Genomic DNA, 242,782 nt, shown 5'->3' with positions numbered 1-242,782 from the left:
TCATACGTCCTCCCAGCTTTCAGGACACAGTGGTTTCAACAAATCTGGAAGTCCCAGGGAAAAATCATATGTGAGAGCTTTTTTAAATCTTCTCTCTGTGACGCATGACTATGGGATTTTTGTCCTGAATCCACATCAGCTCATTCAGCCACCAACCAGGCTTTTCAGAAAGACGGCGTTATCGCAATAGCCAGATCTTCTCTGCTGCTTTCCACATGACTGCTGTGAAAGGGCAGCCTGCCAGGCTATCTAAATCCAGCCAGGAAGCCTACAAAATACCACTCAACAAGTCATGTCAACTCCAGTTTCCTAGTGGTTACGCTAATGGTTGCAACCCTGACCACAGTAGGAACGATGTGTACTTCTCTGCGGCCTGAAAGCAAGGCCGCAACGTTGTGTTGCTCAGTCCTCCGGGACTAAAGGGTCATTAAGGTCTGCCAGGATGGCTGCAGATTTCTCTGCAGCTTGGTTGACCATCCCAAAGCTTTTGTGGAGAAGGGAAATGCATAAAAACACAGGGGAGAACCATTTTTTCTGAGTTAGGGGCTCTACTCATGGACTGTTGGATGGGTTTTGAATCAGATGGGCCTCTGGGGACCAGTTAATGTCCACCCTGCACATAAAGTGGGGAGAACTCCTTTGCAAAACACTCAGTTTTGGCCCCGGGCTTTGCATGGCAGAGGACAGAGCGGGTTGTTGAGCCATAACCCCAAGGAGCTCCTGTCCCCTTGCCATCAGGGCGCTCCGGGGCACACCCCCAGGCATCGGCCGCCTCGAGCCGTTTGGAGAGGCAGCGGGGCTGTGGGTCAAGGAGAAGACGTGACTACCCCAAGGGGCAGTCCCAGGCTGTAACCCACACCGGAGACCGCCCGCTTCCACAGGCTGAGCTGGTGGTAGGAGAAGAAGGGAGAACTTGGGGCAGCCTAATCCAGCATTAAAGTCCTCACTAATTCTCTCCTTCCTGAGGACACCTGAGCCGCGGGGCTGGCGCGTGGGGGCCGGCGGCTGCCGTCTCAGTTGGCTCGAGCAGCTGCAGCCATCTGCGGTACTTGTCTCCAGCAAGGTACGGTTTTGCGGGATAGACGTCTCGGGGTCGGATTTCTGCTCCTCAGGATTCACCCCAGACCTGGGGAGGGAGGGATGCAGCTTTCTGGACAAAAGGAGAGGGGAGATGTTGCATAAACCTTTCAGGTATCAGGTGGGAGATGATAAACCTCTGTGTTTCTCCAGTAGCGTTGCTTGGGAGGAGGGAGAAGCTGTTGCACAGAGCAGAGCTCTCCTCTTACCCCAGCAGTGACCTGCTGGGAGCCAGGAGAAACACAGATGCTGTATTGAAAATTCCGCAAAAGGCAGGCAGGAGAGAAGGCAGGGAAGTCCTATCCCATGGGGGAAATAGGGCTGGTTATATTGTAAGCACTTCATCTAGAGATTTCATCCCCAGTTGCTGCCAATAAGGGAAATTGTTGAGTCTGTGAAAAGGTGAGAGGAAAAAACTCAAAGTGTTTCTTTAATGTAGGCTTATAAAGTAGCAATAATCTGCAAATTGCGGCTTTCCAGCTTTGGAGCTTTAGAATGTGGGCATGCACACACCCAGACCCAAACCGACCTGATATAAACCGACCTGAAAAAAGTCCAGACTGATGGGAAACCTAAAAAGGAGAAAATACATAAGAACAACGTGCTTCGCATTTCCCCGTCCTCTTGGGTTGCCAGACCCACTGAGGCTGAAGCAACTTTCAAAATGCATAAACAAATCAAAGAACTAAAAATATCACCAAAGATTAACTCATACAGATGTATATTCACAAGTGATGCTTACTCTAAAAAAAAAAAAAAGCTCAAGATTGGATTTTTTAAATCCTTGCTACATTATTTAAGTACATCATAGGCTGTGGTGAGTATACATATCTATAGCCTTCATCGACTTTGCTTTCTACCCTTCACACTGATGTTTTTTCCTACTTATCTGTATTTTCTGCTGCTTGGAGAATGAAATCAGCCCGGCCAAAGAAGCCCTCGCACAAAGCAGCTGGGCCAGTCTTCACCAGCTCATGGACATCTTATCTGGGGGGCTCTCACCAGCCCAAGGGGCAGGGGGTGAGGTCCAGCCTGGATGATGCTTGCGTAGGGTGAGGAAGCTGAGCAGAACACGGGAGTGATTCCCAGGAGTTTCAGTACTGGCTCAATTGCAGAATTGCTGAGTGCCCTCAGGGAGGTCCTGGGCCGAGTCCTTGAACGTAGTTCCACATCTGTAAAATGGGGATAATGTTTTCAAAGCTGACATGGCTTTCAGGAGGGTCATGACTATTAATGGTCGTGAAAAGCTCCACCATGGCAGAGATGTGGCCCTTATAAGGGCTGCTGTCTCTCTAATGAGAGAAAAGGCTTAATTAAAATCAACTGCATCCATTGGTACTAAAATTGTTATCACTGTTCGTCTTTTGGCTGCCTTGCTGCAATCTTTCTCCTTTTAGAACTAAAACTGGATTTTAAAGCTTTAAACTGCAATTTGACCTCCACAGCTTGGCCAGATTCCTTGAAAATAGGGGTTGGAGCTTGCTTTTAATTTTCTTCTCACACTCCTGGCCACAACTGGGCTTGAAAACATAAATACCAGCCACCAGCATTCAAGTAAAAATGACTCTGGAGTCCAAGGGAAAATGGTACCATTATTTGGAAGCCATGCTACAAACTGCCGGCTACCCTCCTTCAGAGCGATAAAGTACGGATAGTTTTAGTGAAGAAATAAAATTAGTTCCTGAGTTTCTGGCCTGAGTTTCCTACCCCTGACTGCTATTCCAGACTGCAGCTTAATTCAGCTGTTTATGTGAAGATGCCCTATTGGGATAAGGCAGTGAATCTAGCCAATGTTGCGGAGATGAATGCCTTTATTCTTCTCGAAATAAAAATGGTATCATGGGATCTTTCATGCCTCCCTGCAGACAGAAGCTTGATTTAAAATGTCATCTGAGGGATCACATCGCTAGAAGCACATATTACTTCCCAGCTCAGTGCTAGGGTGTTGACAGAAAGCAATAAAGTGTCCTCAGCCATGACATGCAGTTAGATGCGTTCCGAAGTGCAGCTCAGCACCCGGGCACCTGCGCTGTGGCAAGGGATAACCGGGCTCTTCAGTCCCTGGATCATGATGGCAGGATCGCGCCCCTTCACTGGAGATATTTTTCTATTCGATTTGGTATAAGTACGGCTTTGAAAAGAGCTAATGAACTTGAAACATCCCCGCTGCAGCATTTACCCAGCTCTGTTTCTGACAGTGTAATTTACTTTTCCCCATCCACACCAGTATTTTCAGACATAACATTAGTATTTCAAATGTAAAGATCCTTGCCAAGCAGAAAGCTCGTCGTAATCTACCTATTTTTTAAACCATCCCTTGAAACGTGTTTGCTTAATGGTGTCAGCACCCTCCAGCTGACATCACGGGACATCGTGGACCCCCATCATGCCCCTGCGGTGGACGGAAGCCTGGGGCACTGGGAAGCAAAGGTGGCTGCTCTTGCTGTTAACTGGGAGAGGTGGAGCAGCAGGCACCACCACACCTTCACCCACGCACTGCTGCAGGACCCTCTCCCAGTCCGAGCCTCCTGACCCAGTATACAGCTACAAAATCCTCAGGGTTCGGTTGTTTTTGCCATGATCCCCACAGAGCTTCTCGATGTGAGGAAGAAGGGAAGCATTTTGTGGGTAAGAAGAAGGTAAAAAGGGGAGCGTGTGGAGGAGTGAGGCTTTGCTGGCTGGAGCGGGGCTGCCCTGAGAAGAGCAGGTCTGCAATGGGCATCCAGACTGTGACTGGAGGTGGAGGGCAGCCCAGATGCGGCTGGCCCAGAGAAGCACTTTGAGACGAAAAGAGCTGCTATTAGCAGTCTGTGACTCCCAGGCTTTGGAAAACAGCCAGCCTCGGGGAAGGGAGTGCATTGTAGAAGGAGTGAAATTTTCACTGAAGTTGCTAAAATAACGTTTTTGAGCCTGGCTTGACGTCCTGCCCCACCCATTGCATGATGTGTTTAGGAGAGGCAGGGAAGAGGCATCCAGGGCATTGCTTAACATGCACTTGGCCATGAGGAAAAAAACTACTTTAGCCACGACACAGAAACCTCAACTGCACTGAGGTTACTACCAGGAGTAGAGCTGTCTCCCCACCATCACCACAGAGCATGTTTGGCTTTCTGCCCCAGGAGCCCATGTCCTCTGGATCAAACCCCTTCTCTGCTCCTGCATCCATCCCCGATCTCTTCGTGGGATTTTGCTGTGTTGAACACCAGCTCAGGGCTACTTTTTTTTGGCATGGGGCCTCAGAATCATCTCTACTCTGTGACGGCTTCCTCAGGTGTCCTCCAGAGATGTTTTCAAAACAGTAAGTGAGCTGAATAGGCAAATTCTCCTGAAAAAAAAAAAAAAATCTGTTCTTTGGTTATTTTCTGTCTTTACAACGAAGGCAAGAAGTAAATAAAATAAGCAAACAGGCGTATTTGTGAGGCCATTAACCTGAGAGGGAAGAAGTTGAGCTGCTGAGGGCAAGAAGACTCCTGAAGTGTTTATCATGTGAAAGGGTTTGATGGCATGGCAAAATCTGGTTCAGTTGTTGCACCGCTCAAATCACTGTGCAGGTAGGCACTGCCCTGTGTCACTGCCTACTGTTTCTGTAAACAGGAAAAACTGCTGGGTGACAAACACCTTTATCTGCAGCCAGGCTAAGGGAAACCTTTTGCGCCCTGCACAGCATCGCTTCGTCCGCAGGAGTGAAAGGGCAGTTTTTCCTCTGGGTCCGGTCCCAGAAGCAACTCCATACGAAGCGTGCCGGCAGAGGCCGAGGCGGCAGGCTCCCATCTCGCACTCCTACAACTGCTGCTGCCGAAACACAACCCTCGTTTTAAATCAGCCACAGTGGAACGGAAGGCTTTGAGAAAACAAATTCCCTTCAAACACATCCTTAACCTCATTTCCTCTGGTGGCCCTCCTTCTTTCTGGGCTAGGTTTCATGCGTCACTTTGGTTTTTTGTTGTTGTTGTTGTTGTTCTTCTTCTTCTTCTAATTTTAATTCTTGTCCCACCAGGGGTTGGTCTTTCACAGGATCCCAACCATGGATTCTCGGATGGCAATGAGAGCTGAGATGGGGGCTTGCCTGTGTTCACTCTGCTTTTCTGTTTTCTCTTTTTTCTAGGTTTTAAGCATTGCTCTAACATATCCCACATTTTATTCATTTAGGTGGATTCTTTTACACCACAAGAAAAGTAGATTGTCTGCCTGGTCTGTAATCACACTAAAAAGATTAAAAACGATAATAAATACAATTTTTCCTAAAATATTTTTTCCACCACGTTCCACTTCCGTTGAAATGCAGCTATTTGAGCACCGTTTATTTATCACCTTGCCAAAACCACAGCTGGATCATCCTTACCCACAGTCTCTTCTGACAAAGACAGTGATGTTCAACGCCCTGAACAGGGGTAGGGTTAAGATCCGCTCACCCTAGGAGTTCAGCTGGAGTAAAATCGGCCAAGCCTGGCCACCGTTTCTGTTGGACCTGTCTTCTGGATCAGACCTGGAGGAGGAAGATGAGCAACAGGCTGCCTCCCACTCGATGCTTTGCTCTCTCCAGGGTGGGCTTGGTGGCCCACGGGCTCCCACGGCTGCACTGCTCTGGCTGCTCTCCCCATCTCCTCTCACCCAGCAGACACCAACCCGTGCTTGCCATGGGGTTTGGGGCTGGCTCCCTCGCTAGGCACGATCTGTGTGGTCTTGGTTACCTCAAGGCAATGGATTAAATTATTTTTGCCAAAAAAAAAGAAAAAATCTGTTCTGAAGTGCAGTGCTCCGAACCCAGGCGGGCTTAGAAATGCCACTGACTGGGATTGGGGTTAAATCTGACAGATTCTTTTCATCTCCTCTTCCATTTCTTTCATCAGCAGAGAAAGCTGAGATTGGCCTCCTGCAATCCAGCCCTGCAGCACCCCTGTTCCCATCCCAGGAGGGTTCCCTTGGGACAAAACTCGTGGGGTGCAGAAACCCCGCTCTCCGGTATTCCTAACGGCAAGATCCCAAAGCACTGAGTCCCCTTTTTCTCCCCCTCCTCAGCACAGCAGCAGCAAGCCCAGACCTTCCCTCCGGCTTCCTCAGGCCTCTGCCATCCTTCATGTGGGGTTTTTCAATTTTTTTTTTTTTTAAAAAGCGCCGTTCGGAGGCCCGGCGATGGAGCCAGCAGCCGCTGGGTGCCACTCTCGCCCCGTCGAAGCCCCGGCAGCCGCTGCCCGGGTCCAGCATCTTCGGCTCAGACCAGGATTTGGGAAGGATTTTTAGGTGCTTTACTCCCATGGGGTTTACACTGAGAGTTCGAGACTCCAACATCTTCGTGGATCTCAGAGTTAGAGTGCACTAAAAAAAAAAAAAAAAAAAAAAAAAACAAAAACAACCAGGCAAAAGAGCGAGAGAAGCAGGCGAACACGGGTCTGGAAGCGCTTCATTTGGCAGCATCATTTCACGGTGTATTTTCATAAAACAAATTTGTTTTATCCCTCTGTTAACACTAGCTGCTGCATTTTTTTCATGTTTTTTTTTTTTTATTGAAGGGAATTAACTTTTAGATGGAAAAACACTGAATTGTGTAGCATCAAGATAATACTCTAAATTAACATCTTTTCATATTACTTGTGGATGTTTATTTTTAAGCTGGCAAAGAGCACATGCGCCACTACCAACAGACACAGGACAATGGCAAGAGCAGCTGGACAATGCATTAGCTCATCTCTGTTTAAAAGCACATCCTTGGGACTTCAGTATCAGAAGCTGCTTAAAAACGGGAAGCAAGTTCTTGCTGCAAGCATCAAACAAATTTTCCTGTGTTCATCATTGGTGGGGTTCAGCAACCAGCTGCACTCAGGGACATTTCAGTCTGTTTAGAATATTTACACTGACAGTTTCCAAAGAAAAAAAGAAACAGGACATCTGAATGACTCAGTAAGTACAGACTTCAAATGTACCATCTACTGAAAAATTCATTAAGTGCCTACCTACCTATCTGTTTGACCCCAGGCCCATTAACCCCAGAGTGAAACCTCTGACAACTGCCTCTCGGCGTGGGCTTCCAGAGAGGTCTTTCTTCTGGATCCATATGGTCCCCCCACAAAGGAAGCCCCCATCCAACGTGTGCACAGCAGCAATATCCCCAGGTGACTTTTAAATCCACTGGAGATTGATGGACGTAGATCTCCACTGACTCGTGGCCATTAAGCTGCGAGATACCTTTTGGTGTGGCTGCCAGCTACGTTCAGTCAGAGGAATTCCTCCTGGAAATGCGTATATTGAGGGAGTGTGGATGGTACTGGATTTTATATGCCGTAGGATTAACCTTTACTCAGCCTGTATGCTGGGGAGGAGGATTTAAGTGATATGCTGGAAAATGTCCCCTGAAGATACTAATCTTTTTCACTTCATTCTTATTTCACTTTAAGCCTTCTTCAGGAAATTGCTTGTGGTTTAAAGGTGAGATCTCTGATCCACAAGCAAATACATCTCCCAGGGGCCCGAATCTGCATTTCACACACACAAAAAACGCTTTAGCCAGCTCAGGTGTCTGTCAAAGCACCAGTGTCCAAACAAGGCAAAGCAGAGATGCAGAGAACGGAGAACCATGCTCCTGGAGCCACGGCAGATCAAAGCATCCGTCTCTGGGACTCCACAGGAGCTCTGGAAACCGGGATATGACACTAGTAAAACAGCTTGAATGGCCAAAGAAGCAACGATTTTCCTGAATGAAAAACTGTTGAAGGTTATGTTTGCCTCTCCTTGAGCAAAGCTGTATGCTATTGTTTGGGTGGTTTGAATTTCTGAAGGTTGGATTTCCAATGTAGTCCAAATACACCTTGAGTGGGAGTTCAGCCATTTACCGCCTTGGGAATGTACATCAGACCACAGCCTGCCCCCAAACTGCTCGTTCTTGTGGGGTAATCATGAATGTGAAACAGGTTTACATGCTTCGAAAGTGAGCAGCCAGTGCTTAGCACAGCAGGCCGAAGAGCTTTTATTATCCCAAATCCTGCAACAAGCCATAAAGATTCCAGTTTTACCCAAAACATATCATTAGGCCTCCTCTTGATTTTTGGTAATGAGAATCTTCCCAAATATCTCTGAGCATTTTCATGACTTTTTAAATTTTCCCCAAATAGTTTAGACAAATTATTTTCAGCAGATGGCTTGTTATGAATAGCTTGTGAATTTTTCACGTTGACATCTGCACTGTGTTTACTGGGTGGCTTAATCAGTTCCTGGGCTGACTGACTGAAATGTTTGCAAGGGAGGAAAAACGAACACAGGATGCTAAATAAGAAACAGTGCATTTCAAGGACAAACACATTCAGCTGACTGTACTCACAAACACTTTCAGACATTTCCAGCAATCGCTGACTGCCCTGTGGGTGCGGGATGCTGTGATGTCCGTACGCCTCAGGCTCATCTCGCTCAGCCAAAAATGTGATTGTGAACCTCTTCGTGTTTTTTAGCAGCCATGTTGCATAGTCAGAACTCACTGGCAGAATTTTTTCTCCAAAGAGTTATATTTTAACCACATGCCCAATCCTGACTGTCTCGACAGTGATGTGGAGGTATTGTTAAGCAGAGCTGCATGTCCAAACAGGCTACTTTTATCTCCTTGCTTTGTCTTTCTCAAAATAACATTGGAAGATAAGGTACACTCCTTCTTTGATCACTAATCTCCGACTCTTGAATGGTGACCGCAAAGGATAAGTATGCATTGAACAGAAGTCCTAATGGTCAGCACATGATTACAATTTCAAGGAACCGGAAAAGTAAAACAGAAAGCAAAAACCCCAAACACGAGGGAGGCTGGAAAGGAGGGAAAAAGGGCCAGTATAAAAAACTTCAAATATCTTCAACAGAGCAAAACTGTAAACCAAACACATGCATTTGCTGATGAGAATTAGCATATTCTTGCTTTCGTGGTGTCTTCTCCTACCTAAAGATAGCAAACCATTGGGACAAGGCTTGCCACTGTGGTATGTCCATATGGTACAAAGGGGTCCCAGCTCCATCAAGTAAATATCAGGTAAAAATAGCATTGGGGGCTGGTGGGGGTGGCAAGAGGTTGTAAGACTGCAGCACCAGCTGCAAAGCCATCTGCAGTGGTGCAGGCTGCAACACGCTGTGGGGTCCAGCCATGCCTTTCCTCATGGCTGCACTCACCACCTCGGCTCACCCCCAAGCCCGCAGAATGTCCGACAAGCCACGGCCAGCCTTGGGTCTCTTGAAGCCTTGTGATTTTCTGCACTGAGTTGCCATCTCAATGGTAAGTAATAAACACTTTAATAATTCATAATCAGTCAGTAATATCTTAAATAATTTAGCAAACAATTTGTCATCTTTCCTTGTAATAGAAGATGCTCGCTGAGGAGCGGCTGAGAAAGGTTTCGTGTCCACCTCACCCCTCCCCAGGAGAGGGCTTTGCCCCAGCCCAAGCTCAGCCAGGTGGATGCAGCCTGCAAGGGAGCGACGGGAGCCCACCCCAGCCTCCGAGGGGTGCGAGTGCAGACCCCTCCAGTCAGAGGAACAAGGGGAGCCATGTTCAGCCATCTCCTCCTGTAAATGTTGGGTATGCTCAGAGACGTATTCCTGGAGCCGTTCTCCCACCCACTGGCCTCGGTGATCAGACACTGAATTCCTGTCTCCTTTGTCCCTGCTTTTGTCCTGCTGAGCAGTCCAGACCCTGGAAGCCACAGCTCCTGCTTTTTCACCCAAGCTGCTAACGGATCAGATCGCAGCAGGCTTAAGGCAGACTGGTGAGTCAAAGGGCCCTACATTTCCACACCGTTTAAGCAGCAAGTCCCAACAAGATGGATGTTATCTTCCAAAGGCACGGGGAAGACCTTGGAGCAACGCGTAGTTCAGAGAACCACCTGAGAAGATAAAACCCCAAGAGAAATAAAAGATCAAACATGCTTGAGTCAAAACCAGTAGTCTCACCTGGTTAGACCATAGCTTACGTCTGCAGCATAACCCCAGCATCATGTTAAACACAAACAGCATCCAGTGAAACCAGCCAAGCTCTCCAGGTCCTTAAAATCATATGAGTGCTTAAGATTGTAATTGAGCAAAGGAACACAAATGGTGTCAGCTTAGGCATAAGGAACATGTAACAAGTCACAAAGAAGCACTCTTTTTATCACGTTTTAAAAGTCTGCGCTCTTATTTCCAAGTAGTTCAAATCCTGCTGATGGGTACGATCCCCTGCACACAGGCTTTTTTTTAGGAGAAGATGTTGCATTGACTCCAGTGAAGTTTTGCTGGCAGAAAATGCTGTTCCTTGCAACTTAGCTGTTCCCCAAAAGCCCCTTTAGCTAAGGCACTTGCTGTGTCTAAATACATATTTCCATTTAAGAGACGTATTTTCATTTAATAGTGGCCACCTTGCTATTAAAAGCATTTAAGATGACCCCAACCTTGCTGCGAGTATCCAGCTAGAGCAAAGATGCAGACAGTCTGGTGGAGCGTTGGCGAGGGGCCGAGAAGGATGGCAAGAGGAGCAGGACAGAGCATCAAAGGGCCGCACTGCTCCAAAACCACATCAGAAGGAAGCGCGGCCCACTCCTGCTGCCGCAATGTCCATTCCATGCTTTGAGGGTGAGAGCTCGGGCGTTTTGCAGGGCTTGCTCCCAGGAAACAGCTTGGCCCAGAAAAGCAGAGGAAACTCAAGCAGCGTCCTTCTTACCCTGTAAACCCCTCTGTGGCTCATTGGCAGGGCACAGCATTTTCAAAAGCACCAAAGCGAGGATTAGGAGTTTTACCCATCCCTGAACAGGGGTAGACTTCTATGCATTAAATCACTTTGAAAACTCACTCCTAGCTTAAAAGTCACTTCGGTGACTCACAACAGGGAGCTGCTGTTCCTGGGCCTTTTTAATGGCAACCATGGGAGAAAGGGAGAGCAGAGGGAGACAAGCCTTTCCTCCCAGAGAAGGGTGCTGTGGGGAGTCCCCTGGCACGGAAATGCTTTTGCTGAGACCCGGCTGCTCCTGGGGATCCCTGGGCTGCTGGGGACAGCCCCAGCCCAGTGGGAAACAGCGGGAGCTGGCAGGCAGCTATGCTGAAGTGGTCCTGGAGATTTCTTTTAACCAAAGGACTTGGACTTACTCCTGCAATGCCTTTTCTGTAATGAGTGACATCTAAATTATTTCCCATAGCAGCTCATATGTGTGTCAGTGCTGGCTCAGTCCTGCCCTTTGCCAATTAAGAGAGCTTCTTTGGGAGTTTCTAAAAAATCTCATAAATATATGCCCTTGCTCACAGTTCTGCTCACCCACAAACACCAACACAACACTAATTAACTTCTCTGAAGTGCTCTCCCAGCCCCCGGTTCCTGCTGTCTCCCTCTAGCCCTGCTGCTCTTTCTTCTTTGATAGATTTTCTTGTGGTCAGGAGAACTCCCATGTTGCAGGCATGGTGTGACAGCACGGCTGTCCCAAGGCTCACTCCCGTTTCACGCCTGCAAGAGTTTTTGACTTCTTTTTGAAGCTGTTCTTCCTCCACCTTACAGGTTTTTCCCCTCAGTAACCCCAGAACCTTTTTTTTTAAAAGATAGAAGCTGACACAGTTGGTTGATGTCCGGAAAACTGTCAGTTACTGTATGGGCAGAAATCAGCCTTCTGGGAGATGCAATACATTATTCATCATCTTCTGAAGATCATCTAAAGGTCAGGCTATTTTGGCCCCAAGGTGGATAAGATACACATTCAGCCTTACGGGCTGGCTGCGGTTCCTGTACCTGGAAGCCTGAGGTGTTACACAAGGCTCTTGCATCAGAAACCTGAAAAGCAGAGACGGCTTCATAGCTTTGCAGATCACTGTTGCCGGGATCAGATAGCTATTTATGGGTTTTCGGAGACACCCTCAGTCTACCTCGTCAGTGGGTCAGGAGAGAATCAGCACTTCAGGCTTTGTGAAAAGGTTTTGCTGCTGAGGAACTACAGCTTTAACCAGTTTTCCTCCTAACTTTTGGATTTGCGCAGTCAGAGAATAAATGTCTAACAAAACTTCATCTTAAAAGACAAATACCGGAACTCAGTTCAGAGCGGCCAAGGTGCCCAAGGGCTGTGGAGGCAGGCCAGATGCTGCCTCAACTCTCAGCTCCTGCTGTTGGGGTTGGGTGTTTTAATTTTCCTGAGATGCCCAGTGTCCTAGGGGTGCTTGGTGCTCTGGGAGTTTTGTTTGGACAGTCATGTACTCAATCATCCTCCAGCCATGTTTTGGCCAATATTCAAAGTATCTTTGGGAGGCGTTAAACATTACAGGATGTTTAAAACATTTCCACCTTAAAAACAAAATGTAATTACCCAGTTAGGTGGAAGCTTTTAGGGTGCTGTATCAAGCTATATAAAGAAAATATACTAAATCAATTTAAAAAATACAGGTTTTCTGTATCTGGGATTTACAAAGATGACTGAAAGATGATCAGTTCCAGCATAGCTATTACCAAGTAGAAATACTGTTCGCATCCAGGAAATACAAAGCATCCCCCTGTACCTCCAGAAATACCACGGTATTTTCCATCTCCTCTGATGCTGCCTTTGTTTTTACTGGTGAAGACAGACAGATCAGAAGGGGTTAAATCGGACCAGATTCTCACATCCAAATTTGTGCCTCTCATTCACTCTGCAATCTACATGCAAGTAAAAGGACTAACACGTACAAGCAGAAACAGAAACACATCAGGCTACACTATAGCAACAGTGTAGGATAATGTGTCTTCTTCCACTTGACGAACATCTGTAAACTGAATAAGGTGATGTTTTCCAATTGTTTGAAAAATAGACTGTAACACCACAGGTTGGTCCTCAGTCAAACTGAAAAAGTTCTGCAATTTTAATTGCAGTCATTAACTGCCAGTGTCCTGTGTTGTCCCCCAGAGGCAGCATTTGGGGCTTTGCTGGGCTGCCATTTTCCAGGCGGCGCAACGCTTGCTGTGATGCCATGAGCGGTGGCTTCTAGAGCAGCAGCGATAACGCTGCACAGGGATCTTCACGTGCTCCTTTTGTCTTACTTGAAGGCTGCTTTGTACATCTGTCAGCTTCAACCAGGTCTGTGTTTAATCTGCCGACAGGTGCCTGATTTGAGGTCTGCCGCCAGCGTCAGCTCATGTGCTATCCCATTCGGATTCGGTTGGTGAGACAGAACCTGATATTGTTTCTGCTCTCTGCTTGGGTAAGTGCAAAGCACACCTGGCTGTGACGGACAATGCAATACACACGCGCACACCCCACTGATGGTGAAGGGCATTAATCTGTCCCAAATCCAGACTTAGAAACATGCTGAAGAGCTTGGCATTGTGCTGGAGACCACCCCACTGTCCCCAGCCATCAGGGGCACACTGCAGGACAGGGCTGAGCACCAGGAGGAGACCCAGTGCCATATGAACTCACAGTCCACATAAACTGAGATGTTCTGACTCCGCAGCAGCAGCTTTAGCTGCCATCTAAGAGAAAGGCAGAGCTCATCCGGTCAGGCAAGAACTGCAATGAGCTGCTCTGCACTTAAATGACATCTAATTTCCTGGCTTGTCTACAGGGTGGGCACCAACCCCACCGAGCTGTGACATCCCCTGGCACACAGCTTCCTACCTTGCTGACACCTGACAACAAACTTGAAGACACCTCATTCAGTGTCTTCTTTGCCCCACTTTTGTTGGCAAGGTCTCAGCCCAGTTCCACGGACTAGGGGAGAGAGGCACTCCCCACACTATAGGAGGGTCAAGCTAGGGAGCACGGAGGTAAGCTGCGTATGCACAAGTTGATGGGACCAGAGGGGATGCACCCGAAGGTGCTGGGGGTGATGGCCAATGTCGCTGTGAGGCCATGCTCTCTCATCTCTGGAAGGTCATAGCAACAAGAGTGGTTCCTTATGACTGGAGAAAGATTCCTGCCTTCAAAAAAAAAAAAAAAAAAAAAAAAAAGGCAGAAAGGAGAATCTGGGAAAGGAGCAGCTGGTCAGACTCAACCCAGTGCCTGGTAAAATTACGAAGCAAGTCCTGACAGACTCTGTTTCCACGTCGTGAAGGACAGGGGAGTGACTAGGAACAGCCAGCATGGGTTCTCCAAGCGCAAAGTGTGCCTGACCAGCCTGCCTGCCCTCCTGATGGAATAAGCGACGCGCTCCCCATGGATGAGGAGGGCAGCAGATGTCACTTTCCTTGGCTTTAGCATGGCTTTTGCTGTGGTCTCCCATAACATCCTTGTAACCAAACCGAAGTGGTATGGGCTGCATGGATGGTCTAGAAAGTGGGTGAAAAACTGTTTGGATGCTTAGTCTCCAGAGGGAGTGGTCATGTATTTGGAGTCCATCAGGCAGCCAATTATGAGTTTTGGGGTCAATACCAAGGCCAGAACTGGTTTACACCAATATGACCTGGACAGTGGGAGAGAACACTTCCTCCGCAAGTTCACAGACAATATCAAAGCAGGAGGAGGTCACTACCCTGGTGAACAGGGCTGCTGTTAAGAGGAACCTGGACAAGCTAGAGAAACGGAGCAACAGGAACCTCATGAAGTTCAGCATGGGCAGATGCAAGGTCCTGCACCTCATCTGAAATAATTCCCTGCAACAGTGGGAACGCACTACCTAGGCAGCAGCTCTGCAGAAAAGGACCTGAGGGTCCCAGCAACCAGCGTGCTCCCACGGGGATGAAGGCTAACTCCAGACTGGGTCGGATCAGCAAGTGCATAACCAGCAGGTCAAGGGGAGTCATCCTTCCCTTGTTTTCAGCAGTAGCACGACTTCCAGTGCAAGAAAAATACGGATATACTAGAGCAAGTGCAGTAGAGGGTCACTAAGATGGTTAGAGGACTGGAGCGTGGTGTGTGAAGAAAAGCTAAGGGAACAGGGTTTATTTAGCCTGAGAAGACTGGAAGGACAAGAGGCAACAGTCATGAGCTGCAGGAAGGGAAACCCTACCTGGATGTACGGAAAAACCTTCTTTGTTGTGGCAGATGGGTCAGACATGAAAGCTCTGGGGCACAGAGAGGCTGGGGAACCTCCATCCCTGAAGATTTTCATAACCACTCTGGCTGCATTTTTATTGCCTATTACCAATGCAACAGCCACTCTCACAGGGACTCCAAGAAATAAACATTTTCACTCAGCTTATTCTTAAATGCTTAGCAGGAGCCAGAGCAACAAAAAGTACCATTTATACAGTGAAGACCTAAACACCTCTTAGGAGCAGAGACTCTGTGACGGGCCCAAGGGCAGTGCAAGGGCAGGAAGGTGAGTGCCTGGGGCTGCGGCAACACTCAGTCTCATCACCTTGGTATGGGCCTTCAAGAAATGATTGAGAAAGCTGCTAGTGGTCACAGTTCAGTTGGAATTTGGCCTGGAGTGAAGTCAACAGGAAAGAAAAAAGCCTCTAACATCAAAGCTTTCCTTTGAGGGTCAATTTACACCCTCAAATTATCTGTTGTCTGAGTCAATCTAACAGCTCGCTGCTGAACAGGGAGGGTTTGCTTACCTCCAAGGACCCCAACTCTCTCCTGCTCATCCAGCTCCCGGGTCCCACCACCTCCTCTGCTCGAGCACTCCTCAGTCCCTGCTGTCAGCTGCCCCAGGTGTCCAGAGATGAGCGGCAAAGAGAAGGAGCTAGAGGGAAGGAGCTGGACTTGCCCCTTTCTGAAGTGTTGAGCTGTTAGATTGGCTCAGCCACGTCCTGTCACCTCCTGCCAAAGGGCTGGGTGGGAGGGATAAGGGGCTAACAGAGCCATCTTGCCGCAAAAGAAAATCCTGTCATTGGAAATGCGCAGGACCAAATTTCCCTCACCTAGGGCAGGCAAGATCACCTGAACAGGCTTCGCGTGGAAGAGATTCCCCAACACATGGTGGCCACAGATGTAGCTGCAGTCCTCCCTGAATGCTCAGGCACTGGCTGCCCTGCTTGGTCTCGGCACAGCAGATTGCAGGGTGCATTTACTGCCCGCAGAGGCAAGCTCACTAACTCTGTCCCCTCAAATGCCTGGAAGGGCAAACCCACAATTCCCAGGTGGACGTTTTTCCTATATCTACCCAAGGCCAAGAAAGCAGGATCTGCAGCTATTTAGCATTGCCCAGCACAGAGACTGGTGAAGGCTAACCATTTATTTTTACGCCAAAGAAGCTAGCAACATGAGTGGGTCAAATTGTCTTTCTGCTTCACGCGTCACAACCTACAAGGCTGCTTTCCTACCACTGCCGCAAATCAATCCTTCAAGAGTTTCCTGCCTTGGTCTCCAAATCACTTATCTTTGATTATTTCTAGTACCACTGCACAGTCCATCGTGTCTTGAGGCCACGGGACAAAAGCCAGGAGTCCTACAGTGCAACTGCTCACTTAATTCCTTGGGTGTCTTCCCTGCTGATACATAGCAGAGATTGGTAACTAATCTATATATAGTACAGCACCGCAGCCGAGACACAATGGCTGCATTCAGCGTGCATACATGATGATGTCAGCAATGGCTGTTTAATTGCATCATGGGAAGTGAGGGGAGAAAAGAATTGGAAGGAAAAAAAAAAAAAAAAGAAAGGGGGCCCCTGGCCCCTCCACTTTACATAATTTCCTTCGCCGCCAGATGGGAACGCATGGGAATGCCGGCCCCGCATCTTGGGAGCTCCCTCCGCGAAGCCTGGCACAGCCACATCTGTTTCCCTGATTTCCTACGCTTCTGATCTTCTTCACCTGCCCTGCACCCCACCACCTTGGACAAGCTTCCTGAGATGCTGCTACCGCCATTTGATTCGGCTTCCTGAGGCTCGCTCCCTCCTTCCTTATTTTTACTTCTCCAGCTTGCAGTAGCATCCTAAGGCCGGTAGCTGCGAAAGGCCGAGGAAGGGTAGGGTCTGCACTGCGGAGACCACACAAGCCCCTTGGCTGCTTTTATTTAAACAAACGAGCATCTGTACTGCCAGGCAGTGCTTCACAAAAGGGGGCTGTCAGGCTCGACGCAACTCCACTGCTCTGCGGCCAGCAAACAGAAGATACACAAACTTCTCTTCCCAGCAGCCATCCATCATCGTAAAAGTACATGGGTTTTATTTGAAAGGAGAGACAACACCCTTCTTTAGTAAAGGGAAAAGGGGAAAAGATCCTCAGAGTGACAGCCTTCCCCTCTCTGAGACCCACAGCATCAGCCAAATCAACAGCTTTAAAATCTCCCCGAATCCCTGCCTCCCCTCTAAAGTTCCCACTCCTTCAAACATTACCCGTGGTATCCTCCATTTTAAGAAAGCTTCCCTTTGTCTTATCCCCCAGCCTATTTATAGCTCCTGTGGTGGGAGCCCATTCTGGGAAGGATTTACACCAGCAGGCGCAGGGCCCTTCCGTGCACGGAGAGGAGGCAGGCCACCAAGAGACGTTTAATAGCCTCCAAGAAACATGTGGCTCCTTGGAGCTCATTTTTTGGGAGGAGGCTCTCACCCAAAGGGTTTCAGCCGCCTGTTTGCCCAGTGGCAGGTGAGAAGGGCCTTGAGCTGTGATAAGTGGGCGACAGACTGCTTTTGTAAGCCCGCTTTTATGAAGGACCGTAGGGATGCCAGCCGGGTCCCATGTAGGAGAGGAGACAGCCGCCTGCTCCTGCTGCCAGGGAGAGCTGCCCAGGCAAGAGCTTCTCTTGTCCCGGCTCCCCGGCGGAGCAGCAAGGAGGTGAAAGGCCTCTTCACGGGTCACTTCACCTTCCCAGAGACTTTTGCTGAGAGCTGGGACTCCAACCTCTTGCACGTCCCGCCAGCGTGCAACAGCCTCATCCTGTAACCTGAGTCTGGAAGAACCGCATGATGCAAGGTAGCAAAAGCTTCCTCCGAGTCCATCTTACAGCTTTCCCTACAGGAAATGCAATTATAACCACAATAAACACTCGCATGAACCAGAAACTTTGATTATCACCCTGCATGGCTGCTTGCTTGTTCGCTCACTCTCATAAAGGAGCGTTTTACCTTTGCATGTACTGTCCCTGACCGGTGTCGGCTCCACCATATAAGACCCTAAACTTTTCAGGTCCAGATTAGCTCAAAGCCAATGAAGAAATATCTCCACTTTCCTCTCTCAGAATTCAATTTATACTCCTGGAACTGACCTGCCTTGATCAGAGCAGCTGTGGGGGAGAGCAGCACCTGGATGGGGGTCAGGATTAGCGCTGCTTGTAACACAGAATCACCTGAGACCACGTGCTACTTTCCGAGCGTCACGGTTTGCTGACGGTCAGGGAATTACATTGTGTGGCCCTGAGGGAGAAGTGGCCTGTCCAGGTCCCCCAGGGAATGCCAAAGAAGCAGAAGGGGACAGGCAGCACTTGGATGCAGACAGCCTTAAGATATAGACAACGTCCTTTTGCAACCGGAGGAAGAGATGCAAGATGCCAGCATTCCTCTGAACAGACCTACACAAGGGCTTCACCCTCCCCGACACAAGGTCGGCCGTCGTTGTGCCGCAGCATGTTAGGGGACACTCACACATCCCGGTTTCGGGGCTGAACTGGGGGCTGGTAACAAATAGCTGAAGGTGCCAGGCTTCCCAGCTCCTGTAGCCAGATCTGGAGGGGAACAGCTGCCCACGCCCAGAGTTTACACAGCTGTGGGAAAGCGTCCGCAGCTGACAAGCCATTCTCCCTTAAGTGTCAGCCTATACCACCTCTTGCAGTTAAAAACACTCCCCCAGCTGAGTAAAAGGATCTTGCGGATGCGAACAAGAATGAAGGTAGGGCGGACTTTTGAGTTATGGCCAAGTTAACTGTGCGGAGACGATAAATGCAAAATAAGGTATCAGAGTAGCGGCAGTGTCAGGAAACGGGAGGCTAATAACAAAACATTTGCAATTATTAGCTAATAACGCTGCCACCTGCTTTGCACCTCCAGCTGCTCAGAGCTTTCATTTCTTGACCTGCAGAGCACGTTCACAAGATGTGGCTATTCTGCCAAGCTTTTCCTGAAGGGAAAAGCAATCTGATGGGACATTTCGTTGAAGGTGAGTTTGAGAGCCTTTGATACTACTCCAGCATCAGTTTTGACATGTGTTTTATGAAGTTTTATGACATTCAGCCAGTGAAGTCACTTCCTGTGGGTCAAAGCCTGGATTTAGACCATTCTTAATTGTAGGCATCACATTTGAAAGCCATGACAGGGTTAGACTAGAGTCAGGGTGAGAAGAACAGACATTTGCATCTTCTGGCCTTGAGCCCATCCTGGAGGGCAATAGTTGCGCTGTCATCATCAGAGATTAAAGCCAACACAGGTACTTACTCTAACAAGAAATCTGATGGAACAGATGGTAAATAGAGAGAGATTTGAGAAGTCTGGAAGAGGAAATTAGTTTTAGAGATGCAGTCATTGGGATGTAAAGGTGCTAACAGTCCTCATGATGCTAAGTCCCACTAAATGGTTAGAAACAGATTATTTTCAGCCAGAATTTCTGAAAGGAAGAAGGAACGAATCAGGAAAAAAAAAAACAAAACAAAACCCCAGCTCATTTAGTTTCGTCTCAGATGCACACCAAGTAGTAGGACAGCTAGAGAAAGGCTTAATAAAAGCTGCTCTGGGGCACTCTATAGATAAAAGTGAAAAAAACCCTTTTCTTTAGCACATCCAAAACTGACGCCTTTGCACCAGTTGCCTGCAGAGCTCTGTGCTGCAAAGCAAGATGGTAGGAGTTTACTTCTCTCTGGGACTGGAGAGTAGAGGATCGATCTCTAAACCTGGCCATGTCTCTGGAGTTAAAAGTAATGTCCACTGTTTGAGCGCAAGATCTTGGCTTCCCAAAGCCAGCCCTTGAAGGGTGTAGAGATGCAAAGTTGCGTACGGGCAAGATCTATAGATTTCACTTGCACACGTGTATAGGGCAGGCTATCTCTGTTCCCCTCTGGATCCCATCACATCCTAACAAGCACATCTTTAAACTCAAGGTGACCCTGCTGTAGGAGAGATGGATGGGTGGAGGAGGGGGTGTCAAGAGCTCGAATTAATACTCTGAGCAAGCCAGCTCCCAATGATTTACACCATGGGGACAACACTTACTGTTTCTTTGCTCCCCAACCCTCCACCCTGTTCAAGATCCAGCACACCATAGAGGAAGCTCAGCAACACATGCAGAAAGTTGAACTCACTACTGTACGTACTAATGGATCCAATGACAGATATATGGTTGAGTGAGAGTCAGTATGCAAGAGCAGGCATGGCTAATTTGGAATCTGAGGCAAATTTAGAAGTTTGTGCTCGCAAGAGGAAAAATGAGGCAAGGAAAAAAAAAAAAAAGCACAAATCAGCGCTAAAGTGGCGGGACTCAAGCGGCACAGTTGTCCATGGAGTGCAGTTGTGGCAAAAGCCAAAAAAAAAGATGGATATTCCTCTGAGTGCGATGAATAAGTTGCTAACAGCAAGCTACGAAACAACAGCAAAACCTTCCTCCTTCATTTATCTGGGACTATTCGAAAAATGTGAAATCCCCAAAGATGACGCCAATATCAAGGTTTTGGTGAAGCCCTCCCTGTTGGAAGCACGCCCTTCATACATTGATTTACCAGTCAAACCCTTAAGTGTGGGAGGCAAAGATCCAAGGAGGATGCAATGCTGTGTCTCTTTTTTAACAAATAAAGAAGGAAGGGGATTCTCGAGTGCACCAGGAGAGGGAGAGTTTTAGGTCTTTATAATCCCTAGAAATTACTATGCAGAACTTGAAGCGATGAACCACTGTCTTGGCTCTTTAGATCTGCAGACCTCTGTGGGACAGCAATATTGGAGACGGAAATGTCTTTCAGGTCCTTAGGTGCAAAAGAGCAACAATGACAACAGAAGTCCAGTCCTATATGTTTATTATCACCTGTGCACGTTCAGGGACTTGAACCAGCTACTCAGCCACTTCTGTTCACAAGCCCTTGCTGAGCTCTGAGCCTGCACGCTGCCTCACCGCTCAGCGTAGCAGGGCAAACAGCATCTGGCTGCTGGACCGTTTCACGCAGGTGGGTATCGGAGAGAGCTCCTTATGTGAATGTTTGCCTCTAAAATTACAGTAAAATATCCCCAAACCCACAATTACTGTACCTGGTTCTATTTAACAAAGCTTTTAACCTCCAGACCCCTGGCTTTTCCAGCTGTATTGCTTTTGGCAGGAACACCATTCTATTTGTCCTGTAGTTATGCTGGCGGAAAGCAGATGCTTTCCTTCAAGCAAATGAAGCTTCCAAGCACAGACATTGGAAAGCACATCCCGACATTGGAAGCAGACGCGAGAGAATGACTCAGGTGCAGTCTTCTGCCCCAATGTTCTACTTTCCACTGAAATAAAAGGGGGAAAGGGAAAAAAAAAAACCTTATGTATTTTTAATGCATGGTTTAGCTGCAGTGGCTGGGCAGTTTGTCAAGGACAGACAAATGTTGCCAAATAGAGATTTTTCCAACTAGGTGGAAGCTGGCCGACACCTTCAGAGCTATTTGGATGCTCGTTAGGTGTCTCTGAAGATCTGGCCAGTTGTGCCCAGATTTTAGCGTTGTTAGAATGTTTTAAAGGTTAATGTTTTAACGGTTAATGTTTTAACACAGTTCCGATGTGCTCTCGACACAGTTAAGGTTTCAGCACAGTTAAAATGATGGACTTGCCTTTAGTACAAACCACGCTGTTTCAAATCCAGACCAGAAACAGCGTATGAATGGAGGACAAAAGAAAGACGAGAGAAACGGGTGTGAAAAACACTGGAGAGAAGGGAATAAATGCGAGAAACCTCAGCAGAGCAACACAAAGGAGAATGAGCAGAATGCAGAGATATGTCTCAGGCGCTCACGTAAGCAGAGAGATTTCATTTATTGGGCACAGAGGCACAATAGCCCCGCTAACCAGGATAGCTATTGTTCTTTTGTTTTTAAGAAACAAAAAGGGTAAATGCGAAGCACTAGCTTCCCAGGGAAAAATCATAAAAATAAGTTCTCATCCTGCTGTCTACTGAGGAATGAGAAACCTCTTATACTTCACCTGTCGCCCTCGTGCTGTTATTCACCCACGTGCTTGTCGGCTTAGAAAACAAATGAAATATTTTGAGGCCTTGCACTATCTGAGGAGAGCTGAGGTTTTTTCTATAGCAGAACAAGTTAATTGGATCGAAAGCCATCGAGCCAATGCACTAAGCAGAAAAACGCACGGTGCTATCTGCTGCGTAGTTGAGGACGCAAGTGCTCCAGCAGCTAATGTTTCAAAATGGAATACTGGCATATTCCCTTTAGCTTTATTTCAGCGTTTTTCATAACGAAGAGGGAAAGCCATCTGTAATCAGGGGAAGCCTCAAAATGTTGCATCCCTTCAGCAGCGGAGGGGGAAGAAAAGGAAGGCTTTAGAAAAGGAGGGCTTTAGAAAAGAGGACTTTAGAAAAGGAGGATTTAGAAAGACAAGAGGTGCTCAAATGCGGGGATGACAGCTGGGGAATAAGGACCCACTGTTCAGGGACAGTGAATTGCTTATAGCCTTGTACAAGGTCTAGGAGGGTGTAAGCTGTAAAAGAGGTTCGGGAGCTTTGGCACAAACACAGTGGATCCTGTCAGCGAAAAGGACCTTCCGCAGCGTACAGGTAGCCTCGCGAACCCGTTAAGAGCTGTGTGAAGCATGGACACGCAGAATTTCCCTCTTCAGCCGGTTAGCTGGAAAGCAAACAGCTGTCACCAAGGAAGGCAGGGTGTCAGATATGCCTGGAGACCGGCATCTGGGAATTTCTGCCCAATTAAAACGTTTCTGAACGCAGAAGATGACAGTTTCTACTGAGGGACCTAGTGGAAAGCATTATCTGGGAAATCCAAACAGACCAAGCATGCATTTGTTGTTTGGGGAGTTACCATTCTTCACAACTAACTGGCTTCATCTGGAAAAGGACAAGCTCTGCAGCATCATAACCCTCTGCGGCAACCACAGGACAAACAAAGAGGGCTGAAGCAAGGCTCAATGATTTTTTTTAAACCTCTGCTAGGCAAAGCTGCGGTGGGTTTCACCTGCGTGCTCAAATGTGAACATATGGATATGTAATATAAAGAACGCAGCCCCCAAGCCAAATCCTTTAGTGATCCATAAGGCAGGTTCCCAGCTGAATATACCACCGAGGGGCATAATAAATATTCATGCTTGTTTACGACTTGGTGTTAGTTACCCCATGGACTTCATCAGCGATTCCCACTGCTCGGTCCTCCGTAAGGACGTCAGTGGTCCTGAGCTTCTCAGTTCTCTGAAGGGCTTTTGGTGAGAGATTCTCACAGGCACGGCTCATCACTGTTCAGTGCCTGTCAGCAAAAGACATTTTTATTTTTAAGTAGACAATTTAAGTTAATGTTATTTTTGTGTCTAAGGCCTAAACAGTGTTAGTTATTGGTATGTCTAAGGCCTAAACAGAGGAGGAACATCAGTCAATATATTTTTAACAGCCTTTTTTCTCATCCTGCAGTGTTTTAAAAAATTTATTATCATTACTTCGCACCAATTTGTTTTGAGTTTATTTTGCTTATATCCAAACGCTTTCATTCACCGTTCTGTCTGTATCTTTTCCTAGCTTCATTCCTTTTCCCATTTTTTTGGCTTTCCAATCCCGGAGCCACTTTCATGTCCTAAAACTTTTCAACCTTTCCAGTTTCCTCGTTAAGGGTGAAGTGCCATGCATCCTCCCTTGCTGATACAAACCCCTCAAAACCAAGAGGGTGACCACTCAAGTTGCAGCTGGAACTTTCCTTTTAGCAGTTGTGGGTGGCGAGGCATTGCACGAAAGCAAAACAATCGTTGCGTTTTTATTTGGGTTTGGCTTCGCAGCAGCGCAAACGGCACGGCGTTTCAGTTTTGCCAACTTCATCGCGTCAGCTTAAAGGAGAGGAAACGTCTGCCCTTGGCTAGGAGCGAAAAAAACTCCGGGGCTCGCCCTCTCGGGCACGGCGGACCCGGCGGCATAACCGCAACGGCACAGAAAGGAGCCGCAGCTCACCCCTCGGCTGGGCGTAAGAAAACGATTAAATCCTAAAGCCGCGGCCGAAGGACGCCAAACCAAAGTGGGGAGGGGGCGGTGATTAAAAAATCGCGAGGGGGACACTGAGGAGGGGGTGCGGCGGGGCTGGATGGGGGCGGATGGGGGCCGGCCGGGCAGGCGGAGGGCGAATGTTTCCTGCCCCCCGCCGCCCCCCGCCGCCGGGCGGAAGTCCGCCCGCCCCGTCGGAGCTTAAAAGGCTCCCGCACGCCGCGCCGCCCTAGTACCGGCGGCCGCAGCTGGGTCGGGGCCGGAGCCGGAGCCGGAGTCAGCGCCGCCGCCAGCCCTGCGGGCCGCGCCGAGCGGGCCATGCGCTGTCCTGAGCTTTAACGTTCCCCCTACACGCCCCCCCGCCCGCCCCTCCGAGGGCCGGGCCGGCCGGCTCTGCCCCTCCGCACCCCGCCGGGCAGGGGGAAGGCGCCCGGCGCGATGGCTGTGCCCGGATCCCACGCCGCCCGGGACGGTGCTGCCGCATCAGTGAGTAATTCCTACTAATTCACCCCCCACCCCCTTCCCCTCCAACCTGGGGGTCGGTGGGCTCCGGCTGGGCAGATCGCGGGGTAGGCGGGCCTTTTGGGGTTTTTGCAGCTTTTTTTTTTTTTTTTTCATCCTCTGCTCCCTTTCCTCCCTCCCCCTCATCGGGTTTTATATTATTTTTGTTTTCTCAATAAAACACCACGCGAAGAGGCGAGATGACAAAGGAAATGTGATCCCAGGCGCTGCAGGGGCTCAGAGCGAGCGAGAACCGGAGAGGAGGAGGAGGAGGAGGAGGGGGAGAGCGTAGCGCTCTCGGATAGCATTGCACAGCGGCTCCAATTTGTGCGAGCGAATATAATACACCCCCCATGAATAATTCAGGGCGGTTGGCGGGGACCTGCCGCTGCTCCTCTGCCCAGCCAGGGCCGCCGCAGCCGGTACGAGCCCCGCCGAGCCCCCGGCGCTGATCGGTCCGTAGAAACCACCCGGGCCGCCGGGTACCGCGTGCTGCGGGCAGCACCGCTTTTTAAAGGAAGGCGGGAGCCAGAGCCCTTTTCTTCTTCCCTGCCCATCTCCTCCTCCTCTCTGTCCCGCCAGCTCTGCCAGTGGGGTGGGCACCAGCCTCCATCCCTTCCCCCCTCCTTCCCATCCCTAGTCATGCGGTGGTGGAGCAGGCGTCGGCGGGGGAGGACTGGAGCCGGAGAAGTCCGCCTGGCCACTGTGTTTCAGTGCCTGTCTCTCTCCTAGAGCTGCTCTGGATTGCAAAAGTGGAGGGGGGAACTGAAACGAAATTTCCCCTTCCCCCCCGACAAGCACAGGTTTAAAGGAAAAGAGGAAAAAACCCAACGCCCCAAGAAGAAAGAGCGAAACTTGAATTAAACCCCTGCTGCTCCCCCCCACGCCTGTCCGTGTGCCCCCCCCTCCTCCTCCCGTCCCCCTAAGAGGAACTTGCGCTGCCGCCCCGACCCCGTCCTGCGGCCGTGGGAAGCCGGAGCCGAGCCCCGACGGACAGAGGTCCGGTCCCCGCCGGAGGCGGTGGCGGATCGGGTGATCGGCGCCCATGCACTTTCTGTTTAGGAAGAAAAGTCACCGAGCCGCCTTGTCAAACTGCTGAGCCCGAGGGGGAAATGAGAAGACTGTGTGAGGTATTGACCCAGCTGGGAATCGATACAGTTTGCCCAATGCAACGAGGGATCGGGGGTTAAGTACGTGCGAGGGGCAGAGAGGATCCATTTGCTGGGGGAGGCCGGGACAGCTACACCTGGATACCAAAAACACCCCCTCCGCGGTAGCGGCGAGGTACGAGGCGAGGACCCAGCTCCCTGCAGACCGCTGGATCGATGACACCGTATTTGCGAAATCGGCCCATCGATCCCACTTGGCAAAACGACTGATCGATGCCAGCTTACTCGTAAGCCGCTTGCAGAACTACCTTATCTGAACGCCCCCTGCCGCCTCTTCCCCCCCTCCTTTTTTTTTTTTTTTTTTTGTGAGGGAGGGGAGTTTTTTGTGGTTTTTTTTTTTTTTTTTTTTTTTCTTCATTTACCCCCCATCGGGGAGTCAGGCCCATCACAAATGGCTTCGTTTCCCGAGTCCGACTTCCAGATCTGCCCGCTCTGCAAGGAGATGTGCGGCTCGCCGGCTCCCCTCTCTTCCAACTCCTCCACCTCCTCCTCCTCCTCGCAGACCTCCAGCTCCTCCGGGGCGGGGGGTGGTGGTGGCGGCGGCGGCGGCGGGGGGGGCTCCTGCGGGGGCCCGCCGCGGCGGCTCCACGTCCTGCCCTGCCTGCACGCCTTCTGCCGCCAGTGCCTGGAGGCGCAGCGGCACCCCGGCGCGGGGGACGCCCTCAAGCTGCGCTGCCCGGTTTGCGACCAGAAGGTGGTGATCTCGGAGCCTTCGGGCATGGACGCCCTGCCCTCCTCCAACTTCCTCCTCAGCAACCTGCTGGACGTCGTGGTGGTGGCGGCCGCCGCCGCCGACGAGCAGAAGAACGGCCGCGCCGCCGGGGCCGGACCTGCCGCGGGCTCCGGTGCGGGAGGAGGAGGAGGAGGGGGCAGCAGCAACAACCGCCACCACGGCCGCCCGCCGCCACCGCACCGCGCCGCCGGCTCCTCGCCCGCCGCCGCTTCTGCCGCGCCTTCCTCGACGTCCTCCTCCTCATCCTCTTCCTCGGGCGGCGGCGGCGGCTCGGGCGGGCTCCTGCTGCGGAGGCCCCATAGCCGGCAGGGCGAACCCCGCTGCAGCTCCTGCGACGAAGGCAACGCCGCCAGCTCCCGCTGCCTCGACTGCCAGGAGCACCTGTGCGACAACTGCGTGCGGGCGCACCAGCGCGTCCGCCTCACCAAGGACCACTTCATCGAGCGTTTCGCCCCCCCCGCCGCCGCCGCCCCCGGCCCCGCTGCCGGCCCCACCGCGCCGCTCGCCCTCAGCCCGCCCTACTCCGCCTCGCCCTACAACATCCTCTCCGTCTTCCCCGACCGGGCCAGCTACTGCCAGCACCACGACGACGAGGTGAGGGGACGGAGTGCGGGGAGCGGGAAGGGGGCGGCCGCGAACCCCCCTCACCCGCGGCCTGAGGGGCGGGCAACCGGCCGCCGCGTTTCTTCCGCCGACCGAGGCCCTCAGGTCTTGCCGCCGCGGGGTGGGAGCAGGGCCGCCGCCCCCCTCCAACGGCCGGGGCGGGGGATGGCGGGAAGCCCGGGGAGGTTGGGCGGCGAGGCGGCGGTGTCCCGGGAGCCCCCAGCTCCCTCCGGGTTCCGCCGCCCGCGGGGAGGTGGCCGTCGGCGGGCGCTGCCTTTTGGAGGGAGGTGGTGGGGCGCGTAGCGAGACCGTGTAGCGGCCAGGGAGGGGGAAAAAAATAAAAGGCCGCAGGGGACTCCTGCCCAAGCCCCTGATGTTTCTAATGCAAAGTTAAAATTACTTCACGGGAGAGTGCTTTGTACGGTGTTGGGCGTGTAACTATCGAAGAAAGAAAAACGAATACATAGGGAAGGAAGATTACTGTAACGAGGAAAGCACTCCTCTTTATTTTTTTTTAAAATTGAAAATAGTCACAAAGTTTGCATAGATGTTCACCCTTGCCTGTGAACATCACGTGCTACATCTCCTGCTCTTGGTTATAACATTTTAGCTACTCCTGTGGTGCAAACGAGAGAGCTTTACCGACCTAAAAACGGGAACTTGCTTTAGGTGGTCTTCACTTAAGACCTGTTCTCAAGTTTTTTTTTTCTGGTGATCCTAAGTGGTGTTTCACAGATCTAAAAGGGGCTGCGGCTTCTTCAAAATGTGCTGAAAGCGTCTTCAGTTTCACTGGGACGTAGTTTCTTGCTGTGATAGTTTGAAAGTTGATTTTAATCTGAAACTGGAAAATGGCGGTCTGCTGTCCCCTCTCCCTTCTGCTCTGGGGGGTTAACGGGGAGGGGGAATTTTGCTGGAATTGTCCAGTAACTTCGGTGTTGGAGTTACGTTCTTCCCAGTATGAAATCGGACAGCACCACAGACACAGCTTCAGGGAAAAAACCTGCCTGGGGACAGGGTAGTACCAGAGTTTTCTGTGGGATGCTTGCTTTTAACTGATACATGAAGGCGTTTAGCCTGGTGAAATGTGATGATGCCCTTTGTCTTCAGTTTGCTTTTCCTGTCTCCTCTAATGCTGCTTGTTCCTCTGAAATAATTTTCTAGAAAGCTCTGGAAGTGCTTTTCTTGTTTCTTGAGGTTGCTAGTGGCAGAGGAGAAGAAAGTATGAATTTTGTGGGAAAAGAAAAACCTTAAAATGGTATTTGGGGTGGTGGTACAGTGTGCTTGAGGGGCAAGGAGGTTAAAAAAAAAAAATCAAACCAACAAACAAAAAAACCCCAAACCTTTCTGGCAATTGGGCTGCTTATGTTTTTTTGGTTTGTTTTTTTTGTGGTATCTGAGTATCTTCCTGCTTGTGGGCTTCCTGAAGAACATAAGTAGTACTGAACGCCAGAATGAAATGAAGCATGATGTTCTCAATACACTAAAAAAAAAAAGCTATGTTCCTGCCTCTGTTTTGGACTAAACTTTGGACTTGTGGTATTGGCTAAAAAGCTTCTGGTTCTTGTGTTCTCAGTGTCATAAAGCTTCTTGTTGAAGTGTGTAAAATGAAGTGGTGAAGGGTGTTGGCGGTAGCACAGCGTCCCACTTCTCAAGCAGATGCATTCCCCACCGCTTGGTCAAGAGTGGCTGGGACAGGAGTGCTCCCAAGGTACTTTTGTAGGCTTAAAAGCCTAAATTGCAAAGGGGAGAAAGATATTTTAGACTTGCTTAAGCTGTACAGCTTTTCTAGAAGTAACTTCTGAAAAAGCTTGTTCATTTATTTTACGTAAGTAATATTTTATTTTCAACAGTGTACTTTGAAAAGAGTTCCCGTCTCTTAGGATTGGTTTTGGGTGTCCTTGTGTCCTGTAGACCTAGAAATTGTTTTAAAACAAGTGAGCATTTTCAAGCCTTCAGCTCCTGTTGAGAAAGGCTTTTATTCTGCAAATTAATGATCTACTGCTGTTCCCAATTAGTGAGTTTTGGTGGTTCCTTAATGTGGGTGTGCCTGGTCAGTATTTGCAAGTATTTATTATTCGCTCAAGGGGAAACATTTAGGGAGAAGACTATGACTGTTGAGAACAGTTTATACTGTAAATCTTTCTCACTTTTGCTAAAAACGTGGGCGAAGCATACAATTTTTTTTTGAGGAAGGGTGGCTGCAAGACTTGTGAGGGTTATTGCTTGTTTAATTCTAAGAATGCTATTTACAGCCTCATAAAAGCAACGATAATAGAAAGGCAGCCTTCCAAGAGAGTACTTAAGTGATGCACTAAGTACTTTGGCTATCTAATAGGGTAAAAACAAACCTAAAATACAAGGCTGTAATGGTAGCTTGAAACCCTTAATATTAGTAGTTATAAACTCTGGTTCTGCTCAGTGTGTGAGCGGGAGAAGCTGGTGTCAGAGCAGGGCATTCCCTCAGACTGATGTTGTGTAGGTAAGTTTGAGCACAGGCAGATCTCTGTAAGCAGCTGGAAGAGTAGCTCTCTTGAATCTGGAGTTCTTCCCTGGGATGTATTCTCCTTCCCCTGTTTGCCATCAGTTATAAAGAGTTTGTCCCTGTCCCTGAGGCTTTTCTTGGACAAAGCAGCTGGCTCCCTTATCTTCCACCTCCTTGCCTAGGACATGATACTCCTGTTCTTCCAGCATCACTGCTTCACTTGTTACCTTTCGTTCTATTCCCCTCTGGTCCTTCCATCTCTCCTCCTGGGAAGCCCTGTCCATTCCCCATAATTTTCCCTCCTCCCACCCCTGTTTTGAAACCCCCTCCAGTGAGGAGACAAATAGCACTGGGGGATGGTTGCTTATGGGATGTTCCAGGTTTCAAAACCAGACTGCAGACAGGCATTTGCAAGACAAGATCAATGTAGTTGCTTATCCTTTCAAGTGCAAAAAAATGAAGATTTCAGCTTTTTACTGGGATGTCTGGAATAGTCTCTTTTTAGAATCATAAAATCAATCTCTTTTTAGTTAAGTTGGTTCTGTTCTCTGAGTCATGTAAAACAACAGTAACCTGTTGTGCGCTGTGAGCACATGCGGACCCCGACAACGGAGAATACTGACTGGTGCTGTACTGGCAAATGTTAAAGAAACTAACTCTGGGCACCACCTTCAGGGTGGCTAGTGCCTGCAAATACTACAGCGATGCATGAAAGGAAAGTAAGTAAATTATTCCTGGAAAAAAAAAAATCAAGAGCCAGTCTTTTTTTTTTTTTTTTTGTCATAGAGCTGCTATTGAAGCCCAGTCTAGTTGCTTACCACTTGGCACCTCACTGTTTGAGGTAAAACGCTATTGGGGCAGCAAGGGAAATGCTTCATCTCGGTCAGATGCTTCAAAGTATTCTACAAATGTAGCAATGTTTGTGTTGCAACCCTGAAAACTTCCTTCTGTATGACCAGGTTTGTTGTATGGATACAGTTATCAGCCTTACAGTAGTAACTAGATGTTATTGTTATAAAAGCCACTAGAACAGGACTTTAAACTTAAAAATATTTTACCTTACTCTTATCTATAACTAAGTCAAATATGTTAACTGATATGTCAAAGTGTGCTTGATTGTCTCACTGCTTAGATTGAAAGAGCACCTCTGTTTTTCTTTTCATAGAATTTTCAGTAGTGGGCTGCAAACCAAACTAGTTGCTTAGGAAGTGTTGGAACAGCTGTAGGATACTTGGCCTGTGTAGGTAAACTACCTGGATTCAAGCGAGTTTGCTGTTGCAGAGAGTGGAAGAGTCACGTCTCAAGTTAAATAATGGGGGGTTTCCTTTATGCCAACTCTCAGCTGCTGCCTGCTTTAGTATCGCTTGGTGAAAACAGTGGCGGGTGGTCAAAACACTTCAAAAGCAGACTTCTGACACTTTCTAGGGAAAGTGTGGAGTTGCCAAATTCAGTCAACTTAATGGTCTGTGACTCCCTGGTTCTCGTATTGCTTTACAGATTCCATTTTAGAAGTGGTCCACAGACTACAAGGCAAAAATCTCTGTAGCACCATGACTCACCCCTCGCTGCAAGAGAGGATTTCAGAGTTCTTTCTCCCCTTGCCCTTAGCCACACTGTTCCTTTCTTTTGCTTGCGTCAGTTCTGCCTTTGGTCAGATGCTTCATTGATCAGACTAATTCACAAATTCAATGTTCTTTGCTGGTTTGGTGAGTTGAAATGGCTCATGGCAGGTATCAGTGCATGTGGACAAGACTGGCTAAAATTAGATTGCTATACTGAATTCAGGAGTTGCATGTATTCCTGAATGTATTTTCTTTTTAGACTACAAAAAATTTACTTCTTATTCTCTTACAGAGTCTAAAAGATGCAACTTTTGAAGGCTTGTGGATGTGTAGGGAAAGGTATTCAAATGCATAACTATCAGCTGAACTGAAATTTACTTGTCTGGTACTGCGGCTAAATTTGCTGGCTGAATTTATAACTAAGCTGCTGTAATGCAGCGTAAAGCTCTGGTTTCACAGTAGGGAGCAAGCTGTCTTAACATCTCATGGCTGCTCAAAGAAGGGGATCTCACTTCCTCCTCTGTTCTCACCGGGCGTGGTTGTGTGCACTCAGAGATGCTTCTGTGAGCCGAGTTAACTTGCTTAACATGGTAGAAAACTTGTTTTCTGTCCTCCTCCTCCTCCTCCTAGCATTGGTATAAGTTTATTTGAATTGCTGAGGAATCTGTCCCCAACTGAACTGGTGTGAGGGAAAAGGGAGGAATAGTGTGGCTGGGAAGGAAGGCTGTGTTAGATATCGTCCCTGTTGTGTAATAGCTTGCCATCACTGCCGAACACTGAGCTTTACTCCATGGCGCTCTTAACGCTGTCCACTCGTGTCTCCCAAAACACTTGGGGAATATGCCCATGTCCCCACTTCTATGTCTCTTGCTCAAGCACTATGTATGTGAAACTGCAGTATGTGATAAAAATGTGATGTGGGCTCTTGCTGTTCCTTTTTTTCTAATGGTTAGCGTCTTTTACTCCTAACAAAATGATTAAAACTTGCAGGAGTGCATCCTGGAGGCACCAGTTTTAATGTGTAATACTTTATTGTGTTGCAGCTGTTGTGGCTGCTATAGCTTCAGCTTTTGTAGGAGAATATGCTCATTAGCTAGAGAAATACATACTTCCAGTGTGTGTAAGAAACTGTGCATACACTTCTTTGTACTGATGCACCCTTTGTTCATCGTACTTACTGTGTCTTTTGTCTTCTGATATCAAATGCACATGTAGGTGCCTGGTCTGAAGACAATACTTTGGATTCAGTTATTAATGGTTGTTTTCCGTTTTAATTTTTTTTTTTCCCCTGGTGAAGAAAGCAGGGCTGTGAGTTACCTTGTTCATTTAACGTCTTTGGAATGATGAAGGGTTTTAATAATCTCTAATTTCTCACTTTTTAAAAAAAATTACAAATAATGTTGAGATATCTGATGCTGAACAGGTCATCTCTTAGATTATTCTGCCTTAGTTTCCTTTCAGCTGCCCCTACCTCAGCATACCTTTAGCTCCTGGCTCTCCTCTGTATGTGAAAGTATCTTATTTACCTAGTTCTCTTTTGTAAGAAAACAAAAATTTGCTGTGCTCGAAACATCTTTAATACCATACTGACCAGAATCAAAACCTCCCTTCCTTTCCTCTGCTTTGGTGTGACTAATGTTCAAATACTCTCAACCTTTTAGGGTAAATACAGCGAAGTTGTTTGGTGTGGTTTTGTTTTTTTTTTTTATTGGTGATGAACTGGTACCATTACACTGCTGGTCTAATTAAACATGACTTCAGGTAGTTTCCAGTGAGTAAAAATTCGAAGAAACAGAAATGATTTGTCTGTTCGGGCTACTTTCATGGATTGTTTTCACTTTGAGAACATCTTTTGAAAAACCAACAGTATCAGTACAGCAGAAACTTGCAGTTATAGCATAGACTTCTACTTCTGAAGTTATAATGACTTTCTTGAGAAACTAGGACTGGACAAGTGCATACAACAAATAGGCATGAAACTAGGCTACTATATACTGAGAACTTAATTTGCTTTAACTTCAGTTTTGCTGAAACCGATGTCTTGAAGTGTATCTCATAACTTGGAGAGAGGGTCTGGCTGAACTTTACTTTGATTTGTTGAAGAAATCTTGCATCGTGTGTAGGAGTTTCTCCTTTCAGCTAAACCTTAAGAGCATGTAAACGTGCTTGCTGGACCATGCTTCCTTAGAGGAAAACTACCTAGTTCCTCTGTTTTAAAGTTAAGAAGGTATCATTCCTCTTTCAATACTGTCTTGACCCTGTCTCTTCCTATTTCTCCTCCCTTCCTTCCTGCAAAGTTGTTGGTATCTTTCCATCGGACAAAGAATCATGATGTGTTGAGAGCACAGATCTCAAGCTGTATGAACAATGCAGCGAATGCAAGACTAATGTTACCACAGATAAGATTTCACAGAAGGGGTTTATTGTCTTCAGCTGTAATCCATTTTCAATGGAGCAGTTACAAATATAATCTTGGATCGTAATTATGTAGTACATACTTTTTAGTAATGCTTTTTACCCTATCATTCTAAGTCTTAATTAAAGTGTAGAAGAACTGGATGGGAATGGGACTACTGCTTGGCAGTGCAAGTATTGGTTAATGTAATGAATGGATGTCCCTGATGCTAAAATATATTGGGCATATGTCCTTGTTTTAGCTGTTCTTGTCATGGGCTCAGCTGCAGTTCCTGCCATGGGTTGTTTTCTCTTTTCCCTGGCTGTGCTTGTTGAAGGGCTGTGTGGGCGGGAAGGGTTTGGTCCTCTAACAAATTATACTTGTGCATCCAAATCAACTTGGAAAGTCACAGGAATAGAGCAAAAACATATTAAAGAATCGGAGCAATATTACTTGCTAACTGTTAGAACTTGAGTTCAAAAGCTTCTTTACTATGCAATATCACTTTGGACAACTTTCTCTTCCTCTTTCCCCTTCTCCCTCCCATCTTAGGGAAATTTGTGTGTGGCTAATACAGGAGTGGTACTTCTTTCCTGAAGTTCTTTTGACTCTAAGCTACTTATTTCTTCATCAACTCTCAACAAAAAAACCCAAAGCTTTCAACTATGCAGTCTGTAGCTAATAATATTATTTAGGAGCTAAAAATGCTGACTTGAATGCTCTAGCAGTTTAATAAGAAAAGGAGTGAAACTCAGTACCCACAGATGAGTCTCACAAATACAAGTTCTGTGTTGTCCTACTGAGCTGCCACTTGGGTATGTGTGCAATACTGACAGTTCATAACAAGAATTAATTCAGTTCATAACAAGAATTAATACATGTTCAGCCCTAAGAAATGAGAGCTCCAGTCCTGTTATTCCACTTGAGTGTATAACATGCATTTCTAAAACCTCAGATGGTGAGCTTGTTGGATAGGATGATGTCTGGTCAGCAGTTTTTCTACGTATGTAGGTGAAATATTTTTGAAGTGACTAAGACTTGAATGGGAAGCTTCAAATGAGAAGCTTATTGCTTTATGATTCCACATACTTTGTACCATGCCTCTGCACTGCTGCTGACTTGGAGAAAATGGCTTATCTTCCAGCTGTAGGTAGGTGACCTGAGGCAATCTTTAAACTTATCTCACTAGCAGTAGGTGAAAGTCACTTTACGGAGTTGAATATTTAAAATTTTGGGGATGATGAGGTATGTCTTCAGTGCTGTAGTGGAAGTCTTCTCTACTGAAGGAAGAAACACATGAAACATCTTAAACTCATTTCTGAAATGAACAGATTAATCAAATCAAAGGCTGCTGTCCTTCTGTTGTTACCTCAGTAGTTTTGTCCTGCAGGTGTTGGTTACCATGGTATGATCTTCCCTAAGATCACACGAGTAATCACCAGGGCTCCTCTCCATACCAATACTTTCCAGCACTGACAAAATAGTGACTGCCTGTCCTTCGATCTCAGCACTTTGCGGGGAGAAGGGTCCTCCAGCGAGGTAAAGGTAATAGTTAAACTTGCATTGCATCATTTTTCTCTTTAATGTTGGTCTCCATTCATCAAAATAAAAATATTTAAAGGACTTTTGTCAAGTTTGCTAAACCTTATCTTTTCTAGTTGTTTGCTTGTATTACATCCACATCCCATACATCTTGTGGATAGCCAATGCTGTTATGATATACCATCTACTGTAAATGTTTCCTTTCCCTAATTAAGGTATTGTAAATGTACAGAACTGCTAAATGCTGTGTTTGGCTGGATTAAAAGGCTGACAGGGACCTGAGATTCAGAAATCAAACTTCAACAGGACTCTCGGATGGTAATGTTAGAGCTTGTTGCTGTTTCTTCCCTTTGTCCTGTGTTGTCTTGGGTTTTGTGCGTTGTGTTTGCATATTTCAGTATTCGCTGTCCAGAGTGGCAGGCATATGCTAGAAGACTTAATTTTATACAGCCTTTTGTTCAGCTGCTCTTGGTTAACAAAAGGCAAACTGTTATTTAGGGGAAGATGTCAGCTATCAAACTTCAAATCCTCCCCTTTTCCCTCCCCCTTCACTTCAGTGGTTCTTACTACTCCTGCCATTCACAGTTTCAGACGGTGAAGTGTTTGATAGAAAAATCCCTAGCCTTAAATCTTTTGGTGCAAGCAAGCTTGCCTGCATGATGGACACCTTTAAGCTTTGTCATCCAACCTAGTGCCACTTTGGGGGACTGGAGAACGCTGCTCTCCTGCATGAGGGGTTGGTAGCCTGGTTTGGGAATTACTGGTGAACTAGTCAGTACCAGTCCCTGTTGCCTGACAAGGTTCCTGTTCCTGATCCTGTGTAACCTTGAGTAATGCCATGTTAGGTGAATGGGAATGCAGGAGATCAGGTAGCTTCTAAGGGTTTGCTGTTGCTGTGTCTTTCTGTGATTTGGAATTCAGCTGTTTAGCTCTGAAATGTTTTAGCAAGTGCGTGCGTATGTGAGGCAGAGTGAGTCTGCTACTTGGAGGAAAATCTTGTTAGAGAATGGAAGGAATCGTCATGCCTCTCAGTCTTCTTTTTTTTTTTTTTGCTTTAAAAGCAATGCTGGTAAAGAGTTAAAATTTCACCCCCCTGCAGCACACCCCGCCCCCACTGCTATATATGGTGTGCCCAAAGGCGCTGGAGATTTAATACATTGAAGTTGGAGCGTGAAGGGGGTCTGCAGGCTGCTAGACAAAGTCACTCAAATTTCAGGAATACTTGATCCATACAAGGATGTTACTTGAGAAAGGCATGGCTTCTCTGTAAGAAACTGGTTGCCAAATGAGCTGGCTGAGTGTCCCAAACTTTTTATTTTTTTTGCAGCTAGATGAGCGAATTGGAAACGAGATTTTCTTTAATTGATGATTGAGAAGTAAGCCAGATAAAGTTGTTGTGAGAACCATCTCCCTTCAGAGAGCAATGGCTATTTGTAGGGGAAAACAGAAATTGTGATTTTCTTGCAAACTACAAGTTTCTATATTTTGCAAGTGCTACAGAAGTGCTTGCAAATTATAGAAACTTGTGCAGATAACTAAATTCTCTGAATCAAATTGAATTGACTGAAAAAAAAAAAAGGGCAAATGTAACCTCCCTTCTTCTAGTTACTGTAGATGCAGCTGTAATGTTGCAGTGGTGTCCCAACACAATGCATTTGATGTCGTGTTCTGTTAGAGGCTTTTAAATTGATGGGCAGATATTTAGTGAAGAGAAGGTAGACTTCATTAAAAAAAACCAAACCAACAACAAAAAAATATAAATATATATAAAAAAATAGAACTGGAAATGTCAGACAGTGATCTGGAGTGGATTCTACACTGAAAGAATCATAGAATCATAAGGTTGGAAGAGACCTCCAAGATAATCAAGAAGAAATAACCAAACTAACAACAACCAAACCTTAGGGAATTGCAGAGCATAAAATACAAAAGAATTACTAGGATTCTGAGGTTCCAGTCTTCCTGGTGCTGCTCTGGTACTTAAAACAATGGCAAAGAGGGGGAAGGTATAATGCTCTCCTTGCTTCCTCCCTCTTGTATATATTACAGTAAGTGTGTGGGAGGGTGTAATTTCCACACACACTGCCCCCCTGCCCTGAATATCGTGGAAACATTAATAAGGTTAGAATTAGGAATCAGATGAGGGTTATAAATGGTGACTGTTGACAGGGCCCCAAAAGTTAACAGCATGTCTTAGAGTGAAGGTGCTGTCTGCTTTCTCCATTCTAGACAACAGGTATTTTAACTGGCAGTACTGTTTTGTGGTAGCTATTGCTGTCTTCTAGCATTACTTATTTCCTCAAGACCTCTTACTAGAGCAGAGATGACTAATGGATGACCCTTGAGCTTGCTCTTGCTAAAGCATGGCTCCCTTACTTGAGTTGCTGTCTGTTTTTTGGTGAGATGGTTGGTGTGGAGGTTAGTGGGCAGTCTGAGCAGGCTCGTGGAGTGGAAGCAAGCCTGGAGGGTCTCAATCAAGCTGGCTTCCTTTGCATAGCTGGCATACTGCTGGAGGGCTCTCCAAGCCTTGGGCTGCTCTAGAGAAGTGGTCTTCCTAATGACAGGCTGTGTACAAATACATACAAATCTGATATACTTGATAAGTTCTAGACAATTGTGACTTGTCAAAACAAACGTTATTTTATCTTAGTGTTACTGCCTTTCTGGCAAAGGTGATGTTATCACATCTTTGTGTCTTGTCAAAAAGTAGTTCAGTAAGTACCTCTAAATCTGAACTGTTACTCTAAACAGTAGGAGCTGTGTCAAGCCAGCCTAACTTCTTTCTCTGTACCAAAGAAAAGTGGAAAACCTCTTAGGCAGTGTTTATGTGAGCCTGAAGGGGGTGAGGGGGGCTTCAGTTTAGGGTGGCTTACTTTCAAAATAATATTTTTCAGGGTGCCAGCAGGGGCTTCAATTGCATGTGATGTTGCTAGGTACAACTGAAATATCTTTATGATCCAGAACTACAGAACTATTGGGGAGACTCTGCTGGAAGTTCTGAAGCACTACAATTAAAGTTAACATAATATATACTTTGATTTTCCCCTTGCATGAGCCTTTGGCATTGACTGGATGTAGGTAAGGGGTGTGTGGAAGGGGGTGTGTGTGTGTGTATATATATATTAAAAAAATATACACACACATACTATGTAAGCACGTGTGTGTGTATATCTATATATCTCTCTCTATATATGTATATACTTACAAATATATATCTCTGTAAAGACTGGAGTAGTTGGGTTCTCCAGCTGGCCACTTAAGCTTGTAGTGGCATACTTTATACTCTAGTTTGGATTAGATCCAAAGGCTCTTCTTTCACCTGGGCGCTTCCTTGTCAGTTTTTTCCTTACTTCTCCTATGCCTCTGAGTCAGTGAAGTGAGTTCAAGCAGTACGTGCTTACTGATGGTATTTACTACTGTTCCTATCTTGGTCTCTTGGCAACAATGCAAAAAAAAAACCGTTCTACATTGTGAGTAGGAATGGGAGAGCTCTAATTTAAAATTGCAAGTATTAACATTAAGCTTACTTCTACAAGCTGGAACAGAAAATAACCTTGAACCATTCTTTCAGTTAATAGCTTCATTTTCATATCTCAGTCCTTAGATGCTGCACAGCAGTTGAATTGTGTTTATCTACAGAAAGAAGCATAATTTTAATAGTTGTTAGCTTTATTTTCACTGGTTTCCAATTGGCTCATCTAGCCACAAAAACTTTGTGTGGAGGACTTACGAATTGGCTCATTTGGCAACCAGTTTATTACAGAGAAGTCATGCTCTCTCTCAACTTGTAAACACAACTCAAGGTTGGCATTTTCATTCTGTATATGATGGAACTTGTGAAACCTAGTCTTGATGCCAATCTGCACCATTCAGCAAAGAACAGGGTTGCTGGGGAGCACTCTGGAGCTGAAGCTGTGGTAGGGAAGGAGAAAAAGTACCAAAGATCCCTTTCTCTTGTCCAAACCTGTTCATCTCTTCTTCTCCCCCAGCTCTACCTTAAATCTAAAAACTCAAGCTTTGAATGGGAACTAAGTAACTTGGATGCTTTGAAAGAATTTTTGGTTAGAGCCATAGTTCAGCCTTTCATTATAAAGCCTTGTTGTAACTAAACATCTTGCTTTTAATTTAGGTCTTCTTTTTATGCTGGTGCAAGTCACTAACTAAACATGGAGCATGTGTTCATTCCTCTCAGCTGTTTAGTAATACGCTTCTTCTGTTGCTATTCATTTGTCTTCATTATATATTGTCAGTATACCTATATAAATGTGATATTTATATAGTATTTATGGGGGTTTGGCTAGCATAGTAAGACTGACTTATTTTTTCCTAAATGAAAGATAAATCTTGACAGTTAATCAATCCAGGAATAATGTATTGAACCAGGATCCTGTCAAAACCACTGTTTTGTTGTCTTCAATATTCAATACAGCTGCTTCAGACAAAATATGGAAAGCTGTATAGTATATAGTTCTAGAGTAACTGGTCCACAAGGTGTCCTTCCGTTTTAACTTACATCTAAAACTATCACGAGTAAGCCTTGAAGATGCCCTGTATTAGATTCTTTAACATTAGTTTTCTAGTATGACCAACAGAAAAAAAAAAAAGATGGTCTCAAGTGAAAATACCATATAATGCATGAAAGTTAATGTCATCTTGGCTAGAGGAGAAGACAGTGTTTTCATCAATGTTTTTATTGTTTGAAGTATACATTCATTTTAATGTCATCCAAGGAGGAAACATAAAAGGAAACACCCCTCACAAGCTAGGGGGACAGATTGGAAAGAAGTGTTGCATGTTAAAACAAATGCCAAAATAAAAAAAAAAATAGTGATACCTCCTAGATGAGATTACTATGTGCATATCCAAATATGCTATCAGCAGATGAAAGACTCACTGAAATAGAATGCCATCACTGAAATCCTGTGTACTCTTACAGGTATTCCTCAGCATGTCAGAAGCGTTACCTTCTTGCAGAATTCAAATGCGTTTGTATATGACTTATTGTGGGATGGAAATCTGACAAACTACTCGTGAGAATAATGACTATATTCTCATTATAACTCTATTCTAGTTGTCTGTTCTTGGGGAACTGAGACAATCTGGTTTATTCCTTGCTTTGAAAACAATTATTCTATGCTACAGCTCATGATTTTACTACAAAGCTTGCTGGTATGAGTTTTCCTAAAGTGTGTGTAACGAAATAGTTAATACATTAATGGATTCTCATTTTGGAAATAGATTGGCTATTTTCCATTTGGCTCCTGTGGCAGAGATACTTTGACAGACAGCTATATAGTCCCTTGTCCAAGGAGGGGAGTAGGGGGAAATAATCCAAGGTAGCTTCTATGGCTGTAAATCTAGTAACTTATTTCAGATGCACATATTCTAATGAAGTAGCACATGTTTTTGAGCAGTATAATCTAAGAAAGAAAAATCCTCTTCAGAGACCTCTGTCTGACCCAGGGAAGCTAGTGCCAGCAGTTCACTAGAAGCAAATGGCTGTTGTTGAAAGATACTCTCCTAAATTGGTGAGAGTTGGAGTATCATGGTGCGTGGGTTTTTTTTCCCCATTTCATGTATTTGTTTTTCTCCAAGCAGGAGACACATTCCTGCCAAATACATATGCCATGGCTCTTTTTCTGCTACAACTAGGTAGAAATGCTTTTGGAATGAAGGACCTTTATAAATCAAAGTTTAAACAAACAAACAAAAAAGAGAAACAAAACCAGCCAAACAAATTCTCAAAACACCCAGCTGTCTTGTAGTCAGAGAAGCTACTTCTTGGAGTAAGCTGACTTGTTTTCATGTTTGATCCCATATGGAGTTACGGAGGGAAACCATTCCTTGAGTGCTTTTGTTAAATAAAGCTGTTGCCATGAATTAAGCAACACTGCCCTGGAATGTTTCTGATCATGGTCTTGCAGAGCTTGTGACCTTTGCACTGAACATGTGAACTGAAACTTCATCTTCCAGTGTTCAATAAGCATGTTAAAAACGCAGAGGTGAGGCAGTCTTGGGATTTCCTTAGGCTAGCTTAAATGCCAAGTGAAATTTAAGTAGAGATTTATACAGTTACTCCTCCTTTTTGGTAAATCTAAGTCAAATTGAGAAAGCTAGAATCTTTACGTATTTTAAAGCTGAGAATTCTTTGTCAAGTTTAAAAAAAAACAAAAAAAACTGCCTGGACAGTCTTTTCTAGTGCTTTCATTTATTGGAGCCTACTAAACCACTAAAATATTGCCGCCTTCTTGTCCAGAAGCATCCAGTTACTATTAATCTGTATGTTTGTAGTAGTAGTCTACTACTAGTAGTACTTAGAGCAATTGCTTTAAGGAAGAGCTGCATGTAGTGCCTGAAGAGGCTAACTGGGCTAAATATCTGCCCAGGTTTAGTTGGGCCGCACCTGAAAGCGAGAGAGGAGCAGTTTAAAATCTGTGCCTCTTGCAGCCCATCACTGTTTGATGCCACTGGGCTTCCTACCCTACTATAATGCTATAAACAAACAGTATTTTTCTTGTTCACAAGATAGAAACACTGCCATCTCTTGGCTATTCATTGTCCTGACCTTTTAAAAATTCTTTTCTAGTTTCTTGTGATCGTTTCTGATGCTGCATTTCTGAATAATCAGGTGGTTGTGTGGTGAAAGTCTTAGTATCCCATACTGTAGACATGAGATTTTTGTATGGAAACCTCTATAATTTACTGATGCTACCCTGGAAGAAAAGGAAGACAGGGTGCTGCTTGGTTCAGTGACTTCCAACTCTTTCTGACTTATCTATGTATAGCTCCCTTAAAAATATAGTAGGCTAAGATGGACTTCTGGCTTTGCCAGATTAGCTGATCAGACAATTTGGCAACAGTGCTGGTATCTGAAAGTAGTGTGTCTGGTGCAAGAGGATTCAGCCTTTATGCCTTAAAAAGGGATTGAGGTCTTAGTTTTGGCCCAGTTCAAATAATGTTGATCCAGTATTGAATTCTGCAGGGTTGGGGAAAGAGGATCATGTTAGGTTCTAACCATGTTTCTGATAGCACTTTCAGTGAAGCTGGCTTGAGGAGTTGTTTAAAATATTGCAACTTCAGTATTGCCCATATTCTGTGGGGTTATAATAATTAACCCTTAATTTCAGAAGACTTCCCAATTGAGGGAAGTCGATGCTTCAGCCCAGTCAACCTGCCAAATGTGAAACCAGCTTTGAGGAACACCCTTGATGCAGGTTCTTACTCTAACAGGCCAATCCAACCCGGTGCTGGGAAGACTTCTGCTTAAAACTTGCCCAAATGCGAGAGAAGTGTGACTTGCCACTTCTTGGAGGACTCTTCCTATAGAACTGCTCTGGTGCAAAGCAGGAACCCCCGTGTCCCAAAGGGTGCTTAAGGGCTGTAATACCAGTTAGTGCAATCCCCACCACAAGCAGCAAGTTTTAGTGGAATGTAGAAACTTGAGAAAGAGACAAGGTGCTTGTAGAACATGAGAGGACTTCAGTTGGTTGAGTGGGATTGTCAGGATGCTAACAACATCCGGACTTCTATATTGGTAAGCGGAATTAATTTCTTGATGTGTAACTTAAACTCCATGATGGGGATAGAGGATCTGGATTTCCAGCATCTGTTCAGAAGTTGCAGCTCAAAACCCTTTCCCAAAGGTACTGGCCTTCTTACACCCACTACCCCAGCCCCTTCAAGTGTGGGGGTGGGAGGTCATGGTGGAGAAGTGGCTTTGTTCTGTTGAATCCCTACTGTATGTATCTCAAAGATCAGGCAGGTGTAAACATCGTTTCCTATGAATGAAGTTTCAACTCTAACTTCTGAGATGGTGGTTTAGAGTCTCTTGTGGGAACTGGTCAGCTTTACAGAGCAGAACCTGAGTGACCAGCCCAAGAGAGCAAGGATGAGCCTGGCATCCTTATCAGTAAGAGAGGAGTGGGGGTCTGGGGTGCTAGTTTGTGCTCCAGTAGCTCTTATTTCATGTCACTAAATTCTTTATCAGAGGACTTAGACTTTTCTATTACTGCAGTACAAACTAGAAAATAAGCTGGAGTTGCTTAAAGACATCCTGTAGCCATAGCAAATAAGGTTTCACTGTGTGAGCTGTATACTTCCTTTTTGCAAGTTTTTAGAGTGAGGAAATAGAAAAGGGTGAAAGATACTATACAAGCTTTACTAAGCCTTCTCTCACATCTTGATTTTTTTTTTTTTTTGTAAGCACTGTTAGTTGTCTAGCTCTGAGTCATAGGGTTTAGGAGAGCTCTGAAACATTGTTCTTGGATTTAAATGGCAAGTAATATGACAGTCCCAAAGGTTCCTAAAATATTTTTGTTGAGCAGTAAAAAACCCCTATGTTGTGTTTAGTTTTGATGGCATACAAATTAAAGGTGTATTGTGCAGAGTGCTGATGCTGTGTCATTAATAAAACTGCTGTTTAGTGTCGGTTTTCCAGCATCTTTATTATTGCACAGTCACTCTGTATAAGCAGTAGTGACTGATTTTTATTTTATTTTATTTTATTTTTTTAATGGAGGCTTGCTGGAGGGAGGAAGGTTTGGCAAATAAGGTGCATCTGAAAATGACTGGAAAAAGTAATTTTCAGAAGTATTTCTGTAGTGGCAGATTCATTAGGCTAAAATATTAACTGAATAGTTCTGGCTAATTTGTGATAACAGTGAGCAGATAATGGAAATTTGGTAATTGCTTTCGGCTATTCTGATGGCCCAGTATTCTGAATGGAAGAACAAAAACCTACCTTAAGACTTTTTTCAGTCTTTTTGTCAAAGCTTAAGAGTTTTTAACATCTCAAAACATGTTTGACCTCCCCACCCTTAAGCCATTTTGACACTCTTTACCATTGCATTTCAACAGGAAAGAAAGATCCTTTTTATAGCCAAATGGCTTCCTCTTCTCCTCTCCCTCTTTTCCCTTCCATCCCCCACCCCCCAGTGCCTTTCTAGTGCTCAGGCTTCAGCTGCTGCCTTGGATACTGGCTACATCTGTCTTGTTTAGATGGTCCTAAGGAAAAACAGCACAGAATGTGACCGGAGGGCCAACAAGATGTGTTTCTTTTCAAATTTGAAAGGAAACCCCGCACTTGCTTCTACCTGTTTCCCTAAACTGTTTTTAAATCAATCATGGCTAGAGGCTGGTAAATGCCTTCTCTTCCCTCCCTCCCTGAAATGGTCAAACTCTGAAACATTTGAAAAGTCTAACGAGTTAAATATGGTGATGTTCACAGGACTGTTTCCCCTTGTACGACTTCCAGTTTGAGGAAATAAACTTTTTTTTTTTAATGGGCTCTTGCTTTGAGACAGCCATTGGGAAAAGTTTCAAAGAGGATAGTGTTGCTCTGGGTGGAATTTTGAGGTTTGCAGCTACATAAAATGCTTGCATTGACAGCAGACTGGGCTTTTGTACTTGCATTAAAAGGGACAGCATTAAAAACTGGGTTTGGGTCTGAGCAGTGCTTGATGTTTTGTGGGGATTGTGGTGTAATGGTGACTGTCAAGGAAAAAAAGTAATTATGTGGAGCAGATGGGGACAGTGTAGTTCCTGTTTTGGGGAGAAATTTCTGATATTTAAGTGTGAGATGAAGGCTGAGACAATGACGATCTATGCCAGTCAAGAATGGCTGGTGAGGTGGTGGTTCTGTTTTTTACAGGTTAATCTGGGAGAGGAATCCAATGTGACTTGACCCAGTTCATAAAATTCAGCTATAGTTGAAATGTATTTGCCCTTGTGACATATCTTGTTATGCACAAAATAGGAGGAGACTGTCTTAAAACATCAACATGTTCTCATGCATTTGCACCACAACCTGAGCGTGGCTGGCTGTTCTGAGGGTGCTGGCTTTTGGTTATCAGTCCCTTTACCACCCCTCACCCTGGACAATGTGTATTAGAATGAGCTGCGGGGAACAGAGGAGAGACAAACAGCAGTAGAAGAAATGGTTCTTGTGAGAACTCAGTGTTACCCTCTTGTTTTAATAATGTTTACTAGTACTTATTAGCCATTTCATTTTTTAATAGGCTTATATTGCAGTGAATGGCTATAAATATGAGCTGTATTTTATTGTTCATTGTGATGTCTTTAGAGTCATAGAATAAGGACAGAATAAGTATGGAGGCTTAGGAGATGCAGGCTGAATAGTTTGCGTGTTACTAGTGTGACAGAGGTGCCCAAGAACTTGGTCCTTTAAATTTTGTGGAAAAACTTGTAAGTGAGATTCTGGGTTTCATTTCGGCATTTCCTCTGTAGTAACAGTGCTTGAACTTTGGAATCCACTTTCCCAGCTTTTGTGTGGGGAGGCAGAGCAAAATAGATGTTTGCACTGAACCCAGCACGTGCACTGAGCTTCAGATAACAATTATTTGGCTTTTTAACATCACTGTATTTGCCACGTTGAACCAGCCACACAGGGTTGTCCTCTGTATTAGTGCACAAGGTGCAGAAAGTGACCTGGTCAGCTCACAGAGGAACTTTAGCTTTCATTAACCATGTGTTGAGGAAAATTGGCTTGGGATTCTGTGCAGGGATGCATAACCCAACTGAACTCTGATGCTTCTTTGGCTTGTGTTGGGGAACAGAAGTTCTGAAGCTTTGTTTAGGATGTGTGGTAAGGACAGGCTGTACCTGAAGGCAGTCTCTCTTAATATATGTTGCAGAATTTGTTGTAAGAATGGGTAGCTTAGGCCTAAAGCTAAAGGAATGCTCTTAAAAGCACCCTCTGCCTTCCCTCGGACAGACTCAATGGGCAGACAGATGGTCACAGCGCCTGAGAATGGTCATGGAGGACTGAGGTGCTCCCCCCTGCCCCCGTGATGAGATCAGTAGCCCAACTTAAGTGCCTCTATACCAGTGCATGCAGCATGGGCAACAAACAAGAGGAGCTAGAAGCCATTGTGCAGCAGGAAAATTATGATACAGTTGCCATCACAGAAATGCAGTGCAGCTGCACAGACTTCCACAACTGGACTGCTGCAATGGATAACTATAAAGTCTTCGGAAGGGATAGGCAAGGAAGGAGAGGTGGTGGGGTAGCACTGTATGTTAGGGAATGTTTTGACTGTCTAGAGCTTGATGATGGTGATGATAGGGTTAAATGTTTATGGGTAAGAACCATAGGGAGGAAGGCCAACAAGGCAGGTATCATGGTGGGAGTCTGTTATAGACCACACAACCAGGATGAAGAGGCAGACAAAATACTCTCTAAATAGCTGAGAGAAGTCTCAAAATTGCTAGCCCTTGTTCCTGTGGGGGACTTCAACATACCAGATATCTGCTGGAAATACAACACAACAGAGAGGAAACAGTCTAGGAGGTTCGTGGAGTATGTGGAGGATAACTTCCTGATGCAGCTGGTGAGGGAGCCAAATAGGGAAGGTGTCCTGCTGGACCTGTTGTTTGCAAATAGAGAAGGACTTGTGGGTGATGTGATGGTTGGAGGCCATCTTGGGCATAGCGATCATGAAATGATAGAGCTTTTGATTCTTGGAGAAGTAAGGAGGGAGGCCAGCAGAACTGCTACCTTGGACTTAAGGAGGGCAGACTTTGGCCTGTTCAGGAGCCTGGCTGACAGAGTCCCTTGGGAGAGTCCTGAAAGAGAAAGCAAAGCAGTCCAGGAAGGCTGGACATTCAGGAAGGAAAACTTAAAGGTGCTGGAGCAGGCTGTTGCCATGTGCTGAAAGACAAAGACAGCAGGGAAGATGACCAGCCTGGCTGACCAGAGAGCTTTGGCTGGAACTTGAGGAGAGTGGGGAAAGGAGAGCTCATGACCTTTGGAAGAAAGGGCAGGCCACTCAGGAAGACTACAAGGATGCCATAAGGTTATGCAGGGAGAAAATTAGAAGGGCCAAAGCCCAACTAGAACTTCATCTGGCTACTGTTGTAAAAGATAATAAAAATGTTTCTGTAAATACCTCAGCAACAAAAAGAACAGTAAGGAGAATCTCCCTTCTTTATTGGGTGTTGGGGGAAACATAGTGACAAAGGCTGAGGGCAAAGGCTGAGATACTTAAAGCTTTACCTTGTTCTTCAATAGTAAGACCAGTTGTTCTCTGAGTCCCCAGCCCCCTTAAATGGGAGACTGGGACAGGGAGCAGAATGAAACCGCCATAATCCAAGGGGAAACGGTTAGCAACCTACTATACCACTTGGACATCACTATGCCACTTCCCATCACTTATCAGCAGTCCAGGCTAACCAGGGAGGTCCCAGTTGACTGGAGGTTAGCGAGCGTGACACTCTTCCACAAGAAGGGCCAGAGGGACAATCTGGGGAACTGTCGGCCTATCTGTCTGACCTCAGTGCTGGGGAAGGTTATGGAGCAGATCATCTTGAGTGCCATTGCACAGCACGTACAGGACAATGAGGTGATCAGGCCCAGGAAGCATGGGTTTATGAAAGGCAGGTCCTGCTTGACCAACCTGATCTTCTATGACAAGGTGACCTGCTTAGTGGATGAGGGAAAGACTGTGGATGTTAGCTACCTAAACTTCAGTAAAGCCTTTGACACAATCTCCCACAGCATTCTCCTGGAGAAACTGGCTGCTTGTGACTTGGACTAGTGTACTGGAGTGTGTCCAGAGAAGAGCACCAAAGCTGGTTAAAGGTGTAGAGCACAAGTATTCTGAGGAGTGGCTGGGGGAACTGGGGTTGTTTAGCCTGGAGAAAAGGAGGCTCAGGGGAGACCTTATCGCTCTTTACAACAACCTGAAAGGAGGTTGTAGCCAGGTGGGTGTTGGTCTCTTCTCCCCAGCGATAGGACAAGAGGAAATGGCCTTAAGTTGTGCCAGGGGAGGTTTAGATTGAATATTAGGCAAAACTTATTTACTAAAAGATTTGTCAAGCATTGGACCAGGCTGCCCAGGGAAGTGGTTGAGTCACCATCCCTGGAGGTATTTAAAAGATGTGTAGATGTGGTGCTTAGGGACGTGGTATTTCCTCCAGAGTTGAAAGAGCAAATTTCAGTTTCATTCAGTGATTTGATAAAAATTAGTGGCCTAACATGTGTTGATTCTCAGCAGGCTTGAAAGAGGTCACAAACTGTAATAGGCTTTGCCTATACTGGTGGGATTCAAGTGCTGGCATAAACTGACATGTACGCTAGCTGGATTTTGTCTTGACTGAAAGAGCTGCGGAGCCCACTGAGTGCAAAAACGCTTGTAAATAAACTGCAGCTTTGTCTTCAGAGTGCTACTGAGAGATGTGGATTTCCCTAGCTGAAAGGACCTGCTAATGCCAGAGACTGCCCTGTTTTGAAACCTGTGTACTGTTTTAGACTGTGCTTTTCCCGTGCAGAAAAATGGAGGGGAGGAACGCAGATTAGTATCTGAAAATGAAAGCAAGGGCTAATCATTTTAAACTTCGTAAAAGTGGAGAGATTCTGAGTTTCTGACTTCCCAAGATCACGCTGTGAGGCTTGGTCTTGCTGCAAAAATCCTGCACTTGGCCTGTAGCTGTGTGTGCAGCCATCTTCCTCTGGCATGGGGTGGGAGTGGGGCTGAGTGCCCAGGTTGTGGGGAGGTGGGCCTGAAGGATAAGTGTCCACTATGCTCACAAGTAGCATATGAGTGGGGGGAGCACTGCAGGCATTAATGATAGCCCGTGTTGGAAAGCGCTAATAGGAACCTGCCATTTTTATTCCTAGTCATTGGAAGCTGACGTTTGGCTTCTCCAGACTGCCCTGAATGCCTCCAGCTCCTCAAAATGGAGGCTGTTTGCTGATACAAAGGCCATTAAGGCTGCTGGAAGGCGTTCCCTCCCCACCACCTCCCTCCTTCAGGCTGTGGTTCTGCGGTGGCCCCAGCGAGCGAAGGGCATGCTGCTGCAGGGAGGAGGGGCGGCCCAGCCCCTCTTGCTCTTCTGCTGGCAGTTCCCACCGCTTGCTTTTACACCTGTAGGAGTATTCCTATCACTTCCACAACATCAGTACAAGAAGCCATGTTAAGGAGCTGAGCTGAATTGTGAGCAACTTTATAGATTATGGGCAAGTTCAGGGTAGTCTTCAGCCAGAGTGGTTCCCTAATGCTTGTGTGAGGGAGTTGGCTGAACTTGGGGCATGCTGGTGGGGTTGTGGTCCTTCAATAGGAGGGTTTGCTTGCGTCAGCCTTGATGCAGTTGTGAAACCCCCACTGCATATATGCAAACACACATTGTGAGGTCGTACTGCGTGCTGCATCATGGAGTCAATAAGTGCTTTATGTAAGTTTGTAATCTCTTTGGAGGTAGAGCTGACTTTTCGTGATTGCTACCACAGTGTAGCTTGGGGACTTGTGATGCTGACTTAACTAGAGGGATGAAATAATGTGGGATTGGGATAATTACCTGAAGCTGAGAATCTCTCAGGATTGCATTGCTTCTGTTTGACACCATGAAACCATGGTACTAAACAGCTATCTCTTACAGTAAACATTGAACCACATGTGCCTTCAAGTCCAAAGTATTGCCTGCAGTGAATTTGCTTGCTCTTTTTTCCTCAGCACATTAAACTGTGCTGCTGACAGAAGAGTAGTCTTAATCAAGAAGAGGCAGTGGTCTGCTGCATGAGCTGAACACAAAGTGAGTATTACAACTGAAGTCTGTAATAGTGGGTTCTTCCCTTGTTCCTCAGTTTACTGAGGCCTTCTGCAGACACTTAGGATGGAGCTTTTGACACTTTCAGAGTTGTTAAATTGAAATCCTTTATCTTTCAGATTTGCTGCTTATGTCTGGCACCACAACTTTTCACCTGTCTTCTAATTCAACACTTGTTTTTTGTGAATCTGGGTTTAATGAACAAATGTAACTTTGGGTTAAGGGAAGAATATTAATGTACAGTGTAACTGGGGCTTCTGTTCACTGTAAGGGTCTTTTGACCTGCTTATTAGTGGGGGCATTGTTCTGGTAAGCCATTCCAGGACCCATCCTGCCAGTCTTCTGCACAGGATTAATCATTTCCTCTTGACCTCCTGCTCTCTTTTCCTAACATGTTGCATTGATCAGAATCCTTAACTCGCAAGTTTGCTCCTGTTTTTTAAAAATGGGAGGAAAGGGAGGGGGGAAGGAATGCAAAGAAATTAGATATAATGTCTGCTGTTAACATTCTTAGTAAGCTTTTTTCCTTCTTGACTCCTCCCTTCTTCTACCAAGAAAAGAAATCCCTTCCTGGTATGTATTAGCTCCAGATCTTGCATCTTGAGTGCCTCTGTTTCGCTGGAATTACTTTTTTTTTTTTTTTTGGCATGCAACTTCCTGCAAGATCAGCTTTGCTTATAAAGGTCATGTCTAAAGCTCTACCTAGCTGAGGCTTTCAGCTACTGATCTACCAGATTAGAACACGATATTAATCTTCTCTGTCTACAGTATTTCCATCATAGGTAAGGCAGTGTCAAGATGCTGCATGTGACTCTTAATATTGCTCCTTTTTTTTTTTTTTTTTTTTTACGCCAGCAAAAGAAGGTATTTATGGGATCATACAGGGTACCTCCTCATAGAGAAAACTCCGTGTTTGTTGACATCTTTGTTATGCCTTTAAGGGAGCTGTTGATCTTAAAATACAAGAGTCTGCTGCCAGCCAGTACCAGATTATATTGGTAGCAGAAAGGAATACTTGTTCTGTTCACATCACCCACAGGTTCCTGTGTTCCCCATGTGCCTGTGGCTGGCAGCTTCCCAGGAGCAGACCTCTCTAGACTTCAAATTTCACTTCTGCCTGAGATAGTTGTTCCGACTCACTGTGTCCAAGTGTGATCTGTTTTTGAGGAGGCTGCTGGGGCTTGTGCTTGCTTTTCTAAGGTGTTAATGGCAGCTCCAAGGGAGAGAGTTATGATTAAGAAAGCCAATGGGGTAAAAGCAAAGGTCTGTTCCCTCTGCTAGAACTTCTTCCTATGAGGCTGCATGTTAGAGGCAGTCTTCCACTCTCATCCCTTGCTGTTCTCCAAGCAGGAAAGAAACCAGTGGTAGGATAAACATCTCCTGGAAATAAACCATATAACTTGCCTTGTGTCTAGAACAGAGTGATACTGGCTGATAAGCCGTAGGTTCACGGCTTTGCTCGGATCAGAGGAGCGCTGTCTGTGCCTGTTCCTGGGAGCCCTCTGTACTACTTAGAGATTCATCTTTGCACCCCAGTTTAGGCTTGGAATGGCTCCAAAGGGACTGAGTCACGTGACTGAAAAAGCACAGGCCCGAACACACATTTCTGAATAGCAGAAATGACAAAGCTAGAAGTAGACCATGAGCTGGAAGGTAAAACTGGATGTGGTTCTCCTAGCAAAAGCAGAGATTGGAAAGAAGCTCTGCCTCTAGTGAAACTCATGCTGCTCACTCATTCCATGGGACTATTGACTAGAAAGCCCGTCCACTAAGCCCATGGAGTCTGAGACTGAGACACAATAGCCCTTTGTTCTGGAAGCTGTGGGGGTTATCAGCTTTTGTTAACTACTTGTTTTGGAGGAATTTCCAAATTCCACTTTGTTTCCTGCCTTGAGGTAGGGTTATGGGATCATCCTCTCATTAAGAAAACTGATGGTTAGTGATGTCCTCTCAATTCCCAGAGCAGTATGTTAGGACCGAGCAAAAAGACCACATCACAAAACTCACTTTTTTTTTTTTTGTTCTTTGTGTGCATCACAAAGGGTGCAAGAGGCAAGAGGGCCTTTCACAAGAACATCTCTGTGGAGATGGATGTGGGCTTGTTGCTTGCTTGGTAATAGACAAAGTAAACCAAGCCACCTGCAGTGAAGGAGAGTTCAGGCTGATAGTTCTGGCACTGTGCATAGGAGGTCTGGGACTAGGTGAGGGGGGCCTACATTTTTCCTGCTTCTCCTCTCAGTGCTTATTGTAGAGTGTGTGAGGGGTGGGGGTGTTTTCACCCATCCCCAAACTTTGTGTTAACTAGTTGTTTTTAGCTGCTGTTGGCCACCACACCCGAACGTCCAGGCTATTGTCCCCAGCTTCTGCTGCTGGCTGTTGTGCCCCTCGGTTGCCGCCCCACAGCATCTGGCTCTAGTGATAAGAGGCACAGTAGCAAAGAAGAGGAGGAACATGCAGTCACAGAAGGGGGCCTCTTGGTTGCCCCTGGTCTAACTCCCAAAGGTCTGTCATCCTTCTCTCTAACCTTTATTGTAGAAGGCTACAAGGTCCCTTACTGTCATTAGGTGATACCATGTGGGCCCCTTCAGTTGGGTCGTGGAGGCTGATAGTTGCATAACACTGTCCTTTTCATGTGTTATCTTGATGGACTATATTGGCAGTTATTACCCTATTCAATAAAAAAAATGCCTATTGGCTTGTTTCTAAAACTTCATTTGTGTGGGCAGACATAAGATTGTTTCAGTCATTGAGACTGGATGCTTGTGAAAATCATAACACTAGTGATTATCCAAGAGAGCTTTTTTGTGAATGGTTTCAAGTTTTAGGATGTTTTTCTTTACTGTAAACTTGAAATCTTAGCTCTTGGCCCATTTATAGAGATGAAAATGGCGATCTAATAGTAAATAATTATAGAAAATAATTTTGTACTGTAAGCAGAGAATATATTTTTGTTTCACATGGCAGCCAGAATAAGACTGAGGCAAGATCAGGGCTAGTCAGTCATCTGGATGATTCCCATTTTGTTCCACTCTGATGCCATGTTCTGTTTAAGAGCAAATGACTACCTGTAGTGCTGGTCTAGCATTTGCCTGCTGGTTATGGTCCAGAGAGTAAACCTGAACCCTTAAAGAGCTCTAGGACATAGTCTGGTCTTATTTCTAGCTCAAGCAATAAACAGAACTATCTTTTCTGGAAAGAAGGCATCCAAGTAGCTGTATTTCATAAATTTTTGTGGCAGAAGCTATGTCAGTATAGTACCCAGTTCCAGAAATAGCCGTATTATCCAATCTGAAACTATATCACTTGGTGACTGGCTTGTTCATAGGAGAAAGTGTTTGTGTTTGTTTTGTTTTTAACTAGAAGTGTGAGGAATAGCTATTTTAACCAATTTTTTTTTTCTAGCTTTGCACATCTTGCATTCCTCTCGGGACCATGGAAGATAGTGCAGCAACAACCAGAAGAGTTTAATTCAAGTTGTAGCTTGCTGGCCTGATGCAAGCTTTGGTCTTTCTCTCTTGGAGGGAGATTGGTGGTGGTAGAACCTGTCCTCTGTCTAGGAAACTGTGGGCACATGCAGGATGCATGAAGTGAGGGCAGTGCTTCTGTGGTGTTTCTGTAGTGAATTTGAGCTTGTGCTAATATAAGCCAGAATGCTAACCAAGCAAAAATCAGTTGGGTTTTTTTTTCTCTGAAAGATCTTGATAAGGAAGTATGTGTCTTCCAGGTCTCTGTAATAGAAAAGGCTTCTGGTGTCTTTTTTTGCTCCTTCAATGATATCTGAGTTGTGTACCTGCAGAAAGGATTAAGATCGACTACTCTAAGAAGTTACCAGTATGATCTTTCGGTTTTCTGTATCAGTAATATTTGTTGTTAAAGCAGACTTAAATATTTTTCACTGATTTGAGCATTGTAACATTAGATGGCTTGGAGAGAGAAGTCTGTGGTTAGCTCTGACCTGTATACAACAGTTCAGAATGTATTTGTTTATTTTTGGCTGTGTGATCTTGAGCCTTTCCTAGAAAGAAAGGGTGTGGGAGGAGAGGCTGTTCTTCCCATCCTTATTCACTAAGGTATTTGTTAAGGATGCTTTCTACCTGGACAGTGAAAATGCTGATTTTTTTAATTTTTTTTTTTTAAAAAGACCCAACACATCTGGGTGGCTGTCAGCACAAGGATGTATTTTTGCTCAAGTAATTAATGCCTAATTGCAGTTTTCTGAAAATACACACCCACCCACCCCCATTAGGGGTTGTGGATATATAACTCAATCCATGCCTAAAGTTCCTCCTATGACTCCTAGTCTTAGTTTTTCATGTGAAGAGCTGGTAGTGACTAATCCTTGAACACTGGGACATAAGATGGGGAGGGGGCTCTTTATGTTCTGTTTGGACAGCTTGTCCCTAAAACACAAAGGAAAGCAACAGCTTTTAATTCTTTTTTTTTTTTTTTTTTTTCGGCTCGGTGATGCTTTTAGACCAAGGAAATTGCTTGAAATTCCTTAAAAAACACACTAAGAAATTTCTTAAATACACATAGAAGTGTCTTAACCGCTGACTGCATGCAAACTGGTTTTGCGTGTGCATGCATGCGCTCAGCTGCTAATGGAGGATCAAACACTCTCTTCCAAGTGTACCTTGGTTGCGTCAGAAACCCCTTTGAATACCGGTGGTGTTCTTTGCCAAGCGGCAGTAAAACCAACCCCTTTCTAGGAACTTGGAAGCAGCCAGACCAGAACTCGGCACAATGCAGTACAGCACAGACATTCACCAGGGCAGTTTGTAAGGAGCAGTTGGGAACTATTACCAGAGGGCAGTAGCAGATGAAACTTAAGGTCATGGAGGCTAGAGAATGACAAAATAAGAAACTGGCCTTTGCTTTCTCTTTGCTGCCTCAGCTATATTAAAAAGTGATCATTAATGGGGATACAAATAGACTAAATGTAGTGTCGTGGTCCTTCTGTCTGATGAAGCCTGATCTCTATCTCAGATATGTTGTTTTAAAAATACGCAACTAAGTAAACTGCTTTCAACTGTAATTTCTGAAAACTTAAATCATTCCAGGAAGGAAAGACAATATTTTAGTATTCTCTAAAGCATGTTCATTATGCTTTTAAATTCTACTTGCTCTCCTTAATAGTTTCATATTCATTATTTGCACTTACAGCAGCTTCACAGTGCAAATTTCATCTGGAGAGATTAAAAGAGTTTAATCTTTGCCTGCAAGACCTTAAACTCCTCCTTCCCTCCCACCCACCCCTTTTTTTCAAGGATAATATTCCACTGTGCCAGATTGCCCATATTGCCACCAGAAAATTGCTTGGACCACTTCTTACAAAATCAAAGGTCAACTCCATGCCTTGGTGGCAGCTGGGAAACTAATGATTTAATGCTGCTTTGACCTTTGGCTTCCTCGTCCGTTTGAGCCTGACCCAATGTTTTAATTTTCCAATACTGCTGGGCAGTTGGCTTTTGTCTGTTTCCAGATGTAACTTGCATATTGAGGCCTGTTACTGAAGTGAGAACAAAACAACAAAACATCTCGGCCTACAAGGGGAAGGAAAAAAAACCCAGCACCTATTTCTTTTTTTAATGCTACAAAATACAGCTGTCCAGTGAAACTGACTCTTCTACAGCTAACAAGGTCAGGTTTAGAATAACAAAATGTGAGTATTTGCCCAGCGTTTACATCCAGACTTAAAGCATTTTAACAGCAGTCTTGCTGAAATGCTGCTTTTTTTACAGCTCTGTAAAAAGTAACAGAGTAAAAACAGTAGCTCTTTCCCACTTTGCACTCAATCTCCGAATCAGTGTGTGGGGTTTTTTTGTTTTTGTTTTTTTTTTAATTGAAAGAAAAGTCAATGTTTCATCTGATACTGGGAAAAATCAGAAAAATAACCAGTTCATTCTTGAAAATTGCTGTTGGTGGGGGAATAGAAGTGTGAAGTGAGATGGAAATTAGGGGTGACTTAGGCTTTTAGTATGATTAAGAAGTTCTTTTTTTTTTAATGCTGCAACATCTTATCAAGAGTACTTTGTAATAGTTTTTTGGTGTATATGCACAGTGAACGTTGCTTTAGGCTTTTGCAGTACCGGTAATTTTGCAGCCATTGCCAGTGCAATTTGAATTTGCTATTAACGGTGTGATAATGGTGGGGGAAACACCCTAAGGTGGCTGAGGCTTTTCTTCATGAAAAAGGCTGCTGATTGTTTGGAAAGATTCCCCTGGAGTACTGCTGCATATGGAAACTCCTCTTTACTGAAAGTGCAAATCTCTCGTTTTTGTCTGGCCCGTCTGCCTGTCACTAGGCCTTGATTCCTGGCTGAGCTGGGCTGCAGCTCTCAAAGGTCAGCTCCTACCCCGGCTTCTGTGTGAGAGGTTAGTTTTGCAGAGCAGATGGGGCTCCTAAAACTTTTTTTTTAATGGTCTCCGGTCAAATCACCTCAAGCTGTAATCTCATTAAATCTTTAAGTGAATCAGTGGGTCTGGTTATTACTTGAAAGCAGGGTTACAGGAAACGATGTTCCTGATGCAGTAGGCCTGTCCTGGAAGTAAGCTACCAGAGGCGCTTGCCTGTGTGTGGCTCCTAAAGCTGCTCTGTTACTTTGATAGCGGAGGTGGTGTGTGGGGTATAGTAAGTTAACCTTTTGGCAAGATGCAGCTTTTCCTGAAATCCTTGCTGTGTTAACTTACGGAGTTTTAATTCTCCCTTGTATTCTTGATCACGTGTGCCCGTTACACTGTCCCAACAAGCCATTTCTGTCCTAGAATAAATTAAACCTAAAAACTTACTTAGGAAACTAGCAGATTGCTTAGCACTGTACGCACTGTTGCTCAAAACTGAATGACAACACTGTCCAAAAACCTGGTCTTGCTCTTTTTTTTAACCCAGCCTGCTGTCTTTCTGAGTTCCTGTGTTAGAAAATGCTACATAGAGGAATATTCTAGACGTGGGCAGGTAGCTTCCTTGGTCTTTTGACCAAGCGGACTTGACTCAGTAGGTTGATTGTCTTATGTGTGGAAATCTGGTTAAGCATGTTTTGTTCTTCTGTCTGGATCACAGGAAGCCTTTTTCTTTTTAAAAGAGAATAAATCTAATCTATAACCTCTGCAAACTTTCTTCTTAGCGGGCAGGGGACATGTAGGACTAGTTTGTCAATACATAAAAAATTAATGATCATGGATTACCATGCAAGACTTGTGTGTACACAAGAGTGTTCATAAAAACTTTCTGCTGATTGTGCAGAGATAATAAAATTTCTTCTGTCTTGCCTACTTGCTTCCTCCCTCAGAGGGGGAAAAACCGTACCTTGTGTAAACCTGGCATTTAGGTGAATTGGTGTACCTGAACTGCAGTCCAACTCCTAACAGGGCTTGTCAGAAATAACATATTTCTAATGTAGCTGTTTGCTGTGCACTTTCACATGCTTTCACTGTAAGAACGATCTCTTCCTTAGAAATGTATTATATATAACAAGACTGTGGATTTTGTAATAAAATAGTTATTTTGTAGTAAGGCTAGTGCATATTTTGCTCTTCAAGAACAGAGCAAGGATTTAACCTTCTTAGCCATCCCTTCTCTCATCTTTCTTTGATAGTGAGTCACATTTGACTCTTCCCCTCTATCTAGTTCAGTTTGGATAGCTTTTTTTCTCTTAATTGATGATTGAACAAGCCTTCTATATTTACACTTATCCTGTTTTAAAGCTCAAACAAGGCTGTAGTTAAAGGTTTAGAGTAGGGCTAACTTGCTTGCACAATACAGAAGCAATCTAAAGCTAGTGTTATGTGGAATGATTGCCAGTATCAAAAAGGCAAATGCTTTCACTCAGGGATTTGAAGTACTTAAGCAGTTTTAAAATTCAAAGTGCTTTCAGATTCTTAAAATGTCCTTTAAATATATTGCTGAACCATGACAGAGTAGCACCAAACCACTATAGTTTGGTTAGACCAAAATTGTAGTGCTCTACAACAGAATTTATTTAGTGGCTGTGTTGAATACATACACTGTATACTTGACCTATGGGAGCCCCATGGAATGGGTTAAAAACAGTTTATGTATCAATCATAACATAAACCTTGACTGAGATGGAAGATGGTCCTCACTCTCCCTGAACTGAACCTACTACTCAGTGATGTCTATGGCATAATGACGCAGTGCAGTTATTAATGTTTCTTACTTATTGTCTGTAAGTACATAAAATCTACCCTGCAGTTTGAAGGAGTAGTAACTCTGCTCAGCTTCAGTTTTCACTTAATTGAATGTCCATCCTGGAATGCTTATGTCTTCCCAACCCAACCCCCCCCCCCCCCCCCCAATTTCAAAAGGAAAGCAATCTGAAGTCCTGTCCGTGGGGAAATGGGCTATTTTAGTGGGACACTGTAGCACTTATTTAAATCTATGACAGAAAAGCAGAAAATTTTTTGGGGGGAGTAAAAAAAAAAAAACAGCAACAGAAAAAAGACTACTTCGTCGGGGTGGGAGGAACATAGGCTTTAAACTTGCTTGTACCTGTATTTCACCCGTTTGCAAGTAAGTGAGAGGCAGGTAAGTGATTAATTTAAAGTTTTGAAACTTAGGTGGTCGTGCTTCTGTTCTGTTGCTAGAGAGGCAAACAGCTGGAGATAAATTAAGACATACTTAAATTGTCCATCAGAACTTGTCTTAAATCTTCAGATAGAAATAAATGTCTCTAATTTTGTGTTAATGGCTTGTAAATAAAGGTTTATCTGTTGTTCTTGCTGTTCTGTAGAGATAGAGAAAAAACTATTCAGAGTAAACACTTCTGACTTCCCGGAACAGATCTCCTTATTCTTAGATGTTTTTCTTTTTATGATTTACAGTACCTTTTTGGCAGTAACTGCAGAGCTGTGTCATTATATGATAGATGGACAAGAATTTACTCATTCACTTGCAAGAGATTAAAGAGTAACCTGCAGTAATGTTTGTTATATGATTATTGAAATGCCCTGTGGCTGTTAAGACAGCTAGGTCTTCCAAAACAAACATTAAATACTAGAGTTCAGTTGGAAGTAGTAGTGCACTAGCACCCATAGCATAACACTTTCATGAGGAGACTTTCATAAAACATGACTGTATAATCCTCCTTAAAATTAAGAGGAATTGTAACAAGCGTTCTAATCTGGCAAATTTAGTCTGGTATTCTACTACGAGCAGCAAAGCCTTGATCCTCAAGGACAGCATTTTTTCTCTGAATAAGATACTCCAGTGTATGTGCCAAATCCTATGCTGGGAGCAGATAATGATTATTTTTGACATGGCTGGTTCAATTTGATCGTGTTAATAGAGGAATCCTGATATGGTATATATAATATCGTTTTAGAAATTGCTGCCTGAGTCTGGAGCAAACTGATTTTTTTTTTTTCTTTCAATCTAATTCAAATTTGTTTTTGCTTAATTAAGATTTCTCATTTATGAGGAATCCAAACCGAAACCTCAACATGTCGTAATTTTTCTCCCTGGTCTGAAACATGTGTACTTAAGCTAGTAAAAATTTTACACTTGCATCTTTACTGTGTGAGCATTTGAGAGGATGATGGTATAGAGGGAGAGCTTGAATGCTTTTTGAAAAGATACCTTCCAAATGTTCATGTTAGCTATTTTTGGGTTTCAGTGAAGTTCCTTCAAAGGCTTTATTCTGTAAGGACTTGGTACATGGATATATAGTTGTTGTAAAAATAGTGTTTGGGACAGAGTAAGGCAAGAGGAGTAGGAAAGGCAAAGGACAGAGTGGGCCACTTCAGTGCTGCCTTTGTGCCTTCTGCAAAACCTGTTCCACATAAGCAGTAACTAAAAACATTGCAGTATAAAACACTTGGAATGGATTTATATGTCAGTTTTCCCAGACAACAGTCTTGCCTGTGCTCCCTAATAAAAGGCTATAGTTGGTCATATTCACTTTGACCTGAGTTTGATGTGCATATGGCACTGGTGGTAACTGGACTTGTTTAATAGGCATGGATTGTTTCACAGTTAAAGAACAAAAAAAAAAAAAAAATTAACAGCTCCTGCTGTGGGGGTTCAGTGCCATGACTGTTCTTGTTTCAGTTTTCCTGTGAAGATAGAAGAGGTGCAAGGTGAAAGTGGGAGGAACAGCAGAACTGTGCTGTTCCCATCAGACATCCAAGCTGCAGTAGTAGCCAATGCCTAACAAATGCTGGGGTGGTGATGGGAGAAGGAGAGAAAGATGACGTCTTTTTTTCCCCTTCCCCTGTCCGCTTTGCATGCTTGGTCAACTGGGCAGTTTCCCACTGAGAAAATGCGTGTGAGGAGCAAGGAATTTTTCTGTAATGTGCCAGCTTATGCCCTAGTGCATTAATTACTGTTCTTTGTTTTTACTCCACCTAGTTTGAACTGCCATAGGATCACTATGGTTCTGTTTCTACGTTTAAACTGATAGAGGTATTTAATTTTTTGTATATGTAAAGCGTCTAAGCCTTACTACGGAGTCATTGCAAGCAGCCTGATCCCTTCAGTAATTGCCGTCTCTGTAGTGTTATTAGCTTGCATAATACTATGTAAATCTCTGTGGAAGAGCTGGTGCTGGAAATGGGGGGAGGGACAGTGTCTTGTACAAAGATGTGGACTGATTTTGCCTGCCAGGCTGTTACTCAAAACTGGGATTACCAGAGTCTGGTGGTGGTGTTAGATATCTGAATAGCTTCATTTTGCTAAATATATTTTAACAACCCTCTTCATCAAAAAAGCCGTTGAGAGTTATTAGTCTAAAAGTTGATAGATTTTTTTTTTTTTTTCCTTCCTCCTTAACACATCCTCCTTTCTGAAAAGGTACAGAGAGGTGCTTTTTTAATTCTGTAGAGATTATGTAATGTTACTAAAATTATTTTTTAAATGAATAATTGGTACAGAGACAAACCTCTCCCAAATAGAACGTGCACTTGAAGATGGAAATGAAAGATGTTAAGCTACCTCATGCTTCTACTTCTATATTAATGGTACTTCCATATAAAAATGGCTTTATCTGAAATTTATTACTTTTGAGTACTGTTCTTTAGTAGTTGTTTTGACTCTCGGTTCTTGTGCTCTTCTGTTGCTGGCAGTAAGGCCACAGAGGCAAGGGGGAACAAATAGACAATAAAGCTGGAAACTGGGCTCAGAATTCATAGTAGTTTAGTCTGCTAGTATTCTCTAGCTCCTGTGGTTTGAATTGCAGGTTAAATTCACATGGTGGTTCAACTGTGAGAGTTTTCAAATGTGCCCTTTCAATCTTTTTTCTTGTTACAAGTAAGTACTAGATGATGTAATTGAAGCATTACACTTTGAAAGAATAGGTGCAAACTCATATTCTAAAGAATATTTTTCTGAACCAAGATTTCTAGTACTGCTTAAGACTAAAGGGGGAAAAAAACCCCACAAAAAACGTCACCCTGAAAAACCCCGCATGAAACAATCTGAAGCAGAACTTATCACAGAGTTAAAATAGGTAAAGCCACAGTTTCTTTGGGTAACTGTTCTTTCTCCTCATACTCAATTTTTCCCTAACAATTGAGCATTATGAGTTTAAGATGCATAGCTTGATAGGCTTTCTGACCCCCTAGAGAAGCCCTCTAAAAATATTAATGGGAATCTGTTGCACCAAGGTAAATTTTCTTAGGTAGTGGTGGTTTGACTACAGACTAGCTCTATAAGAAAAATTAATCTTACAAAAGAGCTGTTTGTGCTGGGATCAGGAAACCGCTCTGGCAAACTGCATGCAGCCCATGGGTTTAAGATGTTTCACATTTGGCTTGTTTTTGGTGGGAGGACTCGCTGGCCCTTGCATGAAATCCAGGAACTTTAGGGTTGTTTGTTTCTTTTCCCACTCCCTTCCCCCATCAAATCAAAAAGAATAAGGTTTGTCTCCAGTATATTAAGAGACAACAGCATTTTCTAGCTATTTGTTTGCAAGGCATTTAATAGCATCTTTGCAGTCAGCTTTCCATGTGAAGGTCAACAGTTGCCAAGGGCCTGAATGGAGGCAGTGTTCTCTGTGGTGCTGTAGGAACGGCACGGAGTTGAGCAATACAGATTTTTGAGAGGCGAGGCCCGTACCGATGTTAATCACAGAGCAGGATGCAGGAGCCTCGCATGTACTCTGACTCCTATTCTAACCCTTCCTGTGGATAAAAGGAAAAAATTTCAAGAGCTGTAGTGCTGAGCTATGCAGGGAAGGAGAAAATGTGTTTTGTAAGGAGTCTGTAGACATGTTGTAGTTGCTTTCTAAGAAGCAGAACACCATGCGCAATAGCAAAGCACTTATCAACCCATTACAATTTACAGCATCGTTGAAATCATGGTCAAGCTTTGGCTGAGAACTCTAAGGCGCTCCAGCTTTTCAGAGAGCTGAAGGGTTAGGGAGGCTGAGTGAAGGATTTGCAGGGACTTACAGTGGTGTCTTGGACAGATGGGCTTGGAAGTAGAACTGGGTCCTGACCTGCTCTAATGTCTGCTTCCACAGCAGGCTATTAGCTTGCCTGCTGGAACTGTTGAATATTTAGATCCACCCACTGTCCCCTGTGCCAAGACCACCCTGCTGCTACTCGTGTCATGTAGATTTGGCACAGAAGCTGCATTTAAACAGCTAATGAGTTGCATGTTGAAGCACAGGCTGGGTCTCCCCTATTGAAATCAGTAAAAGAGCTGACTTATTGCTGGCTTGAGTAATCTTCTAGCTACTGATACTATTGCATCTTTCCATAGACTGGCTGCTTTACCTGCTTTAGTGCTGAAGCAGATGTTGTGACTTTTAAAAACAAAAGAAATACAGATTTTCTTACAGCAAACAACTTCTTTAAAAGAAAATAGCAGATCATAGACTTACTGTTACGCAGTAATTAAATGATAGCTCACTGTGGGATAATTATACCTGTGTCTCCTCAGTATTAACATTACAAGAATGTTAAGCCTTGCTTATCCCTATATGTGAAACGTTGGAGCCATGAGTAAAGGTGGATATGAGATGTTCTTTCCAGTCCATCAATAACTGGAATCTCTGAGGTAGTGCATTAGATCTGCTGGCCAAGTTACCTTGCACCCAGCTGTTAGAAAACTAGCTGATGAGATGCTAATCTTCAAATCTAAGCACATTCCAGGTGAGTGGTAGTGTGCTCCCTCTGTATTTAGAGGGGATGAACAGGGGGGGTGCTGCTGGCGGAGGTGCTGCTGAGAGAAATACTTGGGATGCTGCAGTTCCAGGGCTTCAGGTGGGTTGCTGTAACTATGACCTACAGCCATCACGTGGAGTTTTATATATAAAGATTTCAACTCAAAACACAGAGGATGCTGGATCCAGCAGATCGTTAAACCAGCTTTGTCAAAGGCGTGACTTCCTGTCTCCTAGCCCCGGTTTGCACCCTGTTGTCGCACCATCACAGCCATGATGTGGCCTTCAGTGTGAAGTGGATACTGGTTGTCACTTCCAACCCAAGTCCTTTTGAATATGCAAATCCTGTTTGCATTGGCAAAGACAACTTAAATGGTCTCTGCTGCACTCCTAGATGAGTGTTAATACCCACTGGGTTTTCTAAACTCTGTTAATGGAACTATGCCTCTTCCAAAAAATCTTTGCTTTGAACTTAGATTATTTGACTGACCCAACGTTGTCATGTCACCACTCTTTAAAATATGCTGCTGTTTTTCCTGGCTTCATGACATCACAGCAGGACTGAAGAAGGTAAACATCAAGAATCTTAAGACTGTGGTAGTCTGTTTGGTTTAACAGCCTGTTTAGCTTATCAGACTCAACTCAGGTTAGATACTGCTCTTTTAGTTAGAACTTCATATGAATGCTATCAGTGAGAAAACTTACACTGATTTCCAGCTGTGAGATGTAGCTTAGCACTGCAGCTCAGCTGATATTTAGTAGCTGTCATCAGATGTCGCCATGTCCTTAGTTGTGGGTTATTCCTCCTCCCATGTGCTGATGCTACTGCTGTTCTGACCCCAGGGTCAGTTGATTGAATAAACAATTTTCTAAAGTTAATTTTCTGCTGTTTGTAAAGATCCCTGAATCTCTTCACTGAGACTGGAAAAGCAGTGAATAGAGGGAGGAAAGGAGGAAGGTAGGAGTTACAGAGCTTCCTCATACACAGAGTGGCAGTCAGTTCAACTTCAGAGTGAAATGACAGCCTTGAGCTGTGTGTGATATCACGTTGGCAGCATTGCTGGTTAGATTTGGGGTTTTTATAAGTGAGCTTCCTTCCCCTTCATGTGCTGGGCCAAGAGATACCTGTGTGACTGGGAAACTGGAGCAAGGAACAGAACCCACTGGAACATCTGGTGAAGGAAGATCTAGTGCTGGAAAAAAATGCATGTGGAATTACAGTTTTATTTCCTACAAACAAACTTGCGTGAGTCTTAGTCATCTGCTAGCTGTGTTTTTATTATCCTTGCGGGGTAAGGAAACGAAGCTGAATTTAACAGAAGGGCTGAATGATCCTCTTGCACTTGCTGAACTTCTAAATTGGACCAAACCCCATCTCCGTTCATCCGAGCGGCAAAGGAAGGTAATAAAAGCAAACTGGTTTCACTAATCCCACTCGGTACAACTTTCTGTGCATACTGCATGCCCTATGTAATATAGGCTGTGGTGCTTCAGCTTATACATATTCTTTTAGAAATTTTATTACTGGAATATTGACCTGAATTTGAGAATTGGCTCTTCTGTCTGCTGTGGAGACCTTCTGGAGTTAGTGTACCATTTCCCGTTGCCACTGGATGCAGCGAGGAAAATTGGTGTTAAGCCAGTGTCTTCTACACCAGAGCATTAAGTCAAAATACAGACTCTAAGAATAATTTAGTTGTTAACTGGTACACAGAAACATGAGATTCTTAAGTGTCTCTGAAAGCAAAATGTTTCAGGTATACTGGGAAATAGCCCATAGTTCTGATGTGTATCACATGGCTTGCTCACATCTTCAGTCTTTATATTTTGTATTAAAATTTCAAGAGTTGCATCAGTGCAGAAATTAAGGTTCCTAAAACTCCGGTTGTGATGTGAAGCAAGATAATAGTCACAAATTACTGTTACAATGGAAACTAAGGACCAGCTTCCTACAGAGTGAAAATACTACCTCTTTCCATTTAAACTTGCAACAATTATCTGCACCAAACCCTGAACCAGTCATCCTGGGTGGTGTATTTATGTGGGGTTTTTTTTGTGGTGTTTTTTTTTTTTTTTTTTAAATAATTGCTGCATGAATGATGCAGGGGGAAGCAGTTTCTTCTCCAGTTTGGGGTGGGGGAGGGGGAACCAACCGAACAAAACACAGTGCTGAGGGAGGAAGCCTAAAATTAATTGAAAAACTAGTTTGTACTAAATTCATAGTCATCTAAGCTTTACACAGTAGCTAACAAAGCCACTGGTGTTTGAGTTATTGTCAAGGGAAATAGATAATAAACCACCTTTAGTAATGGAAAACTTTAGACTGACTATGGTAAGTATGTGTGTTTTTGTTGGTTGTTTTTTTTTTTTCTTTCTTTTTCTTGGTCATAAACTCAAACTAAGTTAACTTACAAATGCCATACTGAAACGTGTCTGAAAGCAGAAACCAAGAGGCCACTGTTTTGTCTGTAGATATTTTTTTTAATTGTTGGTTAAGATTACTGGGTAGCTTTTAGAGCATCAGACTTAAAAATTTAAAATAATGCAACCTTATGTGTCGCTGTCTCATACAAATTCTTAACACTGTAGACTTAAATAAAATCACTGCAAGACACTGAGATGTCATGACAGAAAACAAATGTTTAAACATGGTGGTTGGATTCCACATGTTTTATTGACAACTGCATGCGTATGTGCTCTGAAACATGCTCTGAGGTGGGAGAAATCCAGTGTTTGCAAGCTGGGAGAAGGGATTTTGGGCTGGGAGTGTTGCTGAAGGAACATTTATTGAAAGGCACGTGAAGGATAAGCTGCCTCAACTGCTGTTTCTGCTGCATTTCCCTCTGTCATGGTGCCTACTGCATTCCATTGCTTTTGTCTGGGCTTGGTATTTGGGAAATTTTGGTGAGGGCTGGAAGGTGGTGGGGGGTGGGAGTGGGGCACGCTGGAAGGCGGTCAGCGGTAAGGAGAGGCGGGCTGGTGTGGGAATTGTGGAGTGGGGTCAGGGTTTAACTTTAGTGGCCATTCATCAGATGATGATTGATTGCTGTGCAGTCCCAGGGGACGTTTAACAACATCTCCGCCCACCCCCACCCCCCCTGCCCCCTTTGAAAGCAGATGGACCAAAAAAATGGGGAGAGCGACACCCAGGAATTCCTGCTGTTGTAAAATGTTTTTACGGTGCACTGTACAGCCTTTCCTGAAGCAATCACATTTATGGCCTTGCTGTTGTATTTCTTGGGCTGCTGTGGCTGTAAAAGATGAATAGCCCTGTAATATGGTTCACTGATTCTGTTTAAATTGAAGTAGGCTCCCTTTATTGTTTTGTGTCTAAAATTGTATGCCACCAATTCAGGAAATATTTCCTGTTTGGGAAATAATCAACCCATAGCTGATTTATTTTTAAATAAATCACTTTTAACTATCTCTAAAACTATTCCCCTCCTTGCTTCCCACTTCTCTCTTCATTTAATTTTGGTGTAAATTCTAAAATACTAATTAATGCAGTGAAGCAGTTCTTTTTAAAAAAAAAAAACAAAAACAACAACAACAACAAAAAAAACCCCAAATCTACTAAACTTGCATATGAATCTTTTTTTCTCTTACTAGATAGTTAATCAAAACGAGTGTTGGAAAGGCACCAGTTTTTATCTTGAAGCAGTTGTGTTTTTACTTAATTACTTAACAATTACTACAGAAAGAAACAATTCACTACATGCAATTTACACAATTCGGAATTTCTTTGAAAGGGAAGACCTCTCTGCTTTATTCTTATTTCTCTCTTGCTGCCTGTCAGAGTATGTGTGGTTTGGAAGAACCAGCATGTTTGAAGGCTTTTGCTTATAAAACAGCTTTTCATACATTTGGGAAAATAGTGAAATTAACAACAGGACAACAGTTAATTTACAGCTCGATGGATATTTTGACTGTATCATCTCTGCCACCTTCAGATAAGGTGGGGGGGGTAGGTCTTAAGACTTTCCCCTTAAATACTGTTTTGTTTTTTAAGCTGATCTCTGTTACGGAAAACTTAGTATTCCTTTTCCTGTCCTCACCACCCCTGCCCATTCACATTTCAAGACCGGTCTTGTTGTTTGTCATATAATGAGCACAGAAGGAGCAGTACGTTGCTGTATTAGCCGTGCAATGGAAACTTGGGGTGGCTTTTTCACATTGCTGAGATTGGAAGAAGTGGGGAGGCTATGCCAGCCTTCTAGGTACTCTGAGTGCACCAAATGTGAATTGAGAACACACTTTTGCATTTTCCAATAAAAATACAAAGGGCAACATATTGTTGGTATGAGGTTGGTTTGTTGGGTTTTTTCTGTTTGGTTTTTGGTTTTGTTTTGGGTTTTTTGTGGGTGTGGTTTTTTTGGTGGTTTTTTTGTTTGTTTTTTTTTCAGGGGAGTGCTTATTTTGGTGGAGTTTTTTGGCTTGCTTTCTCCCCCTTCTACTTAAAAACAGGCATGGAAACTTAATCTAGCAGTACGTGACCTTTGTGGCCATGACCTAGGGACTGGGATGCAAGCAGGCTTGAGCTTAACAATAACTGCCTGGTTGTGGTTATAAGGACAGGCGAGCTGGATGCTGTGTTCCAGGCTCCGTCAGCTCGGCTGACACAAACCCCCCTCGCTGTTGTACCCTGCAGAGCTAAGTACTTTCCAGTTTAATTCTCTGGGAGCATAGTCGTACTGCTGGGTCCTCCTGCCAGTGAGTATTTGAGACTGACCGCAGGAGGAGAATGGCCCTTCTGGTACTTCTTGCCAAGCTGGGATTTCTGTTGTAGTTTTTGTGTCCAGAAGGGAGTTTTGGAGGGGTTCCTTGTTCATCTTGAAGCTGCCCCGACTCTTCTAGTTCGCCTCTGGTGCCTAGCTCCCTTCTGCACTGAGAGCAGTAGGGACTATGCATTTGTGTGTATTTAAGGTGACTGTTTTAAATAACAGTGTGATGGTGGAGATCAGTCCCTCACTGTCTACTTTGCTTTCCTTCATCCAAGCCTGTTAACTCTTTCACTCTCAAACATTAAATCTAGGTTGCTTTCACCATTTTGTTTACTAAGAAACAAATACAAGCTTTTGTCAAAGACTCTCTCCCTGCCATGTCCAACATAATCTGGATACTTCTGAAATTAGATTATAGTTCTTTTCATTCTGAATTCTGGGGTTATGTTTTTCACCACATTTTGGAGGGTGGTAAGTGGCAATTGAACAGCTTAAATTTAGTTTCTCTTTGGTTTGAGCAAGTGGATGACTCTTCACCCCTGGATCCTGTTACATTGCAGCAGGAGTGTGCTTGGGTAACAGGACTGACCTGTGGTGTTTCACCAAGCTTTTGCTGTTGGTGTTGACTATTTTGGAGGACTAGTAACAGATTTAACTTGCTTCTGGACTTCTGTTCATATGGTCACCATTTTCCTTTCAGCTGCTCTGCTTGATTGAGGCCCCAAATCCCTGCTGTATGTTTTTAAAGTATATCGGATTCGTATGACTTAACTTGATACCCTGTCTTGGTTTTCATTCTCTCTCAACTTCTCAGTTGTTTAAGTGGAGTCATTCAGCAACATGTAATAAACATTCCCTATAATTTCAACAGCAAAATTACAGAACTGCCTAAGCAAGTGAACATTGTATACCAATTTAGACAACCACAGCATAAAGACAAGGAACCCTCTAGCTGAGGAAGATGGTGCATTTAAATAATGTATTTCAGAAATAAGGCAGCTTTTTACTTAGGAAAGATGAGGATCTGAGACACTGCTTGAGGGTTTAGTATTTGAACAGAAGCAAAATATAACAATCTATTCCAGTTTCCCTACAACAAAACCTGACTTTTTTTTTTTAAAAGGGTTTTAGTAAAATCAGACATGTGTGCACAAACACACACATACCCCTTTGAGAAATTAATCCATATATCACTTCAGCTGTTGTGCTTATAGGAGCTTAAAATGTCACTTTATGCAGCACAGGCAATCTGAGGGAGTCACCTGTCCTGTTCTCCCCCTTCCTTTGAGGGAGAAGGGAAAGGGGGATGTTAGGCACCATACCACAAACTGTTAGCTGGAATTGAGAGTGGCTGGATGACAGCTGTGAGAAGATAGGCATATCAAACACTTGTCCAATCTTTGCTCTTGCTCCTTTCTGAGGTAGATTTCAAATAGCTGGTGATGGAAAAATTGTTTGTACTATGAAACCTTGTTTGCCACTCTGTAGTGGATTTTTGATTCTTCCCATTGTAATCTAGATTTTCTAACATTACACTAAAACAAAAATAGTGTATGTAGTGAAGAGCAAGAATACAGAACTACCTTGTTTTGAATTGTGCTTTTTCACTTGCGTCTTTGAAAACAGAACAGCGGATTTCTGCTTGCCTCTGAGACAACACACTTCTATGGAAGATACTATTTTTGTGTGCTGCTTCCCTCTACTGGGTGGAATGGGGACATATACGATTGCTGAATGGATCCAGCTTCCTAGGCTAGCCTCTTGTGCAAGACTTTCATTGTGATTTCAATATAGGTTAAGTGCTTTCTGATTAGAATGGGATTTTAGTGGCTACCGACAGTTCACTGTAGCATTTAGATGCTCTGATGGGCATGTTAATGTTCCAGTCTTGTTCTCCTCCAACTTGAGCATCTCTAAGTATCACTAGCATAGAAACACTACGTCATAGAAAAGGGTTTTTTGCTTTGCTGTTGGGAGTGACAGAAGGGAGCCTTGCCTATTATTGTCACTGCTCTGAACACAAGGGATTTGCATGTTTTGGAAAAAGAGGATGGTTCTTGGGCACGCATAACTTGTTTTCCACTTCTGGGGGGTGGGTGTGCTGGTACCTGCAGTTTGCCAGTGCAGTGATTATTAAATGACCCACTTAAGAGAATGTGGTGTTTGTGTATGCAGGAAAAGTTTTCACCTGAAAGTTGCCATAGATGACATCTCCAATCTGCAAGTGTTGGCAGATGGCTTCCGCTCTTAAGAGGAGCTGATGTGGACACTCTTCCTAGTATTGTATTGCAAAGAAAACAATGATACTTCCATCTAACTGTTACAGTATGATTTGGAGCTTACTGGGAGAGAGAGCTCTTCCTCTGTGGAGAAACTAGAGTGAAGTCTTTGCCTATCACTACTGCCTCTAACCATCTCCTTTACAGTTGAACTGTTGGATTCTTTTTTTTCATCCTCATACTATTTTCTCTTTAATTCTTCATTAGACAGATTTATTTTTTTTTTTCTTCTAGGTACTGCATTTCTACTGTGATACCTGTTCTGTCCCCATATGTCGGGAATGTACCATGGGACGACATGTGGGTCACAGCTTTATCTACCTCCAAGATGCCCTCCAGGACTCCAGGACTCTCACCATTCAGCTCCTGGCAGATGCTCAGCAAGGACGACAGGCTATTCAAGTAAGATACTCTCAACTTGAACACTTTATTTCCCCCCTGCTTCTTTCCCCTGTAGCTTGTCTATTACAGGGCAAGGTGTCAAGGCAAAAAGCTCTCTGCTTCTGCTGTCATTTTCCACTCCTGTTCTCTGAGATCTCTGTCAGAAGTGACTGTGGAGCTGAAAACAAAGTGCTGTTATATTAATTTTGCATTCTTGCAGCACAATCTTGTCATGCAGATCACCATATATATGAAGCTCTATACAAATGCACTTGAGCATGAAGCATTTTGAAGAAAGTTCTAGTCTTCCATAGCAATGCCACACCTGGTTTTGTTTTTACAACTGAGACTTATTTTCAGCTGTCTTTTATACCTGTACAGCATCTAGCACTGTAACTACCTATAACTCTGGTTATGTCTTCAGTGTTGCCACCAAATATAAAATACTAATCAGCTGTTGGTGAAACATTTAATTAGTGTGAAACTTCTGACCTGCCTATGTGAAGGATCTGGAGCTATCTCCATACAAGGATTACTCTGCACAGACAGATGCACACCATAACTGGCTATTATTGCATTCTACCTCAGCTATGTTTTGTAATGCAAATATAAATATCAGGCAAGGGCTGGAAGGAAGGCAGTACAGTGCTTCAAACTACAGAAGAAATTTGTGTAGGGAAGTAACCTACAGGGATATGTAGACAGTTAGTTACTTTTGCTGAATAATATCTAATATTTACTGTTATATGATATTAGCAGTAGTTTCACCCGTATAAAAAGACTTTGGATGGGGAAAGCATCGTGGGAGACTACACTCCACACTGCTATCTTCTCGATTTATTAGCCTCAAATGCTCTAGATTTGAGCTGGGTATTCTGAAACTCAACACTTCTGTGTGATTTAACTAATAAGAATTTTCTGAGTAAACATTAGTAGAATACCGTATATAGGAAGTAGACCTACTTTCTGAATTTGTGCTTTCCTGGCACATGCGTGGTGTAAACAGTAATAATAAAACAAACAAACCCATTGTCCCCACCCATCATTGCCTGTTTCTAGTAGGTGAGGATTTGAGTGGGTCTCTTAATTTTCTTAATAAATAAAATCTGTTAAATCTCTTCTTGTGTTGTGATTGGCAGTGATGACCTTCAGTCTCTCCTAGCTCACTTTCCTGCAGCGCTACAGAATTCCTGTGTAATCTGGGCAAGTTACTAAAGTAGGGCTTGTGTGTCTTGGGGACCAGCTATTTTGAAGTTGGATCTCTTTCTGTGATGTGATAATTCTTGTCCCTCACTGGTTGGTGAGAATAAGCCATAACTCTTAGCATATCAGATAGCTATTACCCTTTTAAGTGAGCTTGTTCAGTGGGACAGGAACAGCTAACTTTTCTCTCCTTAAGTCTTTGTACCTGTGGAATGAAATAAGTGTTATCATGATATATACTTGTTACAACTGAATAGCAAACACCAAGTTTTTGGAACTGCATGGCTAACTTAAAACTCTATCTTAAGACAGAATTTTGTGAACGTTAGCTTCTTCCAAGATTTGTTTTAAATTGGATCATAAGGCTCTTCAGCAGTATCCATACTGAAATATTTAACATGTCCCCAGAAATGAGCGAGAAGCAAGGCACTATACTAGTTTAAAGAACCTTACTGGTGCAGTGTTCTGAATTTCTCTGGCCTGCCCTAGACAACAGCTTGTCTGTTAGTAATTAAATTACTGCTTTTGACCTCCAGGGCTCTTAATAGTCTAACTGGTGTGGATAAATCTTCTTAGAAGGGACTGACTCTGAGTAGAAACTAGCAGAATATAATTGAGTACTGCTCTGCTGCTATTGCGTGAGTGCTTTTGTGCCTACTTGTGTCCTACTGGGTTTACTTTGCTTATTCCTCCCCTGTTTTCTTACTGCTTTTATGTTGGAGGCTCCTGACATTGTGATGAGCTGACTTCTTTCTGATGATACATACAGGTAAAGGGGTGGGTGATACTGGCTGTGCTCATGTAACTCGAACAAGCAGCTGAACTGACCTTAGTTTGTGCAGTTTTGCCCTGGTCTAGCTACAGCCTATCCAGGTTAAGAGGCTGTCTTGGAAGTGTTAACAGGGCAGCTTGTGTAAAGATTCTGTGAAGTGCACTATTTTTTTCAAGAACTGAGTTGTCTTATTAGTTTAGTGGGCTTTTTAGTCTGGACTGCTGTACAGAAAGGGTGTAGTGATCAGTGATGAGGTGGTGGCAATCTGTGTGTGCATATGCAGGACTTGGAAGACTGTATAACTCAAGACAGCCTCTATCTAATCGACACCAGCAGTGACTAGAAGAGCATGTGATGCTGTTAAAAGCAGAGGTGCCTGACTCAAAGGTAGATGCAGTGGGTCAGCTGTGTAAAAGTTTTCGTGGAGCAAAGCTTTCCTTGTTCTTGGCATGGTAGGACTATGAAGCTATATGTTTCTCCTAGGGAGGAGACGGCATATCAGCATGAATTTAAAACAAACTCCAAAGTATCTAGACTCTAAATGAAAAGAAATTGGCTTGAGTGCTTTTGTTAAAGTTTGAAAATGGTCAGCAGGGAATTAAATGCCAGTACAAGCTGCAATATGAAGAATGTAGACTGGAGCTCTGTGAGGCTTGAAAAATAATATGGTGTAGTAACACTTTTTTGTGGGACTGATTCATACTGCTGTACTAGTAACTCTTTCTTAACAGGCTCTGAAAGCGATAGCTCTCTGACATAAGATGTTGAGGATGAATGAGGAGGGGTGGTTAAGAGTAAAGGGGAAAAGGTGGAATTTGAAGGGCATTGCAGGAGAGAGGAAATCAAGCCATGAGTCAACTGGCTGGAGAGTATCTGGTTAACCAAAGTTGAAGGCTCTTAGGAAGAAATGTTTATTTAAACTCTTCCTGTGGCTTTGGAGGAAAGATTGTTTTTCAGACTTAAAAAAATGCTTTGAGTTGAGATACATTTCAGCCTCTTGATCCACTGAAGCCAGTCACTCCTGAAAAGTCCAAGCCTCACTTTTCAAAGGAGTTGAAGTCCTCTGTAAGAAATAGTGATCCTGGTGGCAAGAGGCTTGCTTTTTTTCCTCAGTGAGGTTCTGCAGCAATGGAAAGCTTCCCCTGCTTCCCTGTGTTCTGCTCGTCCTGGCCTGGATCACGTGTTTCTAAGCCTGTCCCTAACACAAGAACTTGTGCTTCTGTGCCTGAGTGGTCAGCTGAAAGGATAACCCCTCTGTAGGGTTACTTTTTGGCAGGCTCAGCCCCTATGGCTGGTTCACTGCAATGCTACCAAGGGCTGTCAATGGTGCCAGGGAACGGAGCAGAAACACCCAGCTCTGTTGCTTGTAGGACCTCTTTCTTGTCTCAGTGGAAAGCTATGCTTCTTGCTGGTGTGCTTTTCTAGCATTCTCAGAGGCTTGAATTGATATAAAAGCCAAAGTTGACACTGGATTAGTAGGGTGGGGGGAAGCAGGACTGCTGCCATTCTATATGGAGGAGCTTGTCCTGCTGCCTTGTCTTACCTCACGAAAGCGTACACTTAGCTGTCTTCTTTCAGATTTTTTTCCAAGGATCGGGCCACAAACTGAACGTAAATCTGTTACGATGAAAGATAGATGGCTTCTTCAAAATGTCATGTTCTTAAAATACATCTATACATGTGTAATTGTAGATACATATGTATATGTGTGTGTAATCTAATGCACTTGCGTAACAGTAAAGCCTTGAGTGCTTATTCCCATTTAGAGTCAATTCCAGGTGAACATGTTAACATACAATCTGATCTGTTCATGTCAGCTGTCTTAAAAGCTCTTTAAAAGGCTTTCTTATAAGACATTGCTGTCCCTGTTTTTATTGGAAAACCAACAAATTCTTTCTGAGCTGAGCCTATAGATATTTTTACTAGGATGTTTGACAGTGCAGGCTTACACATTTAAATTAATGCTGGTCATGCGCAGAACATAGAGGGAGTCACTCTTATCTTACCAGACAGGTCAGCCATTAAGGCAATGCCTCTTCTCTCCCAAAATTGTGGTGGGGGGGGGTGGGGTGGGGGTGTATGAAGTAGATTAAAACTTTTAGGGGAGGAGAGGAGAGAAGTACTGCAAGAAACTTGGCCAGCCAGAGGAGGAAGCTGATCTCTGTTGCCTTGAGCCTCTGCCCTTCAGTGGAAGCTTCCCTGCGGGTTGCCATATGGATCTGTGCTGCCGGGAGGTTGATACCCGAGAAGGATGGCACCGCTGCGCTGCGAGGGGCGTCGTTCTGGGGTTGTCACATTGAGTTAGCTCAGGCACCCTTGTGTGTGGCTTTGAAGTCAGGCTTGCAGGTTTGAGAATCTGAAAATGAAGCTTTGTAAACAAAATTGAGTCAGTTGTTCTTTCCTAAATCTAGGATTTATGTCAAGAGAGGCTGAATTTCTTTATACTTTGAGTTATTGTTTTGTGTTGTGTTTTAGTGAGTTCCTTAATGTAACAGCAGATGGCTGATTTGACCTTTATCACTGTCCAAACTACTGTTCTCCCTAAAACTTTAGGCAAAAATATCTTCTTGCAGTACAAACCAAAGTGCTTGTTTGTCAGTTTCTGACAAGAGTTACCTGGCCTCTAGCCCTCCCTCCATCAAAACTGCTTTTAAAGAAAAATTCTCAAAGAATTTTCAGTGAAACTTTTAACATCTTATGCTCTTTAGGCTGGTACATTTAAATTGGTCCAACTACTGTGATTTGTGCTAAATCTGCACCAATATTACTGCAAAGCCACTGCTAAGCCTATTAATCCTAGTATCTTTACTGTAACTGTACTTTGTATAAGATCTCCCAATTAATTTTTCTAGTACAAGAACATTAGGAGGTTTATATCCAGATCTTGATGCTGGATAAAGCTGGCTGTTAGGTCCTGGTTGTTTTATCCTGGTCTGAAACAGTGATAAGTAATTGGAAAAGTTCTTTGGAAACAAGCCCACTATATCTTTTTGTAACCATGAGGAACTGAAAACAAACTATGGGTAGAATACCTTTAGCATTTGGTGGAAGAGGGCTAACTGGAGATATTGGGAAAGATTTCCTTTAAGGTTTTTTTGTATTTAATGCGCTTTTAGAAACTAGAGAGGGTTTGCCAGAGAATATGCATCTCAAAGCTGCTTTTTCCCCCCTAAGTAGGATTAACTTCCTCTTTAATTCCTTGGCACTGAAAGTGTAAATCCTCCATATTGAGGTAGGGAAGTGTGTATTTAAGATTCTTTAGCCATTACCTGTGGTCCATTCACCCCTGAAATACTGAAGGATTCCTCTGAAGATAACAAACTTTGCATTCAAGTTTGAATTTTCTCTCTAGAGGTTTGCACCTTCATTGGAAAACTTGAACTAGCAGACTTAAATACTGGAATTAATGCTTGAAAAATTACAGCTTCCTGCCATCTTGATCTATGATGCTATTTTGCTACTTCTGGCTCTTGCAGTTGGCTTCTTTGTAGCTTTGTGTTGTAGCATCAGTTGTGATGTTGGAGCCACTGTAGTAAGCTCATTTACTAGGTTTGTTTGGTTTTGTTTTGTGGGGTTTTTTTTTTTTTGTTGGTTTGGTTTTTTTTCTCTTTTTCCCCATGGTGGTTAAATGAAGGTGAAGGGGAGCTCACAGAGGTACCCACCTAAAGAGGGCTTGCACAGGATGCATGGGGTCCAATACGACTTTGCTCAAAATTGGCTGGAGCATGTAGGAACTGGCCAGGCATGCCTGAGTCTGCTGTCTTGTCCTGGCCAGGAGTGTTTAGTTTTGCATGTTGTACCAGGACACTGGCACCCTAGGTGCCAGTTAACCTGTTAACTGGTTAACAGAGCCTGTTAACCCTTGGTGCCAGTGACACTCTATGTAGGGGTGTTTATGTAGAGCTAGGTCTAATAAGGTGTAAAATACTGTATGAATTATAGGAATAGCTACCTTGAGGTGTTAAAGTAGTCTTTTTGGTTTGTACAAAATGTCCAGAGAAGAAAAGCTTTGAGATAGGCACGTTTAATAATCCTCGTTAAAAGCTTTAAAATCTGACAGTACAGGCAATGCTGCATGCCGTTGTCCTCTTCAGCTAATGTCTGTGCCTTGAATGTTGTTTGTGGATATTTGGGGTAGGTTTATAGAGAAGAGCAACAACTTCTAAAATGTGCTGGTAGCAAGAGCTATATCTGCATGGCTTTCCTTCTTGAGAACACACTTGTCTGCCCCACTGGAAGCTCTGTGTGCAAGGTTTCCTTTTGTTGTAGCTCCCTGGAACATCTCGCCTACACAAACAACTATTGTTACTTAAACTTCGAGGAATTAGAAGTAGCAGTTTCAGCCCTAAAGTTTAGAAGATACATTGCAAAATCTGGTTTTCGTTGTGGTGGGGTTTTTTTGTTTGTTTTTTTTTTTTTTTTTTAAACACAAGGCACTAGTGATATCTCTAATAGAATGGGGAGTGGTATTGGCCATCTTTGAGCCCCTGGGAAGTCATGAGTGAACAGGTACAGATGCAAATAAACAATTTACTGTATCAGCAACAGTATGAAACAAAATAGTTGTTATCTATCTCAAATTCAGTAACCTGACGAGATTCTTTGCTAAACACAGGCCTTGTCTCCAGTTTCCCAAGCATGTGAACTGACTGAGCATCTCATTCACTAGTGCTGGAATAATTATGGCATACTGTGAGGAGAGTGCCGCATAAATTGCTTTTCTTTAAAAGGATTTGTTGTTAAAAAGGGTTGTGTGGTGCCTGACCAGAGCAAGAAACGCTGCTGCTTAACATGTTTCCTAAAAAGTTGACCTCTCTGAAGACAAGTTCTGCACAGGAAATGCCTGCAGAACAGCAGGGGAGAGTTATCATGGCAGAGCTGTGGTATCTTACAGTAATCAAAGAGAACAAGGGATTTCCATGTAAAGAAGGCTCCTGAAAGTTATACTTAAAGCTCTTGACTTTTGCTTCCGATAGATAACTTGCCTGTTGCTGTTCTCTCCCCGCCATACCACTGCCTGCTGCTGTGTGTTTGATGCTGTTCTAGCTTGTTTTTGCGGAGAGCAAGATCATGTGAATTGGACCAAAACTTTGCCAATATCCTGGACAATGTTAGAGCCTTAATGTTTTGGGCATCCTTCACTGATCTGAGCTGTTCAGACTCAGGCAAGTAAAATAAATCCAGATGATGACCTGAGCTGTTGGTAGGACAACCTTGTGCTATGGAGTGCAGTTACTTGCCCTACCATAACTAGTTCCTATGGATGAAAGATCACAGCATCCACAGGGAATCAATACCTCCCGTGCTGTGATGGTGTTCTTGAAAGGTGGACTTTGGTTTCGGTAAAGAATTGTGAGGGATGTTGAGATTGCCCTTAGCTATCAGGTATGGGGAAAGCATAGGCACAGATCACTGTCCTAATGGATACTGCTCTACAAAAAGCTCGAGCAAGAAAACCAAGACTTTCCTGCTTTCAGACACGCTTGCTAGAATTAGAATATGAGTGGATAGCATAGTTTCCCTAACATTTCTTAAGAAGACAGCCCTTTCTCTTTGCATGAGGAGGAGGGTGTTTTGCTGTACTTGGTGAGAATCCAGGTCTGTTTTGGAAGAAATACATATCTTTTCCATGCAGTAGAAGCTGGTTCTGTGTTTTAATGGCAAAGTAGAGGTAATAGAGGCAAAGTATTCTTACATGTGGACTCTTCCAGTTAGTACTAAGACTTAACTGGCTTTTGTGAAGCCTTAATCTGTGGCCAGTTGTGACTTCATGTCTTCTTTGCTAATTGTTGTAATGAGATTTTTCACTTTCTGTCGACTTGAAGTGTTCAGTCAAGTTGGTCTGCCAGAAGCTTTTTGTGAAGGCAGGTCAGGTCTGCCTCCAGAGAGACTGGGATATTCAGGCTGTCCGTGAGTTTGAAGACATTCCTTGTTAAAAAAGGTAGGGAAGGTGACTCTGACTTGGGAGTTGTAGCACTCCTAACTTCCTCTGTCAGTTTGCAAGAGACTTCTTTGGATTAAAGATTAGAAACGTTGCCTTTTCGTATTTTCTCAGGGTTGTCTTTATCTTGTCTCCAGTGAGTAATCACCTGAGCAAGTTAGTCTTCCTTTTCCTTTCAGTTCTCTACTCCTACATGACCTTAAATACAGCTAATTCAAACTAGTTGTCTTAAAAATAATGACCTGGAATGAAAATGTCCAAGTAACAGTACACTTCAGGCTTCATGTTTTAGCATTCCCATTGTTGGCATAAACTAGATGCTCTTGAACTTGCCAGATCAGACTTTGAAAATACCAAATGACTAATTCCATAAAAGATAACAAAAAGCCATGTGTAATTTCCTAGGCAAAGCTGGCTCATAAATTGTTGCGTCAGGTGGTTCTTTGGTACATACTCATATACAGAATTAAACTGAGAATTTTTCTGTAAAGCCCTGAATATACAGTAAAGCCTTTAAATTACATTTTTGTTCACTTTATCAAGCCTACATTTCTGAAGATTTAATGTTTTCTACCAGGGCATTCCCTGGCTATCTAGTCTGAAATAGCTCAGAAGTTCTGGAATAGGCTAGTTCCTCAGACCAGAGTGAGGGAAAGGTGTTTGTAAAATCTACAATGCTGTAGTTAAAAACAAATACTCATGGCTTTTTTCAATGGCTTTCAGTATGTAATGTGGAAAACAAAGGTCAGTTTGAGTTATGTTCTCAGCTGTCAACAACTTAAATTCTTGCCTGTCAAGCTGCTACATTTGTGTAATGTGTTGGTAGGGATTTAGATGTCGTAGGTTGATTAATATTAAAATTCTAGAAATAAAATACTGTGTGCCAAGCTTACGAAAAGAGAAAAAAGTAAATGCTTGTGAATCACAGGGTGGTTGAGGTTGGACGGTACTCCTGGAGGTCTTGTCCAAGCCCCCTGCTCAAGCTTAGAGCTGGTTGCCCAGGACCATCCAGGCGTCTTTTGAATATCTCCCAAGGATGGAGACTCCACAATCTCTGGGCAACCTGTGCCAAACCACCCTTGCAGTGAAAGTATTTCCTGATCTTCAAAGGGAATCTCCTGTGTTGTGCCCATTGCTTCTGGTTCTGTCACTGTGCACCTTTGAAAAGAATCTGGCTCTATCCTCTTTGCACTCTTCCTTCAGGTACTTACATGGATGAGATTACCCTTGAGCTTTCTGTTTTCTAGGCTGAATACCTTCACATACCATCATTTTGTTCTAGAATTTTGTAACTAATAAACAAGTATCTTTTTAACCTCTTAAAGGTTCACAGCCTCATCTTCATGCTAATGTTGGTTCACTGTATGACAGAAGTGTTGACAAGATTCAGTTAACTGATGCTATTGAACCTTTTCCGTTGGGAACTGTGATCCTTCAGATTTGCCCGCTCTTTTTATCTTGTTTGGTTTTGTGCCATTTTCTGAAATATTTTGTGAAACTGGGGGCAGTTTGAGAAGGATTGTTAAAGGAAATGATTTTTTTTTTTTTTTTTTGAGAGGAGAAAAGATATTTAGATGGTCTACATGTTCCTTCCAGATGAGTTCTGCGTATTTGCAGAATGCTACTACAGAGTGTTTTGGAAATACTAGTGTTACAAAGTTACATTAGAAACAATTATCCACATCTTGGATAGTGAACAAATTATCTGAATGCTTTTTAAGGAAAACCATCTAATCTGTGTTTTTCTTTGAAAATTTATTAACTTCACATTCTGTTGGGGTATTTTGTGCAGCGCAGATGCACGGATAAAACAGTCTGTTCCCTATAGTGTCAGTTCTTACCAGAAGCAGAACCATGACAAAAAAACCAATCTGAACTGTTTTGAGGGACAAGACAAACTGGGTTCCCTGTATGTAGGAAAACATGATCAAGAATTTCTGTGCAGGTCTCTTGTTTGAGTTCATACTAGCTGCTTGCTGGAGCTGCACAGAGAACTTTGTCACATGGTGTTGGTGCATGGTACAATGAAGGCATAAACTCTGTGTAATGGATATATTTTAAAAAGTTATGTCAATTTTCAGCCTTTGACATATGAAATGGGCAAAGGCTTGGTAAAAAAAACCAAGTTGTCACTTTCTGCTTTTACCTGAAGGCACAATGAAATGTAAGCAGCAATCCTCTGATGCATTTTGAATATGTTTAGTTGAGCCTTAACTGTGTTGTCTTTTTTTTCCCTTTTTCCCACCCCCCCCCCCCAGCTGAGTATTGAACAGGCGCAGGCTGTGGCAGAGCAGGTTGAGATGAAAGCAAAGGTGGTACAGTCTGAAGTCAAAGCAGTGACTACTAGACATAAGAAGGCCTTGGAAGAGCGGGAGTGTGAGCTGCTCTGGAAGGTATGCACCTTACATTTGTGGTTTGAATTGCTGACAAATGCCTTTTCAAACTGAAAACGTGTTTCTTATCTAGCACATGCTCAGATTCTGATATCCTGTCAAGGCACATTGAATTGAAACGCTACAGTTCACTCTGAACTCACTTTCTGTAGGTAGCAGAATGCTGGATTCTGTCTGTAGTTGGTTTTGTGCTGAAGTTATCTCTTAATCTGAGAAACTGGTTGAGTTTTTTTGATAGGGACTACAGGATGCTCACACAAGCTCAGCCACACAAGTAGGGTGGGCACTCCCTCTGCTGGCTCAGCAGCTGTGCCTCACATCTCAGTACTGATCTGAGAAGAGATCGCCTCTCTCGTTTAGAGAATGTCTTTAAAACCTCTAATATGCTGCTGTGGAATTAGGTACACAGCATACGAGTTTTCTTAAGTGATCCACTTTTCATAAACAAAGGAAAGGAGCAAAGCTGTATGTGCTGTGTCCTTTTTTAGAAAGACTAATAGAAATTCTGCAAGACTAACTTTCATTGTCCCCACAACTAAAAACTTACTTTTAATCAAGGTAGTGTCCCTCTGATATTCCCCCCCCCCCCCCCCCACCCCCTACTAATAGAAAAGAATACTCTCCAGCAAGAGTATCTACACAGTTCCAAACTCATGCATTCACTTCAGCCACAATGCATGTGGGGTGTTTTGAGAGGAGGAAAGGAAGTTAACAGCAAAGCTTCTTACTCCAGAAAAGTAACTTAGTGGTTATGGCTCTTCTCTGCTTCTTTAGCACAGATTAGATTGGGTCTTTGGGTCCCGCTTGCAGAATTGAACAGAAGCCCATTCTCTGGTGTTGGATTAGGTCTTTTAGATCAGTGGGCCAAACTGAGTTGTCCTGTGACCATGTGATTGCTAGTACTGGTACTGGGGAGTGAAAATGTGTGGTCAGCATGGGAAAAGTTTAGGAGTAAATTGGGAATGCTCCTGGGAATATCCAGTCGCACCAGATAAAGTGTGGCAGGAAACCAGGTCCTTTGTGGCTGCTGCCTGTAGTAGCAGAGCCAGGCACAGTGGTACATATGTGTGGCTGGTGAGGCACACGCTGCCAAGAAGCAGTGCCATCCTGCTAAAGTACTTCTTCCCTGCTTCTTCTCCATCAACACTGATTGGAATGGTAATTTTCAGGTTTAATATTTGTTGCCAGAAAAATAACCACTCTGGTAAGAGTTTATTGTAGGGAACTGCTCTAGGTACAGTGAGACTGTCCCCTAAAAGAGAAGTTTGTTTTTCTTTAATTCTTTTATAAGTGTCAGTGGTAAGATTAGAAATGCACTTTCTATAGTTACTGTACTTCTAATGCTGCTTTTTCTGAGGTGTTTGGATTGAGGAAGGTGAGTTCACTTTCCACTGTCAGCCTTCCCCAGGAAGCTTGGCAGCCTTCTCTTTTGAGATATTCCTCGTACAGGAGAAGCAAGAGCTGTCCCTAAGCTATTTGTATCCCAAGAGACTGCATAAATGTACTTTATTGGAATGCCTACACTGAGAGCAAGTTCTCTTCAGGTTATAAACATTGTTTTAAGAAGGAAACTTGGGGGTGGTGGGAAATCATTCCAGAAAAAATAAAGCTGAGTGTATTAAGTCCTATTGTGAAGAGTGTTAGTGAATAATTTTGGGTAGCAAAGCTGAGAGCAAAGATTAAGCTGAAACCTAAGATTAGTGAAATCTTGTGGAGGAAGCATCTTTTTTTAAGTTAAACCTGCATGCCTTAACTTTAAATGATACAGCGTGTTTGTACATCTGTTATCTAATCAGTGTATAACCAAGGAGTCTTCAGAGAGTGAGTTGTCCCTCATTAAAATACGTTGCTGGTATTGTTCTGCAGCCAAGCAGGTATTCAGACATAAGGAAAGATATTTTTGCAACAATAAAGCAATTACATGTTTCATTAGTTTTACAAGGCAGGTGCCTTTGCCAGATGGTCTAAAGTGATTTTCACAAGTAAAGATAAACACAGTCCTGTATAAAATAGTTACAAACAAACATTTTTTGCTTGAGCTTCAGTCCCCCAAGCAGGGACTGGCAGCAACCTTCTGTGTCATTTGAAGTGACATTATAAAGCATCCTGTTGTAAAGCACTAGCTCAGCATGACTGTCAGTATTTGCAGGAAAAAATAATTGGACCCTAAAAATCCCTGGAGATAGATACCTGCTATTATCCAGTCACATGAAACAGTTCTGGCAGGCAGGGGAATGACAGGAGCCCGTATGCGTTAGCTGATGCTGACTCCTAGCCTCAGGTTTGTCTGATAACAGCCTGCCTTCTGAAATTGGTCTCAATTCTGGTTAGAGAAGCTTCTGCTTGTTCTTGAGAGCCTGCAGTAACCTCTGTCCCCCCCAGAGTCTAAATAAGGTGTACCTTTGGATGATCTGTCAAGTACCTTGCAACTAGAAAACAGAACAGCATTTGAGGAAGCAAATCTCTAATAGGAAGCAAGTGACTCTGTCTTCCAAATGGCACTGTGATGCAGCAGATCTGCAGAGTAAGCATGTATGATTTTGGCTGGAGGGTAAGAGAATAATAATCCTGAATTTGGATAAATAATTACCCTTCCTCATTTCTGCTTCCCTACATCACAGCTTTTAGAGACTTACTCTGCAGTTCTGTGTCAACATGATGCAACAACTGCACAACTGTTTGGTTGGATTTTTTTAGTGTAGAAGAGCGACACTGGGAAATGTTTGTGTTATGAGTTATCTTTTCCCAATGTAAATGTGCTTTTCTCTTCCCCCCCACCCCTGTCGCTCACAAGGTGGAAAAGATTCGTCAAGTCAAGGCTAAGTCACTCTACTTGCAAGTTGAAAAGCTACGTCAGAACCTCAATAAGCTGGACAACACCATTAGTGCTGTTCAGCAGGTCCTGGAGGAGGGTCGTACCATGGATATTCTTTTGGCTCGGGACCGCATGCTGGCTCAGGTGCAGGAGCTGAAGAACGTGAGGGGCCTTCTCCAGCCACAGGAAGATGACAGGATCATGTTCACTCCCCCTGACCAGGCATTGTATATGGCCATTAAATCAATGGGCTTTGTCAGCAGTGGGGCTTTTGCTCCTCTGACCAAAGCCACTGGGGAAGGCCTCAAGCGGGCACTGCAGGGCAAAGTGGCTTCTTTCACAGTGATAGGCTATGACCATGACGGTGAGCCTCGCCTCTCAGGAGGTGACATGATCTCTGCAGTGGTGATGGGCCCAGATGGAAACCTTTTCGGAGCAGATGTCAGTGATCAGCAGAACGGGACTTACTTAGTCAGCTACCGTCCACAGCTAGAGGGAGAACACCTGGTGTCTGTGATGATGTGCAACCAACACATTGAGAACAGCCCCTTCAAAGTTGTGGTGAAATCCGGGCGCAGCTACATAGGCATTGGGCTACCAGGGCTCTCCTTTGGCAGCGAGGGAGACAGCGACGGCAAACTCTGCCGCCCCTGGGGGGTTAGTGTAGACAAAGAAGGCTACATCATTGTTGCTGACCGCAGTAATAACCGCATCCAGGTGTTCAAACCATGCGGGACCTTCCATCACAAGTTTGGCACACTGGGCTCCCGGCCGGGCCAGTTCGATCGGCCTGCTGGTGTGGCCTGTGACATCTCACGTAGGATCGTTGTGGCCGACAAGGACAATCATCGCATCCAGATCTTCACGTTTGAGGGGCAGTTCATCCTGAAGTTTGGGGAGAAAGGAACAAAGAACGGGCAATTCAATTACCCATGGGATGTGGCTGTCAACGCAGAGGGCAAGATCCTGGTCTCCGACACAAGAAACCATCGTGTTCAGCTGTTTGGGCCCGACGGTGTGTTTCTGAACAAGTACGGCTTCGAAGGGGCACTCTGGAAGCACTTTGATTCCCCCAGGGGTGTGACTTTCAATCACGAGGGCCACTTGGTAGTGACCGACTTCAACAACCATCGCCTTCTGGTCATCCATCCAGATTGCCAGTCAGCACGCTTTCTGGGCTCGGAGGGCACTGGGAACGGGCAGTTCCTGCGCCCGCAGGGAGTGGCGGTGGATCAAGAGGGGCGCATCATCGTGGCGGATTCCAGGAACCACCGGGTGCAGATATTCGAGTCAAATGGTAGCTTTTTATGCAAGTTTGGCACTCAGGGAAGCGGCTTTGGTCAGATGGACCGTCCTTCAGGTATAGCCGTCACCCCTGATGGCATGATTGTTGTGGTCGACTTCGGAAACAATCGAATTCTCGTCTTCTAATCTGTGTTTGAATTCGGAAGAAACTGTCTCAGGGAAATTCTTCTAAGAGAAAAAGAAAAAATACAACGTTAATTCAAACCTACCTCATCTTTAATTTTTTTACAGATGAATGTACTTATCTTTTTCTGCAGGGAGTGAGCCTGTAAAGTTAAATTCTATCTACCTCATTGTCCTCCCTTCCCTCCCCGGTTTTTCGCCCCCCTCCCCATCCCCACACACTCACAGTTCAAAACATTTTACCTCTCCCCTGATGGGGTTTCATGCACAAACAAGTGTTGCTGTGCACATTAGGTGGTTTGTGTGGTGAATTCTGTAGACTTAAGCCAAAAAAAAAGGCTTTATGTAACTTTTTAAATGGAGAAAATGATAGTAGGTGTTTGTAGAGAATTTGTGTTCTTGACCATACTGCAGTTCTGTGGGTGGGGGTCATGGGAAGGGGGGAACTTTTTGGTTTTTTGAATTGCTGCTGCAGCAGAGAACTTTTTCCTGTTCTCCTTTTTATACCTCAGTGTGTTTGATCTACTGGTGAGCACGGCGTCTTGTTCCCAGATGATTTTGAACCTTTTGCAAAAGTGAGTGGGATTCGCTCGCCGGGAAGAGCAAGTTTGCATCTTTTTGGCATTTCTGTGTATTTTTTTTCTGAAACACAGTAATCCAATAGCACAAAGTGAAGCTGATGAAAATGCACAAATATTCTTTAAGTTTAAACCAAATTGTTCATTTTAGTGGCTTAGTGCGGTTGTTGTGAAGTTTAGATGAAAAGCAAGGCTTCCTTTAATGTATCGTGTCATTGAGTATTTCTTTTTACCCTTTCACTTGAAAGCTAAATTAGTTTTAAAGAAGTTAGTGTTTCTTTTATCAGTGCACCTAGTCTGGATGACAGAAGAGGTTACAAGGAGCATTGAAACAGGGAAAGTCAAACCCTTTTGATTTACTTTCTTGTGAAATGACTAGCTTTTTTTTTTTTTTTTTTTTGCCCCTCCCCCATAGAGAGACTTTAAGGGAATAACGTTTTGATGGATTTGTTAGAACAGAAGAGGTACCTTTTTCCAGAAGTAAGAAATAAGCACAGCTTTGGAGATTCAGGGTGCATTTTGGAGAAGTCTACAGGTTTTTTTTCTTTGTTTTTAAAGAGGATTGCAATAACTCTATCAGTGACAAGAATATGTTGTTGTGTTTTTTTTTTTTTTTTTTTTTGTCTTTTGGCTTCCCCAAAGAGCTGGACTGAAAAATTCAGGAAGGTTTACTGTAGTTTTTAAGGTGGGATGGGCCTGTGGCTCCGTGTATCTCTTGCTACAGATCCAAGTGAAAAGTTACCAGTACCAGCATAAGGCAAATTGCATCAAGGTGAAACTTTGCTGTTTTTTTTTTCCAGGACAATACCAAAGAATTCTGTGTAAAATAAAAGTATACAATCCTTAAAAGCTTGGAGGCAGGGGAAGTTAGCCCTTTCAGGGATATTTTAAGAAAGAAAAAAAAAAATCAAAGCTTTTCTGAGAAGCAGAAACTTTTAGGGAGAATAGAGATCTCTTTAGCAAAATGTGACTTTTTGTCCCTGGAAGTACTTGCTTTTATTTTTCAATTTTGTGTATTCCAGTTTAGCTGTTAATGCAGATATGGTCTTCACAGAGCTGTTAGTTCATGGTCTGGGTAAGTCCCTTGGTGGCAAACAAGAATGGTTAAAGTAGGGAACAGAGGGCTTTTCTGTCTCTCTATTGGAAAAAAAGAAAAAAGCATGTATCAGTACTTTTAGACTTGAAAATGCCATGGGATTTACCTTACTGTTTGCAAGAGATCTCTGAAACAAACATGATTCTTCTCAAAAAGTCTGAAGAGCCTTAACCATCCTCCAAGGAAAGGGTTTATCTCTCTGCCAGCCACCATGCACAAAAGTGACCTGAGATTGAAAGGCTCTCTACAAGTTTGTGAGAAATCACAAGGTGCACTTTCCTTCTTGCTGCTTTTCCCCTCCAAGGAGTGTTAACTTTCTGGGTTTTGTAGAAATCCTGATGATGTGTGCAGACCGATAGCTGCTGCTTAGAGGAAGCTTAAACTAAAGGACCAGAAAGAGACGGACAGATTCATGAAATGGCAAAACCTCTTTTGAAAGAAGGGTGAGGAAAACCACCTAAACTAAATAAGATAAAATAACTGTGCTGCCTTTCAGCCAAAGCCTCAAGGAAGCAAACTCTTCAAAGCAGTATGCTTCAGTTGGGCTTAATCTTTAGGATAGCACAGTTTAAAAACAGTCTTTAAAGGATAATCTTTTATACAGGTGTCTGTGATTAAATTTGTGTGGCCACCCAAAATATGGGTATGAGAGAAAGCTAGTTTACCTTCAACTTTTTCAAGTTCTGCTTGTGTACGTGCCTCCCTTCTTGGGGGTGGCCTTACAGCTGTGACAGATGTCCGTGTTTGTCTTGATTTATTCAGTCCAAGAATTATTTGCATCTTGGGCTGTGAAAGCTAATAGCCTGCAAGACCTAGATACCAAAGAAAACTGGTTTTAAAAGCTTTAACGTTTAATTTGCAGTGTCCTTGCATTTATTCTATCATGTCTTAAATGCCAGGTCTCTTAATATCTTGACCTGAGCGGCTGACAGTGTTGGACTATGCTAGAAATGCTCTTGTGCTTTAATGCTTGTTGGGTTCCCCTCTTCTCTAGGACTAGAAGGGAGATATTTTCCAAGCATTAAAAAAAAAAAAGTGTGCATTCAGAATTGTGTTGAACTGCAGAAACCTTTTTGCCTCTCTCCAGCCTGCACCCCAGGCAAGGTGACAGATGCTGAAGTTGCCCTTTGCTGTTTTTTTTTTTGTTTTTTTTTTTTATGGAGCCATTGCACAAACCCCTAGTCCAGCTCTGTCAGGAAGAGGAGCAACTTTAACTCCTTCGAAGTTGCTGACTGATTCAAGGGGATTTACTTACAAACAAAACCTCAAGTGTTTGACCTCACGTGTTGGGGAGCTTTTTTGTTTTAAAAACACTACTATTTAGCTGCCCGGAATAATTCCTTATCTTTGTCATAGATAGTGCTAAGCACACTTGGTCTCATTGAAAAGTGGTAGTGTAGCTTATAAAATGGAGTGGTTTATATGCAATGAAAATAAGTAGCGATACTATACAACGCCAACATCAGATGCTCCATAGGGGCTATTAAAAAGTAAGACTTAATGAGATTCAGTCCTTGCTCTGTTTTTCCATGCATGTTCTCAGGCTATGCGTGTTCTCAGGTTAATGTCCAGGTATCGTAACATATGTGTGCAGAGAGAAAGAGCAAGGCTTTGAAGCTGGATTGATTGCAAACCAAGCAAGTGTTCAGAGTAATCTTCTTAACCAGGGGAAGTGGCCTGGTGAAGGGTGAGGTGAGCATGTGCCTCTTTCTCTTAGCTCTCATATTGGGGAACAACAGATGTGGGTGACAGACCTGTCTGCTAGGACTCCCAAAGGAATTTCACTATGCCAGGTTAAACCGGTGGCTCTCAGTAAAATTTTTTCGCTTGACAAAACATTATCAGTGGCCAGTATGGCTGGTGTGGGTTCAGCCTATGAAGCAATCTTGTCCTTTCTCAGGACTGTTTAAGCAGGAACTTCAGTAGCAAACTGAAGCAGACTCAGTACTTGATAATGCAGGTCCTTCAGATAATTCACTCCTTTTTATTTAGTACCTTTAAAATATAACTTATTTAAGGGAGCCCATAAACCTTAAACTTCTAAAGAAAGCTAAGGAAGGAAGACAACACCTGAAAACTAACACACATTGGGGCCAGACCTAACCAAGGTGGGAGAACTTGGATGTGGCATTTCCTTGGAGTTGCAGGAAAATGGGCCCAGTCTGTTATGTTACAGTTAAACGAAAATTAATTTCTGGAGAGAGCAGGCTTGTTAGGCTTATCTTGCTGTAACCTTGATCATAAGATTTCTTCGTTCAGTTCTATTAATTAAAAAAAAAAAATGTGCCAAAGTGTTTTGTTTATTTTTTAAAGGAGTGTAAGCCAAATGGTGCCAAAAGGTCATAGGGTATTTAAAAGTAGAGAAATTTAGACAAACAGTTTGGAGCTGTATAAAAAATGAACACTGGTACTTGCGTTAGACAAATATTGTACCTTTGGTCTTTGAGTCCTTGGGAGTTTGAAACCCAGTTTGCTGTGGTACAGAATGCACAACTAGAGATGCCACTATATTTTCCTTGAAGTTCTACCTCACTTTGCAGAAGCAAATAATCTACCTCAATTCAGCATCAGACAGGTTTGAGAAGTGATGGAGAATCTGCCTGGGGGAAGGATTCATCCTGCCTGTTGGACAAGCGTTTGGATGGAAGCAGAGATACTAAGTGTGTACAATGTGGTGACTGCTTGCTTTTGTTTGCTTTTGGTTTTGCTGCCTGCCCATGGAAATACTAAGCTGCCCTTGCTAGAGAACCTGTAAATAAAACCAAATGTTCAGGCAAACTGGACTCAAATACCTGAAAACGCTTTTGAGTTTGTTCTGTTTTCACTACGAAATATGGAAATGTAAACTTTTTTCAGTATTATGACACTACTAGCTGACAGGACATACTTCATGTTCATTTGCAGTGTTCTTATGTCCGTAAGACCTTTAGGTCTTCTCTCTACAAGAGAAAAACTTTTATGCATGTCTACAAGTAATGTCCCGTTTGGAAAGATTGTGAGGATTGCTGTAAACACAATGCTATACCAAATGCTTGAAGGGAAAAAGATCCTGATTTTTTTTTTTTTTGACTTGGTGATTGTATTAGTACCTTTCCTGACTCAATGGGATTTTTTCCACCATGACAGAGCAACCAAGTTCCTGTTCCTGGAGGGCAGTTTAGGTTCAGACGTTCTCAGGAGAGGCAGTTTCAAACCAGTATTTTGGGGTTTTATGCAACTTCAGCCGCAACATGCCCCTTGTTTTACCTGTGGAGTAAAGTTGCAGAAGCACATCTTCAGATTACTATATTGAAGAAAACAAAAAAAAAATCTTTTTTTTGCTCCCCTGCTCACATTAGGGGGTGACAGAAGTGGGTACAGGAGACCCCTAATAACGATAGGCTGTGTTGGGTTTGGTAAATGTTATGGTGGAAAATGTACATTGATGTCTCTAAGTGATCTTACGGGTTAACGAGCCAGACTGGCATCTTTTTCCATCATTGTTTAACCAATAATGGTTCTAAAAATGCTTTGTGTACCTGCATGGTCTTAGACCTTCTATTAATGATTGTATCAACTTACAAACTCAGGTAGATAATTTTTTAAGCTCTTTTCGTAGAGCCTTACTGACTGAATGTTAAGTGTCTGTGTAGTGGTGTAGTTAAGTAACTTCCTTTTGAACTACCAGACTAGTTTAAAAAAAAAAGTCCTTTTATAGATTTGTAGCGTACTCTTCAGACGATGTAGTAGTTTTTCCTTCAGAGGGAGCGATGTCCGTTTCTGGGTTTTGTTTTTAGTTTCTTTTCTAAAATGACTAAAAATGTTTTTAACTAGTTTGTAAGGTGTGCTTAGTCACCTGAGTTGGTGGGGGTTTCTTGCTGTACGTGACTCTGGTGTGTACTGTGCATTGCCTGTCATGCGCTGCTTGGTTCCTGCACAATTCCTCAGAGTGGTGAGGGTGTCGAACACATGCCTGCAATTTAAGCCAAGTAGAAATTGGAAGCCTTGAACAAAACGGAGGTTGTCCACATAAAACCAATGTCATAAATGTGTATTTTTCTCCCCTCATTTAATTGACTGTAGATGTGTGGCCCCCTCTCATAAAACTTCATTACCAGCATGTAAGTAGCGTTGCCTCGGGTGCAGGTTTGCATGGGGATCCAGAATGATTTTTGTCAGTCCTTGGATGTTGGGCATCTGGAGCCGATTGTAGTTTCCTCTTCTGTTGCAGTTACTTCTCTTCTGCTTTAGTGATTAATCATGCTGTTTGCCTAATAATAATAATAATAATAAGGACAGACAGTGCTCTGCTTTTAATGAGCTGCTCAGAGCTTTTATATCTAATTGATAGTGAAACAGGCTGTGACAAGAACTTCACGCTCCAAAAAGGGCATCACTTTTCTACTTGGACAAAAAGTGACATTTGCAGATGTCAGATGTTGAGTACTGCAGAGGAAAAAAAAAAAGCATGACAGGTTATGTGCAAACTTCTACGTAGAATAAGTGAGCAAAATGTTAGAACCCTTGTGTTAATGGAGGCTTCTGAATGTATCTTTGTGGTCCATAGGGAAGGCTGAAGGATGTAGCAAGGAGACGATGTATCAGCTACTGGCAGCCTTAAAACAAAGTCAGTGTCTCTCTGGACTTTAAAATGTTCCTATGCAGTTTATTTTATTTTTGTTTAATCAAATAAATGTGAGGAGTTTTTTTCATGGCAAATCTGTGTATGTGTGTTTGTCTTACCAAGCCAAAGCCTTCTCCTCTGTCAGGATGTGAAAAAAATAGAGCTTTTCCCTAAATTTGAACCTGGCTGCCTCGAGGTGATGACTACTGAAAACTTGACCCAGAGGCACATGCTTTGAAAGGAGAGAGGAGAAATGTTGGGATGCTGTGGAGAGAAGTGTGGTGTGTTTGGTGGTGGTGGGTTTTTTGTTGTTTGTTTTTGTTTGGGTTTTTTCTTTTTTTTTTTAAGGTAGTTTTGATACTATGTCAAACTCTGAGTTGCCTAGTCTATTAAAAAAAAAAAAACAGGCTCACTGTCATGACTTGAGGAAATGGCTTTGCTGGACTCCCCACCTGTACTCCATGCAATTTTTCCAGTATTTTGCTGGCAAGTTCCTGATTTAACCTTGCTGGGTCTGTTTCTAGGTTTTCATTTCTTCACCTTTGCAACTGTGAAATAAATGCTTTTTCTAAGTACTAGTGGTAGTGTAAAGCAAAGCCACCAGAACATTTAATAGTGCATGTGGCATCTGGCAGAGCAGGCTGCCAGCAGAAGTTGGGTAAGCAAAAAAAGGTGCTCTTTTTCCTTACTGCTTTGGAAAAGGTTTGAAAAGAAATGGTTGGGGAGATGCTCTTCAGCGAGTAAGGTTTGAGAATTAAGGCTGCTGAGTGAATTCCCAGCATGAGTTGAAGTGAAGGTGGATTCCAGCCTCTAAAAGTGCTGACTGCGTGAGTGCTTCAAAGCTGAGCTGCTTTCTGGCCCCAGCTGTGTACAGTGGTGGGACTGCTCAGTACCATGCTGTGCTCTAGCCATCAAAATCTGTGACCAGACCATTGCTCTTTCTTCCTGCTGGAGCAGCTGGCAGCATGTCAGCAGTAGAGAGATGACTTCAAGATGAAAGGAGGGAGGAGGAAGACCCTGTGAAGGAGGGGGGAAAGGCCACCCAGGTGAGTTTCAAAACTACCAACTTGGCCAGCTTTCTGTGGCACTCTGTCTGTATTCCCTTGGCTTCTCTGTGCTCTCTCCCTGGGATAACCAGAACCTGGAAGCTCACTGAGCACCATGAGATGGCTCTGGCCACTGCTGAGCAAGTGCTGCACAGTTCTTACATCATGCCTGTGGTCACTGTTGTCCACTTCCTTGCTAAAACCATTAGGTCTCAGCCTGTGCCAGTATGTGGGCAAGGACGGCTGAGAGAGCAACAGGGGTATGTCTGTTTACGATGCTTGGGGGGAAAGGGAGTGTGACTGGACTGCAGGGGTGAGATCCTGGAGTCAAGAGCACAAAATTTTAAAAATAAGCGTTATTGACTTTACTAACAACCCCCAGCCCAGCCTCTGCTGCTCCCGCTGCCACTGCTTTTACCACAGCCAGCTTGCTGTTCTGCCTGCCCTTCACTTCACTATCAGAGCTGAAAAACAACTGAGGGGAAAGGCAGAAGTGGGCTGTGGAACAGCTCCTTGACTGCTTTCTTCCTAGATGTGTGTTGATATTTATTTTTGCCCTCTGTTAATGGTGAAACTGAAACCCAATGGGGAAAACAAAAAAAAATAAATCCCTGAGCATCTCTGGTCACTGCAGCTGCCTTAGGGCAGAAGAGGGGTCATTGCTGGGAGAGGGCTGGGGCTCAATGCTTCTGCTCGCATGCAAATGCAGCTGTGATGAGATGCGCGGTAGCTGGGGGACAACAACTGCACCCTTGGTCCAACCTGGTGGGGAGCGCTGGGTGCCTCCGGGTGGAGCTGCGTGCGGCACCACCGGCTTCTGCATGTGAATGCCCCTCATTCCTGCGGGGGTGGGGAAGGGCAGAGAAAAAATCTTCTCTATTCAGGGCCCGGGACCACACAGTGAGCATCTTTAACCTTTTTTGTATTTAATCAGTCGATCTCCTTTGACTGGAGGGATGGATCAGCTCCCTTCTTTCAGAAAGGTGAGTTTTACACACTTTTTTTTTTTTTCTTTTATTCCTGATCCTTCTCAAATGCTTTGCCCCTACCTGAGGGACAGAGTGGGTGCCACTTCCTACAGCGGTAGAAAACTTATGAAAAAGTCACCTACTTGGTCATTCCTCTGAAAGCTTTGGAAGGTAGCAAAGCCAGTTACCTAGCAGAAGAGGGACAGTAGCAGTTCTTGAGCTTTCACCTGTAGGGCTTGATGGTGGCTGGCTTTGGCCAAGGGGACGCACACTTGTATTCATCATTCCACAACTTGCACATTGTTTAATAAACTTGCTGTTCTTCTATCAGTTGTGGCTTGTTTGCTCAAGGTCTTGGGGACAAACCCAGGACATCTGCACTACCTAATGCTCAAGTTACAGAGACCAGAACTCACAGGATCTGCATCTCAGGTGGCCACTTGAAAGCGTGACCTTCCTGGTGGTGGCTGGAGGCAAAGTACAATGCCAGCAGCACAGGAAGATAAGGTGTTACCCGAGCTCTGCACTGGAGATTATCTGGGCAAAGTCTCAGAAGAGCTTAAATGACACAAAACAGCCAGGGGGGGGAAGTGAGGAGAGATGCTATGTTCCATGCTGGGCTCTGATTATCTTTTGCCTGGATTAAGTCCCAAGGCAGGATGGCTCTGCTCTTCTATGCTCACAATGAGTAACCAGCAGATCCTTGCTGAGGCTGTTTTACACACTCCTGGTTTGAGCACAAGTTTGTGAAAGGAAGAGATACTCCCCTAAATGGAAACTGTGTTTCAAAACAAACAAACAAAAACCACAACCCCCACCCAACCACAACCAACCTCCCCTTCCCTCAAACAAACACAGAAGAAAAAAACAAAACAAAACAAAAAAAACCCAAACAAATAAACAAAACCAAAAACCAACAATCCACCATTTTCTTACAGCAGATGTACCAGGTTTTGTCCTCACTGACCAGTCACCTCCTGCACCTTTCCTGGTCTGGCAAACTGCCTTTTGAGCCCAAGAGGCTGGAGAAGCAGGCAAAGCCCTGTTAGTTTACAGTAGCAGAGCCTGGAAGCTGCAGAAGAGGGCCATGTACCAACCAGCTTCAGCCAGGGTGGTGGGTGTTTTTCGGTTGTGTGTGTTTGTTTGGGGTATGGTTTGGCATGGTGGGGGTTTGTTTTGTTTTTTGTGTGTGTGTTGGTGGTTTGTCCTCCCCCCCCCCCCCCCCCCAAGGGTGGCTTGTACAAATTCTCTATGAACTGACAAGTCACTACTGCTTGCCACCATTGCACTGCACTACTAAGGGCTGTTTGTTAGTGCGTCCTTACACTGCACGCTTCACTCCTGGGACCTGCTAACACTTTCAGGCCAGCAGCACAGCTGCTTGTTTTAAGAAGGAGAGAAAGATTATTTGAAATACTGCTAACACTGAGACTAGGGCCTTACCCTGTTCACGCTGGAGCTGTGCTATTTGCACCTAAAATAATCTTAAGATGGTGACCACAGCACCCTCTGGCCCCTTGCAATGCCTGAAAATCAGCTTCACCTCTTTCAAGGACCAAACTTCCAGCTGCTGCAAGGTATGGGACTGTAGCGCTATCCCCATAGCAAAGTTGGGCAAAAGCCTTTTCTTTGATGAATACAAAACTGTAGTTCATGTGTGAAAATACAGCAGTCACTGACCCTACACTGCACAACAGCTCAACTGCTCTTTCAGCACAACTTTAGCCCAGGTAAATGGTATGCTCCTTCCAGTCACTTCCCTCCCAGCTATTCTCTTCAAAAATACAATTATACACTTGGTTTGCCATATTTTTTTTTTGCTAAGTTAAGTTAAACGGCCACTCACATTCAAAACCGCTACCACCCTCTCTTCTGTTATGAAATAACCTTTACGAACATGTCCAAGCATGCTTTTCTGTTTACATGTTTTATTAAAAATTTACATAAATGAACACACTCCAGCAATTGGGGTATGCAGGTGTCCTAGGTTAAAAAAATATACAAAATCCCAAGCCCTCATGGGCAGGGTAGCAGCACGGTGAAGCACAACCTCATTTCCTTTGAGCAGTGGTGAAAGCTGGCATCTGAATGGGCTGGATTGAGTGGACTGGCTGAAAAACGGGCTTCTTCCGCATGTCAGAGAGTGTTTTCACAGAAGGGAGAAGTTGGTTTCTCTTTATGATCTGCAGTGCCAGCTGCGTGTTACCTACAACACAAGTTTTGATTTAAAAAAAAAGTACCTTTGTAGGACCTGAATCACTGTTCTCAAAACAGATCTGAGAAGTCAAATGCTGACGTGGACATGAAAAGTATGAGACAAAAGTAAATGTGACACAAGGGTGTGGCTTGATTCTACCTGTTCTTAGCTGAAAAGATCAAGCTTTAACCTCGGAGCTTGAAGAGGCCAGAGCACCTCTTCACTCTCCCATCCATATAGTGAGACTGTATTGCACACAAAACGTCCTCACAACGTGACATTACAGAAAGTAATGCAAACGTCAAGGCTGTATAGAAAAGGTTTTTAAAACAAGAAATCTGATTTTCAACTGTATGCATGGCCCATCAAATAAATACCAATATAAATTGAAAAATTATTCTTCATTAAAAATTAAACCCATAAAATTGTAGGAGAAAACCCACTAAGTTCTGAAAAGAACATTTCTCCCTCATCAAATACTTTTATTTCACTCGTTTTAGTTTCAAAAGAGATGCGCTGTGTTGTTGCCATTTATAGAACACAAAATGTCTATAGCTCCCTCTGGTTATATACTGAGAAGGAGGTGAGAGATGTACATCCACTTTCTACTCTCTTCTGCTCTGCACTTCTTTGTTGCAGAGAGGTTTCCAAAATTCCAACTTAGAAACATCTTTAGAGGAAAAGCTTTGTAGACCTCTTGGTTCTGAATACAAATGCTCAAGTCCTCTGCCTGCCTGCAATGCAAGACAACCAAAGGTGAACGAGGACACGGAACATTTCACAACCCTTGGATATTAAGCCCCAAGGGGCGCAGGTCTGCAACCACGACAGCTTCAGTGGTGCAGCTGCACCAGTCTGCTCACACTGCAGAATTCCAGTGCAATCCTTCCAGTTTCCCATTATGTAGAGTTTTTTTTTTCCTATGCAAACACAGTGAACCTTCAAAAGGAAGGATTTTGGAAGAGTGAGTTACCAGTATTACAAGGTGTGTTCCAGTACTCGCTACAATGGCCTTCTGGGAAACTTGGACTGCAGTTGTCTTTTAACGAAAAGCCTTTCAAGCCCTGTTTACGTATAAACCTCATCAAGGGTTTTACTGAGCCTATCCAACACTGCTGATTTCTGCACAAAGTAGAGAAGAATTCAGCTCAGAAGATGAATGTTTAGGAAGTCTCGAGTGTGTAAGAAGAGGATGGCAATAAACAAAGGAAATGAAGGTGCAGATCCATGGATCCATAGCGGTGTAAAATGGAGACAGGGCCTAATGAGTGGCATTCAAAATCCTGGTGCTACTCTATAAAGACTAGGAATGATGACTACTGCCCTCCTCCCCTTGTACCCCAAATCTAGGTCGACAGAACATTTCAAAACTTACCATTCTGTAATTCAAGATACACCGCCAGCAGAATAGCCTCTGGAGGGATCTCTTTGGGGTGAATCAGCGAAGCAGCCTTATGGAAAAGAAGAGGGTGGGGAGAAAAAGTGCTCAAGAGAAACATCCAGCTCAAGGAAAGTGCTCCTTGCCAAGATTGGTACCACCATCTTAGCTAACAAAACAAGTAACAATTCATAAACCAAGGTAAGATTTTTTTCAGACAGCTAATACATTCCATCAGGTTTATGCATGCAAGGAGAGGCTGAAAGATTATCTGCACTGCAAGATTGTTTCACACTAATTAGCAGCACCATCTGCTGTATGCTCATGTTAATATGACTCTGTAGTTCTTGGGCCAATCTACTGTGGCTTCCTGGCGAGATGACAGGTGAAGAAGGTAACCTCCACTGCTCCAAAGTTCAGAATACAAAGTTAACAAGGATCGTTCATTAGCTTTCCATATACAAATATTTTACAGCTATGAAGTCAATGAATTTATTGTAATGCACACACCTACTATACTTTACACCCCCAGACGGCCTTACACTCCTTTGGGCTGTACACATGTGCTACAGAGCCCAAGCAGAGACACCTGCCCAATCCTAAGAAGCCTTGGGAGGAAAAAGAGCAAGACAACTGCCTTACGTGGTTGAGAACCTCACAGAATTTGAAGCTGTTTACCTACACAGCTACTATGAAGTAATTTGGAAGACTGCTGTTTCAGTTTGCAGCTCAACAATTTGAGTAGTCTTCCTGACAGACAGGAATGGCAGCAAAAAGAGACAAACATCTTCATTGAAAGAGATGGGTCCCAGCCTTCAGACAGACCAAATGACACAGGTTAAGTGAAGACAAGAGTTGCAAAAGCAGTACGTGAGAATTCTTGGGACAAGGGGCAGGCAAAGAACATTCTATGATTCTAACATTCTATACCTCCGGCAGAATTGCAGTTTGTACTCACAGCCCTATAGTTAACAGCTTAGATGGTGAGTTATTAACTGATTAGAGAGACATAAACTCAAGGCCCTCAAGAACTTCCCTCTCTGAAATACAACAATTACTATGGGACGATTAAAAAAAAAAAAAAAAAAAAACCACAAACAAAAAACCCACCAAGAAACAAACTTAGAAAATGTGAAAAGCCTTCCTAGTCATATTCCACTGTTTTTGTATGATCTAGAAAAAAAAAATGCTTCCCATAGTAGTACTTAAGTATACAAGTAAGAAATTTGGACTCCTTCATTTCATGTTACTAATAGAGATTGATTCATAAAGACAGAAGAGAGTCGCCATCTCAGGAAAGTCCACAAATAAACCTGGACTATGAAATCGCCAGGATTTTCTGTGATCTAAATGGCACTTTGAAGGAAGTACATTTGTCCCTAAAGCTTGAGATTTGGTTTTCATACCTGATGAAGACACTTCCGAGCTTTGTCATATTCACTCCTCAAACAGTAAGCACTTCCAAGGTTAAATAACATCATTGTTCGCGCAGATGTGACCGAACTGGGGTAACACTGTGGGGTCTGCTTGCCAGCTGCAATTTAAAAAAAAAAAAACCAAACATCTTTTTTTTCTTACACTGTTATTCTGAACTGGCCAAGTTAAGTTCCTGTACTCTGCTGAATACAGTGGCTGGTACTTACAAGATTCCATTGCCTCATTCTCTCCTTTGTCAGACCCTGCAAAGAAAAAAAAAAAAGCCCACAAAAACCATCATGTTCCATGAGCTTTTTAAAAGCTTATTACAAAAATAATACAAAGATACAAATTTGCTTCCTTCTTCACAGTTTGACATTAAAGTTTGCTCAAGAGTTTACGTCACTTAAGACTTTCTATCTTTAATGTTCTGCTTTGAGATTTGTAGAGGAGTACAGTGAAGTTTAAACTGCAGACACATCACTGAAATCAGAGCTGCTGTAGACTTAACGATACAGATGGGCTCTGAATTATTCGTCTGTTACAGAATACACACTCCCAGCTGGAAGCACTGAAAGAAGATTAAGATGCAGATTAATTAAATTCTCCCCACTCCTAGCTCTCACTAAATGCAATAAGTAGACTTCACTGGTACTCCAAAGCCTGGTTTAGACACTAAACAGCTGGAAGAGAAGGTACACAGCCCAAACTTAACCATAATTGCACATTTAACAAAAGCAGCTTTCAAACAAGTCAGAACACTACAATATATAGTTCTATTTACGTTACAGAATTAGCTGCTTCAAAGGAATGACAAACATGCAAGACAAGCCAAACACAACGTACAAAGTTAGGAAACAAAAACACAACAACAAAAACACAAACAAAGAATTCCCAAACAATCTACAGTCTTAAAACAAGATTTGTATGTAGAAGATTACAGCAGGAAGGCAGCTGAAAGTATAACCAGTTCTGATGAACTGGCGACTCATTAACCTTGATCCTGCTCGTTTGAAGAGATCCCGAGGGAAACATCAGTGACGTTCTCGGGGTTCAAGTGAGTGATGGCATCAGATATTCTGTCGAGAGAGATGAGAGCTTCTGCTGCATACAAATGCCCAAGAAACCTACAACAGCAAAGGGTTAGGTACAAATGTCAGTGTAACAACTCCTACAATTTGTTACTTAAGACAAACTGAATGCAGTTTTTAAACGCAAGCACATGAAAACTATTACTTGAAACACTTGCACGGAAGTTAGCTTGCTTATCAAGTATTGTCATAATAACCAATTCTGCCATTTACTGCTTTTAGGCACTAATGTTGTGAAAAAATCTGCACTTCTGTAATGATAATTCATTCATGAACAGGAGTTGCCATTCCAGAAAGACAGTACCTTGGTACAGCTCTGTCTCAGAGAATTCAAAAAGGAATCCTTACAAAAACACCCCAGGATACGTGTACATCTATAATTTGAGGTGTTAAATGACTTTACATTCAATAAAAATCAAACTAGTTCTGTAAGATAGCTGCATTTCTAAGGACAGCAACTATACGGGCCTGTCCATGGGGCACAAACATCTCTCCAATTGCAGGTTTTGCAAAACAATTAAGCAAGTCTGATGTTTGGCACCTGTAGTTCATCTCAGCTAATTAGCACCTTTCCTTTTCAACTTTGGACAGAAAGAATCCTGTCAATCGAGAGTGTAGTTAGCTTGCAAATATTTAATCTGAAACAAAAGTTGAGCTAAAGTTCATGCTTGTTCTATGTGGCTGTATACAGTATGCTTCAGATTACTGTAGAGCTGGTTGTAATGAATTAAAAAACATCAGGTAAAATATCAGTCAACCATCCAAAATAACTTCTGCAATTTAGATCTGATACAGCAAACTTAACTTTCTACATCAAATTTATTTCACTTAAAGAAAACAGGAACAGTTCAATATTCCCAATCTGCACAAAATCCTAGTTTCCAGGGACCAAGATATATGGTGCTGTGTCTTTGCAAAAAACTGTCATCTGCACTACATAATGGTAACACTGCCTTCACAAAATTACGTGTTACCTTGCAAACTCCTCTAAAATCTTGCTAATACAATGATTGTGCAAAAAGATGAGCTTCTGCAGTAGTCTGAAGCATGGGAGCCAAATAATTTAATTGGAATGGACCATTTTAGGGTACGCTGCCAGCATATAAAAATAAGCACAGGTTAGCTTGCTTTCCACAAGTACATTACCAGTTTTGAAAAATATCATTACTACCATAAAAATCTCAGCTATATTTTATCCTGTGTACGACATCGGAATTAAATGCACGAGCAAGATCAGAAGGATGGGGATAAAGCTGCCTTTTTTCAGTTTGCAGAGATGTATGAGAACTGGTTGGTAGAAACAGAATGAACTTTGAATATGTTTCAAAAAAATACAGTGCCAAACGAGAACTGAAAAAGAGAAACTGAAGAACGGAACCTATATAAGCACCGCTATCATGTAAAGTGACAGTCCAGCACACCTAAGATCTGGTACCCTACAGGCTGAGCAAGCCTTCACCTCAGAGGCTGTAGTTTCAAAAGCGAGCTTTCAGCAGCGTGCTGGCTTGGACTGATGTTGTCCACCCCCAGCTGCTCATTCCTACCCCCTTGTACTGTGCCACCGTGAGCACGTGCAGCCCCACAGTGAATGAGGGCAGAGACTTGACAGTCCTGCCACTGTATGGGTCCCGTAGCTGGAGATTAACAAGTAGAAACAAAAACAGTGATAGATTCCGAATTACATGGAATTCATACACAAACGAGGGGACTCACGTTCCTGCCTGTCAATGACCATTTAGTCAGGGCATCAACAAGAACAGGAGCAGGCCAAGCAACTCTTTGCATCAGATACAGAACTGGCAAGCAGCTACAGAGATTGGAAGCTTCCACTCAGAAGTCTCCAGCAAAAGCAGGGCTGAGAAAGAACAAATGACCACATCAAACTTACTTAAGAGACCCTGACAGCTTTGGTTGCTGAAGAAGTTTATCTGCATGATTCAATGCCATAAGGTTATCACCCAAAGCCAGAGCGACGTAAGCACTACACGCAAGTATTGAGCACCTAGAGGGAGGAGGAAAAAAAACAGGGAGGGGGGAGAAATGCCAATATGTTAAATGGAGAATTCTGTGATTCCAAATGCTGCTGTTAAGTTTCTTTCTTGTTAAGTGCTAAAGAAATAAATCAAACTTTTAATAATGTCTTTGTGTCAAACTATGAAGTAAAGGAGCTAGCGTTTCATGATCTATGGCCTCAACCACATTCTCTGAATTAGAAGATACATACGTTGTGTTCTACCAGTACAAACCAAGGACCACTACAGTGTGCTCAGTAAGATTTTGCAATTTTGACCATAAATAGCAGATTAAAAAAAGATGCACCTCACCACATGTGTCATTTTTCTCATGGACAGTCTCCCTTTTTCACCCTGTTTTTATTCTTTTTGCCTTACACTCTCATTTGTACTTCCCTGCCCTCCCCTTCTGCTGCAGCAAATGGTGGCAAATTTGTAGATTTCTATAACATACAATCTACAAACACATGTAGCAATCAATGAAGTTGTGACATATTTCACTCTTATATTGCACAATGTTTGCACATAGGGTGACAATAAACGCTGGAGAGTTTGGCATTTCCAGTTTTGTGTTCAACTGAGAGCTGTAATCTGCTGCCAAGACTCTGATTGATATGTGGCATTTTGTTGCTGTCACAGACTTTCTTATCTTTCCAAAACCATAAAATCTCTGACAATGAAGATCTAAGCTACTCGCATTTTCCATCTTCAAAGAATAACCCCGTGTCAGGATGTCATCATTAGGCCAAGCTTGACACCTTGTAATAACTCCCTCCCTCTCCCCAAAGACAGCACTTGGGGATATTTTCCACTTTGTAAGACATCATTCAGCGCAGGCTGCCTTGTCCTCTGGACACAGGTCTCTGCCCGCGACATCTTGCCGCGAGCATGGACTCTGTCCTTCTCCAGGGAGGAAGAGCAGATCCTCTTAGCTGGGTCTTACTTTAAGAGCGATGGGAGAAGAGCCTTCGACTCTCCCGTTGGTAGGTGGGCTATTACCACACCAACCTTCTGGCAACTGTCAAGCCCACTTTCAGTCCAGCAGTAAGTCATGTAATTCGTGGCAGGACCTGGGGTGCCTTTATTCCCCTTTCCCAGGAGGCATGCTTCTTAATTATGCACAAGCAGGATAAGAAACTTCTCCAGTGTTTCTCCCTACCCCCCACTTCCTCTCCTCTGTGCTCAGATGTCACATCAAATCTGAACACATACAAAAGCTTGAGAGAGGGAGAGGAAAGCTTCCCCAGCTCAAGTCTCAAACCTAAAATATTTCTGAAAGGTTGTGACTGGGGAGGGGGAGGGAACCGGGGGGGGGAATCTCTGTAATAACAGCCTGCTTCTAAATAGTCTCTTTTTGTCTCTGCCTCAAGGAAGCACAGCTTTTAAAACAGCAGAGGTACTAAGCATCACCAGCTAAATACCCTTAGACACAAGTCAAGGCCTGCAGAGTTGGTTGCTATGGCCCTTTACGTCAATGTCTTCTGTTTTCCACACCTTTTTTACAGCTCATTTTTATTCCTGAAAGCATAAATTCAAACGCAAGATGTGCTCCAATCATACAATAGCTAAGTCCAGCAAAACTGAAACCTACTCCTCTGCTTTAAGGACTCATCACTCTTTAAGTGTAAGTAAGAGCTAGCAAGACTCTTCAGCAACAGCCATCTAAAGAAGAGGAAAATATTCAGATTTTCTTCCCTGCAGTACCATTCTTACGCACTTGGATCCATTGTTGAGCCAGCGAAACCCAACACTCAAGAGAGCTGACAGCTAACCGGAGCAGAAGAATTGCACCACAAGGGAAAAGACAAACTAGTTTTTCACCCCGGTCAGGATTCTGACAAAACTCCACAGGTCGCCTTTGAGCACGGCAGACTTCCAGCATCACAGAGCCTCTGCATGCCCTAAATAAAATTGCCTTTGCACTAGGTAAAAGAAAAATGTTTTTTTTAAACTGCCAGATTATGTCAAACAGCCTCTTGTGGAGGTCTAGGCAACAAGATTTGTCAGCCCACACTGACTGCAAGTTTACAGAACCCAAACTCCTCATCTGACTTGGCTTCTTTCTCAGGCAAAGGGTGAGCCACAGCAAATCCAGTTCTAAATTTACTATCAAGGCACCAAAAATGGCACATTAAACTACGTAGAGAACACTGCTGATCTGAAATAATTTAAAATAGCTAACTAAGCACAATAGTGGGTATAAGCTATCTACTTTTTATGTTTCAACATAGACAAAACAATCAAAAATATTAAGTAATACAGAATATAGACTGCCCTTACTCAATGGGGAATTCAGTACCAGTGAAGAGGAGATGGAGAACTATGCAGTGACTGGCAGTGAGGAAGAAGAGAGTGAAACAGCTACAGGTCATAATCATAGTGAGCTTGCAGTATCATAACAGAGCCAAACAGACCACTGCAATCTTTAAGTGGACAAGTGAGGCAATACTATGTAGGTGTGGAGAAGAGGCAAGGTAGATTGGTGGGCAATGGCATTCCTTATAGCATCACCTGTGAAATTAGCAGCAACGTCAGTGATGCTCCTAGAAAATACTAGGATACGCACACTTCAAAAGTATGTAAGTAAATAAAATAAATAAAGCGTAATGATGGACTGGAGAGGGCCAATGGAAGAGTCACAAGAAAGAAAAAATGCTAAGATTGGATCACATGCCTTATGGGAAGGGCTTGCAGTTCAAATCTTTCAGGACAAAGTGACTGATCAAACTATTCCCTGATCTCTAGCTGCTTTGATGGGGAAAATTAACATTTTCACACAGAGTTGTTTAATCGAGGGAGAAAAAGGCTACAACAAGGTGTGGTGTTATCCATCTCAACTTTTACAATAAAATCCACAAAATTTTTCAAATGTAGCACTGTGGTCTACCAGAACTCCTTTACTCTCGATGTATTCTAACAGCGCTGGATTGTTCTAGCACGGTGAAATACACCACAGGCTGAGAGCAGAGCTGGGGAATTGGCTTCTTGGAGGATGAGAAGAAGCAAGAAGCAGAATTGTTTAGAAGAAACTCAGAAGAAAAATCTGGAGTCTCTACTTCCTATTCATAAATCCTTAGCAACCTTTGGTGTCCTCAGACTTTTGCTTGTTGCTTTTAAAACCTTGCAATTGAATTACTGCTTATTATGAGAACAGTCTGCTCAACTAATTTGTGCACAAGTATCAAACAATACATATGACACATAAGCCTTTTCTAGATGGTGTTTTTAATTTTTAAGAACTATTAGTGGCAAATTCAATCAGTCTTTTAAACTCTTACTAGGATGTACAACTACAAAATCATGCAAAAAAAAAAAAAGCATTTAAGTTTCCCATTTCAGTTCTAGAAGCAATAGAGGTTTTTCAATCCAATGACTTAACAGGAAAAAACTGAATTGAATAGACACCTATTCCTCAGGATAATCTTTGCCAACATTCAGTATTTTTTCTTACTTTTCCCTGACTAGAAAAGAATTTTAATTCTCTCACTTAGGTCCTTAGTGAGCAAAACTACAGGAATATACTAACATTTGAGTGTAATGTGTTTTGCTTTTCACAGCTATGTGCAGAAACCTAGAAATAGTTTTAGCAGAATCACTTCCTAGGGATGTCTAGTCCTCTGGATTTAACCACCAAAGAAAGGATTACAAAAAAACAAAACAAAACAAAACAATTCTTTTCCTTTCCTTACATGATGTTCTTTACCATAAGTAGTGCAATTCTTGCTAAACTGATCAGTTTTTCCTGGCATGTTGTCAGGTTTCATCAGTAGATAACAGAGCTAATTGTGATTATTATTATTTTTTTTTTTTTTAATATGTACTCTTTTCTTTCACAATGTTACAACATGTAATTTTGACATGTGGCAAACACATTTCAACAGTCTGGAGGAAAAAAAGAAAAACAACAAAACAAAACCAAAAAACCACAACCAACCCACATCACTGTTTTTAATCCAGTGCTTTCTATTTCGAGTAGCATACTCTTGTACCACTTCAGAATAAATAATCAAGGTCTCAATAATGTCTCCCCACAGGTTCCTACTAAATTGCTTTTAAAACAAATACAAGTAGATTTTCCACACATAGTGGAACAAAGTAAAGGTTAAGCTGATCATTATAAAACACAGGTTACCTGGGGTTAGGCTGGAACAGAGTGTTTACCCAGGAGTTTAAGTGGGAAATTACTGTATGCTTTGTCCATAAGGGAAACTTAAAAAAATATTTCTTTTTTTTTTTCTAAACAGGTGCAAGCTTTATAGTAACAGAGATTTTCAACAGGCTGGCAGCCACCTGAAATAATTAACATTGCCAGCAAGTGATAATCTTGTTGGGGAAAGTAAACAGGTTGCAGATAACATGATACTTATTTAGACACATGGGAGTTATTCTGTTTGGAGAGCACTCAGAAACAAAGTAGTTTAATGATCTTCAAGAACACACACACACAAAAAAAAATCTACAGTTAAATTTTACCTATATTCTTCCATGGTGAGGAAGTTAAATGCCTGGACAGAGGCAATTTTTCTTTCTATTTTATGCAAACTATGAATTTACTGCTGCTGAAAGAAGCACCGCTCTCATCTGAAAATAGCATGGCTGCTTTTACCATTTTTTTTTTTCCTCCCCATCCAACAAGCATACAATGTTGTAGGGACAAACTAGCCTTATCAAGGCCTTAAAGGGAAAACACACCATAGAGTAATTTCCACCCCTTTCGCCAATTACAACAGGCATTGTCCGGTTTTTAGCTTTGTTGTTTATGGAACTTGAATTTTTTAGTATATATAATAGTGGGATCAAACAGACTGATCTACCTTCTCAATTGAAATTCTGTATGGTTTCTATTTGTTTGGACCCAAAGCCCAGAAGAAAGGAAGCACACACATTTGAAAAAAGGCATCCTTAGATTAACAGCTATAATTCAACGTTGCAAGTGCCTTAAAAAAGCTAGGAATGACTCCAGAATCATAGCACAATTTAAGAGGGGGCTCATTTAGTGGTGAGTATTTTCTATTATTTACTTGCCTTAAATTTTCTAATTCTTGTTTCTTCAAAGGTGAAGAAGGTGGAGCTGCAATGAATTTATCCCCTTCATGACTTTTATTGCTAGAATAAAAACAGTATATTAATTATTAGGAGTGGTTGTAAATAAATAAAAAAACTCTCAGTGTAATAAGCATTGATATTTATTCACTCCATTTAAAAGGACAGGAAAATTCTATAGCCTAAGATCAGGGAAATGAAGCTGTGCAGAAATTGAGGTACATGCTCTTATCCTAACCATTCTATTTGAGAAGGAAGGAGGGACATTTCCTGGGAAGGATTTTACTGACAGACCAATTCTCCACAGCCTTGAGTGGCAGTGGAGAATTTTTGCAGTTCAGTATAGGACAAGAACTTTAAACTGAATAGATGCAGAACTCGCTGCATTTGTAGCCTCTCTTCTTTTAGTCTGTAAGGAAAGCTGTAAACTAGTTCTCTCCATAGACTTCTTCAAAACTAACTACATACATATTCTAGAAAGATAATCCACAAAGTGCTACACCTTCCTTTAGATTTGTATCTGCCATTTATTTTTATTATTATTTCAAAATGTCTTTTTTTAATATGTGGGTTTTTTGGGGAGCAAATATTAACTCTATTTAAAAAAATACTTTACTCTCCAATAGCCTGAAAGAATCTCCTTCTGGAACGAGAACTGAAGAAAAGGCCAAAAGCTGCACCTTGGCAGAGAGAGACACTAAGGTTTAGAAATAGTTGGTTTTTTTTTTTTTTAATTCAAAAATATCAGAATTGAGATGGAGTCTGTCTACTTAACAAGAACTTTTAAATTTAAGTAGTTTCATATTTGTTTATTACAAACAGGTAAGATAACTAACTCCAACTTAGACCTTCAAAACAGATAGCTATAGACTCCAAGGAAACCTGTACTCAGTACTGTTGAGGTGTACATACTTCCTGCCTTTGCCAAAAACTACATTTAAAAGATACCCTTGACCACTGAAAGTATTCACTCTTTTCTTGTGAATAAGAGAAGAATCTGCCCCAGAGTCAGCCTGCTCAATTAGTGGGATTTGCTTCAAAACCATCCTGTTCAATTAGTGTGATTTTCTTCAAATGCCTTATATATTTCACTGTTCTCTCACAGAGAGTCCTTTGTCAGAAGGAACAAATCCTTAGAGAGACTTTCAGAATGTGATACACAAATTCAAGAACAGCCTGCTTTGTTGCTGGACATTTTGAAATTGGTAATGACCACTGGGAAATATGAGGGAGTCTTTTTTTCAGGTTTTTTTTTTTAAGCTGAAGAAGCATCTGGTTTGAAAACAGAAGGTAGTAAAGGATCTTCTCGTACAGGGCATGTTTTTGTAAGACTGAGGAGAGGAAAACAAAACACACACACCTTCCCTCCCCACAAAACAAAACAAAAAAGGAGGTCTTGTCTGAGTAAGGGCCACCATTTTGTTTTCATCACTGCCCCTTAACGGGCCCTATAAGCTTAAAAGTGAAGTTTCATTTAAACCAGACAAACTTCATCTCGATGGGCTGCATACAACTTGCCAGGGGAAGTTAGTTCACGACCTCCAACCTCGGTAAGGAGAAAATAAAAAGAAACACCCCCCTCCCCCAAGACTTTTATAGATCATTTGATCACTTGACATGAAAGATTGTCACTGGGGAAAAAAGGGTTACAGAGAACAGACTTTGAATATTGTTGTAGCAATAGCAGCCACTGACTCCCAGCCCTAGTTTAACCCCAGGCAACCTCAGAATATATCGAGATGCACTTTGTGCCTATGCAGCACAGCACACGTGCAGTATAGCCTGACAAATGGATCTCATCTTCTTAAAATTTATTTGTAGTTGGGTCTGACATAAACATCATGTTTTTCATTACTCTCTAAGTAGTTCACGTTCTAACATAGCCACTTTTTCCAGATTAGTTATTGTAACTCTTCCCTTCTCAAAACAATTATTAATGAAAGCAAATGCTATGGCCAAAGTTACTTTGCAGAGGTAGTTCAGAACACATCAAGATCAACACAAAAAGTTAAACCACCTTCTTGCTATTTAACATTTGACATATATTGTCTGCAAGTTACTTTTTCTGAAGCTTTAAGAAAAAAAAAAAAAAAAAAAGGATTTTTCTTAAACTCTTTTTTATAAAATGCAATTTATTAAGTAATAGCTCCATGCTGCTTTCCTACTTACCTTCTCAATCTAGTTGCCCATTTCTAGTCTAGAACAAACACAACAAAGCATACTAGGGCTGATGAATGTCAAATCTGATCATGGGGAAATGTTTACAATTGAGTTCCTAGACATTTATGTATTGAATCAAGTACATGGTGCACGTGCATACACACACAAAATCACTGTAACATGTGAAACTTCACTTACAATTAGAGAAATACCAATATGCACTGCAGGAGGGTGTGGGAAAACATAACCTTTGCAGCACAGAAAATAAGATGGCCAGTGAAAAAAAGAATTTCACTGTCTACTTTATTAAAGTTGCTAGGAATGGTAGGAATCAACTCAGTATTTTATTCTTAAATTAGCATACTAGCAACTAAAACAATGATCAGCTAACTAATTTCCTTGGATATCCCAATACTGCTAAGAAAGTTTACAAATATGTGGGTTTTGGGTTTTTGGTTTTTTTTTTTCCCCTATTGGCTAAATAGGATAGGTAGCAGACACACACAGTCAGCCCAGAGTTACTCTGAAAAAAAAGAAAAGTTTATACACAATTCTGTTTACCTGCATGCTTCACTGCTTTCACTGTTTTCTGCATTTCCTCCCAGCTGATTAGTAGTTTTAGATCCATTTTCCTGCTTTGGCTCCTGCTGATCTTCTGGCAGTAGCAGCAAGGCATTTCTTAGACAAATCGCTGCAAATTCCATACTGGCTACAGGTATTGCTGAGGACTGCCCATCACTTAAAGAGACACAGAAGTTAGCCAGTGAGTAGCAATCCTAATAAATTAAAAAAATAAAAGCAGAGCTCCAGAAAGATATGAATGCAGAGAACACTTTATCCTAAAAAAAATTAAATCATATTTTAACATAACACATTTCATTTACGAAGACTTCCGTAACTTGCTATTCTTATATACAGAAAGCACAACATGATGCCCAACAGAGCAGGCAGATTCAAGTACGTAATTACAAGAAGTTCTGTTCTTCTTGATTTCACTCCTGAAGTTTTATGACAGAGCAACTAGATTCTTCCTGCACTTTTCCAAAGTGGATTAATGAAAAAATATATTTTTGAAGTAAGAAAAACATGAACAGATTTAGATAAGTGGAAATATACATTTCAGAGTAATTAATTTTAAGCTTTAAAGGCCTTTTTAGTTACACTGAACACACAGTTAAGCCCTCTGCTGGCCATCAGAGAGGCAGCCAAATGATGTTTAAGTAGGACTCCTCAAGCATTTTAGCATGCCTCTCTCTTCACTACATTAATAATTCCAAAATGAACAGCTATTCCATGACAGTTTAAAAAACTCCTGATCAACAGACACGTACCCTTAAAGCTAGGATAACAAAATAAAGAGCCCATGGAAAACATACTTACTTATAAACGACATTCTGTATTGACTGGGATGCTAGGACTATCTTACGGTGGTAGCCTTGACCTACTATAGATTGCACAATTCCCTTTTTGCTGGGAAGACCTTTAGTCTCTTGTTCTGATGTCTAAAAGAAAAAAAAAACCACACAAAAACAAGGACTAAAATATCAAAGCTGTTGAATGAGCGCTTGACAAAATAAGCGAAAGCTGGAAGAGCAACTCAAACCCTGCTAAAATGTAAGAATTGATAGTTTATGTGGGTACAGATTTAAATCTTAAGCACCATGAAGGATCAGGCACCTTCTATTGTCTTTGTGTTGCAGAGGGATTTTACTGCACACAGTGTAACCACAGATTAGTTCTGACAGCTTGTCTGATAGCCTACTGACCTAGTTTCTCCTTTGTTTTGAAAGCAAAAGAACAATGAACCAAGCAGTATTAAAAGAACTGACAGGATATCTAAAAAGAAATCCTACAATCAGCCAGATAATATTCAGAACTGGCACTGTAACACTTGGCATCTTCTCTCCTTGCTTAGACAGCATTCAAAACGCTCTCTGAAAAAGCTGCTCTCAAACAATTCTGTGGGGAGCATGAAGCTGAACTACAATATATGCAGTTATATTAAATTGTTTAAGAGATTTTTTAATATGCAGACATTCTGGGGGTCAAACAAACTTAAAGTACCCTAATTGTCTGTCCCAAGAATTATGTCTACACTATATTTACTGGGTTTGTTTCTTTGTTCTATCATGAGTAATCTTAACAACTTTGTTGGTAAGTAAAGTTACGTGATGAAAAGTCACAGTTATAAGAAAAAACTTATTCTAAATCTGTATTTTCAATAGCTATATCACTTTTCAGAAAATTTATCACAATCTATTGCGAAGAAGAATATTGATGTTATAATGGCATTTACTGTCACAAAAAATACATTAAATGAGTTTGGATATGAAGCACATTTCAGAAAAGGTGTTAAAAACTGCAGAAAGGGAATCATCTTTCATCTGTACTTTATAAACTAAAATACTAAAGGAGGTGAAAATTAGCTTCAGTGAAATTACTTTTCTGAATGGTGTTCAGAGCATAAATATGAATCCATACTCACATATCAAGGAATATTATTGCACATTGAGTTACAAGGACAAATTAAACACACTATTGATTTTAGGGGCTCACTTGTCATGTTACAGATCTATCTAATAATTTAAAAGACACTTCCCCTTTGCCCTCAATATTAACAGCATCCAAAGCTGATTTTGTTCCCCCATAAGATTACAAATTTAGGAAACAGTAAGCTGTTTTTGTGACCCAAGTTCAAGCTCACTGGTATACGACACATCACAACTGTAGGAGGAATAATGCTAGGCTTCAGTAGCCTGGCATGATGTACTGCTTCAGCCAGTCTGTAGTAAATACAGTGCCCCATGAAAGTCTGTCTTCCCCTTTTCCAGACTGCTAAACACTGTCCTTGTAAACAGAATCCTAGCTTTGATTTTACCACAAAATCTACACTAGTTCAGTCTCCCATACCCAGCTTTCCAGTAGAGACAATCAGCTGTGTCTTCTTTATCTACGTGGGATTTGTAACCAGTAGGACAGACACAGAAAACTGAAAAATTAGAAAGCTGTTCTTCCTGCTCTTGCTGTCAGAACTGTCTGACAGCAGCTAGCACATACACAATCAAAGTCAGTGCATTTTTGAGCCTACACTCTTGAAACTTCCATGTTGTGCCTATGAAATGGGGATATAAGCAAACCTCAGCTACAAAGCTAAGAATATCTTTCTTACATTTTCTGAAATAGACACTAAAATAATAAGCACCATCGAAATTGCCACAGGAAAACTTACAAATTTTGTATTTGGAAGGATTCGGATAGTGTGTGGTAAAAAAGGCACAGAGGCCACTCAAAGAGAGAATTCAGAGGTGGTAAAAAAAAATAAGAGTGAATATAGTCATTTGTTCAATTAATCCCACCCTCCCTTGCACCGAGAGAAATGGGTATACTGTGGAAGTAACTGCACAGGACCATGTAATTACAGATTACACCATCCTGCCTGTGCACAAGAGGGGTGCGTTACAGTTAAACAGGGAATCACATACGGTATCTCAAGTTCACAGATATACTATTTTGGTGCAGTCTTCTGTTAAAAAGAATGAACAATTCTGTCCCCATCCCTCTGAATTTTAACATACAAGCTTAACCTGAACAGACATGGATCAACTGGTTGAAACCAAGACACCCCAGAGGATACGCAATATGTCTACTGTTAGCAGGTTTCCACAAACTTTGCCAGCAGAGGAACAACAAGTCTCAGCAGTTAGGGATTCAGTTCCCCAGAGGCTGTGACCACGACAGCTTCAGGATGGAGAAGGCTGATCTCTGCTTCCTCAGCCTATGCCCCTCTCAACCTCTAGCAACAATTGAGTGAGGAAATAATGAAACTTTGAATTGAGTTTTGGCTGCACAAAGATAAGGAAGATCACATAGAAAGATTTCAGTGGAAATCAGAGCACATCTTGTTATCTTCATCCAGTTTAGTCCTATAAAATGAAGCCACATCTGAATTTGGATAGTGCACTTACAGTAAACTCCTTTTTAAGAAGAAGTTTATATCACTCGCACATCAAGAAAACTGTAAATAATTAAGAACCTCCCAGGAAGGAAGCTTCTCTTTAACCAAATAGTTTTAGTAGTCCTCTATAAGAGTCTTTGCATCTTCCAATAAAGTTCTAGGACATAGTGCTATATTTAGTTTTTAAACAAGATTATTCACCAGCTGATCCAATAACCATATTCATTAAAACATAAAAAAAATAGCCTTATTGTCTGCCAAACCAGTAGCAACATACCTTTTACACTGTAGTTTCTAGCCTTAAAGCAGAGATAAAGGATCTCTATTGCATAGATGTATGTTTTCTCCTACTACTACAGCTAAAATTTAAGATAGAATCTCATCGTTTCAGAAGTGGTAATGCAATTTGTAGAGTCTAAACATAAAAATCCAAGATGTTTCAGTCAAATATTTTCCAAAAAATGAAGAAAAGCAACCCTTCCACCTCAAAGTATCAGCAACAAAAGTTATCAAAGTTGTAAACTTTGTAAACCATCAGATGACTTGGAGAAATCTAATATGCTTCAAACCAATTCAGGATTACCCATTCAGATTATGAGCTGGAATGCCAAAAGGGCTGGGATGGTAAATTGCCAAAACAGAATCATGCTTAACCAGTCTCTCCAGCAAAAAAAAAACTTGTAACTTTATAGAAGAGCAGCTCTAACAGCCACTTACATGCTTTTGTTTCACCTCACGCCAATCTTTTGAATAGTCTACTCAAATTCTTCTGATCTTAGAAAAGTCAATTAAACACTGGGTCTCAAGACTGTTTCTACGGTGGTTTTCCTCCACCTGCTGTAGTTTCAGATTAAACACGGAAACACACATACACACAAAAATAATTAATCTGCACTTACACAGAGGTGTTGCAACATTAGGCCTTTAAAATGCATAGCTCAACTCAAAGTATTATTCCTTCCTTTCTGTGACCACATGTATTTCATAACTAAAATCAAAATAAGAAATTGGCAAATCTACTTACCCCTTTATTGGCAGCAATGCAGCACTCTGCTATTCTCAGCCAAAGACGAGGGTTTGAGTGATAAACCTGGACTGCCTCAATCAGGCATTCGAAGGCAGCTAAGGGCCTCCCAATATGCAAGAGCTGAATTCCACAATTGTAGAGCAACTCATACCGTTTGTTAGTCAGTAGCGTACACATGGGCCTCCCTGAAAATTTTTTACCTGCAGAAAAATGTTACATGTTATTGGATGTGCAACTCAGGAAAGCAGAAAGCATAACTCTGGGAGGAGGAGGGAAGCTGTGGGAAACACCCAAAAACTACCAAAACCCTCTTTCATTGCAGAAGTTCACTAGCCTCCCTCTGTAAATAAATTCCTTCCACATCAAAGCTGATACCAAAGACAAATTAATTGTATCCCTAGTGAAGGTTGAAGTACATTAAATGTTAAACACTTATGTTCTTTGTCACTCAAGCTAAATGTTACATATAATATTGAATTCCAGATTTATGGGAATACACATCTTTGTTACTCATATAAATGCCAGGAAAAAAAACACTTTGCTGTTAACAAGCATAAAACATATTCTGTCTTCACACTGGTACCTAAGACTGCACTTAGGCACAGGGCCAGAGGAGGAATAGAAAAAACAATAAAATGTGTGATTCTAACTACATTTTAAAGAAAACAAGAAATGAAAAAAATATAACTTCATCATGAAATCATTTACTTGGAAGACAAAAATCCCCTAAGTATTATTAATCAAAGCAAGAAAACTTACTATAACACATATTTATTTTCTTGTCTTTTGTATACTTACAACAGAAGCAGATGGATAAAACTAACCATGAAACTAAACAGAAGATGAACATTTCTCATACAAATCTGGGAATTGTTCAGTAAGAAAGTTTGAGAAATACACCATCTTCCAAATGCTAATTTAACAGTACTGCACTCCACATTTTTTATATCTTCCAAGCTAAAAAAAAACCAACCCAAAAAACCCCCAACCCCAACAACTACCCCCTTCCTTGCATAATACCTATTATATGCATAACAGGTTACAGAAATTTCACTTTGTTGTCTCTCCCTGACTGATGGTCAAAGTCTATAAATGTGAGAGATGTGATTGCCCCAGCCCCATGGTACATCAAAGAAAACAGAAAAAAAAAAGAACATATTTCACCATCATCTATTTCTGGCAACAGCAACTACACTCTGAAATCAAGCTACAATAAAAAAAATTCTCACCCTTCTCACCCTGTCCTCTGCAAAGAAATGGAACAGGGATTTTGCTGCTAATTACTGGAAGCTTCTAATCTCTGTTTTCTTGATGTGCCCACCCCTCTTCCACCATCTATTTTCATCTCTTAAAAGTCTTACCTGGATCTGAGCTGCCCGTTCCCAGCTGTGCACACGCATTATCATTTTCTTGCAAGGCTTTTTTAAAGTAAAAAATTCCTAAATTGTGCTTTCCCATTGCAAAGTGGATGCAGCCAAGATTGTTCCAGAACATACACCTTAAGCATTCACCTGAGAGAACAGCAAAAGACTCTCTCATGGGTCAGCATATTATGGTAGTTTATTAAACATATTCTTCAGCGAGATGGTCATGGATTATGCAGTTACATCCCTGCCTCACAAGCATTTGAATAACCTACATTTCTGTACACCATTCTAGTTCTCCTGGACAGCTGACCTGAAATGGCCTACATACAAGCAGTCACAGATTTCCAGATCTTATGCACCATATTCCAGGAGAGCCAGGTATATAGCCAATTTGATAGACTGCAAGTTGAAGTAAGTTCACCTGGAGGCTTTTGTAGCATTTAGCATGCAAGCACTTCAAGTTCTCTAACTGATGAATCTCATAAAAAAGGAAGTTCTCAAACTATGTTACCTGCCTAAGTTTTCTAAAATAAACAAATATGTCAACTTAACCATACAAGCAGGAAATGCACTTTCCTTCCTAGATGTATCATGTTCAGGTAACACTGTAAGAAGCTCCTTCTATAATAATAAAAGAAGAAATAAACTGTTGCCTTATCTGCTGGTAACTGAAGCTTTACAGGGTTATCATTGAGAAAAAAGGAAAAAAAAAAAAAAAAAAAACAACAAACCCTGAAAATCTCAACAACTAAGAAACAGACTATTAACCAGTTAAGCAGACATAATTCTAATCATAACCTAGGAAGACTATTAAGTGAACATTCTAGACTGCAAAAAAGTTGTATGAAAAGAAAACATTAAAGAAAATCTTAAGTTATAAAAAAACCCTTTAAACATAGAAACTGTCAAAAAGATAAGTTACAGTAAATTCTAAAAGAAGTGCCAAAATATGCCAGAATAGACATTATGGAAAATATTTTTAATGTTTTCCATGAAATTCATCGGTAAATACAGAAGTTTACAAAACGTATTCAGTCTTGTGATTCCCAGGGCCAACTCTATGACTTCTATCATCTAATTGCAATCTATGCAGCAATATCTACTAGGTAAAAGATCTGACAGCACAAGATATTAAGAGCACTATCACAAAACCAGCATTGAACAAAGTAGTAAAGAAATTCAGTAGTTTTACACAAGACACAGCTTTCTCTCCAGATTTTTCAACTGATGTTTTAAACTGGCAACTAAATTCTCAAATATATTTAAATCATACTATATGCAGTGAGGGTATGTATATACAGCATATATATTTATAGCATACAAATAACTTCTATATCTAAAAAAGCGTATGCATTTATGTGCTGTTATATCTTTGTGTATGTGTACACATATATATTTTCTACATACAAAAGGAACTTAAAATGGCATGCAATAGACTTCATTAAAACATTTGCGTTTCCCCCACAATAATCACTACAACTGCTATAGTCACTCTCTGAGTACAATCTGAAATCTCATATCTAAATCTAGTACTTTGTTTCATGTCTTGATTTAGAGATTCAAATATAAGCCTTGCAAATATTTCGTTTGCACCTTCACAAATCAATTTTCTTAGACAACCACTGCATAGTCTAGAAGAATGTTCAATGAAAAGCACAACAGTGTTACATAAAGAAGTGTAATAAGAAAGCCTAAAACACATCCGGCAAATAGACCCATGACATTCAGGGTCTACTCTCTTAAGTAATAATTAATATGCTTAAAATTAATATCAATTATTAGTCCTATTATACTACACATTTACATACTTGAAGGATGAAGGTTTTCTGTCTTACCTGTTTTCATGAAGCCTGGATGTTCAGCAATGTTTGCACTGTTTAGAAGTTTCACTGCTTTACGATAATTGCCCCTCAAATATTCAAAATTGCTTTTAAGAAAGAGAGAAGGAGCTGACTGCGAAGGAGAAACCAGTAGTTAATTACCTCTTGTTTCATGATTTCTAGTGCCAGCATCAAATCATTCCACAAACAGCTTGCCCCTGCTGACATTTTAAAAATACAAGGGCTTAGGCATTAATACTTCCATGGAGTAGTATTTCTTCGTTAAGCATGTGGTTAACACATTCTCAAAACTACAAAATCTTACTCTTTGGGACTGCTCTAAACCCCAACATTATTCTAGAGAACTTGGTCGTGGCAATGGCTAAATACAGAGGATCTCCTTTTTTAAGATCTTTCTCCAACCTGTCTTATAGTACACTCCTCTCCCTGCTTCCCTCCCTGTGGAGTTCAACAATTTCATCCTGGGCTGTAATCTTCCTGGTCTGCCCACAGAGACCTCATGATCTAGAATGATTTCTGTCAAACTAGCAGCTGTTGAGACTGGCAACAAAAGGGAAGTGCTCTCCTCCCATTCCCTGCTCCTCAGTTAATGTAGAATTTATCTGGGACGGTGGATTTAACTCTGAGTTGAGACGTCCGACATAAAAAAAGAAACTGCTTTCTAGCAAGACATACTCCTCCAAAAAATTTCAACAAAAAGAAAAAACCCAAAAAATTGCATATCCCAGAATTAATCTTTTATGAGCTGGTTTAAACCACCAATGACATCATAAGTTTGTAATACCCATCACATTTATAGTAAAATAAAACCTGTTTTGCGTTGCTTAAATTATAAAGCAAACTGAACTTGTTTATTATGAAGTGTTTTGGTGTTATTTTGCTATCATTAACAATAAAGTGCATTTTTCTGAACAACTGAAAACAGTACAAATAAGAAAGTTCTACATTAATTACACTTGCAGAAAAGAGATTACAAACCAAACTGACTGTATAAAGGATTCTTTCAGACATTTATCGTCAATTAGACCTTTCTTTATAAACAAAGTTAGCAAATTCATTTTTACGGTAGAGAATAAGTCTAGATTATAAACACAATAGCCTTAAAAATACTTACATTCCCAGCTGTATTCATAACAGACTTGATCTCCCTTTTGCATGCTTTTAGTGACTTCATCTGTATATAGGCTCTCACCTTATACTGTTAAAAAATTAAAATTCCTAAATAAAAAACAGTAACTTCTGCAGGTTTGCAAGATGAACCATATCTAGAGATTTATTATGGAATATTTTATATACATCTTAAACTTAGGTAGTAAAAAGCTGTTCAAAAAACCTTCCTAAAAAAGAAATTCTATTCACACTTTCAACAATGAATTTACAGGCTTCATATTTACAATAGGGAGATGCACATTTTGTTCAATGGTCAACAGCTATTCTATATTCAAACACAGATACTAGCACTTAGAATGGCAAAGTAACTAAAATAATCTAACCTCTTAATCCCAGACATTTACCTACTAGATTGAAAAAAACAGGAAGTGAACGCTGATAGAGAAGCATTTTGTTTCTTCACATATTTTTCCACAGAACAGTATAGCAAAATAAAACCTCATCTGTTTTATACTGTTGGAGGTCTAACACATATAAAGTCAGTACACCTAATGGCTGTTAAAAAAATTATTATAAACTGCAAGGATCAAAATTGGGGTTTTTTTTTGTGTTACACAGATCTTACAAAAAGGAAGAGTCAGATAAATTCATTCTTTTGTTTCATAACATGAAATTCATGGAGAGACAGATTATCACAATTCATGCTGAACTTGATTTGAAGCAGACTGCACTAGGTTTTAAGAAAAATTTGAACTGATGTTCTTGTATAAATAATATGTAGACACTTACCTGATGTATCTTAGATTTAGCAACTTCTATTAAAGCTCCACTTTCAGCTTTTTGATTCGAGGAATCTTTGTTTGTATTATTACCTGACTGAGTGTCAAACAAAAAAAAAAAAAAAAAAAAGGAAGTGTTACTATTAGTCACCTTTTAAATTCAGTTTACAGTTTCTTTCATAAGCTACTTTTAGCAATCTCATATGAAGAAGAAATATAAGTATTTAATAGTAAAAAAATATATATTCAACCAAATACCATAACTTGAGCTTAACAATCAAAATCCAAGAACAACCACATCAGCCTATGAAGAGCAGTATTCTACATTAACATTAAACTATGTTGCTCTGCAGTTGAGGTATTTTAAGAACTCTTACCCAGAAGGATGATATGCACATTCTAGAGCCTCTCTTTAATATTTCTTCAGTAGAATTACTATATACTTAAAGATAAAATGTTTTATCTTAAGTGTGACATTCCACCAACAGGAAAAGACTGAAGTATCCTCTCTTTACTGCCAAGCCACTACTCATTCTATCGATTCTTCCAAAAGACACATACAAAAGATTTCATTTTAAAGTATGCTTCACACTTTCAGATACTATGTAAAAAAGATGCTTGAATTCCCATACTATGGTACACAATTGCAATTCCTCTACGACAGTGACTTCCCTTTCAAACTTAGGGTCTCGTACGGTCCTAATCCAGGACAAACAAGGAAAATGATGTATATTTGACCCTGAGGACAACTGTCTTTCCAATGCAAGCCTTTGACTTAAGAAACACTTCTTAGCTCCCTGGAAGTAAGAAAAAAGGCTGAAAGAGTGGGAATAAACAGCTCCAGATGACAATTAACTCAGTTACTTACATGTATAAGCTGCTGTCTGAAGGTGGTCCAACACAGTTTTAGAATTCACAAGTATTTTAAAGGAGTAATTTTGGATTGAGTTAAAGCATACTTCTGGTAAAGACTTAGTGGCATTCACATGATTTTAAGTTTACCTCATTTTTTCCATTCTTGCTGTTATTGTTGCCCTGTGAAATCATTTTTTCCAGAACAGCAAGCAGATGCAAGGCCTTCTCAGCTTGGTAAGTTAGCAGGTATAAGTCTACAAGCAAGAAGCACACAGCCTGGGCAAACTTCTCTTCTGTATAAAGCAAAGAAGTAAAAATTATTTCACAGCTCTAATATTAGTCACCCAAACATGACCGAAGAAAAAAAATTTACTATAAAGTGGATCTATTAAACATTATGAGAAAAATCAATATATTACATAAGAAAAAAATGCAGACACCTACACAATGTAGGTAAGTACATAAACAAAAAAACCAAACAAACAAAAAAAAAAAAGGGTAAATTAATTAATAGAATCACAGAATAGTTAGAGTTGGAAAGGACCTTTACAGGTCACCTAGCCCAATCCCCCTGCAAGGAGCAGGAACATCTTCAACTAGAGCAGATTGCTCAGAGCCCCGTCCAGCCTGGCCTTGAACGTTTCCAGGGATGGGGCACCAACCACCTCTCTAGGCAACCTGTTCCAGTGCTTCACCACCCTCATCGTAAAAAATGTTTTCCTTATATCCAGTCTGAATCTACCTCCCTCTATTTTAAAACCATTACTCCTTGTCCTATCACAACAGGCTAAAGAGTTTCTCCCTGTCTTTCTTATTAGCCCCCTTTAGGTACTGGAAGGCCACTACAAGGTCTCCCCGGAGCCTTCTCTTCTCCAGGCTGAACAGCCCCAACTCTCTCAGCCTGTCCTCATAGGAGAGGTGCTCCAGCCTTCTGATCATCTTTGTGGCCCTCCTCTGGACTCACTCCAACAGGTCCACGTCCTTCTTATGTTGGGGGCTCCAGAGCCGGATGCAGTACCCCAGGTGGGGTCTCACGAATGTGGAATAGAGAAGTAGAATCACCTCGCTTGACCTGCTCACCATGCTTCTTTTGATGCTTTTGATTCAAACAGCATCAGCACAAAAGCATAGAATAAAGACAGTTTAACATGTATTTCATGTTTATAGACTTTGATAATTGGTTCGAGCACATCAACACTAAAGATCCAGCATCTAAATAGACAGATGGAGCCCACAGGCATATGCAGAATCCCATAGAACTTGAAAGGATTCCATGCAAACACATCTCTGCTTGGCTAGCTTCACAGAATAAGTCCCACATAGGCATACTGAAAACTGGGAGGAACTGAAGGAGAAACACAGTAGCCTTTACTTAATCTACTGAGACATACACACATACATCCTTGTCACCTCTAAAATTCAACGAGGTAATTTTGTACAAGTATGGCAATTCCACTACACAGGGTGCTACAGCTCATAAAAGCTGGAGACTTTTCAGATACAAGCACATACAATTATGTATGACCTAATGCAGATACTTAAAAATGTGAATGCCCTAACTACACACCCACTCATTAAATTGTATGAGGCCTCAAAATACTAGATTTTGACTCATTTAATTAGCTTGTACATATTATTTATATGTACAAGCTCTTAAAGTTGTCAGAAACTGAGTTCTGTTTCATTATACTTGTCTGCTAAGTGTCTCTGAAGTATCTTCCTCCCAAATTCAATTGTTGTCCTTGATGTAAGTAAAGTATCTTCATTCCAAAGCCTACCTACTTTTTTAGAACCATATTAGGAAATTTACAAATCACTTGTCTGATAGTGAGAAAGATTGAATGAACTTTCTGTAGTTATTGCATGAACAAAACTCTTCTTTCTGTCTACATACCAAAAGGCTCTATAAACTGGTACAGCTTCTCCCCAACTGATATAGCTTCAGTATACTGACGCAGATGATACAAAATAACAGCTTGATTGTAGTACAGCATACTATTTTCAACATCATCTAAACCATCCATTTCTTCAACAGCAGAGTGAACCTGAAAAAAAACTCCACTCGTTTCATTAAACTTTCAATATCTATGATTTTTTTTTAAGTGCCAAATATTTTTTTTAAATAATCCAAAGGTATTAATATGTCTAAAGATGGGTCAGTTAGAGTTATACGCTAATAAATGCCACTATTGTTCAACATAAATCCAGCAAAAAAAAATTACAAGGAAATAAAAAGCCATCAATTGAGTAGTAAAGCAATATTTTCACTTTTTTATTATTTCACAAACTATTTCAGGTTAAGGAATTTTCTATTGAAAGAACACAGTAGGTCTACAGTTATAATCTCTGAAACATTTCAGCCTTAGATGAATTTCAACAATAACTGAAAATACAACTATAAACACGATGTCCTAAATGATTAAATAGATTCAAAGGTTTAAAAGTAATGTTACTTTATTACTCCTTTATTAAATCTAGCAGACAAGGGGCAGAAGTTTTGTTCTGATTTCATTGGAAGATCTCACCACCATTAATAGCATTCAAAATCAAGCACCATGTCAATATGTTTGCATTACCTGGTTCTTCAGCTGGTTAAGGGTTTGTCTCAAACTGTCTGTTGTAGTCTGGTTACTTTTACAGAACTCCGCAACAGCGGTATTCAAAGTTATTTTGTAGTCATCTTTGTTTATATCTTGAAGAGTATTTAGGTGTTGCAAACAAGTATCATAGTTTCCAGCCTGGAAATTGCACATATACCAGAAACATACATTAGAAGAGACAAAGTTTAAACTAGCAGGCTACTAAGTTTTAATTAAAAGTATCCTCTGTAAGTTTAGAGAGTAAAGTAGCCTTTCCTTTATCAACAGCAAGTGAAGTGAATTAAATGTCTACACACATACTTCATTATTTATGCAGATTAATATGTATGAGAAGTACGCCCAAAAATTGAAGTCATAACCAAACTTCACAAAGAATTTCATGGAGGAAAGACAAATGGAGTAGTTGATTATTATAAGCAGAAGTTTTCCATGAAAATTGATCTCTCTTAATTGTATTATTTTGAGTGTCAAGATTCTTTATTTCTTCAGTTTTCATAATCTTTCCCCACCACATGTACACTGAGTGTTTGCAGTTGCTTAAGTCCCAGTCCATAATTTTATGTTAATTCTTCACTTCACCTGGAGAGACTGAGTGTTACAATCTAGTCTGGGGAAGTCAGCTTAAGACAGGTGGGGAAAAGAGCATGTCACTTTCCGAGTACAGGTTTAAAAAATATTTTTACAAGTTATAGCTGTTGAATGAAGTATTCAATCATCTAGGCATGCCAACCAGAAACTAGGACCCAAGCACAATGCTCCTCTGAGGTGCGATTTAATGAAGAAATCCCTTTCTTTGACCTCAAGAATAGGCAAGGACTTCAGAATGGCTCACCTCTTTCTGCTTTCCGTTTTAGTCTTTTCTGGGTGCAGGGGGAATTTAGTGGTCTCAAGGAATGAAAGAGAACTCCAGACTCTTTCAACTACGTTAAGCCTACACGATCCTTTAGTCTCTACTCTTCAATTCCTACAGAGGAATAATCACTTTCACCTCTTCCATATCAGTGTTCCTTTCAACCTAGTCTGTCAGATAAGCAGATTCATTTCCATCTCTGTCCACGCTTCACAATCAAAAGCTATGCTCTTGAGTATCAAGACCACACTTCACTTCCTCGTCCTTTTTCAGTGCTGTTCCATGGAGCTTCTCCTGGGCTCCTGCCTAACTTTCTCTACTAAGAGAAGAATTACAACAGAAAAGGACTCTGTGGTCCTTCTGATCTTCCCGAGAAAGTTGCCATTCTGCGGCTGCTCTCAAAAGAACCATCTCGGTTCTTTCAGTCTCCTGTAAAACCACAGTTACACAATTTACAAAGAGGTGTACTGGGACACCGACACGCAGTATCAACAGCATGGATTGCCTAGTGATCATGTGCATAAACACAAGGACTTGCAATTCAACTGCTGGCATGCTCTTTAATTCAGACAGTTCATCTCTTAGTGATTTTCTTCATGTGTTACACACTCAGAGCTTCTCTTCAATAGGAATAGCTATCAGATCACAGCAACAAAGCTTCTAGCGACAAGTTGGATAAAAACCTTGGACCCTTAAATGCTCAGGTTATTTTGTGATGTTTTTCCTCAGCCAACACCCCTTTACACTACTTGACAGGATCTAGAATATACAGTTTTATATAGTAATTCTACCACAACTGAAATTGGAAGTGCAACATGATAAAGCAGCATACAAGGCAGTCCACAAAGCTATTTACAGCAACTTAATATCAAGCAGAATTGGCAAACAAAGCATCAGACTAATTCTGCTGACATCTGTCATCACCTCACAACTCCATGAACTTAGAGAGTTCTTAAGGCAAGAAAAAAATCATGAGACAAACAAGATACACTAGACCGGTATAAAACTAAAGATGAAGTAGTCAGTAGATCAAAAGTATTTTAGGCATGTAGATCTGTGGGCAAGGTAGAAAATAGACAACCCTTTCCTGTGCCTGCAGTTCTCAGGATCCAATGCCAATGAGCTAAAAGGTCTTGAAAAAGAGTAACTGAGCTAGAAAGCACTCAAGACATCAATGAACATCAGCTGTAGTCAGTTTAAGGACCAACTACATGCACTTCATGTAACAACATTCCAGAAAAAATAAAAGTAGAGAGCGAAACATACAAACAGGAATCTCAAAAGACAGTATCTAAATTCTTTCCCTGATCTATTTAACAGATCCAAAATTGAATTATGGAAGGCATTGTGGATAGAGATACAACAACTGAAAGGAAAATAAATTATATGTTCTGTCACTTGCTACACTAAACAAAATTAGGAGACAATACAAATAGAGAAGTAAACTGAAAGATCTGGCACCTGAATTCCTACACACACACAAAAAATCTTCCAAGAAACATAAACCAGGTAGCAAATACTGCCTGTAGGAGTTATATGTGAAGAATGTTTTGATGTAAAATGACAGAGCAGTATACAATGGTTTTTGTGAAAGAAAATAGCAAGATGCTAAAACAAAAAAGATTTGTTTGGTTGCTGTTTTTTAAATACATGTGGTTCCTTTAAACCCTTTAACGCAACATTTTTACCTTGAAGTGATTATATCTTCAGAGAGATCAGGCATTTCCAATGCTGATACAGAATAACAGCCTGCTCCTTCCAATTAATTAATTATACAGCTTCTAGGGCTACTAAATTTTGAAAAGCAAGATTAAATGTGCTGTTGAACACTTTGGTCGAGTATTCCAATCAGTCTTCTCGCATCACAGCAAACAGAAAATGCATGTGCTGGCTTTATAACACAACTAGCGCTACTTTCGACATAATATCCCATTAATATCTTTGCAATTGTGCTGAGGAAACAGGAAAAATAATGATACAAACCCATTTAGCAGTTATGTGGTAAATTAGAAGTCTCAGAGTTTGGCTTTGTCTTACCAGAAAAGCTTGTAACGCATTGCTCGACAACTCCTTTTCCTGATCAGTAATCCCAGAAGTACCTGCTCCTTCATGTTTCTCGGTGCCTTGATCTGTAAAGTGGAGAGAAGATTACAAGAAAGTTTGCAAATGTGATGACAGCTATTCAGCTTAAAAATTTTGTTTCTTCCAGTTCCCACGATCCTCCTGACAGTATAAGTAACATTCCAGATAACTGCAGCACTGTCTCCCTACTACACTAAAATATCTCAAGTTATCCTATACTCCTAGCAAATTCCTTTCCATAAAATTAAATATAATAATCCTAGTTAAATTACTGTCCTCAATAAATAACTGCAAGTTAACTGACAACGCATACATTTTCAATTTCTCTTTAAAGCTGCAACCATACACTAGGATTATCTTTATTTGCAGAAAAATTAGCAATGAAGGTCCTGCATCATAAAATAAGTACCACACTGGGTTAGATGAAAGCCCCATGCATCCTATATGCTGCTACCTAAACAGCAAATAAGGGATGCTTAGGGAACAATATAAAAGAAACAGAGCAAACATTGGAACTTACATCCAGCTTCCTGCTTCGGAAGAATAAATCTCCCTAAATAAGAGGCTGCAATTGAACCATCATTGTTAATAACCGCTGGCAGACTGAATACATTTTTTTAAAAACTTTTGTACCCCTCAATATACTCTGTCAAATGCTATCTAGTAATTGTACTGCAAGGCATGAGCAAATGCTGCCTATTCACTTTTTCAGCCTCACTCCTGATCTTACAGATCCTTCTTTGAATCATCTCTCTTCTGAGCTGAGCAGGCACAGTTTACTCTGCATCTCCCTCAGATTTCCCAGAATCTTCTCCAGTTCTCCTATATCCTTTTCCAGATTAAGACAACAAGAAAAGCATGTAGCTATTATGATGGTGGCCCCTTTTAGTATTTATATAGCAATACAATACGGTTTTAACTGTCTTCAATTTCTTCTACATAAAATTTCTAAGGTTTTACCTTCCAGTCACTATTGAGTATATTTTTCAGAGAGGAGTCCACTGAACCATTCCGCCATCATGTAATTAAGAATTCAGTAAAGTTAAAAACCATAGTACAGACATTCCATGTCAAAGAAGTTGAAGAGAACCCCACCAAACTAATGGAGGAAAAAAAAAAAAACAACCCAAAACATCACACAACCACCACATCGGATAGCTTCCTTCTAGAAGCATTAACTCATGTGTTAGAACATACAAAAATTCCTTACTGTTTCTGAAACAAAGACTTTATAAAACAGCAATTGTTTCCACTTTTGCAGAAAATAATTTCTTGAATTTCACAGTGTAAAGCCTTGCTCTAACCTACCCTTTGCTATCTTAATAGGCTAGGTAGGCTTTGTAAATTCAACATCTTTGTCTCCCCCAGAATTCACAGATGTAATGCGAACTCTGCCAATTCTGTTTTCACTTTGAACAAATGAAGACACTTATCTGTGAGCTCCACTGCAAAATTCTTTCCCCATCATCACCAACATAGCTGGCTCATCTGCCACTGACTATGAAAATTTACAAATATAAGATAAACAACAGTAAGGGGCAATCAAACCCCAGAAGATTCATCAATTAACATCCACAGTAAGAATAAAACAGATTTAATAATCTATTCATAGTTTGTGCTTGTTGCTGTGAAGATAGCAAGATCCCTTCCATTGCCCTATGCAATAACACATTTGAACAAGAACTGTAAATATTTGGTTGTGACCTTCATCCTGCATCAAGATGCCAATAAAGTTGAGATTTTAAAATCTCAACAATCTTACACCCACAAGTCACAAAGTAACCCACTGCAATTTAGATGAAATTCAGGATTCAGAAATTTCAGTACTCTGGAGGGAAGGATCCTCAGGGGGTTACAGAACTGCACACATCTGCTCTTAAATCTGGCTGGGCGTAAGGCATTGATCAATACCACTTGCACCGCTTTTTCTTTGAAAGGGAAAGGCAGGAAAGAAAATTAAAACACAAAAAAGCTCAGAAATATTTTATGCGCCACGGTTTTCCACAGCAAAAGAGGAAAGGAACAAGAAGCATCTCTCCTTCAAGCTAAATATAGAACAGATCTGATTCTGCTCTAAATCTTGTAGTTGTACAGTTGAACAGAGAGCTATCACCCTCCAAGGATCTCTAGAACAACAGTGAATAACCAAACACATTTTCCCCATAAACTTTCATGCTAACAGTATGTTATCTGCTTTACTTGCTCAGCATGCCTTTCAGATTATGCTGGTAAAAGTAACCATAGCGCAGAGACTTGAGACTCTAAAACTTTTGAAGTTGATAACGCGCAGTTTCGTCCAGAGGCTTTACCTAGCAGAGTGCCACCAACTATTGAGTGCATTACTGACTACTGCCATTGTACGCAAGTTCGTAAAACAAGCATCTCAAATGAAGGTGGGCTTATGTAAGCCTGAATCCTGACGTAAAATGTCTTAATTTAAGTAAAAGATAAACCAAAGAGACTGTTGTCTAAGTTACGTAATAAAAGCAACACTTATACAGCTATTTGATGTTTTTCCTAGGGAAATATCTGGACAGGTCTACAGATTTCACTATATCTCTTAAGTCTGCTAGTACATTTGAAAAAAACAAAATTAAACTGGGGGCTACTTTAAGCAAAAACAGAGCTGTCCCTTCTCTTATAAAGTCCGTTTTATAGCAGTCTGACGACTGCACTTACTACAGCTTAGTAAACAAAGTAGGCTTGCGAAACCTGAACTGGAAGCTTAACAAAGAAGAATAAAGCTAAAGTCCAGCTCAAGTAGTTCACAGCATAGCTCTTCCCTTTGGAAACAAAACAAAACAAAACAAACAACTTTGGCTACTCTCTACCCCTTTTGCCCAAACACACTTGAAATCTGAGAGCTAAAGGTCCTTCTAATGTACTGTAATCCTGCCATTCTTGTTTAGGCCACCATAAAAAGAACATGGATCATAGAATAGTTTGGGTTGGAAGAGACCTTTAAAGCTCATCTAGTCCAATCCCCCTGCAAGGAGCAGGGACATCTTCAACCGGATCAGGTTGCTCAGAGCCCTGTCCAACCTGGCCTTGAATGTTTCCAGGGATGGGGCATCCACCACCTCTCTGGGCAACCTGTTCCATCCAGTGTTTCACCACCTTTATTGTAAAAAATGCCTTACTTATGTCTAATCTAAATCTATCCTCTTTTAGCTTAAAACCATTCCCCTCGTCCTATCACAATAGGCCGTGCTAAAGAGTGTCTCCCCATCTTTCCTGTAGGCCCCCTTTAGGTACTGGAAAGCCGCTATAAGGTCTCACCGGAGCCTCCTCTTCTCCAGGCTGAACAGCCCCAGCTGTCAGCCTGTCCTCACAGGAGAGGTGCTCCAGCCCTCTGATCATCTTCATGGCCCTCCTCTGGACTCACTCCAACAGGTCCATGTCCTTCTTATGCTGAGGGCTCCAGAGCCGGATGCAGTACTCCAGGTGGGGTCTCACCAGGGCAGAGCATAGGGACAGAATCGCCTCCCTCAACTTGCTGACCATGCTTCTGTTGATGCAGCCCAGGAGGTGGCTTTCTGGGCTGCAAGTGCACATTGTCAGCTCACATCCAGCTTTTCATCCACCAGTAACCCCAAGTCCTTCTCCCCAGTGCTGCTCTCAATCCCTTCATCCCCCAGTCTGTATTGGTATCAGGGGTTGCCCTGACCCATGTACAGGACCTTGTACTTGGCCTGGTTGAACTCCATGAGGTTTGCACCAGCCCACCTCTCCAGCCTGTCAAAGTTCCTCTAGATGGCATCTCTTCCCTCCAGCGTGTCGACCAAACCACACAGCTTGGTGTTGTCAGCAAACGTGTTAAGGGTGCACTCAATCCCACTGTCCATGTCACAGACAAAGATGTTAAACAGAGCCAGCTCCAATACTGACCCCTGAGGAATGCCACTCGTCACTGGTCTCCACTTGGACATTGAGCAGTTGACACCTGGACCTACTGCTTCAGTTGATCTTTAATATTTAATATTATAAAAGCTGGCTGGTGCAAGACACTAAAAAGAACCCTTGAATTCCACTTAAATAGGGGGAGGACAAAAGTACTCTTGCTCTCTTTGCTGCAAAGGGCTATAAAGCACTTGCAAATAAACCTAGTATTTCCATATTTCCGTATTTATTGAAAAAGTATTGGAAAATAAAACAGGCAGGTGCATTGTTCCATGGCAAAACGTACAGCATGCCACTTGCTCACTCAGATCTACTGATCTTCAGCATTCCTGCAGAAGCACGTGATGTAGGTAACACAGGGCACACCAGTCACTACTGACCTGCTCCTATCCATACGGTAGTTACAATCACCAGCTGAAACATCTGAAGCAGCGCTCTACAAACGACGACTTGATTTATCTCTGTAAATTGTATTTACACATGGACCTGTTCATTAAACTTTTCACTTTGTCCAACTTTCACAAGTACAGAGCAACTCAAACTAATACTTGTTAGACTAGTGATGAGGGGGCAAAGGGGGCAACCTAGAAAATTATGTAAAAATCAACTGCTCAGATTTTGATCTGGAGGAAGCTGCTGCACTGAGTTTGAAGTTAAAGAAGCAAGCCAGGAAAATATCTTCCTAGTTAGCAATTCTGGGGCTGAGCAGCAGAAACACTATGTCATGGAGGCTTGTTTGCTTTGCACAAGTAGGCAGTTGTTCTTACTGGAGAAGTTACATCATGGTGGACAGGAGAACTTTGGGAAAACTGGCTCTACAAGAGGAGAACAAGGAAAAGCATGAGACTGCCACCAGAAAAGGGAGATTGCTGTCCTCAGCAGCTTCCTGACACATCATCACATAAGCAACAACAAGCCACATCTCCCACATACACATACCCAAAAACACCTGGAGAGCGCCTTCTCATACCCGTTCTCCATATCTCCAAGGACTGCTGTTCCCAAGCCTCTTGTTCCTAGACCTTGTAAATTACATCTGGCATGAACTGTGCTATTGAATACTGGAAATAAAAAATAATTCCAGAGACATTCTAAACTCTAGAGGCAGGGGGATAATCTCTTCCTTGGAAGGGGAGGAATCTATCACGTGACTCTTGCTCCAAAAGCATTTTGAAGGGTACGAAGATCAGCCAGAGTGTTCAGCCTTTGTAAGATAATGACAGTTTGTGGCACCAAGACTACCTTTTTCTATGAAGCACTGCACTACTAGTTTAAATATAACAGACTTCTTCAATGCTCTACAACAAAAAGCACACACTTTTCACTGAAAAGTTATTTGTAACTCACTGCTATGAACAAGTACAATATGTAGAATACCTTGCCATAGCTCACATGTTTTATTCATTTGGGCACATACTTTTCTTTTAAGCAAGTACAACTGAAAAGTTCCTTCAACACTTCTAAGAACAACAACAAAACATAAAAAACTTAACGGTAATTTTATGGTAGTTTAGGAGATGCTTACAGTCCTTACAAATAAACACAGGAGAGTTTAATACACATCACTCAGTACAGTAAACTAACTTTTCCCACAACTGTTTTCAGACACTGAGAAGTTTCATATTCAGCATCCAGAGAAAAAAATGCTTGAGGCTATTTTTCATAACGCTGCCGTCACATGAAACCAACTGAAAAACCCAAGTAGATCCCTTTGGCTTTCCTCCACGTTGTCCTCTTCTCTGTCCCCACTGAGCTGCCATCTGAGGGAAGGATCCTTCCTGCACGAAGGGTATTCTCATGGGAGATGGACGAGCAGTAGCTTATCAATGCTAATGAGTTACACAGCAACTGTACTTGAGATTTATTTCCGGTGTTTGTTAGAAGATGATTTATTTTTCACCTCAGTGGTCTCTTTCTACAGTGTCCTTTCAGGCCTGAGTTTAGGAAAGACCCACTTATCCCCTGAAACCAAAGCAGCAACTCGGAGGCAATCAGACTGAATCGTTGAGATTCAGCAGCAACGCGAAACGTTCAAATCTCCCTAGTACCTTCCGAATGCCCCAGTTTAACAAATTAACCCAAAAGCTCAACTTCTGCAGGGGTTATCAAGCTCTGTCAGACACCTAACTCTGCCAATACATCCATAACGTCCTCCCCGTCGAGCCCTTCCAGGCCAGGAGGGTGCAACAGCTCAGCCCCTCTGACCGAGGGCACAGAAAGCCCCGTCCCCAAACGGGGCTGCCGGTGACCCGCTAGGACACAGGCCCACGGGCTGCGGGCCGCGCCGGTACCTCACACCGGCCACCTCGACCGCCGGCGGCCCGCAGTCCCGCCGCCGCGGGGGTACTACTTCGTCGGCGGAAGGAAACAGCACAGAGTATCCAGGTAGCCGTTTCTCCTTCCGCCCGGGACGTACCGGTACTCACTACCCCCCGCGCGGGAGCGTATCCCTCCGCACCAGACGGCCCGAGCCCGAGGCAGGCCCGAGGCGGTCCCGGCGGCCCGCGGCGGCCCCCCTCGCACTCACCCGCGGCCTTGTCCGCCGCCATCTCCCCCGCCGAGTACTGCAGTCCGAGGGCGCCGATCGAGCTGAGGCTCCCGCCGCTGAGCCGAGCGCTAACCGCACCACCGCCAACCGGCTGCTTCCCCCCGGGACTACTTTTCCGCCGCCGCCCTCCGTGCGCCGAGCCCGCCCCGCTGACTGCGCCACTCGCTCCTATTCGCCCGCCGCTTCCGGGTTCCCGGCGGCCTCACGACGTCCGACCGTTGCCGGGGGACCGCGCACCTGACGTCAGGACGCCACACCACTTCCCGCCGTGGGGAAGGGGCGGGGCCGGTGAGGCGCATGCGTGTCGCGCCCGTTCCGCCCCGGAGGCCGTCGGACGAAAGGCGCCATGTTGCTGGCGGCCGTGTGAGGGCTGGGTGCGGAGGAGCAGCTTCTGTGTGGCTGCTTTCCGGTTCTGCCGCGGGGCTGAATTGACTGGCAATTGTCGGCCGCCGTCTAGAACGTATTTTGTCTTTTCTGCCCAGTCCTGATGTGCTCGGATCCCCTCCAGAGCAGCCAGTGCTAGTGGCAGTGACCTGGGGGCTTCCTTAGGTGTCACCAGCTGGTGACGAGGAAACCTTCGAAATATTCCCTATTTATGTGGATTATCAGCCTGACTCGTAGGTGGTGCTAAGGTGCTCATCACCATGTAATGAAGGCAGATGAGGTGGCCTCATGTCTGTATCCTGAATTCCTCCCAAAATGGGCACCAGTTCAGTCCCCTCAGGAGAGCCCAGCTTCACGCTGTTTGACGTGTCCTTGGAATTCAGGGAACTGGGGGACAAAGCAACCCCTCATCAGACTGAACACTCCAATTAGCAGTTGTTATTGTTGTCATTAAAGTACCAGACATGGGATAAATTACATTTGCAGCATCACAAATATTCAGAGATTCTTAAATGTTTATAATGACTTGGATGCGCGTAGCGTTAAGCATTCACCTTTGCTAAGATGTACCTTTGTAGGCCCAGCAGCCATACATTGTTCTGGCTCTTGCGTAGGCACTCCAGAGGAGCCTAGAGGAGCCACCTTCTCTTTTGAACCTCCATTGTTATGTAGAGTGGGAGGTAGGATGAGGTTTGGAGAAAGGGCCCCAGGGGTGGCCCCATTTCAGGCACCAAAAGGCTCCCTGTGTTTCTGCCCCTTGGAGTCAAGCTCCGGAGACACAGGGACAGTTGCCCTTCATTACCATTCTGTGAAAGTGAGTTTCCATCATCATCCTCTCTGCACTTCTGTGTCACGGTTGGGTTCTGTAAGACACTGCTTCCATAATTTTGTCATCTTTTAATATGGGAACACTTTCATGTATTATTTCTCCAGACGTGGCCCTCCAAGACATCCCCCTTTCTCATTTACTCCTGTTAAACATCAACTTGTTTTTCTGCTTTTGACAGTAAGTGTGGATACACCCAATTCTGATTAACAGATTCTACTTTACATTATTTTGACCTTGTTGCCAGGTGGACATTTGTCAAGAAAGACCAGATGTGAGGATGAAATTTGTCCTTGCGGAAGTCAATGGCAAAAGTGATTGAGTAGAAGCAGGATTTCTTCTTGCTAGTTTTCTAGCAATATGCCTCCAGCTACAATGTTTTCTCTAACTCTACTGTAAGGCACTTCAGAGAGGCAAGGTTTGTAAGAAAAGGTGAAACTGTTTAACAGAGGGATACAGTTTAGAAGAAAGAAACAGGCTTTTAGGCACACCAGCTCTGAACACCTTTAAACCATCACAGCTTTTAATGAGCCAGGACCTGTAAAATGGAAGATTTTGAAAACATTATTTCAGGAATTTCAAGAGCAGGATGATTCTTTTAATTTCATAATTGAAATTCTGAATATTCCAAATTATGTTTAGTAGCTTCTGTTAATCACCACTTCTCCCATTCCTCTTCACTAAACACTGATCTTCAGACTTTCTTTTATACATACAGATATATGTATATATATCTATGGGAGGATCTTGCAATCTTGATTCATAAGTACCTTATTCCAAGTCTCCCAATTTGTTGTATCTTCTTTTGTAAGAAACAGCTGCTGGCCCAGACCATTAGGCCGTATTTGTATTAGAGAATTCTACCAATAAAGTTGTAATAGCAAGTCCTCCTAATATGTATATACTTACTAGTGTGATTATTTATTTACCCTGGCATTTCCTTGATTGATTTATTTATATGTGTATTTACATAAAACACACATACACATATATATGAAAAAACATGCTGCTTTGGTAAGCAATAGAACCTATAAAGGCAAAAGCACTAGTGTAATCTACTACTAGTGTAATCGCATATTCTCTCTGACTTTTATCAAAACAAGAAAGTCACCAAAAATCCCCCCTGAGTGACAGAGCAGGAATGTCTATTGCGACCTGATGTGAATGAATGTCCCACACTCTCAGGCTTCGTACAGTTTTTATCGTCAGTATCTACACAGTAGTCTGCTTGTTCTGGAGCATGCCGCATCAAGGTGGGCACCACAGTGAATTTACTATTTCCTGCTGTAGCTTTTCTTTAACAATATTGTCAAAGCTCAGTCACTTTCAAGTATGGCAGCCCTGATATCCAGCTTCTCATTTCTTCTACATCATGACATCTGGAGGACACTCATAAGAGTTTGCTTTATCCATCATGCTGATTTCACTGCAGCTCTTTTTTACCTGAAGGGTGCTTACAGCATCTTGCAGCACCGTTTTGCCATGTTTGTGGCTTGTAGTTCCAAAATATTTATTTTTCTATTTCTGAGGCACACAAAGCAATTTCTGTCAGCTGGCATTTTTTTCTTTTTTTTCAGTATGGGTGATCTTGAAAAGGAACGTAACACAAATAAAATGAGGTATTTTCCCCCCCTTCTTATTAATAATAAAATCTTAATTGCTTATGTTTATGGAAGGTACTGAAGGAGGGGAAGAGACACACGCCCTTCATTAGTTCAAGTATACAGTCATGTAATCCAAAAATGTTATTGCCATTTGTCCTTGAAAAATGTGACAGTATCACTATCTTCCTCTAAGGACAAGAGAGTTCTCGACTACAGGTACGTATAATTTGCATTCTGCCTGAGGGATAGCAGACCTTGCCAAGTGAGCAGATCACAGAAAGTCTCCGGTCTCAGCAAGGCAGGTACGCCATCTGCTGTGGAAGATACAGAATAAAATGAAATACCATTTGAGAGAAGAAAAAAAGGTGTGTGGAAAAAAACACCTCCTAAAATATTACCTCTCCTGCAGTTTTGGTTTCTTTTTTTTCAGGAAAGAAATGACCACAATTCAGGCTTTTACCCCAAAACTCAGTTTGGAAAAACAAACATGGTACAGAGATGGGCAGATTTTTCTAGTTTTTCTTCTTTCCCCATTTCTAGCCTAAATCAAAAGAAGCCACAAGAAGCCAACTGTAATTTGTAACATGCAGGGCAGGGGGGGAGTTTCAGAACGAATAAAGCGTATCTGCTCACAGAGAGTAGTCCCAGCATCTAATTGCTCCCTTGTACAGTGCCTTTTTTTAGTAGGCTAGATTAAGTAGAAGTACACCAGGGTTTCCTTTCTGATTTTAGCCTCACAAAGCAAACTTTTCAAGGCGGTCTTTTGAAAGTTCTTGCTGACTCAAAACCAGCAAGACAGCAATCTCCTACCCAGCCTTGCAGCAGTAGATGCAGATGACCTGTCCACTGATCATATGAGCAAGACTTGGCTAGTAGAGGAGAAAATCAGGATTTACAACATCCCCAGTCACTGTCAGACTATGGAAGAGAGAGAAGAGCATGGCCAGCTCTAAAGGGAACTGTGAGAGCTACAATTCTTTTGCCAGATACAACAGTACGTAAATCTCAGCAACACTTTGCCTAGTAAATTCCAAAATACAAATAATTTAATTAAGAAATACTTTCTCTGCTATTAATAGGGCTTCCTATCCTTTGCCACTCTAAAATTTAAAAGCTTTTAACCCCTAGGTGGCACTATCTAATAAAGTAAGGTATGTTTAAGTCCCATTTTCTCCCTACAGATGCAGTTGTTCTTTAAAATGTAAACAAGTGCAAATTTGAATATATTGAATGCAGCGATTTGTCTCAGTTTAGCAATCCTCTTTTTCTGAATCTGTCTCTCAAAGTCAGTAAAATATACTGCTGTGAATCTCATTTAAATACAGTATTTTTGCTTTCAGAGTGCTATGGAATATATTTTCCAGGAAAATTATGATGCATCACAAACTATTACAGTTTATGTTCAGTCTGTGAGCAGTGAATAAATCAGCATAGGCTGTGTTGACTTTAGCAATTCACTTGGAGCAGGAGGAGCAGACTGACAGCTATGAACAGCTGGTGCTCAGGTTCCTCACATCTCCAGTATATTCTCACACAGAGGCACAGAGGCTATTTTGCATCAGGTATCCCACACGTGGTACCCAGTACCACAGATTTCCATTACACCTTTTGAAACTCCCTGAAGTAAAGCTATCTCAGAAAACTTCCTCCACCACAGGACTTCTATGAACAGCAAGTTCCCCTTTCACCTGTCTCACACGGATGTTTCACACCAGCCTCCACTGTCTACACAAAAACTTCACAGGCAGAAGGAAGCGCTCTAATTTTTCTCATTCTTGCAGTTTCTGAGTGACACAGTTTCCCTTTTTGCAGATCCTGCTCTTGACTCCCATACTGGAACACGCATTGCTTGGTAATGTAGGGGAGGAACATTAGCCTTCACCCTGCAGCCACAGTAGCAGTGCCAGAAAATTCCTTGAGTGAGCCCTTCTTACACCTTGCTTTCACAAACAAACAAACAAACAAAAAAAAAAAAAAAAAAAAAAGAGAGGCAGAGTATCTTTCTGGCAATGCTTACCACTGTGACAGCTTTGCTCACAGTCAAATAGAGATGCTGAGCCTGGGAGATAAGCTTAGACAGGCAGGACCTCATCATCATTGGGAGGTGGAAAAAGAAGCAGCAGGTGCAAAACTGAGTGCAGTGGGGTACCACTGAGAAACACAGAGAATAATGGAGCGTAAGGGATTTGGAGGAATGACACCACAACATCCTCAAGAAATTTCTGATTCCCCTTTTGAAAATAGGTGTTCATCTTTTCCTTGTATTATAGTACCTGATAAACAACTTCATTGCATCACTTACCTCCCCCTTCCCTCATTCTGTACCTGATCAGATTTTGTTTGTATATGGTATTGTTACATATTTTCTCTCCCTTTGGCTCTCATGATAACTCCATTCTCTTTTTCTGTTAATGGGTTTAAGCCTAGGGATCACCCAAATTGTGCTATGTTTTAAGACCTTCCTAGGATAAGAAAAAATTGTTTTATATAATCTTTGTCATATTTCCCTTCTGATGTCATCCAGAAAAAATTTGCACACTCAGTTACAATTACACTGGTAATCAACGTGGTGGTAGAAGGAAAACTATACACATATCACCATACATCTTGGATTCTTTACCTTCCTGTAGAGAAGGCTTGCCTAAAGCTTATGGAACTTTGCTTTCCACTTAAATGCTCAAACTGACAGAAAAGCCTTTATTTCAACAGAAGTGTACTGAGGCCCAATCTTTCATTTGCAGAGGGGCAAAATTTCCAGTTACACAGTTAAGAGCAGAAGGATCAGGTCTCTAAAACATTTTGTGATTATGTAAGTGCCTTTTAGCACAAGCAAGAACTGATTTACTCATAACAGTAGGATGTCTCCATGACCTATGTGTTTATGTAAAACGTGTCAAGCACTACTTTGTGCCCTTCTACATTGTAGAGCACTTTGACCCATTCTGAGATGGAGAAATAGAAAGCAAATGTACCTATGTCGAATCAGAGGCTTTGAGTAAACACTGGTTCTTCCAGCCCAGTCTTAAGAATTCTTCCTGTGCTGGCCTAAGCTGACACATAGACTTTGTAGGCAAGTCTAATGCTTGATGTCCTTGGTATTGGAACAGTTAGGAAGCTGAAGTTTATTGAGAAATTATGTCTCCAGGCAGGAATAATCTATAAATTGGAAAACAAAAGATATGTAAATTCTTACTAATTACTTGTTTATGGTAGTTAATATTCTCAGTATTTCTCCAGACATTCAGAAAGAGTTGGTTTCTCTCTTGATAAGTTTAAAGCAACTTTCTTTTCTCTAAAGATACAAATGAAGTATTTTGATCATAAAGTCTATATAAGATCTTGAAAAAGTGGAAGAATGTGTTCAGTACAGTTTTTCTGCTTTCACACAGAGCAGTACAATCTTTGTGTATGTTCTCATTATGCTTCCTTTTTAAAAATTTCTTACAGGCATTTAAGTCAATGTAAAGTATTTTTCCCTACAAAACCTTTAGGAAATTAAGAACATAAGATTGAGTGTATTTTATGTGTCACACAATTTGCTGAAAGATGTTAAGGCTATTCTGATGGAATTATTTTTTTAACAGATAGGAGGTTTGTTTATCTACTCTTTGCCTAAAAAAAGTAGGCCACTGTAAAACTTGCATCTAAATGCTTTCCATGCTGCACATCTGCAGATCATATGAAGATATCCAATTTTTTGTTGTTGTTGTTGTGTAAAAACCAACAGGAAATACCCTGTTGGCAGTTACCATTGTTCTCTGTGTGAGACTGTAAGGTTCTGATTCAGGCAGTCTCCAGTTCAAGTCTAAACCTCTGTATTTAATGAAACATGATTAAATACAAAGGTTTGGGTTTTTTTAATTAAAATTTTAACTTGTGTTACATACCAGAAATAAAATATTGTATATGATCCTGGATTAATCCAGGACAAAAATCCCAATCCATATAATGTTTTCTCTGCTTACAAAGATCAATGTAGATTTTATTTTGTTTCAATAGTTAATGTTGGCTCTTCAAGTTCCAAATATATGACTGTCATAGTAATCTCTGAAAGCTATTTAGCTTCTATCAGTCCTTTCTGCCTGATCTAAGTCAGTTGTAAATGAACATGGCTTCAAAGGAAAGAAAAAAAAAAAGCATAATGAAACATGTTCCAAAATGTTAAAAAGATGGAAAGCTATTTAAAGAATTAAACATGTCTCAGGAGCTAGAGAATCTCTGTGGACTGACATATGGTAATCGTATGTCAGCATATGCCTGCGCTGCATGTACAGCATAGATCCATTTGCTAAATTCTATTTGTGTCCAAAGTTGTAGCAAGAAGATCAAGTTTCAATGCAGTTAGAAAAATGTAAAAGCATGATGCTATGTTTCATTCTTAACTCCTTGCAGAAGCAATTGTTTATTCTTTCCTTGCTCCCTTCCCTGACCTCTGAGACCATTCTGACAGTTAAAATAAATTTACCCATCTCACTCCATGTTAAATTCTCAGTGTTAGGAAAGATGGGACCAACACTAAGATTAACTACAAAACAGGCACTACAGACTTTCTGAAGTTTGGACTCCTGTTGCCCTCTATGTAAAAACAAAACTCTGATCTCTTCAAGTTGCAGGGGGAAAAGATTCAAAAGATGAAGTGCCTACAAATGTGGAATTAGGAGAGGGGAAACAGTTTCAGCTCCCTGCTCCAGATCTAATAATTTAATAACTTAACCACTGCGTCATTGTACATATTTGTTTCTGGTTTCTAGATCAGAAATCTCATTTTAAACCTGAGAAATCTCCCTTTGGAAAATTTTGCTGAAGTTAACACAATTTTAGTTTCAATCAAACAGAAATACAAGAAAAGTGCCAAGAAACTTCCAATGCTAGACAGCTGCAAACTAGCTGTGAGAGACGAGCTAACCCCAATTCTCATGCTCCCCAAAGAAACATTCCTTCCTCCATCCCAAAGTTGAAGATAGCTGTTTGTTCCAGTTTTAGGGCTCATATTGGAGCTGATAAACTGTATGTTTGACTTCTCCAGCAACTAGAAAAGTAGGTTGTTATAAGCTGCAAATAACATCAACAATTAACAGTAATAATAGTGAATGCTGTGAATGGGTCTAACATTTCTTCCATTACTCAAGTGTAAATGGAAAGTGAGCATCTTATTTGAGGGTACTGCATGATCACTAACTAGGTTTGAGTCAGAAGAGAGACAAAGCTGTAGAACTTCCTCAAGATAAATCCAAAATAATATTGTAAAAGGAGTATCACTAGATTGACAATGCTATACTCAAGATGAGAAATTCACCCACAAGTCTCAAGCACGAATGGATGCAGCAGACTAGCGAAGCAATCATTTAATTGTTTGGTTTCATTAAATGGGACACAGGATAACTACACGTGTCAAGAGCTAAGAAAAGGAAAGCTACTTTTAACACGCATAGGTTCTGGGATTAGACAATCACCAGAATTTCTGCTTGAGGATCGCTGCACGGAAATCTATGGAAGGTTATCATCAGAACCAAACATGGTGGTGGTGCTTGAGCAGAGGCTGTGGTGATGTTAACTGCAGTTTCTGCTTCACTGCATTACCTTGTAATGACATTAGCACATATTTTACATTCTGTGAGGGGAATGCTTCCCTCCCTGCCTCTCTGCCACTTAGCAACAGGGAAGAGATGAGACCTGACACTTGAAAATGCTATAGCGCTGTGACCTTGTCAGGGTATAAGAGGGTCTTAGTGGATGCAGAAAATTCAGTTGCCTGGAGTATTTTTGCTTTGTCCAGCTGGTGTCCTACCATCTCCAGTAGGATCTAAAATACAAAGCTGCTTCCAGACAGCATTGCTTTGTTATTCACTTGACTTTAATAGCCTTGTCAGAATTAATTGGATTTGTGACATGGTCAGATGTTTATTTCTTGATTCTGTTGTCCCTTGCCTTACAGGGCACATACCAATGGAAACTACAGTACATCTAGCAAATACCAAAAATATGAAGAGATACATAGACATGCTGTCTAAATTTTTAGGAACTAAAATTTCAGGAAACGTGTTCTTAAAATATTTTTTTTTATTCTAATCTATGCCAATACTGTTACTTAGCTCCTGATTTATCAAGATAATTAGAGCACTTACAAATCTTTTTATTTAAATATACCCACAGCTGTCTAGACAGTCACATTAGTTTGGTCAGGCATAAACGCCCAACTAAATCTTACTGTAGATGAATGTTATTTTGGGGAAGAATGCACATAAATCACAGAAATGTGAGGTTACACTTCTGGTAAAATGTCTTCATTTACTAAGTATTAGAAAAACCTATACTGCTTGTTAAAGACACTGCCAAATTTCATAGATTTTTATATGATATTACGAACAACACGAGAGGGAGAGAGACAGATTGTCAAAGCAGTTAAGCATGGGCTTAACTTTAAGTTTGTACCTAAATCCTCATGAAGTCAACAGCTATGCGGTTGGAGCTATGCCAGTATGAAGCTGAAGATATCACCATCACAGCCTGTTTTATATAAGCATATTGTTATTAAGTTCGTAAGCAGGAATGGAGTTAGGCAACTACTTTCAATTTGTAAATGTTGCGAAAAACATGTTAGCACAATTTTTATATTGACTGGTACAAAAGAATAATAAAAATCAAAGAGAAACTACCTGTCATCATTTCAGCAAGAAACAATATGTATGATTGATCTCTACTTCATTTTAATTTTATTATTAGCAAAGCTCCAATGCTTTCAATACACATTGAGCTGAAGTAGCACAGAGGAAAATCAACTGAGCAGGGTTTCACTTTGGACAGGTCATTGGAAGCATCTGCTAAATGCACAACAAGGCCAACCTTCTCCACTCCAACACACTATATTAGCTGAGAAATAGCAGAGGAATTTTTTTTTCCTTTTTTATTTATAGTGCTTCCATCCTTTGTACTGATTTTGATGAGCCTTTGGTCCAATCAAAGAAGGCAATGTTTAGTTCTTCAGTTCTTGCACTGCTAGATAACACTGTATAAGCAAAAAGATTATCCACCTAGATTCTGAAAACATTATTCTCTCTGACTGGAAACTTCAGGAATGAACTTACTAACTTTAGTGGGACACGTAAAGATGCTGAGAAAGTTACTAAGCTGGGGAAAATATATTAGAATGTCATCTTTTATAGTATCAGTTTCTATTCAACAAATTAATGATAAGAACCATTCATTATCTTATGCTCTAGTACATTATGTTAACTAAAAATTCTTCATTAAATTTCCTTGAGGGTAATTATTAAAAAAAAAAAAGTTCCATCTCCAGGCAACAATCTATAAAATATCTGGTGTATCACAGTTGCTTCATTACATTAATATGTCTCTTTCAATATCATTATTTAATTTCAGTAAAACAGAGATTTACTTACTTAGATGGCATCTAGCAGCAACCTACAAGCAATAGCTGGAGCAGAAAGAGAAGTTCTTCTCCAACCATGCCTACCATCGCAGAATTTATTTATTTTTGGAGTAGAGCTCTGTTAGGAAAGATAAGTTTTCTAACAAGCTATTTAAAATGCAGTGAACTATTAAAGAATAATCAGAAAAAGAAAGCAAACCTGCTTATTATTTACTAACCTGTTGAGTAATGGTTAGCACTTGCTTTTATAAAAACACGAAGAGTTACAATCCCAAAATTTCACTAGCGTTGCTCTGCACTATTAAATTGTACTGTTCCCAGCACTAAAAAGATAGGAGAAAAACTGTTAAGGTCAACAATCTTGTACACATCAACCTAAAGCTTATCAGCTGTTACTTATTATTGCAGTCCTTCAACAATATATTATTAATACCAAGGCTGTATCAACTACCATCAATATAAAAAAAACCTGCATGTTAGTCCACAAGATAGTGCTGAGGGCTGGTTGAATCTAAAATAAGATTAGATATTTGTAGGAGAAACAAGATTGGCTTCTGACAGGGCATTAGGTTTTGTTGGGATTTTGGATTTTCTTTTTATCTTAACAGACAAATTCCTACTTAAAAACCAACATTCCTCTAGATATGCTGTTGCATTTTGTGTCATGTCTACATGAATCTTGGAAGCAGGACTGCTACAAAGTGATGTGTTAAATGCATATATCCCTCTTTTCAGACACAAGGTCTTCCTTAGTGACTGGAATAGGATGTCCATTTATAAAACGATTTCCTAGAAAAAAACCTAAAAGCTAGCACAAGATAAAACATCTCCAGACCTGAAAGTTCCTTAATTTACCACCCTGCCAGGAGGCTGTCTGCACAGCACATCACCTCACAACGAGGGGGAGGTACCTCAGGTACCTGAGAAAGTCCATCTGGCCACTCGCTCTGGAGCCTGCTGCCCTGGAAGCACTGCTATCCTTGACACAGAGGCAGCTGCAGCTTTCGGAAGGCTGGGCATCCTTCCAAGTGGATGCGTAGATGAGCTGCCAGGGAACCAGCAAGTTCCTGGCAAAAATCTGACAAGCTTGGGTTCGACAAGATTTCTTATTTAAAACATAAGAATGCTAGTTTCTATTCATACCAAAGAACCAAATAATTTATACTAGGAAGTGCATTTTGTAGAAGTCCATTTTCTCCCTCCAAAATAGATGTTGAGTAAAATTTAACCCGACACTTTTTCATTAAGTTCAGCTAAAAACCACACATTAAGCAATATATGCCTAAATCAAAAAAATAGCATTGAAATAATTAGAACCATATAATCTACGCAGTAAGTCCGTGTCATTGCCTGCATACTGCAATACAGTGCATTGTAGAAATTCTGCAACTAGTTCTAAGATACATTGCTGAAATATCACAAGCAAAGTATCTGCTTAACCACGGCACTTCCTCAGGCGGTCTAGAGCCATGCATGGGCAGACATTGACTATCAAAATGGTTTAAAATGTTACCACCACCCCAAGTTTTTCTTGACTCCCTTAGGTAGAATTAGTAAAAAGGATAATGTGATATCATGATTTAGCTCAGTATGAAGTTGTCTCAGCACAAACTTTAATCTGTCTCCAAAAGCATTTTAAATAAAGTAGCACTATTAATGTTAATGAAGTTATATTGTGTATTGTATCCAAGCTAGATCCTTCAGCTTGGCTTGTGCAGTTTGCTTACATATTAGAAGAGCAAGAAAATCTACAGCCCTTCCACTGCCAAACAGTCTAATAATTAAGTAATTAAGTAACAACTACTTAGCTCTTGGAGCAGCTAAACTCTAAAGAAGTTTAGCAGCCTTTCTGTGTAAAATATTATTTTGGGACTGAAAGTTGAATCCACACTGATGAATCCAATTTTCCTTCTGCACTTGTGTCAATGCTTGACACTCTGACCAGGTGGCTGGCAAGCCATGACCCAAGTATGTATTGCTCTACAGTCAGGAGTTCATTATAAGGAATGCTGACAGAGCTGCCTCCTGTGAGGACCTACCTCTCACTGCATTTGGTTTTCAATATTCCTCCTTCATCATCTCGGAACAAATGCAGGATTCAGGCACCCACCTAGGTATTATTTAGCCTAAGGCCCATCATTTGAGAGCAGAGTAACTTTATGCCACATTATGTTCCTTCAGCTCTTAAAACTGCTAGAACCAGTTCCAGCTGTAATGTGCACTCCAGCTTCTGCTTTTGTGCAGGAGCCTAAAGAATCTGTTAAGGAAGGTAGGAATCACTGTAGCAAAGAAGGTCCACATCAGGTATCCTGTCCTTTGCCAACAAGACAACACCAGCATGTGTTTTCAACCTGGAATTTCTGTTGTACCAGTACAAGAAGTCAGAGAGAAAAATATCTGGTAGAAGACAGTGAAAAGCCTTGTCTCAAAGTTTCCATTTTACATATTCCACAAATTAACTTCTTTGACCAAGGAAGAAGGTGAAGGACAACTCTTCTTCCCTGATAGCCACCAGGAATAACAGAGCATAGAGGCAGCCAGTACACATTTTAATGTACTGCTGTCTCACACACTCTCTGGAGCACCATGAGAAACTGTGCATCCCTTGTAAGGCTGCCACTACAGGGAATCTCATCTGTTTGGCTCCCTTCCTAATAATGCCTAGCAGCATTCAGCATACATGTACATACTGTATTACAATATAACAATAAATCTGTAAATGTGGCAAAGATCCACATTTTCTGAAGTCAATGACTGCAGCTAGCAAAAGGCACGTCATATATAAAGGACTGCACTGCAGGAACTAGTCAGGCCACCTTGTGTTAAGCCACGGCCTTCTCTAGAGAGCAGGATACCTTTACTACATGCATTGGTTTAAGCTGAATTTCTTTTTCCACTTTGTACGTCCTTGGTCACTGGCATTTTTCACGAGACAAAGCAAATGTTGATTCTCTATGGGCTGTAAGTGAAAACAGCTGCTAGTTAGAGTGGGGGTTTTGAGAGCACTTGGTCAACCTGAACCCTCATAGAAGGTTTAAGTACCTCCAGACTGTGTTACATTTGTCAAAGCAGCAGCAAATACAACATAAAATGTAGAGCAGGTCCCATTTTTAGTGTGTCAGTAGAATCAGTCTGCAGTTATTTTTAACCGCCTTGGAAAGCTTAGCAGGCAGATACAGTTAATCCTTTAAAGGATTTGCAGGTATTCATAGCTTAATAAGTAAGCATAGTGGATTAAGCCAATAGAAGACTGCAGACAGTCAAAGGCAACCTTTACATGCTAACATTCAAAAAAGGAAAAGAACAGTTTCTTTGATATACTTTTTCCTGAACAATCACTCTCAATTGTTGGCATGTGCCAGAATCCCATACTCTGATGAAGTAAAAATGTTAATTAGAGCCATTAAACTCAACATGTGTGATAATTAAGTGATCGAACAGCAGTGAATTTCTGTTGTCTTGTTTTCCCATTATCCTATGAAACCTCTGAAAAGCAGAACTACATCCTGAAAATGAATTTAAAATGCAGCTAGTTATGCAATAAATAAACAATGAAACTAAAATGGTAAAAATTCCTTTTAGGAAGAAGAAGAAAAAAAGATGAGTGATTTTTATAGGTCACATTTTATATTGCTTGTATTCTTTTCTTCAGAAAGAAAAATTCACAATAAGAAACTATTAGAATTCACTGACATAGGCTCAACTGAGAGATCTCGGCCCTTCAACAATGAGGTGGAAAAGTATACATATAAAGACAAAGAAAAAAAAATACAAAACAGATTACACAAAACTATTATGCTGAGGAAGTCTAAGGCTGGCTATAAAAACCTTCAGAGGATGGTTCAATACTGAATGGGTGATAAAACGCCAGAGGCTACTCAGTGTCAGTAAGCAGAACACACATCAATAGAGGGAAGGAAAAATACTCATTTATGTGTATATACATGGGTTGTTAGTCAGTATCACAGGAAAGAAACCTGAAAACATCTGGTGCTTTAAGAACCAAACAGAAATTTAGGAATTATTTAAAAATTAACAGAGAACATCCACGAAAAGTCTGCCCTGTATGCATTCAGGCCATAGACACATTATGAATACTATATGCAGTCTAAGTCATTCCATTATCAAAAAGCTTATGGTAGAATGAGAAAAAAATCAAATGAAGGATACAACAGAGATGTAGTAAGTCACAAACTTTATGGAAAAGGTGAGCTGTGAACAGTTATTCACTAGCTTTCATAACATAAATATTGGAAGGCATGCACATATTTTGTAATAATAAACTAAACTAATTTTAATTAGATATTGCGAGGCCCAAACTGTACATGGATAAAAAAAAAATCATGACTTCATGAATTCAGCGGTTGTATTCAGTAGGTCAGCAGTAACTATTAAACAAAAGAGTCTCCTAGCCACTGAAGGCTAGGAGAGCATGATGGAAAAAAATCAGTGTAAGCATGACTGCCTCCGTACAGCTTTTCTGTAAGTATCTACTTACTAAAGACAGGCTACTAGGTAAGGTGGACTCTTCATCTGGCTGAATTCAGCAGTTCTCAAGTCCTCATGACTAGAATGACTGAAATAATGATTTGGGATAATTGTTTGGAATATTTTTACAATAAGTTTGACAGGACTCCCCTGTTTTCTCACTGTTATTTAAAAAGAATCAAGATTTAAAAAATTGTTTCATTAACTGTACAACTGAAGAAGCTTAATTCCCTATGCATTTTCAAGGTTATATAGTCTACCTACTACAGAACCCACTCCTTTCACCCCTCAACTCTGTTAACCAAAATATATATATATACACAATAAATATATGTACCAAGAGCAGATTATTACTCCACAACGCTGCAATTCTAATTATAATCCCTGCTCTTCCCAGATTATTCAATAGTGGAATGTATTGTTGACTCTGCCACTTGAACAGAATTGAGAGATATAGGAACACAGGACTAGAAGAGAACTCCTGAATCAAACGATTGCAAATGATCCACTCTTACGCTTGCAGCCGTATCACTTAATTCCTTTCAGAAACTGATCAAATCCCCTTCTATAACCACTCAATCAGATGGCAGTCCCAAAGCATCTCTGCCCTTGCAGAAAATTATTGTTGATTTTTAGACTCAATGTATTCCTTCCTAGTCAGTCAACGACTTACACTCTTCTACTAACACTATCCCTTAATTTAAAGAGAGATTTTTCTCTCTCTGGTAGTACACTGAGAGAGAGAAGTAATATCTTCTGCTAATATTCATTTTGCCTGGCTGATCAAGTCGAGCTCTTTTACAGCACATATATCGTACAAGAAGGTGTGCAATGTGAAGAGGTTCAAGCCGACTGGGACACCATGCCAATCAGAGCAACTGTGGACACACTGTACTCACATGTGCCTGGTTCTAAGAGCCGTTACGTTAGCACATTCCTTTCAAGCTGATGTGCCGTGCCACCATGACAGCCAGTCTTCCTCAACACGTATTCAATGACAAACTGATGTGGCTGTACTGATTCATTTCTGGAAATAGTGGTGGTTGGATCAATTATTTCTATGCTATCCTTCACTGCGTAGTGCAATTATGCTCCTAATCTCACACTGTACACTTCTAATCCCATGGATCACCATACTCTCTTTCTCCTCGCTGACTGTACCGATTTGCCTTTCTGGAATGCAGAATTTCCATGGAACAGACTAATTTTTTCTTATATATCAAAGTCTATTATAATCTTTGACACGCAAACTGAAAAGATTTTTCAGAGTTTGCACTGACAGCTTTGCTGGAATCCTTAGCCCTACAAGTCACCATAATGACTCCAAAGCTTAGTAATGACTATTATGAGAATGACATAAGTTCTTATCATTTTGGAAGAAACATCTCCTTAATATAGTAGTGGCAGATAACTCGTATCACCATTACTGAGTTCCTAAGAGATGCCTGAGAAGGGAAGAAATGCAGTTAAAACAGTAGGAAATGAAGATTGACAGAACATTTGACAACAGTTCTGCACTTTTTTTTTTTTTCACTTTTAAGAACAATCTATCTTAATTTCTTGCACATTCCAATATTTCCCCTATACAATCCAATTTGTTCAGCTAGCCTGCACATCCTTCATTCTTCATGGTTTCTCTGGCTCTGTTCCACACTACAGACTTGTTACCGCAAGTCACTCTTACTAACAGACACTGCACAGAGAAGACTGTTTCAGTGAGTCTACCACTTACATTACTGAATGCTTCGCTGTCATATTAGTAAGCGAATTTTAATTTTGAATTGAGGAACAGTAGGGGTCTAAGAGTGGGAATGAGAGCAATTGCTTGGACAGTGAACTCTAACCTGACACAAGCATTAACGGAAGACCAGCACAAAGATCAATATAAATCCTAAAAAGGGATTTGAGAGCAGAAAAGGGCTCCAAACATAAGGATGTAGGGAAGAGCTTTATTACAAAGCAAAGAAAACATGAGATGCTCCAGAACCACAATGGGCCAGAGTGACCTGGTGGATGAGAGGATGAGGGGCATTCATGTTTTATATGAGTTAGAAATAGCGAAAGGAAAAGAACTGTGAAAGACACAGTGGACTGGGAAAACAGACATACTCAAAACCATTTAAAATTGAGATTTTTTTTTTTAAATGTGTGGCCTTCTGCACAAATTTAAATTTAGTTATTGAATATAACCACATAACAATAATAGCTGTACATGCATATTTATTCTTATGAAAGCAAGGCAAAAATATTACTAAAGTCAAATACGCAGACTGTATGTATTTACAATATAAAACCACAAAATATTTATTTTGAAGTAACTTACAATGGTTACAACCTGCAGCCTTTAACATACATTTTGGAAATCTATAACACATATCTGAAATGAGACTATGTAATTAGAGAGAGATCTGTATTTGCTTAGCAGTGGAAGCAGGGCAGTGGCACTTCCTCATTCCCTTTCTGCCATCATGATAGATGTCCTGTTGGCACTGTACCTGGCTTCTGTGTCCCTCACATGTTGAAGCAATGAATGAAGAAGAGGAAATAGCTTGCAAAAAAATCTGTGCTTGACTATCTTTTCACGCTCATTTTGCATTGCTGCAATACCTCTGGCTTAACGGAGGTTTCGCTTGATTTAGCCCAAGTCAAGAGAAGAATCAGCTCCATGATGTGCCTCACCAGCACTGAATCTCTATTCCTATGCAAGAACATTCCTGACTAGCATTTTGAATGTCTGTCAAAAGGCAAAATAAAGCAATTGGAGATTTCAGATGCAATCTGAACGTAACGTTATGTGAACCAGACAAATCGTTCAACTGTGCCACAGTTAATCTTTTCCCAAAACACAGACTATCGCATTAATAAACATCAATACTTATTTTAAAGACTTTAGAGTACCTAGCTAAAATACTTCTACTGTATACTCAAGGGTGTTATTATATTATTATAATATATAATTATATTATTATAAAAGATACAAAATGAACAATGCACAATTTCTCACCACCCCAACGACCGACAGAGCCCCTCCCAAACAGTGATCACAGAGCAGAACCAAGAGTGATCTCAGAACAATCCCGAGCAGCAACTTCCATAGTTTTGCCCACCGGCCAACCCCCACTTATATACTGAGCGTAACATCTACGGTATGGAATCCTTTCTCTGGCCAGTTTGGGTCAGCTGTACCGGCTATATCCCTTCCCAGCTTCCTCCATCTGCACATTAGCAAAACTTGGGAAGCTGAAAAAAGTCCTTGATCTCTTAGCAACAACTCATAACATCAGTGTATTATCAGCATTCTCACACACCAAATCCCATACTAAACCCAAAACACAGTAGTTACTGGGAAAAAAAATTAACTCCATTTCAGCTGAAACCTGGACAAAGGGTCAGCAAGTTTCCAGCATAAATCATTATGTTAAAGACAGATGCTAAATTGGCAGTTTGTAAAGAATTTGGAGAAAAAAATTCAACCAAACTCAATGCCCAATGAGAAACAGAATGCTGGACAACCATCAATAAACATATTTTTGACAAAGAAATCTTAATTTCTTATAAAATATGCCATGTTGAATAAAACAAGAATCTATCTTTCCTTTATTTTCTTTGATACGTCTATTCATTCAGGTGTGAATCCATTTCATAACACAGTACTTCCCTGAAGTAAGATTTGATTCTTTTTCTTTGCACTGGCAAGATTCTTACCACAGTAATGAGAAATTGTTTTTATTAGTCATGAGGTGCAAGATTTATTCTTTTATTCTGTGTAAATAAACCTACAAAATATTCTGGTTTGTGGGGGTTTTAAATTTTATTTTTATATAGAAGCCTGAATCACATACTTTTACAAGAAGACAAAATTATTTTTAAAAGATCAGTTAATCCTCAACTACATCCACAGACCTGCTCCCATCATATAGGGATTAAGAATTAAACAGAGGCCTTTCACTTACGTGTAGCTTCACTGAGCAAAGGGCAGGGATAAGAACCTGGGAGGGTGCTGTGAAAGGGACAGGAGCGGAGCATCTGTTCCTGTGTAAATTTTTCTGTCCTCCTCCACATTAAAGGGAGAGATGCATAAGAAGTATGCACAGTGTTTATTTTTAGCCAGTCAGGCAAAGGGCCATCACATGGCCCTGTCTCATTACCCTGTTTATCTTAAGGATAGCTATAAATGCCTGGTGCTGAGATCTGATTTTCTCCACTCATTACTTGATTTCCCCACCCCCTCCACCCCTCCCTTACTTTTAAAGTGTTGCCTTACATGTTAAAAATGCATCTGGACAATACATCTTAGCATTCTGGGTGCAGTTCTGCTAACTGTTTTTGTGCACAATATCTCTTAATACAAGATGAAGATAGATTTCGTCAGGACTTAAATAAAAGCCAAAAAAACCCAAAACAACCAGGCTTCCTTCCACTCTAAAGAACCTTTATAATTCTTTTTACTGCATGTATTTTAAGGCTTGCTTTCAAGTGAGAACTCTTACTGACAATATTTCCCCACTAATCACATTAATAACTTAAAAAAAAAAAAAAAAAAAAAAAACCAGAAAACAACATTCTAAGATACTGTGAGGCTATTCTAAGGCAATTCTCCATATTGCCAATTTTTGTTTATTTTCTGTTTGGGCTACATTTTTCTATCAATTCATAGAGATTAGAGTACAGTTTAGTCTTACATTCATAACTTGATTATACTAACCAGTTATCCATTTTTTATATTTTATATATATATATATATACACACACACTGAAATAATCCATTTATGCAGTCCTGATGATGATTTTAACAGGCAGTTTTATTGAAAAGGACACAATCCTTACCAGAGATACTATTCACAAGTAACAGAAACAGAAATATGGAAAATAATACCTTCCTCCAACATATGAAACAACACAACACTTAGTTAAAATAGCAATTTCTAACCCAGTAGTTTAAAGAAGTAGGTACACGTATTTCTGAACAGTGTAGATCTTCAATTACTAGATTTTTAAGGGGAAAAACAGAGGGAACGACATCAGTTTGCGTAAACAAAACTTATTCCAAAGTTTTTGATTTTTGAAGGATAGGAAACTGAAAACAGAGCTGTCTTTTGGCAAATAACAAAACAAGTAATCTCTCCTGTGCACAGGCAGGTTAAAATAGGAATAGGTTTCAAGATCATTAAGCCACTGAGATGACAAAAACCTAAACCCAACACATTTAATACAATACTCTCATAACTAGAATATTCCTTTCCAAGCTAAGCACTCTAGAATGCTTGCTTAGGTGGTAGCTAAAAACATTCCGTATCTTCAAAGTAGGGCTCCAAATTTTGAAACATTAGCCCCTTTTGAGGTTTTTATAATAGTTTTGGAAATACCACCCAAAGACTGGGCCAGCAGGAAACAACCAATTAGAAAGCAAGCCCTGTAGATGACAGATTCTCAGCCCACACAACAGGGCAGTCAGGCGACAGTTTGGCAGCCTCAGCTTAGAAGAGCATCTTTACATTATTGCAAGGAAGCCTGAGTACAGGTTTACATGGTTTTAGCTACTCTGCAGTAATTGTCTCTATGAACACTCTTATTTTGCAGTAAATGGAAGACATCTTACCTTATTCCTACTGAAGACAAAGCAAATACAAATTTCTTCCACAGATACCTTGAGGTAAGATGCATAAAGTAGCTACCACACCACAAACACACATCCTTCCTGGTTTTATGGTAACCTATCCAAGTAGCCATGCCATGACAAAAAGCCAGTATAAAGCAAAACAGCTACTTGAGAAGCAGACGCTGAGCTCCCAGAGGTAAGAAGCTGACTAAAGGAGCAGAATTGTAAATAATGCACAAGGAAGTGCCTGCTGCTGACTGTCTCTACAGTAATCAGACAAATTATTCATTTGTATATGTTTTCTTCTGAATAAACAGAATTTAATTGTTTTTTTTTTTTCCTCCCATTAACTAAGATATTTCTCTCTTTGGAGAAACGATCCTGCTCAGACCAAAGGAACAATCACACCTACACTGTGTGGCCCTGAAAGAGCTAAATGCATCTTAGAGGGAACATACCTGGTCTACAAATGGAAAGTAAGGGCATGCAGCTCTTGGCTGACCAGAGTCTGCATAGTTATCCTCTATACAGGCATAGCAAGCACATATTTTTGTATTATCAGCCAGACACGTAAAGCACATTTTAAATCCCATTGATTCCACGCAAATTTAAGGGTGTACTTAAAGATACACTTAAGGTCCTCTGCTGCGTCTGCTGCAGAATGGTAACAAATTTGGATTGAAGAAATAAAACACTGTCTCCTTTGCAGCAGGCCACAATACTCTGCTTCATAAAAATAGTTAGCCCTACACATTCTTAAACATTTACAATGCAGTACATAGAAAATAAATTCAGAAGCGGTACATTGCTGCATGTTCTGCAGAGCTTTACCAACTAGTAAAAAACATAATTGGATGAATAACAAGACTTATATTTGGTCAAACAAAAAACAGAAATCTGATAAAGAAAACTAATATTTCCTACGGATTCACCCCATTAAGTCTCCTGAGACATGTTTGTTATTCCTAAGCATTATCAATACAGTTTATATTAACAAATTTCAGCATACAGATTGAAATATTAATAATATTAATAATGTTGATGTTAGCCATTCACAACCTGTGCTATTGTCAAATATTCAGCGGAGTCATATAATATTTTTTCTTTGCCTCACAGAATAACTTGAGCATGGTAAACAAGAAAATAATCAATAATTCAGTTTTAAGATTAAGTTTCTGACGACTAGCTATTATTACTACAAAAAGGCACTTTCAAAAATCATTACCATCTTTGTGAATGCTTTCTGAGTATCAATTGCACAAAAATTCAGATCAACAAATAATGGTAAGTCACACTTGTCTTTCCTTTCTTAAGGTTTAGTTTTGTACTTTTTAATAAGCTACAACCAAAGGCAACAAAACATCTAGTCAGAAATTCTATGTATTCTGCTTCTTCATTGCTGCCTTTTGAAAGAGATGCTTTCTTCACAGTGAATTATTAGTACATATTGAGCACGATGACCTTTATGATTTTGGTTTCAACAACAAGGTCAACATTACTAAGAAGCCAGTTTTGCCTTAAAGGCAAAATCTCTAACAACCAAAAACGGATCTTTTAAATGTAACTGAACTATAACAATTCATTTCCATAGGCTTATGAAAAAAAAAAATCTTCTAAATTCGCAACCAATTTTATAGTATTTGGTCACTGACAATACATGCAGACAGAGAAGCTGGCCCAGTACTTTTTGGATTTTATACAACGCTAACTCAGATAAAAATTTTTATGTGAAGAGAGACAGCCAATGAGGAGCCCTATATGAAGAACAAGCAGAGGGGTACAGAATAATCAAAGCACACCAGAAACCAAAAAGGCACAGAATACAAGAGAAATCAAGACCCCATTCCAGCAATCGCTAACGCGCTGTGCACAAGAGGCATCTTTGCCTGTCGGTCCCTCTGTGGTCAGCACGGCATAGCTAGCTCGCAGCTACACAACTGACTCCCTCTCAGGGTCAGCACTTTGGCATCATCCCAGGGCAACTCACAGAGGGATGCAGATCACGCCTGTATTAGGAAATGATGTCATTTGCCAATGAGATATTGTCATAGTTTGCTCTTACGTATACACGTAGTTAAGCCGTTGACAATGCTTTCTCAAGTTAAAACTGTTGCTAACAATCAGCAGCTGAAGCAATGTTATTTCTCATCATAGTTGATGGACCTGATTCTTCGTTATCTTCCTAGGCCTTCTATAGTCATACCTACCTCTAAGTGTAACAGTGACCAGGTATAAGATACTATCAAATCAGAATGGTAGTTTCAGGTAAGAAAATATACTTTAAATACATAAATTTAAAACTTACAATTTGATAGTTGGGGAGGACCTTATATTTAACATGCCCAGACAAATAGCTACAGGTTGGGTGAGGTAGGAGAAAATGAGGCTTTTATGTTTGCCAGGCATCATTAACATCTGTTCCTGTTCACAGTTACCTTGTGGAAAAGGCTGCATGGAACGGTTGTTCCCACACATTCACATGATTGTTTTGCCAGGTAGAAACTTATTTTACAGGGGATGAAAGGAAATAATGTCTTATTGATTTTTTTCCCCCCTCTTTTCTATGGTTGCTTCATCTTCATTACAGGCTTTTCCTAAATTTCCTCTTCCTATCACGCTGTACAGCTAACTCTATCAGTAATTCAATTGAGATACTGCATCAGCATACTACACAGCTGATGAAGACATGATTCTTTCAATATTTTTGTTTCCATCTTGATTTTTTTTTTTAACCTAACCTGAGAGTACGATGACCAAGCACTTTCATTTTCACCTTCTCTCTCTGCAGCTCCCAAGACAGAAATAAAATGGAGAGGAGGCAGAACAGAAGGGATGGATTGCTTCTGGTAAAGGTAGCAATCACCATCAGAACTGTCAGGTGTGACAATATGGTAAGCAAATCCTCAGAAAATTCTGATTGTACACATCTCTCTTTCAAATGCACACAGCAAAATCCTCCATTACAAGAGGATGAGACAGTGAAAGCCACCTTAAAAACACTCCAGATTGAATGCATGTCAGAGAAAGGAGGAGGGGAGAAAGAGAAGAGGTGGTCTGCCTTTTACTGTGAATAATCTTTGGTAGATTTACAATCACCAGATTTTTTTTTCCAGCTAGCAACATTAGCCTCTATAAAAGCAAAAGAGCAGGAAAATTGCACCATCTTTTTCTCAGCACCAATATGTTCCCTACTCAGTACAAAGCAATATGCTCTTATTATTGTTCTTCCATGTAGCCTTTTACTTTCTACTACTTTCTCATATTTAAATATTACTTGCCGTCACACACATTCTAGTTTCAAAAAAGTCCTAGGGGAATATAATTTACATAGCTCAACTTAATTTAGTTCACATGCAAACAATATGGTATCATATTGTTTGAATCATTTAAAATAATAAGCAACATGAAGTAGCTTAGAACTCTCATTATTTTCAGTGCCTTTGTGACTGAGGTGTTAAAAGCTAATTCATTGAATTTTAGAGATTTTCCACTTTTTAGTAAAGCTTCACAAAAATCTCAAGACCACACTCGCAGATAAATAGCAATCTATTTGTAAAATTGCATTAAAACCGATGTTATGGCTTATGATTTAAGTAGGTAAGCTAAAGCTTGGACTCTCGGAAGTTGTTTCGGTTAGGAAATGAAGTGTATTATAGAATCTGTTGGGGTTTTTAATTTGGTTTTTTTTTTTTTTCTCCCTTTCTCTTAGAACTGCAGCTTGAACTGCAGCTGAGCCAACCTAATGTTCACTATCACTGAAAGAGCATTCCCATCCCACTGCTTTCCAAATTCAAACACCTTCTTCCTTCTGCTCTTCCTTCTCTCCTTACTCTCTGGTCAGTTCTGTTCCCCACCCTTTGTCCTGGCTCTGCCACTTGCGAAACCCTTTCTGCAAGCTGATTCAACTCAGTAAACTGGAAGAGTTCTTCTGCCATTCTAGTAATCAAATTTATCTATTTTAGTGATTTAAATCAGTTGACTCAACAACAATAAAAACCAGAAATAACAGAATTAATAGCAGGCCACACGGATAGAGGGAAAGAGATGGAAGCAGAAACTCCTGTGGAAGTTAATCTGCTTTGCTGTCTCGGGAAAAATTAGGGTGACAGAGCAAGTGTTTTTTCTTGGTGGCTTTTCAGCAGCATTCCTCTATTTAGTGGTCACTGTTTACTGCATGATACATCTCCACCAGAGCTTTGCCAGTTTTATGCATCTGCATTCTGTCCACAATAAAACACTTGTGACCAATAACTGTGCATCTATTACGACAAGTACCTATAATTCAGTATAGAGCTACCGCTGTTTCAGTAAAGGACCTAACTGAAATTTACTTTAATGAATAGTGACCTACGAGTTCCAACAAGGTTTCACCTGATCTTTACTAAAACAATATATGAAAGGAATACCCACAGTTTGGGTTGCAAAGCAATAGAAAACCATTGAGAGAAACACACATGGATAAAAAAATAAAGGACCATTTTTTCCTATTTTAAAATACTACTTTAAAAGAAGTCTTTTCCATGAAAAATAAAAATTAAACTCAACAGTAAGAAAAAACTTAAGTACAAACTGCTGGCATACATAAGTTGCTAATGCTGCCACTACCATTCTGCATATCCAGGGGCTCTGGGAACGTGCATCCTTTGTTTGAGAGGGAGGTACACAAGGAAACATCCCTTATGTTAGGTTTTCCACGAATCAAAGAGATAAAAATCACCCATCAAATATTTATGGCATGTAAAGTTGATCATGCATTATTATCATGCATTTACAGTTACCCCTGTAAATTGAGGGAAAAGAGTTGACATGCCTGCTTGCTTCTTCTGGGACTTTTAGCAAGAGTCGAGTTGTGAAGCTGATAGCGATTTGACTCACTCTTTTCCAACTCTAAGGTAATGTTTGTTAGAGAAGAACAGGTAGGCCTCTTGGAGAAGGTCCCCCTAAAAAGCACGTCATACGCCTAGCCGCACTTACTTTTCTTGGACGCAAGGTGCTCCCTTCAGGGCTGGGACTGCCTAGGGAGCAAGCGGCCCTCTGCCCGCAGCAGCAGCTCCCCTGCCCCACAGCAACACCTCGCAGCTGTGACCGGCACGAAGGCAGACGACGACCTCACTTCCTCGCCGGGGCGGGCCTGCCCGCGGGGCTGGGACCCGCACTGGAGACGCTCCGAACGCAAGGCGCTTGCTCCCCCACTCGCGACCTGCCCTCTCCCTCCAAGCCCCGGCCGTGCGGACCCACCCGCGACGCCCTCAGAGAAGAGCCGCTGAAGGGGACGCGCTCGGACGCGGGACCCCAACGGCGACTTCCCGCCCCTAGGCCCCGCCCCCCGACCTCCCAACATCCGGGTTCCTGTCAGCCGCCGCGGCGCCGCCGCCCGCTCCGTGTCTCAGGGAGGCGGCAGGGTAGGGAGGAGGCAGCGAAGATGGCGGCGGCGGTAGGGAGAGCCGGTTCCTTCGGCTCCTCTTCGTCCGGGCTCGGTTCGGCTGCCGGTTTTTCTTCTTCTTCCCCTCCGTCCGCCGCTGCGGCCACGACCAACAACAACGCGGAGCTGCGGGCAGGCGGCGATGAGGACGATGGGCAGAACCTCTGGTAACCGCCCGCCCCGCCCCGCGGCCGGGGACCGGGGCGCGCGCTGGCCGTTACCGCCCTCGCAGCGACTCTTTGCCCTGCGGGGGGAGGCGGCGGCGGGTGGGGGGGGGGGAGGGCAGGGCTGGCTAATCCCCCCCCCTACCGCGGCGCTCAGTGCCTCTTAGTGAGCTGAGGAGGGGCTCCTTCCCTTGGCGGTGCCAACTCCTGCCCTGCCTCCGTCTCCCACGCCTTCCCCCCCCCAGCCCTCTCCGGGAGGTGGCGAGAGTTGGGGGTCGGGAGGATGCGAGGACCCCCCCTTTCCGCCTCCCCCCTCCTAAGCGTTGTCGTCTCTCCGCGCCAGGTCCTGCATCCTCAGCGAGGTGTCCACACGCTCCCGCTCTAAGCTGCCTTCGGGGAAGAACGTCCTCCTCCTGGGTGAGAAAAGCATCCTGATCCCCTGCCCTTCCTTCCCTGCCGCCCACAGGCGTGCTCCTGAACCCTCCCCGGGCCTCTGGAGCGTCTCTTCTTTAGTGTTCGAAGGAGGTGGGGGGGTCTGATGGTGGCGAGGTGCTGGCTTAACCCTCCCACTTCTTCACTTACATGTTTTTGCTTCATTTTGGATAGCCAGTATCCAGAGATGCTTTAGATATCCCCCTCATCGTAGGTACCTCGCCATAATACCCTTACTGTCCTCCTCCCACCCTAGGTCCTTAGGTAGAGATGGTTTAAAAGGGTGGTTTTTATTGTCTTTCTCCTCAGTGAGTATTGACTTCACGGTGTGTGTCGGTCTTTCAGCCTTTTCCGAAACCCCCCTCCTTCGTGCAACCAGTGCCGCTTGCTGGTCCTTGCGGTGTGTCATCCAACCACAAAAATTGCTTCCGTGGCCCGCACAGTATCAATGACGGCTGCTGCCTCTTGGCCGGAGGGCGGGGTAGGCCGTATGGGCGTGTTGGTTGCGTCCTGCCCACATGCACCGAGCTTGTCAGCAGCAATATCATCAGCAAGTTGTGCAGTGGCATCGGTTACTGCTGCTGGCTTTCATTGTGTTTTGTTATCTCCACCCAGTGCGCTAGTCCAGCCTTGTGCTTGGCAAGGATTAGGAGTTACAGAATGGGACTTTGATAGGGGCATAATGAGAGACCCAGCTATTACTCAGTGTTGAGGAAAAGAAGAAAAACGATATGTCAAGCAAAATTAAAAACTTCAGGGGGGAAGGGGAAAAATGGATGCTGTCAAATGTGTGTATATTTTTGTGCATTTTTTTTGGCTCAAAGACTACTAACTATTATTGCCAGTAGATATTTTAATGAATCCCAGTGGATGGATTTGTTAATTTGTGCTTCTTCCCTTCTTTGCCAAGCTCCCTGTCCCAAGAAAGAACTGTGTGTATTTGGAAACATGGTTAAACATGGTTAAAACCCAGTAAAGATATTAATGTAGACTCTGTGCACCTTATGATTCTATGTTGTCTTGTGGTTTGTATTCTCTTGAGGTTTTTCAAGTTAAGTTTTTTTCCATAATCCTAAAGCAATCACTGTGATCCTTTTCTTCCTGTCTTGATGAGTGGTAGCTTAAAACGGACTACGAAGGGGAAAATTGTGCAAGGATGATGGGATGGTCTAATGAACCTGTTACAGGACTTACTACCCTTTAATTTGTTGCCTCTTACGTTATGTAATTAAGTAGGCTATTGAGATTGGAAGTTCTATTGATGTTAAAGAAAGGAAAGATTTCATAATGATTGACAGCTTTTTATGTGATACTTTGAAACTAAATTGGATTACTATCCTTGTTGAAGTTGGAAGATTCTTCTTCAAGCTGTGATCCTTGCCAAGATTACACTCTTGTTTTTTCTCTCTCGTCATAGTCAGGCAATCCTTAGTACTCAATAACTGGAGACTGTACTTCCCTCAGAACTAGAGAGGGCACCGTAAAATGTTTCCAAATGCTCATTTAGTTTGTGATGTTTAACCTGTTGTATAGAAATTTTCTTTTTACTCGTTTATGTAGAGCTTTACAGAATGATGTAATGCAACACTTTTTTTTTTCTTTGACACATTTTTTAAAAAAGACGTGCAGATTTGTAGAAGAAATTTTAGTTCCTTCTTAGGAATTGTGTTTTCTAGAAGGAAAACCAAGGAAAAAAAGTCCAGGGAAAAAAAGTTTGACACATATTTAGGAAAAAGAGCATTGCACCTGAGGATATATCAGTAAGGGCCATGGCCATGTTCTTTCTGAGAATACCTAATCCATGTATTACACTTTGCTGTCCACTAGCAAGGCATGATGCTGCTCCTGAAGCACACTGGCATAGGAAAAGGGGAGGTCTTATGTATTCTGTATTGGACAGATTCAGTATGTGAAGTTCTGTCTCTTCAGGTTCTTGAGCTGTGTTGTTTGTAATTTCTCTGTAATCTCACCTTTCTCTATTTTTAATCTTTGTTCCTTTAAATAGTTTTGTACTAGGTTTTGTTGTCATAGCAAGAAGTGATCTGTATTAACTATTTTAGTTTCATCACTCTTTAAATATTTTGAAGCAGGAGTTGTAAAGCTGACCAGGATCTTGATGGTTTTCACTCATTTTGTGGTAGGCAAATATTGCTGTACAAACACTACATCGGTCAAAACTTCCTAGCTGAAACATGATATATAACGACAAATTAATGCTTATTTTCAGAACAAACTGCATTAAAAAAAAAAAAAACAACAAACCCTTAGCCTCCTTTCTACTCTCCCATGCCTCCCCCCAAAGAAACTCACAAAGAAAAACCCACCACTTAGTGTTCTTTTGTTTGCTAGGACAAGTCTTCTAATTTGCCTGCAGCATTTATATTTTTCAAACACTGTATGTACTTGTATGCCTAGTTGGTCTGGGAACCTGGCTATGTCTGGCATGCTAATTCTGTTATTTCAGTATTTACTTTTGGCTACGTTAACATCACATTTTTAAGAACCTGGAAAGCAGTTCAAGATGTCACAGAAATAACTGAAGGAAACTGGAATGCCAAATGTTAATCTCTACATATGGCACATGGTTTTGTGAAGTAAGGCTAATATATAATATTAGTAATTCTCTGATCAAATCGGAAAAAAAAAATATATTAACTTACAGTTTTACTTCAAAATTGTTTCACTTACAGACATTTGTTCAATAACTGTTTTTCTGTGAAAACTTTAACTTTGATTGGTGCCACACGTAGCATAAAAACATTTTTCTGTTTTTGTTATAAACAAATAATAAAAATGCAAGCTTTCCTGAACGTTTCTGTAAGGCAAGTATGCTATGATTCTTAGGCAATTCTGCCATAATGAGCATAACTACCTCATTTAGCAAACTATACCAGCAGAAAACATAAGATGTCTCTGCTTTCTTAAGGAAATTGAGTGCTCTCAGTGACATTTCTAGATGCTTTTTGCAGATAGCCAAAGGAGTGGTTTTGTTGTTGCTTTTTTTTTTTTTCTTTCCCCTCCTGAACTGTCACTTCTGCTTACCATATAATAAAAAGGTAGCTGATCAGAGGAGATTGATGCTTTTTGTTGAGTGTGATGAGAAAGCTAATGCTTATAATTGGGAACTGTCATGTTTGTTCACTTCCTGCTATAATTGTATCTGGAACCAGCAAGTGGAATAGAGAGAGCAGCTAAAAAGTCACCATTGCAGGTTATGGATGGAATCCATAGTGTTATAGAATGTGTGAAGGCTTGAATTCACAGACCCAAACTAATCATTTATCCAATAAACTGCAGCATTCAAGCAGTTAGGTTCAAAGTCATTCCAGGATGCACAAGAAAACAGGCTCCCAGCTTGCAAGTGAACTGAATAGCTGCTTTCTATCTCGTTTTGTATGTCATACATTCCTTGGCCTCTGAAGCACAGTGGATTCTTTGCCTGCAGTTTTAATGATGTCAGACCATCCAGTGAAACATGTACACCTGACTCCAAGTGTCTGTATTGCACACTTAAAGCTTTGACTGAATCACTAGCACTTTGGTTTTCTTCATGTGTTTTACCCCATTTGGTGATAAAGGCTTTGAGTTTAGTGGGCAGTGAGTGTTCAGCTGCCTTGTGTCCACATTTTCTCTTTACCCCAGACATCTCACTTTTCAGGGCCAGGCCTGTGTGTTTGAATCTTTGAGCTCTGCCCCTTTCCAGTGGGAGTCAGGATGCTTGAGAAGTTTACACTGTCTGCAGCTAATTTACAGGTACACTTTTCTGCATACCATGTATTGGAAATGGCTGTTATTGTAGAAAATGGTACATTTTGAAGAGCAGTTTTAGCTTGCTACTTTCTTTTAGTGGACACATGGAATATAGTGAACTTCAGAATTAAGTTCTGATACAGCAAATTGTCATGACAGTATATAAAATCAATCTAAAATATGCTTACTTAAATTTGTACTCAACACTATAAAATTACTTTTCCACTTTATTTTTTCCTGTTCAAATAGCTGAAAGTTTTGCTGTGATCATTTCATTGTTACAGCTGATGAAATACTGCTTGTTGATACTGTCCATACTGTTCATCTCAAATGTTCCTTAATTCTCTAGTACTGCAGAAGTTAGATGGTAGTACTGCAGATAGCTTTTTTTTCCTCCTCTTCTTGCAACTTCTTCATCTTCTACAGGCAATGAAATCCAAATGTAGTCAAGTTTTGTTTCAATCAGCAGAGTTATACTTCTAAAGTGTCTGATGTTTTGATGGGGCATTGACCTAGGTAAAATTCTAATGGCTTGTTTTGCAGTTACGTTTTTTTTAGATGTAGGACTTCTTCATAGAGTCCTTTCTGCTGTAATACCTTTCCAAAAAGCCAGAATTACATGGATGCTATGTAGCAAAACTTAGTAGAACACCATGGGAAGTTCTGAAACTCTTGAAGTGCATTTATTTTAATTTGTCTCTGCTTTGCCAGAGGTGCTGCTGATTACTGTATCTGTCTCTGAAGTAGTTCTGAAGGTGAGGAACAGTGAAAGGAATTTTGCTTCTGTGTTCTCCAGGCAGGTTAGTAGCAGGAGTACCAATGTCCCTTTGATAGTAACACAGAATTATTCTATTTTGGTAGTGAACCTGGGTAAAACACACTAGATTAATTACTGCTGTGTTAAAGGAGAAGGTTTGTGTTAGCGATATATGCTGTTCATGTTCACTATAGAATTCTCTGCAGTATTTGGTTTTCTCTGATTGTGGGTTTCTCCAACCATAAGTAAGACTGTTACTACTGTGCCTGTTGCCACAGTCAGGCCATGTATTCTTCTGGTGCAGGACTTGACGAAAGGCATGCTAGAACAGTTGTCTACAATCTGCTTTCTATCATGTTGTAATGCAGAAGTGTAATTAAGGTGGTCCTCAGAAAAGTTGTTAATTTTTCAGTGCCACAAAGATACCAAATAAAGCATATGTGAGGGGAAAGATTTATCTGGTGGAGTAAAACAGAGGAGTTTTTTGTCCAATGAGTAAATTATAGTTTAGTGGCAAGTTATTTGAAAACTCAGTTTGACCTACTTATTATGAACTTCCATGTTGTTTTGAGGGATTCTAGAGAAGGATCTCATCATCATAATTAATTTTGTTCTTCAGTTCTCTGAGAGCAAACTAAATTTGGCTTACTCTGATTATTTTGGTCTTGTTCTGCAAAAGGCATTCAGTTAGTATAATGTGTGTAAACAAGTCTCTTTCACTAATATGAGGCTGTGGAAAAGGCAGTTATTAGCTTATGAGAAGTGTTTTATCTTGAAAATAGCTATAGTACACGTGTTTGGTTCTAGTAGGAAGAAGACTGTTACGTCCCCGTTCCACTGTATTAGGATTCAGACATTCCGCATGGTGTGGAATAGAGATCACTCTGTGATTCTGGGAAGGCATCTTGCCCGTTCGCTAAGTCAGGTTTGGGTTTGATGACTTTGTTCTATCATATTTAAGTGAGGTGAGTTTTTTATTAAAATAAATATTCAATATTTCATGTTAGAAATATTAGATGTTGTGAATTGTTCTACTTAGCAGCTGTCTTTGTTTTGTAAAAAGTATAAAGCTAGTTCCCCAAAACATGCCTTTTTGGGGGTGGAAGGGGTTAATTAGAACCGTTGTCTATAGTTTTGCTTGGCCTTGCTTGAACATATTTTTTAGAGATGAGTTGTATAATTCCCATATCAAGCTGAATTTTAATTGATGGTTTTAAAAAGCAAACAAACAAACTCCATCAAGGAACCAGGAGGATTATAGATTACACAAAATTAAGTGCATCCATGGCTTTTCAAAGAGCTGATGAAAAAAAGTCAGAGCCTGGGATGGAAGGTGGGCAGACCAACAATACTGATGATACAAAAGAAACATTCAGCTATGGCTTCTTTGCCGTGCCATATTTTAAACACTTTACACTAGAGAAACAATTTAAATAAAAAGTAAAACTTCATGTCTGTCCTGGAGATAACACATTGATTGCTCTTCCATGTATAGACTTCTGTGAGAAGAAATAAATGTCTTGTTTTAAGACAAGTGAAAATCTCCTTCTGTTTTCATTTTCTAAATGGAAAGAAATATGGAAATAGCATGAGTAGCAAATATTATTAATTTTAAAATGTTTAATTGAAAGTTTAGAGAAGGTCTGTAATAGAGACCCTAAGTTCTCTCTAATTGGATAGTTTATTGTTGAACAGTTTAAGTAGCAGTTCATAGATAAGTGCCTGCTTGCCTGCATTCACAGAAGGCAATTCATTCACCTCATTGCCCATCCTTCCCATCTATGGGTGATCGTTCTGCTAAATTCTGCCTTGTAGCAGAACATTTAGTGATACTCCATTTTCTGCTCAGTAAACATACTTTTTGCCTGGAGTGGTGAGAAAGGAGGAGGCTGGGCAGAGTTTTGTATTATGGCTTCCTGTATCTTTGAGGGCAGCAACAAGAAGGATGTCGTCAAACTGTTTTGTAGGCAGAGAAGCTTTGATGAGCACAACCCCAAACCTGAGCTCATCAGAGAAGTGAAGTGTAGCGGTGTAGGGATAAAAATGAAACAGCTTTTGTTTAGTTGAGTATAAGACTTCCCATTTTGTTAACAAGATGGTGAAATACTGTGTGTAAGCAGATTGGTTTGGCTTTGTTTCAAATGCTTCCTAGCCTGACTTTTCTGCAAAATTAAATCTGTTGTCCCTCTTGTGTTCAGCTTTGGTGTATAGCATTGCTTCCTAGAAGCATCGCTTCTGTTTCCTCACTGTAGTATTAATGTGGAAGTGCAGCTTGATATAATGGAGAATTTTAGTTCTTCAGGATTTACTCTGGCAAAGGAGGACCTTTTATGTTACTTGCAAAAGAAGGATGCAAAATCTTAAATTTGCAACAATCTACTTGATTTTATTCTACCTTGCAATTCTATATCGAGAATTGTGTGTCAGAAATGTTTTGCTCTGTGAGGTTACATATGGAAGTCAGTTGTGAATTTGATTATCACACAGTTAGAAATGAAGAAGCAGCTAAAGGATTTTCCATCTTAATGTACTGGAGAGAAGAGGAGGATGATGACTGTTTTTGAAGGTGCATGAGACTCTGTTTTATATATTGCTTCAGTAGCACTTAAAAAAAATAATTCTGTCTCATAATATTAAAACGCAATGATCTTTTGAGTCTGAGGAATATGAAATTTCCCTTTTGTCTGAAACTAAGCAACATTACTTCTTCATATACTTTAGAGATATCCAGACACAACAACAAAAAAGATAAATATGCTTAAATACCTTAGAGTTTGTAATTTCAGATGCCATATAGTGTGTATGTATATGTATTCTTATTGATAAATTTTATTTTTAAAGCGTATATACTTTTATATATGTTCCTGGTAGTACTTAATGCTAATTCCATTACTGTGCTATGCATTATCCATCAAACGTAAAACAGCTGATATACTTTAATTTCCTCATTAATATTCCCCCCTCCTCTGGTGGAAAGAAGCTTCAATACATACTAAAGGCATTACAATAAAAAGTTTGAGTTTTGGGAAGTCTTAAAAGTTAGCATTGCATGTACTTAGTTATTACAGATCTCATTAGCAAATTAATTCCATTCATTAATGGATTTTTAGATAAGCACTGGTTTAAGATTTATTTGTATTTTGATGTTCTTGCTGAAGAGTAACTACAAAGTAAAATTAAACTGCTGCTCTTTCCCAGCATAACTTGATATATTGAAAGTGTGTTGACTTCTCAGGTGTTTTATATTTAAGACTTTGGGTTGGAAAAAATAAATTAATAACAAGGATACAAATATATTTGTAGCTGTCACAATTTTAAAAAGTAGAGGTAGATGGAACCTCAGGTCTTAGCATGTTCTTGTGGCCAAGGCAGTCATCTTTTCCTAACTTCTTATGACGAATTGTGTGGGCAAAAAGGAGGAAGTTCTCATGTCATATATGATGGTCCTGATTGTACTTTCTGACAGCTTTTTTCATAGAATAGTTTGGTTTGGAAGTGACCTTTAAAGGTCATCTCGTCCAACTCCTTTGCAAGGAGCAGGGACATCTCCAGCCAGATCAGGTTGCTCAGAGCCCCGTCCAACCTGGCCTTGAATGTTTCCAGGGATGGGGCATCCACCACCTCTCTGGGCAACCTGTGCCAGTGTTCTACCTCCCTTTATTTTAAAACCATTACCCCTCATCCTATTGCAACAGGCCCTACTGAAGAGTTTCTCCCTGTCTTTCCTGCAGGCCCCCTTTAGGTACTGGAAGGAATATTTTCCATAATACTGATTCTAATTTGGCTTAAATCACTGAGCACTCTGGACTATAGTGGAATACGGCACGTTTGGCTAGGCAGCTATCTTGCACCCTTGCAAGTGAGTCATCCTATTTGTAGACTAGTTGGCTTATGCATTGCTAACTTGTTTTGGACCGCTTGTCAGTATTGCATCTAACTCTTTTCTCCACAGATCTTTTGACTTCTCTTATATAATCTGCAAACTGTACTATTCTCTTAATTTACCTGAGTAATTAATGAAAGTAGTACCAAGCCCTTCAGACTTCACTGATGCATCATTCTGGCTTTATAGTGAATGATGAGCACTGCTCTCTGCGTGCAGTAACTTGTATGATACAGTTATGTATGTCAGTGATCCACCTACCTGACTGATACTGGTGTTTTGAAATGGGTGAATATTTGCTAAGAAGAAGGCAATAGAGGATCTTCTTCATAGGACAGATTAAATTTAAGTAATTCTGTGATGAAAAACTGAAATTACTACTGTGTGTGTGTATGTCAAAAGGTAATAATGTTACATCAAATCAACTTGTCTTATGCTGTAGTGATAAAATTTCTTTCTGTGTAGGGTCTGAAGATAATTACTGGAAAACTTGATGAGGCAAAATAAAATTCCAGCTCTTATTTTGCCATAAGATATTAACTTGTCAGTATTGAACTTCAGTTAACTTCAGGCATTTGAAAATACAGGGGTGGGGAGGAAATTGCACAACACACAGCTATGATAAGTAAGGGGCTTGTGGGACATACACTTAAAGCTTGCCTGTGTTGTTTAGCATGAGCACTTTCAAACAATAAGGTTGCATAGATAATAGACTGCTTAAGTGTATCTTTTGTCATGTTTAGAACTTTCCATAACCACAGATGCTTCTTAGACTTAAGTTGCAGCCACTTTTGTAAAAAACTGGCAGATATACTTTGTAGAAGATGCTAAACTTTCCCAATACAAACGAATTGTAATCTTTATTGCCACCTATGTGAAACAAATTAGTATGCAAGAGAACTTACCTAGAGGCCAGCTGTTCTGAGAAACTAGGAAAGCTGTTAAGTGCAACCCCCTCTTAAAAAGGAATAACAAATCTTGTTTTATCTTAACCTTTTGAGCTTTCTGCTGGTGCAAATCAATTGAACCTGCCTGTTCAAAAAGGTAAAACAACAGAATGAATCATGCAGAAATTGTTGGCAAAAGTAATATCAATTTCAGCAGCATAACATGTCAGTGCAGCAGCTCGTAATAAAGATTCCCCAGTTATTTGTAGATTACAAACTTAAGAAGCTTGGGTAAGTACTTAGGTGAGGGCAGAGAAGGAATTGTAATTCATCTCTGGTGACAAAGCTTGAACTCTTCACTTCTTGGGCAGAATTTTCATTTAAAATAATACTCTCACAAGAAGAGGAAAAGGTTGGTGTATGAATAGAAAATAGCTGTGCTTTCCAATGTTTATTTAAAATTAGCTATAATTGTTTCTTAGATGCGTCTTGATTTAATATAGTTAAGGAACTAGCAAACAAACTCTTGAATATTGAAAAAGTTAACTGATACAACTTCATTTTTCACTTAACTTCTCTATACTTAACCAGATCTTAAACTTCCATTCTGGTCTTATTTTTCTCTCTTTAGGGTTTTTTTTTTGTTTTGTTTTTGTTTGTTTGTTTTGTTGTTGTTGCTGTTTAATTTTTTTTTTAAATGCCTTCTCATCCCATTGAGTAAAGTTCCCTTGGCTACTTAGCGTAAACAGTCTTATGCTTTCTGGTAGCTGAAAGTGAAATCTGAAAATAAAGCTGAACTCTAAATTTAAAAACTTCATGCAGTAATCTTAGGAACTATATGTTGAGTAAATTCAGTCATCTATCAAAGTATGATTTTTCTGCTCTTTTCTGTGGTTATATCTTTAGTTTTAAAGGGAAAACTTCATTATGTTTAGCTGTTAAAATTATTGTCCTTAAACTTTGTTATGTAGTTTTAATCCTAATTTTATAACCTGTGAGTGAGTTCCAAGAATTTTCTGTCTAACTGTTATATGCCCATCATACTGCCAAATTAGAATGGCAAAACCCTGCTTTGTATCCAAATTCATCTTGGTTACTCTTTCAAACTGGATAAACTGCACGTGGAGTTTTCCAGCTCTGGGACGTACAGTTAGAAATAGTTTTTCAAGAAGAGTCTCTGGCAATAGTTGAGGAGATTACACTGAGTTTATGTGGTTAAGGTTCACTGGTTCTCCAGCTCCCTTTGGACTGGAGAGAATAGGAGTGAATGGATCCGGATTGCAGCCTTGTCACTCTGTGTGTACCCAAATACACGTGTATTGTAAGGCAGTGGGCTTACTGTTTGTCACCTCTTGTTAAGGTTTCTTTAGACCGGTAACAGAGAAAAGATTCAAAGAAACCAACCCACAAAAGCTAAAGAAACAGATTTGCCTTACTGAGCCTGGTGTTGTGTACTGTTTGATATGTGAGAGTTCTAAATTGTATTCTTCTGATTGTAAGATAAGCTTACTGTGACATGAACTGTATTTCAGAAAGACTTTGTTACCTCTTTGGTTGCAGCTGACAGACTGAAATTGTTTGAAGTGTTTAACTACCTCTTAAGGTATCTTTTTAAAGATACATCTAAAAGCCTATTTCAGATAGGACAGTTAGGGGCATAATTGCATTTATCAATAATTAGAAATAAGATTTGAAGGTGAGCCATGCGCTTTGAACAGATGGAGGAGTTGGGCAAAGCCCGCTTATATTTCAAAACTTTTGTCAGCTCAATCACCCTGTTAGTATATGGTTTCCTTCTTGTTCCAGGTGGTTTTTAATATGTAACTGTGATTAGAGATTGAGTGGTATCTACCTTCTGTCTCTCCAGGTGAAGATGGAGCAGGTAAAACTAGCTTAATAGGAAAAATTCAAGGAATAGAGGAATACAAAAAAGGAAGAGGAATGGAGTATTTGTATTTAAATGTGCATGATGAAGATCGAGATGGTAAGTTTGTATTTCTAATAATATCTTAAACCAAGTTGAAAGCAATGGTTCAGTAGTGTGATATTTGGAGTGACAGTGGGATGTTTTTCTTTTTTTATAATTTGCAGGACTCTAGCTTAGGCCATGAGTGACTTGTATCAGGAGGAAGTTTCTCAGTGTAATTCCTTTAGTAGATACCATGAACCACCATTTAAGTGGTAGAGGAGGAGAGGAACCAGTCAAAAGAAAAGACTGAAAGGAAAAGACCAGGGAAGCAACTTTAGCTGCAGCATTCTGAATGGATGATGGGCAAAAGTGCATTCCTCAAGCCTGGAGGAAAAGGTGCCTAAGCTCTTATCTTGCATCTCAGTTATTGAGGCAAGTTGGGGGTTTTTTTTGACCATACCTTTATCTTAGTGGTATCAGAATCTCTAAGACTATGTATCATATATTGAAGGGTAGGAAAATGTGCACAATGCTAAAGGAGATTTTTAAAAACAAACAAACAAACAAAAAACCTCCAAACCATCAACTCAAAAATTTGAAGGAAGGAGAAGGTAAAGTAGGAAGATGTTTCAACTGGCTTGAGTTGGCCTATGGCTAGAAGGTAAAAAAGATGTTTAAGATCCAGACTCCAAATGCCTGCAGTTATGGAATGGATAATTGATGCTTATATATGGGGGAACAAGGGAAGGACTATGACCAGGCACTGTAGCGGTGTGATGAATCATCTAGAGGCAATATTTAGAGGGAGTGGCATGTGAATAGGGACATACTGGGAGCTGTGGGGAAAAATGGGAACTCTTGTCTATGCTGTAAGAACAAATATAGATAGAAGAACCAGAAGAACTTGGCCCCTTTTTTTCTGAAATCACTTGCTTTCCTGACTTGCATGTCCAGTTATTGGTCTCAAAGATTACTTGACCAGGAAGAGGATTGGGAGTTTGATCTAAATGTTTTCCTTAAAACTTCTGTAACAAGTATTAAAAATTTACCTGAGGGCGAAACGTAATTATATTAAACTGTCTAGTTTTGAATCACTAGCTCTTCATTACTGCAGAAGTGTCTCTGAATATTGGAATATGGTGTTTAAAAATGGTGAGGAAAAAGCAGTGGGGTGGTCTATTTGTACCGTGATTGTCATTTTGAAAATCTGAAGAATAATGTTCTTGCTGGCTAAGTCCATTTAAATAATTAAAAATTTGCAGTTCTACTCCAGTTTTCTGAAGGGTCAAGGTACAATCTGCTCTTTAAGAGCTATATAGACATATTACACTGGAGTTTTGAAGAGGAGATGGCAGTCCTTGAGAGCTAAGCAGACCGAGGACTGAGACGGGATGGCTGGATTCACCCAATTCTCCCCTTCTAATTTGCATCTTGAAGAAAATGTTTTCCCTCTCTAAAAGTATGAATATTAATTTTGGAAACGGGGAGTGCTATCTCTGGATACTTACTTTGAAGTAATGCATTTAAGATCTTCAGTTATCAGACATTAAACATCAGGGTTTGGAAGAGGAGGGGAGTGTCCACAAGCTGCAGTTTGCTGTGTTGTTATGTGTGTTCAATAGGCTGATAAAACATGTCATCTGCTTTCTTCCTTTTATTTTACGTGTCGTAAAGAAGACTTAATAGCCATTGTGTAGTAGACTGTTTCAAGTCAGTCTCATAAAAATGTGTTTTGGTTTTTTTTCTAGATCAAACAAGATGTAATGTATGGATTTTGGATGGTGACCTGTATCACAAAGGTCTTCTTAAATTTGCGATGGAGGCAAGCTCTCTAAAGGACACTCTAATTATGTTGGTAGTAGACATGTCTAGGCCTTGGACTGCACTGGATTCTTTACAAAAATGGGCAAGTGTTGTGAGAGAACATATTGACAAGTTAAAAATTCCTCCTGAAGAAATGAAAGAAATGGAACAAAAGTGTGAGTATTCTTCAAATACGTAGGAATCCATTTAAATCGAATATGGTTAATGCTTTCTGTACCATTTAATCTCTACATTGCAGTCTTTTTCATTCTTTGGGAATGTTACTTAAAATTAGGAGTTATCAAGCCAGTCAAGGTTCAGATAAGTCTCAAGTAGTGATATGAAAAATACTAGTATGTCTTTCTAACAGAAGTACCTTATTTTGGGGGTGAGGGGAAGCTTTCAGAATGAGCACAGCTGAGTTGAATTTACGATTGTGCTTCTTACAGATTTTTCTAGGTAAGAACTTCCCAAGTGACAAAACTTCTTAGCTTTCAATTTTTTTTAAATTTATTTATTTTTAAGGCAAATCACTGCATCAGCTTCTTAACTGTTCCTGTAATTAGTCAGTCTAGAGAATCTGAGACCTGTTCTCTGCCTACCAAAAGTGTAAATGTTGAAAGGATTCATGACAGCATGGAAATGTCTGGGCCCTTTCTACTTGAAGAGTTTTATCATAATTATTATTGACACTAATGCAGCTATATATTTGTTTTGGCATGGATATGATATAGCTCTATCAGTGTCTTCTTATTTCAGTTTAAACATGCAGAACACAAAGATTTTGCAGGATACTGTAAACAATCTGACTGAACTCACATCTTCCACAACAAGAACTTCTGCAGGAGGGAGGAGCTGAGCTCTTTTGGGTGTGGTTTTTGGTTTGATTTGGGTTTGTTTTCAGGGGGTGGTGTTAGTGTGTGTGTATTAAACACTTCCCCAAACAGTTTCAGGGTAGGATTTTACTGAATGTAAGTAGTAAGAACACAGTATCTCTGTTATCAAAAATGTATAGGCTGATAGTGTTGCTTTTTTACTGACTGAGTGAACAGAATAGTGAAACTCTACAAAATCCAGAAAATTTAAGTGGAGTGTCAAGAAGAGTCAAAAACAGCTACTCATTAAAAGTTTTATCTGGTCTCTTGTTCTGTTATCTGATGTAATTTTTGTAGCTATTGATGGTCTGCATGTTGGGTATAACAGAAGGCCTGGACACAATCCAGATGTGACTGGAAGCTGGTTTTGTTTTGAACCTCCTGTGATGTGGCTTCCTGCATTGCTAGGAGGGCAGCAGCTTGACACTGCCAAAAGGAGGAGGGAGGAATCTCGCTTGCCTGACTGCTGGCTACATAGTCCTACTTTATTTTGTGTCATGCTCAGTGCTCCTGAGAGGCTCCTGTGAACTGATTCAACTTGCTAACAGACTGAAATTACTGAGAGTTTGTGTGTGTAGTTTTGTGGAGGTGTGCTGCTGTGTTTGTCTTGCAGTTCTAGCAACTGTACTTAAAAACGGACTCTGTGAGGACTAAGACTGGTATGGGAAGGCATTAGGGGATACAGAGCAGCTGTGTGTGAGGGGCTGTGGCTTGGTCATTTTAATCATGTCTCTAAAGAAGACCTGAGATTGTATTCCACAGTCTTTGAGCTGTGATACACTACATCAGTCCTCCTTTCTACTGTTCTCTGTACTTGCATAAAAACAGTATTTTATGATCATACAATGGGAATTTTAGGAATCCATTGGAGGACTTCTAGCACTGGAGTAGTGCGATTTTTATTTTTGCTTGCAATTATCCCAGAACAGACAGTATGCTGTGTAGGAAAGACTTTCTTGAGTGGCTGGCATATCTTGATGAGAACTCTGGGTTTCAAACACAGTCAATTTGGGAGGCTCTTGGAAGCTCTCAGACCAGACTGAAGTAGCAGCATTCCCCGAGTAAGAGCCTGAGTTGACTGTTCAAGTGGAGATGACAATCTGTGCATGTGTGTTTTTTGTTATTTTGAGCTCCAGGATCTATAGAAAAGTTGCATAATCTTGGCCTACTAAGTCTCTTTCTCCAGGGTGTTAAAATAAGTCTTGCTCTGTTAATTCAACTAATGCTTTTCTAGGAACGAACTCAGAGGGCTTCACTCAGTTTAGCGAAGGTAGCAGTGGATTAACATAAATCAGGACGAAGCAGTGAGAATGTATTGGAGTAGTTAGCTGCTTGTGTGCATGATGCAGCTGAATTGTCTTGCTGCCTGATTCTTATTTTTTGGCTGAATCAGGATGTGCTACTCATGGAAAAGTAATCAGTGGTGGGGTTTGGTAGAATCCAGTTTCTGCTGTGTGAAACGAGATACGTCATGTGAAACGTACAGACATTTTGTGACTAATATTGTATCTTTGTAGGAATAGTAAGTGATTGTGTAATTAGAGGCCTAAGTGTATGTATCAGAACCTGACGAGAGTTACACTTGTAATTTTATCTTTTTTCTAATTCTTGTTATATTCTGACTTACGCTCCCTGCTAAATTTTAAAGTAGTATCTGATCTACTGTAAAAGCATACCAAATATTTAATATGCCATTAACCAATTATAAAGCTAGTTAATAACTAATATTTGTGTGTTCTTTTTGCTTATTACTACTGTAGATTTACTGTACAGAGACAACTGTGGACAAAGGGGGTTTAGGTAGAACCTGGTATAAGGTAGCAACTCAGCAATATCCGTAAGGCTTAATTCTGTTTATTCTAACAAATTGTTCCAATAATATTGCCAAGGAGAATGCAAGGAAACGTATGTCCTTTAGGAAACATATCAAGCAATAATTGTTAATAGCAACTGCCTGATAAAATAAAAATGGTTGAATGTTGTCTTTACGGATGGTTTTATCTGGTCATGTTCTTCTAGCTGCTGATCAAGCAGATCTCAGGCTTGAGATCTCTCAGGTTTGTTTTCTCTTATGCTGCATAGAGCAAACAAATAGTTGGTACTCGGCGCATGCTCAATTTTTTCAACATAAAGAAGCAGAAGTACTGTGCAATCAACAGTGCTAGAGATCGATGGCAGTGGAAATCATTGTTGAAATAATAAAGTAGCTGATCTTTTAATATAACTTTTTTTTTTTTACTTTCAGTGGTAAGAGACTTCCAGGAATATATAGAACCAGGCGAGGATTTTCCAGCTTCTCCACAGAGAAGAAATACTTCATTACAGGAAGACAAAGATGACAGTGTGATTTTACCCCTGGGTGCAGATACACTAACATGTAACTTAGGCATTCCAGTAGTAGTAGTTTGTACAAAGGTTTGTTTCATGTTTTAGGTTTTTTACATATTTTATTTAAACAACTCTGTCAATTGTGGATTTGGGGTGGGAAGCACGTGGTTATTAAGTCATTCTGAATACTTTGCATAAGAACTCTTTAAAAAAGTTCAATGTTGAAGGTTGCTTATCTTCTGGAAGCCCTCATTGCATGTTATTTTGGGATTAGTTTTTCCTTTAGTTCTACCAGTTTTCAAGGAATTGAGGAGTACCTCAGACCTGGTTTTGCTCACAGCAGTGAGCTAGTCATTAAGCAGCTAGACTTCCCCTTGAGCTCCACAGTCCTCCTTATTCTGCAGAGAGTGTTTTGGTAGGTTTTTTAATATTTCTGATCTTTTTCTGAAGATGAATATATTTGAGAGTTCTAGTTAGTAAAGTGCTGCTCTGTTAACTTTCCTCAGTTCTTAGGGTGTTTTGGTGATCTGTTGTGGTTTCTTTTAGATATGTAACCATATTCTTAGTCTAAAGAAAAAATGGTATTCTTAGTCTCTTGTGGCTATTCTTTTTGTTTTGTTTGTTCCGCCCATCCCCTTGACTCTTCAGTTCTCACTGGCATTAAGCATATCACATCTGCAGCCTCTGGCCCACAGTGAAAGAATAAACCTTTTGATGCGTAGGCTGTTCCTTCACTGGAAGGCTAATCCTCTCATTTGAAAAACACCTTTTTTTCTCACCTGCTAGCTCTCTTATTCTTCTCCCTGCCCACTCTTTTTTTTTTTTTCCTCCCCCCCCCGCCCCCGCTTCCACATTTCTTATTTTTGCCTCCCTTTGCAAAGGGTTAGTTAGTAACTGGATAAAAAACACTGTATCCTGTAATACCACAGTGTGTAAAAATACAAAATGGTGGCGTCATTCACTGGGTCAGTCTTCAACAGAGATTTTGAGTTACTGCATTGGAGGGGGCTAGGGAGAGTGAATGATAAATGGCAATCACTTTAACTCCCAGTTTAGTGCTGACCACAGTACAGGCACATCAAGTTATATATTATTTTACAAAAGGTTCAATTATGCTTCTAGACTACCTTAGCAGATTTTTGTTTTTCTCTTCACCACCCACCCCACTCCATCCCCCCTGCCCAGTTGTGAACTGGATGTGTAGCAGCATTGCTATTTCAACAGATAACTGACTGTGGCATATTTAATTTTTTGTTTGTTTTGACAGTGTGATGCCATCAGTGTTCTGGAAAAAGAGCACGACTACAGAGATGAACACTTCGACTTCATTCAGTCACATATCAGACGGTTTTGCTTACAATGTATCCTTTAACACATCATAAAGATGATAATGACTCAATTAAATCTTTGTATTAATTATGACAAGCTTAAAAGAATATTTGCATTTGTACCAAAACAAGATGCAACTCCTTTACTGTAGCTGGCAGCCTGCTTCAGCTGCCCTTACAGGCAAGGCTGAATTAAACTCTTCTGTTTTATTTTATTTTAGTTACACAGCTGCAAGAGTCTAGCATGTCCCCTTACCATGAATTTCTTTACTTGCCTTCATTTCCATATTTAGGAGTCAATTCACAAATCAGCACATCTTAGCTGACAAGCTCCCTAAAATAATAATAAGAAGATAATTAAAGCATGATCTTGCTTCAGATGCACATAAGGCCTGTTATTCTTTTTGACCCAAATATACAGTCTCTTCAGTGTTCAGTAATTCCACAGGATGAGGTGATGAGGGAAGGAAAGAAATGTGAATTGCTGTAGGAAAGATCCACTGGTTTATCTTGTGTTGGTATAGAGACAATGCACATAAGCTGTTGCTGTGCTATTATTTTTAAACTTCTTTTCTTTTTTTCTTTTTTTTTTTTTTTTTTTAAAAGAGTATAAAATACTGTTTAGCATTGTTTAGTCAGCCAGACATACTGAGATCTAGATTTTTAGATGCTACTAACAAGCCTGCATTGTGTCATACCCATTTGTGCTGTGGTAAAGGGAAGTTTAAATGCTATAGGAGAGATAGCAGTTAACAGATGGAAAAATTAGTTCAACAAGCTGAGCCCTCAGCTGAGTACCAAGATGACATTTCGTTCAAAGGGCTTCCAAGATCTAGTTTTTCAAAATATAATTATAGATAATTGCAGTAAGTTTGGTGGATAAAGGAAGAATACCAAATATTAGTAGGAATTAGTCTTTGTGATTGTATATGCCATGTACAACTTAGAATTCTGTTCTAAACTTCACTGAATGGGAATCGGATCCTATTATATAACTTTATTCTATAATTTAATTGCATGCTTGTGGAAATAAATTAGGGAGGTTGGCATTTTTATAATCCCAAAGTAAAAATTACTCAAAACTTTCCTGGCTGCTTTTATTAATCCTGTGCGTAAGCTGTGTTAATTTGATACTGAGCCACGCTGGAATACTAAGCATGGTCTTTTAGTAACTGATATACAGCATAACTCATTTTCCTTCATTTTGTTTGAAAGCAGATCACTGTATAATCTAAGAACTTGCTCCCCTAATTTAAAAACCCAGGTGGGGAAGTGAAGGATCTTTGGCATTTTTGAAGCTACTAGGGTTAATGCTATAGTGTCTGTAGTGCAGAATGGGATAGTGACAAGATACAAGGATATGGCATGAAAATTTTTGTTTGCTAAAAGCAGAACACAGTTTTGAAGGCATCCTAGTGAAACTGTTGCTATTGTGGGCTTTGAAAGTGAAGAGCCTGTACTTTACTCTTAAGAGCAGTAGCTGAGTTGTCCTAAAAAAAAATGCAGAAAGAAAGATTTAAATTACTAAATAGCTTATTTAAAAAATTAAGTGTTGGAAGTTGTTTGACCTATTTCATTTTTTTTTATTCCCCCTCTAATCTAAAAAGTAGATAACCTTGAAACGAACAAAAAAGGGTCACTTTAATATCTCTTACTAACCACTAAACTGAGTTTTCTTTAACAAGTTTATTCAGATGGCGCAGCACTTATTTACACTTCAGTAAAGGAGAACAAAAACATTGATTTAGTGTATAAATACATAGTCCAGAAGTTGTATGGATTTCCTTTCAATATTCCAGCTGTTGTTGTGGAAAAAGATGCAGTATTTATGTAAGTTATTTGCATTATTATGTGTATATGACTACCAAATGTGTTTGTGCAAGACTGTAAAGCAGCATTTAGAGCCTTTTTTGTTTATGATTTTTAAAGTTCCATTTAACATTCTCATGAGTTGGAGTTTGATGAGTGCCAGTGGATTGAGATTACAAATACTCGCTGCCCTAAAGAGAAATATTAAACCCAGGGATCTTGCTCTTCTCTATTATGGTGAACCAATCTCTAACTGGTTGTACTAGTCAATAACTAGCTTGTGCAGCAGATTGGAAGCTAGGACAACTTTCCTGGGATTGCATACAAGAATAATCTGAAGTAACAATAGAATTTAAAGCCAAATAATCCTTTATCTAGTCCTGCAGGTTGGGATAATGACAAGAAGATAGGAATATTGCACGAGAATTTTCAGACACTAAAAGCAGAAGACAGTTTTGAAGATATCATAACAAAACCACCAGTCAGAAAGGTAAATTGAGATGTTTTGGCATTCAGCTGCTTATCTATTTATTTACCTGCCAGTTTACTGACTGTTTCTCTTTCTTTGAGTCTTTGCTTCCAGTTTATTGTAAGTGTGATAAACTGTGTGGGTTTTTTCTTATTTTGTGTTTTTATTTTGTTCTTAAAATTCTTCTCTAGTTTAAAAAAAAAAAAGTCTTTGTTCCTTATAGCTCTTCTCCAGTTTACACTTTTTTTTTCTACCACTGTTGCAGTGTTCGAGACTACAGAAACACTTGTTTTGCTTTTAATACGTATTTGGTATTGGAAGTCTTAAGTGTCATTTAACTGTTGGTCAGATTGAGTCACTATTTTTTAAGAACACTCTATTTTGCTGCTCGTAACTTCATAATGCTTTCTGTTTCTATTGGAGTATTTAAAATAGGAAAGCTTCAGACAGTGTAAAATCAAAAATAAACACGTGAAAACAAGTTCTACCTATATTCAGTATATTTTCTCTCTCATACTATTAAACAAAAAGCTTTGACAGAACTACCTGAAAACACAATGAACAAAATGCCAGCAGCAGTGGATCTCATGCGTACAGAAGTTATTGAAGGCAAATATTTCTATAGCTTTTTCTAACAAAGCTAAGAATCTGGGACTGATCATATTTCCAAGTGTGAATTATTTTAGCTGAGAGAGCTAATACTATGTCCCTTCTGCAATCTTTAGGGAAAAAAATCGAGAGATATAGTACTAAGTTACATCCAAGGAAAATATAACTGATTTTTTAATGCTTTTAAACTTCAGGCTTGGATTATAACTTTTGATAATGATATTTGCCATGCTTGTTTTGGAGAAGTTTTTGTGGGGAGCTTATTTGGAGGGAGAGTGCTTGCAATTTCATGCATAGACTTGGGATCGAAGATGTGTCTGTCCAGTTCATATACAAGTCTGATGCAATGCAGGTGCAGAGCCACTTTTGCCATACTTATCTATAAAATAATACCAAAGTTGGGCCTCGATCAGTTAACCGGAGCATACTGCAGAGCGTGTACATCTGTGAACATTTCTTACAGATCTTGAAATTTATTTAACTTCTAATTAATTTAGCTTAAATGGAATCATGAGGTAGTGGTCTTAAATATAGAAGATGTGGTCTGCAGTCAACATAGTACTTTACACATTTACTTCAGTGTTGAAAGCCTCGGTCATATTCATGGGGAAGGATAAAAGGAAATATATTTCTTACTTTTAGTAAAAATCATGTGAATGTTTTTGTCTTGCAGTTTGTTCATGAAAAAGAAATTGTAGCAGAAGATGACCAAGTATTTCTTATGAAGCAGCAGGTAATTTTCTGTCTATAAAACAAGTGGCTAGTGTTTCATTTAACAACATTCTCAATACAAATTTGAGTTTGTATTCTTAGTTACTATAATATCTAACACCATGTGGATTTGTTTGTTTTTGCAGTCACAGCTGGCGAAACAACCACCTACTGCTGCAGGAAGGCCAGTGGTTAGTAATAAAAATTTTAAATATCATCACATTAAAATTACTCACTTTGGTATACTCAGAGGGTTGCTTGTTTTAATTGCACTATCAAATATTCCTTGCTCTGATTTTTTTAAACTACGCAGTGCTTAAAATCTACCTTGTATACTGCTCTAAAATTGTGACACTTCACAGCTCGTCATGACAACTTGTATTGACAGCAAGGGCGAAATGTCATGGCTTTACTTTTCATATGTTAGAATGCATTTAAACAGTTGACTCCCCTTTCTGTCCCAAGAGTGTGACAGGAAGCCAACTGTGTTGGCTCAATTGCTTTGGTGAGTTTTATATCCTAAATTTGGCACTATCTTTATAGGTATATTAAAGTCAAATGAAATCTATGACATCATCTACATTTAAAATAAAAATAAAATAACTAAAATGTAATGAAAGTATAGTAGGAAGCATGTGATCTTATAAAGATAGTTTTACCTTTTTAGATGAACTGCAATTTTGCAGAAACATGACTTGTTATCCTTGAAGTAATGAGTAATGCTTTTTCTCCTGGGCTGCATTTAGTCCTTTCCACAGTATTGGTGGTATGTGGTGTCTTTCCAAGAAATTTGGTGTAGTGTCTCTATGATCTAATCGGTGCAGTTTTCATTACGGTCAGAGGCACTACCTCGTAACAGATGGATTTTCAAGTTTCTTATTGATGTAAAATGAAAAGTTTTACTAGTGCTTTAGTTGCATTAAAGTTAATACTTTCAAGAATGTTGCACAAGTGCAAAAAAAAAAAAAACTTGTACGCAATCATCAAAAGCTAATCCTGTGTCATTTCAGTTGCATGGGCTACTGCATTATTTAAAAAAAAAAAAAAGAGCTGTGAGAAAAAAAAATGCTTCATTTCATGTACTCTTACCCTGCATGATTTAATTCTGAAGAATATTGACTAGTTCAGCTTTGGAATTTTATTTCCTTTTTTGTCTGTGTGTGTGCATAGGATGCCTCTCCAAGAGTTCCTGGAGGATCTCCTAGGACACCAAATAGATCCGTAACATCCAACGTTGCCAGTGTTACACCTATCCCTACTGGGTCAAAAAAAATTGATCCCAATATGAAAGGTACCTTTTCTTATAAGAGCACAAATACAGGTGGGGAAGTAAAATAGTTGCTTTGCTCGCTCTCTTTAATATGCTTATTTGGACTATCTAACACACACAATTAGTATTTACAGGTTTGTGTTGTGGTTTTTGTTTGGTTTTTTTTTTTTCCCCCTCCCTCCCCTTGTAGCTGGAGCTACTAGTGAAGGAGTCCTGGCTAACTTCTTCAATAGCCTCCTCAGCAAGAAAACTGGTTCCCCTGGTGGCCCTGGTGGTGTTGGTGGCAGTCCAGGAGGAGGTGGCACTGGAGGTGCTGGCAGCACCCTACCACCATCAGCAAAAAAGTCAGGTATGATTAACAATAAAGGGCCAACACAATCTAAATTGTGCTTGGGGGATCATTTCAATTAGTATAGTTTATCACAAACATGAACACTGCTATATTTAACTGAATGTTTTATTGGATATGGATTTTGCTTTTGTTTTCACAGCAAAGTATTACGTTTTTCGGCTCTCAGAGATTACTTACTTTTCCTTTGTTCCCCGCCATCCCAATAAATGGCTTATGCTAGAGGCCATCTTCAGTATTATTCAGATATATTAGGACTTAATTTTAGGTTGATTTTTTTTTTTTTTTTTAACAATACTGTCAGTGTTAAAATAAATTTTCTTTTGCTAGTGATCTAGCTCTGATGAAAGTTTTGGTTGAGTTTGGTGACAGCCTGTAAAATTACTTAGTATTTCTCATATGATGTGATTAATAATTCGTATTCATCTAAAAATGTGACTGCTCTAAATCTAGATGCAGGACTACTCTGGTGCTTCTTGCTATTCCAAATCAAAATGTTTCTGTAGTACTTAAGAACATACCTATACAGACATCTTCCCTTCCCCAGAGGTTAGTAATGCTGCGCTTAGGTGAGAATGCTGGTATTTCATTGGTACTTGACATTAATGTTTACATTTATATAGTAAGAGAAAAAACACCTTCCTTCCCACTAACATTTTGTGTAGACTGACCCTGAACTTTTTTTTTTTTTTTAACATGTATGCCCTTCCCTTTTTTTAAATGCAAAGCTCAGTTGGCTGAGCAAAGTTTGAGGACTTCCTAACCGGCTGCAGGCAAAGTCAGCAGTGCTAGTTTGAACAGCACATGGAGATTGTTCAAACAAATGCAGCTGATGCAGTATGAGATGCAGAGAGCACCCACTGAAAAATCCTGTGGGGAGTGGCTGCCAGTGGGTTTGGGTGATGCCAGGCAGACAGAGGCGCAGCACTCCAAAAAAGTGGTGTGTCCAGGGCCGTGGCAGAAATTTCAAGAACAGAATTAAACTACTAATAAGAAAAAAATGTTCTTAGAAATTTCCTACTGTGCAACAAATGAAGGGTTAGCATGTAGCCAGTTTAAGGTGGCAAAAGGACTAAGTTTTTAAGGATTTACCATAAATAAAAATGTTTGACTTAGATGTGGCCTGTTCACTTTTCCTAGTATTTCCCATCTTGTGTTTAGTGTTATCTATAAAACTCGCTTTTTAAATCTGAAAGTTGGCTCTTAAGATAGGAGTTTGGAATTTGATCATTACTTTTCCCTACAGCAGCTATGGGAAATTCCTCTGCTTATTAGTTGCAGTATTAGCTGCTTTAATTCAGATACAGTAGTATCTTGCTTTAAATTATTGGAAGAGCAGCACAATACATCTGTCAAAAATTAGCTTAGTGGATAGTTCCTATTAATTTGCATCTTCAGAAAGGATGCTGAGACATTGCTAAAACTGCATGTGTGTCAGAATTTTCCTTTACAGCCCGAGATAGCACGCACACTTGTCATGGTGTTAGACTCTGTGCGGCCTTTTCCCATGTTGTCTTCTCCATCCTTGTGATAGAACATGGCAGGATAGAAACCTTGATGGGGGAGTAAGAGTTAAGAGTAAAATGGTGGGGGGAAAAATGGTATGAATAAGTATTCATAACTGCTTGCCTTAATAGACTTCTCTGTATGTTATACTTTACATTAACTCTTCATACACTGACAATTAATATATAACTATGGAAGTTTCTTTGAGAAATCAGAAATATAGAAGGAATGTTGCTTTCTCTCTACTACTTCCTTTCTGTTTCTTTTGGGATTTGGCCCTGTGCCTTTACTCTGCACCCAAAATGTGCAGTAACAATTTCTAGGATTTGTCTGATGCAAAACCATAGTTTTTCTGGTTTACTTTTTTGTTCAGTTTGACAGATGTTTCTTGAGAATTAAAGATATTATAGGCTGTCCCAAAACTGTTTCATAAACGTGACTGAATGATATGCATTTGTTTTGTAGGTCAGAAGCCAGTTTTAACAGATGTTCAGGCAGAATTGGACAGAATTTCACGAAAACCTGAAATGGTCTCTCCTACAACACCTACATCTCCCACAGAAGGTGAAGCATCTTGAAGACACCAAATAAAACAAATTGTTCAGTTTTCTGGGATAATTAAAACTTGCCTCTGCCTCTTCCTTCAGTGACTGGAACTAAAGAACTGAAATATCTTTCAGAACACAGAGTTGTTGTCTGTCTTTCATATGTGTTGCCCAGCTTTACAAAAGGGAGCTGTACAGATGGAGAACGGTTATCACATCATGTAGGAGTACTGTTCACAGTGCAAGAATAGTAAATTATTTTTTTTTTCTGGGTTTTGTTGAAAAGTCAGTGTAATTCTGTAAAATTGCAAGTATGTCCACTTAAGTGATAAGGGTTGCTTAGAAAACTGATACACACCACAGGCACTTAATTTCTTTTGATTTCCCAACCTGTTAGCCAAGTTTAATAATATCTTAAATAGATGAACCTCTACAGGAGAGAACAAGTACTAGTTTTTTAATTCCACAAAGCTGTAACAACAAACTCCAGTTATACTTGAACACTTAATTTAGAGTATGGTTAAAAAAAAAAATCTGGTTTTGATCTCCACTAAGATTCACACTGCATTCAAAAACCCATGTGAAAATTCATTCTGGATATAAGACTAAATTTGTGGCCATTTTTTTTTTGTTTTTATCTCTGATTAATTTCAGACACTGAATAAAAGATGTATAAAGAAAAAGCAGAGGTTAAATGTACAGATTATCAGTATCCAGATTTGTCTATATATATATGGCTCAGCCTTAATGTCCCCCACTGTTTCCCACATCAGTTATGGTTTACAATTGGTCATCAAAACTGTAATCAGTTAATAAAGTATTCTCTGCATTCAAATTTAAATAACTTTCATTGAAGCCATGGTGTTCTTGCTTGTTTACAGTTAAATCTAAGGAGGTAGTGTATCATGTCTTAAAACATGCTTTTATATTTTACCTCTCGGTGAATAATATTGCTGGTAGATATTTAAACTTCCTTAAAACGTCACTTCTGGAAGGAGGTGGATAACTGCAGTTTTTGTTCCTAGGAACAAAACTAGCTTATCTGACTTGGGTGGTTTCTGCTGTAATGTCTTTTAAAAGCACACTAGTTACACTAAGGATTCTGCTGATGGCTCCAGTATATTCTCTAAGAAGTAGCTGACGGTTAGGACTCTACTTAAGCTTTCAATACACAAAAGTTGAGCATCACTTTACTGTTTCGTGTCAAGTTTGTGGTCACTTTCTAATGACAGCCACAGAATAGAGAGTGTAACAAGTATATCTTGATCAAATGAATACCAAGAGAGTTCAGGTTTTTCAGTTTTTGAAATCAACAATTCTTAATTTCTCTGACTATTTAGAAAACAACAGAAAGGCTGAAGAAAAGGGGGTAAATCCTCCTTATTTTGAACATGGTGGTTCTCTCCTCCAGTTTGTGAATTCTGTAGTTGTTCTAGTGAATTACCTCCATATTTTCAAAATACCTAAATGTACCTAAGAACAACATGTCTGTTGTTGCATGTTGAACTCCCTAGAGTTAACATATTTGTTAAAATTTACTCAGAATATTGAATTGTAGACTGACAAGTTTCAATAGAGAGTCTTAACTATGGATCAGTTGTTCAAACTGGAGTCCTTAAAAATTTGCTTGTGGCAGTGATTCAGTAAAGGTGACACATGGGGAAATGCATGACCTGCTGATGAACAACTGTATAGAATAAATAATGTCTTGAAGTAAACAAAATTAAGCTTCCAATCATGGATGCATGGCATGCATTGGTATCAGAACAGTTGTATAGATTCTGTATGTAAACTTTTTGAAACAAAATTTGAAATGTACTTGAGAGAATGGGTCCTGCTCATATCATCTTCAGTATGCTTCCTCGTACAACTGCAGTGGTATGTGTTGGCAGGGTGAAACTTTGGATTTTAGGGCAACATCTTAAATTAGCTGGTACTGTCCAGGTTTTTGAAAGAAAACTTCAGCTTCTGCAATCTTTAATGTAGTTCATTTGAGCATCTGTCAAAGCACAATACCCTTTCTGAAGCTGGAGAACTAGACATGTAATATATTAAGAGCTCCTGCGCTAGGTGCCCTTTTTTGTGGAGGCTGGGACAGGGGAAAACCTTTATAATGAGTCATTATAATTTCACTTCCTAAAGTTGGCAAAATGTCACTTCTGCATATTTAAAGCTTCTAAATGTATTTCTTCCCTAAACTCTGACAGCTGTTTGGTTTTGGTTGGGGAGGAGGGGGTGTTAATTGTTGTTTACAAATTATTATTTACAAAAAAAGCTAAGAACTTGGTCTGTCTCTCTACCATGCCTTTTCATTCTACATGACTAAAGTAGCCTGCTTCCCTCCTCAAAAGTCAAATTCCTCTGACACTGCTGTCGCTATCTACAGCCTGCTCATGCTGTTTGGGGAAAAAGGACTTTTAAGGTATCTTTACCACAAAAGCAAAACATGGGAGAATGTGTTTCAGTGTAACCTGATGGCTTTGGCTTCTTGTTCCCCTCTGGTGAGACCAAGGCTACAGGGCTAGTTGCTTTGTCCTCTTGAGCTGCCATTCCCCTGATGACTGCTTTGCTGAGAGCAGACAAAGCGGGATTTACCAGAACTATCATGCACAATTAGCCTGTGTTACAGGAAGGCCCTTTTCACAAAATGTGGTGCCAGTGAATCCTTCTCCCTGTTCTCCTTCCTTCACCATCAAGTCAGGCACCAAAACTAAGTGAGAAATAAATTGCGTAAAACAATGAAGATAACTTGCCAATGATACTTCTCCGTAATTCTTTATTGTGCTTTCATGCCCTAAGCTGTAGATGAGTTAGGTTTGTGATGATCCCAATTTTAAAAAGAGGAACCGCATTAGTAACTTGAATTTTGCTTCTAATCACTCCTGTGTGCCTTTAATACTTCTGTGTCATTTGGTACAAAGCTTCAGTCTAGCACACAAGATGCAGAAAGCAAAGAGGTAATACAAGAACTACAGGGGATTTTTGATAAAGAACAATTCCTACCTTTTAAATGTTGTGCAGTATGAATACTGCAAAACCACTACAAAATAAACCAAATAAATTACTTTAGACTTTAAGGGCTGGTTCTGTGTAGATGAGGAGCTGATTAGCTTCAAACTAAACTGTTTCAGGGGAATTTTACAAATCTCCTCTTTCTCTTTCTCTACCATGTTCCTACATCAGTTCTTTGAATATACTGGTTGTAATAAAGCTGTTCTGCAGATTTTAAGCTTGAAAATTCAGAGTAAATGACCACTTTATTTCCAGACAGTTCGTATTTTTCAGCTGAAAATGGCAGTCTCTGAGATGTGCTGTGAGTCGCAGGTTGTATGGACTGGCTATTGTGCTATACTAACCTTACATTTCTAGTGGTACATCTGAAATGCAAGTACCAGCCTGTTGGGCTGCAGTCTCTTCTTGGGGAGCAAACTTAATTTGCAGCAGGACGCCTGCAGCTGCAGAACCACTGCCTATCGAATACCTCACGGCTTTATGCTTCTCTGTGCCATGCCAACACATGCAGAAGTCCACTGACAAAGAGCTGGCCTAACCCTGCATTTGGGATATGTAGAGAGTTGAGGGGTTCTTTTTTTGTCTTGTGCCATAGGAATACTCAGAAATAGCTGTTAAAAATGCTAATTCTTCATCTTTAGCTGTTTAAAAATCCCACATTCTAGCACGTTAATATGGTGATCGGGGCTTGTGAAGTTCAGTTGCAATACTGAGCCCAAAAATAGAGCCTCAAGAGCTCAAGAAGCTTTAGCAGATGCAACATGTTCAAATCTTTTCTGAGCTCTTTGTCACAGTACTTGGAATATTCCATTTGCTGGGTAGTCATCCTGTATTTACTTCATGTAATACAGAGGGCCTAGAGTCATGAACAAAAGCTGTTGAGATGCCCGTGTGGGAACATCAGAACCGAGACTAGGGGGAGAGCCATGCCTCCGACTGGCTGACTTCTGTGGAGCTCCCCAGATTGTGCAGTAGCAATAAACTCAACACCCTTTAAATGAAACCGAGTCCAGCTCCTTCAGTATTTTGGGCTTTTTAGCTGCTTTCCCATTCCTCTACTTCCTTCTCCCTCGCCCTCCAAGAAGAAAAGCAAAAAACCCCACAACTGCATTTACGAACGTAGGAAAAGGAGAATATTCATTTGTGAGGTCGGTGGAGCCCTGCTGCCAATTCTGAGTGTGAGGGACTCATACGGTAACACAGCACTGAGCTAGTGCCAAGAACCGCTGGGCCGTTACTTTATAAAAACAGCGACGCAACCCTGGCCTGTACCCACCTTGTTCCAGTGGCTGGCATCTACTCAACTACTTCAAGGAGCTCCAGTCATGCTTTTTTGTAAAATATTTCAAGATAGGTGGCAAAGGAGTAGTAACTGTCACACAGCCGTACTGTGTCCACTGTAATCTCCCCTAATGAGGCAGCTTTCTCAACTTAATTGGTATTGCTTTTTGGTCACTATGGTGGGTATCTTTGGAGAAGATGTAATGAGGGAGAAAACTAGGTCACTCATCACTAATCTGCTTCCACCCATCTCCCACTCTCTGCCTGGCTGACTGGAGATGTTGCCTTAACTCAGGGTCTAAATCTGGGGCTGCTTTTCTGCCACCATGTCCTGCCTTCAGCTCTGGTCCTGCCATTCCAGCAGAGGCCATGGGAGGGTGGCGGGCGGGTAGGAGAGACTTCTCTTTGTGGAAAACTCTGGTCAGGTGTAGCACATAAACAGACAGAAATGAATAGATGTGCATCTGGAATGGGATTTCCATTACATCACAGCCAGCTAATGACGTTATTTGCATTAAACAGGTTTGTTATTTATTGTAACTGTTTCGATTTGCATTCCCCCTTTAAAGGAGAGATACTGTACTTGAAAGACAGTACTGATGAAAAGGGTGAAGAACACCTGCAGTTTGTGTGAACAGCAGCATTTGTATATGTTAACATAATGCCTGAAGTATTTTTAAGCTACGGGGTCCTATACTGTTGTACAGTTTTCATTCCTTCTCTGTCACATGATCTTGCAGTTCCTGTCACTTTGCTGTTGTTTTGCTTTTCCGGCACCTCCTTATAAATAAATAAATAAAATGGCCTAAATAAGTTAGGCTTTAAATGGCAAGCTAGCCTTTATAATTCATGCATCATTGATATGTATTTCCTGGAGAAGGCCTGAACAGGGAAAACAACTCTTAAAGACAGCAATAGCTAGAAAAAAGTTGCCATATATTTTATCTGTCGTAGGCTTGCCTTGCGTTTTCTGTCTTCTTTTGTGTTTTCTGGAAAAGCAGTCTTTCCTCAATATTAAAACCTGTGTTAATAATCTAGTAATGCTGCACTGGTAAAGATTCAAAAGGGAACAACTACAAAATAGCCTTAGATGCTACCAAACACCTTAAAAGGAGAACGGACAATTGGTTCTATCTCCGTTAACTTCTGTGTCCCTCAGACCACAGCACAGCCTAGTCACACACTTTGTGGCTTTGGAGTTGTTCAGCCAGTTTTGAAATATTATCAAGGAAGAAAACAAAACAAAAAGGGAATTTCCTTCAGAAGAGAGATGCCAGCTTCTGTTATGTAATCTTGTTTACAATGTACTAATGTAAAAGATCGGTAATAAAGGCACTGGGGACTCCTAAGTGGTAACAGTAAATGTTACTGACTACACCTACCTGCTCAGTCCTGCAGCCTGGGATGCTGCCAGCAGAGCTACATTAGACTCATCCCAACCCCAGGCAGAGGCTAGGGCACACCCATGGTGACACCTCACTTATTTTAGCGGAAACTCCCATGCCTTGGGAATTGCGGGACTTGCTCTACTCATTTGCCTCTCAAGCCATTTCCTGCAGCCGAACATCGGTTATGGCACAGACAAGTCTGTACCATCCTGCCTGGGGACCCTGCATGTTCCCCTGGCTTGTGCCGTCTTACTGGGAGAGGTCGCGCGTACTGCCCGCTGGTACACACTCAGCACAGAGCTTGGCCCAACTGCTTTTACCTGGCCCATCCTACTCCATCTGTCCAGTTAACGGCGGCCCTTGGCAGAGTTAAAAATAGCACCTACCTCATGGGTCACTGTAGAACACGCATCTTTCCACATCACTGCGCAGTTCTGAAAGGGAGGCAGTGTCTGAGCAGCCTGTTCTGTTCCCTAAGCACGGATAAAGCTAAGGTTAAGGAAGCAAATCGCCATCTTTTCTATTAGTAGATTGTATTTGACTGAATTTAAGTGAAGTATATCTGAACTTGACTCTGAACAACCATAATAGTGCTGTGGGTAACACATTAATCATAGAATCATAGAATCATAGAATGGTTAGGGTTGGAAGGGACCTTCAAAGGTCATCTAGTCCAACCCCCCTGCAAGGAGCAGGGACATCCCTGACTAGGTCAGGTTGCTCAGAGCCTCATCCAGCCTGACCTTGAATATTTCCAGGGATGGGGCCTCCACCACCTTTCTGGGCAACCTGTTCCAGTGTTCTATAACCCGCATCGTAAAAAATTTTTTCCTAATTTCTAATCTAAATCTACCCCCCTCTATTTTAAAACCATTACCTCTCGTCCTATCACAACAGGCCCTACTAAACAGCCTTTCCCCATCTTTCTTGTAGGCCCCCTTGAGGTACTGGAAGACCGCTATCAGGTCTCCCCGGAGCCTCCTCTTCTGCAGGCTGAACAGCCCCAACTCTCTCAGCCTGTCCTCGTAAGAGAGGTGCTCCAGCCCTTTTATCATCTTCGTGGCCCTCCTTTGGACCTTCTCCAACTGGTCCATGTCCTTCTTGTGCTGGGGGCTCCAGAACTGGACACAGTACTCCAGGTGGGGTCTCACCAGGGCAGAGTAGAGGGGGAGAATCCCCTCCCTCGACCTGCTGGCCACACTCCTCTTGATGCAGCCCAGGATGCGGTTGGCCTTCTGGGCCGCAAGGGCACATTGCCTGCTCATGTTAAGCTTCTCATCCACCAGCACTCCCAAGTCCTTCTCCTCAGGGCTGCTCTCAATCTGTTCCCTGCCCAGCCTGTATTTGTGCCTGGAATTGCCGTGACCCAGGTGCAGGACCTTGCACTTGGTCTGGTTGAACTTCATGAGGTTGGCACGGACCCACCTCTCCAGCCTGTCAAGGTCCCTCTGGATGGCATCCCTCCCTTCCAGCGTGTCGACGGCACCACACAACTTGGTGTTGTCGGCGAACTTGCTGAGGGTGCACTCTATCCCACTGTCCATATCGCCGACAAAGATGTTGAACAGGGCCAGGCCCAGCACGGACCCCTGAGGGACGCCACTCGTGACCGGTCTCCACATGGACATTGAGCCGTTGACCACCACTCTCTGAGTGCGGCCATCCAGCCAACTCCTTATCCACCGAGTGGTCCGTCCATCAAACCCGTGTCTCTCTAGTTTAGAGAGAAGGATGTCGTGCGGGACAGTGTCAAAAGCTTTGCACAAGTCCAGGCAGATGATGTCAGTTGCTCGTCCCTTGTCCACCGATGCCGTCACCCCGTCATAGAAGGCCACCAAATTGGTCAGGCACGATCTGCCCTTGGTGAAGCCATGTTGGCTGTCACCAACCACCTCCTTGCTCTCCATGTGCCTTAGCATTGTTTCTAGGAGAATCTGGTCCATGACCTTGCCAGGCACAGAGGTGAGGCTGACCGGCCTGTAGTTACCTGGGTCTTCCTTATTCCCCTTTTTAAAAATTGGGGTTATGTTCCCCCTCTTCCAGTCATCGGGGACCTCACCAGACCGCCACGACTTCTCAAATATGATGGCCAGTGGCTTGGCAACTTCATCCGCCAGTTCCCTCAGGACCCGAGGATGGATCTCATCAGGACCCATGGACTTGTGCACCTTCAGGTTCCTTAGATGATCCCGAACCTGCTCTTCGAGTACAATGGGCAGTTCTTCATTCTCGCAGTCCCTGCTTGCACCTTCTACCGCTTGGGCGGTGGGACAGGAACTCTTGTTTGCATTAATAATGCAAAAGTGAATGTAACACACCTTTGCTTACACCCAGCGGGCTCGATCTACTGTTATGTAGGCATCAGAAGCTGCAGCTTATTTTAAAAGCTGATCTGGGCAAAGGTATGGCAGTGTATCGGTTGAGAGTCAGGAATGCCACTGTTTTCTCTCATCGACAATAAGGAACCTAAGCAGGGAAAGCTCTGGCTGAAAAAAAAAGTCCTTCTCATACCGTAATCTCGCGTGACAACAAGAGAGTAAATAATCTCGTAAACTCTTCTGAACCCCTTACGAAGCTGAGAGCAGCCCCAGGCCTGAGCGGACCCCTGCGCTGCTGCCGCCGCGGGCAGCGATGGCGCTGGCTGCGGGAACCGCCTTTGTCCCGCCGGCGCCTAGGCGGGCCCGGGCCGCCTCCTTCCCCTTCCCTTTGCCCTTCCCCGCCCCTCCCGCTGCCGCCACCGCCCCCCTTTTGCTTTCGCTTTCCCCCAGCTAGCAGCCGGCGGCGGCGCGGCCATGGAGAACGGCGCCGTCTACAACGAGACCACCGAGCCGCAAGCCAAGCCGCCCCGCCGCCCCCTCGGCTGCACCCTGCGGCGCCTGCGAGGATGGCGGCTGCCGGCCAAAGCGCTCCAAGCGGTGAGTCCACTCCCCCGCCTCTCCTCTCCTCAGCCCAGCGGTGGCCAGCGGGGCGGGCAGCGGGACCGGGGCGGCCGTTGCCGCCCGCCGGCGGGCGGTTGCTGCCAGACGGACGGACAGGCAGGGACGAACCGCCTGCCCGCGCGCCTTCACAGGCAGCGGCCATGTCGCCACCCCCGGGGCCGTGCCGGGCCTGACGCGGAGCGAGCACCGCCTGGCAGAATGGCGGCCGGGAATCTCACCGGGAGGGGTGCTGAGACCGGCGGGGTGGGGGTGCGCAGTCGGCGGCTGTCGCCCAGGTGCTTTGCAGGTGTCCCCGCTTGCCAAAAGCTTGCGGCTTTAGGGTAGAAGTGAGCGCGTTCTGATCACCTCCGGCGTTAGGGCACCCTCCCCCGCCGCTTAAAAATTAAACTCCCCACTGGCAAAGCTGGGGGGAGATGGCCGCACACAGGTTTCGGGGGAGTTACTTCTGTCGGTCAGGAAAGTGCTCGCTCCGCCAGAAAGCCTGGCTTCGGACCTAGCAGAGGCAAAGTCCGCCCTTGCTGTTGGCCACGAAAGTCGCGCAGACTTGTAACTCGTCTGGAAGGCAGACATGGTGTCTTGCAGTACCGTCGTCGCCACAGGTTCGGATTATTTTGTGGTGGGGAAGTAACAGGCTGGTTCCTTTTTCAGTGTTCTGGCTACAGGAGCGGGTGCTGACATCTGATGGTTGCGTGTATCGTGCGTCCAAGATTGGGTGCTGCAGCCGGCGTCATTCAGCTGTCTGCTGTCGTCATGGTTTAAAATCAGAGGGAAACCTCATGGGAAACTTAGTATTTTCTTCTGAGGGCCATGTTGGATGAAAACAGGAGGTAGAAGCCTTTGGTTGAACCTCAGGGTAGGGCAGTAGAACTGGGAAGGCTTTGCTGGGTCATCAGATCCAGACCTGCCTCTCCTGCCGCCCGTTTGTTAGCTTACCGCCCTGCGCTGTCCGTGCTAAAATCGGGGCACTCGTTTCTCCCATGACTCACGGTGGAAAAATTGCACCAGAAACGTGCAGTGTTGATGGCAGCCCATTGTATGAGACATCACAGTGCATCACTTCGTGATGGGCAGTCCTCTGTTCCCAGGAAATAAAAGGTTTATATTCTGCTTAATTTTTGTTACATGTAATGTTATTCCTGAATGCATTCGGTGGTTGGGCGCCTGATTCAGACTCCTGTTTGTTCTGCCCTCGGTGATGGGCTCTTCCAAAATGTGCCAGTGTGACTGTGCTGATAAAGACACGAGGAGCATCATTCTTAAGTACTGGCAGGGAGGTAGTGAAACCAACAGTGGGAAGGGCAGCTGACTGTGAATGTGTGTCAGGGTACATTTTTCAGCCAGCAAAGTGGCTTTTTAGTCAGATGTCTCATGTTTATGGGAACTGTAGGTGATTTCCAACCCTTTCTCATCACTTCACCATTGCAAAAAAAAGAGGACATGTGGTTTTTAAACTTTATCTCGCACACGGTCAAAAAAGCTTGCAACCAGAAATGTAAGATTCTTGAGTGCTGGAAAAGGTAATGGCAGTGCTGCCAAAAATAATGTTTTCTGAGAGTGTTTAAAAAAAAAAAATCACACCTAAGAATGCTTTAAATAAATAAATATGACAAGACATAATGTTTTACTTCATCTACTGGAAATTAATACATACACGAATTTACTGGTGTACCAAAGTCTTAAACTGTGTATGTGAACAGAGGCGTTATTTTAAAAGCTTTCTAGGAAGGAAAAAGCAAAATTATGATTATTCTAAACAGGATGGATAGCTGCTTGATACGCTTCTAAAGAATTAGCAGCTTATGGCCTGTACCTGTCCTTCGACAAGACGAAAAGGAAAATGAATTTATGGTTGTTTACCCTCCTAATTTCTAACAGTATTCCCCTCCTTTTTTGTATCGCTTTATGAAAACGCACAGATCTTGGAGTTTTTGGTCAAAACGCTTTAAACAAACCCCAGAAATTCCTGAAGGTGGAAGCCTCAGTATCTGTAGTAAGGAAAATGTTCCTAATTTGGGAAAGCATTGATTTTTTTGATATCCCAGTGATGGTGATGATCATTAGCATCTGTTAGCCTTGTGTCACAGTAGTGGCTGCTATTGCGATTGCGCACTGGTAATCACTCGTGTGGGCTGCTCAGCAGGGTATTGCACTCAGAAAATCAGCTGTCTTCATTACAGAAGTGATCAAGTATTTTACAAAATACTGTGAAATCACATTTATTAAATGCTTTCTAGACCTGAGATATGTTTTTCTTCTCATTAATAATGACATATATTATAATCTTAGTCTGTTTTTAAAGCTTTTTGGGCAAATGAAATAGTGTAACTGGCCAAAGGATGCTGGGAGGCATACTTACTGCATGGGTTTCTAGATTCTTTTTTTTTTTTTTTTATGTAGGTGGAAGGTTTTTGTTAGTCTATGACTGGTTCAAATTCTGCACAAAGGGAAATGGCACAGCTCATATTGTGCCAAAATTGATGTAGAAACAAATTCTTATCTCAAGCAGAAGTATTTGTCATCAGCTATTGTTTGACTTTAACCAAAATGCCCTAAATGGGAAGGAAAATTGTAATTCGGTCTTAAACATCGGCTCTTTTTCTGAGCTGTTCTGATTTTGTACTGGCAGTACCACTGCTGAGCATTTTCACAGGCCGGTTGGAAAGTTCATTGATCTGCTTTATTTTCCTAGCATTCTTTTGTAGCCTTTCACTTATTAAACCTAGAGACTTGACATTTGTGTAGAAACTTCCAACAGTAATGTCAGTATCAATGAATCACTTCTTGCTGGTAAGGGACAGGTGAAGATCTTTAATTTCTGGTGTACGTATGGACAGATAGGACTAATAATTAAAAAGGGAAAAAAAAAGGTTTTAAAATGCATTTCCAGCGATGCTTTTCCCTTTACAGCACACAGGAGAGCAAGCAGTGCACGCACATGGCGAGGTGTGGATTTTCCTGCGGGAACCAGTGAGCCTGGTGCCAGCCGGTGTCCCCGTGCACCTCTCTGCAGCCCATGCGTGCTCTCAGCCATGGTCTGGCTTACCTGCCGGGTAACCGCTGCCTGCCCACCAACACTGGCACTGCATCCGCAGCAGCTCTGGCAAGAGGGAAGGCAGGTGTGGCGGTGGCTGCCAGCTTTCCATAGAGTCATAGAATGGTTTGTGCTGGAAGGGACCTTTAAAGGTCATCTAGTCCAACCCCCCTGCAGGAAGCAGGGACATCTCCAACCAGATCAGGTTGCTCAGAGCCTCATCCAACCTGGCCTTGGATGTTTCCAGGGATGGGGCATCCACCACCTCTCTGGGCAAGCTGTTCCAGTGTTCTACCTTTTGTCTTCAGATGTTGCCCTGGGCTTCAGGGTGAAAGAACATCTTGAGCTTGGAAGGTTTAGCTCTCAGGAAAATGAGGAAGGACTGAGCTGCCCCTCTCCACTTATTACTGACGGCTCAAACAAAAGCAGTGGGGATGTTCTGGGCATCGGCTGTTAGGGATTCTCCATGGGATCAGCGTGGAGGAGGCAGATATGAAAACTAAACGGAAGGAGCTTTGGCTGCTTCATGTAAGCCTGTAGAGGTCTGCGCTTATCCCAGGACTGAGGCGGAGGGATGAAGGTGGATCTCTGGCAGAACAGTTCTTGGGAAACTGAGTGAAATGTGGCATCTCCTGGCTTGTTTAAAGTGGTTCATGTATTTATACTGTATCTAATAGCAGGATGTGACTAAAATGCAAATAGAGATTATAATCTACTGGCTAACAGTAGAAAAAACTTCTTGATATGTTATATGCCTGTAACTATATAAACTGAAGTTAAGAACTACTCTTTTAATGGTTTTTGTTTGTTTGCTTGTTTGTTTTTTTTTGCAATAGGACAACAGATTAATCCCTTTTGTTTCTCATAGTGATAGCAGAAGTAAGTTAAGAAACCCAAGCAGAACTCTCTGGCAGCTTATAAATGTGCTGCTGATACACTACTTTAATCAAAGTTCTTCAAGCCAAAGCTTTTTTAATGATGTACTTTAATTTGTTATTCAGCTCATTAATAAAAAATTGAATATTGAGTTGGACAAGTCCCACATGGGACTCCACTTGGTAAATCTCATTTACTTGACACTGAGCTCTTTATGGCTACTCTTTGAGTGGGATTTTTTTTCTACGTGTTTGTACGCTCAGCAGAGAGGGGTTTTTTTCAGTTACTGAGATTATACTATGATTATCTGGGCTTGTCAGTCCTTTTAAGGGCGGGTTTATTTCCTTTCTGTTCTATTCCAACCCAGGTGAAAGTGATGGCACTCATTTTTCAGTGCTGATAAAAAGAACTGGAAGTATATATGAAAACGTATCTCACACTGTGAAATTTAAAGTCATTGGACACAGCTTTAAGCAAATCTTTTGAGATTAAAAAAAAAACCCTTAAAAACTGGAAATTCAGAGTTCAAAACATTCCTCGGACAGCCGATGTAGTCACTCTTTCAGGTGCGAGGGCTGCTGAGAAGTTGCCTTGCCAGCCGCTGCGGGAGAGAAGGGAAGTATGTGGAGGCTTGATAGTAATACTGAAGTTTCCCAGCTTGGGTTCTTTCCTTTTCTGAGATCCTGTTTACTTTATGTGATTGCAGGATATTCAAAACATGATGCTTTGAATTGCCCTTCTGAGGTCTGGCGTACTGCAGGGAATTTACAGTCGCCACATGCAAAATCACTGTTATGTTTACTGTCAGAAAACTGAATCTGAAGGCCAGTGGTTGTTTTCCAAGAATAAAGTGCAGATGAAGCATCTGCAGTGGCTAATAACTGGAAAATAACAATTCTGAATTTTAGCATTTTTTTTGTTGTTTTAAAGAACTGTCAATCTCAGTATTGCCCGTATACTCTTATTAAAAATAGAGTCATCATCCTTATATCAATCTCAATTTTATGACTGAGTCTGATTCCTGCTAATGATTTTGTTTTAATTTGGTGAACTCCTTACTACAAGGATCTATAATCCTGTGTCAGCTTGATGGAATGAAGGAGACTAGCAAGAAGTGGCCAAAATGAGCGAATATTTAAATAAAGCAATATTCTTTCTTGCAGCTCTGTGGTGACTGTACAGGAATTAACTCGTGTTCTTTCTTCAAAACATACCGTGGCAGGAAGGTGAACATAAGCTTCTGCATAGATTAAACGCTGTCCAGCGTCACTTAAACATAGTTTAAAGTTTTGGTTCCTACAAGTACAGCCGAGCTTCTGTTGTTACTGGGTCATAAGCGTGTGAGCTATTAGCTGCATGTGCTTTCTCTGAAGTTTATCAAGGGAGGTAAAGTCAGCTGTAAATTTTCAGGGAGGTAACTGACTGTGTCAACGCTGTCCAATTTCCCCCTCTGCCCTGAACCCAAATGCGTTTAAAATTAAGTGCAGTTGTAAGTGTAAGCGATAGCGCAGGATGTGTGCGCTCCATGGTGCCCGCCTTGTCTGCTTCCAGCTGGCAATTGCACAAAACCACAAATCAGGAGTCTTGACAGTCTAATCAAGAAGCTTGTATTTGGTGGTGTGTGCTCCGCTTACCCGAGTGTAGTTTGTTGACCAACTTTAACAGCCAGTGTAAACTGTGTCACTATATAATTATTTCTGCCTTTAAGAAAATAGTGCAGAATTTTACCGGGTTCTTTGCAGATTGAGGATTTTCCTTATGGCTGTCTCTATTATTGTTCATATCAGAGCTGACTGTTTGCTGAAGATATTAGAGACTTGATCCAACTCAAGCATGTTATTTGTTTGCAGATTCTCTCTCTTCTGGCTGTTATTTGTGAAGAAATTGTGGAGGATTGTATCAACTGTGGTGGACTTTACTTCTTTGAATTCACAAGCTGCAGTGCCTTTCTTTTGAGCCTCCTGATTATCTGCGTGTATTGCACTGATGTATATGAAACATTTGGGGAAGATAAAGTACAGAGAGTGGTAAGAATTTTTATTATTTTTAAAAAAGAAACCATTTCTTCTAAGTGCTTGAAGACTACTGTGGAGTGAAAAGGCTATGCAGAATGAATCCCCTTTTCTTCTCTATTTAAAGGGTAGATTAAAGTAGCGTATAGTTAAAAAATGAGTCAACTTTGAGAGTCCCTTTTATATTGACATCTTTTTGAAAATGGTCGTGTTGGTTATCTGCAGGATTTTAGGACTTGTGTGAAAGTAGTTGATAATGTTGAATGTTGTTTGGAATATAGCTGTGAAGTATATTTTCTGAAGCTCCCATTAGCATCAAAGTTTCAAAGCATAAATTTACTGGCAGACTAACTCAGCTGCTATTATGATGCTTTTTCTTTTTCAGGTACTATAGCTAAAATTTTGTAACATTCTTTTTTTTATATATTTGCAGAATTTTTGGGCCATGCTAGCTATAGGTGCCTGTTTTCTGTTAGCGTCAATAGTGCTTGCTGCAACCAGCTCTGGGACTGCTGTTGAAAATGCTGCATGTGTAAGTCTTAAAATTGCATAATTTACTTTCTGTTTATCTCGTATGTTATTTTCTCTGCCCTTGAAACCTCACTTGATTTGCAGGGAAGAAACTGGGCACGGAACAGAATTCAGTGCATTCCGATGTTTCAGGAGGAGTTAGTTATTTCAGACCTTCCAGAAAGTTACCGTAGGAAATCCAAAGAGCAGGCATTCCTCAGGATTGCTGGAAAGCTCTGAGTGCACTTGCAGCTCTCCAGAGTTTGTGGCTTGCTTCTGGGTTCCTCAGACTTCACTGCCTTGGCTCCGTCATCTGTCACCGTTTCGACGTTGCCATTTCTCATCGCTTACCCAGTTCTCTGATATCCTCATCTTTGAAATGCCTACTTTTTTCCTCAGTTGTCCTTTCATAATGCCACTCGCTCACAAAGTCAGCAAGAAACCATGTCTTTTGCCAGAAATTATAAAGCATATGTGGAGAATGCTGGCTTGCAAAGACTGCAACAAGAGCAGCAATTTCCTCAGTGACAGAAATAATTAGAAGAGCAACAGGGCATGCATCTCCCGGGGAACGCTGAAGAGGCTCAGGGCAAGGCACTGAAGAGGCTTTGGGATGCTGTGGATGTTGTAATTTGTCACTTATTTGGCACTTCTTTTGAATAACCTTGGAAATGTGAATATGTTAGTTGAAAAGATCAAATTTTGATTTTATTATTGAATGAGAAAAAAATGAGTTAGAAAAGAAAGCAAAATAATTCTGTTCCACAGGTATCACGAGCTATTAGAAATACACACTTTTGTGTAGTCATCTTCTGCAATGTTGATATATTCAAACCTAATGGTTTGATTATAAAGTCTTGGAGGTATTTTTTTCTGGAGCTGGAAAAAAACAACCTGTTGTGATTTTAGACTTACTAGTGTCAAATTGTTTTGAGGCAAACCAGCTGTGTAAAATTTAGGTAAAAGTTAGAATAATGCATGCATATGTGTGTTTGTTTGAAATAAGCTACTGAAACCAGCCTTCTCCTATCACTATCTTGCCATGTCTAATAATGAAATGTCATTAGCAAAATGTCCTTTCATCCCCCTGGTGCTGACCCAGTAAGGGCTTGCTTAGACTGTGCGGATCTTGCCTCCCTTCACCTTCCATGTGTTACTTTTCTTCACTTACTCCCTTTAATCAGCAGCCATCTCTTGGATAAATACTCTACTGTACCACCAATGCTATGCTTCTTTAATTTTTGCAATAAAATGAATATACTTTTACTATTAAGGGCTATTTAGAACATATTGTATAGTTCACACTTGAGAATGAGAACTGTAAGAACTTTTGCATTAAATGTGCTAGAATTATGATTTCTTATCTGTTTCTAATTTAAATGGAACCACCGATTTAAGGAGGACTGGAAACATAATATATAAGTGTTATTAATGTATATAAATAGTGCAGCAAATCTATGCAAACAATGTTAGAATATTGTTAATATTTGTATATTTTAAAATAATATATTTCTTTCTTTTTCATAGGCATTTGGATTTCTTGCAAGTTGTGCATTTTTAGCTGAAATTATTACAGAGTATTTTTGCAGTCAGAAACAAAATGTCGACGGACGCTCTGAAAATCCTGGCAACACTCAGGGTGCCACAGAAAATCAGCCACTGAACAAACAAAGCTAACTTTCTGGAATTTTTTCTTTTTCTTTTCTTTTTTTTTTTTTTTTTTTTAATGGAGCAAACTAAAATGAACTTTCAGTGCACTCTAGGTAACAGCTACTGTCTCTTCCTTCTAATGAATTTTGTACGTGTTGCTCATCACAATTTTGTATAGATCCATAGGTCAAGTAATGGCATCTTGAGCATCATGTTCTAAGGTAACTGGTCTTGCTTAGTAACCAGTCTTGCCACCTGTCCAGGTGACGTACACTAAAAATACTTGTGTCTAAATAGAATAACTTAAGGACAAGGGTGTGCTGATTTGATTTTGAGGGAGGTGACTAATAAAGGTTAATGTGTGATGTATAAATTCTGAGCTATACCCTAAAGATAGTTTTTGTATAAAGGGACCAGATACTTCTGTTACAAGTTGTAAATTAGTACAGCAGAATTCATTCTTGTACTTACTGGTCAAACTGTGAATGTTAAAGGGACACCTAATTGGAGCCTTACAGAAATGCTTATCCTACATAAGGGGTTTTGTACCCCATGATTGTCAAAGTTTGGACTTTTATGCCAGAATTGTCTTTCATATTGTTTCAAAAGCTATAAAAGTTACGGGAAGAAACCTGGAAAGCCAGTCATTAGAGGAAAAAGATGAAGAATAAATATTTTCATAAACTAACCCAAAGAGTGGCAATCTGAACATCAGTGGGAAAAACGTTACAGCACATTGGTACTGTTCTGGTGAATATTATTTTGCAAAGCTAATACTGTATGCAGCTTGTTTATGCATAGTTAATGGTAAGTTTTGCCAGAATGGTTATGGACCCCACCATTTTCTTGCTTTCTAAATATGGCACTAGCTTGAGACTTCTTGCTCCTGACTAGGTCAGTTGGTAAACAGGTAAATAAGCACTTATACCCTTGATCTGCCTTAAAAGTGACAGGCTGTAGGACTGCAAGAAACAATACTTAGACAACATTTATCAGACAAGTGATGAGCATATCAGACCAGATGTTGATGGCTGTAAAAGAAATGAAGGGGTGAAAAGGCATTTTTCAGTCTGACGTAGAAGCAAGACTGCTGGACTTAGAGGAAAGCCTTTCAAAGTAGGACAATTTGCTGTAAGCCAGGAGATGTTCCAAAATACCAAAGCAAATGAGAAAAAGCTGATTATGCAAAAACAGTTCTTGTTTGAGTGCTTGTGACATTTGCCATGTCTTCCAGGCATTAACTCAATTTCATCAATACCCTAGTCTGGCAGATTTATAGTCCTGTAAGCTGTTGTGGCAGCATTGAGGCCAAGCTCTCCAGAAATTGGCTGAGCAAGCTGTATTTGGAAAAAGTTGATGAAGCTCTTTTAAGACAAAGGACTGTAAAAGAAGGTCAAAGTTTTTGGTTTTGTTTTGTTTTGTTTTTTTCCAGTGCTATCACTTTCTCATGAATGTGAGTTAGTGATGTTCTCTCTCTAACGTCAGACTTAAGCCTAACACTACACTGTGCTTGAGGATGTAAAATTTTGACAGGTGGTATGAAGCATCAAGTTTAAGCTGTAGCTTGGTTTCAGAGCCATGCATAAAAGACATTCCTTCATAGAATTTCCTGCTTTATGAAGAAGAAATGCTCTTTAAACTGGCTTTTTTTTTTTCCTTGTATTTATTAGTGTCCATTTGCACTCAAATCTGATCTCGTTCTAGGTGTACAGAGCTTGCTGTAACTGTCTCTGAAAACTGGGTAGATTAGAGATGATTTGTTTACAAGCGGTGTTACTGGTGATAGGAAACCTGCCATAATGAGAAATATCTCTGCTATGATTTGTAATGTTTTAATTTGGGGATTGTGTCTGTATCTATGATTAACATTCTAAGATTTTTTTTTAATTTTTTTTTTTATTGCCCAGAATTCTACTGAATTTGTTTTCACATGAAAATGTCTGTAGTTTCTAAATCTTGATCTATAATTAAAAGCAGTAAATATAGTGGAAAAGTAACACTGTGCTGCTGATATTTATTAACCAATGCAGCACCATGACGAGACTTTTATCTTGAGGTATTTTTTCCTGTCATTTTTCTCAGCTTGAAAATATGTGAATAAAGTTAAGGTTTTGGTTTTTTTTTTTCCGTAGACTTTTCCCCACCTAAGTGCTTTGTTATTGTTGTCCATTCCTGAATTGGAGATACTGGTACTGAAAGGGATCTGTAAAGCCTTCTGTCTGTCTTGGCCTGCCTATCTGTGATATCTACTGCTGAAACTTCACAGAGAAACTGAAATACAGAGCAAGTTACTGTTAGGAAAAGGTGCCACAAGCAGTTGATGTCAGAAGAAGTGACTGAGAACTCGTCACTGCCATGATCTGACCATTAGGCCTTTTGAAACAAATACTGCCGACCTTTGCAGAGCGGTTTCATGGATTCTCCTACTACATATGTGCTGGCATCCGTGGCTTGTTCTGGGTTGTCAGAGTGAGGGGATTTTGGCAGGTTTTTTTGCTTTCATTGTAGCTGTTCCAAGTAGGTAGTTTATACCCATTCTCTTACCAACTGACTGATCCATGTGTAGTTTTCAGGATCAGATTCCATCTCTGACTGTAAGGATGCAAGTGTAGCCATCAGCTAATGAAAATTACAAACAGTAGTCTGGGAAACTGGTTAGTTGTTTTCTCATATGTCACAGGAGTCTACTAACAGGAGAAGTCCTGCGGTTCTTTAAAACAATACACAGTGCTCCATCCGACATACTGTCTGGCTGGCATTGATCTGTCACACAGTAGTTAAATACTACAAGCAGACGAGCCACGTTTTGGTTGTAGGTTTAAGGCAATTGCTAAATTGTGCTTCCGAACCAGTTGTTGGCTAACAAAGCAGTTTCTGCTATTAATCCTAGGCTTCTAAGTATGAGGTGTTCTTTTTGTTCTCTTTTAAAATAGTTGAGAAGCAGGTTTGCTAGTGTGTATGTGTTTTCTGCTTCTGGAAGGTCATTTCCTTGACTGCTTTATCAGCTTCCTAAGATAAAGGGGCAGATGTCTGTCCCTCCTACCTCCTCCTCTGCCCTCCCTGGCTAGGTGGGGGACAGACTTCCTTGCTGCCATGGCTCAGCAGACTGGTCTCCTGCAGTCTGGACATGCCCCCTTTGATGCTTCTGGTGTCGAATCCAGGCTTTGAGTGTCTTGTCTTTTAATTAGACTGATCCCAGAGAACGGTGTAGGAGCTGGATTAAACATCTGTTTTCACAGGAGGTCTGCACATGTGACTGGATGTCTCCTACCCTTCCTGTGCTCTGTCAGCAAAGCGGTCTGCTTGTTTTCCGAGCCTGCTTCTGATGACATCAGCCTACTTTATTTAAACCGGTTATTTAAATTGCTTACATTAAGCTGGCTGATTTTGTCTGGAGTGGATTAGGGGTTGCTCGGGAGAGTGGTGGGAGCTTTGGCAGAAGTGCTGTTACAAGCGACTGTCTTAAATGTCTTTATCTATTTGCAAAGTAACCATCTCTGTACAATCTTAACTGGTAGTAAAATCTGTGGAAAGAAGCAGCTAGCCCAGTACATCTACCTGGGGATTCACTTCTCCCTTCTTCACCACAGCGCTTGGCAGTGGTGTTGTGAGCCTGCTCAGACATATTAAAAACTTTTGTCTTTTCCAGTTGAGCCCGTCCAAAAAAATATTTAAAAGGCTCTGCACCCACTTCCAGGCTTTGTTTACAGTGCCTTGAGAATCAGTGCAGAGGATTCTCCGGGACATGTGAGGATTTGTTAAGTGGCTGGAGTGTGAGTTTCTGCTCTGAAGATCTGCACATGCATTGTGTAGACTGTGAATGTTTGTGTTTGGTGTGTAGCCCACATGAAAATCACAATGCTACCCTTTGAGTTCTAAATATGTGAAGGAATTGTGCCTTACTGCTTGCACTCTGTGCTTTAAAATAGCAGGGAAGGGTTGTGGTCACGACTGAGTTGCAATTTTGCAACCTTTGCACCCTCCAACTTGAAAAAGCAGTGAGCTGTCTCACAATTCTCAGAGCTCTGCACAAGATGTTTTTGCATAATGGCCATCATGGTGATCCTCGTTCAAATTTGTGCAATAAAAATACCAAGCTTTCTACATTGAAGGGAAATAAATACTTTGTGAAATTTTTGAAAGGTTATATAACATTGTAACGAATCAAGATGCTGGTAGTGCCTTTAAGATGGAAATTCATCTGTGTTTTAGTCTATTTCTTTAAACATAAGCAGATCTCTAGATACTAAATTTTATGCTGTTCAGATCTATCACTTTTAATACCTTTGAGAATTTAAGTGAGTTTTAATGATTATTAATTCAGGATGATAATACAGTAGTTTTATATATTAAAAGAAAATCATACAGTTTTGTTGCCAGTGTTGCCTTGAATTTCCATTTAAATTTTGAAATGCTTAAATATTTTTCCATTCTAAACCTGTGGTCTTTTTTAATGTATTACACTTTTTTTGTCTTAAGAACTTTCTAAAATATTTTGTAATCATTTTTAAAATAAAATATTAGTAAATAACTTAAGTGTTTCTCATTTCTGCTGCTATGATTTGGTGTTGCTATGTAGTTCCCCCAGAGCAAACCATAGGAAATAACATCATTCTTTGTTCCTGGTTTGGAGGAAGGAGCTTGCATTGTATTTGCTTGTTACTGGGGAAGACGGTCCAACTTGCAAAGCTGGATATTCTCACTGCAAGTTTCCAGCAGGAAAGGTCCGATAAGGTCAGTATTGCCTCATACACCACAGCGCAGAACCAAACTGGTTTGCGATACCCTTTACACCTGCCATGGTCTATAGGTTACCGTGACAAGCATCATTCAAGTGCTGCTTTCCTATTGTCTTGATCAATTGGAGCTGAAAATGAGCAGTAGACTCATTATAGGAAGGAGCACAAATGAGCAGAAGGTGTTAACAGTAAATAATTTCTCCTGGTGTAGAAAAAAGCAGGTGACCAAGTTACTTGGTTGAGGGGGAGCCGCTGGATCCTTTAAAAATGTTTGTCTGAATGTTAGTGGTAGGGTTGAGGAAAAGGAAATAAATCTGCATGCTTTCTGTCAGGGTAGCTTTTTGTTTCATAATCCTACAAACTGCTTATTACCTGGTAGTGAGCTTGCAAACAGGAGGAGAATGGCACTTTCTTCATTGTGGGCAGTGAAACTGGAATACCACAGTATATTTTTCTTTATATCGTAACATTAAAGATGAAATTGTCTCTTTGATGACGTTGCCAGAGATGAGTGTAACAATAAGGATTCATAAGGGAAAAAGATCTGTAATGCTTTTAATAACATTTGAAAACTAGATGCAAGAAAACAATTGAAGCAAAATGTTGTATTAAAAGTGTACGTCAGTAGTGGATTTACATAGCGTGAGAAAATAACTCAGAAGTCCTAAGAAAGATTAATAAAGATTTAATAATTTGGAGCATGACCACACAGTTTAAGTCCTGTTATGGCTAGAACTGTGACAACTCCTTTCTCAGGAGCGTAATCCAAGTTACCTTACTGTAAATTCTCCAAACAGTGCAGCAGGGCAGAATATAGGCTGGCAGTTTGCGGCTTTCCTCTGTGAGGGCGCGCAGGCAGCACCTGGTTGCTGCTGACTGTGCATCTGTTGTTCAAGGCACGTACGTGTGTTCTTGCTTTCGAGGGGGCCGAAGGAAGCACCAGAAAGGGCAGCGATGTTTTTTGCATTCTGTTCGTGCTGCCCGCACAGTGCGATTGTCTGCACAGGGATCAGCTGAGAAGCTGCAGGAGAGAAGTTTGCCCACAAGAGGGCAAAGAAGATCCTGTGATGGAAATTATTTCCTCTGGAGGACTTCGCCCTCTTCCCACCTGCATTTTCACCGGACTTGAAGCCCCCTTGCCCTCGTCTTTCATCAGTGTGGCTATAAATTGAACTGTGCACTTTAGTGATACTGTTTCAAATCATTTCCTCACTTCTCAAAATGTAGACAGAAGGTGGGTTTTTTTATAACAATCATAGAATAGTATGGGTTGGAAGGGACCTTTCAAGGTCATCTAGGCCAACTCCCCTGCAAGGAGCAGGTACATCTCCAACCACATCAGGTTGCTCAGAGCCTCTACCACCTTAAACTCAGTTGGATGAAAGAATGTTTATCCGTGTGATTTCACCTGGTTTCTCTCCAAAACCTACTGGTTATCATTCATATGTGATGGTCTAACACAAAAATAACTTCCAGGTAGAAAAATTCTTTCAAAAATGCATATTTTGAAGTACTTAGACTGAAGCAAAACATTAAATATCTTCTATACAGAAACAGGTTATAGTTTTGCAACAGGCCAACTGACAATCTATGATATTCAAGTAATTTTTTTTTAAAGTAAAATGTTGCACCGTTTGATATGTGCACACATGAATACACATACTTGCAGCATGCAGTCTTTTTTTTTTCTGTTTGAAGGCTCGTTTTGAATCTATTAATACTACATGTTCTTACGACTTTTGCCTTCCAAATCTTATGTTTAATGAACTTGTTAGATTTTATTAGGGTTAAAAGAAAACAAAGTTTCAATCCTACATAGTTTCAAGGAGAGCACTGATTTCCAGAAAGCTTGTTTAGTCTTGTGAAAAGGAGGGTAAGGTGATCTAATAGTAGCCTGCAACTATTTGACAGCAGATGGCAAACCCTCATCAGTAGGGGCAGACCCTGTAACATGGGGCAACAATCAAATATTGTCCTATATTGTCTCAAGGAGATACTTGAAAGGGTTTTGCTTTTATTCCTTTTGTTTTGTAACCTGTCAAGAGATTTTTTTTTTAATTTAAATGTAATAAAAATACAAAGTCAAGCTTGAGCTGCATGACTACATTTGCACCTGTGAAACCGTACTGCAGCTTGGAAGATTTTTGTGGTCAGTACCACACTGTGGTTTTTGATGAAAGGTCTGTGGATCATGAGTGGGAGAAGAAAGGAATGCAGAGTACCAGAGCATTTCCTGGACTCTCAGGAAGAGCTTCCCATGAGAGAAACTTATTATAAAAAAAAAATGTAAATTATGCATGCTGGGAAAATTTCAGGGGCCACAAACAGAAATGCTGGCAAACATAGCTGTAAAGCATGCCAGACAGGGCTTCTTGCAATTCCAGTCCTTCCCAGGCACCACAGTGAGACTTGCTTTGACCAGCCCGTGTTTCCTGATCGCTCATTCAGTTTATTTCTTATGACCTATTATCTCTTGGCTGAATATTAGAACAGGACTGGGAAAATAACACAGACTTGGCTGTTTTGAAGTTGGCAAGTCCCGAGGTGAGAGTCAGGGCTTCACAAGGAGGTGACAGCATAAGCGCATTCTTCTGTAGCATGACTCATGTGCAGCCAGATGAGGCCAGCAAATACCCAGTCAGGTATTTGCTGCTAGATGTGCTGCATGAAAGGATGTGGTATTCTGCAATGCTAAGTTTGGGGTGTACTTCAGAACTTTCTTTGTAGTCCTCGCTTGGACTCACTAAAAGCCTAATAGTGTAAGACAAAAGCATGATGAGTGTTTTATTACCATACGCCCTGCCCTTGCTTAGAGAATGGTGGAACGTTGCTCAAAATAATGCAAGTCTATCTATCTACACTACAGCCCTCCTTTTAACTAATTCCTTTGCACCAGCTGTCACTCTTCCAAAAATGTCAGTGCAGATACTATTCTGAAAGCCCTGTTCATGTTCAGCTGTAGGTAAGGAAGGAGCAGTTACTTAATTGTTCTGTAGTCTCTGCGCACAGCTAACCAAAGATGCGAAGCTGCTACCCTGGTGTGAGCAACAAGGCATCCTCAGAAAGGAGGACAGGCTCACTACTTCTATTTTTATTGTTAACACCCATTTTCACTCTCCTGTGCCTGTCTGCTCTGTTTCAAAGGCTGCAGATCACTAGTTATTGATACTCACATTGTTAAAAGTCCTGCTTCCCATTCCTGTCCCTCAAATCTAGACTAAACCTCCCCATCAGTGCAATTCATTGCAACAAGAGTTTTGGCTAAAGCTCTGCCCGCTGGTTTCTCAAAACAGCTGGGATAAAGTGGCTATGGAGGTCTAGCTGAGGAGGTACAATACAGCTCTAGAAACAACTGTCTCGTTAACATAAGTCTGTCTGTTTTCTGCCTCATAGTCCTCTTGCTCAGAAAGGCTTGTTTTATGAATGAACAAATGTTGTCCTTGACTTGATGCAGTTTTTAAATTGTAAATGCTTGTTTCTGGCAATTGTGCTTCTCATTTCGGGGTAACAAGGGCATAATTATTCAGCTCTCACCCATCACAAACTGCTGAGCATGAGGTATTAATGGAGTGCTTTGCTGCCACCATAGCTTAATAGCTACAGCTGCAGCATTGTGCTCGTTTGGCTGGGGTTCATGAAAAAAAGGGGATGCAGGTCATTAAGTTTTATGTTAAGAGTGATTTACAGATGTAGAAATAACAGTAGTCTGTGCTAGATGGACAAAGCACTTCTGATTTAAAAGGAGCTATTATACCAGCAAAGCTGTGATTCGTACTCATGGTGGTACAAAGCCACCAGCAACGGTCCACCTCATACAACCCCCAATAATCTCAATAAAAGTGTGTTATGTTAGTGTAATTGTGTGTGCTGGCAGGGCTGTACTGGGGGAGAGGGGGGAATGACCCCCTACCATCACAGCTAGCTAGCAGATGTAACAAAAGGAAGCTGCAAATAGATGCTTTTGGCTAGCTACAGGCTTTGAGGTGATACACAACTCCTAGGCTGCTCTCTTCTCATCCATTCAGCTATCGCATTAGCTCTGTTAAGTGCTGAGATGCAAGTGCTGGAATTGAGAGGTGGGTGTTGCCCCAGCTTCACATGGGAAAGTAAAAGGGGAAGGGGTATCTCCTCAGCCCTACCCTGAGATGTTCCAGCTGAGAGGCCAAGCTCCCTGGGTAGCTGCTGGAGGAAGAGGCAGTCAAGAGGGTGACTCAGACGGGAATGGTAACCCCTGCACTCTGAGTCACTGCTGCTGTGTTCACTCTTGCCCTTCTCTTTCTTCATTGAATACTCAAGGGAGAATGGCTGCGTATTAAGGCTGGTCCCATGCAAATAGCCTCCAAGGGACACTATGCTTTTCCCTGGGAGAATGGCATTTACTCTCTTTGGGCTGTAAAAATAGGTGCAGGATGAGTGCTGTCTCTAACTTCCTTGTGTGCCTAATGGTTAGGTGCCTCTAAGTCTATATCTGTGGGGGCTTTTTCCCCCCAAGGTTTCTAGAGCCTTGCTGCAATTCCTCCTATGCCAAGAGGGCTGCTCGTCTGCTGTTGCTCTTCCTGCACAAGTGCAAACATGTAAGAACAGAACAAGTGGTTCAGACATACTTAGTTTAGCAATGACTCTGTTGGCGGCTTGGGGATATAACCCCTGCGGGGAGAAATGCCCCACCACTCTGCTTGGCCTACCACATCATCCACACACACACACACACACACCAGCTCCGCTTCAAAAGCTGGTGTAATCTTGTCTTTCTGGTAGCCCCTTCATCAGCCACAGAAACATGCAGGTGTTTCCTTCACCACCACACATTACTTTTTTTCTACGCATACCCACACATGAAAGCCCAGAGCACTCCGTCTGTTCCTTTTCTTCTGCGCTATTCCATCTTTTCCCGAGGTGCTTGGTTTGCCGCATAGCTGCCCATCTACCTTTGCACGGTCCCAGACTGTGGGAAAATCTCTCTGGAGTGACAGGCAAGAGGGGCTCTGAAGGCAATGTTCGTGGCAGTTCCTCTGTGCACCAGGACAGGGCTGAAATCATTTTAGGGCCAGAGTAACCTGCGGGCTTTGTAGCACTGAGTGTTGGCACTGGGACACCTGTGCCTTCCTGTGTCACTTCACACTGCCGGCTGAATTTCCTGTCACAGTGAGGAGGGCAGGACTGCTGCTCTTTCGCTAATGCTTTAGGGGTTGCAGTTCATTCCTTTCAAATGGTTGCTTTGTACATTCCTGTTATTCCGGGTCTATAAGCATCTAAAGAGCAATATATGAAATCTAGACCACCTTGGGAACTTTGAATTTAACTCAGGTCAAGCCAGGATCCAGAAAAAATGCATTTTAATTGAAGTCACTTTACCTACGTCCTAATCCTTTCTTCTGCTTCAGAAGCTCTGGCTTTCATGGCTGGCTAGTGCTCTGAAGGACATATTCTGCTCAAACCCAAGTCTCAACTGAGACCCAGTTAGCACTTACCCAGGGACAAAACTGCTTTTGAAAATGCTTCTCTTCTGCACCTTTCTGTAAAGCTGTAGTTCAGCAATATGCAAAAAACAGGTGCTGCTGGAGGTCATACCGTGTTCAGGAAGCGATATGAAAACATTAACCCGAGTAACAGCACTGTTCTGAGCTGCTCGCTCAGGAAATGTCAGGCAGCGCTGCTACTCTGCAGTGGCCCCTTGATTTTAGCTTCTTCATCTGCATCTTCTTTTCTAGCTCTGCCCTCCTTATTCCCCCTCACCACTCTCCCAAAAGGCAAGGTTCCTCTCAGCCTCCTTGTTATGAACCCTCCCTATCATACTACTGTCCCCCCAGCACATAACAAGCAGCCACAATACCATGCCTTTGCTACTCCAGCACTGGCTTCTTAAAGCCAAGCTTTCACAGCACGAAGCCAGAACAAAGCCAAAGACTTCAGAATCTAAATTCTGCCTCCACGTAAAACTGAAAGCTTATCTTGGTAGCCACCTCACCCTTGAGGCAGGAAACTCCTGTGGTGCTGCAAGTCTTTTTTTTCTTTCTTTCTTCTTCTTCCTTTTTTTTTCTTTTTTAACTTTCAAGCTTCCTACCTCTGTGAAATGCTGCTTCTAGGCATGGCCAGCTTCAACTTAGCTGTCAGAGCAGCTCAGACAGATGTTTGGCAGAGGGCAAAAAGCAGACAGATTTTTTTGCTAACTGCCCCAAGGCAGAGGGGCTGATCTGGGCTGGGGATGAGAGCTTGTCTGATATTTAATAAATTGGCAAGTCATTAACCCAGTAAACCAGCGCAGATATGAGACAATAAGAGAATAAAGCTACCTCATCACTTGTTTATAAGTATGGGCTTTTTCTTTCTTTCTTTCTTTTTTTTTTTTTTTTTTTCTGGAAGCAAGCTCCTGGATGTTGGGAAACCACTCCATACTTCCATACTGGTCAGTTCCTAGTAATAAACAGTAGCACCTACTTACCATACTGGTCAGAGCGCTGACCCAGGGGACTAGATGAGACTGATAGACTCTGGGCCCAGGGACAGGCAGTATTGAAGCAAACTCTGGATTGGGTAATTGGTGGTAATTGGTTATCAGTGACCTCTAGAAGGGACAGGCGTAGGAAGGAGCAGCCAACAGCACTTACTGCATTTCCTGTTTTCCAGCTGCCGTTTACTGGAAAAAAGTTCATCCTTCTCCAGGAGAAGAGGATGGCAAGCATCAGTGTGACTTTCTGGCCTGCTTCCATGTGGTAGGGTTAAACAAGCCCTGGGACCGGGGACTGAAACCAAATGCTGTCTGTTCCCAACGGGATGGCCTTACAAGCATGCAGCCCTGTGCATCTGCAGAGGAGTGAAAGGTAAGCCAAGGGCAGGCACCTGCACCTGCGCTCCAGCCTGAAAACCGGAACAGCCTCAACAGGAGGGGTGCTTGAGAATACCCTAGAGCTTTGTGGTGAGGGCTGTCTCCTGCCACCTGGGTGTAAATCTCTGCAGGCAGAAAGAACAGGACACTGGCCTCCCACAGACCCTTTCTCTGCTATCTGCTTCTCCCCATCTCACACAACCTCCTGGATGCCAGCCCAGTGTCCAGCTCATCAGTAGGGCCCAGCGATACATAGCTCCAGCTTTCCTCAGCTTTCAGGTGACACTCAGTCTAAAAGCAGGTCTATACTTTTGCTCCTAGCCAGAGCAATAGCCAAGGCCACTGGCCAGCAAACAGCCTCTCACGCTCAGCAGCAGCGTTTTGCTCCATGCTGTCTCTAAGAACAGTGGAGCCCCGAGCAATTTTAAGTTAAACAGCGCAGAACATGTGGCAACTTGATGACACATTCCGCAGACTCTGGGTCAGATTTAGTGCATCCTCCCGCAGCTTTAGCAGAACATGAAAATCCCAGATGCAGAATATGAAGTATATATATCAGGCAAACAGAAAAGAGAGACTTTTCTACCACTCTAGTCACATCTACCCTTTAAGTACTGGCACAGCCAGAAACTGTTGATATCTGACAGGATTTCTATTAGTGCACGATGTATTCATACTAGTTCCTCCCCATATAAGCTCTCTACTAAAGTTTGCACTTGCTCTTCATTGTACCCTGCTCCTTTTTGTCCTAACAAGCTCCTAGTCCTCCTCCCTGGAGCATCACTCAACACCTCTAGCCCCTCCACTTCATTAAAACCATAAAACTAAGTTATAATTATCTTAGTGTCCTGCCACCCCCTCCATACTCCACACAGTGATCTATTCCCAGAACCTTTTAGGAGCAAAGAACCCATTCCTTCACAGGTCACACAATGCAAAACACAACCATTTCAGAGCAAGAGAAAAAGTGTGCAAGCCGTCACATAACCTGCAGTGTCTTCATCCAGCACTGCGGTCCTCAAGCTTTTCGAAGCCACCTTCCTCTTTTTTTTAAAGTTTCATTTCCTCTTCTCATCTTCCTTGTTTCTACCTGACAAAAGTACTACTCAATCTCTAACTTATTTCAAGCCCCCAGAGCTGAAACATCAGGGGGTTTTTTTGGAGTATTAAACAGTTTATACTATCTATTTTCTTCTCCTAACATTTAAATTTTAATTTTCAGTAAAACTGAACCCCAAACTCTACCTGTGTTGGCTCAAAGGATATACTACACTCTTCTTGGAGCTGAAGAGCATGGACACCTGAGCAGGACAGTCAGAGACCAGCACATCCAAACACAACAGCAGGGGAACAGGTTTTTTTCTGTGGCTCCTACCTCTTGTCCTCCAGTTACAGGATGTGTTCTGACACTCCCCAGAGAGAAAGTCACTGCTCTAGTACAGGAAGGAAAAAAATGAGCAAGACAACAATCTGATGCTTAAAGCCATTGTATCACCCAAATAGTGAACATAGCTTATTTCTAAAACAGCTGGAATCCCATATTTGACAAAGTTGCAGACAGATGGAGCTTTCAGAACCAGGTTGACACTGAAGGAAACTTAAAATACTTTTTATGACAGAGCTACAGTAGTGAGGTGCCAAAGTCCCTGCCAGACAGAGCTGTCATTCAAAGACCTCCAGTAGAGCTGGCGATACCAGCAAAATCTGTGCTTTTCTTGGTAGACATGTTTCAGAAGGAGGATTTGAGGGAAGTGAGGAAGCTTTGGCACCAGAGATGTCAGTTTTCCAGCCTGAAAGCACCCCACATTGAGAGCATCTGGTGGGTCTATGGACTCAGCACTGCCATAACAGCAAAAGCTGCAGGCATACCTTGGACCTGTCAATAGTCACAAAAACAAAAAGGGAACTTGTAATTTACTTCTCTTGATCCCGTACAAACAAATGCACTTGCTGCAAAAAATATTCTTTGGACAATCACAGAGTGCAGTTCAGAAATTCTTTGGTTGTCAGATTGCATGAAATTCCCCCTATTTTTTTTTTTTCCCCACATGGTAACAAGTGACGGTGATGTGGGAGGCTGAAAGAAAGATGTAGTGCCAGGAGAGGGGGCACAATTCCGGCAGAGTGGAAACAGCCTTTTCTTCAGAGTAAGCTCATGCTCCAGCCCGAATTCTTAGCAGCTGCTTCCCCCCACTGCCACCGCAGCACTGAGGGCTCAGCTGCCTTCACTCTGTGTGGAGCAGAAGGTTGGTTTCCCACAGGATTGCTAAAAGACGTTAAAGCTTGTAGGAAGGTGCCTACTATCTATCTGAAGTGATACTTCAGGAGGTGAAGGAGACACCAACAAAAAGAGAGCACTTCCCTTTCCTTTGGGGAAACAGAAAAGGTTGCATCCTTAAATATCTACCGCATCAGTTCAAATTAAAGTCAGGGTGCTGGTTTCCAGAAACTGTGATTGTCAGTCATGTCGAGAGAACTGATGAACAAGCACCCTTGTTGCAAAAAATGCATATACATGTGTGTGTGTGTGTATGCACCTTCTTCTGCAGGTATTTCCACTCAAGTTGTCCAGAACTATTTCCCTTGTTGTTTATGTCCTTTGCACCAGTCCTGTGCTGGCAGGGCAAGGAAGCCTGAACCATCACTAACCCAGGTGAGAGAGGATTTCTAGCTGAGAAGAATGTCTGTTCTCTTAAGCCAGAGAGCCTTTGAGGCATGCTCTGTTCAGGTTCTTAAAAAGAAGAAAGTGACCCATTTCTGGCCAAACATAAAATATGTCATCTGAAGGTATGGCATAGAAAAGCAGGCCAAAGTTGGACATTGTAAAGAAATAAAAAATATAAAATTAATAACATTATAACTGTCTGTTATATAATTTTATTTGAATAATCCTCTATATTAATGTCAAAGCAGTTTATCTTGGAGTGAATATACGTATCTTCATCCACAAACAGCAGACTTTTGTGCTTTCCATTTGTTTCCTGCTCTATGTTGCTGTAACTAGGGCACTTATGAAAAAGAACAGCAAGAAGAATCACAGAAATGGTACACCATGAGGAGGGGGATTTCTAGCTTTCCAGGTTATCTGCTCAGTTATTTTCATTTTGTTACTCAAAATTTTTGACACTTTAGCAGTTGACCAATTTATCTTGTCAAATTAAAGACACATATATTAAGATGAGAGAAAAAAATAAGGTGGCAACAAATGGCAATGTATAATGACCTGCTATAAGGCACAAAAAGAATTTTCTGAGAGGATCATTAAATTACTTAGCAGTATGGATGCAGAATTTCAGACACATAGAAAAATGTACAGCAGGCCAGAAAACACTTTGTTACCTCCAGATGGGACCTGGTAAACTGTGTAACTCCTACTTTTTTTCAGAAACCTGGTGCGCCATTATGCAGTTGTCCTGACAGAAGAGACCAACTCAGAAGTACAAGTTCTACTTCACAGCTAGACAGGAAAGGGCGAGCATCAAGGAGGAGGGGTTCACGCTTCCCTTTTTCCAGCAAAGGATTTCCAGCTTACCTGAGATGGACTGCAAAAGGACACACAGATAGAGGCGCCAAGAAGGCATTGTCCCAGCCTCAAAGTTACACAGAATTTCATGACAATACCAGGCTGGACAAAACAGAACTGTTCTGCCTGTCCAGGATCTGGGCAGAGCCCCCAAAAGCATGGATCTCAGCAGAGGCAATGGAAAGGACAAACCACATGTAGGAGAGAGAAAGAAGCCCATTGCTCCATTCACAATGGGCTTTCCATAAAGGCTGTTAGACTCCAAAGAGAATAATTTATAGGAAATGCACAGAAACTTTCTACAGAACAGGTCTTACAAATACCCATTTTACAAATGAGTATTTCTGAAAAAGAAAAAAAATAGATACCACAAACCATTAAACACATATTCTTGGGTATGTATTTTCCTGTATTTGGCAGAGGGAAGTTTTTAAGAATATTCTTTGGTTGTTAATAACCTGTAAAAACTGATGGAGAAAAACCTGATTTCACCATGTGCTGTTGGGAGGGAGTGTTTGCAGTGATGTATTGAAGATGTAGGTCACAATTTTTTATGCTGGCTGAGCTGATGTTAGAAACAGTCCACAGTTCTGATTGAAAGAGGTAACAAAGCCTTGGGTCAGCTTATTCAGGCACAAATCAGTCTGTAACAGTTCCTTTGTTAAACAAATCATCCTTGGAAGTTAAGAAACAGGTACGAATTTGCAGGATTTCCCTTCTGTAAACGGAGGAAATTAAAAGCAATTTTTCCATCCCTCTGAAAGGAAAAGCAAATGACTCTCCAAATGAGTTTTAAGTGCACTTATTGCAAATAGCTGGAAGTGAACACAGCCCAGCTCGCGAGACAGAAGTTGTCTTTCTCTGTAAATCTCAAAAAAGTAGGTCCTCCATTATAAACTTCTTTGAGGGAGGGGGAGGTGGGGGAAGCAAAAAACCTTTGGTTCACGACATTGTTTTGCATAGGCATTCAAGCAGATCTTCAAAAGCTACCGGCTGTCCAGGCTAGTAACAAAATACCCATGCTCTCTCCTCAGCAGAGGACGCTCCTCTTTGGTATCCTATTTCGTAAGGCAGACATCTTGTGGAGGTGAAGGAGTCATACAGATGCATCTTTGAAAAGGAAGATAGAGTCACTTGTGTCACCACAAACAAATTCATCTACTTGATTAAAGAACACATAGGTAATCTTCTTTTGGTAGGGGGTCGGGGAGGGAGAAGAGAAAGCGCTGATACATTCACTACTTGCTAGAAGCAAGTTATTTGCTCTAGTAGTTTAGCTGTTCACAGCTGTCAGTAGCTGTGATACGTCTGCATTGACAGAAAATATGGAATTACTGCTTCGTGAGTAATTTTGAGTAGCAAGGAACAGGAGGTTAATAAATCCTTCCAGGTAGACACTGCCCTGTGGCAGAAAATATAAATATTCATTCTGGGAAGCATTCTGGCAATTACTAAGCATGATACTTACTTGTGGACTGCGTGATGCATGAAACCTTGTAGGATGACCATATGCTTAAAACACAAAGGACCGTAGCTAGGAACCCGAAAGTCTGGATGAGAAAACAAACAAACCACAAATACTTACAGAACATCAGATGACACATGTTCGATGAATGTACGGATGCTCTTGAATATCCAGCTACATATTTTATGACATTAATAGCCCGAGAAAAGTTATTTTCTCACTCTATTCTGCAAATATACTTAAAAAAAAAAGGTTTCCATTGTATAATAGCAGCTTATGTCTTGCCAAAACAATGACTGAAAGATAGACTGAGTCATATGCAAGGAGGGAGAAAAAGCTGGACAGCAGCAGAGAGTCTCACCTTCTAGACTTCTCACTAGGATTCTGCAACAAAGAGAAGACTTTTTCTAGCACCTCTGATTACCGCTCTTGTACTGCCCCACTCAAACAAGTCTTTCCCTGCCATCTGCCAAATAAACAAGTCAGGTAAGTTTTCTAGTCCCTTTGCATCATCAGGACTAAGTTTCTGAAAGCAATTCTTTATTCTGGAGGAGTTGTATTTCAGGTCCCGTTGCTGTGAAAATACTGTGGCCCACACTCAGAAGTCATGCCTCTCTCTATAAAGCCCTCCAGCCATCAGAGGCAGAGAGTATTACCAGTAAGTCAACCCAGGACTCTAGTTGGTTTTAGCTGAGGAGAAATTATCTTGAGCAGAGCTCTGTTCAGGAGCAGGAGGCGTCAAAAGCCAAAGACTGAGGTGAAACACTTTAGGTAATTTCTCGCTGTTACAACAGCCATTTGTCAAAACTGAATTGTCTTAATTCTTCCCCTAAACACTTAGTTCCTGTGAGTTAAGGCAGGAGCCTTTGGTTTCAACTCTCTGACAGGACAAATACCCACTTCAGTGGTGAGTTTAGAGTCTCACAACAAAATATTTTTGTTGGCACTGTGTAACAGAACATTCACTGAAATGAGCTAGAAGGTAGTTCACCCAACCAAGACACAAACAAGGCAAGTCTACAAGAAAATAAAGTTACAAGTAATAGATTTCCAATGCCCTACTTAATATATATTGCAATTAGAAAAGTCAAGACTAATAAACAGAGTCTTACCGCTCCAGCCACAAGTCCAGTCAAATTGTAACTCTTGGATGCTGCTACGATTGATGCAATGAGAAGCAGAATTGTACCGATTAAATAATGAAGAAACTCCTGCAAAGGCAAGCACAGCCTGCATTAGAAGGCAAACTTATCAGGAAAGCATTTCAATATGCCTCAGAATAAAAATAAGTTGGCAGGGGTTACTCAAATCCAGAGGACAAAACATCAGTCAAAAGAAAAAAAAAAAAAGCTAAGCTAAATAAAGCTAATATATATATATATATATATATAAACCATCCTGTGACTTTCTGTTCAAAAAGGGAGAGAGGGCCAATCTTCAGGTCTACTAATGTCACTGCAATAAGACCTACTTACTAGGTATGGATGCAATCCTTTCAGTTCAACACGGTACATCACTGAGGGTGAAACATGTATCTTTATTGCATCAAGTATGCATCTCACTTAAAGGGACAGTTTTGGAGCAATGAAGAACCCTTCAGGACATATTTCTCTGGCCTATACGAAATGACAATAAATGGTAGCAAAGGGAACTAACATGTTCTAAAAGGAGACATGCTCTAAAGGGAGACATGTTCTAAAGGGTTATTAATATCCACCATCCCACACTAGGATACAGGATTCTTCTGCTAGCTGACCTGACCCAAAGCCACTGAGGAAGTTCAGGTCTCACATTTTCTGTGCTGCTTGTTAGTTCTCTGCTAGGATATGAGAGATGGATGTGCAAGGGAAATGTGGGAATGAGGCAGGAACATCCTGCAGGATATCCCAGGAATGGCCAGGCTATGGCAATCAGGCTGAAGATCGTATTTCTTGCTATTGTTTAAGTTACCTAAAACCATACCAAAAAGAGACACATTTGACTTAAATAGCACTCGTAGACTTTATTTTGGGACAGGATGTAGTAGATTAATTATAACGCTATGATTTGGTACTCTAGCAATCCCTTAGCTGCTATGAATGACCTGAGCTAGGACTCGTCTGCCGAAGGCTTGATAATCAGTCGCTGCTTTTCAGTTGTCTCAGAATAACAATATTGCCTTCCCTGGAGTAAATCTGGATTTATATCTGTGTAAAGGAGGGCAGAATCAGATCCAAATCAGCTAAAAAACTTACAATTACAGCATCTGCTGAACTGAATGCTAATAATAAAAGCAGCAAAAGGATTAGTATACAAGGCAAAACAGAAGTATGTGAAAGAGAGCCTATCATGGTGTGATAGCACAAGAAAATGGACTAAGTAATCTAGACATCAACCCGCAAGAGAGGCAAGGAACCCAGACCACCTAACAGACTTACAGCAAGTGGCCAGCTAACGCAAGTGAGCTTCCTGTAGATTCTGAAAATGTGGATAATGTAGAAGAACAAAATCATAACCAAGTCGCATATGGTGACAATCTGAAAGTAGCTGTATGCACTGTAATTCGTCCATGGAGAGTTATTTACACTGATGAATCCAATCAGCAAGCAGATCTGAAAGACAAAAGGTGGATTTTTACAATGGTGCTCAGAGGGTCATGGAGATTATTTTAAACACAAAAAACCCAGCACTTAGAAGACAAATATCTAATATAAATTGTACGGTCCCAACAAAATGGAAGACAAAGTAACGAGCACAGTAACAGTGTTTTAAAATTTGCTGTTAAATGAGCTAAAATAGCCATTAAGAGTGGGAAAGAGCCAACTGCTAGAAGGAAAGGCGCAGTTTGTGCCTGGAGAATCCAACCTGAAGAAGGCTCTATGTACAATACAAGTTGTCTCTACTAGAGAAGAGGCACTGAATACCTGGAGTTGCATTGGCGACTGAAGGATCTAAACCCCATGGACTTTCATAAGGAAATCACTGAATGCTGTGAAAATGAAGGTGCCCATGAACAACATGCACCTTTACTTCCATTTAGTGAGATCTGTCACATGCAAAATCAGAGGATCTGGCTGCAACTGAGCTAACAGTTTTACCCTTCCTTTTCTACCACCTACAGAGCAGGAGTATTTAGCAGACTACAAAGTAGTATCACAGCAAATCATAGAAACATTTGGAGGAATTGATTATTTCACCCCACCCTGAAGACAATAATTATAAGGCTTTACTATGTTAACATTGTCACATAAAATTATAAAGCATTACTGTACAACTTCTTTTGTTGTAGTCTTGCAAAGATAAAAGTTATTTTTTTTAACTAAACCTACTTGTTTATTTTACTAATCTTGCTGTTTCTACCAGCCTGGCTAACCTGGGTGATAAATATAAATCTACTGAGGATGTACTTGAATATTTTCTTATTACAAACTTTGTCAATGTATGCTTTCAGCCACTGTGATTTTTAGACCATCCAAGGTCAGCCAGAAGCAGTAATGATTCGCATTCTAACTGTTTCTCCAAGACATTAAAAAACTATCAGAGGAAGACAGCACTTCAAGACTGCAGCATCCTTTCCTGTACACTCATCTTCCAAACTCCTAACCAAATCCATTATCAGAATAATTTCCTTATGATTAAAAGGAAAAAAAAAATTTAAAACTCCAGCATCCAAACAACATAGCTTAGATCCTTCCTGCTGTAGTTTTAATTGAGTTTCACCTGCACAGTTCTAAGTGGATAGGCTTAACATAGACATCCTCAAGTGCAACCAAAAGCTCTATACACACATAAGAACTTCACAAGAAGTTCTTATGAACTTGCACCTTGGACAAATTCCATCCAAACAGCCACATCAACATTACAACAGTGAACCACCTCAAAAAGGTCGCTCCAAAGAGAAAAGTCAGTGCTCTGGGATACTCTCCCACACAAGCAGCTAAGCTCTTGTTAGATCTCATCTGGCTCCATAATTTTTACAGTAGTAGTCCAAGTAGTCAATATTAGCATTTTAAGTGATGTTCAGTCTAAGCCAGTGACAGGCTTCTGTGCTAGAGCACATCTCCTCCCACCTTTGAAGCAGATACAGGGTAGGGAAGACAGGACTTTGAGGAGCAGGGCTAGATCATGCTCAACGCTTCTCAAGAACGGAGGTTACATATGCCTTTGAAAATGCGCGATATTGCTCAGTTCCTGTCTCCCCAAACACATTCCTGCCCTCTGTTTCGGGAGTGTTACATCATAGCAGCATCTCGCATGTTTAGCGCTTCTCTCTGTACCATCCCTGTTCCCTGGCTCTCACAGTCCAGCCACTGAGGAACCCTAAATGCACAAAGCCTTGCATCTTGTGTGTGGCAGAGCTTTCTGAGATGCTACATTTCTTAGAAGACAATGCTCTCTGCAATTCAGTATTTAAAGACTTCTGGCCCAGTTCTTCAATTCTGAGATAATTTTAATGAAGTTTTGTCCAATCTATGTCTACATACACCAGGTCTACATTAAGCTGTGGTTTCATGAGGCACGGTGGCCTTTGTCATCTTCTCCTTCCCACTCTGATTTCATTCCCTGTCACATACTGGCTACTGCACTCACCTGTGCTGAGCCACCTCAGTGTACACTACTGGCTCAGCGTACTAAGCCAGCAGAAGAGTGAACTACCAAAAAAAAAAGAAAATAGCTTTACTCTGACCCTGCCATTACACAAGGAAGTGTCAGGTAAGCAAGGGAGTGTGACGGAGAAGCTAGGACTCCAAGGGAAAGGACAGGAAGGACTGAGCAGGCAGGATGGCAGCAGCCAGTAACCACGCTGGCTCAGGCTGCCGCAGACCGTCCATCTCAGTTCCTTGACTCTTAACATCAGTGAAGTAGAGTCATCTGACTTAGCTGTTGAATACCTTGTACAATCAGGAGGAGATCAGCAGGTCATTTACCCTATAATCTCGAGGAACGCTTGAAGTCGTGTAAGACACAGCTATTATTTTGATGAGAAAATGAAAACTAAATTTAATGAAATTTCATTCTCTAGGGAGACTCAACAAGCAGTCACAGCAAGCATTGAATCTTACTCTTGGATAAAGGTGGGAAGAAGACAACACTTTTCTAATCACTAAAGGCTAAAAGGGGTCTCCTTTCTTCAGGTGCCTTCACCATAATCAGTTCTCAGTTTCAACCACACTGTACAAATCAAGAAGGGAGAGCTAACTCAGAGAAATATTAAATCTGCCTATTGGCTCATTTCACACTTGAACCATTAACTTTATCAGCTTTTTTACTGTGATAAGAAGAACTGGATCCTTGATGTACAACCACCATCCAAATAATAAGAAGCACTGGTAAAAAAAAAAACAACCCTTAGTTTAAACCAGATCTAGTCCTTTCAACTTCACAGAAGCAGAAAAGTATTTTCTTTTTTTCAGTTAGAAGGTAAAAAATTTGAGAAGAAGCATAACGAAGAATGCGAGGACAAGATCAGGAAATCCATCTGAGGTGTTATATTCCCCAGAAATAAGAAGACACAAGGTACCAACCACTCAGAGAAGAATTTCCTCAGCTCCTAAGAACAGGGTAGAAAAGCGGATTTGAACAAACATGTTTTTCATTTTGGGTGCACTTCACAATTAAAACAATTCCAAAAAGAATTAGTAAAGATTCTCCCTTCTTTGATTTTAGATGTGCCTCAGCACACAGGTAGGAAGAAATCACTGCGTAGCAAGAGGTATTTCTTTCAAAGATTTCCTTTCTTAGCATAAATTTCACAACATCAGACTTGCATGCAATTTCTAAAGAGGGTTTTCTGATTGGAGGCACATAATGTTATTTCACAGGACAGGTGCAAAGGGGACCACATCGACAACTTTATATACAGCTGTACCATGTCTGCCACACTATATCACCTGCATGGCTAGCAGGTACAGTCACAGTTTAAACTCACCTGTTGAAAAAGAATGCTAACAAATGTTACCAGAGAACTTGAAATGGAGTGATAAAATTATTAATATGGAACTGTCTGGGATACAGTTCAACATAGATCTTAGAAGTCGGTTTGTGGCACAGAGAGAGAGAAATGAATGGCCAAGCAACAAAATGATCAAACATTACGAGTGTTCTTTATGCATCTGCACTCAGGGAAGCAGGTTCATATATCCTGAAAATAAAAACTAGAGGCACAAAAAATAAGGGCACTGCCATTTCCATTTCAATATAGTATTTCACAGATTGTGAGAGAAGTAGACATGTAACCCACAGCCAGCAAGCCAGTCAGACCAGAACTGCAGGTTAGATGATGGTCACTCTCATTAGAAGATCGCAATGTGCTCCACAAAACACATCCAGGCTTCAGACCTGCATTACAAAAGGGGTCGGGGACACACTACAGGACAGTCTACTATTTAAAGGTTTTCTTGTTTCTGAAAAGCAAAACAAAGAACATAGCAAACAATCAACCCTAAGGAGGGATTTTTGGATTTAAATAAATTTCCATATTTAGTCTGTTTCACCAAAGTTGATCAGCTTAAACTAATCCACTTCTTGACTTTCCATTGACCAGATACTTGGAGTCATGAAGCATGTTCAGGAACACCGGTATAGATCAGGAACTATCTTAGAATGAAGCTAATGTGAGCTAAAGGCAGTCAGCAATTGTCAGGAGGCACTCAACACCTTACCAGACAGAACAGACATCAGAAAAAAAAAAAACTGTGAGACTCTGCGTTCTCCTCTCTATTTTGAGCTAGAGACAAGGCAACCACACCCTCTGCAATGTGCCTGTGGCAAATGCTGGCTCTTGAACAGCACTGACATAAGCTCCCAAGCCTGAACTCCAGTCTGATTTGAAGTGAGCACAGCTCTACCAAAAAAGAAACATAATTTTTTTCTTTCCTGATATCGTCCTCCTTCAAAAGTCTACCCATGGCCCCTAGAAAAAGGATGAACAAACACAGATCTTTCAAGGATGTTAACAGGAAGTGGGATGTGGGCTGGGAGATCTAATCTTCACAGTGATGAAGGCAAGGCTCAAGACCCTTTTTCCCTTGTGCTATGACACCACTCGCTCAATGTGCCAGACATGGGTCAGATCAACCAGCCACCCCTAGGGCTGGGGCTGAGAGAGGGGCTGCAGCAGCACGTGTGCCCCAGCCATGCAAGAAATGTACGGTGTGATCCAGTTACGTGTTTGGTGCTCACAGCAAGGACCGCTGAATCAGAGAAGGGTTGAAGCTGGAAGGGGCCTCTGGAGGTGATCTTGCCCAAATCCCCTGCCCAAGCAGTGACATCTAGAACCGGTTGCCGAGGACCGAATTCAGCTTTGAATATCTCCAAGGATGGAGCCCCCACAACTTCTCTGGGCAACCTGTGCCAGTGTTTGACAAATTCACAGTGAAAAAGCATTTTCTGATGTTCAGATTGATTTTCATGTGCCCACTGCCTCTTGTCTTGTCACTGGTCACTACTGAGAAGACTCTGTCTCCCTGTTCTTCACTTCCTCCCATCAGGTATTTATATGCACTGATAAGATCCCCCCAAGCTTTCTCTTCTCCAGGCTGAGCAGTCCCAGCTCTTTCAGGATGCTCCAGAACCTTCATCATCTTTGCAGACCTCTGCTGGACTCACTCCAGTAAGTCCATGTCTCTCTTGCACTGGGGAGCCCAGAACTGCTCACAGCACCACCGATACGGCCTCACTTCTGCCAAGTAGAAGGGAATGATTCCGACTTGCTGGCAACACTCTCCCTAAAACAGCTGCTGTTGGCCACCTTTGCCATGAGGGTGCATTGCTGACTCATGGTCAGCTTGTTGTACACCAGGACCCCAAGGCCTTCTCTGCAGAACTACTTTCCAGCCAGTTGGCCTCCAGTCTGTACCAGTGCAGGGGCTTACCCCTAGATATACTCAGGTGCAAACCTTTGCATTTACCTCTGTTGAACTTGATGAGATTCCTCTCTGTCCAACCTGTCAAGGTTCCTCTCAACGGCAGCACAACCCTCTGGCTCATCAGCCACTCCTCCTTTTTTTGCCGAAGGTGCACTCTGTCCGATCATTCAGGGTACTGATGAAGATGTTGAACAGTACTGGCTCTAGTATTGACCCCTGGAGTACACCACTAGTGACTGGCCTCCAAGGACCTTATACCAAAACCCTCTGGGCCTGGCCATTCAGACAGTTTTTAATCCACCTCAGTGCCCACTTATCTAATCCACACTCTGTCAGCTTGTCTATGAGGATATTACAGGAGACCATATCCTTACTAAGATCAAGGCAAAAAACCTCCACTGCTCTCTCCTTGTCCACCAAGTTAGTTGCCTCATTACAGAAGGCAGTAAGGCTGGTCAAGCATGACTTCCCCTTTGAAAACCCATGCTGACTACTCTTGATCACCTTCCTGTCCTTCATGTGTTTGGAGATGCTTTCCAGGAGGATTTTCTTCATCACCTTCCAAGGGACTGAGGTGAGGCTGACCAGTCTGTAGTTCCCTGGATCTTCCTTCCTGCCCATAGACATGACATCAATCTGTTCAGGCTGGAGAGGATAGGGAAGGACTGGACAAGAGTGATAAATTATCTTTCCCTGTGCTATAAAAAAGATACTTGAAAGATACCCTGGAAATGCTGTTCCTTTTTGAAAATCAGCTGTTTTCCTCTCTGTTTCTTCTTGTCCCTGTCAAAGAATGAGCATCTAAAGCCCATTGGTCATTGATTACACCCAGTGAAAACCAAGGAAAACGTGTACCAAGGCTTCCAGAAGTCAATCTTCCATTGCAGGAAAATTCAATACCTTCTTAAGAAAAGGAGAGGAATCATGCCTTTGCACTATGAAGAGATTCCATACAGGAGGCAGATCCAACTTCCAATTACTCCTAAGGCAAATGCATTCTGGAGATAGCCCATGGCATTAGGCCCAGATGCCATTGAACTCCTGATTTTAGATGGAATGAATTCCACCTAACTCCCTGCACTTGCTCTTGGCTGGCTCTAGTCCTGCAGATGCAATCAGTTTACAGAGAAAGCTTGGTGCCAAACATCCTAGCTTCACAGGAGTGGAGTGAGCATTACATTGGGGTCAAGATCAAGTTAGCAACAGAATCCCCAGCCTCTCTGGTGGATAGATCCTCCTGCAGGTTCCAGTCCTGTCATCAGTCACATGGGCCACTGTGAAACTGCCCAAGAGCTGCCTGCATCTCAGGACTTAGGCTGGACTCATCCTCACTAACACAATCTTGCTGGAGTGTACCAGCAAAAATAGAAGAACCTAGACCAAGCCAGCAAGTTCAAAGCAGCTTACTAATCACCTGCTCCAAGGAATGAGTAGGCAGAGGAGATTACAGATACAATTTTCCTCACCTATGCCCTGAGGGTAATGAAGAAACAATACTATAAGAAAGGACTTGTTTTGTGCTCCATATACTCATAGGTCAGCTGACACCACTAAGCATTTCTGATAATGTAGTAGAAGACTGTAGCTCGTCTGACCACAGAACAATTTTATAGCCCAAGAATCAATCTGTGCAAGTGCTTTGTATGATCTTTTTCTGCTGTTGTGCTTTAATGGCTGTAATAAATAAAGCTCTGGCTTTATTACCAATACTCAATTCTTTTGTAACATTTGGAGAGAACTAAATTTTTCTCAGACACAGCTACCTGCACAGACATAAATCCAGCATGATCTCAAATATTGACAACAACCTACTCTAAAGGAAAGCCTAATGTTCTAAGCATTAGAGATACATTTCCACAGACAAACACTGACACAACAAGGGAGGAATTGAATGTCACTGGCTCTCGAATTCTGACCCCAGTTTTGTAATCATCTTACTGTCTGAACTTCAGTAAATAACGTATTTAGCTGCTTCAGCTCCCCCATTCACCAAATGAGGGCTAATAGAGACTTCACATGCATTGCGCTTGAGTTTTTCACCTTCAAAACACTTCATACGATAGAATAAGGTACAAGTGTTGAGCGTTACTAATAAACCTCTAGGTCAAGATGACTGTTTTCCTTTACAGTGTGAATGAAAACAGATGCCCACTAAAAAAAAAACAAACCAAAAAACCAACCCCCCTTCCCTCAAAATAGCCCAAAGGAACAATCGACAGATCACAGATGTAACAGACAAGCGTGGTTGAAAACATGTGTGGGAATGATCCTAAAACATCCAAGAAGGAAGCCACAGAACAAGCAAAACAGTAGGAAAAGGTTGTCTTTGAGACTTGCTTTTGGGTTGATTTGTTGCCATTACACTACACAAGATAAACAAAAATGACACTCCTTGCTCATTGTAAAATGGGAATTGGTATTTATTTCCTGACTGTCACTTATTTACTTACAGTAGACTTTGTTATCACGTGTTGCAAAAACCTCACCACGCACAAGACATTGCAAATAGACTGTTTTCTAACCGGAAGCGTAATCTTTAATGCTACTTCACTATTCATCCTCTTGACCATTCCTGACTGTCCTGTACCACCCATTATCACTTGCCTGCATCCAGCAATCTTTTGGCTGCTGCTGAACAGTGCTTGCAGAGCAGCAAGGATTTCTTTCTCTCTTCTCCCTCCCCTCACCTCAAAGCAAGAAGGCGTGCAAGTGGGCAAGATGCTGGGATGGGACACGGCCAGGACAGCTGGCTCCAACTGACCAAAGGGATATTCCAGACCATATGATGCTGTGTTCAGCGATAAAAGCTGAAGAAAAGGAGGTATAAGGGGAAATACCTGAGGCTATGCTGTTTGTCTTCCCAAGCAACTATTACACACGCTGAGGTCCTGCTTTCCAGGAAGTGGCTGAACACCTGCCTGCCGATGGGGAGTAGCGAATGAATTCCTCTTTTTGCTTAGCATTTGACTTCCTTATAAAACTGTCATTATCTCGACCCATGGGTCTTTTCACCTTCCTTCTATTTTCTCCCCATCCTGCAGGAGAGGGAAGTGAGTGAGAGGCTGGGTGGGTGTTTGTTTGCTGGCTGGGGTTAACCCACTGCAGGTGGCCAACTCCTTGCCTGGAACTTCTAGCTGCTGCACTTGTACAAAGAATGGTATTAAAAATATTCATTGCAGAATGGAACTGAATGTAGTTTTTGCAAATCCCAAGATCATATCCTGAACTGAAAGGCTGAAACTGCTGTCTTATTGTATAACTTTTAACTATGGATAATAATTTTCTTTCTCTATATAGAAAGAAGACGTGAAATGCCAGCTAAACTGTAGAGAGGAAAGATAATGTCGATAAGAAGCAAAATTGCCTCAAGGTGCCCAGGTCTAGAGAAACACTATAACTCTTATCTCAAAGATTTACCCTAATACTGTGACATACGCATTGTCACATATAATCCACCCAGCACTGCATTATCTTTCTATTGAATTACTTTGCCATCCAATGTACAATCATTTTCTTACTTTTCTCAGAATATTTTCTTTTCTTTCTTTACTGTACTCTCCTGCGCTACACTCGCCCATAAGAAGTTGTACTATGACTTTTTGTCTCCAGTTTTTCCTTTCCTTTTTTTCCTGCTTTTTACTCCCCTTTCCTCTTCTTTCCCTACATTACACTCCATATTTCTTCTCCTTTATATCCCTCATTCTCTCCTATGCAGATTTCCCTCCATATATGCCAATGCACCTTAATTCCCTCTTTTAATGTTTCCTAGCTATCTTCCCCACTCCCTTGCATCAAGACATGCACTGTAGTTAGCTAACTAAAAATTAGCACCATTTGGGGAAAAAGGTCAGGGGACCAGATTCAGCATGGTAGTAAATCTGTACAAAAGACTGTACTGAGCAGTTCAGGTTTACCTGTCTCCAGCTGGTAGCTGACAGTACCTGAAAGTGCTTCTCCTTTCCATCCTTCTCCAACAACTTAACCCTCTAAAAGATAGATACAAACAGGTTTTTCTTCCCCCCACCCTGGATGCTGTAAAACAGCATTGAGAGGAGAGCTTCTCCACTGCAATTGCTGGAGCACTGACGAACCTTTGTACTGCTTTAACGTCCCTGCTCCCAAATCTGAAAAGAGGAGGATCCTGAGAACTATCCATGAAATTGAAAAAACTGGTTGATTTTTACTCTCTTAAAACTTACTTAAGTTCTAGTGCAGGCAATAGTACAGAAACTGTCTACAGATTTAGAGCAAGGGACAGTACTGACTCATATCCAGTTTTATCACTGTCTTTTTTTAAAAAACCTACAATATAATAATAGCTAAATGCCTTTTTTTTTTGTATTTGAACAAAAAAAAAGTCAAAGTTTCCAGCTTGTGACACCAGCCAAGATAGTAAGTGGAATTTTCCATCCCTAAGCAAGCCAATTAGGATAACGGATAACCATGCCCTGGAGAAATGTCACTGACTGCAGCTGTACATTTCCAAATATTACACCTCAACACAGTGAAGCAACATCCATATATTATTAAGTACATATTTCTGGACAGAATAAAACAATTTTTAACAGCTTCCCAAAACAGAAAGATGAGCAAAGCGCAGGCCAGGATTACAATTGTAGTTCATGCAAGACTGGTTCAGCTAATTTAAGCAACAACATTGACTGCTGCTGTAATCGAGATTTCCTTCTTCCAGGGTGGTGTTGGAAACGTGAGCTGTAACAGCCAAACCCCAACTAGAAAAAGAAGATAAAAAATCAGTCCATTTAAAACTTCACTAATGACAGATGAAATCAGCTGCCTTCAAGTGCACGGTTCTGTGAAGCAGTCAGTTTTTGGTTGCACAATAATCTCTCAGCCCCTGCGTCTGGGCAGATTTCCTTCTTGTCTGGCTGCTTTGCTAAAATAAGGAGGCTGCCTGGCCTCTGATAAGTGACTTCTCTTGTGCACCACCATCCATAGGCTATTTCCTGAAGATAAAAATGGTGGGAGGGTGAAAAAAAGGCAAAATAATCTTATTCAGATCCTCTACAACTTAGATAAGAGGACAACCCTGAGTACAAGCAAGTGGTATTCTTTATCTATTAATAAGTTATCTATCAGCTCAGGCACAGGCCACAGTGGTAGAAAAGATGTGGGGTAATCACAGAACCAGCATATGAATGACATTATTAAAGAGCCCTTGTTATAGGATGTTAGCCACGATCATTAAAAAAGCAACCCTTCGTAATGACGAGCTAAAATTAAGTCCTGCCTGCCACTGATCAGTGTCTGCAACACTTCAATCCCAACACCAGGGATTGTCAGCTTAACTAGCTCTCTGCCTCAATCCCCACAACTGCCTGCACCACCGCTGCACCACACTGAAAGGCACCATACAATCCCCTACATTATTAACTGAAAGCTGAGGATTTTACAGTTACATGGCAAAGAATATGCCACATTCTCACTAGGCAGTGAATTAATTAAAAGAAAAAACCAAACAACCAACCCACAATGCAAGTTTGCTACCAACAACAACCTCATAAATTTATTTCTTTTCTCTCCAACACAACATTAACAAATTTGTTTTAAAAATCAACTTAAATCAGTAAGTTTTTCCAATCTACATAAAAGACGCACACACAACACTCAAAGTACTGCAGCAATGTGACAATCGAGTAACATTGCACAAGTGCCATATTCAAATCACAAACAATTCCCAAAACACAGAAAACCCATTGCAAAACAGTATTAATGGCACAGCTGATTTTTAGCATGCCTGCAAAGTATAGGAACAGATTTTTAAATAGAGCAAATGCCCCAGCAGGGTTTTAACTCTGGGAAACACAGCTGCTTTCCTTCTAACTCTCAAAGAGGTGCTTATGTCTTTCTAGACACTTGCAGTGACTAAAAGTACTACTCTGGACAAAGCCAGGAGACATCTATACTTTGTGAGCACATGGCGTGTCCATCTATTAACAAGGATTTACTTCTCTGTGCAGGCAACAGCCCCCATGTAATAGCTAGCCTGCCACCCGCTCCAGTGGTCTCTCCTATCTCAAATCAAGTCATAATCCCCAAATCATAGATGAACCTGCTGTTTCAGGTAAGAGCAGGGACACATTCTCTATAATTGGTTTTCTCTGCAGATGCACAGATACAATCACCGGTTCAGCCTGCGCTCTCCGCCCTCCTCCCAGGTAAGGTACCGGTTGTAGCGGTTGTTGGAAACCTGCATCCTACAACACAAAGCCAATTGCCCATTTAGAAAAATACTACCTGATTGCTGCAAAAAGCGTGAACACATGTGGCTCCTGCTGTAATTCACTCCACTGTAGAAGACCATCTATTTTGCATGATAGGGAGAATCCCTATATCACAACTCACAAGATTATAGGAAGTAAAAAAAACATTGTAAGAGACTTTAATCTGCAAAGTCCTCTAGTAAAAAGTGGAGGATCTGGTGATAGCAACAAAAAATGTAGGGTTTAATACAACCAAATCTCTGCAGATTCAAAAATCGCACAGCAAGCTGTGATTAGTACTTCTGTCCTCTGCAAGGCAAGCACTGCCAGCATCGAGAGCCTCCTGGAGAGTCATGTTAACTGTTCTCTCGGCTGGGTAAATCCAAGAGTCAGACAAAATGACAGGAGAAGACAATCCACAGTGTGGGTAGGTTTGTGTAAATGGAGAGAGACTGCCTCAAGCACATAAGGTGCTTCTGAGGCAAGAAAATGAAAAGGACCAGGAGGAGAGCTGTAGGCCAACAAAAGTGGGTTTGGTAGAACCTAAAAATAAAGAGGTTTGAGCTGTCTTAAGGAATGGCAGGAAAGTGGCTCTCAATGGCAGAATGGAATTCAACAATGACGTACAGGAATATACATTCTCATGGAGGTACAAAGACACCTATGGTAGGTAACTATTGCTGGAGAGCTTTGTCCTTTGAGACTGTTGCTACAAAAGCAGCAACAGAGCTCACCAACCCTTGGGTATCGTAATATACAATATTGAAAGAGCTTAATCCTTACTTGTGGGCTATACAGCTCTTGTGCACAAAGCTCATGGCTGTCTAAAAATGGATTTACCAGCCATGCATGGCAATACCACCTACAGAGAAGGAGCCCACATTGGCTGACCAGCCAAGCCTGGCTCAGACTGGCTGGCTGCTTGAAACCCAGGGTACGCAGTGTTTATTATTAACAAACACCCACAAACTCTTCACAGCAAGCTGCAAAGTTTCCCCCTTGACCTGAATCTCCACTATATATCTAACAGCATATAGCTACTTAAAACTAAAACAGGAACATATAACACAAAACCAGTACCTCATGGCAATGATCATTCTAGTAACCTATTAAAGTAGATGCACAAAAAAAAAAAAAAAAAGCATATGCAAGCTCATCTTCCTGAAAGTAGTTACTGAGATAAGGAATACCTTGTGAACCACTCAGCGAAGTCTCAGTGCCTGTGCCTGCTAAGCCTCAGGAAGCAATCTGTTCATCACTCACCCTTACAGATGCTGCTCACAACACAACCTGTTCTCATTGTCTGAGGTATTTATTGCTTGACTGATTCAAATCTTCAGTTATCACCTGCTGTATCTCTCCCTGCCCCAGAGAACACCACACTGACATCTGGCAATTGCACAGACAGCAGTTTAAAAGTTCATATCTGTCATCCCCAGCAAATGCTTTGTTAGCCATGGCAACAGAGCCTTGAGCAAGGTCTCCTTGAATACGAAGAGGACTTGTTTACATCACTGAAGTCCATGTTGTTAGCTGTGCTGAAACATCTTAATTTTTGTCAGGAAAAAACAGGTGAGAGTTGCCGAAAATCCTAACATCACGATAATTTCCATACCAACCGGTGTCATCACAACCTGGCTGCTGGATCAGGCCGGGCCTTACCACACAAGAGAACAACCTTTTCTAAGTGCAAACACTTGATGTTTGGCAAGGGGCCAGAGAAGTGAAGGGTGATGAATGAGGGGGTGAAAAATGAGAGGAGATGAGATTCCCCAGTGGCACTGTTGCAGCTGACAGCTTTCAGTGACCACCCAGAGACTGGCAGGCCTCTCAAACACGCCAGGACAGCGCTCCTCTGCCTATTAGGAAGCTTCACTCAAGCAATCTACAAAAGGCTCAATTAGCCAGCAAGTGACAAGCAGCAACTTGGGGACTGAGTTTTTCCCAAACAGATTAAAGAGCTCTTGAAGTGGCCTTCCCAGAATCTGATTACAGACGTGCAGGAAAGAATGCCGTCCTGGAGTTCTGTAGTTGCTGCTGGTCATCTCTGATTAACAGCACGCTTCCCTCCCAGCAGTCAGTACTTGTTTCTTAAACTCACTAATGGCATTTAAAAAAAAAAAAGAACAAATCACCAAAAGCATTCTAAGAAAACTCCCCCTTGAAGCAGCTTCTCAACCTGGTCACCATCGCATTTCCATTCTCCTTGAGGGAAGCTGTGAGCAGTAGAGGAAGCCACAAGCATCGCAGCTGCTGCTATTGTTGCAAGAACAGCAGACAAATTTGCTTTGGTTTTAAAAACTGCAGTCACCGAGCTTCAACCAGTCAGACATATCTGTACTCGCCATTACATTCATCAAATTACCAGCAACGCAGCACAGGGAGTTGTTTCAGTCATGATGATCCCTTAAGAATTTGAGTTACGCAAAAAAGAGGAAGCTCACACATAGGTGAAAGAAAATTACAGCAATTTTAGAGTTTGATCTCTGTGTACAGAAAGCAGCAATTTCTGGCTGCTGTATACTTTACATCTCACCACAAAATAGGAGGACAAGGCCACAGTGCGCATGATGTGACAATAGCGCAAAGGAGACAACTCAGCCGCAGTAGTCAGTGAATAGCTCACAAGGACTCCTCAGGGAGGGGAGCGGAGGAAACACTTACTCATAGTAAGCAAACACTGTCTGGCTTTGGGGGACAATACCCCATTACCCTGGTAATGCAGAGCAGGTACCTAACAGAGCCTCACGGTCAGGTGCACTGCCCTCACGGCTTTACTGGATCATGATGAGACACGACACATTGTTCCAGTACCTACAGTCGTGGAACTCAATGAAGGATGCTTGGCAAGATGCTCTTTATCATTTATAGGCTCCGAGTTGACGGAGAACACACTTGGAAAGAACTGATCCCCTGGTTTCTGTTTCTCTGTGGTAGGTGAGGATGTTCGAAGGGACTCAATCTCCAAAGAGAGTGAAGAAGGGGAATACACTGCACTTACATGTCTTAAAGAAAAGTCACAGAGCGGGAAGAATCCACCATGCTTTTCACCACATCTTATTATCCACAGACACTATGTACACCCGATTAAGATTTTTAAATGGCATTTGCAAATCTAACTTCCTGTAAAACAAATGTGCCAGGAAACCATTGCCAATACTTCACTATGCTCTTTCAAGCATACTAAACACATCTCAGGTGATGTGGTAAATTTCTAGGCTTCACTTCCTTTTTTTTCTTGTTTCAGAAAATGTATTTGCTGACCCTTGTTCAACCACCTCTATACAAAGAGCACTACCTGCACTCAGGTTGCTAATGAAGGTATTGCAGCAAATCCTAATGGATGGGTCAAATGAGCAAAGAAAGGTAGCTCCAACTTTGTGCTGTTTAAAGATACAAATAAAACATTCACTGACATATTCGGAACAGAGATTCCCTAGTGTTTAGCAATGACTATAACTATCCTTTTACAAAAGGTACTGGAGCTGACTTTTCTTTAGCCTTCTAGAGTAGCTTCAACATCAGAAGAATTACTAGTTTCTTTTTTTGCTGAAAGAGATAGAAATTAAAACAGATGGTACAAAACCTTCCCCTGCCCAAGAGAAAAAGGACTAAATTCTCAGCTTGTGGTTAGAAGCACATGGAACCACTTCAGGCTTACGTAGTTCCTGCCCTTACAAGCCAGACACTCACTCTTGCTGACAGCAGTCTCTATGGCACTGTTCCCTAAAAACTCTTATGCAGAAAAAAAAAAAAAAAGAGTTGAAGTAAAGCTATATCAGTTCACTGGTTTGGTTTACTGCATAACCTTGTGAACAGCTGCATCACTGCAGCTGAGAACGGCTGCACGGAGGTGAGACAGAAAGGGAAAATTCCTTAAACTGCTATTGCTTGTGAATTTTTGTCTCATCAAATAAAACCGTGTCAGCTTACTACCAAGCACTCCTTGGTTAACACACAAGGAACACACTGTTTGCTCCAAGCTCTTACGGAAATACCTGGGCAGAGATTGTAAAATGGCCACCCAGAGCAGAACCATGGAAAAAATGCAGCTGGCCAAGCCAACCTGTTGCAGTCATGTCAGAGTGGAAACAACAGGACTTCCCAGACATATCGGTTTTAATTACTAGACTTGGACATTCCTCGCTCAAGTGCTCCTGCTTACTTTGGAGCCATCTAAGACTTAGATAATTATTTTCTCTCTTTACCCAGCATGCCAAGCAAGGTCCTTTTACTGCAGCTTCTAGCAGAACAACAAAAATAATTAGGAGCTGCAACACACAGCTCTGACCTTGGCCTGAAAAGAAAAACTTTGCTGTTAAAAAACACGTCCCATTTCTTATTGCTTAGCCAGTAGCTTATTACATAGTTGTAGACACCTGCACATTCTTGGGTTGGCTGTCCTCAATTATTATTTTCTTTGCAAACCTAAAACGCCTCCTGCATGTCTCAAAATATGCCTTTTTGTATAATATGTCATTACATCACTGCTAGCTCTTACAGCATTATTTTTCATGTTTTCTGTTATCAGCCAGATGAAAAGTCAAGCAGAACACAGAACTGTTTAAATCTAAGCTTTGTAGGTCAGCATCCGGCAACTTTCACCAATACTTCTGGCCACTATTTTCCTTTGGAAGAACTACAGGCAGAGTGATTGTAGGGGGAAGTTGAAAGTGCATTCTACTCTTTACCCAGAGACAGGCTTACAGTTTCAGCATCTCTGCATATCACCACAATCCCTCTCTTCTGACTGAGGAGCACCATTAGCATAAAGGCAAAATCATACGTCACGGACAAGCTTCTCCAAAGAATTATCTGTTTTATTTCAATCACCTCCATGGACAGAAAGATATTTCAGGCTCAAGATCAAGTTAGAAGACTGAGTAGCTCTCAAATAATTCCAAGCATCATTTGCTTTTGTAAATTTCTTTTTCCTGTATCAATGGTTTTGACTAGGAATTGTTTTCTTCCACTAAGAGATTTTGCTTTCTTTTCATATTTTAACTTCCTCTGAATTTAGCTCTCCAGTAAATTTGCCCGATATCAGCCAACACATTCAGAAATTGATCTTGGCTCCAGCAACCCAACCACCGGCATTTTCTAGCTTTCAAGTGTTAGATGTATGAATATTCTCTTGAATACGATTATTCAACTTTATGTTAGTACATGAATAACCCAGAGAGGTTTCAGCACACTTCAAAGTTACTCAGAATTACACACTGTCTTGTTGGCCATTCACATATCAAGCATGTAATCGGTTTTGTCAAAACACACTTTGGAAATTAAATAGATACTCAGCAAAAAAGCTTTAACTATTACCTTAGCACTTTTAACAAGTTAAAATGATGTTGTTAAATCAACTTTCTTTGAGTTTATCCTTTTCTTACCTTGCAATTGTTTGCAAATTTTTTTTCCTCAGCCTTGAGAAGATAATTTTTATTTTCTTCTTTTCTATCCGATGAAAGCGTAAGAGCTTTTTCCTGGTTCAGACTGAGCTGAAAGAATCAGCATTGGGGTTTTTTTTGCTTAAAACACCCTGTATACTGAGGCTGTGCCAGTACTATTGTCCATTTCAGTAACAATAGCATTCTTGTGGGAACAATTGCCTTCAGCTTGAACTATGCTCAAAATCATCTTTGTCCAATCTGAAGCAGGGCAAAGAGAAGTTAAAAAAGCCATGGGTCACCTCTGCACCTCTCAGAGTCCAGAAACAAGGAACAGTTCAAGAACAGTTTGAGAAGCCTGAGAGACCTACACAAGCATGAGCTATGCTGTGATGGCTCTCCTTCTACATGTGAATTCTCAACACTTCTTTTCTCTCTTCAGTCTGTATTGGTCAGATCTGCAAATCTTCCCATCAGACACTTTGGACAGGTGATACAATCACAGCCGTTCCTACCAGCCAACTGCCTAAAATGGTGGGATACCTATATAGGTTTCACTGTCAAACACGGGCTGTGCTGAAAGCAGGACCCAGTCCAATACAGTGTCTGTGGCATCCTCCAGACTTCAGTTGTAAAAATACAAAACGGCTTCACAAGACATTCAGCTGAATCAGACTTGTTGTAATTGATGCACATTGCCACTTGACCCACCTTGGTGACAATACGGATGCAAATTCTTACCGCTGTCTCTAATGGCACAGGATGCCTCAAAAGGCTTCCAAGAACCCACCGAGGTAAGTAACATCGGTTCCTAGAAAGTCTTACAATAAAACAAGCCAGCAGTAGCATGGTCACAGAGCAAACAGGCTTCAAACCAATCAGCACAGTTACTGTGGCATGCTGAAGACTGCCACGTGTGTCGGTTTTGCCAGGCTGGGTAAAATTCAGTTATTTAGCTTCTCTGGTATAAGTGTATTTTGCACACTAATACACACCCACTTGCACACTTACTTAGTACACTGCTGCTATAGAGCCAAGGTGGCCACAATGGGATCCTGTGTGTATCACTGTGAATATAAAACATTTCAGCAAAACTGCAAATACAAAAAAAAAAAAGGGAAAAAAAAAAAAGCCATATTAATCACCATCAAGATAAACCAGTTTAAGTGGGTTAGATGTTGAAGATACTTCATAACTTCCTGTTAAAATGAGAACATCAATTCCGACTGGATTTTGAAAAAGGAGCCCCTACTAACATTAGTAATACTCACGCATGAAAAAGAGCTTTCAACTTGTTTTACTGCCATGTAAAATACAGAAGTCATAGAACTGTTTTCTCCTCCATTTTATTTTCCAAATATTGACAGACCATTCCCTAAGCATTACAAAGCCAGGAACGCAACGCACAAAATGCATTATATTTTCAAAGCTATAATCATTCTGCAAGATTAAAGAGATTCTCTAGCAAAAAAAGTAGAGGCATTTGTGTAAGCTTACAGGCAAGAAACACATTTGTAACTTCCTAATTGCATTCTATGCTACACACCATAGCACCCAGAATGTGAAGAGAAAGCACTGGCAACATGTAGCCAATAGTGAGTAATCATCAGACTGCTGCACAACCTCTTCATCTTGTTCAAGACTGATGAGTTTTAGTCCTTGTGTTATGATCTTTCTTGGAGAAGAACACCTCTAACATTATCTTTTATTTCCTATGTATAATTTCCATAGCTTATGGATGTCATCTATTAGAATTGTTTAATGCACGTATACATACAACCATTTTTTTTTTCTGCTTGCAAGCACTGCAAACAGCCCTTAACCTTACAGTAAATGATGAAATGTTTCTTTCTTGTTCTATCATTTCCTTCTTGGTAAAAGGGATTGAGGAAGACAGAGAAAACAGAAACAGTAACGTTCCCTCTTCATAACCCCAACCATGCATGGGCCCTGCACGCAATTTAGTGTGATATCTGCCTAACGCAACAGATCTTACCTTTGTCCTCTGCCACCATAATGGTTCTCCTTCTTAGTAAGACAGCAGTCCCACCAACCACATTAACACTAATGCAGGAACGTTTACAGATTTAGCATAAAGAATTCTTTTCAAAGAAGGATTCCACAAACACTTAGTTCTTACTAGAAGTGAATGCTAATACAAATGGATCCATGGATATAGTGGAAATACTGTCTGAGAAGACATAAAGAGGACGTGCAGAAATATTTAGCTCTCCGTATTTTATTGTATGCAGGAGTTAATCTAGAACTAATCTATCCTGGTTATTTCTACACACCGCAGCACAAACATTTAGTTTTCTTAGGGATTTATTTGAGAAGACACTATCATGACACCATATTAAAATAAGTTCATTTGCCCAAAGTTCCTCAAATACCTGAGGTAACTTCTACTAATGTTACTTACAGGTAAGTAGGAAAGCAGAAAAATGTGAGAAGGTGAAGCTGAAAGAGGTTCATTTACATTATTTTAACTTCTGCTAAAGTTATCGCAGAAAACCTCTAGCTTAAATTCTGATGAATTTGATAATGAACAGCGCTGATAAAATATGACTTTATGTAAAGTACACAAAGTGTTACATAAATTTACATATATTACATAAAATATGCAAAGTATGTAAAGTACATATACACACTTTACGTGTGCACCAAAACTGAAATTTCAGCACAAACAAGCACGCCTGTGAGAGCTGTAAGAGTCACATGTCATAGCTGCAGTGATACCACAGCAGGATGGAGAGCAGAGAGGACTAGGTATTTCTAGTCCAAAAAAGGAACTGTTCTTTCCACAGTAGTGAAAGCAAAAGGATAACTAGATTTTCAGCTAACCAGCAAAGCGCAAGTCTACCATTTCAGGACTACAGGTTCATTTGCAACGTAGACACACGCTCAAAAGAATGTCATCTGTCTCCTGAAAAGATACTCCAGATCCACCCAATGGTTTGGGAGCAACCCAAGCCAAGAGAAGGCAGCAGACAACTGTTTGTATTCCTACCAAACTGAATTCACAGCGAGGGTCAACCGTGAGGCCTGACGAGCGCAGTACAAATGCAGGTAGCCATGCCCAGTCACATTCAGTTACCTCTCTTGCTCCAGAGGCTCATTTCTAAGGGCAGCTGATGGCTATTAATGAACTGGAAGAAACTGGGCAGCTTTTAAAGAGAAACTTTAGGTTTTGATATTACTCCACAGTAACCTAGAACAAAATGATTCCTAACTTCTAATGTCAGTTTAGGACTCTGGATGCTAATAACTTACACAAGTTTGTTTTTTTTATAAATATTACACAAATAAAGGCAGCAGAGGAAAAAAGGCATTGGGGTTTATCAAAAACGAAGGCAACAACTCCAGCATAAAATGCTGTCGATGTACAAGTTTTTTCAGGATGTGAATGCATGTGAGGAGGTATCGATACACGTTGTCTTCCACCCTCTTTCCTAGCCATCCATCATTATTCACTGCCATTACTGGAATTAAGCTGACAAATCACTCCATGGACAATTATGCACCACAGAAATGAGAAAGAGCTTATCCATCTGTTAATCCTATCCGCATCTGGATGGAGCAAAATTTCCCACAGGGACTCAAGGCATCAGCTCAAATCCTGGCAGCGCCCCGCTGTCAATTTCTGTTTGAGTTTCTGCTTTTCAGCCATCCATCCTCCCAGATCCCTCCCCGGGTGACTGGGGCACTGCCTGGAGGTCTCTGACAGCCAGGACATGGAGGTGGCCTCAGTCGTGGTGTCCACCCACCCACCCACCTTCACAGGCACTCGGCTTTTCCCCGCAAAACCTCCCCGCGCTAAGGGAGGAGGCGTTCTCCTCGAGCACGGTGTGCCTTCGCATCACCGTGTCGCCGTTATTATTAATGGCAAAAAGTTGGGGCGCTGCGACCCCCCGACCCGCCGCCTCAAGGGTGACTGCGGGCGCCCGAGGCGGGCCGACGGCCCCAACGGTCCCAACGACCTCCCGAGGGCCCCCAACGGCCCAAACAACGGCCCCGACGGCCGCCCCAAGCCCCTTACCATCTGGGCCACCTTCAGCATGCCGGCGCAGGAGCGGAAATAGGCGCCGTCCATGAGCTCCGCGTCCGAGCCCGCTGAGGAGGAGGCGGCGGCGGCCGGTGGGGCCGCGGGCCCCCCGCTGCTCACCCCGGTGCGGATCACTCGCGCCCCGTGAGACATGGCTCCCTCCCGCGCTCCCTTCGCCGCCGCCCGGCCCGGGACAGGGCGGACGGGACGGGACGGGACGGGGCGGGACGGGACGGCGAGGGGCGGGCGGCGGCGGCGGCCAGGGGCTGCCAGGGGCCGGGCGGAGCGCGGCACCTCCCCGCCCGCCTTCGCTCCCCGGGGCTGGGGCGGCCGCGGGGCGCGGGCCACGGAGGGGGCGGGCGAGGAGAAGCCGCGGGGGTTTTCCCGCGCAGGGGAAGCCAGGCCCGGGACGAAGCCCCGCAGCTGGGAGCAGCAGCCCCGCTCGGGCAGGCGAAGGGTGGTCGTGCCGCAGCTGCGACCGCGCACTCCCGCGGCACCTTCCCGCACCGCCGGCCGCGTTACAGGAGAACAGAGGCCGGAGGGAATATTTCCAAGCTGGGAGTCCCGGGAAGGGAAGCTCCGCACTGAAGTGGCCACCGCAGCCGCCAGCAGTTGTACTCGCAGGGTGGAAGACCCCCTCGGCGTGTCAGTTTGCCAGCGATGTTCGTGGACGGGGGAGCTGCTCCGATGCTTCGCAGTGGAGGTACAGCTGCAAACAGCCTCTTCCCGCACGACATTTATTCTCACCAAAACACAGAAAACCCCAAACCATCCGATTCACGATCCCATAAAAGATAAAAATATTTGCATTAAATGGGCAGGGTAATGTCCGTCCAAACGTCTTAGCCCCATGGTTTGAATTAAATCATGTGGCAATACTAACAAAACTCAGCAAAGGAAGCTACTTATTTCCTCAAGTTTAAAAATAACTTGGTTTGCTTTCTGACGAGTGAGGTAATAGTGGGCCTTCGAGCTGGGCACATGCCCCTGTTACACTCATTAGAGTAGCAACTCCATCTGCTGCTGCTCTCTTCTGCAGTCAGGATGCACATTCTCTTCATATTTAACAGCTTAAAATTGTCTTAGGAGGGGAGACAGGTAAGTTCAGATATCTCCAACACCAATAAGTGGCGAGCATAAGTAATTTACATCAGCAAGACCGGGTTTGCCAGTGTGGGCAATGGTCTGTAACAGACTAAGCAGTACAGCGTTTTGGGCTTCCACTAAGCCAGATAGTAGTTACAATAAAAGATATTACCTGTCCCACCAAATTTTATATAATTTAATTAGATATCAAAGCTACAACATTGCCAATTTACACAAGAGTAAAATGCTAGCTGCTGAGAAATTGTTTGGTTTTTAAACAGCTGCTTTTTCCTCCCCTCTTTTCTTCTTACAGTTCAAGTTCAGAAGCATGCACACTTAAGAGACTTCTTGCAAGCCATCTGGAGGAAAGTTCTAGTAACTTCTGTAATTCCTATTCAGAAATACATCTTTCTTACCCGCTGATTCAGCTTCTTTAGTTCTTAACTTCTTTTGAAAGTGTGTATATGACAGGGGCCCTGCAGATCTGAGTTCAACCCAGTGAAACAGAAATACCTTTAAATGAATAGAAGTAGAATAAGTCATGTTTTCTACTCAGAAATCCAGGCACCTTCTGTAAACCAGTCACTAAAACACTGCTGAATTTGAAGTTTTTAGTTACAGTTCTCATGCTATTTACTTCATCTTATCAGGTACACCATGTATGATGATGATGATAAGAGGTACTGACAACTCCTTAACAAAATTTGATGGCTGTAAGTTGACATTAAGTATCCTTATGTATGTGGGTGACTTAGATTTTTCAGAGAGACTGTTGTCTGAAACAAGTTATTTATAATGTCAAATACCTTCATTTTGCAAGCTGACTAGCATTTTGTTTATTCTTCTGAATATCTGTATTAAGAATTTCAGTAATGATTTCATCACTGAACAGTTTTCTTCTAAATAAGGTAAGCAATGCCTGCAGCCACAAATCTTGTTTTAATTGTTATATGATAAACCACAGCTAGCTTATCTTCTTTATCAATATTAGAATATACAAAGGTATAAGTCATGGTTTGCAAATCAGTATTTAAGACTAACACACTGGAAAAAACAGATAACCTTTTGGGTGCTTATGCCTTTCTTCATGCCTGGAATAGGAGGAGCAAACTTCAGAAGTAATTCTCAGCTTGTACTGATTCCTCCAATTTTAACTAGATATTCAGAACACTTGAAAAGCAGACAGTTGGTACTTGGGGAACAGCAGATAAATGAGACAGATGAGACAGAGCATGGGAAGTTAGTTAATTTTCTTTCTTAAAGGAAAGAGCAAGGTAGGTAAGTCATGGTTTGTGGAAAAAAAAACAGCAAGGCCAAGCATAAAGTAAATTTCTGGCTAGGACATATTTTTAAAAATCCAGAATTAAGGATTCAGTTCACAGATTTGCCTTTGGAAGACATTCCAAACATATTCCCTTGAGGATCAGTGCTGAATACTCAGAGATGTGATAGCTATTTTGCCAGAATCACTCCTTACCTGGTAATAGTGTGGTTTTGTCCTTCATTAACAGGTTTATTCTGACATGTAACACACAGTTTTCATGACAGTTTTTGGTAAACTGGATGAAACATATTACTCTCTCTGCTCTCCTTCCTCTTACTACCTCTATCCACAAATGCTGTCTGGGTTATGACTTTAGAACAGACCATGGCAGTTACCACAAAATCATGTGCAAACATAATCACATTCTTTGGCCTTAAGACAGGTACATCAAATATAATTTAAGAAAGAATTTCTGTTACTACAAAAGTATTTTTCCTGATGAGAAATCACTGATGGGATTTTAATTCTGGCTATATTTCTAGTCACATTTTATCAGTTGACATTTGGATAATTTTTATACCTTTGATTTTTTTTTTCCAGCAATGGAAAAGAGCATATGGGATTTTAATGACACACTTTATCTGTGCAGATAAAATGCATAGTTGGTAGCCCTTCTTCCTTCTCACAACTGGATAATTTTAGCAAGCAGCAGACAGCCTGACCTTTGTTGTACAGGCCAGATGCAATCTGCAGACAAATATAGGTTTTTAAGTAATATCTTGGCTTGCCTTACACTGAAATCCTGTGACTCTGACAGATAATCAACAACAAAACAATGTGATCGAGAACAGAATTAGCTGACTGCTGATAAATCTTCTTTGCTGCAGGGCACACACAAAAGCAAGCACACACCATTTAGTTACAGGGAGAAATAAGTTTTTTTTAAGCAGTAAGATTTCTTTACTGCCATATATAATCATCTGACTAAGTTTTTGAAGACTGGAAGACAGTCCAAATCTTATTAATCCAGGAATAAAAGATTTACCTGTAGTTTTAAATGAGGAAAACTTTAAATAATATAAGAAACTAATCATGACCTTACACTCTCCACATAACTCTTGGAAAAAATTCCTTAGGTAATTTGTATTTGAAAGTAATTTTCAAAGGTATCTGTTTTGAAAGTCATAATCTGTCATACTTCTGCTTGACTCAAAGATATTTAAATATGAGTGTCAAATTAAAAACTTAACTTGTTAAACTAACAACTCAGATGATGCCAGTAGACAGGAAAGAAGGGAGGAAATTCTGTGTTTCTAGCATTGGTGTCTTGACAATTTTATGGATTCAATCTTTATATAATTTAATAGGATTTAGAGGCCCAGATTTTAATTAGGGCAGATTAATGGCCTAATCTGAGGAGAAAAGAGAAAAACCATCTCCTGAGAAATAAAATGTATTACCTTTAGTAGG

The 242,782-nt window shown here is 41.6% G+C and overlaps 5 protein-coding genes and 3 long non-coding RNA genes across 10 annotated transcripts; 4 read left to right on the top strand and 4 right to left on the bottom strand.

Moving 5' to 3' along the window:
- The first annotated feature begins 26,069 nt into the window (after positions 1 to 26,069).
- TRIM71 (tripartite motif containing 71) lies at positions 26,070 to 84,614 on the top strand. Its single transcript, XM_086742330.1, has 4 exons — positions 26,070 to 27,005; positions 69,913 to 70,080; positions 80,234 to 80,368; positions 83,163 to 84,614. The coding sequence occupies exons 1-4, from the start codon at positions 26,070 to 26,072 to the stop codon at positions 84,612 to 84,614; spliced, it is 2,691 nt and encodes an 896-aa protein (XP_086598456.1).
- A 10,196-nt stretch (positions 84,615 to 94,810) lies between these two features.
- CNOT10 (CCR4-NOT transcription complex subunit 10) lies at positions 94,811 to 131,346 on the bottom strand. 3 transcript variants are annotated; one of them, XM_086742755.1, is made up of 19 exons: positions 131,093 to 131,346; positions 124,621 to 124,712; positions 121,710 to 121,871; positions 121,028 to 121,178; positions 119,281 to 119,426; positions 118,289 to 118,375; positions 117,504 to 117,587; positions 116,384 to 116,501; positions 114,543 to 114,692; positions 113,179 to 113,381; positions 109,580 to 109,701; positions 108,761 to 108,937; positions 106,022 to 106,102; positions 100,873 to 100,986; positions 98,890 to 99,020; positions 98,121 to 98,156; positions 97,884 to 98,011; positions 96,475 to 96,550; positions 94,811 to 95,108 (listed from the first exon to the last, which is right to left on the bottom strand). In XM_086742755.1, the coding sequence occupies exons 1-19, from the start codon at positions 131,112 to 131,114 to the stop codon at positions 94,954 to 94,956; spliced, it is 2,235 nt and encodes a 744-aa protein (XP_086598881.1). In that variant the 5' UTR covers positions 131,115 to 131,346; the 3' UTR covers positions 94,811 to 94,953. The 3 variants fall into 3 exon arrangements, with proteins under 3 accessions (XP_086598881.1, XP_086598882.1, XP_086598883.1); XM_086742756.1 differs by lacking the exon at positions 106,022 to 106,102; XM_086742757.1 differs by lacking the exon at positions 114,543 to 114,692.
- Positions 131,347 to 132,822: 1,476 nt separating this feature from the next.
- On the bottom strand, positions 132,823 to 156,672 carry LOC147601640 (uncharacterized). Its single transcript, XR_015257918.1, has 2 exons — positions 156,379 to 156,672; positions 132,823 to 134,241 (listed from the first exon to the last, which is right to left on the bottom strand). It is a non-coding gene; the product is annotated as an uncharacterized LOC147601640 (long non-coding RNA).
- A 93-nt stretch (positions 156,673 to 156,765) lies between these two features.
- Positions 156,766 to 183,065, top strand: DYNC1LI1 (dynein cytoplasmic 1 light intermediate chain 1). The gene is made up of 13 exons (XM_086742753.1): positions 156,766 to 156,993; positions 157,334 to 157,407; positions 168,567 to 168,683; positions 170,357 to 170,587; positions 173,532 to 173,701; positions 174,882 to 174,975; positions 176,637 to 176,772; positions 177,130 to 177,241; positions 178,503 to 178,562; positions 178,687 to 178,731; positions 179,711 to 179,831; positions 180,001 to 180,159; positions 182,131 to 183,065. Exons 1-13 carry the CDS (start codon positions 156,827 to 156,829, stop codon positions 182,241 to 182,243), a joined length of 1,599 nt encoding a protein of 532 aa, XP_086598879.1. The 5' UTR covers positions 156,766 to 156,826; the 3' UTR covers positions 182,244 to 183,065.
- On the bottom strand, positions 180,875 to 191,375 carry LOC147601639 (uncharacterized). Its single transcript, XR_015257917.1, has 3 exons — positions 191,049 to 191,375; positions 188,278 to 188,364; positions 180,875 to 181,712 (listed from the first exon to the last, which is right to left on the bottom strand). It is a non-coding gene; the product is annotated as an uncharacterized LOC147601639 (long non-coding RNA).
- On the top strand, positions 190,506 to 203,445 carry CMTM6 (CKLF like MARVEL transmembrane domain containing 6). Its single transcript, XM_086742754.1, has 4 exons — positions 190,506 to 190,806; positions 196,588 to 196,764; positions 197,183 to 197,281; positions 198,787 to 203,445. The coding sequence occupies exons 1-4, from the start codon at positions 190,684 to 190,686 to the stop codon at positions 198,934 to 198,936; spliced, it is 549 nt and encodes a 182-aa protein (XP_086598880.1). The 5' UTR covers positions 190,506 to 190,683; the 3' UTR covers positions 198,937 to 203,445.
- Positions 203,446 to 211,945: 8,500 nt separating this feature from the next.
- Positions 211,946 to 239,175, bottom strand: CMTM7 (CKLF like MARVEL transmembrane domain containing 7). Its single transcript, XM_086742752.1, has 5 exons — positions 238,957 to 239,175; positions 217,880 to 218,053; positions 216,575 to 216,673; positions 215,466 to 215,547; positions 211,946 to 215,107 (listed from the first exon to the last, which is right to left on the bottom strand). Exons 1-5 carry the CDS (start codon positions 239,113 to 239,115, stop codon positions 215,094 to 215,096), a joined length of 528 nt encoding a protein of 175 aa, XP_086598878.1. The 5' UTR covers positions 239,116 to 239,175; the 3' UTR covers positions 211,946 to 215,093.
- A 351-nt stretch (positions 239,176 to 239,526) lies between these two features.
- Positions 239,527 to 240,471, top strand: LOC147601638 (uncharacterized). The gene is made up of 2 exons (XR_015257914.1): positions 239,527 to 239,665; positions 240,362 to 240,471. It is a non-coding gene; the product is annotated as an uncharacterized LOC147601638 (long non-coding RNA).
- The last annotated feature ends 2,311 nt before the right edge of the window (positions 240,472 to 242,782 follow it).

This window comes from Chlamydotis macqueenii, chromosome 2, assembly GCF_036417535.1.
Source record: "Chlamydotis macqueenii isolate bChlMac1 chromosome 2, bChlMac1.mat, whole genome shotgun sequence".
Classification (NCBI taxonomy): Eukaryota; Metazoa; Chordata; class Aves; order Otidiformes; family Otididae; genus Chlamydotis; species Chlamydotis macqueenii.
Note: the sequence above shows the minus strand (reverse complement) of the source record. Positions and strands in the feature narration are given on the sequence as shown.

Bases quoted from the DNA above. Each gene is read 5' to 3' on its own strand.
- TRIM71 (XM_086742330.1), top strand. From the start codon at position 26,070: ATGGCTTCGTTTCCCGAGTCCGACTTCCAGATCTGCCCGCTCTGCAAG. The intron at 27,006-69,912 runs GTGAGGGGACGG...TTTTTCTTCTAG, and splicing joins GCCAGCACCACGACGACGAG to GTACTGCATTTCTACTGTGA. The intron at 80,369-83,162 runs GTATGCACCTTA...GTCGCTCACAAG, and splicing joins AGTGTGAGCTGCTCTGGAAG to GTGGAAAAGATTCGTCAAGT.
- CNOT10 (XM_086742755.1), bottom strand. From the start codon at position 131,114: ATGGCGGCGGACAAGGCCGCGG. The intron at 106,103-108,760 runs GTAAACAGAATT...TTTTTATTCTAG, and splicing joins GAAAGCAGTGAAGCATGCAG to CAATAAAAGTCATGAAGGGG. The intron at 99,021-100,872 runs GTAAGTTTGATG...TTGCTGTTGTAG, and splicing joins AAGCTGTCAGGGTCTCTTAA to GTTTCTTGGGCATTTGTATG.
- DYNC1LI1 (XM_086742753.1), top strand. From the start codon at position 156,827: ATGGCGGCGGCGGTAGGGAGAGCCGGTTCCTTCGGCTCCTCTTCGTCC. The intron at 174,976-176,636 runs GTATCCTTTAAC...AAGTTTATTCAG, and splicing joins CAGACGGTTTTGCTTACAAT to ATGGCGCAGCACTTATTTAC. The intron at 178,732-179,710 runs GTTAGTAATAAA...GTGTGTGCATAG, and splicing joins CTGCTGCAGGAAGGCCAGTG to GATGCCTCTCCAAGAGTTCC.
- CMTM6 (XM_086742754.1), top strand. From the start codon at position 190,684: ATGGAGAACGGCGCCGTCTACAACGAGACCACCGAGCCGCAAGCCAAG. The intron at 190,807-196,587 runs GTGAGTCCACTC...ATTTGTTTGCAG, and splicing joins CGGCCAAAGCGCTCCAAGCG to ATTCTCTCTCTTCTGGCTGT. The intron at 196,765-197,182 runs GTAAGAATTTTT...ATATATTTGCAG, and splicing joins AAGATAAAGTACAGAGAGTG to AATTTTTGGGCCATGCTAGC.
- CMTM7 (XM_086742752.1), bottom strand. From the start codon at position 239,115: ATGTCTCACGGGGCGCGAGTGATCCGCACCGGGGTGAGCAGCGGGGGG. The intron at 218,054-238,956 runs GTAAGGGGCTTG...TTTGTCTTTCAG, and splicing joins TGCTGAAGGTGGCCCAGATG to ATCTGCTTGCTGATTGGATT. The intron at 215,548-216,574 runs GTAAGACTCTGT...TTTCTCATCCAG, and splicing joins CTGGACTTGTGGCTGGAGCG to ACTTTCGGGTTCCTAGCTAC.